Below are 222,640 nucleotides of genomic sequence, written 5' to 3'. Positions count from 1 at the left end.
GCAGCTCCCTATTCCTCTCTTCTCTGGCGCTGGGGTAGTTCATCAGGCTAAATGGCTCCAGCCTTCCCATGAAGCGGATCCTGTCCCCAGGGGAAAGCTGTCCTGGTCTCTGGAGAAGGCTCTCCAGTGCCAGGTGCCTGGTGAAACAAGGGCAGGGAACTGTTTCTGAAATTTCTGCTATCTGTCCAGGATGGCAACAAGTGTTTTGGACTGCCTGAAGGGCATGTCCTGCATACTTTGGAAATCTGGTTTAGGGTCTTGGCCAGCCAAAGAATTGGAGCTACTGCAGATGCTGAAAATCATGCCTTCCCTAAGCAAACCAAGGGCATCTCCACTGTGATGGCAGGGCTGCTGAGACTGTCCCATGCTAGAGCAGCAAGGTAGTCATATTCCCAGCCATTATCTTAGAGAAACTCATGTCTCCACAGAGATGGAAATGGTTCACAAGAGGTGAATGAAGACTGCCAGGGCACTGGGGTGGCCAGCTCCTTTTCTAAAGGACAGGAAGCTGGGAGCCAAACGTGTTAAAAATCATTGGAGCAGGTTTCCCCCAGCCCTGGCCCTATCTCACTGTACCTGAGCAAGGCAAGCAGAGCAGTTGTGGGCAGTATTCAGAATCAGCCTTCAGTCCCACCAGACAAGCTAACATGAAGTCAAGTCCCTGAGTGGAGGCCAGACAGAGCCAGAAATGAGACCCTCAGTTTGAAAGCAGTTGCCAAGCTGAGGACAGAGGAGCCCCTGCTGAGGGTCCCTCCAGGTCTGACAAGTGCCTGTACCAGTGACTGACCTTGAGCAGCCACCTTTGGTCCTAGAGGGTGGGGAGGTTGTGCTACATGCCTTTTCAGGGACATATCAGACAATCCTACAACCTCAAACTTTGGCTGTGTCTTGTCTGCATTAGCCAATTCTTGGTTTGACCTCTGTCCCACCCCTTTAGGGCTCCCTAGGTATGGTATGCAATTTCCTTCCCCAGCTTTAACCTGGAGTTACACAAGCTGTGCCTTAGCATGACTGGATCTGTTAGGGTAAAAACTCAAGTTATCATTTTGCCAATAAATTATCCAGAACTTAATTGTGATTTCTCTAATTCTCAAGTTCTCAATAAACTGATTCAAATTTCTCCAGAACCAGCTTCTCCCACAAACATCTCTGAGGCAGAATGGCATTGTGAGAGTTATGTGGCAGCAAGCTGTAGAACTAAACCCACCAGGTCTAAAGCCCTTTGAAATGTTGTAAGTACCTCTGTTTGGTACCAGCATCAGTGTGAGGAGGTGCACACTGTTGTTCTGCCTGAAGAACTGCCCAGAGCTCACACAGGGTGAGCATCCATGGGGGCTGCTTCTCAACTTGCGCCCATATTCTGACAGCTCTTTGTGCTCCACTATTTCTCTCTTTTTCCTTTTCACCCAGCTCTGCATCCCTGCTGAAGGACAGAAACAGGGATGTGGGTTATTTGGGTTTTCTAGCTCAAGCTAGACACAGAGCCCAGTTTGACAAGCCCATCAGAGTCAGTCTGAGGTCCCCTCTACAGCATGTGTCACCTTTATCATTTTTAGTCTCCTTGACAAGTGATTAGAAGCAGTTCATACAAAGTTAATGCTCTGACCACTGTCAGGATATAAAGGTATAGATATAGGGGCTTTGCTGATAAATACTGGAGTTGCTTATCAATACTTACTTGTATTTCAATACCTCTCTCATTTCTGGCAACATTTTCACCCTGTCTTGACCAGAAGAAATTCTGGCTTTATTTGAGCTTTCCTCAGCTACATGACTCAGACGGTTTCCTGGGGAGAGAAACATTAGAAACTTTGAATTCTCTCACATTTTTCTGATCCAGCTCATCCTTTTTCTTCTTCCATTGTTCATCTGTCTTATCCTTGGGGCTGAACGTTTCCACTTCTCCCATTTGTTTGCAAATTTGTCCTTCATCCAGGCACATGTATTGGGCTGACTTGGTTCTTTCTTCAGTCTTAGCTTTACTTCAGCCTTCTCCTGTGTCCACAGACACCTTGAACCCCAGTAGAAGCAATTTCAGCCTCTAAAGAAGTATTACTTCTCCTCCATTTCTATTACAGAAGCATGCCCTTTGTTGTCTCTGTCAGCACTGGGTTCTGTCTTTGTCTAGACAGACTTCAGTGGATAAAAGTGCTTTAAAAAAGGATGGAGGGTAACTTTTTACATGGGTGGACAGGGAGAGGACAAGGGGGAATGGTTTTATGTTGAATGAGAAGAGATTTGGATTAGATGCTAGGAGGAAATTCTTTACTCACTGCCTGTGAGGCACTGAACAGGTTGCCCAGAGAAGTTGTGGATGTCCCATCCTTGGAAGTGTCCAAGGCCAGGCTGGATGGGGCTTGAAGTAACCTGATCTAGTGGGTAATGCCCCTGCTCACGGCAGGGGGCTTGGAACTAAGTGATCTTTAAGGTCCCTTTTGACCCAAAACATTCTATGATTCTCTGATGATTCAAACAGATAGCTCAGACCTGACCTACCTTTGCTCTTCCATCCCCTCTACCACAGCTTTTGGGTTTTTCCAGCACTGTATCAATTATCTTAGTCTCCTTTGCAGTAGAAGTGCATGCAACTCCTGCCTGTCTCCTTTACAAATAATATATGGAAAATACTTTGAATAAAAGTCTCTCTTATTATGGATTTTTTAGCTGTGTTCTTAAACTTTGGGGAGCACTGGTGATCCACTGAAGTCACAGTCACTGGACATTTTTTACATTATCCTTCCACCATATGTTGCACTGTAGAAGGATATAAGACATGATAATGCTAATATGACAAGAAGAGACACTTGCTGTATGAATCAAAACTGCTGAGACACAAAAACTGACCCGAGCTACCTCCCTACAGATGTTACAAATTCTGTCTATCATATAAAATCTTCAAACCAAGGCTGAAAGGTTTTAAGAGATGATCTATAACTCATCCAGAAGATATTGGCCTGATACAGAAATTATTTGGTTTTGTAGCCTATTTTATCTCAAAGATCAGGCTAGAAGGTTGTAATGTTTACTTCAGGCCCTAAAATCTTGAACTCCATGAAACTCATGGTGTCTGATAGGGGTGTTCTATCTATATAAAAGCCTTCCCCTATAAGAAGCTTCTAATGTCAAGTGTCCTATTGAACATATCTTTTTCTTTACATGTCAGTCTATTGATCTCTAAATAATCAAAGGTACAAAGTACATGATGACAGGAGATTATGGCACCTGTCATGCCCATGGCCAAATGCTCCCAGCTGGCAGCTGCTGGCTGAGTTACTGCAGCCCTGAGCAGACCTCTCTGTTTCCGCCTGCTCTGAATCATCCTGGTGGTTTTGAGCTGCACCTCTTAACCCCTGGGTAAAATCATCCTAATGAAGACAGCAGGACCTTGGTCACTGGCATTTAACAGAGCTAGGATTTCACTTTGCTTAGCACCTCTGACATTTTCCTTTTTTTCCATTATAGCTTTTTCTCTCCTGCCACAAATGCATCCATACTTCTCGTATTTTCTCTCTAGCTGAGCACCTCCATTCCCATGGAACAGCCAGCTGATAGGACTCAGCCATGGCTGCACCCCAGGCAGCTCCTCTGTCCTGCAGTTTCTGTGGCAAGGTCAGGGTAATTCAGGATACCTTTCCTCTGGCACCTTTCAGCTTGAGGCATTGGACAGCTCTGCCCTGCTTAGGACAAGGGGTTAAACAAAACCTTTTCTGCAAGGGGCTGCTGAGCAGTTAAGGGCTGGATATCAAAGCTTTCTGTTAGCTGAATATATCAGTAACTTCCAGTTGCCTGGAAATCACAGGAGAAAAATTCAACCCTTTGAGCCAGTCTGGAGTGGGTGCTGCGTGTCAGTGTCCCATCACATCTGGTCACTTCCTCTCTCTGGGCAGTGCTGGATGGGGCAACACCAGAGGTTTACTGCCACACTTCCAAGTCCTGAAACAGAATATTATTCAATGGATAAATGATTAAACCTTCTTTTAAAAGAAGCTTACTGCAAATTATTTTTATAGCAAGCTAGACCTACATGTAGACATGCTTTTAACTCTCCTGGAGGAACTGAACTTATTTTTGTTCAACCAGTTCAAGAGTTCCAGTGTTAATTTATTAGAAAGTAACAGAGCAGCAAGATGTGAGCTTTGCCATGTGGACTAAAGTCTGTTCAGCAGATATCATTTTAAAGTCAGATAAAATGTGGCATAGGAAAGTAATGATGCTTGACCTGGACATCCTAAATGAAGCTGCCATGAATGTATATAAAAATTTGCTTGATTCACCATGAATATTGGCCACCTCATTGCCATTTAATTACTATATTAATTATAATATTGTTTTTGGATGAGGATGTCCTGCTCACTTCTAAGGAATGCTTTGGCACATGAGTACTTCATGTAAATTACACATTATATCAAAGGAGTTTGATGCATTTCATTTAAATATATTAGGTGTCGCCTTTTCTTGGTTTGTGAGAAAGAGGAAATTTGGGAATCAATTTTATGTCCTTTCCATCATCAGATAATAAAATACTCTGCCTTGTTTAAAGAAAAGTATGTGCTTGTGTAAGGGGGGAAATTTCAGGGAGATCTAGTTTTACTACAAGGTATAGAGTCTTTAAGGAAAATAAATATATAGGAAAATATTACTAGATTCAGCTTCTGCCCATAGGTGAGTACCTGTCCTGGAGACAATACACAAGATAAAGTATCTAAAGCAGCTTTATAGACAGTCCATGGCCTGGGTTGCACTCTGCTCTGCCTGTTCTGCATCCTGAGCTTCAGGACGGGTCTGGGCTGAAGAAGCAATCTTGTCTTCTAGATCCTAATCATCAACTAAAGAAAAAAATATTTTGCCTATAAAGTTGTATCAATAATCTTAAAACTGCTATTTTTTCCCTCCAGTGCACCCACAGATTGATTTGGGTTTCCAAAAGTGGGGTACACAGACAATCTCAAAGTGATTTAACAAGGTAGTGGAACCAGCTACAACCTTTTTCACCACATCAGTGCCCATGGGGAGGCAGGATGCTGCAGCAGCCCCACCCCAGCACCCATCAGCAGCTGGGCTGCTGCCCTGGCCCCCACCCATGCCCTCCTGTGGGGGCCTGACCCTCCTGCAGGTGAGAACACAGGTTGTGCCTGGGAGCTGCTTCCCCTGTGCAGGGTGTGAAGCTGTGGGAAAGGAAGGGGCACGGTGGTTGGGATGCTGGGTCTGTCCCAGCTTGGGAAGGCAGCAGTGCTTACAGGTGTCCTCTCTGCTTGCCCCTCTCCTTTTCAGCTTCTCAGGTAGCAGGAGAGGAACCTCACAGCTCCCAGATCTTTGCATAGGGTTCTGTGCTCCAGCACCACTCAGGTGCAGCTACTGTTGGCATGTAGCAAGCTCATTTTCCAGGTCCCACAGGTGATTTTTTCCCAGCTGGGTGAGCTCCCTGGGGACTCCCATCCTCAACAGAGTGTTCCTATGGACAGACATCACCCAGGTCCCAGGCTGTCCTGCCCAGCATGAATTTGGTGCCACCGGGAACTGCCACAACATGTTACAAACCCTGGAGCACAGGAACATCCACAGTGACATCCTGGGCATGTGACATCAGCTGGGAAAGGAATGCTGCAGCCAGAAGCAATTGTTTGGAGGCTGTGGACTGGTGTAACTTCTGCTATACATGGGTCAGGGGCCATTGCAGGGTATGGGTAAAAACCACCTCAGAGATTCGGGGTCAGCAACAGAACTTCTTCCCCACAGACACCCAGCACCACACCCTGCCCTCCCCCGTGTCCTGAGAGGCTGCATAAACCCACACATGCCAAGAAGGGCCAAGACCATCCAGTGGCCTCCTTACTCAGAACCTTTTAGGAGTGATTTTAATTCGTGTAAATGAGTATTTTTAATTTGTTATACTGGCCTTTATCTCTATTACCATCTCATTTGCTTTTAAACCTAGTTTTGCCATCCTGACTGAATTCCATTTGATGCATTAGGAGTAATTCTCTTCCCAAAGGGTTAGACATTTTCTCTCCACATAAAAGTCGCTTATTTTGGATAAAGAGACGATTAGATTTATCTTTAATATTTTAATGGCAGCCAGGATTATTGGGTGGGCAGCCCCGGTTTCGGTTGTTGTTGGGGGATTAGACTCTAATAAACTCTTCAGATTGGGATTTTTTTTCTGTTTTTCACAAAGTACTTGTATTTATTTAAAAAAATTCACTTCTTTTTGAGTCATAAATTCCATTTGCTGTTTCCTATTAGTATTAAATCAAGTTGATTAAATTCATAGTGACTATTTGCACATATATCTTTTTAATTTTAACATCCACAACATAAAATCTTTAATGGTGCAATTTGAAATACCTGCAACATGCATCGCTGTTGCTGTTTAAACAGATGGAAATGAGGATCCAGAGGCAAGGGAGAGGGAGAGAAGAAGGGATGGAGAGATGGACAGACGGATGTTGTAAGGGGGTGAGCTGACTATCCCCATCACGCGTAATACAAAAGATTTGGGGGCTGGTAAGGATGTAGAATTTGGAGAAAGCTCCCTCTCCTCAAAATCACCAGCGTGCTCTTGCTGAGCAAAAGGAGTGCAGCCTGTCCAGGGTGGCAGAGTGAGTTCACGGCACAGCCCTTGCAGTGCCAGGAGCAGGCAGCCCCTGGAAGGTGGCGTTTGCTCAGGGAAGATGCCCGCGGGGCCGGTGGGATGCACACCCAAGGAGTGAGTGCCCCTCACCCCTCGGGGCTCCGCACCCTGCCTCGGCTGTCACGGATCCTAGTTTAGGCTAATCGTAAACTTGGTAATAGAATAAAATGTCAGCAAAGTAGAAATCAATAAGTGTTAATGCTCCAGGACTTTCACTGCTGGGCTCCCCTCTCGGGCTCCCCCCTCCCGCACCATCCTGTCCCTTTGATTTCAGTCCCTTCTCTAATCCCCACCTCATCAGCTCCGGGAAGGGCTGATCTGCAGCAGAAAATCCCTCATTCGGGGCAAAATCAGCTTAATTTGCAGCAATTTGTAGCAGGTCTTTGCTGGGATTTGAGTCTCAAAATTATTCCGCGGGTGGGGGCTCCGGCCCCTTGCAATATGGGCAGAGATTTCCCCGCTCCTCCGTTGGCAGAGATTTGTCTGGGCAGTAATTACAGGGGGGCAGCATTAGCGGCCCCCGCCCGGCGCTGCGCTCGCCCTCCGCCCGCGGGGCCTGGCACCGGGCGAGCGGCCGAACACGCAGCCGCCCGGATTAGCAGCATTAGCGGCCAGCGCCGAGCAACAATTAATCATTTGCTGGTAAATACAAGCGGGAGCCTCCCCCGGCTGCCGGGGAGGGAAGGGGAAAGGGGGTGGCCGCGCTGGCCTGCAATAGAGCAGTGAGGAGAGGGAAGGGAAGCGCTGGGGAGGGATGGGGACGCCCGGGGACCTTGTGGCCTCGGGACGGGAGATCAGAGCAGGCAACTTTCCTTCCGCTAATGCCGCTAATTACGGGCGGCAGCTCCGCCGCCGGCCGGAGGCTCCCGGGCTCGGGGACCCCCGGGGCCGCTCCCCCCGGCCGGGCGAGCCGCGCTCCGGGCGAGCGCCTGCCCGCGGGGGAACCCCGGGACCGCTCCGCACGGCGGGGACGGAGCGCCGAAACCCGCCCGGTGATCCCGGAGATGGGACCAAACCCGCCCGGTGATCCCGGAGATGGGACCAAACCCGCCCGGTGATGGGACCAAAACCCGCCCCGGTGATCCCGGAGATGGGAGCTCCGTGGGAACGGCGTTCGGGGTGTCACTTGGTGTGCGGGACAGGGACACACACAGCGGCGTGGGTGCCGGGCCAGCACTTCGCTTGGCACCCCGTCACCACCTCGGTAAAAAATTAGCTTGAGGTGGAATCGGAATTACACATGTTAAATGAATTAAAAGCTGACTAATTAGTGGTTGTGACAAATTCACTGGGGAATCATCCGCTGCCAGAGAAATGTTGAAGATGTGCAGAGATCAGTTCTTGGTCCATACCGTGCAATATCTTTGTGGTGACTCAGAAGAAAATACGAAATCAATGCTGGTAATGATTTCTACTTGACACAAAAATTGGTGGAGTGATAAATAATGATGGGAGTAGGTCAGTTATACCAAGCAATCTGGATCACTTGGCAGGCTCTGCTCATTTGAACAATATGTGATTTTAATATAGCCAAATGCAAGACTATATATCTCAGAACAGAAAATGAAGGTCACAGGCTGCTGTCATGGGAAGCAGTGGCTCTGAGGAGGATGGAGATGTGACAGATAATAAAAACTAAGCATGGATTTTTGGTGTAATCTGCTCTATCAGAGCTATGCCATTTCGGGATCTATCGGCAAGAAAATGTTACCTGGCAGGACGAGGGTGGCCTTGGCATCTCAAGACCGTAACAGGTTCATACTGTGCCCACTTCTGGTGTCTACATTTTCAATAAAAAACACCAAAGAACTGGAAATTATTCAAATAAGAACTTCATGGACAGCTCATGAGTTAGGAGAGATGCTTTCAGAGGCTGGAAGGTTCTTTAATTTATTAGGAAAGGCATAACAGGATTTAGCACTAGAAGGTCAAGCTAACTAATTCATAATTAATTTAATTAAATATAAGTATTAATATAAGGCTTGAATTTTTCACAGTGAGGATAATTAGTAGACTAGACAAGACATTTTTAAAACATGTTCTTGTTGAAAAAAAAACTTATTTGAATGGAAGTATCTGGGCTTTTGACAGAAAAATATGTAGTTGCTTACAGAAATCCCAAGGGCAATATATTTTGAAACAGTTTGTTTTACAAAATTGTTCTGAAATGTATTTTCTGATGTTAATTTATGCATTTTCATTTTATATTATTCTACTACTATCACATTACAGCATGAAAAATTATTTAAATCTATTTTCATTTTAATTTTCAAACTGTTAACTACATTTGCTACATAATACTGAGGAAATACTAGATAAATGGAAAATCCTTTTGTTATAACACAGCAGAGGATCTTTATACTGCTATAAGTGTGAAGTATTTCATGTGCCATGAAGTTTTAGATTACCTTAATGATTTAAAATATAAAATATTACTATCACTATCTCCATTGTCAATCACAGTGTCTGTATACTGCAGGCATTGTTTGCTGTCAGCTGTTGCTGATGACCTGTAAGACTAGTTAAATAAAAAGGAATCAGTTGCAAAACCAGCATTTTAAAATTATAACAATTGGAGAGAAATACTTTAAAATGCTAGAATTTCCCACAGTATGAGAGAACCTGATTTACAGCCATGTCTAATATTCCAGCATTAAAACTGTTTACCTGAGGAATGGTCTTTCCCATTTAGACCTTCTAAAATACCTGCTCCAGCACAGACAAACCTTGCAGCCTTGGCTCAGGTCAGACTTGGTGACTAATGGGTCTGTCCACATTCAGGGTGGTTTTTGGATCCAGGGTGCTCTCTGGATGCAAAGGTTCTGGTCACCTCAGTTGTTGCTCTGTTGCACTGGGGTCACAGGAGGCTCAGCCTGGTGTCCTTGCAGAGGAAACAGGATTGGAAGATGCTCCAGCTGCTAATGGATCCTCGCTCCAGAGGAGAGGTAAGCCAAAGAAATTGCCCCAAACATCTATAGTGGAGGTGCCACGTCTTCAGCACCAACTGTTTTTGGTGCCTCCCAGTGTGCCCTAATGAATTAATAACCTGCAGGGAAGTGAGAGCCATGAAATGTCTAAAAAAATCCATGGAGCCATTGAATGCAGTAATAGGGAATCAGGGTGAAGGGAGGGAGTCAAAAGGTTCCCCTATCTGGGCAGCCCTAGTTGGATCTAAACAGGTGACATTCCCAGGCCAGGAGCTGGACTGTGGTGATCCCTGTTGGTCCCTGCCAGTCCAGGGCATCCCATGGCTGTGTGCCATGGGGCTGTGTGGAGGCTCAGTGTGACCCTGTGCCACCCTTGCTCCCAGGGCAAGGAGCAGGGCTGTGCTCTGGCTGCCCAGGCATCTGCCAGCAGGTGTCACTTACACCACTTTGATTTGAACCACTGGAGTCCCATCACCTCTTTGCTTCCCCCGTGGTGAACCAAAGGAGGCAAAATGAGCCCAGGATGCCCTTTGTTTCCTTGGAGTCTGTATTAGCAGCTGGGATACCTCATGTGTATCCCACCTTCAGGCTGGTCAGGATAGGTCCATTGTTTATGAACACTCCTGGGCCTCTTTTTCATCTTGCATCTTTGGGTATCTTCCAATGTGCATTCCATTTTGTTGGAAGACTTGTCCTGTTCTGTTGCAAAATAGCTTCTGTTTAGCACCATGTCTCTGCCATCATCCTTCTGTGGAGCTGAGCAGCCCACCTTCAGACCAGTGTGGATTCCTGAAAATGCCACAGTCTCACTCACAGACACTTCACATTTGAACTTAGATGACTTTAAAGAGCATTTTGACAGTCTGGGATGAGAGAAGCCTCTATCACTGCTGCTGCTTTTGTCTGGTATAGCAGGGACAAACCTGGCTCTCAGCCACCTGCTGGGGTTTGGTTTGCATGGCAGAGGTGGAGCCCAGGGAAATTAGGTTTGTTAGATAGGAATAGGTTAAAGAGATAAGGAAGCACTTGGAACTGAACTAAGGTGTTTACAGGCCCTGGAAAGAAAGCAGTGCTTGCTGCCCAGGGATGAGGCTGGGCAAAGCCAATGGCACAGGGTGGTGCCACTGCCCCTCATGGGTGACGTGCAGGAGCATCACCTGGAGAAGATCCTGCACATGGGGTGGTCTGCAGAAGTCACTAGGCTTTGGTGTGCTAAAACCCACTGTCATCTCATAAAGTTATGGGAGGACTGGACTGTAGTGTTCCTGGTCCCTCTGCTCATGCCATGGCACTGCCCTTTGTTTCCAGACTCCTAACAAAACCTGGACTAAAAAATGAAACTAAACATTGCAATTTGTTCATAGAGTTGTTGTAAATGCACATCCTTTTCCTGAGGGTCTCCACAACAATCATCAAGAAAATCAACTTCAAACTAAGGCTGCTCTAGATGATAATGAATACCAGAAAACTGATGCCAAAACCCTGATGGAAACAATGCAAAAAGGAGAATAAAAAGGTGTTAAGGGTTTGATCATGCTTACAGTTGACACATCCTCTGACATAAATCTAACTTTGAATCTCTGCAACAGAAATACCCGAACACAAAATGTTTTCATGTGGGCTTGAGAGATGGATGTATGAAACAGAACAAAACACTTTTATCAAACTTGAAATCACTAATCTACCTTCAGTAACTATGGCTTGTCTTGCATTAACCTAGGGGACAGATTTGCTACCTCTCCTCACATTATGGTATTGAATAATACTCACAGAAGCCAATTGAACTACTTGTGAATAAAATGTTGCTCAAAAAAAAAATAAGACTATCAAAGCCAAATCATATGTAAATAATATCCTTCAAAGTCTGCTGAACATATCCTCTAGCCACAGAGCAATAACATTTTAATTACCAAAATATAAAAATGCTCACTGCAAAATCCCAGGAGTCCAAAGTTTTTGAATTAAGTCCATAAAAAATAAATATATTAGGTTGAAAATTGTAGAAGGCTTTAAATAATGTATTAAATTTCTTTTCGTTTTTTCTGCATTAAAATGGCTCCAGTTGGTGTCAAACCTTTTGCACCAGGAGTGCTTTTTAATAAAAGCTGAAATTTTCTTCTACTCTCTTGATTCTTAGAGGTCTTTGTGAAAAGCACAAATATAGTGAGATGCAAGGCAGCATTGTAATATTTAGCAACAACACAAAAATTACAGTTAATGAAGAATTTTAGTTGCAGTAACATGTAAATGAGATGTTACCTTAATTTCTTCTTGATCATCTTCCTTTGGAACTGATCGTCCATTCTTGGGTTACCAACTAAACAGGAGATAAATAAGGTGTGCTTCCAGCACTTACACAAACTAACTTACCAGAATAAACCTTCGTAAATATTTTTGAAGGTCAGGGTAGTGTTTCCACATAAAAAAACAGGAGAATTTATCCAAACTGTATGTTACTGGAATGACAAAGTAAATTTTCACATTTTCATTTGTGCTAATGAAAGGGGTTGAATGACTGGTTATTCAAAACTTTACCCATTTTGTAGTAATTATTTTCTAGTGCTTTTGAAATGATTGGGGTTTTTTGATGCTAACATTCTCAGAATTTATTCTGGGAAACATTTGCTGGTTCTTGGTGAAGCAGTAGCTTTAACTACGTCCTTTATGTCTACAAATACCCTTCTATTTTAAAGAAATAAAAGGTTCATTAAAGAGTAAAACAACTACCAACTACCATCACAGTGTCATCGGTGAGCTCATCAAAATGTCTGTGTATATTACATCATGTAGGTTTGCTCTCTGGGCTTAGGCCTTCAGTCTCTCTGATTTCTGCTCCACCTTGGTAAAGCCAGCCAACTGCAGATGGCTTAATGCTTAGAAAAGGCAAAAAGTGCTGCTGTGAGCACTGCTGTTAAGGGTGATGTATGAAGAGAGAGAAGAGCTTTTAATTCAGAAAGATTGCATGCACACAGCAAGCCAAGACATTGGAGGTTTTAAATATCTGGTATCTTAGTACAGGGAGGTGAGTCTATGACAGTGAATATATCTGTTTTCAGCTTCATTTTTCTTGAAAGAGTGTGTCTGTAAGCAATATCCCTAATTATCACTGTCCATGTCTGACAAGCCCTATTTTGAACTAGTGGAGAAATTTGACTTAGGCTGTTACTGGCTGATAGTTTCCAAATCATGTTATGAAATTACCTGAAATAAATTGTCCACTAACATCAACAATTTTTTTTTTCTTGTTCTAATTTACAAGAGGAATAAAAATAAACTAATAATAGTTTATAGTTATTCAGGCTTCATGCCATTGCAAATCACAGTGAGTGGTGGAGGTTTGCACCACAAGTCTCACTGATGTAGGTGGGTGGCAGCTGGGAGGGAGGAAAGGAGGGAGCAGGATGTGGGATCCCCATGGACCATTCAGATAATAAGGTGCTGTATTTTCCTCTCCAGTTTTTCATACCTCCAATACTAAATGTGGCACTATCTCAGCCTGGCTCTGGGGTATTTTGGCTGTATGCTTGAGAGAGAAGAAAATGTCACTGAAAAAAAACCCAGGGCAAGTTTCCTGCAAAAGTCTGGGTGCTCTCTTTCAGAAGACACACCACAGGGGCTCAGGGACTTGCTGCTGGTTCTTCCTGGTGCAAGAGGAGGAGCACAGCCTCTGTGCTGCTTATGATTTTAAAACATCTAGGACAGTGTAAAAACTGCTCTGCATGACTCCAAAAGACAAGAAGAGAAAGAGCCTTCCTTATGAACCTAGGGAAAAAGCAGCAATTCCAGAAATGTTTAACAGAAAAGTGAGAGTATAAAGACACCATCATTAACATGGCTTGAAAGGCAGGATGTTAATGCAGCTGGAAGCTATTGCTGGTTGGATCTGCCAGGACATCCCCAGCTACAGGGTGTATCAGCAGCCGGAGGGGCTTTGACTCCGTTGACGTAGGTAGTTATAATCAGGAGGAGAAAGTGGAGAGAAGGCACAGGAGGGATGGAGACCAAGAAACCAAAAAGAAAGAGGGGGGAGAGGGAGAGAGAGAGAGGAAAGAAAGGACAGAGGGAAAAGGGAAAAGGAGAAAGAGAGAAAATGTGGGGGGAGAAGAAGAGAAATGGGAAGGAGAGCGAGCGAGACTGTATTTCTATAATTACTGTGGATTGGCTCGGATTAAGGGCAACTAGCTATCTCTTGGTTTTTGCTTTTTATATAACAACTAATCTCCTTCTAATCAGTTATTATTAAATTATATTCCATTTTTAATTCATTCACAGATCATTGGTGGCACAATTCGGACATCTGGACAGATAATTGAATAGAGATAATTTATGTAAATGAGGAACAGTTGTGTACAGAGGTGGGGGAGGGGAGATTTCAGCTCCCCAGGCCAGTGACCTAATGAGGACTCTCCAAAAGCTGCCCTCGCACCCTGGGAGGACTCAGGTGTGAGGGAGGATGCTAGGAATATTTGGGTATTGTGTGTTGGATATTAACACACATACAAGAGGCCATCAAGCCTGACCTGTTTCACTTTACCTGAGGGACCAACCTGTATTGAACATCATTTCTCCAAAGGCTGAAAACAGCCAAATCAGCACTTGGAGGTGCCCTTTGCCTCCAAGGGAGAGATTGTTCCTAACCCAGATCTCTTAATGATTTACAGTGTGATACCCCAGAGCAGCACTGACCCGATCACAGGGTGAGGCAGCAGTGAAGGAGCTGATCCAACTCAGAACACGAGCTTGTGCAGGTCTGACTGGAACCCTGGAGGCTGTTCCTTACTCCTCAAAAGTGCCTCCCTGCTCTTTGATAGACGTGGTCTAATCTTTCATTGCTTGTCCCAAACTCTGAATTTTGGAATGAGGAAAACCTTATGTAGGTAGATTTCAAAGAGAGGTTCCATGATCAAAAGCAGTAACCAAGTCTCACAGAGGAAGTGGCCTAAAGCATTGTGGTAGCAGCAATATAAAAGAACAGCCCCAAGATTCTGGCTTATTGTCATCTATATGGGAAGTGTCAGAATGAGCAAATGCAGAAATTGAGACAGATACTGCCCAGAGGGAGAACACAATGTGGCAGTGGGATACATCAGATCCAGCATGAACCTGGAGGTGTGCAGGGAACCTGCTTTGGCCATATTCCCATTGTAGCCAGAGGGCTCTGATCAACAGGCTCAGTAGAGCCTAGGACACAGTTTATTTTACCTTCATAGAGGTGGGATAAACTCAATTAGGAGAATTGCATCTCCATTGATTTTATTGATGAGGTAGATACTGACTAGAGAAGTAGCCCAGGACTAGCTCAAGTACGAGCTCCAAAGTCAAGCAAGATGGATCCCACAATAAGGGAAGAGAGGCATTACTGTGCTTTTGCAGTAGTGGCACAGCAGCACAACTGCATATTCCTCTGCCTCAGAACAAGGGAAGATTAAAATGAAGTTCTTGTTCTGGGCTGTGGTTATATTAGTTTTCTACAACATTTGGATGCCACAGACCTATGTGCTGAAGAAAGAAGCATGATAGATAAATTTATCTTCCAAAGGAGGGAAGAATGCTAAACTCAATTGCTATAGCAAAAATCTAATTTCCATCACTCTATCATAACAGGAAGAATTTTGCTGTGCATACTGAATTGTCTTAGTATTATGGAACTGTTGGAGGAAGGGAACACCAAAGATGCATTCAGTGTGTGGGAAGACTACTCACAAGATTTGTTTGTCAAAATAAATTCAGGTCCAATTGCCAAGAATACTATGCAAATGAAATTAAACTGGTTCAAGTGACCTTCTTGCTCAGTGTCAGAAATACACTGGGTTTTGTTCAGCTCTGCAGGGTTTCTTGGTTGACTAAAAAATTGCCTTTTCAGGTCGGTTCTTGAGGCTCTAATTAGCAAAATGTGAAATTGCCACTTGAAGAATTATTGTGAATTTTTCAGATAGGCATTATCAGTGATATCAGCCATGTGATTGACTACAATCACAAGGTTGGGACAAAAGTTCACAGCAAGGAGGGTTTAAATTGGCCTTTCTTCAAGTCTTCATAACTAATGAAGAAAGGTGCCCAAGGTGTGTGTTAATGCCACTTGCAGGATACTGAGTTGGGAGAATTTATGCCCGTGAGCACAAGAAAATCAGAGTGCTGCAGCATGGAGAACATGGGAGTCAACTCAGCAAACTCTTAACAGGGAAAAATCCCAGAGCCAAAAAATGTGCCTCAGAGACAGACAGTAGGACAGTGAGAACAGTTGGGCAAAATAGTTTGGTATGATTACAATGTACAATTGCAATATGACAAAGCTCTAAAAAGGATTGAGGCAGCTCCACATCCAGAAACATGACATTGTGGAGCAGCCTATTAATGTTGTATTTCTCCAGTGTTAAAACTCAAATTTTCTGTGCAGTTTTGCAATTTTGTCTTTTAAGGAAATACTGATAAATGGAACAGAGCATAGAAAAGAGGAAAGAAAATGCTTGGGAACTTGTGGTTTTGGTCTGTGAGCCATGCAGAGATGTGTCTGACTTAAGTGATAACTGAAGAGAGGGGAATAGGAATCCCTCAGCTACCAGAGAGGTACAGAATCTGATGAGGAAGACAGATGTGGGCTAGCACCAAGAAGAGGAGTACTAGTCACTAAGTGAAAGGCAGATCACAGGTCACCTATGAACAGGATAAAGGTGAGCACTGAGAGGGAATGGATGACCTTAAACCATAGACATTTCCCCTGAGTAACTGCTAGGATGGTGGGAGTCCTTCATGGGGAACATTTAATAGATTAGATGTTTTCACTGTCACACATTTGCCCTCTGTGTCTTTTCTGATGCTGACTTCCCTTAAATATATTGAGGACTGCTACATATCTCAAGGGTTCAAACCAGTTTTCCTTATGACTATTAAACTAGTTTGGTAATTGGTGATATAGTCTGTTAAGAAGGGACTATTGCATTGCTCGTTCATTTTAATAATATTTTATAATATTAAGCCCTCTTTTCTGCTATGGTGGAAAAGCTTAATAAGAAAGGGAGCACTACTGTGTGTCCTAAACTTCTCCAGTCTGGGGTAGTGTATTTCCTTTGCAAACTTATTCAGTAGCCAAACCTCCTTGACATTTATCTCCATTTCATCTCTAGTTTCCCTCACTTTATCATGGACTTAGGCCTCTGCATTTTCTCAAAGGAGCAGGTGGGCTGTGATGAAAATGCAGACTCAGACATAATTGACTCTGAAGACCAGAGCTAATATCCTGGTTTGGCAGATAATGCACGTCAGAATCAGCACAATGTCTAGAACACAACGGTGAGCTGCTCGTATTGACTCAAAGATGGATCCTGAGAACGTGTCCACCTTTAATCCCAGATATAGTGGATATAAGTCCAAGGCCCATCTGGCCAAGGGACCATTATCCTCTCATGGTCTGTCCCTGATCTCAAATGAAAAGGTTTGTGCTCCTCAGACAGACAAGGGTGTGTGGAGCATCAAGGGTGATGCAAGTGTATGATCCAGGCACCCTGGTTTGTATCAGAAATAGTGTGTCCAGCAGGGCCAGGGCAAGGATTGTCCCCTGTTCTTGGCACTAGTGAGGGCACACCTTGGATCTTGTATTCAGTTCTGGGCCCCTCACTACAAGAAAGACTTTGAGGTGCTGGAGCAAATCCAGAGAAGGGCAACAGAGCTGGTGAAGGGTCTGGAGCACAAGTCCTGTGAGGAGCACCTGAGGGAACTGAGATTGCTCAGTCTGGGGAAAAAGGGTCTCAGTAGGGAACTTACACCTCTACAACTACCTGAAAGAAAGTTGTAGCCAGATGCTGTACAGTCTCTTCTACCAAGTTACAAGGAATAGCACCAGGGGAAATGGCCCTAAGTTGTGCCAGGAGAGGTTTAGATTGGATATTAGAAAAAAATTGTTCATAGAAAGGGTTGCCAAGCACTGGAACAAGTTGCCCTTGTTGCAGGAAAGTGGTTGAGTATACCCCTGGAGGTATTTATAAGACAAGTATATGTCGGGTTCAGGGGCATGGTTTAGTGCTGGGTAAATGGTTGGACTCAATGATATTAAAGGTCTTTTCCAACCTAAATGGTCCTATATTTCTATTCTGTTATTAAGAATGCATGGGGTCAAGGAAAGAAGATGATGGACAATCATATAGACTGAAAATAGCTGGGAATAGAGAGAATGGGTAAAGGAAAATATTCCAACCTTTACTTGAAATTCCATTACTTGTGGTGGATACTCATGCCAACCTCATACATTTACAACCTCCCTAGATTTCCCCAAGGAAATGCTGCAGAGATATATATTTCTATTAAGGTATATAGACAGTTTATTTTAAGCCTTCGAGGCATCATTTGATTTAGTTTTTCTAGCAGGGAGGAACAGTACCAGCAGTCTTGGTTATCTGGTGGTGACAGGGAAGGAGATGCTCCCACCACTCTTTTAACTCTCACAGCAATGCTCAATCAATCATGGACTCACAATGGCAGTGATCTGGGTGGCACACCCCTGCCCTTTTCCTTTAGCCAGACCCCAGAAAATGGGATACTGTGTCCACCTCCAGAATTCAGTCAGCTCTTGGACTTCCATCATTTTTCAGGTCTTCATCCTGTCATCATTCCTGGTTAGTAAGAACACAGTGGGATGTGGGTGAGGAGAGCAGTGATGTGTTCAGTGAACCAGTGTCACTTGCTTATTCATCTCTCTCTGGGTACTTGCATCTCAAACACTGCTACAGGTTAGATGGCGGATGTCAAATGAGGAGATGGATTGCTAGAAAATTAGGACAAGTGGGAACCCAGAGAAGGTGTCTCTTTGTCCCTTCTGCCCTGTGCCATGACCAGTTATACCCATCTCGTTCTTGACAGAGGCACAAATATCTAAATAATCTCTTCCAGTGTCTCCTTGCAGTCTGTTTCACTCCCCCTGCTCATTTTTCTTAATTTTGTTCCTAATGTCTAACGCAGACTTTTCCTACTACAATTTCCTGTGCCATGGGCAAAGAGGGCAGCTTTTTTCCTTCTTCCTATACAGCTTTCACACCTGGGGATTTTCTTTTATCCCCTCTCCATCTTCCCTCTTCAAGTTACACAGCACCACTTCTTTCAGGTTTTCTTTGCAGGATGTGTCAGATCTCTGATCATTCTCATTGCCCTCCATTAGGCACTCTCCAATGAGTCCACTTAGAAAGGCAATTCCAAAACTGGGCTCAATATACCAACTAAAGCCTCACCAGTGCTGAATACAAGGAAAGGTAATTTCCAGAGCTCTTGACAGTTGTAGTCTTATCCATTCTTTACAATAGGAGGTTTGATTTATTTGCAACACTATACTATTTTTGGCAGTGCTTGTAATCCCTTCTAACCCCTACTGCTTTTTTGGAAGAATTGCTGCATAACAAGTTGTTTTCCAACCCCTGTTTATGCATTTCATTTTTTCTGCATCACTGAGATTCTTTGCATGGTTTCTTACTGATTTGCATCTATGTTTTTTCAAGTGCTTTCTGAAATTGCCAAGATGATTTTGAATGCTAAGTCTGTCCTTCAGTGTACTTAAAGTGACTTCCAGGTCTGTTTCTTCCTGATGTGCCCACTCCCTCTTTTGTCATCTATGTTAATTCATCCAGTGAGCAGAATCAGACTCAGAACAGATCTTCATGGAGTTATTCTCAATACATCTTTTATTTTGATAGTGAACCACTGAGGACTATTCCCTGAGCACAATTTTTCAACTAATTTTTTCATCTATCTAATTATAGTTTCTGCTAATTTATATTTCCACAGTTTACTTATAAGGATAGCTTTAGATATGGAGCCTAAACAACTTATAGAAGTAAAGATACTCAACCTCTTCTATTCCTTCTTTATCTACAGACCTGTTGCCTTGCTACAGCAAGAAATTAGATTGATTGAAAGGGATGATCCTTGACAAATTCATACTGAAAACGATTGTCTCATTTTAGCCTTTGATATTTAGAGATAACTAGGTAATTTATTCCAGAATTTTAATGGGAAAGGGAATTAAGCTGATTGGTCTATAATTACCCATCGCCCTTTCCTTCACTTCCACAAGAGCAATGCCTGTGATTTTCCTGTACTCCACCACGTCTCTACAGGCTCTGGAAGACACCCTCTACTAACTCTGAGACTGCTGTAGCCAAATTTCAAAGCACCTTCAATGAAGCTCGTTATGCCAAATAAATCTGAATGCATCTAACTCAATAACATTATCTCTCCCATACACTTGTCTTATTCTATGCCAAGATTTTACTTCTTTATCACTGTTATTAATTTCTCTAATATTATCCTCTGTCAATAATTTTCACTCCCTGTTGAACAGAGATCCAATATTTTGCTTAGTCTTCCTCTTGCTACTAATGAATTTACAGAATGATTTCTTGTTCCCTTTGATTATCCTGCTACTTACAAACTTATTTTGTGCTTGGCCTTTTTGATTATATTCCTGCTTGCCTCTGCTGTTCTTCTGTACTCACCTTTCATGCACCAAGCTATTGCTTATCTTCTGCACCCTTCCTTCACAGGTGTGAGGTCAATGGCAAATTTGTGAACTAACCAGGTTGTTTTAATTTTTTTCCCTGTTTTATTATATGATAGCCCCTCCTGGAGCAGAGGAGGATGAGGAGCTCAGAGAAATAAGGCTCATGTATAATGAGTTTGCTGCAGTTAAAGAAGAAGGTTAAGGGGCAGGTTGCAGGTTGACAATTGGATTAGGAGATGCCAGAGGCAGAGAAATGCAGGAGAGCCCTCTTTCCCACAGTTGTATTTGTTGTAACAGCAATTATTTAGAGCACTATTAAAGATCATAACCACAGCTCTAATGATAGTTATGTGGAGATGGTGAAGCTGCATCCTTGAATTCTGCAGTGACATGTTAGCCTGCTTCTCCAGCCTGCTGGTTGATCTGATCCTCAGCTCACTAACCATGGGGGCAGGTCAAGGAGGGGTAGGAGACAACAGTGCTGTGCTGCAAGGAGGCCCTGCACTGCAGGGTACCCAGGGACAATGGCACAGCCCTGGTGTGCCCCCACAGTGGGGCCTTGTCACCTCCCACTATGTCACCACCAAGCCCCCATGTACAACACTAAGCCTTCCTCCAGCATCCCACCTTGACAAAGCCAGGGGCTGAGTGCCTGGGTAGAGGGCTTGGGGAGTGCCAGGGTGAGGTTCTCCTCAGCACCCTGTCACATCACCTTGCCAATGTTAGCCCATGCCCATGTCTTCTCCAGAATACCAGTATGTGTCCTCGCCCCTTTATACTCCCCATTTTGCCTTGACAACAGGTGCTCCTCCTCCTGCTGCTGCCCTGGGCTCTATGCAGACAGCTCCCCTCCCTGTGCTCCTCATTAACACCCCTCCTAACGCAGGAGCAGACACCACCAGCAGCTCCTTTCCCCTCCAATCCCCTCCCCTTCCCTTCCATAATCTATCTAAATATTAAAATGAGTTTGTCCCTGATTTACATGCGTAAGAAGGGATGTAATAATGAGGACGTAGATTAGAAGATTTAGCACAATCGTTTGTGTAGATTGTGTCCCATCAAAGGGCAGCTCTGACAAGCCGAGATTAAGGAGCAAACAGCTGCCGCTGGAATTCAGTCCATTTGTTTGTTTGCTGTTTTCTCTCTTGACTCCAGCAAACAGTCTCATTAACATGCAAGTGATTTGCCCCTTAAGCCTTTTCCTGTTTATTATTGGGGGAGTTGCTGACAAGGGCTTTGTAGAGTCCCTGGCCCAGTTCTGAGAGATCGACATGCAAATCAAGATTAAAATGGGAAGTAATTAAAAACAAAGAAGGGGCCACGACACCTTGGTCCCCTCTTTCCTTTGAGGGATCTTAAAGTTAAGGCACTGGGAAAAGGTGTGCATTGGGGGGAAATGGAGCACTGTTCACCAGGACTGTGTGGCCCTGGCAGGCCCCTCTTGGTTGTGGTGTTGAGCTCTCCCTTTCTCCTGCTCTCCTCCACTCCCTCTGCCTCCCCCTCCTCAAAATGTCTGTCTGCTAAACTCATTTGCAGCCTTTGCTTCAATGGCCTCGTTTGGCAGCACCTTCCATATGGTTCCTGCTTGCTGCCCACCACAGCCTCAGCATGCTGGGCAGCACATCCTGGACCCACTGCTGCCTTCATGGGCACAGCCCCTAGCCTGGGGCCATCCGTGCCCTCTGCCCCCTTAGCAGTGGTGTCCCCATGAACCTACCAACAGAACTTGCAGCTTTTTCAGCATCCACAGTGGGGGAGGGACTGACACATGCAGGGATTGTGTAGCAGCCAGGCTCACAGGCACTGGCAGTGATGCAAAGGGTCTCCTGAATACACACAAGGGTCTCCTGAAGTCACCTGGGTTGTGAAGGCTAGCTCAGGTCACTGGAGCAACACTGGGACAAACCAGCACAGTGTGTCTTTCAGTAGCACCCAGACTGAGCTGGTGAATGCTGCTGGTTCCAGGGAGGGGCAGTGATGGCGTGTTCATCTGCTGGTTCCCCAAGTCCAGTGCACCCTCTCTACAGCTATCTAGGGATGACAACTGTGAGGAACAGCACACAGGATTTCTTGGGCTGAGAGAGAGAGACTGTCACATAAATCTCCTGCAAAGCAAGCATCTCTTTCTCTCCATTTATCAGAGCGCTTGCTCTGTCCCTTGCAAGACAAGTAAAAATGTAATGAAGCCTCGAAACTTGCTCTGGGAAGCAGCCACAGTTATTCAGTGTGTGTCTACACAGACAAGCAGGGATAGATGTGGCTTTCTCTGCCTGGCTGCTGACTCCTGCCTGGCAGCATGGAGCTGTGCTGGAGCATCTCCACACCCAGCCTCTTGTCTTGGTCACCCTCAAGGCTTGGGCACAGCTGCTCCTGGACCCTGCGACTTTTTTCATAATCATAGAGTAGAGCTGCACAGAGGGATTGGTCAGAAGATCTCACTCTCACCCTGCTCCATTTAGCTGTTAAGTCCAGAGAAGCTCATGGCTTTTGTAGAAACAACTGTTTAGAGCTGCAGTGCTTCCCCCTCAAACTACTTCTGCAGCTTGCCAAGGCAGTGCAGTAAGGAATGACCAAACCAAAACATGGCCAGCCTCAATGTTACGGCATTGCACAAAGTAAATGAGATGGTGACCATGATCCTTGCAAACAGTATTGTGTACAGACAGAATGACAGGCGAGTGATTGCGAATTCCCTGCTGTTGTTTCCAACTCATTGGCCAAAATAATTAATGAAATAGTTATAGCTTTTGCTTTTTCAAACTCAGAGAATGGCACAGCTTCACTGCTTACCCAGCTCTTTTTGGTGTTTGTTATGACAGTGCCAAAGGAGAGAAGACCATTTTCCCAGCTGGGGCACTACCTGCAGCACAGCATAGTCTGGTACAGCTGGAGTGGCCAGTCAAGTTCAACCAATGTCAGAGATAGGAATAGATATATTTTTCCAACTTGAACTTGAATAGCTGTGGGATTCCTCTGATCTGCTCTGACCCTGCCCCTGTAGCCCTCCTCTTCCTCTCCAAGAGGTAGCTCTGCAGCCAGCAGCCAGGCCCCAGGTGTGCTCCCATGAGAGGTGGCCATGTCAAACCCCTGCTTCTCCATGGGGCAGTATTCAGCTGTGCAGTGCCTTGCACACTCGCTCAACCATGCCAGGAGGTCTGCAGGCAGCAGCAGCAGCAGCAGCAGCACCCTAGCAGCAGCGACACTGCCTCTCCTGGCATCATTTCTTTACCTGCAACAACTCAGCCCTTGTTGCAATTGATTTTCAGTGGATCATTGAAAATTGCTTCATCATTTTATCTGTTCTGTTTCTCTGTTATTTTGTTTTTTTTTTTTTCTTTAATTTTCACAAAGATAAGAGTTTTGGTTTATAATGGGATAAAGATTCTGTGGTTTGGGCACTTAAAGTCACAAATCCCTGTGCCATTTTTGCTCAAACCCAGCACAGTCAAAGCAGCCACTGCTTCCCTGGGTAGAGATCAGATCTGGAGATCTTCACACTCCCCAATAAAAAGATATATGAGTGATTAAGAAGGCAGATAATAGTAGAAATGGGTAGTCAGCCTTGATGTAAGTCATTTGAGTGCTTCAGCTCAAAATGGAAATGAGCAGGTGAAACCAGTGTGCATATGCTGCATGCTGGCAAATAAGCAGGGAATTGCTGGAGAATTCTATTTACCTGCTCATGTCACCATCCATGACACCATCATGCAGTGCATCCCTTCCAGCCTGGTCCTCATGAATGTGCTATTGGACCCCAAAGAGTAGGATCAGTGCTTCAGCCAAAGGAAGACACATGGTGCAGAAAGGGGTCTGGAAAAAAAACCCACTCATAAATGAGGGAAACGAGGATATTTGAATGGTTTCTGATTCCCCCAAAAAACAGGTTTCCCCTAGAAGGGTCTAGTGATCACCCTAGATGGCAGGTGCAGGAAAAGCTCTGGAAAATGGTGGCTTTTCCAAAGGGACAGAGGGTACACTGTGTCCCCCAGCATCTCATGGCTCTTGCATAATGTCTGCAGAGGGGTCCCTGCCCAAGCCTGCTGCAGTAATAAGCGCTTGACTGAGAACAGGACAGGCAGGAAAAAAAAAAGGGGCTTGGTGGGCTGGGCTGCAGCGTGTGCCACCATGTGAGCTGGGAAGGTGGGGGAGTCTCTAATCCCTCGGGTCAGGCCAGCTGCCAGGATCCAGCTCCTTCCCCAGCATGGCAACTCTGCAGCCTCCCTCACACCCTTTGCAGGGCAGGGGCTGCAGCCTGCAGCCTGCAGCTTGGGGCTGGTGTTCCAAGTAGCTGCAGGCACAGGAATGCCAAGTTTTGTGTACACCTTCTTTTGGGAGGTCCAGGAAGCTTTTGTGACCTGCATAGACACTTAGAAGGGTCCAGGGGGAAGGTTGTATCACCTAACCACCTATAATTGCTGGTGGTTTCATGCACCAACTTTGCCAGACCTGTGCTGGGCTGTTGTTTTTCTTCTCTGTCAGGAAAAAGAAGTATAAAATTATACTTATGGACATAATAGGGGTTTTTAATCAAAGCCACTTCAATGCAAGAAGCTTCTTTCTTATATATATTATATATATATATATATATATTATATATATTCTTATATATATTATATATATTCTTATATATTCAACTTGCCCTCCACTGCATCCTTCTTTCAACTATGATTATTTTTGCATTACTATTGCTATTATGTCATAAATTGACGTCTTGTGTTCCTGTTTGTTATCTGGGGATTCTGCTCTAATCTTGACAATCACTAATGCAGTGTAAATCCAGCACGCTGGGTGATAATCTGGCTACATAAAAAAAAAAAAAAAAAAAGAAAAAAAAAAGAAAAAAAAGGACTTTCTAGGCATAATCAAAACTTTTCACTTTAATATTGAGCACAATACTTTTACGGCGAAATTGCATTTTCCCCAGCTCTCCTTCTCTGCAGCTCAGAAGGATCCCGTGCTCTGTCTCCCTCTAGATAAAGCAGGTGCTCACTGGGGTTTAGTGGGCAGGGTGCAGGATCCAGCCCCTGCCCAGGGAGAGCAGTTTGCATCCAGTGCTCCAGTGACATCCAAAAGTTGGCAGCAGCCCCGCTCCTTCCCTGGCCTCGGCAGGGAATGGCTCCCCTTCGCCAAACAGAGCTCTGGAGGATGGATGGGGACTTTCTTGGATTGTGTTAATTCCACACGGAAAGTAATTCAGTATGACTCATTTTCATAGGTAGTAATTAGTGCCTGTTGAACATCTGGGTGGAAAACAGGGTTATCTCCACGCCGTTCAGTTGGCGTGCTCAGCACTGAGGAGGGCCTGGGTCAGGGAACACAGGGCGTGTGTTTCAGTCCCTTTCTCAGGGGGAGAAATGCGGGGGGCGAGATGGGGCATTAAGGCTTGGTGGTGCGGGTATTTCGCAAGCACAAACACCCCCCTAGGCGGAGGCCATGGCTCTTTGCAGGCCCGGGCCCCCGGGCAGCACCAGGCCCTGCCCGCGCCGGCAGCGCCGCAGCCGCTCGGGCCCGTCCGCGCTGCGGGCCGGGAGCGGGGCCGGGAGCGGGGCCGGGAGCGGGGCCGGGAGCGGGGCCGGGCGCCCGGGTGTCGGTGGCGCGGCGTCCGGGAATGCGCCGCTGATCCTAAACAAGTTTGCCAGCCATGCTTTTCTCATGGCTCCCGCACAATGGCCCGTTTTCTGCCCACCTGCCGATTATGCTTAATTAGGCGAGGAGTTGATTAATTTGAGGTAATTGACAGCTAATTACAGGCCTGAGGGCTCATTAACTTGACGTCCTGTCTGAGGGAATCAGCTGGAGGGGGTCAGGTGATGTGCAGCCCCCTCCGTGGCCGCTTGCCGCCCGCTCACCTGGGCGGCGCGGGCTGGGGACAGGCGAGGCTGCCCTGGGGGAGAGCAGCGCTGGGGCACGGCCGCGGGGCTCGGAGAAAACACCCCGGGGACACGGCGCGGGGCGTGCAGCCGGGCGGGAGGATCCCTGTGGAGACAAAGCGGGAGAGAGGAGTCGGGAGGTTGGTGGTGGGCTGGGAGCTCAAGGACAAGAAGCCAAGCGTGCAGGCAGGAGGGCAGAGAGATGTGCATGGGATGAAGGCTCCCAGGGTTCCCCCACCATGGCCATGGCCCAGCAGGGTGCCCGGGGCGATGGAGGGATGCCACAGCTCCATCACTCCGACAGGAGTCCATAGCAGGCTGCAAGCACCCGTGCTTGCTGTACTGCAAGACATCATTAATCACTTCAGGTTTACATCATACAACTACTGATTGAAAAAGGGGAATCTTTTTTCAGTAAGACTTTTCTTAGTTGCTCTTTACTGCATGCAAATAACAGGGCAGCAAGAGATATGTTTACCTAACATCCTATTGATCTCCCTCAATGGAGAATTCAGGCATGTTCCTCTGGATTTACAAATGTATCCTTATCTCACCTTTGTAGAACTGGTGGAATCCCTGCAGAGAGAAGCTAAATGACACAACCAAGGTTACACTGGAAATCTAAGTCAGATCCAGCTTTTCAAGCCAGACACCACGAACTTTAACCACAAAACCATCTTCACCATTTTCAACAAGCACAAGGCAGGTTACCTGAAGACGACTGCCAGAGGTCTGGCCTTATGGCTACTCCTCCTGGGGAACTGGCAGCTCACAGATCTGGGATCTTCCTGGCAATGCTGGGGAGAGGGACAGAGGATGCCTTTTTAAAAGGCTACTGTCTAATTATGTCAGAGAAGATGTGGCTGGACAAATGTACTTGAAAGGTCACAAAGTTGTTTGCAATGGCTTCTTGTTTCTGTGGGCAGGCTCACCACCCTTAGACTCCATCTCATCTTCAGGAAGTCTTGCCCCAGACATTATGGATGTAGTGCCTGGTTAGTAAGCTTGGATCAGGATTCAGGGGTAAGCCAATACAGAAAGTGGCTGCAAGGAGGAATGAGGAGTAAGCCATGCTGGTGAGCAGAATGACTACAGGGCACAGTAATAGCTGGACTGCCCAGGCACACACAGGCTTTATTCATACCAAGGTATTTTCACTGCTATGGACAATGAAGGCTTGGATAACAGACATTGAAAGAATGGCATCTCCTGGCAAAATTGCAGACAATTCTTCTGTGAGCATATGGAAGTCTGGTGAAGAATCTAAAAAAATATCATAAATCACAGTTTGACCTTACCACTGGGGCTCTTCAGCCAAAGGAAGCTGCATTTCAACTGAAGCCTTCTCAGACACTTCCCTCCACACATTGACATCATTCCTCTGCCTTATTTAGGCCTTATTTCTCCCTCTGACTTCTCTGAAAGTGCTATGCCATCCTCACATTCTTGGTGTGATCAGCAAGGATGAAAAATATAGGAGTCTCATCTGCATATTGCTGACAGTGGCTTTTAGAGACCTGACTAAACAACTTGCTTTGGTATTCTGTTGCTACATTCCACTGCTGACTTGTACATTGCCCTTTATCCCTTTGAAATGATGTTTCATTTTCAAGCTCTCTTGTTTAAATTTCATGGAGTTGGGTAAAGCTGACTGGTCTCTGTGGAAATCATTATTTAATACCCTTCTCCCGTTTGTTGTTCCTTCTTTCTACCCTAAACACACACGGACTGGGTGATGATTCATGGTACAGAGGCCAAATGGACCCATGTGACAAATAAATTTTGCTCACTTGCTTAGAACCTTTCCCGTGTCTGTCTCTTTTAGGAGAAGGTGTCCATAATTTAAGTTGCATTTGAGAGGAGAACACCCCAACAACTTTTATAGTGGCATTTATCATTTAGAACCTGGGAGAGGAGTTACTTGGAAGAGCCCAGACAGGTAGTTTCCTCTTTTTCTCTCTAAATCCATTGTTGAAATTGGCTAAACCTTAACCATTTCTCATCTTGACTATTACAAGGCTGTTGCCTTGTGGTGTAAATACAATGACTGTACATTGGTGCAACAACATTAAGCATTAGGCATAGCACTGAGTTACCTCCTCATGAATTTCTTCCTCTTTTCTGTGTTGACACAGATTTCATTAACAGTGATGAAAGAATCTCATAAACAGGGATCCATTTAACCATACACATTTTCTGTGAGCTTGTGTAATGTTATCATCAGTTTACAGATGGAGTGCTAGGATGGAGGTAGATTAAGTGGTTGCCCCTTTAACAGGATGTCTGAGGTAGTTCCAGATAGGAAAAGTGCATTCTGCATGTTTTAACTCACTGAACCTTTAGAGCTCTCTTGCTGTAGAAAGCCTCACCCACCAAATGCCACACTGTCATGCTGAGTTCCTTTCAGAAGAAGGAATGTTTCATAGGGTCTATGATTCTTCTGAGGTATAAGTTTTAATAAAACTTCTTTTTTGATACTTAATATTTACCTGAATTCCCAAGAAATATCTCGAAGCCAGAAGTTCCATGCACCATCCCTGAAAGTGTTCCAAAAGCATGTAGATGTGGTGCTTAGGGATATGATGGTAGACCTGTCAAGAGTTACCTTAATGGTTGGATTCAATCTTAGAGGTCCTTTCCAACATTCATGATTCTATGACAGTTGAGTCAGGAGCTCCTTCTGTCAACAAGGAAATTGCTGAGTCCAGTCTTAGGGGGTTAGTTCTAGTTTTTTACATAGTTCTAAAGCTCTGGGTAAGCAGCAACATATATGATCTTTGAGGGAGTGGTAAGTAGACTAGGATTGTCATACTCATGTAAGAATCAGGACAGCATAGGATTTGAGAGGTGTTTCCTCAGAGAAATCCATCCTACAACAGTATATTGTGACAGGCTGATGTCATTTCAGCCAGGGAGACTGGTTATTGGCATATAACAAGCTATTGGTATTTAAATACAGGTCGCTTGTACATCCAGAATTCCATTAAATTTAGGCAAACTCCTTTCTGTAATAAGTCTGTGGATGATGGAGGAAAAAAAAAAAAACAACTAGAAAAGTGTGTAATACCAGTACTTTGTTTTACAGTAGTAAAAGTGCAAGTAATCCCTACACAAACTAGACATAAGCTTTCCAAGTAAGTTAGCAGAATGGAAACTATTGCTGTGATCAATGACACGGTAACCTGTTAGAATTTAATTTACTTTTTATCTCAGAAGTTTTGGCTTTGATCTTGTCTTATTCTTGGGAATCCAAAAAAAAAGGAGGAGGTCTCAGCAAGAGAGAGAGGCGAGACTACCATTCTGGAAAGCCATCTGGACTTTCAGCAGGTTGGAGTGTTTTAGAAAGATGATTACCTGAGCAGTGACAAGGACGCCGCTGCTGACACCTGGGGCAGCACAAGATGCTGAAGCAGTCATTTGTGTCACTGGATGAGAACTGTGCTCAGATGGTGACACAGCTTGTTCCTTGAGAGCCTTTCTGTTGCTTTCCTCTTTGGACAATAGCTCTGGTAATTTCAAGGAGGAAGAGCATTAGATGTAAAACACTAAGATTTTCTTGGCTACATCTGTTCTTCTCCAGTCTGGTAAATACAAGCAGTTGTACAGCACTAACACCACGTGTCCAGCCTCAAAGGCCTGCCTCATAACTGCATTTGCAGCTGAGGCTGTGTCTGAATATGTCCACACTACCATCTGTAATCAGTGACTTCTAAAAGAGAGACCTGCTGATTCTTTAGTGTCTCTATTTAATTTGGGTACCTCTGCAGTGTGAGACAGTACAACAGGCTGAGAGGACTGCTCTGAACCTGAGGAGTAGGAATGGCTGGAGGCAGAGCTTCTTAGCCCTGATTTTTCTGAAATATTTCCAGCTTTTTTTCATACCTAAGAATTTCTTCTGTAACATATGGAGGAAGTGGCCACCAAAAATAAGCTCCTTCTATTGAGTCTGGCTCCAGAAACATTTTTTTTCACGTACACAGAGCCTGTGTGAAGTAGCTCAAAATTATGATGCAAACATAATTTGATGCAATGTTGCTTTAAAATCCATGTCATAACTACTATGTATATTCCTGTGTTTGCACATCTGCATAAGTGGCACCTACTCTGCAAGGCTGAATGCCAACCCTCCCAAAGCAATTAGAATGCTGAATTTTAAGTCAAGATCCTATTAAACAGCATCAAAAACTAACAAACATCCACAGCCTATGTTTACACCAAGCAGGTCAACCTCCAGTTCTGAAGTTCAAAGAAATTTTTCTGGTGCTGCCTATGTAAGTGACACAGCTCCCAATCACTAGAAAACCAGCTTGTATTTTAAGCTTAAATGAGACCTCAGGTTCGAAGTTCTACAGTTCCAACCTAAATGCAGTACATGATGCACACATTTCTGATCCACATGCTTCACTTCATGTGCCTGAGAAGCCAGTTAGCAGGAGAGTGTACACAGGTGCACAGACTTTTCATATAATGTCAAACATCTTTCACCTTAAAGAGCTATGAAGTAACTATTCTCTATCAGTATCTGAGTTTCAAAAGAGAAGATGGCTGATCAATTGCCTTGCTCAGGAGTAAGAGGGTTACTGTAATTACCTTGTTTGCAAAAAAATAAGAACATTTATCTCATTTTAGGTTAGCAAAAGAATTATAAATGATGAAATTTATCATTAGCCCAAGTGTATTTTTATTTTGCTGATGAATAAATGTTGAATGCCTGACCTTTGTGCTAGTATTCTTCCCATTATTTCTGTAGGAATTTTATATTAAATTTTCCATTAAATGTTGTAATTTTTCAAGACATTTGACTGGCCCAAATAAAAACAAACCGCATTTTAACATTTTGAGGTGAGATAATCAAAAGCTGTCAGTTTCCATGCTGTAGAAAATAAAGAATATTTTTGAACATTTAGCTTACATGACATTATGTTCACGCACAGCATTGCTGATCTGCTGCAAACTTGTTTGAATTAAACTGAAGAGTCCCAAGAGGGATCTTATATGTAATTTGTTTGAAGATGCTGCAAGGCAGTGAGAACCACAATGATGAAAGAGAAGGAAACATTTCTCTTTTTAGATCAGGAGATCACTGAGAGTATCAGTCTCCTGGAGTGCCCCAGAGCGTTGGTCACCTTGAAAAGAGTAAGAGACCAAGTGAGTTCCTCCTTCCTAGAATCCATCTCTCTGTACTTCCAAGTAAGGACCAAAAGTCCAGAGTGAAGAGGTCACTTTGGCAAATGTGGGACTGGCATGGGGGTATTGGATGAATTGCAGTCCAACAGCACAGGTCAGGCAAAGCAGCAAAAGGTTTGCCCCTGACTTCTAAGGCACTGACAGTAGCTCCTGCAGATCTGGAGAAGTGACTCTGAGAAAAGAAGTACAGGGACAGCTGATTCTGAGTATCTATCCATACCTTCTCCCAGCTAAAGGTATTTTGAAGTTGTGTAAGTGCCAGACATGAGAAGACATCGGATACTTAGCCCTTGAAAGTACAGAGAGTTTACTTGGTATAGCTCCAAGCTGGGATTTATAACCAGTGTGGTAGGAAAGCTTCTCAAAATTTATAGGAGCTGACTATTTAGGCATTGTTTTGATGACCAGTCTTCAATCCAGCACTGAGACAAAATTAATTTACTGTTCTGATAATATGGTGTCCTTTCTGTTAGCTTCCCTCAATAATACTTTATAGCTTACATATGTATACAAATATGGATGTAGTTTATTTGCATGCTATTTCTATTTCATCTTAGTTTAAGACTTTTATAAACACTATAATAAAATCATGTACAAATGCCCTCCTGATAGTTACTCAGTAGGCAATAACAATTGACCAGAATGGATATTGCCAGGCAAAAAGCAAACTGGATTCACTTAAGAAGTCAATGATTTCCATGTTTGTTTCACTGACAGCACATTTGGCACATCAGCTCTGAAACACCCTGCCTGTACACTCAAGTTTTCAGGACAAAAGAGACATCTATCCACTTGCTGCAAGGAAAATGACAAATGTTACTTTTTTGTCACTGACAGTAATTTTGTTATTTTACAAAAACTAGGAAGCTGACTAGGAAAAAGAAATTGTGCTATTGATTATTAAAACAACAACAAAAAAGCAAATTTGGAGTTCCCACGAATATCTATAGCCAGTAAAATAACAGAATTTTTTTTAAATGGGGGAAAATTGCAAACCACCCAGAGATAAGAAAACAAGTATTTGTACTAGGGATTTGTAAAGAACAAATTGTGCTGGAGAAACCTGATTGCTTTTTAAAATAGAATTACAAAATTAGTGGATGATGGGAACACAATGGATTTGATACATTTGGATTTTAGTAAAGATTTGATACATAAATCCTACTCAAAATTAATGCAAATGGGTTTGGCTACACCACTAGATGGAATGAAAAATTGGCTGGAGACCCACAAATAAAGGATAATGATGCATTAAAAGCTATTGTGTTAGAGGGAGAGATCTCCCTCCCAGAGATCAGCAGTCAGCTCTGTCCTATTTAACACCTCTTGACATGACACCTTCTGCCTGAAAATCAGGAAATTTTGTTAAGAGAGTGAAATATAGAAGAACATGAAGAATAGAGCAGCTGAAAATAAAATGGCATGCCAGTAAAAATACAAATATTGTCCAAATCACAGTACACAGTCACAAGGAGGTCCCTAGAAAACACCAAGTGAGAATAACTGCAGCAGGAACCAATGAGATAGGAATTAGCTGTGTAGCACAGCAGAAAAACAGCTGAAGTGTTTGAGTAATAGAGCTGCAATTCACCATGGAAAGACCAAAAGGATTTTGCAGAATCTTTGTCCCACATATGCTTTCAGTGAGGTCCCAGGCAGGTTTTGATGGTGTAGCTGGTAGGGCAGCTCCTGGAATCTCTTTTGTCACATGCTGGAGACAAAACTGCTGTAAGAGATTTTTCTCCCCAGAAACAACCAGTGTGGATACAGTGAAGTCAGCCTGATTTGGGAGGAGGGCTTTAAACAGATCCTCGTTCATTTTTTAGAAATTATAAAACCAGGGAAGGAAATGGCAGTAAAGCAAATTAAATGCATTAACAGCAAACATAAATCCCCATTTCCCTAATGTTTTCCCATTCTCTATCACTCACTCTGTCCATTTGCAATTTCAGCTATTAATCATCTAATCTTAGCATCCATCCACAGGTGTACATGGGTGTCCAAATGACTTTTGAACCCGTAGGCAAATTTCAGACCATTTTCCAGATAGGCAGTGCATTTCTGCACATTTTATTACATTTATTGGCTAAGAAAGAAATCCAGTGACTGCCCTTGCTGAAGTGTGAGCATAGCTCCTGTAAGGCATCAGAGAATACACACACGATACATTCCTTGCCTGGTGCCACTGCTCATGAAACTTATGTTTTTCTCTGACTTCCCCTTTGCTGAAAACCACCAGCTCTTCCTAATTTTTTCTCTCATGTTTTGATTTTTTCACTATTTTTCTTCTTATACTGCATTTTTAACAGTCTGCCTCCTTCACTCTTTTGCATTTGCTCCAATCTCCTGCCCATGCCTTGCTGTCTTTCAAAATGTACTTTTTTACCTATCTTTGTCTCCTGTCCTCCAAGTTCCTATTGCTAAGCCCCTAATTCTCACTAACTTGCATTTTTCTTTCCGTCTTCCATATCACTTTATTTCCACAGTTCTCTCTCACCAAAAAAAAACTTGCTAATAATATTTTGATACTTGCTAGCAAAATCACTGTAAACTTTACCCAGATGCATACACAAATGGGGTACACTAATATCTACTGCAGCAAATTCTTCCTTCTCCAAATTATTGAAGTGAATGAGAGAAATTATCTCTCTCTTGTTAGAGAAAATAGTTTTAAGCTCCCTAGAGAACTGCAGTGATCATTTCTATAATGTTCTGTGTGAAGGCAGGATCACACCCACAGATCACCAGAGCAATATGGCAAAACTAGGAAAATTACATTTTTCCTGCCTTGGTTTGTTAGCAAACATTTGGACTGAGGAAGTGTGGAATTACATGAAATCTGCAAAGTAGCACTTAAACCCTCTGTGCCTGAGTGTAAAAGGCTAAGCAAGGTCAGAATAAGTGTTCTACATCAGTGAAGAGGTTTTATTATTTGTAGAGTCTCTGTAAAGCTCATAGCTTTTTCCTAAATATGTGTGTTACACTATGCACACTGTGGCAGTTAACAGTGCTGTGAGAAACCTTAATTTTTAGAATTCTATTTTTAAATTCTCAAGTATTTAACACTGCATAAAGTCACTCAAAAATTAAACTCACAGAATAGTTCTTACTGGTCTATTAAAGAAAAAAAAATTAAAATGTCTGGTATTGCACCATAATTTATTGTTATTTAAATTTCTTATGCCTGTTGGTTGCTTAGGCATTTGCATATTTATTTATTTATTTACTTTAAAGCCCACATCTATTTAATGAAACAACAAAGCAGATGGGAAGCAGTGGAAAGGCAACTCAACTGTGGCTAAGAAGTTACAGGGTTTGAACTGTGCCAGATAACCTCTAAGAAGATTCTTTACATCCTGATGTCTCCTTTTCTTCTCCCATCCTTTTACTGTTTCATCTTCTTATAACCTTTTAGGAGGACAGAAATGTTCACCTAATTACGTGTTTCCCTGATGCACAGCACAACAGAGTTTTGATACTTGCTGGGGTCACCACGAATTCAATGGCTTTAGTAGTGCAGTTGAGAACTCAAACTGCTGAAGGGATGTCCTCCAAACAGCACTCCAGCCCACGGGCCAGGTACCATACTGCTAGTGAGTGTTACATGAATGCCAGCAGGTCTCAATGAAGCCACAAGAAGCCATTGCACCCTTGCCCTCCATCTGCATATTTTCATCTGCCTTCACAATGTTCTTGAGTACTGCTAAACTGTATGACGGATGTTCTTCATCAGAATGCCATCCTCACAAGGACACAAAAACAACACTTTTTTTTATGCTCAGTGGATCCTTATTTGCATTTGGAAGTCAGAAATTTGACATGATATTATCCATACAACAATATGGCAGATCAGTCAAATAGAGGTGTTACATGCAGGGACATCAGTACTTCCTTAGGCAAAGAAACAGAGATAAATTGGAAAAACCAGCAGTGTGTCTTTTCTCCTGGTGTCTGCCAGTAAAGCCCAGTCTCTTGAGGAAGGCCTGACATGGAAGTGTCACATTTACACAAGGAGGCCACTCGACTCCTGAGCTTCCAGAGCACAAAAATGGAGATAGGTGTGATTAGGCCTTTAGTTTTCTGCCAGTGATTTGTGACTCCTCCTCAGACCAAGACTGAAGGGGCCACACAGTGTAACAGGTTGTTTTTCCTGGTCAGAAACTGTTCTGCTGTGACACGAGAAAGCAGTGCAGACATGGGTTTCACTGAGCATCCACAAGAGAGCCTCAACTCAGGTAGAGTGCTTGTGTTCAGACCTTTGTCTCTGCCTCTTTCTGTTCATGAGGCAGCATAAAAGCTGCCAGCTCACTGGGGTAAGGCAGGAGCAATAAAGCTTTTCTCCTTTCCTCTCTGGGTTTTAGTAAGAGGATTATACATCTCCTCCTTCTAGAATAAACCTCTTTGCAGAGAAGATACTTCTCAAGCCCTCTTTGGAGATCAGGCTCCTAAGATCAAGACTCCTAAGATTCAAGCCATCACAGCAGCCAGTAGGAAATGAACCCCAGTAAAAAGGGAAAGGCTTTTACAGCTCTGCAGGACTGCAGGGCTTGGACATAAGAGACACACTGTTATGGTAAAAGGATCCTTATTTGGTTCACAGCTACTAGAGACAGAAAAAATAAGGATGCACAAGCACAAGTCAGAGTTCAAGCTCCATCCAAGATGACAGGAGACTGTTGCTAGAGATTTGGAAGGACACAAACCCTCATGCTGGAACAGCTTCACCACCAGGGAAAAATAACCCAAGAAACTAAAGAGGGAACCTCTTGCAACTTTAACCCTTGAGAAAGGATATCTGAAAACAGTACCCAAGCATGTCTGAGTGCATGCAGTACATTGTTAAAGAAAGCAAATCAAAAGGTTTAAGACATGGTTGTATGTTTTACTACATTTAGCCCAAAGATACAAAGGACCTTTAGAATGATCATAACATCCATATCAGACTTAATCACTAATACATTCCCATAACCTTGGAAACATCAATCAGCAATTAACTTGTGCAAGTTACTCTGTTTATAAAACACCTATGTATTAAAATGAAGGTCTGTGTGATGAGTTAATAAAACTACTTACTTCCACTGAGCCTCCTCAGCACACACTATTCTTCCCTTCTGCTGAGGCCACCTCAGTTGCTGTGACACTTCAGACCTACTCTGGCTCCTGCTTCATCTTCTGTCTCTCTGTACTCCCTCTGGAGTAGGTCACTATCTCTGTCTCTCTCTTTACTCTCACTGTAGTAGTTTCAGGCTAATGGCACAACAGCACACATTTTGATTTTAGCATTTTCTATGGCTCCTTTGGTCATCACCCACATTAACTTTTGTGCATAGTTTCAATGTTGTCTAACTGCCTTTTGGAGCAAAACAAGCATCCTGATATACATGTACATCTTGATTTTCACCTCAGACTATAAGCAATACACAGAGGGATAGTCTGATTCGCCTCCATGTCACTTCTCATCTTTCCAGCTTTCCCCTTCTTGGCCACACTGAGAGCTGTGATGATCGTAACAACTCACAGATTTCTTTCTTGTTGGCACCTGGAGGTCCTCAGCTCTCTCCTTGCTACCCACTTTCCAGGGGCAGAAGCTGACACATTGTCCTGTATTTGAAGGGTCACTGGGGAGAAGGGATTGCTGGAGCTTGACCTGCTGATACTGCAGCACTGTGTCCTTTCCATCTCTCTGATGACCATTTCACTGGTTCTGCACTTTTGGATGGCTGATGGATGCATCATACATAAGCCCCTTTCTGCTTGTACACACAGTTTGCCAGGTTTGCCCAGCAAGATGGTTTGGTTTTGGAAGCACCAGGTGCAGCTGCTGGGACCGCTGGTTGCCTCCTGAGCCCGTTAATTAGCACAGTAACGGTAACTGTGCTCCATTAGCCAACCCATGTGGTCAAGTCCCCTCTCCGTCCACCAACCTTGCCCTTAATGAGAGCTGGAAGAGGGACACTCACAAAACACTGCCTCAGAATAATATTCGGCTTTGTCCACGCCGGTAACGAGAGCTGACAGGATCACTACGTCCATTTCTCTTCTAATTAGCACACTTCCAGCTCGGCCTGAGCCAGCAGCCAGAGAAAAGCGATCGGACAACCGTACCGAATCACAAACACAAAGAGGCCCATTCCCCGTAATTAGGTGAGACAATCCCTCAGTCTTTTCTCGGCTGGAGCTTGCCGGTAAGACTCTCGCTGTTTTGGTAAGTCCCAGCAACACAAGTTACACGTCTCCCCAGGACACTAATAAGCCCCTAATTGTCTTCCGCTTCACACGGCTCGTACCATAGGTCTGACTTGGGGGAATTCTTCTAACGAGCGGCAGCCAGCGCTCCCCGCGCCGCAGACGGACAGGGAGCCGCCTCCCGGGCACCGCCAGGAGAAGGGGGACGGGGACAAGCAGCCAGAAAAGCAATCCAGCCCTGGGGCCCAGCTACGTGGCACGGGGCCAGGAGCTGGGCATCAGCCACACGCTGCTGGGGACACGGTTCTCCATCCTTTCGCCATCTCCGCTGTCCACCTCATGGAAACCTGAATTCAGCTCTAGAGGGTCTTGTCCTGTCATCTCCAGCGGTACACAGGTACTTGCTGTGGTATTTTCTGCTTCCGCACAGAAATGCACCGCCAAAACCAAATGTCTGACTGCAAAGATTTGCTCCAGTCTCTGCTCAGGCTTGCTGCCAGCTGCTCTTACAGAAATGCTGCTTCTGGCATGGGTTTTTCTCCAGTGAGGCCTTGCCCCAGGTCTGCCCCAGAGTTCAGGCTGGGAAGGAGCATGTGTGTAAACAAGATCCTGTCACTTCTCATGTAAAGGAACACGTGCTGGGTCTCCTCTCTCAGGACAGGCTTCTAAAGATTCTCACAGAATTATTAAAAGCATGAGCTGTGAAGTGGGTAGGAGACCCCAGCTCAAGCTCTCTTATCAAAACAAGGCAAAGAAAGACACATAGTCCCTCTAATTTTCAACCAGACACTTTCTTCAGAAACCGTCAACAACCAAATATTTTTCAGCAAAACATTTTCCCTAATTTTTGGTTTTGCTCATATTGAGCAAAATATCACAGCTGATCCTGCTAAGGATACTTGTGGCCTGCAGATCCATTTGCCTCCTGTTGCAGCTGATTACAAACTGATCCCTTCTGCAAATCAGGGCCTCAACAGAAGCAATTTGTCCCATTTTTACATGTGCTATTTTGGCTTCAGTGTGCAAAGTAGGGGGAAAAACCTAAGACAGGGTGACAAGCTGATCCATGCAGAGTACAAGAGAAAGGTGCCATTGGCTTTCTCTAAAAGGCAATTTGAGATCATCAATATACATATATATAGATACATATATATATGTACATAAATTAGCTGTAAAGAGTTACTTTTATATAGAGAGAGGAAAACAAACTGAGGGCCACAAAACCAGGCAGCCTGAGCATCTGTGTCCACTTGGGTTGCTCATGCCCCTCATTCTCATTAGCTGGTGAGCTCTCTACCCACCTTTTCATACATAGCCTGCTGCATTTTGGGCTATCATAACAAGTGAAAGATGGCAAATAGCAAATTTCTGCTGCTTCAAATTTAGCTTAAAATTCTGTGATTAGGAAGAAAATGGAGCCTGCTATTTTTGAGAGGGAAATCCTCCCTCACATATAAGTGTCTGCAAGCACAAAATTTAATTACCCTATATTATTACGCCTACTCATCAGCTATGGGCCACAGAGCCAGCCTTTCAAGTGATACAGAACCAAGTCAAGTACTTTGTCCTCACAGAGATCTGGTCAATAAATAAGGTGCAAGGTCATTCTTATTACCCATTTTTTCTACTAGCAATTAAGTAAGGGCTTTCAAGCTCAGCCCTCTTCCTCTTTTCTGTTCCTTGCTGAGGTGTCTATAACAGAGACAGGCAGGGAGCATTCTGGCTTCACTGGTCACTGATCTGTATTATAGGAATCAGCAGGCAGGGCAGAGGTCAACCACACAAACCCAACAAGAAAACGCCTATTCTGTACACTCATCAGCTGCCTGGAGTCAGTCATCCTCCTCAAAGAGACACAACGGAAAAGGTCAAGTCTAAAAACCAGCAGCTTCAGTGGATGATGAAGTCAAGATGTGAAGGGATCCTGCCATGCTGAAAATCTAGCACAATGTAACCAAAATTGGCATTGTTGCACATATTCTATGAAGAATGTGAATTACATTCTGTAACAACTGGATCAGTCTGGATCTCTGGCTATTTAACCTTTTAACTGTCTTTATGTGGACTTTATCATTGGCCACAAAGATCTGAGTTGAGAATATTGCATTTCACATCCCCCTGAACGAAACTTAAAGAATGGCTTGCAGAAATAATGTATCTCTGGAATAGATTTGATTCCAAGAAGCACAGCACATTATGTAAGACCAAAAGGATCCAGTTTTTTTCCTTTCCTTATCCTTGATTTTGTCTCTCTTTATAGATTTTTTTTCTTTTTACTTGCCTTCTAAAAATACCAAGGTGCATCTCTTATCAGGGCAATGTACATTTGGCATCACACATGCAGTATCTTTTGGATGTATCTGCCACCCTGGCTGATGTATGTGCTGGCATGTGCATGTAGGAGTGGGTGGGGGTTTTGGTATTTTTGTGGTGGGAAGGTTTTGCTATAGTGATAACAGAAATGTGTTTACAACATTTGCATTTGTTCTTCTAATCATTTTTATCCAGCTCAGTTGTTGCTCCATGGGAAATTTCTGTCCAACTATAATCTTCTTGGGCTGAAGATACAGAGACAACTTTCTAAAATTGTCTTTCAATGAATTGTCTTCTACTAAAGATTATTTAATGACTTCTTCAAAAGTGTCAGTACACACTGGCACATGGAGGTACAACACTGAGAGGATTATTTTCATCCTCTATTAAGTTTGTATGCTATGTTCAGATGGTTCACTCAAAGATGTGACACATTTCCCCACTTCAAGTACCCTTACTGCCTGAGGTTCTTAGGAGAAACTCAAATGTGAAGATGCTTGAAATGCTACACCAGAGATTGTATCTCTGTGGATCTGTGGAAAGTCCATCACTGTGGACTTTCTGCAACAATAATTTGCAAGTGGTCTTTTCCTTTTAATTGTATATGTCTAACAATATATATTAGTTTAGAAGTAATGTTTATGAGAAGTTACTGAACCTATGGGAGGCCAGGAGACCAAGATTTCAGACCATGTGACAAAGATGAAATTTACCTTTTTCACATACTGCATAGGCTGATGATGGAATTGCCAGGTGTCAATTCAACAGCATGGAATGGTTGGCATCACTGTCACTGTGATCTGGAAAAATCGTTGTTTGCCCAGCACTAGTTCTGTAGGTGAAATGGATGAGATCAGCTGCAAATCTAGCTGATGATCCTGCTCTTAGAGATACTCAAACAGGATTTAGGCCCCAATGCTGTGAAAGAAAACAGGAGAGTAACAAAACACAAGCTGCAATTAGGACATACACACTTCACAGTATGCTTGAACTAAGAGTACTCTGCAACTGAACATGCCAGCTCAGGCTGTAATAGAAGACAGATCACTGATTATTGTGAACACAAGCAAGGTGAACATAACCACAAAGCAAAAACCATAGTAGAGCCTGAAAAATCATGGGTAGTGCACAAAGAAGAAAAAAATCCAAACAACTGATCCTGACAATAAAAGAAATGAAAGGTTCAAAACGGAATTATCAGGTAAGCAGATTTAAAACAACTTCCCTCCCCCAGCTTTTTTTTTTTTTTTTTTTTTTTAATTTTTAACCTTTCTTTGTGTAATTTAATTATGGAACTCACTATCCTGGGACATTTTTCAGGTCAGAAGTACAGACAAATCAGGACTAAGACAAATTTATGGAGGTTAGGGTCTACTGTGGACCAGATTCAACTAAAACAGATTGCTGGATGCTGTATAAGTTACCCTAATGCAAAATCACTATGTAAGCCTTTTGTTTATATCCTTCCCTATCCTTCTACAACTGTTTATAAGCAAAGAGAAGATTACAGATAAGACTGGCTTGTGATTTAACTTGTAATAGCACCTTACATTTTTACATAACAGAAAAATCCAGAATAAGGTTCAAACATTACCTCCAAGATGGATTAGTCAATTTTCACAAATCTATCATTTCTAGGTGTCTTTTTAAGGGAAATATTAATCAAAGTTGACAACTGTGAGTTACAGGATTATTACAAAATTGTTGATTTTGTAATGGCAAAACACTGAGTTAAATGGAGTATCAGGTTATTCAACTGCCAGTGCACATAGACTTTTATTTTGATAATGATTTACATAACAAACAAGAATTTCTTCTCAGTTGAATTAGATAGCAAAGCATTTGACAGTCTAAAACTGAAGTGAATAGCCTTTATAACTGAATGTGTGTTTCACTGGCATTTAAAAGAAGCAAATAAATATTGAGTTTACTTCCCAGAAACTCACAGTAACATCTAATATACCAATACATGAAAACACTTTATATAACAATGGATCAGCTTGATTAATATTAACAAATCTTGATTTTCTTACACTCTTCATTCCCATTAGTAACAAAAAGTCACTTGGATTTTCTTGTATAGATAGGTAACTGCATGGATATCAGGAAGGATAGCACTGAAGGAAAAATAGGGTTCAAAAGGGTATGAAAACCCTTAGTAGCATTTTAATATTGACAAATATTTATTTACTGGTGGGAATGGAATATCCACAAGCTGAACCTTGAGGTGGTGTCATGCAGATAAAGTGAAGAAGAGCCTGAGGAATAGTATTGCTTAAGTGGCTGAGCAAAAGCTTTTGCTTTTTTCCAGAGAGCTATTCTGGAAACTCAGACAAGCCTCTGAGGTTTGTATTTGCATATTATTAAACCAAAAAGCAATAACAGACAGAAAAAAATTCTTTGACTAACACAAAAAATACATATAAATATTGCCAGTAAAAAATATCATCATTGACTCATCTCTTCAGATGATAAGTACAAAATCAAAAAATATCACAATTCTAAAGCATATGTTATGGCTACCCTATAGAAGATGATTACTGTGTATAATAAATTGAGATTTTTCTTCCATTTTTTTTTAACATACATATGTTACTAAAAACTACCTAGAGTTTGAAATTTCTTACTGCACATATCATAAAATACACATATTCCAGGACAGGCTTTCATATATTTTCCCATATCCTCCTTTCAGATCTCAATTCCTTAATGTGTTCGACCAAGAAATCTCTATAAAATGCACAAACTAATACTGGTGATACAGATGAAGTATCCCATTATGTCATATATGTGTACATATATTACATATATAGTATACAATCTTAAATTTGCATTCCAAATCTATAATTCAATGCTTAAATCTACATCAACATCAGTTTGCACCATCGGGTTTTCTTCTGTTCCTGAACTACCACTTGCAGTTTCTCTTCTCATTCATCTGTCTTAATTCTCATGTTCTCAAGGGATGGAGCTCCTGTTAAGCTCAGCCCTGCATAGACTGTGAAGGACAGAAATACCTCTGCTAAGTCTTAAATCAGGCTCCTGATGTTTGTAAATTTGTGCAGGGTCTTTCCAGGATGTAGGATTTAATTACTTAAACTTAGTTAACCTGAGCTGTCCAAAACAAGTCTAATTCTGACTGGCAATAAACAAAACCACACACTGCAAACCAAAGGGTCACCAGCAATTCACTAAAATTCAGAAGTCTATTTGATCAAAAAAATCTCCCCTTCTTTATTGCACATGCACCCAAAAAGAGTCTCATCTCTCTGCAAAGCCAAAAAAATGCAGTGCTGTAGGGACAACCTGTTACATGTACTATTGCCAAATAATTTCTCCTCCCATATGTGACTACAGCCTGAGAAATGACATGTTTTGAAAAGCCTGCATGGTAAAAATAACATTATGTTATGTTATGTTTCAAAATTATGTTGTATCCTAAAAAAGAAAATATTTACTAATGCTTAATATGTTGTTTTCTAGGAAAAGGAAAGTGGATGGAATTAAAAAAAATATTCTCTTAAATAAAACAAAGAACCTGGATATGCTTTATACCTCTTCCAAGGGGTGAGTATGTAGAGGTGCATGAAAAAGAAGAAAAAGGCATTAAACTGTAATCACAGTGTTCTGAAAGGGAGCAGTTCACAAAAGTTTCTATCTTAAAAATTCTGGTTTTGCAGGAGAGTAAAATTTTGAGGTGCTGGTTTATAAGCAATTAAAAATACCATAAAACATTATTTTCAGAAATGTGGAGATCTTGTATAGGCAGACCATCTTCACAATGCAGCTGACAGTCCTGTTCTTGGAGTGATAACTGAAAACATTACCATATTTCAACCTTATAACTCTTTCCAGTTTCTGGCCCTGCAAGAAGCAAAGAACTGCTGGATTGACAAAGCTGTTTCTTTGTGTACTAGCCAAAGCTTCTGTGAGGATATCTTCCTTGAGACACAGTAACACTTCTTACTCCTGGTCTGTTAGTTTCAATTTCACTTAGAGAACCACTTAGGGGTGCAATGAAGCTGCTGGCACACCAAAGGTCTGGAGGTCTTCCTCAGAGTACCAGACGTGCTTCTCTGAAAGCAGTGAGCAACTGGAATCTAATGCAGAGAGTGCACTCAGCTTCTACACTAAAAGCATGTGCTCCTGCTGAGCCAGTGCCCTTGGTGAATCTACACCCCAAACCATGCTCAAATCCCTCAGCACAGACCTCACACACAGGAAATCAATGCATCTAAGAAAAAAGACACACAAAAGGGTCAAGGCCTCACGATGGACACTGGCCAGTGTCAGATCTGCCGTGTCTCTCGAGCAGGCTGTGCCTGAGAGCAGCTGAATAAGGACACTGGCTGAGTGAAACAGGTGACTGTGTCACAGCATGGCAGGGCCAAGTCCTCCTGTTGGACATCCAGATGAAGTCCAAATTCTAGTGCAACCAGTTGCAGTCCTTGTGACCTGTGCATATCATACATTTCCCCCATAAAAGATGAGCTGTGGCAGCAAAAAGAGACGTCTGCTTCTGAAGGTCTTGAGCAAGAGCTTTGTTCTTCTTAGACTTTCTGGGCTTCATCTGGACCCACAGTACATAAAATGACCTAGCTGGGGTATTTTCATCCAAACGTGACATGCAGCTACTTTTTGGGTTTCTCTAGGATGTTCAGGAATTTCCCTCGAGTCATTTCTCTAGCTGAAATCACAAGGGAGGAAAAAGAAATCAGTATTTTTTAAAAAGCCAAGGAACTCAAACAATTGTATAATTTGTATAAATGTATAACATATTCTAACCATAGTATAAGAAATTCATTTAGATTTGTGTTTGTACCAAAACTAAGAATTATTTTATTTACCTATTAAAGTGGAAAAGAAATAGAACTGCATTTCAGCTTGAATTCCTGACATGCTACAAATGCAGGCAGGGTCTGGAATCTTCTAAACTCAGCAATAATTCCCACAGGCTGTCTCATTACATACAATCTATGCTTTCTATTCCTACTGCATTATGCTCTTGCAGCACCTCCTTTTCTCTGTACTATCCATCTCTGAATGGTGCAATCCAAATCTCTATCACTCTATCTCAGCACAATTGTTCCTGTATGTTATAATCTGTCAGAGATTATGGAACTCTCTCTTTCTCTGTTTCAGGATTATTGGTCCCTGGATGATGCAGTCTTCAACAAAAATTAGGCAGCATTTTCTCTCTCTCAGCAGTGTCAGTCCCTGGATGCTGTAATATAATGGGGGTTTATATTCCTTCAATGCAGTTCATCTATGGATAGGGTAATAAAAGTAAAGTTTATAGAGCTTTGCTCTTCTCTTTCCCTCTGCGTTGTCAGTCCTTCAATGTTTAATACAGCAAGGCAAGGCTTATATGTCTCTCTCTCACTCTCTGTACCATCAATCTCTGGTAGCTGTACTACAGCAAGGTTTACACAGCCACTTTTCTGCATGAGACATTTCTGGCTTGAGAACCCCCAAGATCACAAACTGGCAGAGCAGCCCTCATACTATTCTTGTCTTGCAGTAGCAATAACATGCATCAAAGATAACAACATTAGCAACTGAGGCCTGGAGAAAGACAATCTTTCCACTGGTGCCCCTCCGTTTCTTTTCAGTAAAGGTGTAAGTGTGCTGGACTGGCAGGCATCAAAACATGGAGGGTTTTATTCACAGGAATGCTGAAAGCATGCATGTTTCCCACACCTAGCCTCAAAGACAGTCTATAAGGAGATAGAAATTAATTTTCTGTTTTATCCATTCAATTCCTGACTTCTCTACTGTGACAAACCTCAGAAATTAAAATTAGCATAATAACTGGAGGTGGCTTTGTTGATGTTGGGTTTTCTTTTGACATTATTGATCATCTGTCAGAACAGAACTAAAATATAATAACAATGTTCAGCTTACAATACTCAGCAAGAGTAAAGACATTTTGTTATTGTTTACATAAAAGTTAGAATTTGTGTCTTAACACCTCTTCTTTAAATTATTCTAATTTTACATCAAATTTTATCATGAGCTATTGTCATCAGCAAAATCCCTGTAAAACAGTTAATTGTATGTAAAAATATATAACCTGTCTGCTACATACTGATACTTGTAGACTGCAATGTCCTGAGTGGAACATGCTTTAGACTGGCTGCAGGTTCAAGCAGATCACTGCACTATTTCCTTGCCTCATGCCTCTGGCTGTGAGCTGTGTCACCTGGGATCCTGCTTCTGATTTGCAGCATGAACTACCACAAAAGTACTTATTAGTACCTCTGCTTCCCCAACCCCAAGATAACCTGTATGCTTTAAGTGCTGCTAAAGTGACACAGGGATAGAAGGTGCTGCAGAAGAACAGAGCAGATTGGGATTTTGTAAGGAACTAAGTTGTTATGCACAAAGAACATGACCAAATAAAATGGAAAATTTTTTTAAATTTCGGCTTGGAAGAGATTCCTAGTACTTAGTTCTTTGACACCTCCCTGCCTTGCTCCAACAATAGTGCACAGTTTTAAAACATTCTTAAAGAGAAAAGCAGATAAACTGAAGTGTAGTTGATAAAATGGAAAGTTCTCCAGAGTGCAAGTCCCACACAGGAGATATACGAATGCATGACAATTCTGCTTCCCCAAAGAAGGGCTGCACCCTATAAATCAGGCAGAGAGCATAGACTCCTTCTGTGAGCTGAGTGAAATTACTGTGGGCTGGAGGTTGCTCCAAGAGCACGTGCCTGCCTGTTCACTTGTCATCGGAGATGTTAACATTTCTGATTAATTCACAGACCTCTCATTTTATTCTTCATTCCTTTATCCTTGCTATCCTGTTCTGCTGCAGCTTAAAGATTCTTACCGACCTGCTACAATAATCACCACCCGCTTCCCCCCCCAACCTGGTGAAATTGTTTAGTGATGCCAACCGCGCTTTTAATTTGCAAGACATCAGACACAGAGGTAATTTATACCAACATCTGTTCATTTCTGACTTCTGAAACAAACTCGCACATGCTGCTACAAAATCCCATTAGGAGAGGGAGACAGCCTTCTGCTATTCTGTATTCCTCATCTTCTCACAGACTCAGGCTTGCAGCAGGGCTTTATTTTTAAAGATATGATGCCAAACTGAGAAAGAAAAAGGACTTTTATCTTTGTTTACATATGAAAATGGCCAGGAAGTAACATCCTCGTTTGACTGAAAGACCACAGCCAAGCTAAGGGCAAGTTTTCACAAGAATTAACAATCTTGTCTTCCCTGCTTCAGCTACTTCCCTCATCTGCCCAAGAACCACAGTTCAATGTATTCCTGGTAAACACAGGCCAAATTTTTATTACATGGTACTGCATTCAAACATCTTGGCTATTCCTTCACCTTTGTTTCTTTTTAATCTGCACTGGAATATGATTTGATGGATTTTGCACCGTAAAAGGCTCTAATATTAAACTGACTTCTTATTGCTTCTGAGAAATGAATTCTTAATAATAGGAATATAATTTCCATTGGGGTGTTATGAAGCTTGCTGGAGTGAGGGAAGAGCTTGTGAATGAAGAAACCATCAGCCACATTCCAAATACGATTGCAGGCTAAGAGAGATGGTAAAACCAGCTTTAAGCAACTACCCAAGGGACCAGCAGAAGCCATCTGAATGGTAGATAGAGGTGGATTTTTTAATTAAAAGGTTGGACAAAACTATAGTGAAAACCTCAGGGATTTTATCTTTACAATGGTAGTTTAAACCATGGACTTCAAGGGAAAAGAAGGTTTGAGCACAGGTTTCATTGTACCAGCAGCCACACAATACAGAGGCTGCGCATCACAGAACAGAAACATGAATCTGCATGACAAGTCACAATTTACAACCTGGCCTACACTGTGCATCTACTGCAACAGAAAAATCAACAATGGATACCAATGCAATAGCTTTGATGCAAATTAACCTCACCTACTCAGGAGAAGGAAGACACTTTACACCACAGAAAAAAACGCTTTAAGTTGATATCAGCATTGGTTGCTCCAGAAGTAGTGCTTGAATAAACTCCTTCAGATAATGTATTGAAAAATGGTATCAGGCTATTACAATTAACAGAGAATGCTGTACTGTAGGAATTAAGTTTGTTGCCTGGCAAGATCTGCCAAGCAGATCTCAAGAACAGGTACTGGATAGAAAAGACTGGGGCTGAAAGGAGAAGGAAACATTTCTACTTGATAGGGGAGCAGAATAAGGTTTAATATAATCTCCTCTTTAGAACTTCAATCCCTCAATCCCACATTTAGCCTTGTTGCCTCAGGCGCCGTTTTTACTACAATTGTCCCCAAGCTGCCTCTCCGCAGTAAATTTTGTGGTTGCTGGTTGAAAAGATTCAGTAGTACAGATTGATTTCCTACAAGTGAGGAGATGAGGGATTACCAAAAGCAGTCCTGGTTAACAAGATTGGGTGCAGAATCTCCTGCTAGAGCAGCCCACTCTGCCAGTGCTTTGCATCCTTTCACTATGACATATGGGTTTCATTACATGAAGATTTTCCTGATTTTAACTTGGAGGCGATTACATTGGAAACTCAGAGCTGTCTTTACATCTGTAGCAATTTAAAGGTTAAGTAACTTTTAATCAAATGACAAAGACTCATAATGTTTTTTCCTCGATTGAAAATGAAAACTGCTGTTCCGGATATTCTTTCCACTGACAATTTAATTAGAAAAAAACACTGCACTGGAGATTGGGGTCCAGCCTGATTGCTCCCCATAAAAAGCCTTCTCACACATACGACAGCACAGGACATACTGTGTCATAAGGTCTGGATAGCCAGGAAATAATGGAAGGATTTAGTGCTTTAAAATCAGCAAGGAAAACAGTGATTTATACTTACATAAGCAACTTTCATCCAGGAGAATCCCTAAGCAACTCACATACGTGCACACTTTTTAAACATAATGTACACTTAAATATATCCACAACACACTTGGGGATAAAGTCTATGTAAAAGATATGTAAAAGTCTATGTATATATCACACATTCATCATGAACATTAGACCTTCACTGCTTGTTACTTCTAGGCTTATCTAAAAATCTCAAAACAAAGCTTGCAAGCATATCTTCAAATTATAGATACTTTAATACAAAGTCACTTGCTAATGAAGCACTTCTTAGCTTCTCTCCCAGATGTATAACTTAGGGGACAAATTTGACTGTGATCCCTCTCTGACCTGAAAATATAGCCTTGCTGAAATCTAAAGGTCTTGCTACTAATAAAACCCAGAAATACAATTACTGTGTTTAGCTTTGAAATGTCTTGCAGTATCACATTTTGAATGCTACATTTTTGCAGCAAAAAGGCTATTTTAGGCACTGCTATACTTTGTTAGCTTATCGGTTATTCTTCCCATTCAGTTTTATTTATGGTAACTAAAGAACCTGTTTTTCAGCATGGAAGGATACCTTTAAAGTACTAATCATGCACTCTGAAAATACTGCTGTGTCCTTGGACTACACAGAAAACAAAACTAGAAAGGATTATTTCTGAAGCACTGTCAATGCAAATTACCATTTTATGGGAAAGAATATGAATAGAAGAAAGACAGCAGAACAGTTCTCTGGTTTTTAACCTTCTATCACAAAGAGTCTATTGCATCAGAAATTATTTCTTATGTGCTGATGTTAGGTAATAAGACACAATGATTCTTTTTCTTAGTTGTCAGGGAATAAAAAAGGCTGAGAGGAATCTGCCTATGAACCATTGTGGGACTTTTGCTTGACTGAACTTGTGAAAGCCAATTGCAAAGTCACACCTTTTAGTTGGGCTCAACTAATACTGCATGTGGAAGGAAAATAAATAAGTCAGAGGATGAGGGTTGAAGGCAAAAAGGTAATTTAAAATCAGCAAAAAAATTTAAGATTGACATTATTACTGAACAGCCCTCAAAGAAAAAAGATGCATATGACAGACAAAACTAAGAGAATAATATTATACCCAGACAACATAATCTAAACTTCTGTCAGAGAGAGAGAAGCTGGTCCCTACAGATCTATTTCAAACCAGACACCCAAAAATCCTATCACCACCTGGCACCAGCTCACATCTCCTTCACAGAAAGAGCTTCAATTGCTCTACTATCTGCTGTCTACCTCCTAATATAAGTGTCAAATCTTGCCTCTGACAAATACCAGTGAATGCTACCCCCCAAGCCCAATTTCAGAGTTGAACTACCATCTCAGGAGAGCAGTGGCTAGTAAAACCAAAGTCAGTCACCTTCACTGGAGGCACAACTGGCACATGCAGACACTCCAAGCTGTGCTTTAGGAACTGTTACACTGACACTGAAGACCACTGCAATCATTATAATACTCCCAAAACACATTCCTCAGGTAAGACAACAGAATCATAAATAGCATAATAGCATAAATAGCCAGGTGGAATAAGCTTGCATTACCATGGCATCTCTGAGCAATGAGTATCAAAGCACTTGCAAAGTTTATCAAGCCTTATAATATTGTTGAAACATACAGTGATTTAATTGCCACCTTACAGATGGGGTCACAGCCTCAGTACAGATTGTTGTGCTTTCACCCCAGCCAGCAACCAAGCCCCATGCAGCCATTTGCTCACTCCCTCACCAGAAGAATCAGGGAGAGGATCAGAAGGGGAAAAGCTGGGAAATTTGTGAGTCAAGAGAAAGAGAGTTTAACAGAGAAAGCAAAGTAAAACAAGGAATTTATTCACTGCTTCCCATGGCAGGCAGGTGTTCAGCATCTCCAGAAGAGCAGGGCCCCATCACACATAATGGTGACTTGGGAAGACAAACACCACCACTCTGAACATCCCTCCCCTCCTCATTCCCCCCCCCCCCGCACTTTATATACTGAGCACAATGTCATGTGGTCTGGAATATCCCTTTGTTCACTTTGGATCACCCATCCCAGCTGTGTCTCCTCCCAGCCTTCCATGTACCTCAAGCCTCTTTGCCTTGAGGTGGGCAGTACACAAAGCAAAAAAGGCCTTGGCTCTGCTCACCATTAACAAAACCATCTCTCTGTTATCAACCTGTGTTCAGCACAAATCCAAAACACAGGCCCATGCTAGCCACTAGGAAGAAAATTAACTCTACCCCAGCCAAAACCAGCACAAGATGTATGTGAAAGGATTCAGGAGCTGTGCCAGAATTCAGGCTCTGAAAGATGAGCTGTCAAGTCTTGCTGCAGCATTTTTAAATGATAACACCCCCTTGGTCCAAAACATCAGCGTTCTACCTTTGGTGAATGAGACAGCAGAATGTGCCCTTATGTCAGCTTTACTTCACAGTCTGGCATGGCTTGTTTTGAAGTGCTGGAGAAGGTGAAAGCTTGCACAAAGCCAGGCTGTGAATTGGAGCAGGTGAGCACATGGACTGCTCCTCCCAGTGTGCTATGACAACAGTCCTCTCTGACACAGAAGTGGTAAATAGTTGAGACTGATAAAGTTTTAAACCATTGAAACAGTTTAGTGGATGTTAGCTAGAGCCTTAAGAATTGTAATCAAATACCTAATGCTTTCCTGAATTATGAAATCCTCACGTGACCTCTTTCCACCTTGTTTTTCTCCACACATAGTACTCGTGTTTTATCTTATACCTGATAAGAGATCTCAGAGATCGTTCAGGATTATCCAGTGCTAACAGATCTGCAGCAGATTAATAAATCCTCAAAAATGTTATTGTTCTATCAATAAATACTAAAATTATATATGCTCTAAGAAAAATTAGATTCCTTCCCTGCAGAATAATTTACCTTGTTCTCCTAACCAGATCTCCCTGCCTTGCAAGGAGGTTACCATTCTGTTTGCATTCGGTTGCAAATTGTGATGTTCATAGAGTTCTGAATGCCAAAACCACAAACAGTATACATTCACATACAGATGGGCATAGTCAGTCAATGAAACACTCAAAGCAAGAGGCAAAGACAACCCTGCCAATGACCAGGAAGCTACGAAGCTTATTTTCCAGGCCACAGATACTAGGATGTGCAGGTATTTTGTCCTGAGTGATCCTGATATTACAGTAAACTCTTACAGTACCTCCCAATTCTACGAGCTGCCTGCAGCCAATATCTTATAGGGCCAAAGTTCTGATCCTTTTGACCCCCAAAGCAGGGAAAGAGTTACATCTTCTCTCTGCAAAGCCAATAAAAACCTCTTGATTATAATTTAGATAAGAGCCACTGGATTGAATAATAATGTCTGAAACTCCCCTGGCTGTTTCACCTTGAGACGTCCATCACTGGGTTAAACATGATGCTAATTGCATTTGGATTGATTAATTTCTCTCACTCCTGTCTATTCGAATAATGCTTAACAAAATAATCACAGCACCCAGAGCCAAATCTTCTCCGTCAAAGGAATGAAGCCATCAGAACCAGCAGAGATGAAAGAAATGAAGATGACCCGTAATTACTGCTGCGGTGATATCATTACCATATTACAGAAAATGAGTGCACGTGGGGGGAGCGGGGGCTGCCATTATTATTTATTTTTTAATGGAACCTCACATCCTAAGAATACAGATCCAACACGGTGACTGGAGCATATAGAAATACAGAACTAAAAATTATTGTGCATTAAATTGCAAAATACAGTGAACACTAGGATTCCTGATACATCGAGCATCCTGTACTGTGAGCTGCTGTTTATTCACTTCACTATTTTTTCATTGCAATAATATTTTGTGTATGACTAGCATAGAGATTTAAGATGCCTCTCTTCCCAAAAAGATCCTCAAGGGCCTGCAGCAGAACTCACCCATAACCTTGATGCTAAAGTCATTCTTTTTTAATATTATTACAAGTCATCTTATTTTCAATGCTGGCATTCAGATTTTTGAATCACAAGATCTAATTTGATTCTCAAAGAAAAGCTATTAAGCAATAAATTTTTATTCTTCAATGCTGATTCCTCTCTGAAGGCAGTTATAAACTGCATCCCCAGCCACAGTAGATCACTTTCAACCATTCAATATGCTGGTTCTGTAAAGATATCAAATGTATCAAGTCTGGAAGAATTTAAAGTGGGATTTGAAAAAAAAAAAAGAAAACCAAAAAACCCCAACCAACCAAACCCACAACCCTACCATGCAAACGGAAGGCCTTCTGCTCCCTTTATTCTCCAAAATACACTCCCAAAGCCCCTATCATTTGAGAAACAAATAGCTTGGCAATTGTGTGAGATCTACAGACACCTGTGCACTGCAATTCTAATTGTGGTTTATACACTTCACTTCTCTCAATGCTCCTTACGTCTGCCCCCTAGTCTCAGACCAAAGAAAAGAAAAAAACTAGCAGCTTAAAATATTTATTCTGGAATAAAGCCAAAGTGAAATACACAAGAAAATTTTGCATGCCAAAAATGTCAAGACCTAAGACCAGGCACTGATTCATGAAGCTAATTAAACAGAGAAAAATTATTTTCAAGTATTTTGTAAGGCTAAAATAAAAAAATAGTCACACTTCTAATATTAAAAGCAGTAAGAAAAGCAATTTTGCATCAAAGTTGAGGATATTCTAAAATATACCTGAAAGATACTTTACTAGCATAAGTTATCACTGGAAGAGCTACAACTTGGGAGAGCTCTGACCCATCAAATCCCACAGATATCACAACTAAACAGCAGAACAGGGCCATGTTTTCACAAGAAGCACTCTAAAGGGCCTTCTTCTATTTGCTTGTTCCAAAAGGAAATTAATCTCTTCCTGACTTCCAAGACCTGCAGTGGATCAAGAGTTCTTGATAATTTACATTTTCTCACCACAGGATCTCAAGGAAGAATCTTCTTTCTCAAGCAACATGCAGAAATGAGATCAAAACTCCTTGCTCAAGAACTCTCGGGCATAAAACACACAAAGAGGTCAGCAAAGAGGTCTTGCTGAACATGTACACAGAGAAAGGATTCTGGAGGTGAATGGCCCCTTCTCAGAAGGAACAGAGGCAGAAGTGCTGCCCACACTTCCACCAATGCAGTGCCCCTGCCTGGCTGGGGAACATGTATTTACTGCTGGGAGCAAAGCAGGTGAACCCTGAGAGTAACAATTTTTTCAGGTTTTATCAGTGGCCAGGGCACGGAGGCCATGGCCAAATCTGAGCCCAGGAGCCAATAGAAACAAAGGGATTAAGAGTTATTAGGAGCAGAGAGAATTACATATTTACAGTACAGTTACTGAAAAATAATCGTGTAATGATTATGTAAGTCCCTATATTCCTTTTGGCTAATAATGCTGGGATACAAGCTGTATGGTTATGCAAGCCAGGGCACACAAATCCAATCAGAAGACATCAAGGCTTGTTTACAGGAAGGCTTGCAGCCCTGGATCAAGAATGGAACAACTTCCTTGACCTCCAAAAGGTAGAAACTGGCCCTTGTCAATAGGTTAGCTAACAGCCTGAACTGTGAAGAAGAACTGAATTTTAATATTTAACTTCTCTCAGCAAACTTAATGGAAAGAGATAATGGAAAGATCAAAGAAGCTCATAATATGGTAGCTTGTATTTATTTGTCCAGAAGTATGCCTTTACTTTAAAGAGCAGACTAAATCTTTAAAATGTTTTCTAATCCCAAGATTCCTTATTGAAACATTTTTCTGTTTAGATGACTGCAGATCTTGACACAGCAATGCATTATCAGTATTGAAGGTTTCTACGAGAAGATTAATGGGTTTTGACTGAAAAATACTATTTGATTTACACATGAATTAAACCAAGATTCCTTTTGCAATTAGTATGAAACAACACATTACATTACATAGAAGACTTCCAAGCTTTCCAAAAATGCAAGGAAAAAGTCTGTATGGCCACAATTATGCAAATGACTGAAATCTCAGTGTTCCAAGGTCAAAGTCTCAGGCTTTGTTAAAACAGAATTATGAAAGAACAGCAATATGCAGTTTGTGGGCAGCAGAAGAACTTCACAACTGTGTCCATAATTTTATTCTTCCCTTTGCAGGAATCAAAGGTACTTCATGCAACAATTACCTTTATCCCTATCCTCATCCTTCCCACTATATTCAGTGCTTGCTTTATTCCAGCATTTTAAGCTACAGTTATATTAGTTATTTTACCTTAACAAGTTTCATGTGTTCTGCCCACTACAATACTGTTCTGGCAGCAATACCCTGAGCTAAGGAGTATCTGAGAGACCAGAAGAGGATTCAGGAAATTGAAGACCATCTTTACCAACTCCAAGCTGGTCATTAGACATCTGAGGAAATGCACTGATTTAGTAATGTTACATATTTTACAGCATCCAAATGCTAGTAGAGTCAAGTTCTAATGAATAGGGAAAAGCTGTTATTACTCAAAGAATCTATGACTAGTGCTAATTTGACCTACTTGATAACAAAATTGCAATACCACTCGAGGCCATTTGGAATGGGTATTAAAGAACAAACAATTTAGGTTCTGCTACAATTATTACAATTTAGCTGTTAACGAGCTTAAAGGCAACTAGGCAAGGCTCAACTGTAAAAGCAGATGTAAAAGATATACACAAAAAATACCCTCCCAGACCCACAAGGGAATGTGAGAACATTTTGCATAAACATCCTCATGCTTCTAGTACTTTGAAGAGTTCTGAAGTACTCAAAGTATTTAGAGTTTTGAAGAAAATATTAAGAATCCAAGAAATACAGAGGGTATTGGAGTCCGAAGATATCTCCTGAGAGTAGAGGCCAGAAAAAACTCCAGTTTTTGAAACCCAGAAATAAAGCCAAAACAAACAAAAATCATTATTTTTCACTCCAGAAGGTCTACTGAGAGTAGCCCAGTAAGCTTTGGTACTCATCTGCTTCTGAAAATCCCTTCATGTTTATTTACAGTCCATGCACACCACTGGTCTGAGGCCATGTCTACTATTAGGTACTTCTCTTGTGAGAGCTGAATGCAGCAACACTGCTATCTTTAAATGAGCACAGAACTGCTTTCCATCCACTACTACAAGAAAGAACAGAGGCACTGCAGCAGAGCAGACAGCAAACCCTCTACAAGATGGCAAAGAAAAGCAGTGTCTCTGCTTTGCCATGAAGAATCTCCATAGATTTGGTGACTGGAAACTACTCTGAGAGTTGAGGGGTACTGAAGAAACTTTGGAAGGCAGGAGGACTCTAAAGACTCCATAATCCAGTGACAATGGAACTATTAGATGTATTTAGAATTAGAAAGGTACAGCAGAGTAGAAGATGTATAATAAAATGAGGATAGAAGGTAGAAGTGCTCAGTGAAGAAAATTTAACCTACCAGAAGAGAACAGAACAAATAAGGTACACAGTACCAGATTATATCAGGAAAATTGTAGAGAATCAGAGATTCATTCTGATTTGATAGAACCTTAGCAAGTCTTCAGTTAATGTTCTGTTCAGCACATTCAGACTGCTCAAGGCTTTATCCAGTCAAGCCAGAAAAACATCCATAGGAGGAGACTGCACAACCTCTCTTGACAATCCTTCCAATACTTGATTGTTCCATGCTGGGAAAGTTTTCTCTTGATTCCAGTCAGAAACATTCTTGCATCCATTTACAATTATTGCCTCTTGTCCACCCACACCTGACTCCCAATTTCCCAAGCTCCCTGCACATTCCAGCAGGCAGCTATCAGGCCCCTGCCACCTCCTCTCCAAGCTGAATGAGCCCCATTCCCTTGGCCTCTGTTCAAGGGCAGGTGCTCCAGCCCCTGATCATCTTGGTGGCCCTCCACTGAACTCACTCCAGTTTACCAATGTCTCTTCATGCTGGTGCATGGAGGACACCACTGGATGTGGCATTACAGATGCATCACTTCCCTGGATCTTCTGGCCAAGTTTCAATCAACAGATGTATATGCAATCCCACATTCCTTCCCCATATGCTACTTACTTGCTGCATTCCTTTTCAACACTGTTTTCTTGCCTTTAACCTTCTACCTACCCACTGCTTTGCTTAATGTTCCAGGAAGCCCAAGCACCATAGGCAAGAGTGAGGGCATTTTATGCCCTGAGACAGGGAGGGAACTATTTGCTCCTTTCTGTTTTATATGCATACATTAATGGTAAACTTTCTTTGTTTTTTAATTAATGTGCTCTTTATTTTCAAGTAAGCCGGGTATTAGACATGAAAATCTTGGGGCAACCCAGAGAACTATCTGCTGAAAACCAAATGAAAGCTTGGCCTGCTACCCAGAAACATCCATCACCCAGCCCTTTTCTGCTGGGATTTGTGTTGAATGACGTCCTCTGCAGGTTAACAATTAGTTTTTAGCATAAGAGTCCTGTGTCATCGTCATCATCTGCCCAGGAGACCAAAACAGGCTGAGTGCTTTTTAGATTATATGGTCTGATAAGACACAGGCTCCTGACTCTCTGTGTGCTTGTGCCATGCAGGCCACCTGCTCTATGGAGCTGCCACCAGGGACACCTTCAAAAAGGTTTAATAATGATGTTCTCTCTAGAGATCTAACTCAGAATTTACATTCTACACCACTGACTAAAATGTTGTATATAAAATCCTATATATAAATAGGGTCTATGACTAGTTGCTAAAAGAGATTGTAGAAATGTTATTTCCTATTAACAAGAATCTGTGTGCTCTGTAGTCATAAAAAACTGCAAATGAGCACAGGAATTGATAGAGCAAGGCAGATCAGTAATCTACCCAATCAGATATCCTATCTGACTGCACCCAAGATCAGAAGCATCACAGGAAAAGATAAATTAGGGAGCCACATTATGAAGACATATGGAATAATTAAGATTCCTCCTCTTCTTAAGTGCTTGTTTTATATCCTGAAGCAGCTGATATTTCCTACTTCATTTTAGATTTTTTCTGCTCTAACTAAAAATGTTCTCATCGTCCATTTAATTGCCTGATTCCTTTTCAATTGTTGCTAAGTAGTTGCAGCAAAAAAAATAAAAAATAATCCCAGTGTGGCAGAAAATTCCACATCAAATCATTCATCATGTAAAAAGCATTTATTTTTGCTAATTTTAATCTGACTAGCTTCCATTACTTGTTTTCTCATTTTCTCCCCTCTCATTCTTTTCAAGGTTGGGAGCTCATAGGAATTTCCAATTTATCTTCTCAATGGAAGAGAAGTAAAATAACAACTGCACTACCTTTCAAAATCAAAGAGATCCTCTTTTTTCCCCCCACATTGTCATAAAGAAAACTCTTAATTTATAAGTAGCTCTCTAGAAGTGAATAGTGTATACCACACTACATCAAATTATTCCTACAAAATACTGCCTGATGTGATACAGTATCCAAAGTTACAAAACAGAGAATGAGACTTATTTCCTTCCTGAGAAAAGATTATTAGACCTTATGCAGAACTACGGGGTGTAAAGCATATACAATTATTAAATTCAAACAGAAGAGTTGGGAGATAGCATAATAATTTACAGTGATTGGAGATTCACTAAAGCCTAAAGACATATTAGAGAAGAACAATCTGCTCAGCTTCACCTTGCTGGGAACCTGGCTATTCTGGATGATCCCAGGAGCTCAGGAGGTCTGAGGGGCACATGCAAAACAAAATTAAATCCCACCACATTCATCAACTGTGCACAAACCCCAATTACTTTGGGTAAATTCTCCAGCAAGTTCAGACAGATTTGTCAAAACAATTCTGACAAACAGCAAGTTTTTCATCCAGAAACACAAAAGTAATGTAAAAAGCCATAATATATAGAACATCAGAACAAAAAAAAACACAACAAGAAAGAGAAATGGAGAAATGGTCTGATACAATATTGAAGTATGTGTAGAAATGTATGGAGATCTTGATCACAGCCAAAATACGAACCTCATCATTGTGAGAGGAACAAGATTTGATAAGATCAGAGTAAAGGATTCTGAGAAAGGTAAAATATTATAAAAACTTGGATAAGCACTGTGTGGATATATAGGGAAGGTTTTACTCATAACTGTCATCAAAAGAGGGATCACAGACAATTGGTTTGGCACTGGAGAAGGAGTAAAAGCTCCAGTTTAAACAAGCATTCAGGTCCCTCAGATATAAGGGAAATGAAAAGGCTGCTAGGAAGCATTTTTAATCCCATAGGTTCTAGAAAGGTAGCAATGTTCATTAGCTCCCACTGTGTTCTAAATACTCTGAAATATGTATGTTGCTAACTTACAGTCACAATGTAGGACAAAATACTATATGAAACAAACAAAGCCACGCTACACAGTACTGACACATGCAGTCACACTAACTCTACAACATAGTTGTGCTTCATGTACATACATTTTATAATATTTTTCCAATTATCTGGCTTCTTAGGAGTAATAAAACACCACCTTGCATGAGCACTGTAGTGCTTGCACAGAAATTATATTATCAGAATTATTTACGGAAAAGAGAATTAAGATTTTAGACGAGTATTGAAAAGACAGGAAACAAAGTGCTACAGAACTGAGAATTCTCTTCATTCATAATACAGATCTTTCACTTCTCAGTTTCACTGCCATAACCACATACAATTTGAATCACTACAATGCATCTACATCCCACTTTCCTCATCATTTAACTGGAAACTAGGTGATACCAACTCTAAAAATCATCAACATTCACCATTTCTCCTGCTCTCGTTGACACACATGCAAAGGGCTACAAACTCCCATTATCACCAGCCTAAGACATGCCCTTCACTGGGCAGATGTTGCCACTGGCTTGAAGAACTTGTGCCCTGTCTGGGAATCCAGCAGCAGGTCTTTTGTTTTATCCAGCAGTCAGGGGCCACTCAAAATCCTCATTAAGAAGTGATCTGCAGCTATGCACCAAAGGGAAGAGTCCAGCTTGTAGGATTTTGGATTTCATTTAAGGCAATGCTTAACAAGAAGAGAGACCAGCAGGTACATTTTCAATGCCATCTGCTGGATAAGACAGACAACTCTAACAAAGGCAAATACCCACTGTTTTCCATCTATCATACCATTTCCATCATCTCATACCAACAGCTCCCTCTTCCTGGTACCTTAGCTAAACAAAGATCAAATTTGAAGTTGTCTTAATAAGCACATCTTATTCTTCACTCTTTTAATGCATCCAAGAAAGCAAAGAAGCCAATATTTATGAATATGTTTGAAAGTATAAAAATGACTGCATTTTACTCCAGCAGAGAATTCAGGGGGCTCTTACAGAGAAAAATACCTTAAAATAGATTTGATGAGAAGAGCCTGTTGCCTGTGCTGCAAAACATATTCCTGCACTGCACAAATCTCCCATACTTCTTTCTGAGGAGAGCAATGAAAATGTCACAACACAAGGTTTTTTCCTCTTGCCTGGAGAGTATCTTTCCCATTGGAAAGCCAACAATGGAAAGCATTCACTCAACTAAATGAGTAGAAACAGATTTGTATTTCACAGCAAAATGGAACAGACAACTGATCTAAACAGATGGGTAAATTCTACTAGAGAAGTCCAACACCAGATATCCTAGGATTTGAGAACAGGTATTTATAAATTCAGACTGAACAAAGTGTTGGCTTCATTTTGAACAATTTTGTGACTTTTGTGAATTATGATATATTGTGGTCAACCAAACTGCAAAAATGCATCTCAGCTGTTTACAGAAACCATTGACAATATGGATATCTGCAATTTCTCACAAAGGACATCTGAACACATTCCCGTTGTGACAGTGTAACCAAAGAGCTTCTGAAGACTCTGGCAGAATGACCCTCTTGCTCTATTATGCCATTTAGACAGCCTACTGGATCACCTAAATTGAGTAAAAAAAGAGGGATTGGCATGAGATGAGGTCTGGCATGAGGTTGATATAACTCATGCAAGAGATGCAGGAACAGATTGCACTCCCAGGTCCTCAAATACAAAAATTGTACTTGCTGACGTGAAAAAAACAACAATTGTTAATAAACAGATATTCTACTCTTCAACACTCCATATGGCAGTCTGATGGATTAAACACCAGCAGAGTGTTGATCACTGTAAAAGCTCATATTGAGATGATCTGGAAAATCTGTCTATCTACAATTTACGAATTCTGGTTAATTTAATTAAAATGTTGCATCACTAAGTGCCTTAATATGGAAAGCCATAAGCTTGTGAGGTTCCTGGCACATGCCTGCCTTCAGAAGAAGCTACAGAACAAATTAGCAAGAGTCTCCTTTTAAATTTGGCATATACAAGGGAAGCTAGAAAATTAGTCTAAGTGTACAAAGAGGAAGAAGAGGCCACAAAAATATCCAAAATAGGCAGAGGGATAGGTGATACAATAAGGCTAAGGAATACTTGTGGCATAAGAAAAAAAAGGATATAGGTCAGGTCAAGGTACAGGTGGCTTCTTTGAAAGGGGCCAGCTAAGGTTAAAGGAAACTAGATGTGTTACAAACAGCAGACTGAGAACTGGAGAGAGAGGGGTGGGATTCAGGAAAGGAACTGTCCCCCTTGCAAGGAGAACAAAGTCCCAAAAAAGAAGCCCATGACTGACATGCTTGGCCAAAGGTAAACTCAGTGGTGTAATCTCCCCTTACCAATGGAGGCTTGAGATCTCACTTCTGCAATTGAGACAGGCTCCAGCACATACACAATCAATTACTGCAGTTTAGCTAAGGGGTGGTACCTGTTCATTTTCAATTTGGTGACAACACCATGAAATAGAATCTTTGAGGCTAAGCCAGCTTGCAAAGTCTTTTTCTTCCTAGAAGCATGGCTGGATGAAAGAATACAGACATTCCCAATGCAAAACACCTGTCACAAAAGACAAGTGAGGAAACTTGCTAGGATGTGAAAGATGAAAGACAGTTTGGAAAACAAATAGAAAACCATGTCTGAATGCAGCTCTAAGTTAATGGAAGCCAAAACATTCCCAGTATGCCCTGGAATGACACCTCTGTCTCTGGAATGACACGTGTGTGTTAATACTTTTTTATACTTAATAATATTAACTGTTGTTCTTAAAAAATGAAGATGCTGAGTTCACTTCTTAGCAGTTAAAGCTGAGGATGCAGCATCAAGGGCTTGCTGGGCACAACTGTAAATATTTGATAGGAGTGTGAAAAAAGGGAAGTGGTGTTATCAGGGAGATGCTGTGGAAGAACAGGCAGAAATCCTTGTGTTACTATTGTCTCAGTCCACTGTAATTCAGTGTCTTGGGGCTTCCTCCTAACTTGCCTTAAACTAAGACATTCACCAAAGGACAAAACCTTTTTTGTCTCTTTCCATTTCCAAAATTATCTAGACTAATGAAAACAAACCTCTAGATGGAAGGAACAGCAGTTATCTCCAAGAAAATATCAGTTTAGGCCAATTTCTTGTTCCAAATCAATAAATGGAAACAATCTTGGATTTTGTTCTGTAGAATGATCATGGAAAAAGTAGGAGTAGTCTCTCCAGTATGGCAATTGGTCCTCTATCTGTGCAGGCAGATGAGGTTCTGCCTGCAAAACCCAAGAATTTCTGTTGACTTTCTGCAATAGATAGTAGGGTATGTGAGATTGTGAAGAAGGCCTGGTTGTGTTCTATGTCTAGGACAGTATTATAAAGAAAGACTGTCACCCCTTGAACATCACTTCAGCTGTATAATTCACTGTGTGACAAAAAAGAATATTGACCTTTTACAATGCAAACCCCTATACAAACCTTTCCCATAAGATTAGATTTCAGAAAAATAAAAAACAAGGCCATATGCTAAGAAAATAAAAACCATTTATAAAAAGTTCGATCACATTTACATCTCCATGCTGCCTCTAGACTATTCCAACTACTTTTCAGAACATGTGACTGTGTCAGAGCCAAAGTTAATTATTTCCATATTCAAACACAAGAGTACTTATAAGCATAAGAGCCAATAAAAAGTGTCAAAGACAGAAAGCAAGATGGGAAAATAACCTTCCTTCCCCTTCCTTCTGCTTCAGAGAGACCAAGCAGGCTGGTTTCAAAACAAGAGCAAGTGATATAACCAAACAAAAGCAGATATGAAAGGTGAGCAAACCCCACAAGCCACAGAGTCATTATTACTGTGTCGACAGCACACTTGTTAAAAATGTATATTTTAATTTTCTGTATTGCTTAAAGGTCCCAATTTGCCCAGGGATCTAGCTAAGCTGCCATTTTCTACCACGACACAGTCTAATCTTTATTTAATGGATTTAGCATCTATCTTCACTAGAGTGGTCTCCAAGGGGAAGGGGAGGGGAGTATGAAGGGGCATGAAGAGATGATCAGGGCCCCCCTCTCCTTCATCCATCCGGCACTCATGTTTGTGTTCAAAATTCAATTACCTCCTTATTGATACTTCACAGAGATATTTAAGCTGCAAACATGAAGCCCTGATTTCCCAGGGGGCCATGCCCCTCTCTATTTCACTGCTCTGCTTCCCCCAGGGTGAATTCCTGAGGCGTCCATATTAATAGGTAATCAGTCACAATTCATTTATTAAACAGCTAGCAAGGTTTATCAGCCTGCCCTGATTAGCCGGAAGAAGCCACTGAATTCCTAATTTATTTATGGAAATATAAGTGTCTTTTTGAATTCCATTCATGAAAGACAGGGGTGCCGTGGGTCTGGCACACTGAATTCTAACAGGGAAGCATCAGGCAACCTGGACACTGCAACTTCAGCCTGGCAAACGTGCTGGGGTGACCCCAGAGATTTACACCAGAACCTCAGACGAGGATCCACAAGCCAGCTCTTCAGAGAGAAGGCACTGCCACCCACTGCAACTAGAGAGAGACTACCCACTGATGGCTCAGTGTGTAGAATGGCTGGAAAAAGTTCACTAAACAGAGCCATCAGTGCAACAAAACTAGGCCAAAATAACAAAGAAAAAAAGATGCATTTTCAAAAGTTTGAATAAAACATTAAGACCAGAGCTGAAAACAACTGCCAGGTAACATTAATATATGCATTTACATGCACAAATTTCAGCTTTTTGAAAACTGCATACTGTTACAACCTTTACATTATTTCTTTACATAATAATTTCAAATAAACCGTTTTTAAAATAGAACACCACTACTGTACATTCAAACTCAGACACAGAAAGTCAGTGATGCTCCTGATTACCAAAAACTGAAAACGGCTAAAAACAATTTAAAAAGTAATTTCTCTATTTTTTAAAAAAGAGGTATGGAGTACTCAGTAAAAAGACCTTAAAGTGAAAAGACTTACACATGCACTGGATACACCTTAAGGCAGTTAGAATACAGCTTCATATAACATAAAGCTTGTATACACAGGCCTCTGAAGGTACAAGGCTACCACTGGTGAAAAACTTATTTTATCCCTGTGAGCTGTGTAGTGATCTCCAGAACTCATATGCACCTGAATTTTACCCACCACAGCTACTTAATCAGAAAACAACTAGAAACAAAACACTACAGAAAATGTTTATTTCATTTTTCTTCTCAACACAAATTTGTACTATGTAACTTTCAATGTGTCCCCCTCTGCCTTTGGTCACTTTCGTGAATAGCTCTACAGGGAAGTAAACATATGTAAACACAGTAAATATAGGGATTGTATTTTCAAATGCTCTGAACGAGGTGGATGTCCTTCACACAGATGCAGTAGCCAAAAGGGTATTTTTGACTAATTCTTTCCTAAAATATTTAGATCTCAAAACTGACAGGATTTAACAATATACAGTGTTATATGAAATATAGATAGAGGCAGTTTAAACACATTGAGAGCATTTCTGTTAACACTAATTCCAAGACACTGTTATGAGACATCTTGTTTAGCACCTTCAGTATTCTGATCATGCTATTAACTGACTACAAAAAGTATTCAAAATGAACAAGTCAAAGCATAAAGAGGATGCAGATGCCACTCCACAATACTGCATCTCACAAAAAATATTTCAATTCAATCCCAATTACTTGAAAATATATTTCAAAAAACATTCCAAAATCTTATGTAGTTTAAAACCAGCTACGCCTATATCCTCTGAATTTAAAAGCACAAGCTCACTAACAGAAAACACAAAAGGTTTTAATTTAAGATTCCATTACACAAAAATTGCAGTAGTGCATTAAAACATAAGATCCCCACTTCAACTGAACTAGTACAACCCATAACCTCAAATAAAAAATATATTATTTCCTCTCAAATTACAGTGGTTAGACATGAAAAGATGTAGTACATGCAATAAATACATCCAAAATGCTAGGAGGACTGAATGTTTGAATTCATCTACAACCAGAACTTGTATGTTGCAGGTGTTTGAAGTCAAGTATGGTATGGGGAAACTAATCCTGGAAGAAGCATCTTTTTACTGCCTGAAAAAGTAATCAATGGCTTAATTGTTATTCGTTTGTGTTTTCCGCAAATAAGGGTGATTCAGTGTATTTTTCCTGTCATGAAATGTGCTTCCTAGAAGAAGGAAAAAGACACAGAATTTACATGAAAGATTTCTCAATACCTTTCCTCTGTGTAAGGAGGATTTTCATGCTGGCACAAGAGGCACACACCACAGGATTTTACAGCAGACCCAACATCTAATCAAGTTGTGGCTCTCAACAGCCAATTTCTGCAGCCCTCATTGCTTGGGAAACTGCAAATGCTACCAATGAAAATAAAACAACCTCTTCCTTTCCTGAGTCTATCCATACTTCACCTTTTCCCCCTTCAGCAGTAAATTCACAAGGGTGATTTTAAACAAGGGATTTGCAGAGTTCACAAGATAGAACTCACCACAGAGCAGGTAAAATAGACACTCGTGCATGTTTTCATTGGGAAGCTCATTATTTTCACTCCTTCAATATATAAGCTCCTTATCATGCAGAACACTGCAGCACTGCCCATAGCAGAGATCTAACCCATGATGCCCAAAGGTGCTGCAAAATGTAAGCTTGCAATCATGTTGCAGTTATTTCTAGTCTAGACAGATGTTATTTCTAACCTTGTAGTTCTCACAGACGTTACTCCTAGTTATTTCTAATTTTCACTGCTCTCAAAACAAAACTGAAGGAATAGTACTTACTATTGCAATAGAGAGCACATTACAATCTTTAACTGCTTGACTGACTTTCAAACTAACCAGTTTAAAGTCCATTTTAATGCCAACTAAGTCTGATATAGGTACCCAGTCAAACCCAGTATGTCACTGCCCATCCACCGAGCAGAACTGGAATTCATGTCCCTGTATAACACCCAAAGGGTTTTAAAATAAAACCAGAAATATTACCAGAAGGTACGCCTTCCTTTCTAATGCCTTGATAGAACTTGAGAACAAGCACCTACTACTCTGCTGAAAATCACTCTTCATACTTCAATCCTGTCCCATCTTGTCCTTCATCCTGTACGTTTATTTCCAGTTCTTCTGAAACAGTGTCCATATACTTTTAAGGCCACTACAGTAACAAACTGCATGATTACAATAAAGCCTGGGACGATTACCTTCTCTCTTTCTTGCACAGTCAGTGCCAGCAACATCATACTCTTACTGACTTAACAAGGAACGTCACAAACTGCACACACAACAACTACTTCCTACACTACTTAAATACTGTAACTTAAGTGACAGACATTTACAGGCAGAGTACAACACAGTTCAGAATAAAAATGAGACCCTTTAATTGACACTGGAGAAAATTAGATTCTAATTGCATATGCTATATTTTGCTGATGACAATGAGGTTAGTGTTTGCAAAAAAAGTGTTACGAGTTCCTTAATGACCAACAGGTTATTAAGACCTTTGTCATACAAGACATTAGAAATGTGACATTTCCAACAGCAGAGAGCCCTCTAGAGCTACCACAGGATAACAGTTTAGCAGCCCTTCAGGAGAAGGGCACCAATGCTGCTTAATGCAACACCTGGGCTCTTCACGGATTCCCCTCCAGCTACCGACCAAACCCGATTTTACTTGGTTCGGTAGAAGAGATCAAACCCCACAGTGAGAAAACAGAAGTCACATTTTAATTTGAAGAATATGGGAGCTAATATTTATTGTATTGCCAGTTAACTTGGAAAGCTTTGAAATGTAATAATAGGTCTGGGGGAAGTTGTGCAAGGACTTAGAGATACTTATCTATAATACATCTGTTTGTAAAAAATCACCAAATACTTGAAAAGCAAAATGACAGTGGACAGTGACACCAAAATAACTGTCACTTTGTGCAGTGCAAACAATATGTGGATATATTCCTTATAGCACAAAAACCTCTCCATAGGAAACTGCCTTATCAATGTAAAATAATTTATACACAGAAAATATATTCTGCGGACTTATTATAATAAAGTTTACAAGCTTTCAGTAAAACAGTGATCAAAACAACACATAAATGCAATCTACTCAATCAATTATTAGATGCCCTTCAATTACCTCCATTCTTGTGCTTGTGATGTAGCAACCAATCAGCACAATTAAATGACAAACTGAAAATCTCTTCTTATACAGCATGGAGTCTCCTGTTCCCACCTCCTCAGTTACAGTACAAGTTGTAAGATAAACTGCAAGAAAATAACTAAACTATATCCTTTAGCTTTACTGTCAAGACTTACAACTGTGAAAAACAGTAAGCACAACTTTATTATCTCCTCATTGCTACCAAAATTAGCAAGAATAAATTCACCCACTTTCTCACAACCAAAACCCATTGAAACAAACAATTTTGGGACTCACAACCGAATTACAGCAGGTTTGGGTCCACATTTTAAGAGCCTAAATCAACCACTTAAAGTTATGAGCTCAGTTTTCTGCAGATTAATTCATCAGACTTAATTATGATACAAGTTTGAGTGTGCTTAGGGAACAACAATCTCTTAGACACTTTAAAGAATCCACAAACAGCCTTCAAACGTGCTTTCATGGGCAAGTATAAAGTAATGTTTTATTACCAAAATAAATTTCTAAGAGCCAACACTTCACTGGAAGGGGGAGGTGAAGAACAAACTTGCAATGAATATGATGAGAAGAGGTAGTATGTCTACTCTGCTGGCAACAGCATCAAGCTTCCTTTTTTGATCTCCAGCTAGAACTCAAAAAGCCACAGCAAAACCTTCCTGTAGAGACAGAGGTTAATTCAAATTATCTCAGCACCCTGAAAAATTCATGTTAGGATCCTGGAAGTCAGGAGTACATTACCCCATTTGGGCTATTTTTATCTCAGGCCCACTGCTATATTCAACAATGCACCTCTAAATGATAATATTTCCAAAACAAAAATCAGTCTGTTTTACATAAATTGGTTGCCCTCTACCCTAAGCTCCCAAAATCTCATGGCCATAGACTCGAGTCATATTGGGACACATAGATATGCTACATTTTTACAAGATTTTCATTCTCTTCTATTCAGTTTTCAATGCCTAAGAAAATGCACATAGCTGTCATTGCTTCCATGCTATTAACAGTAGCAATCCTTTGCTATTCTTAAATATAGTTATTGTCTTCTTTAAGAATCAAGTACAATCTTTGTGCATCAAGACAAGGCTTAGACATAAAAGAAAAGGTACACTCAGGTATAATCTGTTGTAAATGCCTGTGCAGACACCGAGCAGGTCCCCACCAAGACTAAGGGGAGCAAGAATGCCCAGCCATCCTCACTGGAAACATGTCAGGAGAGTAACTACATATGTACACCAAGGATAATAGCAGAGTCCTCAGCTCCTTCTCCCCATCCCCATAAAATGTGTTTTTCTGCAGGGTATGAGAACTAGTTATGAAAGTCAAGCAATTAAAAAGCATTTCTGAGGTATTCATGGGACTGTACCAGCCACAAGTGCCTGACAGCTCTGCGTGTGTGAAAGTCCCTGGAGAGCCATCACACTTCAATTACTATCACTAACATTAGTCATTATCAGGCTGGCTTCAGTCCCTGGGGAAGGCAGCTTGTGATGACAATATCCAGCCTCTCCTTGTAAAACAATTCATTAGGCAAAGCAGAACAGCTGGGGCAGCCACGTGGATGTCTGCAGAGTGTCCCCCCCACCGGGACCTGCAGCCCCCCTTTCCTTTTGGACAGGGCAGCCACCACCCCCATGACAGCTGTAAAAGCCTCTGGGGACACTTCAGGTTTAATCAGTGCTCCTTATACTCAGGGGAAGCATTTGATTGCAAACTTAAACTAATGGCACTCAGAAGGTTACAACAATCATCAGATAAGAGGCTTTAGGGCATTTTTGTCTTGTTCTAATGCTTGCAAGTTAATGAGGCAATAAGAGACAGATACTATCAGACTTGGTCCAGCAACATAGTACAGGATGTTCAAAGCTGCATTTACTGCAGATGCAAGAGGTAAGGTGGCAAGCTCACTATTGATCTTACAGAAGACTTCATGCTCAGAACGACTGAAACCATCCAATAAAGTGACAAAATGCTTGGCAAATTTTCACATAGCTTTGTATGCATTATCATTGGATGTAAAATGGAGGAAACTGAAGAGAAATACAGCAAATGAAACAGGTAAATAATCTCTAGCATTGGAATGGATACAGACTAATACGTTCTAACCTTTATGCTGTTTGCAAATAGAAATCCTTTTTTATATATAATGTCTGCAAATGGCTGAGAATAGCCTCACTTTTCTAAGTTACCCTCCTTGGGGTGAAGTAGATACTGGGATCTGTTTTATTATCGTAATATCATTTTACTTCTGATGACTGATACAATATTCTAATGACACCTTCCTGTGGCATATAATAGCAACAAGCAGGGGGAAACAACAAACAGCAGCATGCAGCAAAGGACACTTAACAGTAAGTGCTTTATGTGCTGTTTTTCAAAATTCATTCTTTTTTCAATGCCTTGCAAAACCAAATTAACATGAACTCCACCTTAAAGCTGGGGAGATAGGAAGGGGCATGTAAGAAAGCAAATAAATGAACCAAGCAGAAGAGGAGTAGTACCAGAAACTGAGCCAAGTCTTCAAAGTCACATTCTAGTGAGATTTTTCACTAGGATCAGCTGCTGCTCTGCAAATAGGTCTCCCAACCCATACTGTGGAAGAAAATTCTCCCTTCACTCCTGACAGAAGCCAAAATTTACAGGAGAACATTTCAGACAGAGATGGCACAGGAATAATCTTTCCAATAGCTGCTAATACAGAGTAATGTTCTAGTAGCATAGAAGTGAGAAGTTTTAATTGAATAAAGGCATAGACAGCAAAAGATGTTTAAATAATAAATACAGACCAGTTGTAAAGGTTCAAGAGTCCCTGCTAGAATGACTCCTGAGATTTGTTTGGCATTTTTGTGTTTTTAAATGATAATGGAAAAATGCACATAACCTTATGTTTGATCAAACTTTACCCCATCCTCAATTCCTCCACTGACAGTACTCTACAACTTATCTTGTCAGAATGAGAGTAGCAAAAAATAGGCTTCTGACAGTATAATGTAAGAACATTTTGTTTGTAGTCATGTTTCTTTCTGTGCCAAGCATGTGGCAGGTAGAAATGCTTTAATGTGACAGCCCATTCCTTTACTTTTGTGGCTAAAAGCTCTTCAGTCAAGCCCCACTGATCCTCTACTTGTCCAGACAGATGAGGGGGTTTCACCACTCATTTCAGCCAAGACACACAAGAACCTCTGTGTATCCTGAGGACCAGTCTCCTCCTCTGCCTAAAGAATTGTACTGAATAGACTGTATTTCCCCATGCACAAAAATGGGCTCTGCAGCCCAAACTGCACAGACTTGTAATCAGCTCTGTTAATGGAAGTATTTGAAAGTCCATTCATCATCCCCCCAAAACCTAAAAGCCATTACTGTGATAAAGGAATTCTGAGGTTTTCTGTTCTTAATCAGCTGCTCCCATAGAGGCAGATCATAAAGTTGCACCTGCCTAAAAGCCCATAAGCTGAACTGTTTGGTGCTGTGGGGAATGCAGGCTTCAAATGCACTTCTAGCTCAAGGAGATCTCAGATCACAGAAACATGGAGTCACAAAATGATCAGGGTTACAAGGGCTCAGGAGGTCTCCTGGTCAAAGCAGGGTTGATTATGAGGTCAGATCATGCTGCTTAAAGCTTTAGTGAGTCAGGTCTGGAAAACCTCCAACAACAGAGAATGCAGAACTGGTGACTGCACAATGTGTTCCACTACTTGACTGACCAGTGCTAACATTCCAGATGTCTTTGCAAAGCAAAACTGGTGCTTTGAGTAGCATACCAAAAATCCTGCAGAGGTTAATGGTGATGAATGAGAAGATTCTTGATTTCACAGTCTTCAGAGCAGTTTGGTCAGTTAGTTTTCAGATTAATCAGATTTCTTTCTCCTCTTCCCCACTAACACAGAAAAGACTCCCTTTTCTTAACCACAAGAAGAATCTAGATCAACCTTCACTCTATCAACATAAATTCAAAAAGCCTTTTCCAGAAATGATCAAACCATTGCAGAATTTCTTCCTACTATTGAACAAACTATAGGAAACAAAGGGAACTTTCAGGAGAGACATTCTTAGACATGAATACCAAGGTATAAGAAATGTTTTGTGGGGTCTTTCTTATTGGCTTGGTGTTTTTATTTTGTTATTCTTGTTTGTTAGTATTTGTCATCTTGGGTTGCTTTTTGGTGGAGGCAGAGGTATTGCTTTTGTCTTGTTTTAATAAAGAAAGTAGTACATCCTGGCTGAAGTACCTTTCAGAGGTAACCTTAGTTTTAACAAAACCAGACTCACAAACTAGGTATGGGCATGCAGAAAAGGTGAGGAGGAGGATAAGAGAAAAGGAAAAAAAAAACCAAACCCAACAACTATTTCAATAAAGATCAGCAGCTATCTGCCAGTTTTTGGGCCACTCAACATGTAATTCTTATATACACAGCTTTGGAAACTCAGTTACCAGAGCCAGATGGGATGTTGTCTACCACTGGAAAAACTCGCCATTGTACTTCTAACTTCAGATTCCAGGATTAACCCTGCAATGGCAGGTGTCATTTTAGCATTTCCAACACCTCTACACCTATATAAAGCAATCACAGAGTGTACATTGTTTATGCTAATCTCCCTTTGGTAAGAGGTGTCCATCAGAATTAGAAAAATGCAATCAGCTGCATTTGGGAGTCTCAATGAATACCTGGCATAACGGAAATCTGGGGTTTTAAAGTAATTTTTGATATTAGAAAAAAATTCTGTGGTAAAATAATTACCTTATGACAAAAAATATCAAGTCACAGAAAAAAAATCCAACCCAAACTGTAGAATCTAACAAAAGAAGATTCCACACAGAAAAGTATCTACAACAGGCATCAAACAGAAAATACAAGCACGAAGAAACTGCAGAAGTTTGAACTTCTAACACATACAGGACAGTTTTAGAGATTTTTTTTCTTTTTCTCAAACTTCACAAGCATACACCTCCATCTGCAGCAATCAGAATCATCAATGATCAATCATCAATGCCTGGGAGACTATGATGATGCATTAGTACTCACCATTAGTGTCCACCATAGCATCTTTCCCTCAAAGTATGGGAAAGACAAGAAGACAAAGATGCAGAAATTTCTTGAAACTTACAGAAATATTCATTCTACTTTACCAGGACACAGAGAACACTTTAAGGATCCATGCAGTATTTCTTTCCATATGTGACAGTTACCTAGACACAGCATTTGTTTTATGGTAAGAATGCACTGCTTATGCATATGGGTAGAATCACATCCCATATCATCAGTATACTGTCTCTCCCTGATTTTATATTTAAGAAGAATAACCTGAACCTGCCTCCTTTTTTTTTTTTCCTTGCATACAGAGGACAACTCAAATATGCACCCATTTATTTAAAAAAAACAATAGCAGCCATGGTCCAAATTCAATTTCCATCCTCACCATTGCAACCTAATCTCCTGGCAGGTTAATGCAAATCAAAGTGAACACTTCTCTGACACTGGTAGCAAAGCATGTTCCTCTCCCAAGAGAGACCTGTAAAACAGGACAGTCACTGACAGCAGCACAATTACTGACACAGATACAGACTTTATGGACATGTTTATCTCTGCTGTAAATCCACACTCTCTCTCCACTCCGATTCACAAGTCATAAAGAAATTGCAGATAATGAAAAAGTTGGAGAAATTTACAGTGTGTCGGAAACCTCAGACAGCCAGAAGAAATTAAAGAGCTGACTGGGGATAAATCACACAGGTACAATTAAAACTTCCTATGCCTCCTTCACTTCCAAACTGGGGCACAAGCCAATGGAGATGATGAAAAGTTGAGGTCATGACTCCTCTGACTGTAATCATTTCTTAACTACCTACATGTCAGAATTAGCCAATTCACAGATCATGCATGAATAGCAATTTCAAGCTGGTAGTTCTGATGTCTTGCTCTTCCAACAGGAGGTGCCCCAGAAAAATCCTGCCTGTAAATAAGCCACCCAGCCAACAGTATAAGGAAAGGTGATTTCCTTGCCCCTCTGCAGATGCAGAGTATCTCTTACCACAGTGATGTGCATTAAAATGAAGTGGTAGATCTACAGTGTGGGAGGAGAGTGTAAAAGAAAGGCCAAGGTTTCACATGAAAATCATAGCACCTTAGATATTGTGGTGACACGCCATATAAACATCTTAACAGACAATTTAAGTGTTCTTTTCACCTCTCTGGAACAATCAAATAAGGCCCAAGAATTACTATAAATGTAAACTGAAAACAGCCTCCATATTTTTCCTACTGTGAAAAACTAAGCCAACCATTTCAGTTGACTGTGAACTCCTGAAATTCTCTGTGATCATGTCCTAACCCAAAAATGAACCATCCAAAATGTGACACATTCTATGGGAGAAGTCTACTAACTCTGCTGAGTAACTCCTCAAGCTGTTTATTTTAGAAATCCAGTGTCCAAAGAGCATAATTTTGTTGTCCAGATGTAAAACTCTGCCTTTGAGCTTTAAAGCACATGAAGTATACTGTTTCACATAAAGTCCTTGCCAAACACAGTACTAAATAACAAAATAAGTGAGAAATATGCTTTCAAGCAAAACTGAAACACAATAAAGATTCACGAAGCAAGGCACGGAATGCAGAAAACTAACCAAGAAAAAACAGAGTTGTTACAAAGAAAATTCTAAGCAAAGCAGAAATAACCAAAGCACACACACCTCAAACTGCTTCTTCTTATGGAGGACAGTTCACCTTGCAAATAAACAAAACTGTGTACTTTGTTTAAGAACATAACAAGCACTACACTTGGCAGACATTATTCTCTTACAAGCCCACCATATTTAGAACAATGTAAATGATCCAAAACATTTTCTTCCATCATGTTTCAGATTAATACAGGCACACAAGTGCTAGAAGCACAGTATTTCTGGAGATGCCAGCTTTCAACAGAGAAAAAGTGAGCATCATCCTCACTCTTTTGTCAGCAGTCAAGATGGTAAAAACACTGCTGTATCTTCATAATAACTGCCACTGAGACTGCTGTGGAATGTACATCCACATCACATGCTACTCTTTCACTTTATTTCCTTCTTGCCTCTCCAAAAGGCATCTCTCTTCTCCAGCTCCACCATAACACTTTAAATAATCTTACTTCCCCAAGGAAATATGGGAATAGTGCATGTTATAGAAGAATCTGATCTTCTACACAGTTCCAGTCCACAGTATAATCAGTGTCAAAATGAGATAAAAAAAATACCATCCAAAATCAATGACAAACCTGCAAGGACCACTGGCAGAACTAAGTGTGTATGTTCAAAAAATGCTACAGTTAAATCCTGATGAACAGCTCTGCCACTCCAAACCTACAAAAAAAAAAGCTGAACTTGCAGGCAAGAGATCACAACAGACAGCATTTATCTGAAATGAAAAATGAAAAACTGAAGACTACCAATCTAAGAAAAAAGTGGTGAACTGTACATAGCTTGGAATTCAGAAGGATTCCTTTATGATTTTCCAGGAATTTCAGAGGCTGCTGAAGTTGCAGAGTACTACAATTCAAAACCAAGGACAGCTTAACTCAAGAGCAAGGTAGTTGTTCCTCATTCATGAAACTATCCATCTCTTGCTATCTCTGTAAGTCTCTCCATTACGGGGAACCCTCAGAGATTTCTGGTAGTTGCTTAACTACCAGGCAGCTTAGCATATTACTAAAATAAACAAAAATATCCATTGTTGTGCAAAAGGTCCTCCCAACCCACCACTCTGACTGACACACCAATGGCAAACATCTATAGACGAGTGTAAGTGCAGGGAGGCACACATGGTACCTGCATGGTAATCTCTCTCTGCTTTCTGCATCTCCAAGATGTCCAAGCCACTGGGGACTTCCCAGCAATCAGAGAACCTGGAAGGATTTATCCTCCAATCATTTTTCTCATTACTGAGTGATAAACTCCATGCCCACAAGCTCCAGTGGTGATGTGTTATGTTCTTCAATGCAAAACACAAATGTCTCCTTGTGTCTATCCCAACTCACTCTTTTATTCTCTCTCCCATACTATAAGAAACAGTGAGGAGTCATTCCCTATTCACAGTTTCTCTGCATTAATGTTTAACAGATCTTTTTTACATACTACATCAGCTGTTTCTCTCCAGGCCAAAAAACCCTAGTCATTTACTTATTCTTCACATTAAAGAAAACAATCACTGATTGACTCAACTTGGACTGGTTTTTCCTTTATCAGTCTGGTGCTACAAGACAACAAACCTTTTGCTGTTCACTTGCAATCTCCAGGTCATTCAGGTCTAATCTGTGGGCCCTTGATCAAACAGCTCTTCCCTGCACCCTTTTTTTAAATTTGCTTGTACATATATGGAAAACAAATCAGAGTCACAAAGAAAATAGGAGCAAAGTTGCCAGAATCTAGTGAAAACCAGGGTGCACAAAAGTGTGGGAAACTATAAATAAGGAGACTTGGTTGAGCATGTTTGGGAACTGTCTCATTAATCTTGAAAAAGTATAAGGATTTGACATGGGATAATACAGTCATTCCTAATTTTACAGCAAGAACATCACAAACTACCTTCAACTCTAAATAAAAAAAATAATCTAACACAAGAGATTAGACTAGCAAAATCACAGGGAAATTATAAATTCGTATCTGTTTGGTCAGTTATCCCACATTTTCTAATATTTAAGGCACACACAGCACCAAGGCACCACTATCTTCACAGATAGTGAGGCTTAAGAAGAAGAGGCTTTGCAGAAAGTCTTGCACTGACAGTATCCCTGGAGGTGTACTGTGACACCATGGTGGCCAGGTCATCACTCTGGCATCAGTAAGATTTTATAAACATAGTTGTGATACCAGCTACCTACATTTACATTTCAGGACTCCTGAACCAGCATAGCAGGTGTTATCTGAAAAATATCAGAGATTGACAGGAAAACAATAGCAGGGCTTTCAAAAAGCCCCTGGACATTCCTTCAGTGACAGAGTGCTTTTCCCATTCTCCAATCCTACATATCTGTTACTTTTATATGTAAGATTTTTCCTGAAGTTTGGAAAAAAACAAGCTTTCAGGTTTTTACTAAGAATTGTGTGTATGTATTCTCAGATACATCTCTCTGTATACATATATAACAAAGGATGACAGGGCATATCTTTAAATGCATGGACTTCTCAGAGTTGCCAGTTCATGAAACCAAGACTTCAAAATTCTTCTAAAGCTAACTTTGACTCAGATGCCCCAAAGGATGCAATGGGTCATACAGTGGAAAAACAGAGCTTCCAATCTAAATATCCAGTTATTTACATTAAGTGTTTTGAAACTTGCTGCCTTTTGGGCCACAAACATTGAGTCAGGTCTGTGACTGGGTTCCCAAAAAAGCAACAATTTCCCTCTTGCTTGCTACATTAGCTGGGGTCTGCTCATTCTGCACTGCTCACTACTCCACTCCAAGCAAAGCCTGCAAGTGGAAAAATTAAGGGACACAGGAGGAAAAAAAGTTCATAACAGTTCTTTTATACCTTTTTCCCCCCAAACTTAGAAATGAGACTCACTGAGTGGCAATAGCTCACATTCAGAAGAGCTACTATGCTCCCAAAGTCACCCTAACTGTATGAACAACTAAAAGTCAGTGTATTCACTGAGCCAAATTTCTTCTCCCTTAAAATACCAACATTACCAGGAACAGTAAAATGGACATAAAGCAGGACTTTCAATACTAAAAATGGTTTTGATTATTCCAACCAATAAAATAATTAACTAAAAGAAGGAAAACAGAGCTCTAATGTGAGAAGGTTGAACTTCATGATCTTGGAGGTTTTTTCCAGCCTAAATGCTTCTGTGATTCTAAGAACCAAAGCAAAAAGTGAAAAGCAGCTACTAGCAAAATTATGAGGTAGAATTTTAGAGAGCTTAAAAAGCAGACAAGGAAATACAAGCTAATACTGCACTTTGCCTAATGAATTCTAATTCAAACTTGGTGTAAAGTATGTTGTGAACTGGGTATAACAATAACAGATCTCACAACATGATTGCAATGTCACTCAACATATTTCATGGAGTGCTGCAGGAATCATCCTGATCCTGCACAGTACGTAATTAATAATTTGAATGAAAATAAGAGTCTTTGAAAATATGAAGGATTTGACGTGGGATCTAGAAGAGAAGAGTTGGAAGAAAAACAAAGTTGCTAATATATTGAAGTAGAATTGTCTCTCAACCTCACTGCTGATGAAACACTTGAAAATACAATAAAAAGAGACAATGCACATTCTGAAGATAAAATATGTCACAAAAAACAATCTTGGGAAGAACAGCCTCAAACCAACACGGAAATGATAGTTTTATAAAAAAGAAGCAAGACTTCTGCAGGAGGCCTCATGCTGCCATCTAGAGGAGACTGGTCAGCAGCAGGTTTTGTCCTGCTTTGGACAGACAGTTTCAATGAACCAGCCAAAACAACAGGTGACTAAACTTCAGTGCAGAGAAACAACCAAATCCAATGTGCCTGAGACAAAACCACAAGTCCCTTAACTTTGATGAACACATCTCTTGGATTTTTATCTTGTTCTCTCACTTACCTAAGTCTGTAAGAGAAAATAACCTAAGAGAACATAACAGTATTAGGAAAAAACAGTATTGAGCAGCTTCTATTCAAATTCTGCAACTAATTTTTGGTTAGAATTTTCCAAAGATAAATGTATTTTATGACACACAAAGTATTCAATGGATAACAGTGTAAAGGAAAACTGCCTTCAGTGACAAGAAGTTATAAAGATGGAAACCCTTCATAAAGCTTGAAAATTCAAGACTTAAGTTATAACTGTTGAGCCTCACATATTTAGTTTTCACTCACTTTGTCTTCTTTATGCATGCACTTGTTCTCAGTAATATTAAATGGAAACACATGCAACAAATATTGCACGTGCAATAAGGAAACAAACACCTCTACCTTTACTGCAACTCAGGCTCTGCTAAAGTCCATTCAGCAGAACAACACTGTCTGATATCTGAGCCTACAACTTAACTGAGACAGCCAAACATCAGCCAATCTTTGCATGTGACTCAGTTTTACACTGTTATTCTTTAACTTCTACTCCATCAAATGCTTTACACAGTCTTAACAGATGTTAGCACTGAAAGTAAAATAAACTTGAAGTATGTCAAAACAAGCTTAATGATTTGTTATGAAGAATGCACTAGGCTATCCTAGGTTTGCAGTCAGGAAGGTATCCTAAAGGTCTATTACTAAGTTGTGTTACCCACTGAAAGGAAGGTGAAAGACTTTAAACATCTAGTGCTTTGTGTAGTCCAAGAGTAATTGCAACCAAGGTCTACATTGGAGAATAACTAAACAGAAGAAAAAAACAAATGTGTCAGTATGTATTAATAGCATTAAAAACAACTCCACAATACTCTTGAAATTCTCAAAGCTGAATCAACCTGTTAACAAGAGTCCTAAATGAAACAATGAAAGGAGCTCTTTCTTCAAAAAACCCCAGTAAGAGTTGGCTGCTTGCAATTAGGATGAAGGTCATCTTTATTAATTAATGACATTACTTCAACACCCACCACAATGGGGTGTAGAAAACATAAGCTACAGAAGCAGAAAACAGCATGAACAACAAAGTGACAGGAGAATCCTATGTACAATTGCAAGTTTCAAATTTCAAGTGCATGAAATTTGAGAGAAGTACTGCCACAAGTATTCTGAGAAATACCTTTAGCATCTGAGTGAGAAATTAAGAACAGTGACCTGATTTATGTCTCTGTGCCACTGGGTAACACCAGACTGACATACATGTTTTCCCCCATGCAGGTATGTTGTAACTTGGAGATGTAAGCTCATTCTCTCATCCTGTTGCAGGAGGTCACTAACTGTCAAACACTTGCCAGATCTGCCAAAACACTTTTCCATCCACAAATGTACAAGCACTTGCTTTAATGGAAAGATTTGCAATGCAGTCAGTCACATCTGTGTACAGCACTTACATTCATCCAGTCCCAGCTGATAAGCCAGGTTCTGCAGGCCACGAACTTTTTCCATCAGGTTAGCTGTAGTGAGGCTCCCCAGTTCTTAAAAAGAGAGAAAAAGGTGAATTTTAACACTGTCCATAGTCTTCCTGTAGCAGTTCACCTGTTTAGTACTTCACAGAGCACTTTCAAGCCATACTTCTGCCAGGATCTTTTTCAAGTGTATGTTCAAAATTCAAGCTGACTCCACTCCTAATTTTAACATAAGGAAAAGAAAGCCATGACTCTAGTTCATGCTTTAATCTGCCACCACTGCAGAGAGTAATTTGACCCATACTTTGGAAGCTCTTGTAAATTCATATTGCAATATGAACAAACTATATAAAAGTATCCAAGGGAATGGGCCTATTTTACATTAATAATGTGAGTTCAAGCATATTTCCTGTAAAAAGTCAGAGTTAATTTATCTCACTTTGATTTTGTAGCCATGACACATCACACATCACCATCTGCAATTCACAGAGGCAGAGCACACTGAAGGATGTTCACTGCAAACTAACAGCTGCAACATGAAGCACATCTACATGCTAGCTAATCCTTCTGTAACTTGCCCGTGCAGTCTCACCATTGCATTGGAGCTCCTGGATCTGGGAGGGAATACACACATGGAGAGCATTTCTGAACAAGTCAGTTAACAAGTCCAAGCTACTCACCAACTGATCAGCTGAGCCCTCCAAAATATTCATGCTACTTCTCAATATGCAGGAGATGGTGGCTATACTTATACAGTGATAAAAATGGCTAAGGGAGGTGACTGAAATATACACAGTGTTACACTGCTTATTTTGAAAAATCAGCCTGTTGTGGCATCTGGATGGGCTCTTGGAAATAACTGGTTTAATGAAAATGTCTATCATTAGCAAGATAAAGAAATTTCTGAGTTGGGAGATTCTGCAAATATAATAACTAGAGATCTCAGGCCATAAGGCCACCTGAAGAACATTTAAATAACAAGTGTTTTAAGCCTCTAAGTACTGAATTCCCACCTGCTTTGGCAACCTTAATCCCTGCCCACAACATTCATACTCACCCTTCAACATATCAATATCATCATTTTCTAATTCAGCCATCCACTTGGGAGGAGAACTTGTAATGGGCTGTTTTGGAAAAAAAAACAAAAGTTCATTTTCAGAAAAGTTCATTTTTATAATTATACAATGAAGTACAATCTGTATTGAAAACAAGTTACAGTGACAGCAAAAACATGAGTGTGCTCTCCATAGAAACACTTTTATGTTTATTTTTGTTTTTCCTGGACATTTTAGAATTTTAAATGGCATACTACCATCCACAAGCCAAAGAACAGTACGAATAATAGGGTCTTCTGAAGTTTAAACCCCTTTATTTCTTCCAAAGTATAATTCTCGTACACAGTAAACTGCATAAGGTATGGAAAAAGAAACACATATATAAAAGATACATTAAAATCAGAAGTGCATTATAGCATATACTGGCGTTATCACTGAGATGCGGTTCACAGAGGATGCAAAGCCCGCGAGAGATCCTGCAGAGATCCTGCAGATCTACCATCACACGGAAGGGGGAAACGCCAAAGGCAGAGCAGCGCTCACTCACGCTTTTGAAGGAGGCGGCGAACTCGGCAACCCCGGGCACTGGGAAGAGAAAGAGAAAGCGGAGGTTGGCGGGGGCTGAGCGCCTCTGCGGGCGGCACCGCCACCCCACCCCGAGCTGTCACACTCGGCGCCGCGGGCCCGCCGCACTTACGCTGCTCGGGCCACAGGTCCGGGGAGGCGCGGTCCAGCTTCTCGAAGCTCAGCAGCGAGGCCTCCAGGTCGGCGCCTGCAACAGAGAGGGGGTGAGGGGAGCTGGGGCGGGGGGCGGCGCGGGGGCGCGGCGGTGCCGCTCGGCCCTCCCGCCTCACCGTCCGCGGGAGCCGCCATGGCGCGCGCCTCACGTGACCGCCCGCGCCCTCGCGGCCGAGCCCGAGCGGGAGCGCCAAGCAAACCCCGCCCCCGGGCCCCACGTGCCGCGCTCGCGGCCGCCGCGGGGCGGCGCTGGGCCGGGCGGGGCCGGGCCGTGATGCTCGGAGGGCGGCTCGGCCCCCTCCGCCAATCCGCGGCCCGGCACGGGGGGCGGGGGCCGCGGGGGGCGCGGCCGGAGCTGCTGCCGGCGGCGATTGGCCGCGGGCCGCGCGGGGGCGGAGCCCGAGGCGGGGCGGGGCGGGGGGCGCCGTCGGGGGCCGCGGAGCAGCGACCCTGGGCCGGGATGGCGGCGGCGGCGCGCGGGGTGTGGGGCGGGCGGCGCCGCCTGGCGCTCAGGGTGAGACGGCCGCTCCCGGCCCGCGGCGGCTCCCGCGGCTCGGGGGGCGCAGGGGGTCGCGGCTCTCCCGGCCCGGGACCCCGTGGGGGGGTCGGTCCCGGGCGGGGGTGGGTCCCGGGCAGCCGAAGGGGGGTCGGGGGGAGGTGCTGCCTGAGCCGCCCTGAGGTGGTCTGTGCTTGCCCCCGTCCAGCTGCCGCGGAGAGCCGGTGCCCCCTGGATCACCTCAGTCGCCGCGCCCTTCTCTTCCTCGGTGGTGAGTTCCCGAGCCCGTGGGGGGCGGAGGGAGGGAGGTGCGGGCGAGCCCCGGGCGGCCCGCTGGACGCTTCCCAAGGCTGGAGCCCCGGGGGGTCCGGTGGAACAAACATCGGCACTGCCCCCGTGCTTGGTGGGAGAGACGGAAAAAAGTTCCGTGTCCGATTTGTCAGCGTCCGGAGCTGTGTGGCGGCCGCTGTCACCTCGCGTTGCTCCGGGTGGCTCTGGACTGGCCTCATGCATCTGTTTGCGACAGAGGGGGATCTGGTTTCCTTCGGACGGTATCGAACAGCTTTAGTTGTTGTACTGCCTTTTTTCTTCCGCTGTCCGTGGCTGCACACTCTCCGGACTCCAAACCACGATCCCACAAATACTCTGCTTTACTACCGTCCATGTTTCCATAGCAGGTGCATTCTCTACAGAAAAAAAAAAAAAGGCGGCAATCTTATGGAAAAAGTGCAATTAATTTTAATTCAGCATTTCCTGGCTTGCTTAAAATATTACTTGTTGTGTGTTCAACTTTTTAAGCAGTTTGAAAAAGACATGAACTCCATTGCACTGAAGTCTGTGGGTCATAAAACACTGGAGCTTTTAGCTCCATTGCAGAGACATGGCACTGAGGCTAAGGGAGGGATTGATAGCCATACGAGTTGTTCAGACCAGCACTAGACCAGCAGCTTTTCTGACGGTCAGGAAATTTGGTCAAGGGACTCAGATTTCCTGTGCTTCCTTCCAGATTCTAGAGGAGATTGTGTTTTTGTAGGCACAGACTTTGCCTGTCTTCCCCAAGTGTGATTCTAGCTACACAATCACCTGCAACTTTCTCCTTTCAATTCTCTCCTAGTGTTGCTTGTCCATTAACTGACTTATTTTACACTTCTGATCCTAGCTTTCTCATCTCCAAGCTTTCTCAATTTGTTCCAACTAACATTGCCCTCAATTTTTTTTGTTTTCATCTTCCTTTCACTGTCATCACTTGTCCAAATACCATTTATGTTCCTGATTTTCCTGATTCTTCCCCTGATCTCTTTCTCTTCATTGCGCTTTATATAGCGTCCAAGTCCGCATCTCCATTTCATAATTCCACATCATAATTTCTTCAGTTTTCTGATATATTTAGGTTTGTATACCAGTTCTGTTGATCTGTCCTATTTCTGTTGTTCATACAGAAGATCCATTTCCCCTTTCTCTTACCTGTTTTCCCCAGGTCATGGATTTGTGATATGATAACTGGTTCTTGCTTTCTCCTAGTTTTCTCGTTACCTCCCAATGTCAACTCCTCTTTTCTAGTTTCTTAATTTATACAGTCACAATTTGTTTTCCTGCATGCTACGCTTTCATTGCCTATCTAATACTAACTACAGCTTTTACCTCTGCTTTCTGTTCTGTTCAAAGTTTTCCTCAACTCCTTATTACAAACTTTCCTTGTCCCTCCTCTTCATCTGAGTGGGAAAGTTCTGGTTTTTGTGCTGCCAGCCAGGACAGTCCACAGATGCAGGTTCCTTGCTCTTAGTTGCAAAACCAAGCAGGGGTTAGGAAAAGTCCAATTTTCTGCTTGAAGCTATGAACTGGAAAGATGAACCTGCTTAGTGGCTTGATGGGAAGGAGGCACATGGGACAGTGGTACAGTCTGCACTGGGTTCACAGAATTCCCATGAGTGAATTATTAACTGTTTTTTTCTGAACAGTTCACACATAAATTTACAATTTATGAGTTGCACGTTTTCAGGTTTTGATTAAATAGATTGAAGTAATTCTGAACATAAACAGAGCAATGTATTTTTTTTCTGTAATTGCTCTTAGAAAGAATTTTGGCCATTTTGGTGTAAAGTGAGAGAAAAAGGGGGCAGAGAGCAGTTTAGCTGAGTCTTGCTGTGAAGACTGGATCTAAACTCTCTAGTGGTTCACATAGCAGTAAATTATGAAGGTTTGCATGTAATATGGTACACTGGTATTTAGACACATTGAAACAAAAATAACTCATTGTCCTGTGTTTTGACTTTCACAGCCAACAACCAAACTCTTCATTGATGGGAAGTTTATTGAGTCCAAAACTACTGAATGGATTGATATCCACAACCCAGTAAGTGAAATGGTCCCAGCTGATATAAATAGTGATCACTGTGAAACAAAGGTCTGTGCCTTTCTTCAGGGATGTGGCAGAAGAAAACCATACATACATTTCTTGAGAAAGGTTTAAATTTGGAGCTTAAGGCAGACTACAGCTTCTCAGTTTCCTTTTCACATGAAATGTCAGTCTCAGAAAAGTTACTATCTCCTTTACCTCCCTCACATGGTAAGCCCCTCATCTCCAGAAAGGAAGCTTAAACTCTGGTTATATTTTTTTCTCATAGAAAGGTTCTGTGATGGGTATGTCAAATTTCTGAAGGGTGTCCTTCACCCTGTATATGAAATCAACTGGTGTGATTTAATTCTAGCTGAATGTGAAATCCTCACAGAGACTGATATTACTTTCAGAGAAAAAAGGTGAAAAATCATGACAGCTGAAGCTCCTCTTCTTTCAGAGAGCTTCTATGACCCACAATGACCACAGAGAAATTAAAAGTTGGGTACTATGAAGTGCAAAATAGATAAGTAGCACTTGTATTGTCTACATATTCCACCAAAGACAAGTGGAAATGAGGTTGCACTCAAGATTCTGACCCTCCTGGCCTCCCTAGTAAGCATTTAAACAGCAGTTTCTAAATATTCTCTGTAAAGCTCTATTTAGATTTGCTTTGTGAAAATGATCAGAGCTGCAAGCCATGTTCATGGAGCTCATTTGGTCTCTGTGTAGCAACCAATTTTCTTGTTTAATTTTTTCCCTCTTGTTTTGAGTAGTTTCTCTCTTAATGATATATCTGAAATTTTTGCCATGTCAAAGCAGATTTAAAAACATTAGAAGGAGGTTAAACTGGCAACAAGCTTGAAGTTAAAATACTGTAGAACTACGGTTGTGTGTAAATATAGTACTTTGGCCTAGGGGTATAGGTAAGTTAACATCAATGGCAATTGCACAGTCATGTGCTGCTTTTCCCAAAGGAATATTGCTTCATTTAATGTGCAAGAGGGACAGCCAGATGAACCAAGATGATGGAGAGGGAAAAGACCACAGCCCTTAGAAACTTTTGCCTTATACTCTCTAGAAGTTTCAAGATAGACAAGTCACTTCAACTTCAGCTTGAAAATCAGCACTGCATTTGCAGTTTTCTGAGTGCTTAATTTGAGATACTTGGAGTTTTCAGATTCAGAACTACTACAGTTGTAGCCCAGGCCTTTTGTGTGCAATCAAGGAAGGCATCTCCTTTGTGCTCTGCCCTCAGAAGTACAACTCCTTGTAGAACAAGAATATTAGGTGTGTGCTGTCAAAGGACTGTTGAATGGTTGGTGGGGACAGATGAGAAAAGGTGAGTTTTGATGCAGTTTGTTTTCTCTTTCAGGCCACAAATGAGGTTGTTGGCCGTGTACCAAAAGCCACAGCCAGTGAGATGGAGGCAGCTGTGGCTTCTTGCAAAAAGGCTTTTTGGAACTGGTCTGAAACATCTGTTTTGAGTCGCCAGCAAATCTTTCTGCGTTATCAACAGCTCATCAAAGACAATCTGGTGAGACACTATGGCTGTGTGTGATGGCTATGGCTGAATGCATTGCAGCTGATTTTAGGAACTAAACTGAGAGACTGGGGTTTACAGAGTTCTGTAACAGAATTACAGAGTTCAGAGGTGATGCCATGATCAAGCCAACTGAGACACTGTCGAGAGGTGAAGAAAAACACTTCTCATCAAATTGTAACAGAAAGGCAATGCTTCTTAAGGGAATATTATTCTGAATTTGTCCCTTTACAAAGAGACCACAGAAGAAACTTTGAGCCTTGATGGAATATGTGCTAGTTGATGAAAACAAGTATGTTACTATGTTTTTCGGTTTCCCTGATTGCTTTTTTGGTGTGTATGTGGTGTCATACCTGAAAGCATTAGAGTACAAGCCATTCTAGGATGATCTTTTCTAAAATGTCACCTATGTGGGTTATTGGATTCTTGTCTACAAGGAACAAATTGGTTAGTGTAGGTTTTTCTGGGTTCTGTTCAGTCTATTCACTGTCATGTTCAACTCTCTGTTAATTCTGCCCTATCCTTGCACTCTATTTCATGGGTGGGCACTTTTCTGACATTCATAAACTTCGTCTTTTCTGTTTTCAGAAAGAAATTTCCAAACTCATCACCTTTGAACAAGGGAAGACCCTGGCTGATGCTGAGGGAGATGTTTTCCGAGGCCTCCGTAAGCTGCTGGCTCCCCCTGTTAAAAAAGGGGATTTGAAAACTCACAGGAAGGGATGAGGTCTCCTGATAGCTTTGTACACGTTGCTCCGTTTGTAGCCTCCAACTAAAAGAAAAGTGTCAATTGTAACTCTAAGCTGAAGAGTTTTCTTAGACAGAGTATCTTTAAATCATTTCCAAGCTGTTAGAGCTTTTTCTAGGAGTGACTAAATTATAGAAAGGGATAAAAACTTCTCTCCTGTGCTCAGATATCTAAGGTTGAGTCTCAGGTACTCAATTTTGTACTGGGGCTGTTGTGTCTGTGCTCCTATCACAATGATATGTAGTGTGGTCAAGAGAAAATCCATTCATGATTTGTTCACACTGCTTGGCAGAGAGATTTTCTGGAGCACAATGAGTTTTAAGCTGTGGGAGAAGATGCTGGAAGAAAGAGGTGGGTCAAGGCAGTAGTGAAAAGGGAGTTTGGGGAGTAACTGTTAACAGCTCATCCAGCAGCGTGTTCCCTTTCTGCTGCAGAGGTGGTTGAACATGCTTGCAGTGTGACTTCCCTCATCCTTGGAGAGACCATGCCCTCCATCACTAAAGACATGGACACTTACACCTACCGCCTGCCTCTGGGCGTGTGCGCTGGAATTGCACCGTTCAACTTCCCAGCCATGATTCCTCTTTGGATGTTCCCCATGGCTATGGTTTGTGGAAACACCTTCTTGATGAAACCATCTGAGCGTGTACCAGGAGCACTAATGTTCCTTGCCAAGCTGTTTCAGGATGCTGGTGCCCCTGATGGGACCCTGAATATTATCCATGGACAACATGAAGGTAATAACAACCCTTCCTAGGAATGATGAGTGTATGTGTTGTGTGTGCTCAGTGGAAGGTACCAGTTGGTGAGTCTGAAACTGCTGCTATTAGATAGGTTTGAACAGGTGCTTCAGCTCTATTAATGAAGCTGAAAGGTGAGTGGGAGAGTCTCTGTCAGCTTGAACCAGATCTTTCAGGAGATATGGTGAACAAAATGTTGGGGATTGGGGTCAGAGTTCCCGAGGCATGTAAGTGCTCAAATTCTATTTAGCAACCTAAACTGCAACAGAAATAAGTAGATAAATCATCATGGTTTCACAAGGAAGCCTGAACAAGAATTAAATGCCTCACTAACTATACAGTAGATGCCAGTATCCTGGCTCCTAACATGCTGTTATTTACAGCACACAAGTAGCTTCAGGACACAATGATACAAATAGAGAACACTAACTTCACTTTGACATTGCTCAGACACCCTGGGAAGTGCCCAAAGCATGAAGAGATGTAAGAGAGCCAGTAGTATGAAGAAAGGGTAGGAGTCAGTGTGCTAAGAAGTGAGTGAAAAGTTGCACAGACAGGCTTTCAGGGAACTCAGATGTAGGAAACAGGCAAGAATTTCGATAAGAAGAAAGATACGTAGATTTAGCACTGTGGGGATGGGAACGGAGGGAAACATTTGTGCATCACAGTTATAATGTATTATTTCCTATTTGAAGCTGTGAATTTCATTTGTGACCATCCGGATATCAGAGCAATCAGCTTTGTGGGATCTAACCAGGCTGGCGAGTACATCTATGAGAGAGGATCCCGGAATGGCAAGAGAGTCCAGGCCAACATGGTAATGTCTCTGAACAGAGCACACTTCAGCACACAGGCTACCTCTGTCACCTGTGAATGTTAAGAGAGACCACTCAGCAGCCGAAGCTGCCTTTGCTGCTGATAGCTAAGTGATAAGACTGCTCTCTTGCCAGCCTGTTGGTAGCAGAATCGTAGCTACTATAAGAAGTCATTGCCAGAGGGCTAGAGAAGAAGCAGTCTGGGGTATTAATAATGAGAGACTGTGTGTTGTTTTTCAGGGAGCCAAGAACCATGGTGTGGTGATGCCTGATGCCAATAAAGAGAACACCTTGAACCAGCTGGTTGGAGCTGCTTTTGGAGCAGCTGGCCAACGCTGCATGGCCCTGTCTACAGCAATTCTAGTAGGAGAAGCTCAGAAATGGCTGCCAGAGCTTGTGGACAGAGCCAAAAATTTACGAGTAAATGCAGGTACAGACTGAGATAATTTTTCCAAGGTACTTCACTTCTGTACAACCTTAGCTTTTTAGGTCAGCTTATCTGCTATACTGTGTTGATCCTTGGAGCTATTGGCACAGAGGTTTGATGTGTAGGGGTAGGAGCTAGCAGATTGTCTGGACTGGAAAACTGAAAAAAACCTCCAGCCTTACTTGGAGGTAGGAATATGTTTTCAGCTTGCTGGTGGAACTGTGATGCAATGTTTACAGGATCAGTCTTGTTTTAACTGGAGATTTGAGGTTAAATCCTATGTTTAACTCATGTCTGCCATTTATACAGAAACCTCATTTCAAGATCCTTCCAATTTGTAGTAAGCATACAATAAAAGAAGGAAAACGGAAACCAGTACTTTGGAAAAGCTAGACTGTTATTCATTCTAGGGGAATTACATTTTGTTTATATTCAATAAAGTGCTCCAAAGGGGAAAAGTTTCCTTCCTGAAAATAATCTCTTATTGAATTTTGGCTTCTTGTTGATTATGAGAGCTGCAGGCTATTGCTCCTGTTCATCAATGTCTCAAATCTTTGTTTTGTGTCTTGGAAACATCAGGATTTTCAGATTTTTCCTGCCAGTGTAGTTATCTCCACAACAGATGCCTATGAAAAGGAAGCTGACAGAGTTAAAAAGTTGGTGTCTCTGCCTCTTCACAGGAGACCAGCCTGGAGCAGATCTTGGGCCTCTAATCAGTCCCCAAGCTAAGGAACGAGTTTGCAGTCTGATTGAGAAAGGAGTAAAAGAAGGTGCCAGCCTTCTCCTGGATGGACGTAATGTCAAAGTGAAAGGTTATGAAAATGGCAATTTTGTTGGACCAACGATCCTTGCCAAAGTCAAGGTAAGATGACCAAAACCACTGCTTATAAGTGTATATTGCAAGGTCAGCTGAAAAATGGGTTAGCCAAATCACTCAGTAATCAACAATCACCAGACAGAAAGGCCATAAATGGCTCAGCTTCCCTGGCACAGTGTCAATGAAATACTCATTGTAATGCAGGCAGTAAAAGCAGAAGGCACTCTGAAGATGAAAAGTGGTGCCTTCTTTAGTGCACTAGATAGAGGACAGGGCACAGGAAATGGTGGAGGAGTAAGGAGGACTGAAGGATGGCCTGTGGCAATGCAGTGTGATCAGTAATCCTAGGAATATCATGAGTACCAACAGCATGTGTGTTTCTAATATCCTATTTACTACAATATTTTTATTATATCCTTTATACAAATTGCTTTTTTCTGCTGTTTCTATTGGCAGCCAAACATGACTTGCTACAAGGAGGAAATCTTTGGGCCAGTTCTAGTGGTGCTGGAAGCAGACACTTTGGATGATGCCATTGAGATGGTGAACAATAACCCCTATGGGAATGGAACTGCAATCTTCACCACCAATGGAGCCACAGCTCGGAAGTATTCTCACTTAGTGGATGTGGGGCAGGTATGTTCCAGCTAGGATTGTTGCTTTTAGCCCTCACCATTTACAGTGGGTAACCAGCTGTAATCACTGCCCTCTCAGCCAGCAGTGCCCAGCCTCAGATATAAGGAAACAAAATGTAGAAGCCTTTGGAAAGTTCTCTGCAATCTGCTGCTTCTTGTGACTAATATGGCATCTTTCCTTTGGTGTAGGTGGGTGTCAACGTTCCAATCCCAGTGCCTCTGCCCATGTTCTCTTTCACTGGCTCTCGTGCTTCTTTCAGAGGGGACACCAATTTCTATGGCAAACAGGTAACTTTCTGATTCAGAGAACTCTGTTGGGTTGAATTGTGATAAATTGTTACAAATGGCAATGGGGAGATGGTCATCAGACCTCATTAGTGAGGAGACTTTGAAGCCATTTCAACCAGAAAACCAGCCAGTGATCACAGCACCATAATGCATGTTACAATCATAGATAGCCCATTCCTCTTTCTTCTCCCTTAAATAAAAAAATGCAAGTAGTTTTAGGAGAATTGAGAAGGGAGCAATAACTAGCAAGCTTTCTCACACAATGAGAATCTTTTTGAAACTGGTAAAAAGAACAGGCTGATGAGAAATGTTTCCACGGAAGAAAACTCAATCCTGTTTAGATAAAGCAAAAGATGATATACCACTAGTGTAGACCTGAGGAATTCATAAGGCCAAATACCTGATCTGTGGATCTCTCTTTTTCTCCAGGGAGTACAGTTCTATACACAGCTGAAAACTATCATTTCTCAATGGAAAGAGGAAGATGCCACCATTGCCAAGCCTGCTGTGGTTATGCCAACTATGGGAAACTAAACCAGCCTTCACAGATGCTGTTCCTGGTGCCCTTCTGTGCTGCACTTTCCAGCTTTGTCCTGACTATCACCCTTTATTGGGAATGAATGAAAGCTCCTTTGTCTCAAGGATCTGTTACTGTGCAGATTGGGTGCTGTCATGTGACTCACAGTCTGGATTTTCTGTTGCTTCAGTGTTTTTTTGGTTCGCTGAGCTAATTTTTTCCCTACAACCTATCAAAGACTAAACAACCTTATCTAACTGAAAGGGCAGCCACTGAGATTGGTCTTAACTTGTGTTTCTTTCCAGACCCCGTGAACTTGAACATTACTCTGGTTTTCACTTCAGTATCTTTAGCCTTAGTGACTCACTCCTGGCTACATCTTGTAGCAGGTTTATTTACCTCTTTATCTTGCATATTAAGATTCTGAGTTCACCTTACTCAAAGATGAGTAGTCATTTTGAGTGACATAACTGGGACATCTTGGGTGTCTCATAGATGTGACTTTACATACAATGGAGACAACAAGTTGTCAGTCTTTCACCTGTCAAGCAGTTTCCAAAACGTTGGGAAATAGCTTTGTACAGTTCTTTCAGGAAGGCATATTTGATTTCTTGTCTGAGGATGAAAGAAATTTCTGTTTGGTAAAATGACCTTCACTGTGCCTCTGACAGCTTGAAAAATTCTGTTTCTGTTCTGTCTGGGGCTTGTATGCTCAAGCTTGCCAGCAGTTCCATTATACCTGAAAATCATTTGGTGCCTTTTCACTGTGCTAATGGATACAAGCCTGCACATGTTATGTTCTGTTATGTCCTATAAAACAGGACATAAAACAGGGAAGCAGAAACATAACCATGTATATGTATCTTTGTGTCACAGCATCATGTGCATCTGAATCAAATGGAGTGTAAGTAGAGAGGTCAGTAGGAAGAAATAACACATTTTTTAATCACAAAGCATCCAGGCCTTCTCTGTTGGTTTCCTGTCCTGACTGTGGCTGTATTTCTTGTGTTGGTTGATTGACTCCTTGTCACATTTGCTCAAACACAGTCATGTACTCTTGGGACTGCAATTTCCTATTGCTAGAGAAGATTAAGGCTTGGAATATACAATCTGGTTTTAAGAGTCTCTGCATTTGAAGCTGGAGAACCTATATTTTTATTTCTGGTTCCTGAAAGCCATGAAGGATCTGCAGGGATCTTACTCAAACACCAATGGGGAATAATATACTTCTAATGATTGTAACCATTACTTGTTCTAATTAAACAATCTGAATGTGAACACTTTGTATCCTGCCTTCTGGTAAAGATGCCTTGTAACTGACAGCTCTATATTAGTGCAATTGTTGTGCATTCACTAATGTTTGTATCTTGTTTTTTTCCTCTGCTGTACACTAGAGGGAAATTCTCACTTTTCAATTTGATTACAAATTAAAAACATGCTCATATATTTCTGCATACTATGACTGTTCCTTGGTAAGACCTTATATAGGTGTGATGTTGACTTTATTCCCCTCTCCACAAGAGATGGTCTGCAACTTCTGTGTATACATCTTCCTTTTACAGCATTTCAGGGACCTCTGTACCAGCTTCCTGCACAGCATTTCAAGGAATGCCTTGTTTTTGTTTCCATGTACACATAATTTGATCACAGAAACTCTTAAGCTTCATGTAAATAGCTTCACTACAAAATGAAAATACATCTTCACCAAGTTATGCCAACACTTTATGCACAGGATTCTAACCACTAGTCCAAATGCTAGTGCTTTGTACAGGGTCTTGCAAGCTCCTGGTTTGGGAAAGAAAGAGGTCTTTAGGTAGGAGAAAAATAAATATATTTCAGATGGATTTCAAGCACAGAGTCGAAGCAGCAGTGCAGCAGACAGGGGATCTAGAATTCACAGCCTTACTCCAAAGCTAACTTTAAAAATGAAGAGTGCAGATGAGTTGCTAATTGCTGGCTGCTGTTCATGGAAAGTGTATAGCTGCCTTACTTGGTCTAGGCTGTTAATATCTGAGTGTGTGGAAGGATCACTGCAGAAGAGGATGAATCTGATAATGTGTAATAAGTATTAGGTTGGGAGAAGTATTTCTGTATTGCAAAGGTAAAATATTCTAGATAAGAAGACACTGGAATTCACTCAAGCATCTGGGAAAGACATACTAATTAACAGCCTCTAATACTGTAATTTACTTTCAAATGCCTTCATTTTCTCCCTAATCACTGCTATTCTGACTTGGTTGTTGTCCTATTAAAACCCATTGTATCTTTCCTTTAGAAATTCTAAACTCTGTCTTCTGTAACAAAAGCAGTCTATTATCAAGGTTACCTGCTCCCTGAGGAATTGCAGGACTATTCCTGCACTTTCTCCAGATATCTTCTACACGCCTGTATGCTCTTTTCATTTGTGTGCAAACATCTTTTCTAATTATCCACACTTCCAACAGCATTTTTATGCAGATAGAATTGTACTAGAAATGCAAATCTTGTGTTACTTTTTTAATAATGAACTGCCTTTTTTTTTTTATCAAGCTGCAGATGCTATTTGGTCGTGATTTACCTGCCTCATCTCACTGCTGTTACTGCTTTCCACTTACCTGTTTATTCTCCTTTTTATTTAATATCTGATATTAAAATAAGCTAAATAATGTGTCTTCTTTGTTATACAATAGTCTAAAGTATCTAATAAATTTATTTAGACTATTAAAATACAATTTCATAGTCAACCTTTTGAATATTATTAAAACCATTTTCTTTAGAAGGCACTGAAATCTAGATTCTTAAAGCTATCTAAAAATTGTTTTAAAATGGCTTAACCACCTCTGAGAATTGGGCCCTGTGACTTCTACTCCTAGGGGTTTTTTTTTCCCCCCTTTGTCTTTGTCAAGAAAAAGGCTCCAATCCACTTCGATGTCCATTTTGGAAAGTGTCAGCCTGCCTTTCCAAAGGAATTGTCTCACATCTTTCTGTATCTTTATGTATAAATGTCTCCAGGGCTCCTGTTTATGAACTTTATCTGGTAATTTGATGTCTGGGTATTACATTTTGGCTTGTGTGCTTGACTGCCTCACATCTGACAAGCTGTGCATGCCAGAACCCTGCCCTACCTATTCCTCCAGGGTAAGCTGACATTGCTTGCCTTGGAGTGTTATAATTAGCAATAAAGTTGTATCTGAGTTGGTATCTGAAAATCAGGCAAATGAGTCTTCATCATGGTCCACCCTCTCTGATGAGAGGACTGAATGCAGTATCAGCTGCATAGATTTTGCCTTTTTAATCAAAACTCACTGTGCTAGCTGAAAATGAATCTGCTTGTGTGATCATGGACTTCCACTTTCCTCTAGAAAACATAAACCTGCTTTTCAATAAGAGAAGACTTTAGGAGGTCATATGATTTTTTCCCATGAGAATCTAGTCTAAACACCTGCTGCAGAAAGATCAATGCAACAACTAATTTTAAAATTAGTTTAAAATTCCTCACTTTTGTCACACAAACATTCATGCACATATAGGTACACTACTACAGATCTTATGTCCCAATTCACAGCTTATAATATATTAAATGCTGCTTGTACTTTGAATTTCCAGTGTAAGCCATATTTTAGGTATCTCTAAAGTCATGGTCCCACATTTCTTTGCAGGAACCATAGAGTAAGTAAACTTTTCCTAATCTGGCTGTGGATATTTGTACTTTTTAATACTGGGAAGTTTGCTTTACAATACTATTATAAGGAAATATACCTGGGGAGATCCCACTGCCCTGAACAAAGTTAATTCTCCTGACTTCTATTCTTGACTTTAGCAGTACCAACATTTATTTCCACTTGTTTTTCTTTTGATACAATACATAAAGATCTAACACTAAAGTATAGTCTAGTGCATGTACAAAATCAGTATATAGTGTACCAACTTTTTCAAAAAGTTAAAGTACCTCTTACCAAGCCAGACAACTAGATTCTTATTTTAGATTCAGAACTTACTGGAATCCTGTTGATGTGAAGTGACCAGCCCAGTTCAGTATCCACCTACTGAAGAAACAAAAGATTACCATGGACTTGCCCCCTTCATTTGGACAAAAAGCAATTGCAAAACACAGGGGTTTAAACCATATCAACTTACTGATACTCTGTTTTTCAAATTTTTTTTTTTTCCACTGGAAAACATGGAAAAGATCAATGTATTTGAAGAAAATTTCAAAGGCATATCATTCATGGATTCAAAACAGATTTAAAACTCTAGCTCTGCATTGCTTTTATTCAGCTTTTCATAACACATAAATTTAAAAAGTGAATGTGAGTACAGTGTTGTGTTTTCAGCTTCTAAATCTATGGCTCTCTAAAATAAATAGAACAAACCAAATGACTTCTGTTCTGTTAATGGTTATAAATATTGGGGAGGACTTGTACGAACATGTATTAGTTTTAAACATGTTGTTTTCTCCTTGTCTCTCCCGTTTATACATAAATAGGGTCAATACTGAATTTTCTTTCAGTTCCAGTCTTCTCCTTCTCCAGGGGAGAAGATTCCTTAGACCTCAATTAAAATTTTCACCCCCGATTTTTCAAGGAGTGTTTCTGCTGTATCATTTTTGAGATAACCTGAACAAAGTATTCCAACTGACTGTGTGTCACCAAGTTATTCAGTAGCCAATCCATACTAAACAAACATTTTTCTGGGGTTTAGGATCTCTCACCAAGAATGCATGCAAGCTTCAGCTATGGGGGACCTTAACTCTATGGCTTAAAATCCAAGTGCTCAGACACTGCTGCATTTGGTAGGTACAGATGTCTAGCACAAGGCTGGGGACCTGCAATCCTGGCTACTGCAGCATGTGTAGCTCTAACTTAATTTAATCTGCATCCTAACAGAAGTTCTGAGATACTTGTAAATCTGAGATTTCATTTTATTCACTAGAAAATGTAATCCTGTCAATCAGTACTGCACTGCAGGTGATCCTGTTTTCAGTATGTCAGTGTCTGTTTCATGTAATGACTTAATTTTTAGACTATTAGAAAGCTTGAGAAAAACAGTCTTGGAAGCACAATGCAAAGCAGAGGTTTCTGAGATATGGAAAACCAGTGGAAAACAGACTGGATTTACCATCTACTGTATGTTTCTGTTAAAATGATCAGAAATACAGTGAACAGTTGTTAGCACCTTAATTGTAATTTTTTTAAGGCTTCACTGTTAGCTCACTGGAGTGAATAAAAAGCAAAAGAACAATGCAGAAAAAGCAATGCCTATAAAATAAAAAAGGAGCAACATTATTAAAATGAAACTACAGAACCACATCTGTACTGGAAGTTCTCTGTGAAATTCCACAGGACATGGCAGAATATGCAAAGAACTCTTTTGAGTTTACCTTAAGTTTAATCCATAGAAATAATGACCATAAAGTGTTAACCTAGTTGTAATGAGGTTCTCATAAAGTCATTACTAATTAATAGGATACTGCAATTCATGCAGTTATTCTCACTACAGAAGTCTCCATAACCATTCCAAATCCAAACAACATTACCATGTAAAGGATTTTTTAGGTGTCTGTCTAGGAAGATGGACACTAGTTTTCAATGTTTTCATACCAGTAGTATTTGTGTGCTTCCTTTAGGTCTCTGTGCACATTATTTGTAGTATTTCTGTTCCTTTTGAATGTTTTGATTTGGGGAAATTGCTTCTTCACTGCACATGCCTCCAAATGATTTTGTTTTAGGCAGTTTGGGCCTTTTTCTTTAATGCTTTCTACGGGATATGATCTCCTGATCCACATTACAGAGCATGTACATAGAACCTTTCCACCTCAGTCCCCCCATTTGAGATCTTCTGGGCTATGTTCTTCACTCAGTGCATCTCTCAATCCTTCATTTCTAGTAGTTGCTGCAGTTTTTTGATCTCCACGGTGCTTGGTTGGTGCTGTTTCCTCAGTCTGTCTCATTTTCTGGTCCTGTGCCATAAGGCCATTAACAGTGTTTCCACTGTATGTGCGCTCTGTGCTACAGATGGCAGTGTAGTGCAGAGGAAGTTTACAAAAGGAGAAGAAAATGACAGATATAGAAAGAAAATGGCCATCTGGAAAAAGGTCCAAGTAAGACATTTTATACTAGATAGGCTGACAGCAAGCACTGGCACATGAGTAAGAAAACTGTGTCCTACCACCTGACCTCATCAGCGTAGGGGATCAGAGATTTGTATCTCCTTATTCAACAAACAGGATGTTAAAATAATGTAGTTTTTGTTTCCATTTTCAATTTATTTTTCTAACTGTAAAAGGTCTTTGCTTGGTACTTGCATTTAGAAAAGCAGGAATAGCGGTAAAGAGAAAGAATCTGTGAGAAAGCAAATGGGATCCACAGCCCCAAATGGGCATCTTTGGCATAGTGTTCTCAGTGGAGTTTGGCTCCGTTTTCTCTGACACCTCCTCCAAGCAGCCAAGCCCAGCAGATTCCCTCACAACCCTCTCTTTTTCCGAGCTGAACAAGCGCTTCAGCCTCTCCTTGTCCATGCCGTGCGGAAGGCCCGGACCACCGCCGCTCCCCTGCGCCGGGCCGGCTCCGCTGCTCGGCTGTCCCTCGCCAAGGAGCGGGGCGGGATCGACTCCTGCGGGAGGGAGCGGGGGCTCGTCCCGGGGGTTCATGCCGGGGGTTCATGCCGGGGGTTCGTCCCGGGGGTTCGTCCCGGGGGCTCGTCCCGGGGGCCCGACCCGCCGCGCGCCTTCCCGCCCGCGGGGGGCGCTGCCGCCCCACAGGGCCCCGCCGGGGCGCGCGCTGCCTGAGGGGAGCAGGCGCGGCCCCGCGTGGGGGCAGTGCCGCCCATGGCTGCGCGCCGGCTGCGCGGTCCGGGGCCCGGCGGGGGAGACGCGCGTTCCCGCGGGGGCCGGGCGGCGCGCGCCCGCCACGCGCAACTGCCGCGACGGGCGGTGCGTCACGCGGGCGGGCCGTGACGCGGCGCGCGGGGCCGGCGGGATGCGGGGCCGCGAGCGGCCGGTGAGCGCGCGCAGCCGGCAGGGGCGGGGGGAGGGGCGCGGCAGCGTCCGCGCGCTGCCATGGACACCGGTGCCAACGGCGCCGGGATCGGGAGCGCGCGCGGGGCGGCCGCCGTCCCGCCGCTGCCGGGCGGGGTGAGCCCCCCCAGCCGTGCTCGCTCCCGCGCCCCGGGCGGGCGCTCCGCCGGCCGCGAGGCCGGGCAGGCGGCGGGAGACGGGCGAAAACTGCGCCGGCCTCTCCGTTAGTCCCAGGGGCGGGCGGCAGGACGGCCCGTCCCGTCCCGGTGGAGCGATAGATAGCGCGGGCCGGCCGGTGAGGAGGGGACGGGCGTTCCTGCGGGCGTTCCTGCCCAGCGCTCCTGCCGGCGCCGGGAAGGGCTGCGGAGCCCCGGGCGCAGGGAGGAGGCTTTTGCCGGGGCAGAGGAGAGGAAGGTAGGGAAGGTCCTGAGGCTGTGCAGGGCCGGGGCTGAGCGGCAGCCGTGGCAAGCGGAGCTGGCAGGACGCGTGGCGCTGATGCGCGGCAGGGACGGAGCCGCAGCCCGGCGGCGGCGGGAGGCAGCGCCGTGCCCCGGGGCATTCCCGGGAGCGGCTGCGGGCGGTCCCAGCTGGCACGGCAGCCAAAGCCCGCAGCGCCCGAGCCTGTGGCAGCCGAGCTCTGTTTTCCAGGAATAGCGGCTGTCCCAGGAAAATTGCCGGCAGAGCCCCGCAGGTGCGCGCGGTCGCGGCCGCGGAGGTGCCCGCAGCGCTGGGTAGCGGTTTCCTGGAAAAGCTGCCTTGCTCTAATTAAAGAGGAAAACCGAAAGCCCGCTTGGCCAGAAATGTGCATAAGCAAATAATGTGTATTTAGAGTCTCAGTACGGGGGAAGAAAGATTAAAACTTCCGATAACGCATGTTTGTGAGTTGGTTCTACTTTTTTCCCCTGGAGTTTAAAGCTCTAGAGCCAGAATTTTACTCAATGTATGTACATGTATGTACTCAAAGAATGCTGTGCCCTTAGTTTTATGAAAATACTGGGAGCTTCTGCCTTTGAATTCCATTATTCCTTCTATTGTGCCTTCTAAGCAGTGTACTTTTAAGAAAATTAAGTTTTTGTCAAAACAATCCAAGAAAGCTATTTTTTCAATAGATAAAAATAAGTCCAGAAAAAAAAAATGAAGTAACTATTTTTTTTTTTTCCGGGGAAAAAAAAAAAAAAAAGGTTTAAAAGTGTTTATTTAGTCATGACTGTTAAGTGTTAAACCTCTCATCTGGGAAATAGATTTTGTGACCATAAGAGTTAGTTGCTCATCTGGAAAACAGATTTTGTTACTGTTTGAGCACAGAACACTTTCCATTCTGGATGATTTCTGGTGTGCTTTAGCATGGAACAATATTAATTGAATTAGTAATTTTATTAGTTTCCCTTTTTTTGTGTAAAATATTTACCTGTATTTATATAATTAATATTTTTTATTTTTATTTTTTAATATTTTTGTGTATCTCCAAATATTTCCCAATATTATATTAGGAAACAGAAGGGAAATTCTTGTATCTCTGCTTCTCCCTCCCCTCAGATCCCATTCCTTTTTACAGGGAGATGCTTTTGTTGTGTGGTTTGTTTTGTCAGAAATAGTCAAGTATTGAATATTTCTTGTCTTGAAAATTACCAGTGTTTCTGGGTATGGTGAGCTCTAAGTAAGGTTGTGTTTTGCTCTCTTAAGGATAATTGTTATTATGGTATAGCTTTTACTTTTTGTTGAAGGAGGCTTTGGTTGGAGTTCTTGGTGGTGTGTTGGGTTTTGGGGTTTTTTTTTTCCTTCCTCTTCGTGCTTTCAGTCTTGGAAATCTCTATGCAACATCCCAGTATTTTTGGATCTTACAGTTTGCATAGCTCCTAAATTTTTTTTTGGATGTACTTAAGCTTTTTCATTTAGTACCTAAAATCTGCCATATACAGATGACATTTACACGTGTTTCTCTGCGTTGGGAAATGAGAGTTCTGTCCTGTTTTGCTGGCTCAGGCCTCAGGGATGTTGAGGTCAACTGTAGTGCTTGTGTAAATGTTTTACTAACTTGATCTCAAGTTAACTTTCAACTCCTTGAAATTCATTCTGTGTAGTTACATAAGCATGTTTCACTGCTTGTATTGAGTAATGATAAACTCAGATTTGAATAAAACAACTCAATTGGTATTTGATGTGCCATCATGACCTTACAATTTGCCTGATACATAGTCCACTCCTACTAGCTGGCAGTGAAGACGTGCAGGCTCAGTGTCTCTTGCTGTGGTGCTCTGAAGGTGCTTTTCATTAGGAATTCCTGGAGTGGAGCAGCTGTTGCATCCATCCTGCTTCAGGTGTGTGCCTAACGTGCTCATGATCAATGCTGATTATTATTGCTCCTTTTGAGAGTAACTGAGCCTGCTGATGGGGAGCTGTCAGCTTTACCTTGCTGAACTGCTTGATTGCATTAATGAGCTTGTGCTCACATTACACTTACCCTCTTTTCTCCTTTCTGTTTGTTAATTTTCTCCACCCTGTTGTATTCTGATACCAGCTAGGACCTTTAAGTTGAGAGAAACTGTTTTGAAAATATTTTTCCTTCTCAATAACTTGTCTATTTCTACCCTAAATTTTTTCTTCCATACTTTTGATTCTGTCTTTCCAAATTCTTTTTTTCACTTCTGTTATGCTCTGATGATTTCTGTCTCTTGTATCTGACTTCTTACTCTCTCATTTCTTTTCATTCTTCTTATGGGCATTGTTTTGCTAGTGTGCTTGATTAAATGGGCTTCACCACCGTCACTGAAGGGGCTCAGTGTGTGTTTTTCATTCTTCGTGATGGAGGAGAAAAATAAAATCCCAAGGTGATTGGTTGTGAATTTGTTTTATGGGGTTTTGTCTTTAGAAGTATAAAAGGGGAAAGAAAAAAAGTCAGGGGAAATGTAGAAAACAAAGTGTGATATGGTGGTGGCTATCTGAGAACAGATAGAGAAGAGAAGCTTGGGGAGGGTATTTCATGTGAGACTAAGGATCTGGCAAGGAAAGCATGAGTTAATGATGGCAGTTGCTCAGATATTTTCGGATCATCAGAGATTCTGAGGCTTACATAACTGTCACATGTGCTGTTTGTAATAGGACTCTGGAGTTTGTTCTTAAGATAGGTGCTTGGGTTGTATTTGTGATCGTTCGTTAAACAAAATCCTTATGTTGCATGAGAATAAGAGCACCTCTTTGAACCTGCTGGAAGGTGACTCTCACTAATGTACTGTATATTCTGTTAAAACAGTGCAGCTGCTTGGATTTTCAGTGGCCCTGCCTGCTGTGATGAAGGAAACTTGGGCAATGCCACTGCATCTTAGTACAAATCCATAGCTGCAAAACTGCTAAACTGCTTGGCACTTCTCCTCAAGTCCCTTCAGGAGAGTACTTTGTTACAGAACTACATATTTACTCCTTTCCACAAAAACTAGAGGTCACAGCAGACAGATGAGGTTGCCCATCTGCAGTGGGCTGTGCACTTTGTTGGCTCTGCACATAGCAAAATGCTGGAGTGAGTTAGAGAGATGCCTCAGGAATGTGACGTTTTTTGCTGGGAATGGGTAAAAGTTGATCTCCCTTTGCTGTAACTGGGGACAAAGGTGAAGGATGGAAATAATAAAAGTCTTACAAGGGCTGAATCCGGGATAGAAGATAGTGGAGTATAGGTGAACTCTTTGGGTGTAGGAGAAAGAAATAGAAAATAGAGGCTGTAGCAGACTCCCATAGAAAGGAAAGGGAGAGGTTTAGGAATGAATACATGTAGGATAGAGACTGCAAGTAAAGATTCAAGAGAATGAACATGGTGGGGCTGAGCAGATTGCTAAAAGACAGTCAGATGTAGGAGCAAGCAGTGGGCAGGGGTCTTGGGCAGAGCTGATGAGCAGCCATATAAAGTAGAATATTCAGTGCTGTGGGTGGATGGATGTGTTACCAAGTGTCTGGAAAGTGATAAGGAGCTGTTTGCACCTTCTGTATGCTGTGTAGGTTGGTGCAGGCAATACTGCATATGGTGGGACATCTGGCCACATGCTCATTTCTGCTGTTAAAGATGCCTATACATTCTCCTCCTATTTACCTGGTCACCACATGATTTCTGTACCTATGTCTTTGATTAGCATTTCTGAGGAAAAATACATGCAGAGGGACAGGTGTTCAGGGGAGATGTAATTGTATCTTGATATCCAATACTGTGTAATAAAGCTTTGGGGCTTTGGCTTGTGAAACTGGTGTTAGAAGCTGTGCAAGCAACCTGAGTGTTTGGGGTAACTGCTTTAGGTTTGTGAGAGTGTGTGGGTTTTGTTAGATTTTTTGTTGTTATTTATAATTCTAAAAATAAAAACCAAAGTACAAAGACAGAAAAGAAAAATACGAAGAAAACCTGAGAGGCAGAGCTCAGGTGCTCTTCAGTTCAGCCCCTCTTGTGCAGCACAGGCTTTTCTCAGAGATGAGGATGCTACTGGAAGGATATGCCTTTATTTTCTCTATGTGCTAATCTCTCTCAGCAGCTGTTCTTAGCCTGAGATGAAATTCTCTTTGTTTGTGACCCTGAATAACACTTGTGTTCTGCCACAGCATCTCAAGTGTGTAAATGTTAAAGTGATTCTGTCCAGAGTTTCCCTGTGGCAGTATTTTTTTTCAGATAGTATTTAGGCTTTTGGGAGATTCTGAAGACTCTGAATGTTGAAAATCTGCAGATAAATAAGAGAAGGAAATTGTCTAAAAGTCAAAACTAGAAATACTGGAAAACAAACTACCCCATCTCTTCTGTGCTTGGGAAATGGAGAAACCTCTCTGAAAGAACAAATCAGTTAGATGCAGTTGTAGCACTAAGCGCAGTGAAACAACTTTCTTTGGATGAAGTGTTGAAAAGCACCTAAAGGGAGAATTTATGTGTACAGAATGATTTATTTATTTTCTTTTTTAACAGAGTTTTAAAGGGGAGAGCTCTTGGTAATTTCCATTCATTCTTTCTTTTTTTTTTTTTTTTTTTTTTTTTTAACTCTTCAGGACCTTCTGCAGCTCTGTGATTGCTGATACGTGCTTGACAGCCTCAAGGGGTCCTGACAAGATGGCATCTTCCAGACTTCCCATCCTTATAGCATTGGCATTTTCCTCTTTGCCCTTTGTTCTTTCACATTCAAACAGGATAATGTGGTCTCAGGAGTTCTTTCCACCTAATGTGTGCCCTATAAATGCCAAAGCAAACACTTTTTATGGCATCATGTTTGATGCAGGAAGCACTGGAACCCGCATTCATATTTACACCTTTGTGCAGAAGAGCCCAGGTAAGACCCCCATGTATGTTGATTTAGATTTCAACTTTTAAAAACAGTTTTGTTTTTTGCCAGCTCAGCATTTGGGAGCAGCTGAAGATTTCTACAGTTTGTCCTTCAAATAGTGCTCCTGCAGGTGTTTATTGTCTATTTGTCATGGTGTTTTGCTGTGTAAACACTTTTTTGGTAGGTCTTTTGAGTCTCAGAGATACAATTCTGGGTATATGGAGAATTCTAAATTTTCAAACATTTTCACCTATGCAGCTGTTTAAAAGGAATATTTTGTTGAGATTAAAAGATACTTATGCTGGTTTTGTCAGGTTGCACATTACCTTAAATTTTATCAAGAGATACTTGAATTCTGCATATGTTTATGTCACATTTTGTAGCATATTAAAACCAGTAAATTAGAGAGTTATTAAGTACTGAAGGTCTGAGCCATTTCCAGGAGAGCTGTGCTGAGATGCACCACACTACAGTGTACCTGCTGCTCATATGGTGCAGAGGTGCCCAGTTTTGGCTGCATGTGGGACAGGATTCAGGAGGATGAATTAGCTTGGGTACAGTGAGCCAGCAGGTTGGCAAAGGTTGAAGGCTGGTTGCTGGCACATAGTACTTGTGTGTCTTTGCATGACTTCATCCATAGTCTGGAAGGAATGGTCCAAGGTCCAGTTCTGGATTCAGGCTGGCTTGTAGTGCACAATACTCAGGGATAGCTTCTACACCCAAACTGAGCAGTGGTCAAACTTGTTTGGCTTATCAGCCAAATGCTTGGGTACAGTCAGCTCTGTTCTAACTGAATTGGATGAATCACCTAAGGATAGTTGGAAATTGATTGTGTGTGTCTTAATATGCACTGGTATTTCACAATTAGCCTAAGGACAGAAAGGGAAAGAAATTTTATGAAGAATAGGCAATGGTTATGCTGCATTATTGTAACTTACTATAATTCACAAGTGCTAAATGAACAGACTTTTAACAACATGTTATTAATAAATAGTTTGTGAACCTGGACAAGTTCATGTTCAAGGGCAAGTATCTCTTAAATATGTTCTGGAAGTGAAGGAGCAAGGCTTGTTTTAGGAGGGGTATACTCTTGTTTGCAAGGAGAATCAAGGATAGTCACTTTACAGTCCTTTTAGAAATTAAAGAATAAGATTTGAGTTGTTGACTGTATCATATGTTTGTTTGTAGAAAAACTTCCAGAGGTGGAAGGGGAAATCTTTGAGTCTGTGAAGCCAGGTCTGTCTGCATATGCTGATCAGCCTGAAAAGGTAATAAATACTGTCCTTCCTTCCCTGGGAGTTGGTCATGCTTCTGTTTATATAATTTAGGTTCTTCCAGCAATTCAAGTAGTACTGATTGCAGTTAGAAAAAGTCAAGAAGAAATTTAAAATTTCTGCTGCTGTCTCTCTAAACCTGTTCCTCTGCTTTTGTGAGTTAAGTTGTACACGGTGTAATAGGAATTTCATACTTAACAGTGGCTGAATTAATTGCTTGAATGTTTATATAACTAGACTATATGCCTTTGAGAGTTTCAAAGACAAAGTGATTTTTGTCTCTAGTGTATTCAGTGTTTATTTCCCCTATAGCTATGCCAAATACGAGTAATGAATAATTTTCTCAGTTCTGAAGCTGCCATTTTCCAGACCCCCTGTGCTGACAGGAAGCTCTTTCACAAAATGAAGGAGGTGCCAGAGAAATTATAGATTAGATACACTATCTTGTGTTCTTTAGCGTTGGGGGCTAAAATTATGGCAGTTTCAGTTTTCTCATTTTGCTTAGTTGGATTCCATGCTACAGGAATTTGAATGTGACATTTTCGGAAGAGTGAATGGATTTGGGATTTTTAAAAAACTTTTATATCATCACCTATGATTCCAGTAAATCTTGTTTGTTGGGTAGGAGAGGAAAACTCACCCCAAAAGGAATTTCTAGGCATTTATAGGAGAATGTTTATTGCTAATGCCAAACTGTAATTGTTAGAGCAGTGGAAATAATTGAGAACCAGCAGTGATGTCTGTACCTTGTGTGGCAGCCATTGCACAGCTGGTATTTTAATTACAATATTTGCTATGGACACACTTGGAATTCTTATGTTGCATTTAGTGAAATCTGCAGGTGTTTTCCCTTCCTCTGGTAGCCTCAGTCAGTAATTGCACCACTTAGTTTCATCATACTGCAAGATGTTTAGGTTTGTCAGGTAATTAGTTTCCTCACCTTCCTCCATCCTTTCCAAAAAATACCTTCCACAAACAATGATATTTATCTTCCCTAAAATATATTTATGAATGCACCTTTCCTTCCAATGCAGACATTCTGTTTAATGTTCTAATGAGATGTCTGGCATGGTTTTTGTATTTATCTTGGGTGTATCTTCTGCTATTGAAAACTGTTCTCACAAGTTTTGAGGGGAAACTGAGAGGCCTAACCTCTGACATCCTGTAGGAGGAAACCATATGAAAAACATATTTTTCCTTTCAGGGTGCTGAAACTGTCAAAACATTGCTGGACATGGCCATAGATGCTGTGCCACCTCATCTCTGGAAAAAGACCCCAGTAGTGTTAAAAGCCACAGCTGGACTTCGCTTGCTGTCAGAGGAGAAAGCTCAGGCTCTGCTTTCAGAGGTAGGACTAAGCTATTTTGGATGCACTACTGTTATTCTCCCTGAGTCATCTTTTTCTTTTTCTTTTTTTTTTTTTTTTTCCTTTTCATTCAGTTTTCTATTCTGTTTAGCATGAGAGAATTTCATCTATGAAAAGAGATAGCATGAAACTTCTAGGATATCTTATCTGGTCCTGAAATCCTCTGTCTTGCTGTGGTGGAAGGCATGGAGAGAGACCTACAATACTTCTTTATTTCCTAGCCCCTACTCCACACACTTTTCTTATTTTCTACTGTTGTGTAAAACAAAACTTTGTCACCCTCAGAGCAAGACTCTGAAGACCAAGAAATTGAATCACTATTTCTTCCCTCAGGTGAAAGAAGTCTTTGAGGAATCACCATTCCTTGTTCCAGAGGACAGTGTTGGCATCATGGATGGATCTCATGAAGGTATGTTTTAGGAGGGGTAAAAAGTAAAAACAAAGAAATAGGAAAAAGAGAAATATCTTAGGAGGGAAATAGAAATGGTCCTTAAACTAAGGAAAAAAAAATAAAAGGTTTCTGGCCCTGTTTGAAACAATGCAATCCTGCCTTTCTGAGGTGATGTTCCTTACTTTGTCACCTGTTAGGCTACAAATGCAAAGAGATTTCAAAGGTTTCAGAACAAAATCTTGTCTCATCAAGAAGTATTGTCTGATGCAGGCTGACCTGAAACGTCCTCATGGGAACTGGTGCAAAAGAGATGGTGTCCACCTCTGAAAGGCTACATGGCAATATATAACAACCTGGAAAGCTTATGGGAAGTGCTTTGTAAATTCTGCAATAACAGCATTAAAAATAACCTATTATGATCAGTTCATCAATTTTCAGTCTGAAATTGGGAGGATTGTGAATATTAGAGGAGAAAAAAGGATAAGTGGCAAGTTTTAAAAATAGATAACTAAAGAGTAAAATAACAAGTTAAAAATATTCTGTTGGGAAAAATGCAGCTAGTAAAGTAGGAAAGAAGTACTGTAAAATACAAGAAAAGGTGAAATGTGTTGTGGATTTGGAGTGGACAATGATTTTGCAGTGCAGGAAAAAAACCACTGTAGCATTCTAGTTATACATCCAGACCTTGGAGAATGGGCAAGTAATGATCATCTATATGGATGCCTGATAAAAAGAGCCATCCTGTCATGTTATGTTCAGTTTAGAACACTTCCTTGTGGCAAATAAATTGCCACTTTGGAAGGTGCTGAAGGAAAGCAAGAAGAATTATCACAATGTTTAAACAATTAATAAATGGAGTAAGATTATAGAACAAAATCTGCCCACTTGGGCCGAGAGAAAAGAAGTATCCTCTGTCTTCAAGTATTTGATGAGTATGGTGCAGTGCATAGTTTGTCACTCTGGATTAATGGGTGAATTGTGCAGTAGGGAGAACTGTATTGACAGGGGGCAGGACCAAAGAGGCAGAATAGAGGAGCACAGGGTAGCAGGCCAAGTTATTTAAAATCTCTGCCTCTTGTACTGTCACATGTTTGCCTATGTTTGGGTGAGAATCATGCTAGTGTCAAGCAAGCCACTGGAGTCAAAAGAGCTGTTTGTGTTTTAGTGGTTGCTGCTCTGTCTGTAGTGTAATTATAGAAACCTCAAGATTAAAACACAGGGTGGTGTGAATGCAGTTTTCAGATTAGGAATAAGGAATTCAGATTAGAAATGCTGGACTGCAAAAGCAGGCCTAAGGAAACTTGTGCATTGTCAGCTCATTACTTCTTTGTATGCTGTTTGGATAGTAGATATGATTTGTGTATGCTGCACTTGCATGCATATTACAAAGTCCTACCTATTTCAGCTCATGAGACCTGTGTGAATCAATAATGCATCATATAATGTAATTATGAGTTTGAATTAATCTCTGAAGTCTGGGGTGGTTAGATTAGGTTAGTAATGACTTCCAGGTAAATAAATAACATATGTAGGCTGGTAACAGGGGGGAGGAGTTTGGTGAAGTATTCAGTGGTGACTTTTTTTTTTTTTTCCTTCGCTCCTTGCAGGAATTTTAGCCTGGATCACTGTGAACTTTCTGACAGGTAGTTAATTCTGTTTAACTACTCTCTAAACTTGAATTTGAGTCTCTTCTGTGGAGGTGATCACCCTGAGTTCCTCTGCCTTGGCTGTGCTTTCCTCCCTGCTCTGTCAGCAGTGCTAAAGCAGTGGATTGTCTTGGGCAGACTGCACTCCAGAGTGTGTAGTAAGAAGGAGACATCTTAACCTCAAAGGTGCCAGAATTGCTCAGATCCTGGGGGCACTGGCTAGCTGGTTTCCCTAGTGTGCTTTGGGGAGTGGTACTGCTAATGTGTGGGAAACAAGGCCTTGCAGTATTCTTCATCCCAGTGTGAGCTGTGCAACTACAGGGGTGGTGCAGGACATGGTGCCTTAGCACTACTGATTCTAGGAGCTTCTGGGAGTGCAATCAGTGGAAAAAAAATCAGGACTCTAATAGACAGATGAGCAAGCAAAAAAACTGCTTTGGGTGAAGAGAAATTATAATGGTTTGGCTCTTCCTGCCCTTCTTCCCCTACTGCTTTTCACCAGCTGTATGGTGGTTACAAAATTTGTGTACTCTTCCTGACAGTCTTCTGCAGGCAATACTTTGTCTCTTACTTTCAGCTTTTGCTTGATACCTATAGATTTATCTGCTTTTGTCTCCTTGGAGGAGAGATTGGAATCAAGGAAGAAAGTCTATGAATCTTTCCATAATACCTTCTGTTTGCCTGTTCTCTGTGAGGTTTTTTCTTTGAAGGGCAGCTCAGCCCCTCTTGTATTGCTGTGATACTGTGATCATCTGGTGGCTGCCTGAACACCCACACAGTGTCTGCATTTCAACATTTGTGCCTTGGGGCTGTTCTGAGCATGGTGTTGTTTGCAGGACAGCTGTCTGGCCAGAACCAGCAAACTGTTGGGACTCTGGACTTGGGAGGAGCCTCAACCCAAATCACATTCCTGCCACGGTTTGAGGTGAGGAGTGGTGAAAAGTGTGTGGGTTGGGACTGCAAGGCTGGTGGAGAGACTTGAGCACTGCTGCACTCTGTATCACTTTGTCAGCAGTGGCACAAGCAGAACATCTGTGGTTAACAGAACATCTGTATTTCTGATCCCTTTGAGCTCACAGTTGGCTGATAGGCACTTGCAAACAAAGCAGCCTGAATAATGAGGAAATAAAAAGAAAGCAAATGAGTAAAACCAAAAAGAAATAGCTTTTGTGTTCTAGACTCAGGCTGGGAAAGCCTCAATTTTGATATTGCTGTGTATTCAACAAATGTAGAACGTTTCTAGCTAGTGTTTTTGAATATTAGAAGAAATGTAGGGGCTGGTCTATGTTTTTTTCTCCCCCATTCTAGTCTGATAACATCTTCACTAAATTTTGGAGGGGAGGAGTGTTGTATAGGGTAAATTTCTTCAATAGTATCGCAATCAATTTTCTGTTTTCTTACCAATTTTTCTCGTTCCTTTTGAGCATTCTGCTCTCTGTCCCTCAGACACCTCTGCTGGATTTCTTAGTTCTGTAGCTCTGTAGAAACAGTTTGAACTGGGACCCAAGTCTGCAGTTTGCATGAGAAAATTGCATGAGTAATGGAAAGGCACTATATCATTCTGTGCCTTCATATTGTGACTGTTTATATCACTCTTTCTGAATGAGTAATTTCTTTAACATTTTTTGTTTATAGAACTTGAGATTCTCAAAGGATGTTTGGTGACCACCAAACACATGGCTTTCATATCAGGATATTTTAATTCTGCAATTGTGTGTTATGTTGAAACATGACATGCACCCTTATCCTGTTCAGCAAAGCCTCAAGTATGCTCTGGGCTTGTCCTCTGTTTTGTGTTGATAACACCTGCTAAAGTGGGCACTGGACCAACAGGAAAGGGTGTTGCATGTCAGAGTTTTGGAGAATAAATAGAACTGTGAAATAGGCTGAACTTCAGCTCAGGATTCCAATGTCCCCTTCAGGCCTTGCAGGAAAAGACCTGGAGGGTTTGCTGCTGACCAGGACTGATGGTGTGAATTTGTTGGGCAGTGTGGAGTCAAGGTTCATGTTGCCTGCTTGTACACTATGTCTGCTTCTCACCTGTGTTGTCAAGTTCAAATAAATAAGCTCAATATGTTTTTGGGGTTTTTCCCATCTGACCGAAATACTTCCCTTTGATTTGCAGTGGGGATTTTTCCCTCCTGCAATCTGAGGCAGTCACATGTTTGCACTTGTATTAGTTTGGAGCAAAATACTGTAATAGTAAGAGATTAGCTAATTAAATATTAATAAAAGCAAGTAGAGAACATATAATGATAACTGCGTGGAGCTGATTTTAATTTCATGGCATTATTGCTGAAGTTAAAAGCAACTGACAACCAATCCTAGTAATTATGAAATTGTCTGTCTGGTGTCTGCCTCATTTTTGTGAATGTAGGGCATGAGAAAAGACAATTGTTTTCTCCAAACTATTTTTTATTTTTTTTTAGGATCTCTCCTTTACATAGCTTTTGTGATGTCAGGTTTAGAAACAACTCAAAATATGGCAGCCTGTGTGTATGAGGCCAAGGATGTGATTGCCATTTCAGTGATTATCAACTTGAGACTCAGAATAAATTTTGATTTGTACGTTCTCAGGAGAAACTCAAGCTAAATACTGTCAAATTCCCTTCAGCTTTGAGCAGGTTTCTGTCTAAGACTCCAGAAAAAATAACCCAGACCTGGATCTCCTTACTTGAATGGTAATTGCAGGACTGTGCAGCTTCAGATCTCCTGGAGATTCTGCTGCTTGGCCCAGAATAACAGTGTCTGATACAAGTGCTCAGAGCCAAGAAGGGGTGGGAGAATGAGCCCATGAGGAGAGGAGAGACAGAAACTGAGGCTGAGAGCTTAGGGAGTGAACAAAGAAGCAGTAAATGATTGCTAAAGCAGTTCAGCCTTACAAGAGCATGAGTTAGTCTGTAAGGGAGCTGGGGCAGGGTACCAGTGGGATGGAGGTGTGCACAGAGGGAACACTGAGAGGAAAAAACTGGAGGTGATGAGACAAGAGGCTAAGTTAGGTGAAGCAGCCCTAAGACTGGGAGTGAGGGGTCATAGTGTTTCCTTGACATTTGACATTGTGAAAATGAGGCCTGTACCTTGTATTTTTAATTCTTCTGAGTACCTCAGTTTAGGTGCTTAGTGTGACTTGCAAAAGTTCATAGTGCTTCTAGTGCAGCTCATTTCCAGGGGCACTCTGTACATGTAGAGTAACATGTAGAAAAATTCAGGTTACCTGAATTAGAAAGTGTTTTCATCCTGATCTATTGCACTTCCTTGTTATACATTGAAGTAACACAAAGATTCATATAAATAAAATCAGTGTTAAAAGCTGCAGATATTACAGCAGTGGCAACACTGGAAAACTGTACTTTGTTTTCAGAGCAGATCAGATGAGTAAACTCTATAGTTATATCTGTGATATTAGATTAAAGTTCGTTATCCTTAATTGCGTAATATAAACTATAACTTTTTTTTTTCTTTTACTAACTTTTAGGAAACTCTGAAGGAAACCCCTGGGGATTTTGTTACCTCATTTGAAATGTTTAATAGCACCTACAAGCTCTATACCCACAGGTGAGGAGCAAAATACTGTTATTTCCACTGGGGAAATCAGTCTTTTTGGAACCCCTGAGCTAACAGACACATCATCCTGGTACCAGCAGCAGAGACCATGACTTTTTTACTACTTATCTGCATGGAATAGTAGAAGTGGAACATGACATTAGTTGGCTGAAATTGTTCCATGATCACGGCTAATATCACTGCAAGTGAATATTAGGCAGCCTGTCAAATGAAGAGAAAGCATTGTGAGCCCATATTTAAGAAGAATTCTTATTACTGGATTCAAGACAAATACTCTGGAACAAGCAGAAAGGCAGATATTGTGCCAGAAGTCAGAACTAAACATGATCAGAGATTTGGAAAGAGAACTTTCCTGGGGCTTGTTCCTTAGTAGTGTGAACATTACCATCTCAGTCTGCTTACTTGACAGCAGAGCTGGTCTAATAGTCATCCCCTCCTAGTTCTTGCATTTGCTGATGTAACTGATTGCTGTCATCAATACAGTCCATTAGATCACCTAAAATAATTGAATTGGATTGAAAAATCATCTCCAAAAAATTGAGAGAGAGCTGGAGGTTAGTTTGTCTGAATATTCTGCAAACATTTAAAATGACATGACAGAAGTGGTAAGTGGCCAAACACAGAGGTGGGAATGAAGGAGTCAAGAGCTGTGTTGCTGCAATGTGTGATGACATTCTCATAAGCATTGTTCATATTCTAGGTTATAATGAATGTAGCAGTTACCTGTGGAGTCAAACAGGTGAATTTCACACGAAGCCACGGTTCCCATTTTGTGGGAGGTTCTGCACTCTGCCCTAAGAGCACATAGCTTTGTGTGTGTTACATGGGAGTGGCTGCCCTATTCCCCATGCACTCAGCACATACCTTTCTTCTCCCTCATTTTTAAGATGGTTCTTGCTTTTCATTATTATCTTGTGTAAATGCCACATCAGCTCTAACCACTTCCTGCAGTTTTAGATTTACCCATTTTACAACTCTTTGTATTTCTTGGGTTTTTGTCGCTCTTTTGGCTCTCAGGGTTGTTCTGGCAAAGGGAACTCTGTTTTAGAGAGGGAGCCTTGTGGGAATCAGAGGACGGAAATTTGGTTTGGATGTTCCAGGACTTAAGAAAAGGGGTATAGGTAAAGTATACCAGATGTGCAGGAATCAAGACTGTCATGTCTGTTTGCTGTTCACAGCTATTTGGGGTTTGGACTGAAAGCTGCAAGACTGGCAACGCTTGGAGCTTTGAATATGGAAGGTATGTTCATTTAGTAAAACACTCAAGATTGATGAAGAGATGCTTAGACTTAGCCTTGTCAGCCGCCCATTTCCTGTGTGTCTTCACTTCTGTATCTTGTGCTTTTCTATGTTTCTGCTGCAATATATTTGTCTGAAAACAGCTACCGCTTGTTAAGGAGTTCTCTTGTGAGACAGCTGCTTTTCTCTATTTTTGAGATCAGCCAGCAATGACACTTGAGTGCAAATTCCAGAAATGCACGTGTGGGAGGATACAAGCACCATGGCCAGCCACAAACACACAGCTTTGCAAGCATCCACAGAAGCATAAACAGCATGAATAGATCTTTATCCTGAGGGTTGCTGTTTAAGCCGAACCCACTTCCTAGGTGCCTCTGATGTCTGCCTGCCCATGCTGTTCCCCTGACCCGATGTGTGCAATGCTGAGTCTAGATGGAAGTGCACAAGCACCTCACACACTCACACTCATTAACCTGAATGCATACTCACTTTCCTGAGTCTTTCCAGTCTCTCACCCAGAGCTTGGGCCTTTTGTCTAGTCTCTGGCCAAGATTTGGGGGTCTTTGCACCTTCTGGATTCTTACTTGACAGTAAGATGGATTTGTGATAATTACTGGAATGTACTCAAATAAAAAATAGCTAGGAGTAAGGATTAAGAAGATGACAGGACAGACTGCAGTGATTGGTCACAAGGCTCAGACAGAAAAGCACAAGGACCAGCTGCCTGCTTACTTGTGACTGTCTTCTTTTATAGTCCCCTCTGGTTTGCCATACTTGCACTTACCTGATCCTTTAATTCCCCCTTTTCCCAGCCTTTGAGCCTTTCCCTAAGCATCCCATGGTAAAGTTTGCTGTCCCACAGTCTGCTTCAAGCATTCTGTTAGGAGTTTGCTTTTTCTGTGAGACCTGTGTGTGCAGCAATAATCGTATTTTCTTCTTATCAGTTACAGTATTTCTGGTTGAACTCCTCAAAGGTACATGCAGTGGATCCTGTAGCAGCCATTGATCTTTGTCTTAGGAGGTTTTGTCTTCATTGCTCAGTTGCTTTGTTTGTCTTGATTATCTGCTGTCATTAGGGTTTGTGCATCTATGAGTTTATCACCTCTCAATTCTTATCTTTTGTGGTGCATAGCAATTATCCAGATACCCTTGTACCATTTATCTTATTAAGAAATGACAAGCCTGGCTGCTCTGCTGTTTACAGGACAAAACACAGTTTTTACAGACTTGAGACTGGTCCTTAATTTGTAATCAGTTAGTGCCTGATCCATCAATTTAGATTTTTGTGCTTTTCTTGAAGACTTCAATGAAGGTCTTTCAGCCTTTTCTGGTTCTGCATATTGATCTATAGCTGTGTTAAATTATGTGTTTTCTGACTCTCCTCTCTGCTCTCATTCCAGTTGTGGATGGACAAATGTTCCGCAGTTCTTGTTTGCCAAAGCAGTTGGAAGCAGAGTGGCACTTTGGGGGAGTGAAATATCGGTATGGTGGCAACAAAGAAGGTAAATTAAGGAGACTTATTTCATTTACAATAAGTCTTATCTCCAGAATCTGAGTCTTTCCTTGTCAAATACTTCCTCAGTTAGCTGATGATGATTGGGATATGAGGAATAGCTGTCCAGTGTAGAGGTTGACTTCTGAGAAATCCAGATTAAAATCTGAAGCTGTAAGAGCAGCTGACCTATACCCTTGTCCTCTGTGATCTCTTATTACATAAATCATACCTTTATAGGAAATGTTGAGAATTACTTGTGCAAATACAAGAGGTTTTTCTGAGGCTTTGATCAAAGTGTAAAAATTCTGTCTGTGTTAGAGTACAAACATTTTGGCCTACCAGTTAATCTCACTTGTGGAACTGTTTCTTAAGTCTCTAATAATAATGAGTCCCTAATGTTGCATAGAGAGGGTGAATCTGCTGCCATCATAGACTTGAACAGATTGGGGAACGTGAGAGCTGAATTGCAGATTTGGTGTGTAAAAATACAGTGTGATGGAGACACAAAGCAAGGTTTTATCTGACAGGTGGCAGCAAATGTAGAAGATTCTGCTGACCACAGAACATGTCAATGGGAGCCGTGTCTGACATGGAAGTAGCTTGCATGGCACTTCCTTCAGCCATGATCTGCTCTAACCAGCTCTAATTGATGAGGGTGTTTTAGAGTCTTTGCCTGTGTGCAGATGCCATGTTGGATTACAGAGGGGATATCTAAGCTCTTGTTCTGATGCTTTAATCTCTGCTTCTTTTGTTTTTCATTCTGTTGCCACTATTTCTTCCATCTCTTGCATATGGTCTTTGGCTCACCCCATCTGTGTTTTTCCTGACAGGAGAAACAGGATTCAAGCCTTGCTACTTGGAAGTACTCAAGGTTGTCAAAGGGAAACTTCACCAACCAGAAGAGATTCGTGGAAGTTCTTTCTATGCTTTCTCCTATTACTATGACCGAGCAGCTGACACCAACCTAATTGGTAAATTTGGGATAATCTACTACATGTGAGCATGTCAAACAGAAGGTAGACAGAGGCTCTCTGGTCCTTGGAGACATGGGGAGCAGAGGAAATGAATGGTACTGAGAAAGAGAAGATACACAAAATGCCTCAAGGGAATGACATTTATCTGTCACTGCAGTTTGGTGTTCAGCACATGAAATGTGTTCAGGGCTCCAGTTACACTGAAGCTCTGTCTTCTGTTCCAAATAGGTCTCACTCCTAGTGCAGCATTGCTGAGTTGCACTCTAGGGTCAATATAAATGAAGAATTCAAATGCTGTCAGGTATGTGATGATGTTTTCTCACATCTTTTTCAGATTATGAACGTGGGGGTGTTTTGAAAGTGAGAGATTTTGAAAGAAAAGCCAAAGAAGGTAATTGTCATGAGCTGGGAAACTGGTTTGGACAAGAAATAACAAAAATATGAATGTGTAGGCAGTACATTATGTGACTTGGATGAAAAGCAAATTTATTTAACCTTTGTTTCACTTACACCTGTCATGTTACTTTTATTAGTCAAAAACTCTAACTGATGCAGAAGACATATGATAGAGCAGTGAGGGGTTGGTGGCTTTACAGCTCTGTTCAGGAGATGGAGATAGTTCATAGAGTCACTACAAAATAAGAGCTCCTTCTGTCAAACTGCAACTCTCTGAGTTTAAGAGAGTGCTGAATTCTGTAAGTTTGTCACCTTAAATCCTATTTAGTCTCTAACAAAATTGAGAGACACAATAAATGGTTTTTAAGTCTGACAGCCTGTTCCACATTCCTTTACCTCCCCATCTTTCTTCCTGAATGCATGTTCTAGTTTTGTACCTCCTGTGGATAAAGAGCTTCCACCTTGCCTGGCTGCTGATGGCTAAAAGCAAGTTATCTCTGTACTGTGATTGTTCTCATGAGAATGAGTAGACCATATTTTTCAGCAAAAGATGCTTAATTATGTAGTTCAGGACTGACTTTTCTAAAATAAGGACTACATTTTAATGATTTTTCAGCTAAACTTAATCTCCCTGGAAACTTGGGATATAGGGGGATTAGGCTCTAAAGTTTGAGTGTGGGTTGGTTGTTATTCTTTCCCTGGATAGTGAGAGAGCTTATTTCCAAAGACATGGCTAAGATGTTACCTAACATTATCAAACCACTTACTTATCTTTAAAGCATGAGGAGATCAATTCTGTGATCCTGAACTAATTCTTCTTTATCTCATTTCAATAGTAGAAGGATGCTGCTCATCTTTTTTTAGAAGGAAGTGAATTCTGCTTTTGCTGCCAGTAGAACAGGGCAGTAACAGTAGGTCTAGAAAATGATGCTTAGTGTAAATACATGTCCCAGTCACTGTCACCCTGACTTCAGAACAAAGAATCTTGACTGAGCTGCAGCGAGGGAGTTACTTGGGCAATAGCCTCTTCCATTTCCTTGGACAAGTGTAGTTGGAAAAAATAAGACAAACTGCCATCCTAGAAGATGGAATCCATTACTGGAGCAATCTGTGGAGAAGAGATGATGAAAACAAGTGATGCTGTGTTCTTGAAAAAACAAGTAATCTAACACTCTGCTAGTTATCAGTTGAGCAGAGGTTCTTCAAAAGAATTGTGTGGATTATATTGCTGTAATAAAAGATGTACTTATGATGGAGTTAAGAGAAACTGGATGTACTGTATGGTTTATTCTCCAACATTGCAGAACAGCTCTATAGCATGTACAATGTGTCATATATACCCACTAATAGATGAGGGTGGCTTGTTTTAGTAAGCTTTGGCTTGAGTTCAGTTCAAATGTACAATGTGGATAAAAGCCCTCATTTTGCTGAGATCCTTTCTTTTTCTTTTTCCTTTTCTAGTCTGTGATAACATGGAGAGATACAACTCAGCCAGTCCTTTCCTCTGCATGGATCTCGCTTACATCACTGCTTTATTAAAGGAAGGTTTTGGATTTAGGGACAACACAGTCTTAAAGGTGAGAAAAAACAGTTAAATCCCTATCGATTTACATGCATTCGTTCATTTTTCTGACTAATTATCTGCTGAATCTTTCCAGATTTGTAACATGTAGTTGCTGTCATTTGTGCAACTTATGAATCTGGAGAACTGTCAGGAACAACTTGTTTTTCTTCCTTTATAGTTGACAAAGAAAGTAAACAACATAGAGACAAGCTGGACTTTGGGTGCTACCTTTTACCTGCTGCAGTCTCTGGGGATGACTTACTGACCTGTGATACTGCTGTGGACTTCAGCCTTTCTGAAAATGCTGAGAAAATAAATTGCAATCTCCAGGTATATTGTTCAGCTGGGACTGGTTACAGAGCAGAACATGGACCAAAGAGATACAACAGATCTTTACCATGGATTGGCATTGTGCCTAATGCAAGCATGATTTATAACTGTGATTGCCATAAATGATCCAGAATCTGCCTTATGAAAGTAAAAAGGTCTAAACCCAGCAGAGAATATGCAAAGGGCTCAAAACCAGTTTTCACCAGCAAGTTTGTTAGAAGCACAGAGTTCCTGGATGTGGTGGCAGACTACAGACATGTGACTTCTCCTACCCCCTTCTATTTAAAACGTACATAACTTAAGTTTGCTTGTGAGATGTTAAATACAGAAATCAGAAATAGCATCAACAGTCATTCAGAGAAAAGTGAACAACTCTGGATGCTGCCAACCTCAGTGTTCCAAGATCCAGCTGCTAGCTTAGCAAATACATGGCAGTAATTTACCAAGCATTTTTTTCAGGCAGTAGGCATTTCCTAAGCAGAATGTGTGCCTGTGTTTCAGTTTTGCTGCCCTTTATGAGTCTGTGCAGCTACACCATACATCTGACTACCAGACTCGATAAATTTATTCATTTAGCATGTAGTCATAACACACAGTTGTGCTGGCACGAGGCAGCAGTGCCAGAAGAAGAGCTTGTCACATTCCACCCACAAGGAGATTGCAGTCAGATGAAATGGCTGATCTGACAGCTCACTTTGCTGTGAGAGCCAGTTCTGTTTCTCTGCTCTCAGAAAGGCACACCCACAGCCTTCTTCTTTCTGCTGCTGGTGCTCCTGAGGTTCTTGTGTGAACTGATTCAGGACACCTAACTTGAGGTGATGCTCACCCAAGAGGCAAATCTAGTGCTATCCCAAGGATAGCAGGCATGGCAGTCCCTTGAGACCTGCTGGGCCAGCCAGTGGTCAGAGCACCACAGTCCTTTTGGCAGGAGTGAGCTCTAAGGTGTGGTCCCCCATTTGAAACCCACCTGTTCCCCTAAGTAAAAACAGCTGTAGATACTTTTTTTACCCCATGAAATAATTGGAAGCTACTGTCTTCACTTCCCAAGGAATGTGTAAGGTACAGGTGAATTTACCCCATCACAACAAAGAGGTGTTACTCATGTTGACTAAGGGCAACTTTTATCCTCTGATATCTTGCAATGAACATTTCCCTGTTGGGCAGTTACAGTTACCTGTTTGCTCTAAAACACCTTTCCTGCTTCTGTCAAACCAAAGACTGCCCTCATGATGCCTTCTCTGCAAACTGGATTTGAAAATAATTGGTAATTCCCAGCAAGGGGAGGAAGTAGTACAGTCATGTCTTCTGTGATCTTGCTGAACAGTCTGGAGACTTAGAAATTTGCCTTACTGTGAACATTAGATCCCTTCCTCCAGTTAGCAGTGCAAGTTTGCCTGTGGCTGATTAAGCTATCCCTTCTCATATCTCAGGTTTTACAGCACGAGGGTGCAAGGCATGCTTCTTATTGAACAAGTTCACTCAGCAACAAGAAGCCAAGGGTTGGGGATGGAACCATCCATACTTATCCCATCACTGACACCTTGCCATAAATTCAGGCTGCTTTTTTGGAACAGGAAATGCTCATCCTACATGTGTATTCCTTACCAGAATATGTTTGAGATCCACATTGAGAAATTCCTGTGTCACACCAAAGTTCTGTTCCTTCCTCTCTAGAAGATTCTGTTTGAACATCAAGAAAGTAATTGTGACCTCTTCTCAAGCATAAACATTTCTTATTTCTCTTCCTACTGTTGGCAAAACTTGGTCTATATGGTCTGGTTTGCAGAACAAGGTGACTGCAAATGCATTCATTTTGTCTTCAGTGAGCACTTTTGTATTCTCAGAAAACACAAAATAGGATGCAGTGGTTACTGGCCACTGGCCAGGCTGCATTATCCTGAGAGCAAGCTAATTTAATAATCCAGAAGTCATTTTTCAGTCTGAGCCAGTGCTGTGACAAACTCTTACTGGATCTTGGGGCTAAGAGCTGGCAGCAGTGAGGCTGTTTTGAAGGTGGGAAGTGTACCTAAGGAAGCAGCAGCATTATCTCTGCCCCTTGAACACACAGCCCTGAGGAGGGCTCAAGGGCTGGGTTTTGTCCAAAGTGAGGATGGGCTAGAAGGGTATCATGCAGGAGAAGTTGTTTTTTCTGCATTCTTTTCCTCAGACTCTGGTACTACAAATGCCAGGGGGGAGTATCTGCTTCCCAGTACCAAAGTTGCATTTAATCTGAATGCTCAGGGCCTTCATTTGTCGGTGGCATTATTCATGAACTGAAGCAGAACTTCTGCTCTCTATTTACTGGCGTGATCCTTCAATTATGAGAGAAACAAAAACTCTGTTGAAAGGTTTATTTTTGCAAGAAATTGCAGAATTGAGCCCCTGCTGTTTACATCTGAATCCAAGCAAGTGGGGGATCTGGAGAAACCCAGTCAAGTCCTCACATTTACCCTAGTGCAATGAGATTATTTATTAGCTAAACTAAAGAGTAAGCAGCCTTTTAAGAGAAGAGCTCTACTTGCAGCCCTGATTTTTATCTCCTCCTTTGTAATGTCTTTTAGCCAGCCACTAACAAGAACTGCCTAATATGAGTGACTGCAGAAGCACAAGCTTTCATTTCAAAACTTATGTTTCATTCTTTCTGATGTTGATTTCTGATACTGGTCAACCATGTGAAATATGTGAAAATCTTGCCCATGGGCAGTGCTTAGTTTAATTGTGTGAGTGGAAAATGTCTAATGCAGGAGGCTGGTGTTTGGAACCTAAGACAGAAGATCTTGAATTATCTATTTTAGTAATTAAAGCATTTTTAACAATATTCAAGATGTTGTGGTATTTTTTAATATCTTTCCTAGATATTATTGTTTCCTTGAATCTTTATCATGGAGCCCTTAAGACTAGCCAGTTCCACAACAAACACCATTATTATGCACAACACCATGAGAAAGGCAGGGAAAAGTGTGAAAGAAGGACAATTTTAAAATGTACCATGCCACCATGCGTTGTCTCACTCTGCTGCAAACTACCCCTTCTGTCTGAGCTGAGGTGCCAAGAACCCAGGAGTGACATTACAGGTCTAGGAATCATATCAGAAGAAACTGAAAGTAATGAAGCAGCAAAAGCTGTTAAAAATTAACCAGCAGCTGGCAAAATTCAGCACTGTGTTTGCCAAAAAACAGACAGCTGTTTGCACCTCAATCTTCAATTCAGGAAGCCCAAACTAAAAGCACATTGGACATTTAGTGCTGTGACTGAAGACATCATGGTACTATGGAAAGAAACCCTAAATCCTCTTGAGGAGGGCAAATGAGACAGCTTTTGCATAAACCAGTGGATGATGTAATACACAGCTCAGTCCCTCAGTTTTATTGTAAATTAAAATAACAATTCAAAGATTCAAGTCAGCCACAGTTCTTTTAAGGGTAGTGCATTCACAGGCAAGCTGCTGACAGGCAGACTGACAACAGATCACTTGCTGGCAAAAGCCATGATCTTCTCCTAAAAGAGAAGAAAAAGAGAAGTAATTCATAAGCATGTGGTTTAGAAACAACCTTTAGGCACCTTCCTTTTCACATAAATTAAATGTTTCATATGAATGAAACAGTTCCACCTGCAGTTCTACCTGCAGAGAACCTATCCCTATGTCCCAGGAAATTAACAAAATTGTAACATTCCTTTCCTTCCCAAGTAGCACAAGCCTAGCACAAACCCGGTATTACCAATGGATTCTGTGCTCTGAAAAGCACAGATACATCTTCATTTGTTTTGTTCTTTTAAACAGAAAAAGAGAAAAAAAATTCTGAGCACTGAAGCAGCAGCATAGTCTTTCTTAATGAAGACACCATGCAAGTGGCAGCTGCTCTGCCTTAGGAATGTACTGATTTTCAATTGAGGAAGTGTCTCAACTGTGACCATAACACAAAGGAAACAGGGCATCTGTGTTTAATATGAAGATGGAGAACAAATTAAATAAAACTGAAATCCAAAAATGAGAATTGAATTTGCTGGTGCTTGGGAGGTTTGAGAGCAGAGGGCTTAAGGAACCTCACAAAAATCCAGCAACTAGTCCAAGAGGGTAAGGAGTTCAGGCAGCTGCAAACAGAGGGGGTCTGTTTAACACACAAACTCCTCACCATTGCCTTCCTCAAGTAATTTCCATTATAGAGACCTGAACTTCTGCCATGAGGGAACAATTCACATGGCAAAACAACACAGACACAGGTAAGTGTGGGCTGCACACCACATCTTGGGAAGTCACCCAATGTCTTAGTGAAGATGTGTCTTCACAGGCCTGTTTTTTCTGTGCATTGCTGGAATACAATTCAAGGTTTGACATTTTAATTCCATAGCAAAATAAAGCCAAAGACTTCTGATGACCTCTAACTCCTAATTACTGATACAGAATATAAGTCATGCAGATCTTTTATATTCCCTTTTGCTGCAGGAAAAAAACTCACTACTGAGCTGTCAGTTATTTAGGAACTCCTCAGGAACTCCATTCAGGACACAAAACCTCCAGTTTAAACTAGTATTTTCCAACCAAAAATGTTTCATTTAAAACAAAGATCTTTACATCTTGTGCATATTTCGTGAATAGTTTTGGAGGATTCCTACAGCCCTCACTGAAGTGAGATCCTTACTTTGACAGGAGGTAGGGCATTTGTTGCTTGCAATCCCCATGTCCTCAGCAACACCAGAGGAGCCAGTGTGGTGGAGTACAGCCTTTTTAGCACATCAGTAGCAGCTATCAAGGAGACATTATGCCTCTGACGTTCTGTTTCAAACTTGAGGAGGTGTTTTAAGGAGCCTGGAAGAGATAATGGAATGCTTCTATTACACTAGATGTGCCACAGACAATTGTGCATCTTATCTATAGAGCAGTTTCCTCTGCCAACTGAAAGAGAACAGAGAAATGGTCCATCTCAGTAAAGACCTTCCACCAACTAGTGCTCTTCATCTCACCATGTCTCTAACTGCCATCCTGCAGACTTCATGTTTTAACATTTGTGGGATGGAAACTGCATCCAAGAATCTTGAACTGCTCAACAGCCAACAGACATCACAACAGCTTTGCTTCAACAAAGCCTTCAAACAGAGCATACTTAACCAGAGGTACTGCAGCAAAGGCCTGGAAGACAAAACCTCTTACTGCCACTGCGTTGGCTTGGATCCTTACCCAGATCACTCCCGTTGAAGGCTGCTGCACTGAGGTGATGAGCTAAACATGCAACATCACCAAAGCCCAGGTTCACTCCTTGTCCTGCAAGCGGGTGGACTCTGTGTGCTGCATCCCTGGAGCAAGAGAAGACAGAAATGTATTTCCCATCTTGAAGAAAGCCACAGCAGCTGACAAACCCCAGAAGAGATCAGTGTAGCACTCCTCACCTCTTTGCAATGAACCACTTTAGAGCAGCATATGCACTTTATCCAGTACCTCCTTGCATGCTATGCTGAACTACCTGACTGCCTCTCCCGTTGTAAGAAGCAAGACAAAGGGGAGGTAACAAAAAGCAGGTCTGAAAGGAAAAATTATAAAGAGGTGACTAGCCAAAGTCCTCTCAGATCACATGTGGAGCAGGCCTGTATGTTTTTGTAAGTGGCCTCAGCACAACAGAATCTCTGTTAATGGCACACTGCACAAACAAAGTGGACAGACATTATGAGCATAAAGAAGAAGTGGAATTATCATTTAATAGAAATAAAATTGGGTTCTTCTATGAACAAACTTATCTATAAAGCTCAAAGACAAACACTGATATGAGCGCCACAAAGTTAGAGAAATTAAATGAATTTTTGATATGAAATTCAAGATTGTGTGCTTTACCAAGCTATAAAGCACAGTGTGCTCTTAAGCACAGAGTGGTTCACAGGTTGGAAAGATGAAAAACACACAGAAGTGTAGCACAGCATCCAAGAATTACTAAAAGGTACCACCATACTGCAGCTGGGGCAGAGAAGAAAGGACATAGAAGAAATGTATTTTCCTGCTTGAACAGGCCACCATACAAAAGTCTCTGACATCCCACATGGAGTAATTTTTGTCATTTGTGTTCAAGAAAGGAGAGTTTAAAACTCAAACTGGTGCACAGAATGGCTGGTACAGTGTAAGGGGAAGTACAGATCCAGCATGAGATACTGGATTGTTTCACTGGACTGTGCAAAGCAGGAAAGGAAATAATTATCTTTCAATTTACACAGAAAACACATATAACGGGCAGAAAGCTACTCACACAAAAGGACATGAGGGCACACAGAACAAACTGGATCTGGGAAAAATCAAACTGGAACAATGTATTATTTCTAGCATCTAATTTGTTGACTGGGAGTTGCTGTGCTGCCATCATTTCTAACACACACGGCCGCCCAGGCCAGGGCACTGAGGAGCTTACCCGATAAGCGCCACGCGGTGCTGGACGTACTCTGTCGCGTGCCCCATTCCGAGCGGGAACGTGGCACGGCTCTCTGGATCCACTTTAGCAACACTTGGGGGCAGCTGATGGGCTGCGGTCCCTGAGGGCCTCAGGAGGGAAATGGCAGAACGGAACATGGCCCCAGCAGTGTCAATGAAGTCAGAGTGGTTGATGTTGCTCCACTGAAACAGACAAACAAATCTTTGGAAGTTGACCTAAACCAGATCTATAACAGAATCCAGCCAAAAAAAAATCTGACTTCCAAATACTGAATTTTAACCATTTGGACAAAGCTCTACAGTAGAAAAAACTATCTTCAACATTCTAGGACATATAAATTCCAACTAGGATGAGCCTACTCTTCCTACCTTTTAGAAACTTAAGTTAACTTCTGTGACTTTCAGAACAAACCTAATTCAGTCCCAAGGCATCATGATTTCTTTGTATCATTCTCACCAGAAGACGGTTCTTCAGAATCCACCTCGCCCATTACTGCCATTTAAGCTACAGGATTCTGTTCTATTTCTTACAGCCTCTTCCTTGCCACAAGGCTGATACTCACAAAGGCAGAGTTGATGCTATCCACAAAGCTTTCCTCATCCATAGCAACAAGTTCCAGTGCATGGTCATGAGATGTCGACCAGACCAGAGAGCTGGCAGTGTCAGACAGCTAATTTAAGACAATGTCAAGGGTAAATATCAAGAGAAAAAGAAGAAAAAATAATATTCATACAAAGATTTCCCCACTGCCCTGCCTCACACCAGTCCCTCTTAAAATTACAGTTCCAGCCCAACTTGTTACAAGTGGGAAATGCCAAGGATAAAGTGAGACAGGAGGAGGGAAAACCACAATAAATGAAGAGTAAAGTGCACACATGCAAATTCTTAAAAGACAGAACCAACACAAAAAGGCATGGACAGAAATAAAGTTACTAGACTACAAAAATTTTTAAAAACATTAAAAAAATACAGACCCCTTACCGGAAGAAGTGCAATTGGCCCAGTGGGAAGGAACCGCTGCCATGCTACATTGTTGTCTGTGGCCTACAATGGAAAGAAGCAAGTGGACAGCAAACCAGAGCACCCTCTTAGGTTCTGCTGCTTATGGAAGAGTCAGTTTAGCAAAATTTTACCTCAGATAAATGGAGAGTTGCCACCACAGCTGACTGGTCATACTGATGTTCAATATTCTTAATTTCAGCTTCCTTCCGGATCATAGAATTATGACCATCTGCACCAATCTGTAAAACAAAGCAAAGGAGACAAAACAATGGAGATAGTATTTCACTCTCATAACCTCAGCCTGCATCTATGTATTGTCTGTTCATTCAGGGAAAAAAAAATCCCTCAAAACCAGAAGAGATGGCCCTTTCAGCTCTTCTCAAACTGAGCAGCATCTCCTTGCACCAGGCAGAGAGAAGGCCATGCCCAGTGTCCCACACCCTCTCTGACAGGGTCAGCCACTCACCTCATGCTAGCACTCCACATAGGTGGAGCAGCACACATGGAATCAGAACCAAATCCAGTGGAATGGTCTTGGGTTAGGGATAATGCCTTATCAACAGAAATAAAGAGCTTAGTTACCAGCAGCTTGGTCTGAAGTCTGCGTCCATCAGCTAACTCAACTTGGACCCAAGGGCTTGTGTCACAGCTGTGGGAAGGAAGGGGCCAGGTGTACCCAACTGCTTTGCTCTTGTAGAAAACCTCCACCCGGTCTGATGGGAACAGAGACCATGGTCACAGCATGGAACAGACAGGAAAAAAGGAAACATCACAGCCACAGCCACACGTGTTTCAACAGCACCCTAGGAGCTCACCCTATAATTCTCAAGGCACCCCAAAAGAACAGGTATGGACAACCCCTTGTCATTGCAAGGCCTGCTTTGGACAAGGAGCTATTGATCTTTTAGTTAAATCCAATCTTGGAGAGACTGTATTCTGGAGAACTACATATCCAAGTGCTTTCCTGCTCTGTAGCCTTTGGAAGTCAGTTTTCTTCCTCCCTTCCCAATTCCAGAAGCTGCCCGTTTCTCAAGAGTTACTTGTTAGATGGGTTTTTCCCCTCTCAAGACTTAGTACACACAACAGAAGGCAAGTAACTGAAAGCTATCTACAGGAAATAAAACATTGAAGAAGTTTTCCACTACCTGCTACTGCATCTAACTGTTTTGTGAGAGCAGACATAATGACATCATTCTCCACTATGTAACCCATGTCATCTAAGTCATCTTTCTCAAAAACGATCATGGCTTCTGAACAAGCATCCCATACCTACAAAGAAAAAATACATTACATGAAGCTATGTGATAAGTAAGTCCATTTCAGGGACTTAACAGCAAAAAGACACAGTAACCTAGAAATACAGAACTAGAGGAAACATCCAGGATTACTGTTCATTCCCAGCTACTAAAGTGCCCACATATCTAATTTCATTAAATGATTTATCTTAAACTCAAAAAGTAATTCCAAGTCAAGTTTTACATCCCTACTTTCCTGTTACATAGGTGACATATAAAGCTACCCTACAACCTTGCTGTAGGTTAACCCCAGCAGGCAGCTCAGCCCCATGCAGCTGCTTCCTTATTCCCCTGCACTGGGATGGGGAAGAAAACTGGAAGGGTGAAAGTACAAAACTCATGGCTTGAGGTAAACACAGTTTAATAGGAAAAACAAAAGCCACATGTACAAGAAAAGCAAACTAAGGAATTAATTCACTGCTTTCCAAGGGCAAGAAGGTGTTCAGCTATTTCCAGCAGAGCAGGGCTCTATCAGGCACAATGGTTACTTGGGAAGACAAAGGCCATCACTCCAAACTTCCCATCTTTCCTTCTTCTTTTCCATGGCTTTTATTGTCGAGCGTGACACTATATGGTATGGATTATCAGTCAGGGTCAGTTGTCCAGCCTGTGTACCCTCCCAGCTTCTTGTGCACCCCCAGCCTGTTCTCTGGCAGGGCAGTGTGAGACAGCCTTGGCACTGTGTAAGTGCTGCTCAGCAATAACTAAAACATCCCTGTGTTATCAGCAGTTTTCAACACAAAACTGAAACACTGTCCCATACAAGCTACCATGAAGAGAAGAAACTCTATCCCAGCCAAACCAATACACCCTTTACCCTTTTATTTCCTGGCTAATACCCATGCCTCAGTATCTACAGCTGTCATTAGGAATCCACCTTTCAGCCTATAACATCAAGACCCTGAGGACAGGTATTTCTGAGCAGACTGCTACCCACAAAAAAGGGACAGAAATTAACACAAGCATGATCTGCTCTTTACCATAGAAAGAAAAACCTTTGTATCATTGATGCAAGTGCTTTTGAGAATTCAGAGTAGACAGACACGTGGTGTATCTGCAGCCTAAGTCAGGCACCTGCATTCGCCGGAAGGGTTTGAGTCTCAGGCTGCAGACATGATCCCAGGCACCACAACCTGGAACAGAAAAAGAACATAAATACATGGAGACACAGGTTCACATGTGACACTGAGACCAAAACAAACCTGAAGCTCCCTCCATACTCTCCTCCACCTTTCCCTGACTGTGCTCAGGCTTGGCTTGCACCATCCCTAGACAGGGCCAGGTCTGCCTCAGTGCTATCACAGCTCCAGAATCACATTGTTTTACTGTTAACACAAGCCAGCAGGAAACACACAAGAGCTCTCTGTGAACCTGTGACCTAACAGCCAACTCTCACTGTCCCATCACTGGGGAATAAAACAGACACAGAAATACAGCCATTATTGCACAGAACATTTATTTCTCCATAAGGGAACAAGGCTCAAACATATCTTTAAAATGACAATTAATCCTCATTAACTAAGGACTGGGTTACCAGACTAAGCTTCTTTTGTGAACAGAACATTCCAGATGCTGTAGAAAGCACCTTGCAACCGTTCAGTAGCCTAAAGTCACAAATGTTTATATAACAGCAAATCAAACCAAGATATCAGAACACAAGTCCCTGTTATCAAGAGAATTTGGATTTAATAACCACAGCTCAGCATGTAGAGACAAAGGCAAATAATTCTACCGATATTAGGGTGAAGGCAGAACATGGTCAAAAGGGTTTTTGTTTAAACAAAACCAGGTCAAATATAAATGTTAAAAATGCAAACAACAAAAATCATACTTACTGCTTAGGAGGGTTGCTGATCCCGGGGAGATGGAACTGACCCTGTTACTGTAACTGTCTGGCATGTGATCGTATTCTTTCCTAGGACCAGCCTCCAGCAAAGCAATCTTTTTATCATGGAAGTGGATGTCATGCCCTAAAATAAGCAAATACATGCTTTGTTACAGTGCTCCTGACAAAAATCTCAGAAACAAAACACACCTGATTTTTTGTAATAAAACAGAGTAGATGAAGCACTTAATAAAGAAATATATATACAATACAGATTTTGACCAGGCAGGTAAACTTTTGTATGTTAAAGCTTTATGATTACAGTCCTGTTACTAAGGTGGACAACTCTTTTGCAGCTAAAGCAAGGGTTTCATATTTTCCTTTTACATAAAGCTTACATTTTTGTACAAATTTGTGCCACTTTTAATGAAAATTCATTACTAGAGTATTATCAAGTGAAATCTGCAATGTTTACTCCATGCACAGAACACATTTTCCAGAGTTTAGACATAAATTCTCCTTTCAGAAGAAGAGATCAAAATAAAACTTCTGTGATATGTAGCAATTAAATAATATTTTCTCTGTCCTTACATTCTGAGAGTGGAATAGCACAGGCAGTTTAGACTTTAAATTTCCAGTTAAAGATAACTGAAAAAAAAAATGAAGACTGAAGTAAAGTGCAAAACACTGCAGCTGAGCTGGCCATGCTTGCAGCATCCCAACCACTATAGATGCAGAAGGTACTGAGAACAGAAATGGTGTCCTTGCAACATCCAGAGTTTACTACTACAGCAGCCCTAAAGACAGCAGGGTCCTGGGCATATTTTCTAATTATGCACAGTAATAACTTCATCTCCTGAGAGGTCCCAAACCTGTTTGTCAGCCTTACATAGCACTGCTGGAGTCTCATATCCACTGTGCTCTTGTTTAAGCAGAACTTAAGCTTGCGAAGCACTTATTGCTCATAATCTTTGATCTTCTGTGCACTTTTTTTTTTTTTTTTAAGGTTTCTGTTGCTATGGCACCCTTCTGAATCCATGCTGCAAATACAGAAGTAGCCAGTACCCCCTGGATCTCTAATGATATAAAGCAAGCAGAAATCCATTTTAATGTAGTATTCCAGTGTTTAAAACAGGGGTTAGAAAATGAAACTTTGGATCAGATAATAATGATTAGAGAGATGGAGCACTTCTCCTACAAAGAAAAGCTGAGATAATTGGGTTTGCTCAGCTTGGAAAAGAGATGGCTTGGGGGTGACAGTACCTGAAGGGAGCCCACAAGAAAGACAAAAAGGGACTTTTACAGGATCATGTAGTGACAGGAGAAGGGGGAATGGTTTCAAAATGAAAGAGAGTAGGTTTAGATTAGATATCAGGAGGAAGCTCTTTGCTGTGAGGGTGTTTGAGGCCAGGCTGGATGTGCTCAGAGCAACCTGGTCTAGGTGGTATTTAAGTTCCCTCCCAACCCATTTTATGATTCTATAATCAGGAAAGCATTTTCAGCTCTGGGTGACATTATCCATCCGCTATTTAAGGATGAGCATGTTTGACAGAAACGCTCCAAACTGGCTAGGTCTAGACTCATCACCGATCCGCTCACCAAACACCTTTGGGTCAACTTTAGAGCGTTGCCACAGGAGGACGCAGGATCAAGGAGATCCCACAGCAGGATCCCGGACACTGGGATCCTACACACGGTTATCTCACACTGCGGGATGTGGGTCGCAGCCTTACCCAGCACGGCGGCCATGGCGCTCCCGACCATGCCCCCGCCCGACACCAGCACATCGTAGAGCGGCGGGGCGGAGGCGGCGGAGCGGAGCGGGGCGCGGGGCCCGGCCCTCAGCCGCGCTCCGAGCGGGGCCAGCAGCGCCCGCCCGCGCAGCGCCGCCATAGCCGCGGAACTGACGGCGGCCGGAAGTGGCGCCGCGGAACCATGACAACGCCCGCGCGCGCGGCCGGCCTCGCGTCTGATTGGCTGCGGAAAGCCAGGTGGGCGGGGCCGGGCGCTGCCGGCCGCGCTGATTGGTGCAGGCCGGGGCGGGGCGGGCTGAGGCGGCGGCCCGCAGACCAGCGGGGGCACGGCCGCGGCGCTCCCGGCGGGGAGGCGGGGTCGCAGCCCCAAAACCAGCACTTCCCGATTTATTTCATTTCTTCCAGGTGACACGACGTCCCCTCAGGCTGTAACACGCCGAGTCCTGCGTTTCCCGCCGCCGGGCAAGGAGCATCCTCTCGGGATGGGGGGCCGGCGGTCTCCTTTAGAAGCGGGCGTGCCGTGCCAGGCAGAATTGTGGGGTGACCTCGGGGTGTTCGAAGAAGATGAGGAGCTGGAGGGTTTCAGGAGGGAGGCGGAAGTTCTGCGTGAGAAGCTGAGGGAGGCTCTCAGGTAGGATGGTACCTGGTAAGGATGGCAGGATGGGGTGCAGGATTCCTTCTGGCCAGTGAGGCGGAGCATGAAGCCCCAAAATGCACGTGTGTAGTGCCGAAACACTGGCCACGAATGTACTCACAGCAGGGAGGACGGGGTCAGTAGGTGCCCACGAAAGCAGCGTTCACATAAAACACGAACAGCACAAACCCTGCCCCACTCATCAGCTAATCACGCTTAAAATGTGCCAGCCGGTCACACGCATTTCTGTCCTGTATCCAGTCTTCAGAGCTGTCTTTCCAAGCTGACTTTCCTTGTCGTTAGTCTAGCTTGGCATTCACTAGCAGGTCACACATACACGCTCTTACAAAGTAAATAGTTTATGAAGACAAGACTGCAGCAATCACCAGCAAGTGTATTGACCAGGAGTCTGTTCACACATGATCTGCACCTTCTGTCTCTCCCCCTTCCCTGTTCTTGGTCCACTCTGATTCACCTTGATCCTTCCTTTTGCCTGCATTTATTCCTTCCCTAAAATCTCCTGAGTTTCACTCACTTTCACATTACCCTCAGACATCCTGTAAGAAGTTTGCTATTTTAATGAGACCCAAGATAGTCTCAGGTGGGTTTTTTTTCTTATTATCAATAATATGGTTGTCTTCTCAAGTGCAAAGTTTCTAGCTGAACCTCTCAAACATCACACTAAAGCAGTTCCTTGTAATGACATTCCCATCAGCATTCCAGGAATGCTAGTGTTTGGCACTGTTTGTTAGGTTTGTGCATCTGTGTGCCTGATTGCCTCTCTTGCATTTGTCTGTTATGTTGAGTAGCTATTAGCAAAATAAAACCCTGAAGTTGGAACTTTATGGTTTGCTTGTGGCCTTTCTGGCAATAGAGTGCTAGCAGCATAACAAATTGCATGACAAAGCTAAGTAGGCCTAATTTCCATTTTATACATGGAAAACAAAACAAGCAAAGCTCTGCTCACAAAATTTTGGTAGCAAAGTGAAATATGGAGCCTGAGAATGGCAAACCCTAGGCCTGTCTTTTAACAACCAGCTCAGCCTACGGTGTCTCTCTTAATCAATAGTGTCTCCCTTCTTTTAATTCTGTTTTTTAATATTTTCACTTATTTCCCCTTCATAATGTCTTTGTCTTAGTCACACATCTGGTAACATAAGGCAGTCCAGTTCTTTGACCGACCTCACCTCAGACAGTACCTGGGATCAGCAAAAGCCTCACTTGTTTCCTAAGTCCCGCTTGAGGCCAAAAAGTGCTTCATCTCCCTGGATTCCTTCCATCACCATCCCTCAGCCTTTCCAAATGACACTGCGGGAAGCTCGCAAAAAGTCCGAGTTGATGAAGTCATACATGTTTCTTGAACTAGACAAACAGAGAGACAAAAGGCAAAGCCAGGATGAAGCCGAATGTCAGAAACAATTCCGGGCACAGCCTGTACCTGCCCATGTGTTTCTGCCCCTTTATCAGGAAATAATGGAACAGAATGAGATTCGCAGGCAAGCAGCAACACAGAAAAGAAAGGAGCTGCTACTTTCAACACAGCGGCCCTTCAGTTTTCTGGAGAAGGAAGAGAAAAAGAAAGAAGCTATCAGACAAAAATTCCTGGCAGCAGCAACCCCAAATGAGAGCTCCAAACAGAAGCAAGCCAGTAAAAAAGTACCTAAATCTACTTATGACTCACTTCTTGGAGATAAACTCAAAGGTAACATGCCAGGGCCCTTTCTGTGAAAGCACCTCCCTGCTTGTCCCTTGCTGTGTCCATGCTGGGAGGTAAGATCATGGCCTGTAGGGCATCACTTGGAGCCTCAGGCCAGTGTCCCCTGGTGTTGTTGAGTCTCCTGTGTGTCACTGGTCATTACACTTGATTTAGATACCCTTGCAGTAGAGTGCCCTAAGTGTAGTAATCTTGTGTCAGTGTCAGCAACAGCAGTTCTGTTCCACTCCCCAGAAAACATGGGCACATTGAGCTCTTCAGACAGATTTCCCACTTTGCAGCAGATCATGACAGTTTGGGAATCTTTCCCTGCACTGGATTCCATACCTTTGGTTTTGCTAAAGGGACTGAGATGATTTGTGGCACAAACATGAAGACAGATGAAGCGCCATAGGTTTCCAAGGTCCATGCAGTACCTTAGATCTGACAATTTGATTCCTACCCAAGTGATCCATTCTGCACAGAACCTCTAGGAGAGGAGAAAAATATTTCCTGAGCCCAAATCAGGCAATTAGTTTGGTTCTGAGTGAGAGTGTAGTAGTCCAATCTCTCCTACTATTCTCTGATGTTTCCAGTTGCCTTCCCCCTTGCACTGGCTCAAGTGCTAAAACAGGGGAAGTAGGTGCCAGGACCATTCTAGTTAGAAGGACAGCCAAGGAAATGTTATTGATGCTTGCTTGCTTTCAGATGGCTAGTTGAAAGTTTGAAGTAAACCATTCAGACTTCACACTTGATTGTGGGAACTAAGCCAGTCCTTAATAATTCTCATGGCTTTTCTCATCCTTTTCTGCTTTTTTACTGTTTCCCAGTGATTTCTTCTTGAGGACACATCAGTTCAGTTTTCATCAGAAAACATTCTGTTGGGGTGTACTAACCTAAATAGATTAGAAAGGTTAAAGACAGCAAAGGACAAACTATTGTTCTATTTCTATCTGGCATATGAGAAGGGAGGGGAAATGAACATTTCGTACTTCAGGCAATGAGTACCTATAAAATGACTCAAGGCCATCTTATTTTGAAACAGCAGTATTGATTTTTTTTCCTAAAAGCAAAAAACCAACCCCCAGCCAACTGTCTGTATTTTAACAAATATTTAGTGCTGCACAGGGAAGGACTTCAGTTTGGTGGTATAATCTGAAGCATGTTCTACGGAAAGTTTGTCACAAAAGTCACAAAAGGCAATCTATCCATCAAATAAATATTCCTTACTTAAAAGCTTTTCCCATATAGACTATTACTGCTGGACATTATGTAGAAAAGCCATAATCTGTTACAAGTATATTTGAACTACTCATTTGTACCACATAGTCAACATGGCTGTAAGTCCCATATAAAAAGTATGGGACTAGTATGGAAGATTAACACTTCTGCAAGACAACAGAGACAGAGGGCACAAGTTACCTGGTACCCCTAAGAATATGAGAAGTCCTGTTCAGTTATTGCTCCAGTAAGTAGACGAGATATCTAGAAATAAATGCCTAAGAAAGACACCCTACCATGGTTTTACTGGTATCTTTCAATTATCTTTCCCTGGGAGGCAAAGGAGGAAAGGACTGGAAAGGGGAGGACAGAGAATACAGGATGTTTAGTCTCTCCTATATATTTAGCTGCCATTACAATGAAAAGTTTAGACTTGGGTAGTGGTAATTTCACAGCCTTTTATATCACTCCTACTCTTCTTATTGCTTTCCTTTTAATCCTTTAGAAGCTGAACTCTACAGGGAAATCCGTATTCAAATGAGAGCAAAGGATTTGCTCAAGAGCTCCGTAGCTCCTATAGATACCAGCAACTGTCGGAGGGAGCCTCAGTCCCGAACTGCCACCAGAACTAAACAGGAAAGACTTGGCTTCTTACAGGACAGAAGTTTCAGCTTCAAACCAAGGATTAATCCAGCAATACCAGATTTTGAAGAACTGTACTGGGCGTTTCAGAGGAAAACTGTAAGGAGACAAGAAATCAAAGAGCCAACTCGTAATAAACCATTCAAACTAAGAACCTCCAATCTCCATGCTAGGCAGAGGCAGGCTAATGAAAAGATGAAGGTGAGATACCTCGATATTTCTGTGGTACTGCTTTTGCCTATCAGGATCTCAACTTCTCAAGTTTATAGCATTTAATTATTAATAATAATTAATAACTATCATTATGATTAACATCCTGTGACCTCTGCCCTTATATTAAGAATACCGCAGAATTCTAGACCAAACAAAATTCTACATAAAGGGATGAGCTATGACAGCTAAGGCTCAGTCACCCTTTCATAGCTCTAATCATGTCTCCTTCCCCTTGTCCCTCAGCCCATCCACATGTAAATCTCTGGTGATGGAAGAGAGAAGAATGAGTGCATTCTCATACCCCAGCTGTTCTCTTTGGTAGGCAAATAACAGAGGAGATTCTGTACTAGCAGCTGTCTGTGAACAAATACACTGAATGAAGTTTCATTTCTTTCAGGATTCTCAGAAGCTTTCCAAGGTTTCAGTGCAAAAAAGTCACTCTCTGCCTGGACTTTCCTCTCTCTCTTCCAACACCCTTCCTGTGCATATTACAGATGCAACTAGAAAGAGGGAATCAGCTATTAGGTAGGTAGAAAAGTTTGTCTACGAGACTGTACAATTACTGCCCAATAGGGAGGAAAAAACACCAGTGTTTTCCCTCATCACATCAACTAATACATTTCCTAAATGTTTCTCTGTCTTCTTTCTTTGCTAAGTCTTGCTCTGTCTCCCAGTTGCTTTGGAAACTGCACAGTTGTATGGCTGAAATGTTGCTTTTTTTAGCTTGGAGGACTACAAAAGTGAAATTCCCAGCTAGCATGTGGTCTGGCATTTCACGTGGGTTCATCAGTAACTTTTTTCTACATAGATATGCCCAAGATAGCAAAAAGGAAGGGGACAAAGAAGGAATTTATTGGCTGGAGAAACAGAAAATGAAATGTCAAGCTATGCAAAAGTCTCTGAACAGCCGAGCAAAAGCACTGGATCCTCATAAAAGTCTGGAGGAAACACAAAAGGAGAAGTCAAAACAGATCAGGTCAGTATGCTACCCTGCACAAAAATAATCGTTTGCTCTGCTAACTGAGGATCATCAGATAATTCATTAGGACAGATTAGGTCTAAAAACATTCCTAGCTTAGCTTTTTTTGGCTGTTGTATCCATTCCACATTCATTTGGATATCTTGACAATTCCACGCTTTTCCTTTCATACAGAAACGTTTCCTTTAGAGTAAAATTTGTAGAAACTAATTTGTAGAAGCTAGTTCACTGTAATGTGTAACTTGGTAAAGAATACAGAAGAGACAGGATTTTCTAAAAATGTAAGCACTGTTTCCTTGCTTGCAGTCAAAAAGAGCTTTGCTAATAGGTCCATAACTTGTCAGCATTAGGGTTTTTTCCCCAGCATTCAGAATCAGCAGAATTACCAAAGTGATTTAAAGAATGAAACACAAACTGAGAATTTATCATTCCCCATCAACTACAGTCAGAGAGAACCTATAGCAGACAGACAATTTTTCCATTTCAGGCAAAACATGCAAGACAGAACAAAAGAATACAGAAAAGAACTGGAAGAAATGCAGCTGCGAGTCAAGAACAGACCATTCCTCTTTGAACAGGTCACAAAGGTAACTGGTCAAAGTCCCTGAGTGTTTCTGGGCAATAGGATAAATTTTCTTTCATTTAAGTCAGGCATTAAGAAATCTAGTCTCAAATTAATTCATGGATAAGAAGGTATAAATGGTTACATAATCTCTGAACTGCACTCAAAATAACACATGGAAAAGCCACCAAAGTATACTTTAAATTCCTTCCTACCACTTGAAAAAAACACTCAGGCTTATTTCTAGGAGCTTGCCAGTTCCTAGTATGTATTGCAATCACAGTATACAGTCTGGTCAAAATCAAGGCCTTATCACACCAGAAATTAAATAAATACCTGTTCTGCACCTGAATACCATAGACTACAGTCTAGAGATGCAAAACTTTTCCTTAAAACCCTCTCCAGTTTAGCACTTTTTACCTCTACTGCTATGGAAGAACATTAATGATGGTTATGTCACTTTTATCACTTGTAGACTTTGCAATCTGGGGCTGCATTCAGGACATCTCACCCATCACACTGTACCAGCTGCAAATCTATGTTGCACCTGAGGTGTAGATACAATCTGTACTGTATCTTTTTTCCTGAGTTTTCTCTTTCAGTTCCCCTCCTTGCAGGAACTACAGCTGGTTAGAGACAGTGACAATACATTGACAATATGCTGATTTAAAATGTCTCAACAGAAAGTACCCTCCTGGATCAGGCTTTCTGTTCTGATAATGGAGGCAGAGAACACACATTGAGATCACACATATAGTGATAAACACTAGTAATATTTCCATGTACCAAATAGGTAAGAATTCACCATTATCAATAGTGTTCATTCATGTTGATACTAGGCTTCTATCCTCCCATACAGAATGCCTTAATCTTTAGGGACTGGCCAGTCCCTCTGGAAAACCCTCATCTCAGACTACATTTGGAGGCAGTGAGGATATAGGACCCAAGATGCTTGTTTTTTAATTGAGCTGATACAAAACTATTTCACAGGCACTCTCCATTTATTAACTTCACTGTTAGTTCTTACCACTTACAAGCAAATGTGCTTACAGAATTTCACACAACTCTGTTTTTGCACATTTTTTGAGTGTGAGAGTTAGGATTCAGAGACAAGTATACCAGTCTGGCAAGACTGGAATGTACTAGGAAGACAACAGAAGAAGGAAGAAAAAAAAGAACTGAAGCAGGAAAATGTGAGCTGTGGGTTTGAAAGACGTTAGAATTGTCCTGCTTCAGTTCAGTTTTGGTACTGTACTGTATGGATTACAGAAATTTTGGACAGGAGGTTATGTTGTCCTCTTGTCCCCATTAGGAGCACCAGATGTGCACTTCAAAACAAGTTGACTGCTATGGGGAATCCCCAGTTCTTACTGTTTAAGTTTCGATTTCACAGCATGATGCTCGCCAAGGAGCAGAGCGTCGCTACAGACGCACCCTCCAGCAGGTTGGCCTGAGTGAAGAATTTGTAAGGAAAAAAGGGAAAGATGCCACTGACTTGCAGGGAGAAGAATCTGATGTTCACAGGTAATAAAAACAATGCAGTACAGCTCTTTTGTCTGTGACTAAAAATATCTTCCTTGTTCATGAATGCATTCCAGTTTCCATAATCTAGTGTAGGAAAAATTAAATCGACTTTACTGCTCTTATTAAGCATTGTGGCTTCTCTCTCTGAATTCCTATGACTGCACCCTATTTCATAGGCATGGGGAAAAACATTTCTGGTATTAGACCATCACTGTTTCTGCAGGCTGCCCGAACCTCAGGGTGAAAAGGATGACTGTACTGAACAGGAAGGAGTACCTCAGGAGGAACAGAGCACAAAGGGAGTGGCAACATAAAAGCTTGCAGAAGAATCCATCAATCAGCTCTTGAGGTTTTTTGGTCAAGAATCTCCAGATTAATCCTCAGGAACTTAATAGTTTAAGCTGACACCTAAGAATTGTTGTGGGGTGAGATGGGAGAATTTAGTAAAGGAAAAAAAAATGTTGTTTACAGCATGTCTTGTTCAACCCAGCAAATCCTGCAGCCTCCCTTAGTCTTCAAGTGTCTCTTGCATGAGCTCCTTTCCTTTAATGGGCACCAAAACAAGTTAAAGAGGTTGAAGCACTATCTTTGAATAAAAGTTGATATTAAAGATTGAAGAGGTGCATCCTGTAGTGTCAACTCTTTGCATTCACACCACAGAAGCACATGGAAAGGAAGAATGCCTTCCACTGTGCACTGTTTTAGACATCCGTGGTAGAATGCTTTCAAACAAATATCAGGATTTGACCCACCTTGGGAGAAAACTCAAAGGGAAGTCTTTCTTTGGTGTTAATTCTTCATTCACCCACTACCAGCTCTGCTTCTTCACCCCATTAGTAAGAAGCAATAGTCTTCCTGTATTAAAAAATCTCCCATGTTTCATGATTTTAAAGTGTTTCAATTTAGGTCATTAATTTGGCCCAAAAAACAACCAAAGTTATGAAGAAGGTTTTAATTAAACAGTGCATCACTTTGAGTTATTGTTGTCTTAATTGTATGATTACTGTGATATCAAAGATGGGTCTTGGAGAAAGAAAGATTAGGTACTGCTTGCCAGGACTTGCACTCAAATGCCAAGTGCATCTTGAATGGCATATTTCACAGTTTAGTGATCTCTCTTTACCTGACACTAATAACCACTTTAAAAATAAAAATCCTTGCCACCTGGAATGTTTTCTGAGAATTTTTCACTTTGACATTAAAGTATTTTAAAATGGATATAATGTTTCTGTATTGCACAATTTTCCTTAACAATCATCTTTTCCTCACTTATTAAAATAGAAGATGTCTTTTTTCTTTTTGTCACTTCAATCCTTTTTTCCTTACACTGTAACAACACAGCCTTACCATCAAATCAGAAATACAGTACCTGTCAGAGCTACCACATTAGACAAAGATGTAAAACTGAAATAATGACATTTTTAATCATAACAAAGTACTAAATCCAAGAATTTGTGGCCCAGGGGTTTTACACTGCTACTTTACAGACTGAATGCACCAGACTAAAGCATCCTCATTTGTGACTCAGTCTCCACACTGAGAACAGGCCTGAGCTCCTTGGAGGGCTCCAGGAAGGCTGTTACCAGTGTACCAGTTCCTACACAGGTTTAATTGTGTAGGACATACAGAGGCTGCTCTTTCTCTGGGTACCCCCTGGAAAAGAGCAGTGAGTGAGGTAACCATATTGTCACCGTGCCTTGCCACATTGAAAGAGGAAGGAAAGAAGATTAGTTCCATGCTCCAAAGCTGTGTTTAAAGCCTCTTTGTATGGATATATTTGGAGCAGTGGGACTGAATTTTTAATACACACATTTTAAAGGGTATTTACTAAAATTGGTTGCTAATTTCCATAATAATGGTGCTGAAAAAAGACATTTCCAAGTGTGTGAAGTGAAAAGGGAAACTCTAAGAAAGGGGGAAGTTTAAATTACTATACCATATCCTTTTAACAAATACTAAGGTGACATGCATGAATATAATAACAACTAAATTGAAGTCTTCCTATTGGTCCCTAAACAGAAATTGCAGAGATGGAATGAAAGTAAAAGCATCAAACCAAGTAACTGAAACTCACATCTCTCTTGCTAAACAAAGTTTTGTTCTGAAAAAGAGCTGTAGTCTCATTGTGTCTCAAAAATGGTATGGAAATAAACAGTTTCAACTACGATTCTGGATTTTTGCATTTTATGAAAATATTTATCTATATTCAGCTACAAGATTTACAGCCTTCAACTAACCTACAAAAATACTGTAGAAAAGAAAACATCTCACTGGAATATCTCCCATCAATTGCAGAGATGGCAGCCAAACCGCATCAGACTTTGATTCCCAGGTACCTGGTGAAGTTTCTGTAGGAACCTTCAGGTTACAATACCTGTAGCAGCAACAGCACTACCTTTCCATTCAGGTAGGGAGCAATATAAACTCTAGGCATTTCTTTTGCATAGAAGCTATTACGGACATACAGAACTTTAGGAAAACTCTGCATTCTCAGTGATGCCAGTTCTGAAGACCTTCAGTTAACAAAATATTCAAAACACCATGTGGAACTCATTTAAAGAGCTTAATATACCAAACAAATTTTGGAGAAAAATTACTGGGAAAGCAGGAACAGAACACAGCAAATGTAACCAAATGATATCAAGTAGTACATTTATTCCATATAGTAAGTCAGCTTCTGACAGTGAGATGTATTAGAATATAGTCTCTGAAGGTAAAGGGTGGAAGGAAGGCCTGTTGCTCAAGATACTGAATATTTGAACAGTGCCTAGCACAATGGGGTCCTGGTCCTTAGCTGGGGCACCTAGGTGCTCCAGCAAAACAAACACTTCAGGCTTTAGTAGATGGACTGCATAGGCAGTTTTGAAATGGCATTCCACAACATGGGCTAAGTGACACCTAAGCAACAGACTTCACCTTTTAAGCTCTGCAAGAGAGAAACTTGGTCCAGCAGATCTTCTCCAACTCCAGTTTTAGGATTCATCCACTATCTACCCACCCCTCTGTGCACAGTTAAAGCAATGTTCATTCATCCCACTGCAATATGGTGAGCCTCAAGGAGGAATGATCGATCCCATCTCAGTCACCACATATAAGAGGGCGGAAAAAAGAGCAGCTGGTCTCACCCTCTTCTACTCCAATAATTGACTCAGTGTCTGGCAGGTGCAGAGACTCAACACCAAGGCTGGGCTGAGAGTTCATGGAGATGAGATTCTTACTATGCACTGTTGATTCTTCCAGCAAACTGCTGCCCATCAGTGACTCTATGGTGAAAAAAAAGGGTAAAAGAAAATTCTCATGATGCAATGACACTGCAGTGTAAGATACAATTCCTGCCCCACTTCAAGTCACATTGACTTTTTCCCTAGACACCTGCTTTATCCATTCCTACTCTTTGGGCATCCAGTGCTCCAATGAATGGAAAATACAATATGTTTATTGTTTTGAACCTTACTATGGTGGGATTTTATGCAGGATTGGCTTTCTCTTTAAATAATCCACATTGTGTAAAAACCCAGGCTGCTTGCAAGAAGAAAACATAACCAAAGGAAAAAAAAAAAAATCCACATTAAAAACCCCAACTAGATTTATATTGATTTTGAAAACAATATATGTATCTGCCCCTTGACAGCCATACAAAAATACACTTTTGTCTTCTGTCCTAGAAAAGGGGAGAGTAAGCAGTCCTCATCTCCAAGAAGAATAGGCATTTTTTTCTTACTGGCTTGTGGTCTCACATTATCAGGACAAATATAATTTCTTTGACCATCCACTAATTTTTTCTGCACTTTTCCCCCAGAGTGAGTGTGCTCCCTTCTTTACCTGGCTGTTCTCGCTCCCTGCTGCCAGCTGTTCCAATTCGGGAGTGGTGTTTCCTCATATGCACATTTCTGCTACCACTCTGGGAAAATGTCTTCCCACAAATTTGGCACTGATGGGGCTTCACTCCTTGGAGTCAAAGGGGGAAGAAATATCCCAAGAATTACCAAATGGGGAGAAGAGACCTCATCAACTAAGAAACTAGTAACAGTTTTGAAATGGCTCTTAACAACACTGGTGCTAATTTAACAGTAAAAACCAAAGGAGAAGTATTCCCATCTCCTGGAGGGCCATAAGCTTTTAGAACAGAAGAGGTTTAGGTATCAGTAATGGCAGTTGTTGAAAAACCCAAGTCTGAAGAGTAACAAAGTCTTCAAGTCAGATTGATGAGAGGGAACAAGTTATTTGGAATAATTTACTCATTGATATGGAAATACTTGATGTACTCCACATAGAATAAAATGACCAGAGGCAAGGAAGCTGTCTCCTGCCATCACATAATGAACTGCAGCATCTGGTTTACATTACTGAGCAGAGACTTGATGATGACTTGTCACTGAAAGGATTTCCATTTTAGATAGCAGTTCATCATTTTCACATTACAAGCATGCTGTCCATACTTCTTGGCTCAATGGCATGGAAGCAAGGAGACAGGACAGAAAAAGCATGGAGAACTCAATCTCAGATGTTATTACCTCAATAAAATCTCCCATTCCCCAAAGATACAATGTTCATTGTACTGAAAATATTTAAGATAGATTGATAAAAACAGAAGACAGAAGCTTTGAAACACTTGTGAAATACATTTTCACCTAAACCTTTATCCAATTACAAGTATGTAGTGGAAAAAATAAATGAAAACTCTACCTATGGCAGAAACCCACTTGCAAGAGATTTCAGGTTCAAATGGCTATGGTTAATATATAGAGATGCTAGAGTTTCTCTTTTGAATAACCAAATGGCAGCTATTAAAAAGATAGTCAACTTAATGATATTTTAGAAACAATTTTGAAAATAATTTTTAAAATGTAATTTGAATTTATTAATAGAAACAATCTAGAGGATTGAAGTGTACAGGCTACAGGCACCATGAAAGGGAAGTCAAAAAACACTATGACCAGAAATTCTGTAGAAATCAGGATTTTACTTAAGGAAATCAAATCAAAGTCCTACAATAAAGGTCTTTTTTCCAGACAGATCAGAGAATGTCAGATGAAGACTCTTACCTGAGTGGACAACCAAATGTTTCCGAAGACTGGAGTATTCAGCAAAGGAGCGACCACATCCCTGTGCCTGACACAGAAAGGGTTTTTCCCCTACAAGGGAAAAGTAAATTCTTAGATTTTGGGATCACAACTTAATCTGATTGCCCAAGTCCCTAAGAATAGCCTGGACATCTCTACTCCATTCTCCCATTTGGCTTTATGTATATTAGAATTGCATGGAAACTACACATCCTTCCTAAGGCTTTTACAGCATTCTCTTCACCAGAGATAACAGTGGCATTATTTTAAAATATTTTTAAATATTCTTATTCTAATATTCATAATTTTAAAATACTCTTAGACCATCATTCACCAAAAGTGAAGCAAGGGAACACTGTTTCTAGATAATCTACCAAGTATATAAATAATAATAGAGTAATATAAAACTACTTGGTCTATGATGTATCTTCTATATGCAGTTCTCAACAACCAGCTCTCTGTTCCACACACTCACAGGGTCTTGCACCCTTTCTGCCTTTCAGTGCCAAAAATCCCATTAAGTGTAATTCTCTTCATATCAGATTCTATACTTTATTTTAGATCAGGCTGAACTTGCCAAAATCCTGTGAGACATGTGTCAGTCATTTATATCTATGTGTGGAGGAACTGTAATTCAAGGTACAAATTGTTCTTATGGGCTGAAATTTATATCACAGCTATTTTTGATTTATTTAAATTATGATAAATTGGGAGGTTACTACATTTATGCAGTGCAATAAAATTAATCTGCTTTGCACTTTCAATAAATCTAGATATAACTTTTGCCTGCAACATCCCATTCAAGAACTCAACATACCATGTTTAACACTATGATTAAGTCTTTAACTGGAGCCATGTACAAGAGTAATAGCAAGATCACAGGAGATTAGGCAAGCTATTTCAACAATTTATTTTATAACCTATTTGTAGTTCTTTCAGAGTAAACTTGCTTTTAAAGGTGTTTCTACTGTGACTTTGCCTTTCGAAGTCTTCTCCCTACAGCTCACTTATTAGCCTCTTATCTACAATAGCATTTGACAGCTGTGAGCAAAAAGGATCAACACAGCATGTTCCAAGTGGTGTCACAAAGCTGAAATATGTAGCAAAGTCTCCAACACTGATTGTACTTTCTGGCTTGCTATAAATCTTTAAAAGTTTGGAAAAACTACCACTGACCTAAATACCAGTGCACAGTTCCATCTGTAAGACACCTCAGAGATATTGCCACCTGCAATTTCATAACACCTTTGGTCTGATCAAACGCTTAACTCCACATTATCCATTTGCAGCTTAGAAAGTTACTATTTACTCCTCCAGAAGCTACTACTCTATTGGTTGCAGAATGCTCACTTATCAGGGAGGATTGTGCATGGATCAGCTGGCCTATTAACTTAATCTGCACCTTGGCTGGAGCTGTAAGTGCAAAAGAAAACTGCAAAAAATGTAACTGCTGTTACTACACATTCAAAATTTTATTATTGGTATATACAATTTTTAACTACATCCCAACATCTGCCCCCAAACCATGTGTTCTAGCTAGACTGCACATACTTTAAAATAGCAGCCCTTTCCCATGTGTATCCACAAACCACATACCATACGGTCATGTTTAAGTAAGGCAGAAGGCACAAGCAGCTGCTGGCGACCCACATCATCTGTAATTTCATTTTACCAGGGAGGCCTTGTTCTCTCACACTTGTCAAGGTTATTTGGGAACGTTAACCAACTGTAATACAATGCTTCTGAGGCCATCAGGGAATCTCTAACAATATTCTGAGAAGCTTGAAGTGGGCCATTTGTCTGAGTGTTGTAATAATCCTGAGGCTTAAAAAACTAAACAAATAAAATCACTAGAATATTCATTATGAACTTTGCTGGTCACTATTAAATTGCTGGCAATTTCAGCAGTAACTTTTGTACCTCTCTCAAAGAACTTTCTAATACAAAAACACCTAAAGCACTTTGGCTGCTATACTAGCTTCTAAAGATACTGACAAGGCAGGATTATATTCTCCAGAGGAGCCATCATAAACAAATCATGTATAAAACACAGCACTATGAAATAAAGGATCTCGTTTTATTTACTATAAGAAGCTGAGCATGAATTGAGAGTATACAGGCTCCAGCATACCATAACATCCCAAATTAGCATTGGCACAAACACAGCAGTTTGCACACCATAATGCTGTATTCTAATTAATGCTTTTTTCTATTTTTCTTTGCTACTATATTTTTGCTACTCATTCCACTGCATTCCTCATTTCCCTGTATGTCCCAAATGGAGTCATTCTACAAGCAGTATAGGTAACACAATCTAGTCAGTCAGGCAAGATGTCAGTACAGCTCCTACTAAGCTATTGAGCCTTTCAGGAATTTCAAATATCCTTATTACAAAACACAATTTTAGAAGTCATGTTCACTAACTATTCCCTTAGTAACAGTCTAGTTTCACACACCCCTCTCTCCATCACACAACTGCAAGGGAATCTTCAGACTATGTGCCTGAGCAGAATACAGGATCACCACACACTATTTGAAAGCTAATGCCTGTGTAAAACTATACAGGATAGTAAAAGAGATTAGCACTTGATTTATCTGACCTATGGTCAATGTAAATTGACAGAAAAGGGACATTAATGGAGGGTAGAGATGAACACTGAACTTTGAATAGTTTGAGGACAGAGGAGGAAGTGGTTTATTCCTCAGGAAAGACCCCACCTCAGCAGACACCACAAATAGGTGAGGTCTAAAACACACCAGTGTGAATTCGTAGGTGGTTCTTCAGGTTTCCAGCTGTTGTGAACTGTTTACCACAGCCCAGTTCTGTGCACACAAAGGGTTTTTCACCATTGTGAGTTCTCATGTGCACCTTCAGCCTCTGCAAAACGTAGAAACTTTTTCCACAACCTTCTGCTGGGCAAGTGAAGGAGCGGTCATTCCTGGAAAGCAACAAAAAGCTGTTTCATTACCAGCTACTGCAACACATTTTTTCACAAACACTTGCCTTCTTTCTTTTATTAAATATGAGTACCTGTTAAAATACAAAAAATTCTCAACCAAACATAACAAGGATCTGCAAAGTTATCTAAATCTAATCCAAGGTTTTCAACACAATCAACTTAAAGCACTCAACAGACCTAATATATTTATAAGAATAATACCAGGTTTTCATAGTTTGTCAGTGACAAAACCTAACACTATCTCAAATACAGAATGCACTTTTTCAAGATCATAACAACAGATAGCTTCATTCTGCTCACCGGTGTGTTTTCAGATGGTACTTGAAGTGAGCTGGCCATACAAATGTCCGATCACAGCCCTCAACTGTGCACTTCAGCTTCCTTTCCACACGAGATAAGTGAGGAATGGGGCTTGAATCTTTTGGTTGCCCATCTCCTGTGCAAAGATGAACATTTTCCCCTGGAAAAAAAAAAAAATTGCCCACCAAAATCTAAAAAGATTACTATAATGTGTCAAATTTAATAGAAAAAACAGCATCATATATGATAGAGGATTGCAAATCAGGCATGTGTCTGGCTGCAGACTGTTTAGCATACTCTACATTCTGCTACCTAGCCTAAAACAGGGATCAGACATAGACTTGCAAACCTTACCAGGCCCCTAAACTATTCCCAAAAAGCCAACTGGATCAGATTAGCTGCTATCAGATAAGGCTTATCACAAAAAGAATAGAAAGCCAATGCACCAGAAATTGTAAAAATGGTCTCTATATCAATATAAAAAAACCCATTTTAAGTATCAGCTAACTATCACCTGTTAGCTAAGCTATTTTTTAAAACATCTTAGGTAAGAGATATTGCATTTGCTCTATAATTATTTATTAAAATAATTAAGTCAGAAAGCATGTGACTAAATCCAATTATGTATTCTCCAGAAATCTGATCTCCAAACTCAGTGGAGCTAAAAAGAAAGTATGATTCACAGTATTTATTAAAAATAGGCTCTTAAAAGTGAAAAAGTTGAAAAAGAAGCAGCTACTGCCAGAAAGAAGATATTCTTTACATGTATCAAGTAACTAGTAGGCTACATGGTTCCACTAGAGTTCATCCCTCAAGAAAAAATGAGAGGTCTATTTATACTGAGGAAAAAAAGCTTTGTCCTGTATAATCCTGTCACTGATGATCCGAAGATGTCATAACTGATTCAAAGCAAGAGAGAAACAAAGAGAGGGAGAAACAACATGAAACTAGGGCTCTTATATGGAACATTCAACTTTTGAGACACAATCTGTGATCTCCTACCATTATTGCTTGCTTTGGCATTCTTTGCGAGCTGTGCCCGAGTGGCAGCAATTAAACTGTCATGGGCCAACTCTTGCACTCGTAGGAACCATGGGGTACTGCTGTCTGTGCTATCATGAGAGAGAAAGTCATTGCCAGAATCTTCTGCTTCATCTTGAACAAACACCAAGTGCTCTGCAGGAGACCCCAGCCCTAGAAAAGAAGACAAATTTGTGAAACAATAATGTAACATGGGGAAATTTCTTTTGCTTCTCAGAGATAAGTGTTCATAGCATGAATGAAATAGCTGCCCTGAAAAAGTCTCCACTGACCTCTACATTGTAGAAAGATGTTGATGACAAAATGCTCCCAAAATACCCAATAATGCCCAGCAAATTTCATGATCTTTCCTCTTCATAAGCAGCAGGGAAAGAGTTGTACTTGTATGTCCTGCATTCTGCTGAGACATCTCCAGCCAGATGACAAACAGAAGGACAATTACCTGCTCTTGTTAGGTTGAGAAGAATGAATGAAGTGCTGTCACTGGGCTGAAGGTCTTGCAATAAACTAGAAGTTTCTGAAGTTGACAGAAGTTCAGATGGTTTCTGTACATTCTGTGCCCTTGTTTCCTCTCCATCAGGGCCTACATTTACCTGGAGACTTCTCAAGACAGCAGATGAAGAAACATCTTTGGAGGAATTAGTGTGACTTGGAGAAGTGAGATCTCTTTCATCATCTAATGAGGAAAGTGAAACCAGAGTAAATGAAAGTATAAATACACTATGACTAAAAGACACCTATGAGAAATAATTTTTCTAGGAAAAGACCCCAGAACTTGAAAGGGAAGGAAGGAGGGAGTTTCTAACTAGTCAGATTTGACTATTAAATGAGAAGATTCAGTCACTGCTGATTTTGTTCCTCCATCCCTAGAATGTCTCATGAGCAAGAGAGAGCAGGGCCAGAGTGGTGAAGCAAAGACAGCTGTATGAAGGGTAGGGTCACAAAGACCTGCTACACAGATTTTACCTGGCAACATGAGTCTGTTGCATTCTGAGGTCTCAGTAACAGGAAGTAGAGAGAGACAGGTGATGTCTTTTGGTTCTGATTCCACCAGTCCTTGTCCCAGTGGAATAGAAGTATTTTGAACAAACTGAACCAGCAGCTGAAAAAACAAATTGAAGATTAGGTCAAGAGCAGCACAAATCATTTAAAAAGGTACTAAATCCAGTCAATCCAGCAGTCCCTACTGTCTTGATGAATACACACAGATATAAATGAAAACTTTTAAATTCACATGAATACAAGGAAAGAATTGTTTGTCATCTCTGAAATACCTATACACTTATCATTTCTTTAACATATAATAAACAGCTCTGGATCATAGGAGGAAGTCTAGTTAGGCTATATTTCTTTTTAACTAATATTTTACCACTTGATACCTTACTATGTCTAACATTTCAAGTTAATGTTTTCCACACTCCACCTTTGGTATTAGGTATTTTTCTAAATCATTGACTTTAAATACTTAACTGAAAGTTGGCTTTTCCTAAATAAAAAAAAGCAATCAGAAGACTAGTTACAAAGATGTCTATCATATGGCTATTCAAAATAAGCAGATAATCAGAGAAAAAGGTTAGGATGACAAGGGGGAGAATATAAACAGCCTAACCAATCCAAATCAGCTACTCCTAAAACCATCAAAGATGAATAACCAACCCACACACTAAGGGGATTAACAGAAGAAACCCTTTCCAAAATACTACACCAAACAAGGGGGACTATTGCATCAACAGATATAGGACTTAAACTGAGATGCATTCCCTGAGGAGGAATTTGGGACTGGTCAAAAGATTTGGGGGGGATTTGTACAGGACTTAATAGGTGTTGTTTAAGGGAAAGGCCAAAGGCAGGAAAAGGAAAGGATCAAGATGGATCAGGGCAAAACAAACACAAGAAAATGGAGAGGGAAGAAAAAAGGGGCCTAGTGCATATAAACAGGAAGTTGGTCAATTCAGTGTCTAGCACAGCCTAACTTTCACACTCCATCCTGTCTTCTTATTAAAGTCATTCTTACCTATTTCCTGGGTGGTCCTGTTCTTTACAGTGGGCCTCTAGTGGCACACACTAGTTTCTAGTGTGTGTCATATGCTAGTGAATTCCAAGCCAGCCTACTTTGCAAGTGAAACGAGAAGTGTGGGGCCAGACCCCAAAGAAAGGCATGAAGGTTTTCCTTAGGCAGCAGAACACAGAACCAGGAACTTTGTGCTGCCCATGTTTATGAGGGTAAAGCTGTAAGCACTCAGCCTGTGTTCATATGTTTGGTGCCAATCACATCTCTAAGTGTGTGCACACATATTTTCAAACAGGTACTAAACCTCACTAGTGGCTGGATCTTATACAAGAATTAAAGAGCTGTTCTCATGTTTCTTGATGAGCCCAGGAGGTGAGAAATTATTCAGTCCAGCAGATTTAGCCATCCCTAACACCAGTCAGCTCTGGCAAAAATTACTTGCAGCTAACTCCTCAAAATCCTGAGTTATAAAAAAGGAACCTGTCACCTGAAAAGGAACGGGAAGTCAGAGAAATTACTTTTTTCACCCCTGAAAGCCCTCCCATATTTTTAACCTAGTTCACAACAGCAAAGCATGTGGCTTGTTTACTCATTCTGTCCCTTTTACAACATCTCAAGATTTTGTCAGAGTACCAGAGATAATGCTGGACTCCTCTTTACCTCCAAGGCAGACACAGAAATGAGACACTCTTTTTTCTGTTACCAATGCCACAGCACTTCATATTAAAATATTCTGATTTAACAGACAAAATGCTGCTGGGAATTAGGAGATAACACAGTCCATTTGACAAATGGACTGACCAAATTCTGTGAACCACACAAGTTTTTCTAAACACGGTCTCAAATCCAGAGATTTAAACTCCAGAAAGATGCAAAAGGGGCCAGTTGTAACACACCCAGACACATACTCCACGTTTCAGAGAAAATGCTGCACAAAGCATATGATCATGTAGGATCTATTTGTTTGCCTTTAAGCTCTGCCAAACAAATTAACTCCTATATTCACATTCTCAGGTTTTTTTTTAAAACTCCAAAGAAATATGGAAGATAAAAATACACTAAAAAGTTAAATCTCAAGTTCCTCATCTCTAGGAAACTCCTTGATCCCGCCCTCTGCTGATTCTGCTGCTCTCTAGCAAACAATTGTATGCAGCAAACTTCCTTTATCTTTGGCATTTAAAGGAAATTGTACAAAATAATAATTCAAAAGCTACTACCCTCATTGTGACACATTTCAGCACGCAGTCACACACAGCCCAGATGGACTTGCCTGGGCAGTGAGATAGTTCATCAGTGTCAAAAGAAAGAGACTAAAAAATCCTGATGTGCCCAGATGTGCCCATTGTATATTTGTGATTAAAATCCAACAGTCACAGATAATTTGATTGTTATTTTGTATGTTGTGATTGTCTCAGTACTTCTTTTTCAGAACTATTGCCATCTAATTCCAAATTATTCCTGTGGCAGACACCAGCCTTTTGAGCCCCTCTCACACCAAGTGAAAATCTGTTAAATTAAAGAAATCTGTAAAGAAAACTTAGTATTTTGTGCACTGGTTTTCTAAGCTCATTTCCTGTCACAAAAACACTAGAAACACTGATGCTTTCTCAAACACTTATGACAAATTGCTGCTGCTATAGGAACCCTGAAGTTTTAACAGCTTTGATTGGTTTCCTCTGGGACCCTCACCCACACTGTCTCCCTAGGGGCTCCTTTTAAGCTCAGCCTGGACCAGTCGTTCCCTTCCTGAGTTGTGCTGTAGGTTTATCTGTCTCAAGCCCTGTGTATGGGATGAACCTCAGATTTTTACTGCCTCTGTGTCCCTAGCCCCATCTTCTGCTGCTCCTACCTGGACTCTGGATAGACCCTGGACCTGGTTCATCACTTTGCCTTATTCAGGGCTGGATTCCAGCGCCTGTCTCTGCCTTCCATGCTCAGGTGCTGCAGTATTGTGTCCTGGTCTGTGAGGGCACTGCCTGGGCTGGAATCATCCTTGACTCCCTGCTCATCCTCCCTTAGGAGCAGCCTGTCATCAGTGACAATTATGAAGCTACAAATTAAGTCCTGAAGTCATTCAGATGGCAGTGTGCCATTTGAACTAGGCCACAAGCCAGATGGCAGTTTGAAAGGTTAGAATTGTTTCATCTTATATCTAAGATTATCCAGAGGACCTAACAGGAAGATGGAACTATTTTTATGTTGTCAAAAAATACATAGGCAACAAGAGACAGTCCCTCCCCCAGGGCCATGTATTCTAATTTAGGATTAAAAAAAAAAAAAAAAAAAAAAAAAAAATTGGAGAAAGAGAAATAAAAATAAAGTTAGGAATAATGAGCAAAGCAACCAGAAAAAAGTAGGGACTAAACACTGTGAACACTAAGATCTAAATTATTGGATTGTCTTTCAGGTTGATGAGACTGCTTCTTACTCTGCCATGCAACACTTGTTTTAAGGACTTGCCTATTGTTATACAAAAAGACCTAAATGAAACTTGCCTCCTACAAGAATAAATCTTTGCTTTAAACCTTCCACTTCAACAATAAATAGCAACATTAAGCCACAAGGGAAAAGCAAAACACAGCAACCACAAACAGATGCTCAGTAGAAAAAAGTTCCTTTTAATTTGCTTTGTAAAGCAATGACAAACTAGTACAGAGAATTATGAGAGGGCAAAAAAAGCAGAAGGAAACAGACATGAATTATGCTCATTATTAAAATGTGGGATAAAAAAAAAACCCCCAACCCTTCATACAAACGAAAGCAAACCAATCATCAACTCCAATAATTCAGACAAAATGAAAGTTTTCACTTTAGTTCTAACTTGACAGATTTTTCCTAAACCTTCCTGTTCAAAATCATTGAATACCATTGTGGACAACTACAACAACTGGAATATAGGAAAGAACTCATTACAAACTTTGTGTTGTGCTTTCTTAAGCTTCTCACAATATGGTTTTATAAATAGGAAATTGTAAGGGAACCTGGTAATTGACTATTCAGAATAGAAATCTAGGAACAGGACAGGTGATAAATTAAATGCACACATACACAAACACTAACAAACTGCAGATACAAGAGAATAAAAATACCCAGAACTCCTGGGACACTAATGGATGGGCCAGTACAGGAATAACTTGAGTGTGATCTTGAAAAAAAATTAACCAGAAACTTTGTAAGGAATAGGAACAGTGTTATCCTGGGTTACCAGAAGCCATATCTCATTGGCAAGAGCAAACTTCTTATGGGATATAGGGGAAATTCTGGGCCTGGGAAAACATGTTAAAATATATTTGAGTGGAGACTGTGGGACTGTGAGAAACTTATGGATGTTTAGGGGAAGGACCAAAGGCAAGGAAAGGATCAAGGTAGATAGGAGAGAAACAACTATTGGGAACAGAAGGGGGATTGAGGATGGTTGACCACATCAGCAGGCTGCAGGTTGCTGCTCTGCATTACACTGGGGTCTACCTCATCCTGTCTAACACTTTCTGTTCCTAAATAGTTTCTCAGTACATTCATCTGATTAAATTCACTTTGGCATAGCCTGTGAAATAGAGAAAAAGAATCTGGAAACCCAGGATCCTGGTCAGAGGCTGAATTAAAAAGCCCAAGGTCTGGAGATGGATATTGGAAAGACTTGAGGTTTGGCAGAGTGGACAGATGCATGACCACAAGTATGCATGTCAGCCAAGGGAGGACATGTGTGATATTTCAACCTTTTTACCTGGTAAACAGGGACAGGATTAGGCCATTTCTGGGCTTTCTTTTCCATGGAAATGCCCTTTGTGTTTGAGTGTGCTGGTAAAAGCCCTATCCTGGCACACAGCCATAATGTCTGCATTGTCTACGTGTGCACAGCCATATTTTTGCAGTTCAGGCCCAGGTGCACCCCTGTGTGCATCTGGGAAGAGTGTGGTGGTCTCATGTCTGAAAGATCAGGAAGGCAGGAACCTCCTAGATGATACAGTATGACAGATCCCATAACTAAATAACATCTGGCATCACAAACAGGCCCAGATGGGCACTAAATACTCCTGAGATGGTGACTGTAGAATCCTTGCATAGGGAGGAGACAGAGCCACTATGACCAAAGTGCTAGAATTTGTAAGCAAAGCAGATAGGTCATCTTGGGATGCCAGATTAGGAATAGTTAGGGAAATTGAATGTACAGAGTATTAACAGAATACCAAAGGAACAGTAAGAGTTGTGAGATGGCTTTAGTCCCTTGGAATTTGAAATAAATTTTAATATTGCAAAAGGCCATCCTTGACTTAAGAGATTCAGACTTTATGGGACAGACATGAATCCATAATCCTTGGAGAACAAAGCTCAGCTGCATCTTGATATAAAGAATTTTATTTTTGCTCTACCATATCACCTTCTTGAATACACCCTCCTTTAACTACTTCTGCCAAAATGCCACATAGCTGAAAATTCTGTAAATAATGCAGACAGTCAATATATTAAAAAATGCAATATATTTCTTGGCTGTTGTCACTAAGCAAATACTTGTAATCCCTGGTGGTCAACAAGAAATGGCTGGACAAGATGATCCCAGGGCCTATCACTGCAAACAATGCAGAATGCTTGTGTTACCAAAAGACTAGGATATTGTCCCTGACCTGAGAGGGGAAAAAAACCCCAAAACAAGCAACAACCAAAAAACTGTTTAAAGAACTGAGAACCTCTACTAGAAATCCTTAACAAAAAAAACCCAAAAAACACAATTAAAAAAAATAAAAGCACCATAAAAAACCCAAACCCAACCAACCAACCAACCCAGAAACAAATGATGATATGGCCACCTGGAATGGATCATATTAAGTTTGTGTCCCATAACAGATGATTCAAAAGCTGTCAGGCAGCTGCTTTGGCTGAAGTAGGGGTTGCTGGGAGGGACAGGGTAGGAAGGTTCTCCAGAAGCTCAGATCTATCCTCCCACTAGACAGCTGGAGAGCTAGACTACATTCCCTGAGCAACACAGACCATGTCTTTAATCAAAACCATTCCTGTTCTAAATTTAACCAGTGAACCACAACAAAATAAAGAAGTCAAAAGAAAATTTAGTGGAGGGGGAGGAGAAAGAAGGGGCTGGAGCTTAAGGGTGTGCAGGGCAGAAGGCTTGTTACCTAGAAACTGGGATGTCCTCCTCCCATACAGCCTCTGGGGAACTAATTAAATCACTAGTGTCTCTCTTTGTGAGGCACTGAGGAGGAGAGAAAAGCAGAGGCTAAAATACCTCTTTTCACCCCCTTTTCAAGAACTAATTCAATTTACAGAACAGAGTTGTAATTTGTTTGATTGTGCCAAGAGTAACCCCAAGAACAGAAAGCACCCTGCACTGTTCAGCACCCTGCAATCCACAGTAGGGTGGAGGTAACTGGAAATACTTGCAAGTACAACAAATCACCTCGAAGGCTTAAAGCATGCAAAATGCAAATCTTAGCAGTTCCCTGAGGAATGATAGTTACATAGCTTTGGGGGCAGGGAGTCCAGAAGAAAAAGCAGATCCATCTGTCCATACAACTGTCTCCAAGCAACTTTATAATTTTCTATGAAAGGACGATTCACCTCTACTCAAGCATGATTTATTTATTTAATGGTATGTTGGTGGCTTCTTTAGGGATAAAAACAGTAGCAAAAAGTCTATGCAATAGAGACAAAGTGCTTTGATTGTTACCATCTAGATGTCATAGAAATACAGCTAGCTCTTCATAAATGCATTTCTCACATGGTAAGGGGTATATGAAAAAAACATCTGTGTCTGTAAGAATTGTGGTGCCATGGCTCTCTAGAGGATATAAAATCATTATTTACTTTCAGAGATATTTGAACTGCTATTTAGAAAAAGTGTAGAAAGGCTATCTACCAGCTTCACATCAAAGGAATAGAAAATAAGTATTAACTTAACACTGAAGTTTCATAATCAAAACTAGAAAAAGAGGGTATGTATATATGGAAATAAATAAAAAATTTTAGTATAAAATAGCCTTGATCAAGATCCAGGAACATGGTTTAGAAGACAGCATCTACAGAAAGGATGCCCTCTGCAAAAACCACTGCAACCTTTTTACGTACCAGGCTTGTTTCTTCTGGAGAATACACAGCCAACTCATACTATGGGCTTGCTGGGAAGGAAATGCAACTCTGCCATGAGGAAATAGGATTATTATGTAAACAAGCCTAATTAACAAATACCATACTCAAGTGGAGAAAAGACAAGGCCCAGTTACAGCTGCTATTTGAGGAATGAGCAATGAGCATTCCAATTGTCCTGGTCCTCAGCTACCAGAAATTATCTAAGGGAACCCACCCATTCACAGCCAAAAGTATCATAGTCCTCCCACCTTATTGTTCAGAACTCAGAAAAAAATTTATAGAATGTCTGAGAAGAGGCAAGAGAGAGGAACTCTCTGCACATCATGCAGAGACTACTCAGAGCTGTTCCGAATTTGCAGCTACTTTTCCTGAACAGTGTGACTGGAAGAGCTTTGGCTACCCTGTTAAGAAACAAATGCCTTAACACATCACATGGGCTGTAATGAATTACCAGCATGTAATCATCATTCTTTTTAGAGTACCACTATCTTTAACATACAAATTGTATGATTCATGGAGACAGAAACAAAACTCAACAAAAAACATTCAATTAAGTCTTGCAAACTTCCCCAAAAGTTATTACACAGCTGTACTATGTCCTCTGCTCTAGGACTTTAGGCATCTGTAGAGGTAAAGCTGAGAACCAGGAAAAGCAAGGACACCAAGTGATACAACCCCTGCATCTCTAAGTGGGGAAATGCAGAGAGCTAGCTAATGGCCACTCAACCTGAAAAATAAGGCAAGAAATAGGAGAGGAAGCAGCTGTGGTGCTGAACATAAACTGCAGACACTCCTATCTAGCACATTACAATTAGAGTAACAAAACCTAGAATTCCTAGCAACTGATTAGTGAGCCACTGCTAGAGTGACATCTTGTAAAGGTTCAACCAGAAATTTTAACTGGTAAGAAAACAAAGCTATTATGGCATATCAGAATGGGTCTCATATGACAGACCAAACTTACTATCTAATATAACAAGGACAGCAGGATGTGTTAAGCTTATTATGCTGTTTAGGGAGAGGATCAAAGGAGAACTCAAGGCAGATAAATGAAGAATGAGGGGAGAGGAGAGACTCCAATCATACATTTGCTGGCTTCTAATCGATGCACTTCTGTGCCTGATCACCATACTCCCTCCTAATTACCAAAGACATTCCTAAATATTCTACCCACAAGTGAGTCCACTGCTAGTGAGCTTCTAGTTGACTAATGCAAGTAAGAAGCTACCAGAGTCTGGAAAAGAAAACCCAAAAAATACTCCAGCCAGAAACTGGCTAAAAGCCCTGGGTTTGGGCAGAAGGACTGTGGGTCTGGCAGAGAAATGTGAATGTGAGTATGCATGAGAGTCAAAAGTGATGAGGGTACAGCAACAGCCCACTAGCAAACCATCACTGTTCATGCTTTACCTGTGCCTGTGATAATGTGCACGTTCATGCTTTACCTGTGCCTGTGATAATGTGCATGTTCATGCTTTACTTGTGTTTGTGGCCAGCTGTAAATGCACAAACATCCCTGCACTTCATGCCCAGATGTGGTACCAGCTGAACCTGGAACAGTCCAGCAGCCTCACATGGAGCAACCAGGATCCCCTGCGTGCTGCTGCCTACCGCTTCTGCCAACTGCTTAATGGAAACAGGAGTACTTTGAAAAACAGGACTGGCTGATGCTGACAAGATAGTAATTCAGATTGTCCAAAACCAAGTAAAGTCAATTTGGTCTGGAGGAAAGAAAGAATCAATTTGTTAATTTATTTTATTCTCATAACAAGAAGAGTGCTGTAATAGTGGGGGAAAAAAACCCTGAGAACAGGCAAGAATATTGGCTGATACTTGAAAGGATGTGAAAAAAAAAACTTGCAATATTTTCTAATTTTTTTACCGGTCAAATCCAAGCATAAAAGCATTAGATACCACTAAAAACACTTGAAAAATTAGTACATAAGCAGCAACCTGAGTAAACTCATTGAGCTCTAAGTGTTGCCCATAAACATTCCTGGGAACCAAACTCAGTTCATAATTGCTCACCTCAGGTTTGGATTCTAACTCATCCGATAACATTGATTCAAGTGTCCAACTCCTGCAGCTGTTCTCAGCAAGGCACAGGTATTTTTATTTTTTTTTATTTAATTTTTTTTAGTTCAGAGAGAACAACACTCCCTGATTATTTTCATATTTTCCTAAGTGCAAACCAGTGTGGCAGTCCTTCTGCAAGAAGCTCTGTTGTGGAAATAATTAATTTAACCTAAAACAACAAAAAAGGAAACATAAAGAAAGAGGAACTGAAAAACAAGAGCAAAGCAAAAAGAAGTGAACATGTGTTGATGCAACTGTAAAATATACTTTGAGGTATCAGTAAAACTCATTTACTGAGGTCCCTGGATTCCTGTTTTCACTGAATCAAAAAACAGCCTTTAAAAATTAATTTCTCAGTGTTATGATGTTATTTACCAATTTTCTTTGCAATCACTAATTTTCAATAGAAAATTGCCTTGTTTGTTCTGGAAATGTATGGGATCAACTGCAAATCACATAAAGCATGCAAGACATGAGGAAGCTGAATTCCCAGCCCACAACACAGTGGAATTATCCAATTATTGATAACAGGGAGCCATCCACAACAACTGGCCAGTAGGAAACATCAGTTCTTCCTGTCAGTCGAGATATTTCACAGAATCAGAGATTTAATTTCTTGATGAACCCAGATAAATAGAACTTATTTCACAAATACCCATATAATGTTTGTGCTAAAAAGGGAACACGAGAACAAGCTTTTCTTGCCTGCCGGGAAAACACCCAGACACTGCTGATGGGAGAAAAATGTGAACTACATACAGTTCTTTCCCCTTTCCAACACATCTACGAACCTACAGACTATGTTAAAAAATTAACGAGAATACTGGACCAGCTAAACAGAGAAGCTAAAAGCCTTCCTCTCAGACTGCTGGCAGCGGCACTGCTGCGCTTGCCGTGAAGGGGCAGACGGCACACAGCGAGCGCGCAGTATCCAGGGCCCGGCGGTGCCCCGCGCCCACCCGCTGCCCTGTCAGCCTGCGCCGCCAGGCCGGGCCCCAGTGACCCACGGGGACAAGAGCCAGCGCTGCCAGGCCCGGCCGCCCGCGCCCCGGCCGGAGGAGCCCGGCGGAGGCCCGGGGAGCAGCGGGGGCAGGGCGCAGCGCCGAGGCCCGGCGGGGCAGGTGCCGCCCGCCCCGGGCGCGGGTCCGGCCGCAGCCGTGAGGGGCGGCCCGGCAGCGGGGACGGCAAGGACAGGAGGGCCGGGGCGTCCCCCCTCGCTCCGCGGCTCGCCGGGCTCCCGCTCCCCACGGAGGGCGGCAAGTCCCACGGAGGCAGCCGGGACAGCCCCACCACCCGCCTTACCGGCATCTCCGCCGCCCGGACGTGACAGGCCCGGCCGGAAATACCGCGCGGGCTCGGGGAGCGCGGGGCGGGGCGACGCTGCCGCCCGCTCGCGTCGCCTCACAGCCACAGGAACGGCTCGGGAAAAGCGGGGCGCTGGGCTCTTACCAGGCCTGCAGTCTCCGGCTGCAGCCTGATTCCTCTCCAAGTAACCTTCTTCTTATGGAGTGTTACCGCACGGGTGAACATTATGCCGGAACCTTATGGAAACGTTCGATCTGCTGATCTCTTTTTTTCCCTCATAAATCAGCACATTATCCCAGTTTGTTACAGCACATATAGAAACACCGGTTTCCTACTAATTCTTTCTGTTTCTGCTTTGTTCTGACTTGCTGCTGTCTATTCTTGCAGGTGGTGATGGAAAACTCCAGGAGTTCACAGTAGCTCACTAATAACATACCAGATATACATGTCTTTGCAATGTACCTAAAAAACCAAGAAAGGACTGAGTAATTTTAAAAACCTGCAGTTTGGTTTTAGCTAGCTATCTGCAGGTGACCAGGACAGCACCTGAAGGAGTTGGCAGCCCCTGGCCTGACATTAGCATCTGAAGCAGTGACCTTCAGGTCCTGTAAACTTTAACTCGGTTATGGCTGGCCCGCAGCTTTGGAGCCATACGTGATTCCTGACTCCTATGCCAGCACAGCTAATTGTGTTACACTCCTGATGCTGGTGCTGATAAGCAGTGAAAGCCCCGGTGATATGGAAGTAACCACACAGCAGCTGTCAAGGATCAGGTTTCCTGAGGCTCCCTTGGAGCACAGCCTCTTCTGATCCATGGTATACTGTCAAAAAAACCTGTGGTCACTTCCTGGTAAATGGCTGTCATCTCCTGCCTTGAACTACTTTGTAATGGTTTCTTTTTTCCAGCCCCTCCAAGATGTGCAATATGGCTTCACTGCCTTTCAGAACATTTGAAAAATTTGATTTGCAGCATAAAGATTCACAGTTATCTCCCTCGGCTTTAAATGTGCAGTGAGTGGCTTCATGGAGGGCAAAGCATTGGAGTCATACTGACAGCCTCGTGCTTCAGCAAAAAGACTATTGACCAACTACCTGCTGGAGCCACCTGGTAACTCCATAAAGTCTGCAAGCAAGTTAGATGTACATCTTTTTCTGAAGTAATTATCCCATCAGCTTGCAGGTATTGCATCAATATTAACTAAAGCCAGCACTGTGAAACCAATTTTCAGTGAAGCTGAAGTACGTTTCTGTTGTACAAGGCAGGGAAAACTGATTCAACACCCAGAATCAACAGCCTCAGAGACTGGGCTGCCTCAGTGCCATATTGGCCCTGCAGATGGATTGTATCAGGGAACCTAAAAAGTCTGGCATTTATAATGTTGGACCACTCAGCCATAGTTGTAGTGGCCTGAAGCTTTAGACAGCTTCATTTATTCAAGTCTACGAAACTGAAAGTAATACCTCCTGAGACTGAATTTTTTAACACAATCCCAAAAAGCTGGAGCTCATTAAATGACTATGCAACAGTAACAGTAAAAGACCATTTCATTGTACCATTGAGGAGTATATTTAGTGCAGGTAGTGTGGTTTGCAGCTGCAGATTGAGCTCTCTGGATGGCTAGAGGTAATGAGCTGCCAACCCTTTGACAAGCTCAGGGATGTGGCCCAACCAAGTGACCAGACACTCAGAGACATGGCAGGAGCCAAGGACCCCCAAACATTCCCATGCTTAGACTGTGAGGGTATAAAACCCCAAGGTTTCTTTTGTTCAGGGTCTCAGTTCAAGCTGTTCTTAAGTTACTGCACCAAGACTGAATTATTTTAAGGATTGGGACCACTGAGACTCAGCTGTGGGAAACCTGGCATCGAGATTGTAAGGAAAACTTGTCTGACTGTGTTAGTGTGGGGGTGAGTGGGGAGTCAGGCTCACTGGAGCTGCCCACTGGGAAGGGGTTTCGGTCCCAGCTTGGGTGGTGAGAGTGTGACTGCCAGAGTAGCTCCTGGGTGGTCAGACAGGAAAGTTTCCCTAATGCAGCATGCCATGGTATTACTGATCCAATATCCAGCAAAGGTAACCATAAATGCAGAACTACTAACTTCATAAACCAAATTTTCTTGATGCTACTTTAGTAATCCAGAGGAACTGAATCATAAAGCTTGATGTTGTTTTACATTAAGATACTCATAATCTTACAAGTCCTTTGACTCATCACCAGCTCAACAACGGGGAATTGTTGAGTAGATAGATATTAAAATATGGAGACATGTGGGCGCATAAGTTCCTTTCATTTGCATCCTTCTAGGCCAGATGAGTTTGGCTGCTTCAGAACTTGCATCTTGACTGCCTGGGGAATTTTGGTGGAATCTGCAGTGGGAGTAGCACAACAGTTACCTGAGTTGTTTATGCTGGTTCAAATCACTTGTGCTTCACTGTGTGAAGCAGCACTGGTCCCTGAGAGAACTGGCTGGCTGGGAATTTCCTATAGTCTTACTTTCACAATAACATCTGCCTCTACAGGTTCCTTCTCTCTAATCAAGGAGAAATGGAAGGCACATTTCCCCCAGGACCAGATTCAAGAAAAGATAAGTGATACTATTTTTTCACCCCTGCTGTGAGACAGCAAAAATGGCTAGTCATGGAGTAAAGGGAGAGTGGTGGTTTAGATTTGGTTATTAATGAATCTGGTCACAATGTGTGCCTACTCTGTACACAGAAGAGTCTAGACTTTTTTCTATTAGCACATCTTTGATTATTTTGTGCATACATTTCTGAACACTCACATATAAAGTTGTTACAGAAACTGTAACCATTTTTCCGAGTTACTGGCAGTACTCAATTTTATTTTGTTTTGGTTTTTTTTTAAATTATAAAAATGTAGGCAATTACCATCACTTTGTTGTTCAGTCTTTACAGCATCAGCATGTAACAGACTTTTAAATTCTCTCAAAACTGTATGCACAGAAGTCACCTTTACACACCCACAGCGGATGTTGGCACGGGTGTTATAAAAGCGGGTGAGATTTAAGAAAGTGGGAGTACTCGGATGTGGAGCATTTTCTCCTGTATCCCCCCAGGCTCGCACCCGGTTCTGTCACATGTCGGACTCTGCCGCGCTCCACCTTTCCTGCGCAGTCAGCGCGTTTCCCGCGGCAGCAGCAGGAATGCTGCTGAGGTAATTCTGCTGGCTCAAAGGCGTACGTGCGGTCCCATACGGGCCTCCGCGCCGCCGCCGCCACACATCACCAGACACCCTGCCCAAGTTTTCCTAAACAGCGGCCGCGCGGGGCGGGCGCGCCCAGCGGGGGCCGTCCCGCGGCTGCCCCCGGCAGCGGCCGGCGCTCGCACCGGGCGGCCCGCAGGGAAGGCGGTCCCGGGCCGCGCCCAGGGCAGGAGCCTCCGCCGCACTGCGTTGGGAGCCGCCGGAGGGGCGGGGAGCGGGGGGGCCGCGCCGCCGGCACGGGGGGGGCGAACGGCCAACGTCCCCCGCGGGGCGGGCACGCCGGCCCCGCCCCCAGGCCACCGCCGGCACGTTCCATTTCCCCCGCGGGGTGAGCCCTCCTCCCTCCGCCGCGGCGGCTCTCGCCGCCCCGCAACACCGACCGCGGCGCCGGCGGTGACTTCCTTCACACGCTGCCCTCAGGGCTGGCTGGTACCGGCCCGGCTTCCCCCGCCCTGCCGGGCACTGATAGCGCCGCTCCGCCCCTTCGACTCCCCCCCCGAAAGCGGCGCGGGTGGTGCGTCCCGGCAGCAGGCGCGTCCCGGCCGGCGCCCGCCCCCCCGCGCCGTGTCATTGATGTTGTTGTTTGTGTCGCAGGAGCCGCAGGCCAGGCCGGGGCCGCCGCCCGGGGCCGCCGCCGCGGGGCTGGGGCCGGCGCCGGCACCAGGGATGTCGGTGTGCGGGGAGGCGGTGGGCGCCGGCTCCCTGCCCAGCGAGCTGGTGGTCCACATTTTCTCCTTCCTGGCGGCCCCCGACCGGCTGCGGGCCTCGGCCGCTTGCTCGCACTGGCGGGAGTGCCTCTTCTACCCGGCGCTCTGGCCGCGCCTCCGCCTCAGCCTCCGCGTCTCGCCCGCCGAGCGCCCGCGCCTCGAGTTCCTCATGCGCAAGTGCGGCTGGTTCGTCCGTGAGCTCCGCGTACAGTTCGCCGCCGACAACTACCCCACCGGCGGCGGCGGGGCGGCGGCGGGCGAGGGCGCCGCGGTGGCGGGGGACGGGGAGGCGCCGCCGCCGCTGAGCCCCCGCTGGCTCGACCTGCTGAGGACTTACCTGGAGCTGGTGCTGTGCGTCCTGAGCAGCGTCCGCAACAACAGGTACCTCCGGGGGAGCGGCGGTGCCGGGCGGGGGGCTCACGGAGCCGCGTCCGGCCGTCCCGCCGGTTTCTGCGGGCGGAAGCAACGCCCGAGCCGGCGCCGGCCGGTTCGTGCTGGGGCCGCGCTCCGAGCCGCGCTGTGAGTTGGGCAGGAACGGGGACGCGCCGCTCCAAACTACCGAATTTTTATCGTATAGTGTAGCTTGATGAGGAATATAAACGCTCAGACATCCAACTGGCGAGAGGGTTAATACGCAAAACAAATCCAGCTGCAGTAATTAAAAGTTCTTCGTCTTTTGGATGGAAGTGGGGAATGCAGCTCGAACGGAGCAAGTGAGAGCCAGGAGTTGGAATTTACTGCATAGCAAGACAGCTTTCTCTCTTAAAATAAGCCTTACTACGGACAGACTTTGGACCTTGTGTATGCTTGGAAAAAAATATGTCATGAGAAATTAGTAAAGGGGAGTTAAAATTACAGCTCTGGCGCGCTGAGTTACTGCCCCAGTAAAATGCCTTCACCTTTCTAGCTCTAAGGTCTTTTGCTGTAGAAAAGCAGAGCTTTCAAGCCAGCTCTCACCTACTAATCTGAGGTTTGAGGAGGTTTTAAGTTCTTTTGCTTATTGAAAAAAGGTCCACATGTAGGATTTTCTTGGCCTAACTGGTTTTAAATTATATAAATATTTTCTTGTGGTTTGTATTTAAGATGTGTTTTTTCCCACACTTACTTTGGCAGGATAGATAATTTCCTCAATTTTGAGGTCTTTACACAGAAATACTTGCATTCTGTTCACTGTGTGTGAGTGTCATTGAGATAATGCAATAATCAGATATCCTGATATATGGCCTCTAGTCAGCATGTAAGACAGGAAAGCAAGGGTATTACAGTTAGGTTATGATGGATTTGAAAAGTCACGTAGGTTTTAGGAAATAGCTAATATTATTTTCTCTCTGTGTGCATATAGCTTCACCTATCAAGGGAAGAAAAAAAGCTGAAAGTATTTCAGGGAATCTTTAGGATGAATTAAACCTTGTGGATGGCCTTTAGAAAACTGTCTGCAACTGAGTCATGATCTTGTTACCGCCCCCTTTGATTCCAGAGCTTGAGGCCTTCCTTGTGTCTTTATTTTGAATTGTAGCAAGCGAACTTTAAATGCAGTTCCTCGCTGGTTTGAGGTGAATGCAAATGTGGTGTGTGAAGTCTCACTTTCAGTTCCTCTGCTCTGCTGCGCCCAGCAGGTACTTCCTGTGGTGCCGCTGAGTTACAGACCTCACTTCAGAAAACAGCTCCTTAGTCCCAGCTCACCTTTATCTTCATTTGTTTATTGCCCTCTGAATCCTTGGTCTGCAAATCGTGATCATCTGTCTTGATTGGTCTTCTCTTGCATTTTAGGAGCTTTCACTTCACTGTTGAATCTGCGGGAAATCCAGCTATTATTGTAAGAGGAAAAAATGTTGAAGCAATTGTTTGATCTGAGACAAATATCACGACATGGGCTTGGTATTTTAAAATAAGTAGTGTCTACAGGAGATGTTGTATGGGGGCGTTGGTACAAAACTAAATTGTTTCTTTTTTTTTCCCTTACTGAAATATGGAGGCTGTCAAAATTAACTCTGATGTGAGAAGGCTTTTGATACACTTTTTCTTTTGGAAAATTCTTGATGGCCTTGTCTGAAATCTGTACAAGGACACTTGCTTTCTGAAGTTCATTTTACATGTTCAGTATGCACAGTGTGACTCAGGACTGCAGTAAAATACTGTGCAGAAGTTGTTTCTCCAGTGCCTGTTCTCTGGTAGATTAGAATAATTTTGCTGGTAAAACAGGGATGAAAAGTTACCAACTTTGATAGGATTTTGCATAGCCATACTTTCTTGCTGTCTCTAAATCATTTATATGCTTCTCTTTTGAAATTTTGAAATGAATGATGTGTGACTGGGGAACACAGGGCACCTGGTTATTACAGCAGGCTTTTTTTAATGAGCATTTTTAAAAACTGGGGGGAAGAGTGGCATAATTTACATTAAGCACTTGACCTTTTTTTAGTTTTACTTTCAGAATAGACTAATTTTTTTTTCCCCTTGAACATACTAGGTTTTTAGTTTATTTTGGTGTTTGAGGGTTTTGGGTTTTTTTTTTCCTTGTAAAGTAACTGCCTATAACTAATTAGTTTTCAGGTAGAACACTGCATTTTAGATCTTTAAGTAGGTTTTTGAGATTGAAAAGAGGTGAGAAGGAGTATTAACATATGCCAAATTGCTGCTTTGCTCTTACTGTGACCACCTGATGTCTAAATCAGAGTCATTGTTACCTACCTGATGCTTAGTTTTGTCTAAGGAGGGACTGCAGTCCATAATTATTAATTAATTTCTTTGCTTCTCTTTATTTATTTCAAAGACTATAAATAATTCCTTCCTGTTTTTACTGTATTTCAGTGTACACAAGATAGCTATTGTAATTTCCAAAATAATGGAAATGGAAGTTTTTTACTTCTCCAGTGGCTGGATCACTGTAAATGCATTCCTTTTGGAATTAAACTTTAGAAGAGGACAGTCTTTCATAAGTCCTGTCAGCCCTTATGATAGCTTTTTGGCAGATAAGTTCAAAAAACGTTCCATCTTACACTTCAGAACTGAAAAGGAGGAAATCTGCCTTTGTTTCTTAACTGTGTAATGTTATGGGGTGTTAAATTTATTATTAAGCAATGCAGCAGCAACCTTCCTCTTCACAAGAAAAATAATTTACTTTAAATGGCTACAGATTTCCTTGAGGATTTACAATACTGCAGGACCTAAGAAGAGTAATTACTAAAAGTAATGAAATTTCTAAATTCTCTCTTGGCTAGAGGAGAATGATGTGTGGTGTTGCTACTAAGAGCATTTTCTGTTCAACAAAATTCCTAGTTTCTAAGCAAATCTGTGTGTTAAGTCGCTAGAGAAATATTTTGGAATGACCTTTGCTAGTTCTGATGGAATTAAGGAAATAACTTGTCTGCAACTTGTGTTAAAAACAACTGAAAATTTTTTGACAAATATTCCTGCTGCTACCCAGTTACCATCCAAAAAGCTGTTCAAGGTCTGTCTCATATTTGAAGCAGAGCTCAAGTTGTTTTGTGGGTGCAGCATATTACTCCCAAAATATTGGGAGTAATAGTATTGGAACCTTGATGAGCTCTATCTAAATCTATCATTTATTTCATTAAAAGGTACTAAAGTAGCATTCATAGTGATCTGTAACTTTTCCATAAGCTTTTATGTTTATGACAGTAAATGTATCAAAATTTCAAAGCGTTTAACTGTTTAAAAGGTGATGTTCTACTTAATACTGAGAAAAAGGGTGTGGGTGGGTGTGATGTTTCTTAAATCATGATCTGCACCTTCTTGAACTGATCTTTCAAAACTAAGCTCTAGAAGGCAGGGTGGGAGTGCTACAATCTTTGTTTGTAGTTATGTGCATATAACAGCTAATAAGCACTTGGTGATCATTCTGTAGGAAAATCTTCTTCTTTTATGTAACTCTAGGATACTGAAGTATGGTTTCCTCTACTTGTTCCTTGCTTACAAAGGAAGATAGGAAGATAGTGACACACACACATTCCCCTCTTTTCCTCTGCAGCACATCAAGTTGTGTGACTTGTTTGATCTTTGCTATGGAAACAAAAATGCAGCTTACTATAGAACTGTGGTGTCTTGCTGAAGTATGGTATCTCTTGGAGTTACCAAAAATTGGTCAATTCCTCAGAACAGGAGACTGCATCTGTTTTTGATGTTTGCTAATGACCCTTTTCTATTGGTCTGAACAGGCAGCTGAAACTGGCAGAAACTAGTATAGTAATACAATATGTGCCTTGCCATTTTGTTCGCCTTGAATGTAAGCAAGGACATTTTGTGCTTTTTTTTAACTGAGTATTAAAAAAGACCGACCAAAATTGAAGATGGAGCCTAGTAAGAAGCTTGTTATTTCTAGTGCACTTTCTGAGCTAGTGGAAAATTAAATGTTTTAGAAATCCTTCCAAAACACAAGTTTTTCCCCAGCTATATGTATGGACACTACACAGGATTAAGATGCCATTATGAGTTTTAGCAAAAGATAAGTAACTTTTAAGTAATTATATTTAAATAGCAATCACTTTACTGGCTCTCTGAAGTAAAGATGAGTGGTGAGCTGAGTGTCATGGAGTTGTATAACATTGCAAACAGTAGCAAAAATCTAACAGTGTTGAACTGTGATCAGATTTGTTGATGGTAATAACTGTGCTGTGAATAGAAAAATAATTGGATATTGTCATTGGTTAAGCTTTCAGGCAGAGAACTTTTCCATTTGTCTGTGTACTGCATGACATGGCAGTCAAAAAGATGAAATAAAAATGTGTGGGGTGCTAGTAATTAGTGTTCCTGTGTCCTATACTTCGGTGGTCCTCTTAATGCCTGCCTACATCCTACTGTAGCATTGGCTGGCAGTATGAGTGGCACAAACCTGTGTTTGATGTGAATATGCAGGTGATTCCAGACTGTTCTGAAGACTTCGTTTTGGCTCTTGACTCTCACAAATAGCTCAACAAGATCAAAAGATAAAGGCTTATTTAAAGCATTGGCTGTGAACACTGCTTTTCACACCAGGTGGAGGTTCCTGCTACTTCCCTATCATACCAGAGTATCTCTTACAGCTTTTGAGGAAAAAAGAGCTCAAAATACTCTCGGTTTGGTGTGCCAGTGTTTTAGATTTCCCTGCCAAGCTTATTATTCAGAATGATCAGGCTGTGTCTTAGTGAGATTTGTAGAATATTAGTCATATTCTAAGGCTCAGTTTATTATAGTGTATCATCAGTACAATAGGCCTGCATTTAAAATAGGAAATACTAAATGGTTGGAATTTCAGACACAGTTGTAACTTCTAGGTATTTGGCTCCAGTATTTGTCGGACTTTATATGAAGCTCGTGGATCTTGCTATTAAGTTGTAGTTCTCTTATAGAAAAAAAGTAGCATGTGCAACAGTGGATAGATTTCAGGCAATCAGTGTACTGTTTTTTAATACAGGGACTTCAAAACAGGTAAATTATGATTTATGGTAGATAATAATTGTAGACTGCAACTCATACCTACTAAAAATGTAAAACGTGGCTACTTAATCCTTTCCCTGCCTGCCCCCTTCCTCTTGGTGAAATATCGGGTTGTACTGTGGAGCTAGTGAAGGGTACCAGAGCTTCCCTATGCTCTTTGAGCATGGTAATTGTGTTGCATTTTCCTCACGGCTGATTTGGAATAGTAGCATATGCTTTGTAAGCCAGAAGAAATCAGGATTTATGGTAACTCACTTAATTGTGAGCTACAGGTTAATTGGCATCTGCTGTTTAGGATTAATTTAACTTACGTGTCCATTTGTGGTGAAACTGGAGTTTCTGCCGTGTTAATTATCAATTGCAGACTAGCCCTTACATGTTTGGAGTAAATCTAATTTGGAGCATATATAAATAAAAAAGATGTTGACCCAAAACTTAATCAGGTACAGACAGAATAATAATCATAATAGTAAATGCTACACAGCTACTTTAAAAGTGCAGTCTTTGGCATACCTCTTTCTGGATCTGTTTTAGGAATAGAAAAGATGCAAGTCAGAAAACTGAGCTAGGGAAAGGAAAAGTGACTGTCTAGTGCACTGTGTCATGTTCAGCATCAACTCAGAGGTTCTTCCTTCACTTCTTTTTAGGTATCCCTTCTAAAAGTTAAAATCTTACGTCATGGTGGACCACCAGCCCTTACTGTTGGGGAATATTAGAAACTCTTCCCCTACTTTGATATAGCAGAAACTGGACACTGATTAGGGTATGGGGAGCTTTTGCTTTTCTTGTCTGAGGTTTGTGATGCCTTGATTGAGGAGGGTTTGGGCTCCCATTTGTAACCCAGCTGATATAAGTGCTCTGGCAGGGTTTTTGTGGTTGTGTTCTACTTGGGCATTAAATGCAGTGTTAAATGTTGAAAGGAATAAGTATTTGATGTTTTCATCTGTGACACTTAACACACGTGTTCCAAGGATTAAAAACTGCATGAAATCACTCCTGAGTTTTCTTTGTGGTGCTACAGGCCTGCTGAAAATACTCTGTGCTGACTGAAAAGCTGTATTTGCTCTTACACTTGGTTTCAGCAGTTTGTGTAGTTCTCTTCCCCTTTATACTTCAGTCTCATTTTCTGTAGTTTCCATAGGCCATGGCTACGGTAATAGTGGGGTTTATTGCCTGCATTTGTTTTACCCAGAGTGATTTCCCACACCATTTTAGTTTTCTGTACAGATTCCTTTTTATTTTGTTGTTTCCTAGGAACCTCCAGAAGTTAAGTCTCTTTGGGGATATAAGCATTCTGCAGCAACATGGAACTATATCAAATACATACCTTGGAAAGGTTGACCCTGATGGCAAGAAGATTAAGCAGTAAGTAAATTTGATAATTTATAAAATATCAAATATAGTAAAATAATAGAAATAGGTAACAGAACAGAGAAATTAATGAAATACATCACTGAGAAGCGTTTTAGTATTTTAACAGGGTGAAAATGTAAATTCTTGTTCCTGCTATTTACATGAAGTAGTCTGGTTTTGTGGCTGTTGTATTTTTTGTTGTTTTTTTCCCCCTCGGTTCTCAGCAGGGTGAGAATCCTTTCTTTCCTCTTACCATTGTGCTTTAGAAACAATATTATGTTAATGCCACAAAAGGGTGGGAGGGGTGAAGAGCTGTTGCCAGCACCTCTTACTATTGCTGTACATGAAAAAAATTAGAAAAGGAAGTGATCTGTTGTATTTCACTAGAGTTGAAAACATGCTTGTGTTTTTGTTCTTTCAAGTTTGCTTGAAACTTTAGAGAGAAACAGAAACTGTTGAAACAAGGAACTGTTACAACTTATTTCAAATTGCATCTGAAAATTAGCTTGTATGTTTGCAGAGTTCCTGAAAGATCACAGCTGTCAATGTGCTTGTGTAGTTCAGAGGTGTATTTTAGCTTGCCATAATTACATTACAGGACAGTCCTTGAAGGATTAAAATCAAAATAGTAATTTGTTCTTCTTTGGAAAAAGTTAAATACAGTATGAACAGCTACTGACTTCTGGAATAAATTACCACAGGGGGAGTGATGCTGACTTAACTATTTTAGCAGTACTGCTAAAACTTTTGATACAATAAAACCTGAATACCATAATTTTAATTTGTGTCTATTTAGACATCTTTTGCCCAGTAGCTTGGGAGTGCAATAAGTACAGCCACTCTAGGTCTTTACTGTTTTTTGTTTTGAGTGATTTTTAGAGCCAATATAGGTATATTATCAGATCAATGTATGCATGTGAACACAGTCATCAAATTGAATGTTTGGTCCTGACCTAAATTTGCAAACCAGTGTGAATACAGCTGTGAGTCACATGCTTGTCTTTGTCATCTGTTATGTTTCCAATGCAGAACTTGGAGCAATTTGTGATTCTGTCTAATGTATATACTGTAGTGCTGTGTGCAGGTAAAGACTCATTTGGTAAAAGCTCCTTTATTTGATATGTTTTGTGAAAATACAAATATATAACCAAATCTTTGCAAAGGGGCTTGAAGGGAGCCATCTAAGCAGATGTTTACTCAGCTGAGTGCATGGTTAAATATTTCTTCAAGCAAGTATTAACATTTTGGAGCCATAAACTATTCAAAATTCATTAACTAACTTGATATTAGTCCTTTAGATGAGTATCAACCTTTGCCCATTTTGGAATGAACTAAAAATAAGTAGCATTTATTTGATTAGTTAATTTTGGTGTTGGTTTTTTTGTGTTTGTTTGTTCTTGTGGGTTATTGTTTGGTTTTTTTGGGGAGTGGTGGTTTGGTTGTTTGGGGTTTTTGTTGTTATTTTTTAGGGGGGGGGTTTGATTCTTTTCTACAATAGAAAAACTAATTTAGGATCTGCTAGTCCTTGTCTAAATTAAAGGGAAGCTGACAATGTTTTATTCAGTTGTCTGAAGTTTGAGAACTAGTAGCAGACTTAGTTCAGAAAGTAAATCTTTATGGCTGCTTGGCCTTGTTTTTTATGCTTGGGGTTTGCATCAGTAAGTTGCAAAATTTTGATGCTGATAACTAACAGTGAAAGGTATAAGCATCTTTTGGAGATAGTGTTAGTGGTAGTTGAGGATTTTTGGAACCTCTGTGGTGATAAACTTTACTAGCTGTTTCAGAAACTTCCTGCAATTAAAGCAGTCAGGGAAAAAATGTTATGATTCCTGAAATCTGGCTTTGAGCTGGGTGTAACAGACTGTGGGTGGAATCTCAGCTATTAGAGTCATTAGGATGCTTCCTCAGGTTTAAGGCTAAGGGTTTTCCTGAGGCAGAGGAGGCTTTGGAGCATGTTTTCAAAAATACACTTTTGCAATCATCTGCATGAGTTTGTAATGCTTATTCCTTTCCTGTACAGCATGTGTGTCCCTGGTTACTTTCTAAAATTCTCTTTACTGCTCTGTTTCGTAGTGTTGGGAAGCTCAGTGTAAACAGTTCATTTGTCTTGAGTTAAACAAAGGGTAGCTGTTTAAAATTTTGGCTTTCTGAAATCTGCTTCTCATGATTGATCCGCGTGGTTCAGATAGTTTGGTTTCCAAAAGAACCAGTTTAACCTCTGTTATTAAACAAAATATTTTGATTGATAGTATTTAATGAAACAAATGGCCTCCATATGGAGCTTAGTGATATGTTTGCTTCCTGTCCAGGGCCATGGATGTGCTTCAGTCCTGGTTAGGACTGGTTTGGGAGCTTAAAAATTAACTCTGCCTGTCTGGTCAGGCTTTAGTCTGTCCTCTGGATGAAAACACCATTCAGGGCATTAATTGTGAAAGTACATTTGTAAAAAAAATGTTTTTTAAATTGTTTGTTCGAGTAAGTTAATTTGCAGGTTACAGGTCAGTGGTGACTATCCCATAATTACTGCCTGCAGGGAGCAAAGGGGGCTGATGACACTTGTTGAGACATTAGTAGGCTTTGTTGCTTTTTGGCATGTACTGAGTGAGTTCTGCCTGTATTTTCTGTTATATGCTCCAACTTCAGTTTTATAAGTGGGCTTTGAAATAATTGTGTTAAGTTAGCATAAATGTTGTAGTACCTGCTAGGCAGTTGAAGTAAAACTAATATGGTAATAAAGTAGGTCGTAATTTCTAAGAATTCATGTGTCTAATTTTCTAGAATGCAGTTCAAGCTATTTTTGCAAACTCCAGTTAGATGCAATCTGTTTATGAAAAATAGAATGTGCATAAGAATTTGCAGGGCAGATGAAAATCAAACCTGCTAGGGTGTTTAAAAATTATGTGAAGTATGTTAAAATTGTTTCTATCTCATATAGTGCTTTCTGTCTGGCCTTTTGTAAAACAAGTATTAAAAACAATTCAGAAATTATTGCTGTTAAATATTCTGTATTAACATGTTTGATCTCTTACTGACTAAAAACTGGAGAAAATTTTCTTAGGACCTCCAGGTCATTAGATTAGCAGCACAAATCTAAATACTTGTGTAAATATTTTGGTGCTTACACTAAAAAGGTGATGTACAGATTGTATTACATCAATCTCTTTTTAAAAAGTTTCTTACTGCAGTTCCCACTGGGGAGAAAAGCTACCCTACAACTGCAGTCATGTGACATATTTCTTTTTAATAAATTTTCTAGGTTACTGAAACAGTATTCTTCTAAGCTCAGGTGTTTAAGGTGTGTTAGAACTGCAATTTAAACAGATTTTTAATGCAGTGAGACATATAGATGATAGTATTCTACTGAACACCTCAAAATTGATTTGTTTTCAACAGTTCTGTAAGATATTAAAAGCACTATTAAGATTGATTACCTGGGCTATTACAAAATAAATTTTACCATTGCTGCAACCATTACAGCTCCTTTTGTAGATGTGTCTTTGGAAGAAATTTGAGATTGCTGTGGTAGAATCTTTTCTTTGGGGGATTGTAAGATAATCTGCCTTCAATTTAAGCATTGGCAAGAATAATTACGAAGCTAACATTGCTAGGATCAAATAAGGTTCATCTGAACTCTAAATGAAATTAGGAATAAAATAGAAAAACTGTGCTATCTGTGGGTCTTACATGTTGTTTAAAACTATTTCATTTGTGTCACAGTTGTGAATCCTCAATTGAAAAAATTGAAAAAATGTAAGGAGAAAGCTGGAAATATTGAAGTCTTTTTACCTGATGACTATCCTAGGCAAAACCTTGGGAACTGAGGTGTAAAATAAATACAGTAACCACACCAACTTTTCCACTTGGGTGAAATCAGGCCTTGCAAACCTAATAGCTTCATAGCAGAAGGAAGAAAGCACATATAGGCAAAGGGGGGATGAATAAGGATTTGCCAAGAGAGAGGATGAATGAGGACTGATCTTTATTACAACAGAAGGACTATGGGGCATCAAAGGTAGTAGGTGACAGGTTCAGAGCAAGCAAGAAAAGGGGGTAATCACACTGCCACGTTCTTATTATTGGGTGTTAGGGTTGCTAAACACTTACTCTGGAGGAACCTGGATGAATTTGTAGAAGTGAAGTCTCTGAGAGCTGCAAAATACATAATGCCAATTCTGCTCAGAACTGAGTTACAAAGTTGTGGAAACTAGAAAGATATTCGATAACTATCCCTACGTGCTTTCCTTGTTCTGTCACCTTAAGGTGCTAGTGTTTCTCTGCTGTCAGTCAGGATACTGGCCTAAACCTCTAATTTTGCCTGGACATTATCTATATTAAAATAACATGGATTAGAATAAAAATTTTGTAATGTTTTTTTGCTTAGATGTGTAAAGTATACAGATCCTCATAGCAATAAATCAGTAAGTGTTCTGTACAAAACTGTTAGCTGATTTGGGAAAAAGAAATTCCTGCCATTTTTGTACTGGATCTTGTTTCTTGCTGTTTTATGGAACTGTCATAGTCTGGCTCAACTGTTTTTCTGTAATGCTGACCTGGGCTTGAGATCAAATACCTACCTACACGTGTGTCTAACACTTAAGCAGGAGGACTCTTTTGGGCCTTTACAGGTTTGGAATGAAGACTGGAAAAATACTTATATGGAGAAAGTTTTTAAAGTGTGACTGTACTATTTGAATTTAATATTGAAAATTTAAAATACTTCTCTTGCCTTCTTGAACAAAATATCTTAATGTAAAGAACATCTATTCATTAAAAAAAGGGGGAAGGAGAGGTGGGTGTATCAGAATTATTTCATAATAATCTGGCAAGAATAATTCTTGAAATAAAACAATTGAATGGTATGCAGTTGGTAAGACTAAACCATGTTTAATAGGATCATTGTCTCTTTTGTTTACTTACAGAATCCAACAGCTGTTTGAAGAGATATTAGGCAATAGCAGGCAATTGAAATGGCTGTCTTGTGGGTTAATGCTGCAAATAGTAACTCCCACATCATTGTCCTCCTTATCAAACCCCATAGCCAACACCATGGAACATCTGAGTTTATTGGACAACCACATCCCTGGTAATACCAGTCTTATCACCGCGGTTGAATTGGAGCGCTTTGTGAATCTGCGTTCGCTCGCTTTGGATTTCTGTGATTTTACAGCTGAAATGGCAAGAGTCCTGGCTGACAGCAACCATGTGCCTTTGCATCGACTGTCTCTGCTGGTCCACAGTGTTTCCATAATGCACAAGTCATTGGACAATATGCCAAAAGATGAGAATTGGCAGGCGCTGACTCGCAACAGCACTAATCTTCGGGTCTATATAATGGCTTTTGATGTCAAGAGTGATGATATGTTAAGGATTCTTAAGCCCAGTATCCCCCTAGAGAGGATTCACTTTGACAGCTATGTCACTTATGTTTCAGGGGCTGTTGTTGACCTCATATCCAGGCAGTATGACAAGTTCCTCACTCATTTTATACTAATGAATGATGTGATAGATATGTCTGCCTTCCCAGATCTCAGTGACAACCGGAATGAGGATCCACTTGTCTTATTAGCCTGGAGGTGCACAAGACTGTCTCTCCTTGCTGTTCATGGTAGGTAACGCATTGCACGGGCATAGGATGTGGCTTTTAAATGCTTGCAAGCCTTCAGCCTTTCTAATCATAGTGTGTTTCAGTGGATGTTATTCAAAAGGCTGCTGCACCGTTGCTATGCATGCTGTTGTTGAAGGTGTTTATTGTATATGAGTTTTAAATCTGCTTGTATTTTACTAACTTCTTTTGAGAAGTCATGTAGGATTTTATTACATTTCTTGCAGAAATGAGGATAACTTTAGAAGAGAGTATTTCAGGAGGCTTATCCCACAAGTGGTCTGCACTGTGCAGGTTCTGTTAAGTAATTGGTTATGTGTATGTGAAATGAAAACATCTACTGTTTTTGTGTGAGCTCATAATCTGGCAAGATTAGATGATTTTGCTTCCTGTTTGTAAAAAACACAAGTTAAGTGTCTCAAAGCTGGGAAGATAATTTTTTTACCAATTTGATAAGATTACCAGCAGATGAAGTCTGAAAAATATTTAGAGGGGGTTGCCTCACTGCAATAACAGAGCTAGGTTTATCCCACGTATTTATTTGCCATATAGTAGCAAATAGCTTTTAGACTTCATTCAGCTCTGTCATCAATAGAGCACTTGGTGGTAGAAATTACAACAGTCTGGCAAATTTTAAGGCCCCCGAAAGTGAAATAATGCAGAATAATGTTTTTCTATTTGTGCTGGAATCAGCTTACCAAGTCCAAGTTTGCTGATGCATGAATTAAGTGATGACTGTATTGTGTTGCACAAGAATAAATGTGTTTCCTCAGGCTGCTGGGGGAGTGAATCTCCAGTGTTCAGTACAAACAGGAGACCTTCAGCAGCAGAAAGTGGGCATTCAGATTTCCATTGGTTGAAATCAGAAGGTCCTGCTGTATTTGCTTTTTTTTTTTTTTTTTTTTTTTTTTTTTTAAATTCCCCATGGTCCTTTATTGAAAAATCTTTGCTGGGGACAGGGGAGGCATGATCAATTCAGCTGTCTCTCCTTAGTAGTTCCCAGGTGAGACAGATTTTGGCTACTGGTACATGATTGTACTAGGTGTGGGTTTTAGCAGTTTCATCTAAACTTTCAATACATATTTGAGGACCTTTAAGAAAAAATTAAAATTGTGTTACCTTAAATTATCCTCCTGCTACAGTAAAGTCCTCTAATATATTATCTAAGTTTAAAAGCTGGTGAAAAATCTGAACATAAGCCAATGTAAGTATTGTTTAACATGTCTATTCAGTAGAAAGTATTAGTCTGTGCAGAGTCCTGGGAAAGCAAACATCCTTCGCCCTTCTGTCTACCAAATGGTTGTTGCTACATCACCTTTCTCTGGAGAGATGCTGTGTCTGCCTGTGTCAGGAAATGGCCAAGTATCACCTTGCTGTTACATTGGGATTCACATTCTTTACCCTTCGTTTCTCCTCCTTGCAGCAGAAGCCAGCTAGGCTGCTTATAAATGCCTCCTGATATTTTCTAAGCTGTGGACATAACTTCTCTAGTACTAGACCACAAGCAAGTAGTAACTGTAGATGGAACATTATTAGGAAGAAGTATCCAGAATGCTGTGATGCCTCAGTACAGCATCTTAGCCTCATGCTTGGATTCCATGAGGTTTACCACATGATGTTTCCTGGCTCCACTTGTCATATTATACTGTGAAGTTTCCTTCAGAGCCATAATTTGCTTGAAGTGCTCAGGTTTCTTCTCTCTCCCAAAGTGGTTACTCTTCAGTTTCCAGAGCTTCTCAGGCTTTTGTATGTGTGTGTGTTTATGTGTATGTTTCCTCTTCTGTTATTAGTTTGCTTTTGAAAAAGTTTTGATTTACATCTAGTTTTGGCTTCCACTTGTCACTGACCAAAAGAGGGAGGGGAAAAACATATGCTAAGGACACCTTAGATGGGCTGCCTCGAGGTTGTCTTTTGTGGGAAGTCTTTCCACCAAGGTTGCATGTCCAGGAGCCAGAGGAAAGCAGATGTTAAATAAATTCTTGTAGAATGAAGAATGTGGCCATGGGATGTGATGGAGACAGTAGGATGCTCACAGTGGTATGATTTGGCACTGTGAATAAAAAACATGGTCCATCTGTGAGAACAAAGGTCTTTTTTATTTTTTTGCCTCATTAGGGAAGGATACTTTTACATATTTATGACACTGTGTTATAAACATACATACATATATTTTCATAAACACACACATTGGGGTGATCTGAAGAGGTTGCAGAGGCTTCTGGTTTGTGTGCATGCTGACTTTTTGTTTGTTTGTGGTGGCTTTTTTTCTTTTAATAAGTCTACTTCTAAAGCAATGAAAGCAAATATTTTTCTAACATAAGCAGAGTTTTAAAGCAGTCCTTTTATGCATTCTGTTAATTGATAACTCACTTTTTTCATTCTAATTTTACTACAGAGTAGATCACAGGATGTTTGAAATTATATATATAACTTACAGTAGTCCACTGCTCTGAAAGTAGGAGAAGATCTAGAAACGCTTGGTGAAACTATCTGAAATACTTTTATACTTTCTTACTTGGAGTTTAAAATGAGAGCTTCACTACCTGAAACCAGAAAGCCCCCACCATGCCCTAGGGGAATTCTGCCACATGGAACATGACAGAATACATTGGGAGAGATACTGGGATGGTCTAGTATTATGTACTAGAGTAAGAAAATGCCTTGTAGGAAAATGACAGTGACTTTGTTTTTCTTTCCCAATAGGTTACACAGTCTGGGCTCATAATCTTATAGCAATTGCTCGTCTTCGTGGCTCTGACCTGAAAGTACTGGAAGTCACAGAAGAAAGCATTGAATTTGACCAAGGAGAACTGGCTGATCAGGATGTGGATCCAGTACACAATTTCATTGAGCAAGTTTCTCTCGGATTGGGTCGCCCTTGGCACGCCGTCATGGACATAGAGCTGCTCAGTGTCTTCACTGAGCCAACCCGTCACTTCTACAGAGAGATGCAAAGCTTCAGTGAAGGCATTTAGCTCCTTATTTACAATTCCTGTGGTTACATATGCAAGTAGGGTCCTATTATGTTTTTTCGGTAGTGTGAATTAACCCCTTTTGTGCTGTGTTTAATCAGTATTAGCTATATAGAATTATATATGTGTATTCTACTTCTTGATCAAAGAACGTAGTCGGATATTGGTTTAGAAGCTGAAAGTGGCAGTGTTTAGGGTTTTCACGGTTAATGGACTTGTCTACCGAACCTTGCAAAGATACAGCCAAAGGCTGTCTGAGGTTGCCGGCTAACTTTACTTCAATTGAATAACTGCATTTTGAATTATTTTGCTATTATATTGGAGTCCTGTGCTCGGGAGCCAACTGTTTTTAATACCCATATCCATAGCCCAGTGGATTTCTCTGCTGTCATTGTGTGCTTAATCCAGTAGCATGCTACTTAATAGGCTTAAGGGACGAGAAGTCTATCCAGGGCTGTTCACTGTAAGACTCTTACCTTGCTTGATTTCACATGCGGATTCTGCAGCACGGCTTAACTCCATTCTGGGCTTTCCGTGGCTGCTAAGCGGCGGTGTGAAACACTAGCGTTCAGGTTCCTGCACTTACAGATTCACTCCATAAAGCTGTAGTCTTTTGGATTCTTTGCAAACTCCTCCTTGTTTGTTCTCATGTTCTGTCATCATCCTTAAAAGTTAGCTTTGGGCCAAAGTTTAAAAGGAAAAAGCAAGAAATGTGCGCTCCGGTGAGGTAAACGCATAACAGTGAAGAATTCAATACAAAGGTCTACACCTGCAAACAAACATTAGTCGTGAAATCCCTAACAACCAAGTCACTGGATTTTCTCTGTCAGCGCCTGTGTCAGCTGCCAAAGAATAGATTAAAAACGAAGAAGTGCCCACATGCTGGCAGGGGCAGGCCAACTTTTGGCCAGCCAGATACTGCTAGATTGTAATATATAAGGTCGAATTTCGACCTGTGGTACACAGCTGTGCTGTGGCTCAGTCAGCAACCTCAGAACTCTTAACAAACATGCACCTGTTTCACTGTGAATAGTGAATGTAAAGGAAGGAAAGGAAACAAATACAAAGCTTGTTCTATCACAGGTATGAGCTGCTATGATGCATGAAGAACATTCCATGAAGTATGTTTTAAAATCTTGTTATATCTGAGAGGCTTTAGAAGCCGATGTAACTGTTTCAGGGCAACCGCGGTACAGACGTGGTCTCTGTGAGACTTCCACCTGACCCCAGTTTTAAGTGGTACGAATGTTGTGCATTTAATGTTTAAAGGACAGTCTGCAATAATAAAGTAAGTGGCCAACGTGGGTGCCCAGCAGTGCTGAGACCTGGCTGCTATATTGTAAGCTTTGGAAAACACAATTTATGCAACAGATGTCCAGATATGATTCTATTTATGGAAAAAGTTTATATGTGTTTTACAAATGGTTTTACCATCTTATATTAAAATGACCTTTTGACAGGTGTGCGCTGTTTTGTCTCCAGTGAGCACATACCATGCGGATTTTATATGTACATCAGTAGAGTGAATCCACTGGCACAGTGTGTGTATATGCCAGATGTGGTGAGATTTTATCTTATAAATGTGATCAGATTAAAAAAAAACTCCTGACAGAAAATGTAAGGAAACCAGCTGAATGTTTGAATTGATGACTGATGTTGTATGGTTTATGTTAAATGTTATATTCTTTTAATCAATGAATAAAGCATTAAAAATTGATTGCTGTATAAAATACTTTATTGTTGACAGCATGAAGATTTTTAGAATTAAAATGCAACATCGTTCATAAGATATGTATAACTAGTAGCTCCCATTGTGTTTAGGTCAGCAGAAAAATCTAAAATAAGTCACACAATATTTTTTTAATTTGGCTGAATTTTGTCAACATTTTTTGGGGTGGTGGAGGAATGGGAAGGATGCTTTGCTAAAGATCAGACCAGTTAGCACAAACAGTTTATCATTATATGACCTATTAGACTGATACAGTAAACTGTGGATTGTAGAATATAGAAGACTATTTTTGAGAAATTACTGCATCAATTGCAATTGCTTAAATCAAAATCTAATGTGCTCAAGAAAAATGTGTAGTACTTCTTTGGTGTCCCACTATTAAATAGATTATGAATACCTGCAATGCTTCAGTTTGACGTTTTATCCGTACTCAGAGTACACAGCTGTGCCTTCTGAATGAAAGCTGCAGATGTCTGCTCAGCTGTTGGAGAGCTGCTGTGCCCTGCAATGGCTGACTGTGCTGTGAGGCTTGTCAGAGTGGCTGGGCAGTGTGTGCGTGCCAAGCACGGACTTCATTCGAGCTCCTGAACTTCATGTTAGGACAGCCCTAACTGCTGCCAAGTGTGAAAACTGCACTGCTTGTTCAAGCAGGTCCCTAGATCTTCCAGGTTTGGTAAGCAAGATCATTTGCTAACATACTGAAGAGATGCTGTGGGTAATAAAGATAAGGTAAATACAGTGACAGCTTTTCGTGTTCCAGTAAAGTGAAATACTGGGGTTTGTCTCTGTGTCTTTCAGGGCTTGGCCTCAGGAGGGAGGTTTATGTAGCAGATAAATCTGATGGTGATTGCTCAGCAGCATCTGAACCTGAAGTTTGGTTGTCAAGGGTTCAAGATTTCAGGAAGTCACACAGAAAAAGCCAGAAACATAAAGCAAAATCTGTGTCCTGTGGTTTAAACAGTTACAGAATGGTAATTTTATCTCTGCAAGCTACTGCATTCTATGGGTAACTGCTTTACTGAACAGTTGGGAACTAACATGTTTGTCTTTCTGTTGTAGAGATGTGTTTTTAATCTGTTTAGTCTATGGTCTAGCCTATTTTCTGCTTTGTTTTAGTTAACTTAATCTTGAAAGATAAGATGAGGAGCAGGAGAAGCAGCCCACTTTCCTACAGCAGGGAGCTGTGCAGCCCTTTCACTCACGGCACTTTCACCAGAGCTGGCTCAGCAATGGCTGTCCATTATTGGAATGCTCCAGGTCTGATTTTTTTCACACAGCTGAAGTCTCCTCACTGGGTGTGGCTTGTGTTCACGAAGAACTCGGTGTACTTAAAACAGATGGCTGGACTCTTTCTATCTTGGAGAGAGTCCAGTAAAGCAGGTGTGTGGTGAAAGCCATACCTTGAGCAGTGCTGGAGAAACACACTCCTGCCCTGATTTTCCTCCTGTCTTAGGAATAGATAGAAGTGGGGTTTGGTGTCTGCCTGTATTTTCAGCACTTTTTTAGTGATACCAGGATGAAGGAACTCAAGCTGAAGCGATCTGTAATTGTTAAGAAATTAGGATGATCTTAATATTCTCTTGTATTTGGAGTAGGACCTTACAAACTACTGTGAAATTACTTTGAACTTGCATAATTTTACTTGTGTTGTTCCTTTGTATTTCCTGAAGAGATGGCAATGTCAAGTTAGTCTTTTGCATTCTAAGTTCAGCTGCAGAAGCTTGGAACTCCTTCATCTGTCAAAACCAGATTGCTTATTCCTTTGGGGTGGGTGGAACAGGAACTTTCCCACATACATTTTTGTGTGACCTTCCTACCTTTGACAGGTTACCATCTACCTGCTTTCTATTGCATAAACCTGGGCTTGTTCCCAGATTTGCAAATAAAATTTTGGACTGCTACTGGGGAGGGGAAAAAAGTCTCAAATGATTGCCATTCTCTCTGCAGGATGATCCAATCCATGCTTTTCCTGCATTTTCTTAGTCTAGCTATCTTTTCTTTTGCCTGCTGCTTTTGGTACCATTGTGTGGAGGAAGAATTTTTCAGAGTTAACTTAGAACAAATATTTAACCCACTTGAAAAACCTGTTTTTGCTCATAAAACATAGTTTTTGCAGCCTTCCAAAACAAAAAGGGTTTATGGCAGTGTTACCAGCCCAGGATTTCTGTGCTATAACTTGGTTCTCTGTGCAAAGGCAAGGCTGTTTTTCACAGTTTGATTATTCCTAGGACTGATGACAAGGGTAAGGGTAAAACCCAGTAATTCCTTTGAGAAACCTTGTGGAGTCTCTAAGGCAAGCTCACAGCCATCAACTAATTGGCTAAATCTGATGCAACAGCCATGTTAGACTACATGGCTAATTTAACATGGATGATGCTTTAAAATGTCTGTTGTCAGAATCTGTCACTGAATCACTGGAGTACAAAGGCTTATCTAAATGCTTTCAAGGCTAGACTAGAAGCAGAAAGGATAAAGAAATTGTAGGAGTGAGCCATGGAAGAGTTCTACAGCTGAAAGAAGCCAATGTGGGAATAATGGCAAGAGTACTGAGCTTCAAGATAAAATGCTCCCTTGGGAGACTCAACCTAGGCAATTACAAAAAAAAGTGGGCTGGAGGTTTTTTTGGTAACTTCTAATTATGGGGTGTGATGGCTGCATTTACATTAAAGCCTGAAACTGTGTGTTATGAGTGTGTGCATGCAGAGAATGGAGCCTGGTGGTTGAACTGCTGCTGAGTTGGGGCTTGCTAAACCCAGTTTGCTTCTTTACCTTAGAAGGGTCCCTTACCAAATGACTGCACTGAGTCCTTGGTTTTCAAATTGAAGCCAAGCTGTCAGAACAGCCACCAGCTCCTAGCAGAATTCTTTAGATTGTACAGTCACCAGTAAAAGCAGAACTTGGCTCTGTCCACATCCAGTCTGGCACTGGCCAGCCCTGCCCTGTGCCTGCAAGGCCATTGGGGCACTTGAGAGGTGAAGATGAATAACCATTAATCTCCAATCTGTTATCTCATGTTACCAGTGACATTGCTTTTGTAGATTTTTATTAACTGTTTCCATTTGTTTTCACATCCTATTAATAAAGCAGCAAGCATCACTTTTGGCATGCAGAGAGACTCCCTGTACAGTTCAACCAGCACAGAACAGCTGGACTTTTACAATAAGGTTCACATTATTTAACTTTATACACCTCTGAAGAGACTGCCCAAGTTAGAAATACTTAATTTAAAATTACTATTATAGAGTGAAAATCACTTATTCACAATATTAATAGGTATTTAATTCTTTATTTACAAAATACTATCCTGAGAATTTTCCCTATTAAGCTTCAATTTGAGCAAAGTAGTTTGTATATACCTAAGTAACAATGGTTACTTAACATAAGGAAAAATGCCAGTAGGAAAGCACAAAACTGGTTCAGGACATTCCTCAAATGACTGTCAAGTCTCCTGCTGTGGTTCTGGTTCTACAGCTGGTGAATCTGACTGAGATGGTTCAACTCTGTTTTCAGGAGGAGGTGGTGGAGGCAAGAATCCAGGTCGTTGAGGTGGATAGTGAGGATAAGGTCTCATTGGAAATGGATTTCTTACTGTGAGAGAATCAGAGTAATCCAGTTAATATCAATCACAACAGTAAACATATACACCTGCTCCTCTTGCTGGCTTACTGCCCAGCTGGGCCTGTCCAGCTAGAAGTCACATGTCAGGATGCAGAGACAGAGACACCAGGTAAGAGGAGGGCAAAACCATCACTTTTCTCAGGAGTTACCCACTCATAGACACCAGCAGTGTCAAATCAGCAGCCAGCCACTGCTGCTGCTGCCACTATTCCCTTCAGGCTGCCACAGCAACCTTTACCTGCTACACCTTACAGATACTTTGACAAATAAACGGCTTGGTTCTTCACACATACCCAGAGCACAGCCAGAGTCAGAAGTCCTGCAGTCTGATACTTATATCTTGCTCTAGTCATGCAAACTCCCAAGGGAAAACTGTTTTGGGACTGTCCCTTTGCAGGGCAACAGCACACTTCAGAATCAGATTTTAAGATTTACATAAGATGCAATTTCATAGGAAGAAAAGGATTAAGAAAACCATCTACTTGCTTTCCTACCCCCCAAAAAGAATCCTTTAACTGCTGAATAGCACATGTAGTGTATTTTCCAGCCAAAGTTAGGATTCGTAAAAAGATCAAGATGACCTGTTGAGAAAAATGAAGTGTACAACACAATAAACCTTAATCAGAAAAGATGCTCCAGTAGAGCTCTAAGAGGTAGAGGGTGCAAATATGAACACATCTACCCCCTGTGGTAACTCACTAGCTGCACAAAGCCCTCGTGTTCACCAGCTGGAAGGAAACGCTGGCTACAACCACGTACTTGGCAGCGGAGGGCATGGAGGGCCGAAGTCTCGCACTGGAAAGCATTCCCGTGGACCATACATGCCAGCAGGAGGAGGGGGAGGAAAAGGAGGTCCTCGTCTCATGAAAGGTACTGGTGGTGCTCTGGGATCCACAGGCATCAGTGGAGGTCTGACTGGAGGGAAAGGTGGGGGTGCAAACCCTGACCTGACAGCATCACTTTCAGGTGCCAGCGACGGATCAGGGAACGAGTTCTGCAACACAAGGAAACCAGGGATGTTAGCAGAGGGAAAGGGAACATCTCCAGTCCCATCAGGCCCACTGCCATGCAGGTGTGACACTAGCTAAGAGCCAGTTCCAACTCTGCCTTAGCTACAGCATAATCCTGAGCAAGGCTATCTATATGTACTGACCATCCGCATATGAGCATAGTTCATCTTTTGGGATATAATTAATTTTCAACAGGGATGGTATTAGAAATGCATCAAAGCAATTCATAAGACAATCAGTGTTGTGATAAAGTATACATGTAATTTTATAATTTGCACTGAAGACTGCAATATAATGTGACCAATAGACTACAGACAAATGTTTCTATTTTTTTTGCAGAAAATTAAAGCTTCTTTAAATCAAGCCTTTCTTCAGCTACTTACACTAAGGGTAGAATGATCCTTCATCCCATCTCCACTTGGTTCTGTTTGTGGACTATGTTCTGAAGACGTCTGTCCATCTGTATGCAAAAGTTAAAAAGCTATTCAGTGCTGATCTCTTTCTTTCCCTGATTTCAGTATTTTTTTCTGAAACCAGGATAGATTGGCAACAAATCCAACAGCAAACAGCGGTTCCATTTTCCCCCTCCCTCTGACTGATAGTTCATTTCTTCAGTAAGCCCCATGCTGAGAAAGGCTGTGCTATGATATGCTCTTAGCACAGAGCTTGACACCAATCCTATTCAAGTATAACAAAAACCAATTCCCTTCCTTGGCTGACAAATACCAAGGAGACTTCCAGAACTACATCAGTTTTGGATGAGCAGTCAAAAATAATCATCATCATCCTCCTCTCATTTGCCTTTACTTTATAAGTAAAGAGATAGATAGAAACATCAGTGTTTAAACTTTGCTGGGAACAAATATTTTCAATATTTTCATTTTCAATAACAACCTAAGAAAATTATTAAAGGGAATTGTCAGAGAGTAGAATCTGACTGGATATAAATATACCATGTATGTACACAAAATATGCCTTCTTTACACAAACAAACAACCCCCCAAACCTGAGATTTGAAAAATATTGCTTTCTTATACTTCAGCTCGAATACAGATGATTATACTAAAAAACAATAAACCAAAACAAGACTTCTAATTAGTGACAGAATTTTTATGTGCATGTTTTATTTCTATTCCTTGAAAGTAAACAAAGCTTTTTTCTCAATGAACAGATAGGTCTTTTCAAAATCTCTAAATTACTTGTCATTTCAAGCAGGCCCTGCCTTGTTGATGGCATTGTTACTTAATCTAAAACATTTCAACTCCTTTGTCATACAGAGAATATTCATGCCTTGATATTTATGTTGCATAACACATTTTCATTTTAGATCCTTATGAAGTCCCTCACAAACTCTGTCAACCTTTAATTCTTCTTTCTGACAAAGTTTCCTTCTCCAGGTACCTCCTCAAGTGAAAAGTTTTTATAGTTTGCCACCCCACCTTAGGAAAATCCGTATTATTTTGTTCACTTTAAATAATATTTTGACCCTCTTCCTAAGAAATGTAATTTGTAACTCTAACAGAGTGGGAGCCTTGATTTCAGTACTGTGAGACACTTTGCTGTTCTCAAGTCAGGTGTGCTGGATGGGCTGTGTTTTGGTTGTTGTTTTTCTAACTGAAGGGGGTTTTTTGGGTTCTGGGTTTTTTTACAAATGCTCAGCCAACTCTAGTGAAATTATGTGTCTCTAAAAAGCAACATTCACACATACTTAATGACCTGTTAAGTAACTTAATGACCTGTTAAGTACTGGTTATCCAAAAAGGTTAAAGGTTATCCAAAACCCTGTTTCCATTCTGGCGGTTTTGAATTGCACAAGAACTGAATACAACACTTAAAAAAAATAAATAAATTGTTGTTTGGCAGTGATAGAAGAAAGGGGTAAAAAAAGGATGCATTAATAAGAGCAAAGCCAGTGCACCTCTCCTGTCCTTCAGTCAGCAGCCAGGTGCTCAAAGAAAGGCCTCAGAGGAACATGAAGTATTAGAAAGCAGAAGTGAGAAAAACCAGAAGTGAAAATGACAGAAGGCTGGGGAAAGAGGGAAGGAAGGTCATTAGCTGCACAGGGACAGAAATGTCTTCCAGTAAAGAACAATTCACTTTGACACCTGAACCTTTAACCTGAATTCAGCATTCCCAGTTCTCTTGTGACAACAAGTAGCAAAAGCTCTCTCTCCTCTGGCCAGAAATGGTGCAAGAGAAATGGTAACTCCCTACTAATCCTGTCATGTGACTTAGCAGGGCATTACATAAAGATGAAAAATGCTTAGTAAGTATTAAGCTTTCAAGCTGTCAGTGATAAGGTCTCAGTGACCAAAACTCTGCCTATGAGCTTCTGGCAGCTGCCAAGTGTCCCAAACTAAAATGTACACAATCCAATAATGGATATGCACATAATGGCCAGTTCAGAACTGGTGGGTCAGTGAAAGTGTGATTAGACTGGGGACAATTCACTGTGAACTATAAAGAGCTGCCACTATGGTCACCATTTTGAAGGAAGTGCCCTCAGGACCTTCAACCTCCATGCACCAAGCCAGAGGACACTTGAACATTTGGCTGTTTCTGTTTCACTCTCTGAGTCTAACCCTTTCTAACCTTACCAAATGTGGCACAGAAATGCAAGTATGGGCTTGTGATATTTTAGTGCTGTGATGAGCCTCATGGGAGGGACCAAAACAAACTCTTAACCAATTATGAGTGGTTAATATACAGAACAGTGAGGATAGACCAAAAAACACCTCATGACTGCCACTCATGGAATCCTGCCCACCTGACAGCAGGGAGGGCTCTTGCTCCAACAGGGAATGGCTGCATCAGGGACAGCAGGTGTTAAAATGCTTCTTACACAATAGAACTTCTGTGGTAGCTGAAAACCTTTCCTCTTGCCACAGCTTACAGTGCACAGTCAGCTTACACTGGGATTTTCCATTTTAGAGTATCATGGAAGCAATTCTTACCTGTTTTATCAAAAGACTGAACATTGTAAGTTCGTAGTTCTGCTGGTCCAGAAAGTCTTCCAGTATTTGGAGGATTAGGGAAAAATCTTTCTTGTCTTCGAGCAGGAAGAACTGGATCAGCATAAGGCTCTCCTAACATTGAAGAAATCACAAAAAACAGGTTTGTGAACACTTATTCCTTCTATTCCACACAATTTTAGACCATAAAGATTCTCTGGGTATCTTACACTCTTGTAAATATACAAAATGTCTATTAAACAAATCTTAAATAACCCAGGGGAATCCCTCCAAGTATATCCAATAGCTTATGTTTCTAGAGAGCTGCAAAACAAAAAGTTCACTGATTTTTGGTTTAACATACAGCAGAATTTTGAAAGTTATGACTGCCTAAGTTAGAAACAGTGGGGCCTTGAAACAAAGGTCCAGCCTAGCAAAGAAGATCAAAGACAAAATAAGGTACTAAATGTTTTAAGCCCTTCTAAGATAAGAATGCTGTTTTCCACTATGTTTCATAGTGTTGTAATATGTTTCTACCAACTTGCTGGCATTAGATCTCACAATCTGTAATGCAGCTACAACACAAACTGTATCAGTGAGATCCAAGGGCAAAGGTGGGCTAAGAACAAGAAGGAAAGGCCAAGGAAACCAGACTACCTCTCTGCAGTATCCTGTCCAACAGACCAGACCTGCCAGATTAGAAACTGCATCCTGAGAGCACCTTGAGCTCTACCACCAAGCTTTCATACAGTAATATGCTGCAGTAATAACTGAAGTAACTTAAATCTGTGTACGTGACCTAAATTTTTAATTTTTCTAAACTTGTAACATTTTTTCTTCTTTATTACAGGTATCCAGGAAGGTTGTCCATCCCCCCAAGCTTTTATTTGAGAAATAGCAGCAGATTCCTCTTAACTCATCTTTGCCTTCCCTGAGTGCTAATGTGCAATACAGATGTTCAGCTGAAGAAGTGAGAATGAAGACTGATGTTTCTGCTGTTAATCATTGAAGACACAGTATCAATAGGAAAACATGTGCCAGACAAGATGAATGTACCATGGTTCTCCTGTACTATTAATAGAATGGATTTTTTTAAAAAATTATATTTTTCAATATTACCTAGTTTTAAATCTCTTACTAACTATCCAGCCCAGACAGGTCTTTTAATGCAGTAAACAAACTCCCAATAAAATGATGAAACCAAACAGCTGATTGTCTCTTGGTAATACCAGTATGTAGATAGCAGAGACATGCAAGTGAACCACACTGTTCAAGAAGAGGAAAAAACTACTACTAAAAAAACCCAGTTCAGTTCCACATGCAGGTCCAATAAAACATTTATTATTTTTAAACCCAAAATAGTCAGTAACTCCTCTTTTCCATAGGTAGGGTAGCTACAGGGAGTTTTTACCTGGTGGAGGCAGAATTATCCTGTGATCTCTTTCCCAAGGAGGAGACAGGGATCCAGTATCTGATGGTGGCCTGTGGGGATCAGTTAATCTGTCAGAATTCATCTCTCCTCTTTCACTTCCAGCTTCGTACATGGCAGTTGGTCCTCTGGATCCTAATGAAGAAATTGAGTATTCACCCTTGTGTTTCAAACCCTCTGCTATGGCTTTCCTCACTCAGTCTGGAAATGGTGAAACAAATCTAGGAATGCCAACACTGCCAAGACACACGAGGTGCACAGCTCCACAGGACTCTCCAGCTGTTTGCTAATGACCAGTTATGTCTACAAAGAAGGGTTCAAAGGTGTGCAATGAAAAAGTTCAATAACAGCACAACATAGAGGACCTGCAATGCTTTCGAAAAAAACTAATCATTTTATAAGTTCCCGTTAATTTGAACCAGAAACCAGTATCTTCATGATAAATAATCTTCTCAGTGATAGAAACCTGCTGCCAATCAAGCTAACAATTAGCATGCTGAGAGTTAATACCAGTATTATAGTAATACCCATCTGCATTCAACACTCTTCTGGTTCTAATTCTTTATTCAAGAAGAAGAAAAAAAACAGACCAAAAAATCCAAACCAACAAACCAAAAAAAAAAAAAAAAAAAAAAACTCTAAGGGCAGGTCAACACACAATCAAGGGAAATACAAACTGTAAAAATGAGTTATTTTAGATAACTTCCTCTAAAACAGTCTGGGTCTGAAAAATTGCAGAAATACTGAATTCTGCTATCATTCTCTACTTCTCCAGGCTAAAATTCAACCTAAAACTTTAAGGCATTGTGTCTTGAGTGTGTTGTGCACTCTAAGGTAAGTAATACAATTGCACTTATTGAAATCCTTATAGAAGAGAAATTTGGACATATTTCCCACTAATTAAGTAAAGGTTTTGATGAGTGTACTGGTAAAATAAATTAAATAGTAGCATCTTTATTACCTGTAACAGATGCTGAACTTCACTCTAGCATTTACCTGCACTGCTTCCATCAGCATAAGAAATATGATTGCAGGGTATTTTTCTTCCCTTACAACCCATGCCATCCCAGCTTACTTTCACCAACACCTGAATCTCTGATCTGTGCTCTTTACACACAAACTTCCTGGTCCCTTCTATCAGTAGGGAAGAAACAGTCTCCATTATGATGGCTGCTTCAAATTTAGAAGAAAGGGAAGGGAAACAATTTACTGAACCAATAACTTTCTAATACCACAAACTCCAATAAAACTGCCTCATGTTTTTGACAACACATTTTGACAACACAGACTGTAGACAAATGAGATGGAAGGGGCAGAATCTTTCTTCAGAAAACTAATTGAGTTCTTTTTACTTTAAAATCTTATTTATTTTAGCAGAACCCCATCTGTCCAAGAAATAAAAGACAAAGGATAAGTCTGGCTTTTTACTTTTCTTAATTTATACCTCTAAAATGAATCCACTGACCAACCTATAAAACCTAGATTTCCAATTGTACTGTTACACATTAATTGCTTTAGAAGCAAGTTGAAAAACAAGAAGAGTTTGTCCAATTAACTGTTGAGGCTGAACTGGTTGCTTTAATACTTTTTGTCACCAACAAGAGGAAAAGGTGTGACAGGTTTATAGGAGAGGAGAGAGAAATCCAGAATAGATACATTTTCAAGTTTAAGAATTGTACCTCTTCCTCCTCCTCCACCTGGAAGCATAGGTGAAAGCCTTAAAGGACCCTCCAATAAAGTTGGAGGGGAAAGAAAAGCTCTTGTTTCAGATGAAGGCCGGCCCATTGGTGAGGGTCCATATGGGGAATGCTCTGGAACAGTTAAAACAAAATACTCAAGTTCACAATACTTAGTTTAACAAACTGTATAAATAACTTCTCTGATGAAGTTAAAAACTAAACTGTGTAACTAAAATGAAAATTGTGCTCTCATTACGTGTAACATATTCCCAGTCTACTCTCATCAATACTACAAATACTCTTAGTTTCAACAGAATACTTGATGTGACCTAGAGTCACTTATGACCCAATTATTTTTTTTAAATGACTGGTATTTGTACATACACATGGCCAAGATAGTTTTCAAACAATTAAATATGTGTGGTCTTGGGAAACAAAACCATAAACCAAAAGAATTAGGCTCTATTTTACAATTCAATACTGTACCTCTGCCAAATGGTCTCACTGGAATATCAAGAGCATAAGGGTCTTTTTCTAAAAGTTCAAGTTTAAATTCTGCTTCAGTTAATCTGCAAAAAGACAATAAATAAGTAGTAAGTGACCAAGAAATGCAAAAGCTTTACCAGATTACACTGTTTACTACCAGGCTTTCTACCTAAATGGTTAATGAAGCAAGGTATTTTATTCCCTAAATAAATAAGACAAAGGATGTCACAGTACTCTATACTTAAAAATGCCTGAAAATATTTCTCTATGCTGCTGTGTTTAAACTATAATTCAGAAATTAAAGTTGCATTTTAGATGTCACATTCCCACTGACATCACTCTAATTGCTCTCCAAGCATTGGTTAACCTCACACCTGAAAGTTCAACTACCACCAACTGTTAGCTCAGCATTAACTTCTGACACAAGCTGTAAAATCATAAGGTAACCACGACATCTGGTTGATACAAACTTCAAACAAACAAACACACACACAAACAAACAATACCCCCACCCCAACATTTATGTTCTAGTACTACATTCTGCTTCCTGAACTATTTCAATACTTCACATAGTTCCTACTTTCTTGCATATCATAATTACAGTAAAGCTCAAGTCACTCCCTTTCTTTCAGAACTCGAACACTGTGATCTCTCTGCCATGTTTGGACCACAGTACATCAAAGGAAAACATCAAACTGCCTAAATCCAACACATGCAAACTGCATTTGTTTAGGAGTAGGTAAGAACTGCACTTACTTTTGCCTACTATGTGCATTTTCTTTTTTTATATCATTGAGGTATCTTTCAGCTGCTCGGGCTGTCAGCTTTGGGAAAGGACAAAAAACAAATGCTTAGATATTGCTATTTTTTGATTAAATGCCTCATATATATGACAATTCCTAGGTGCAAGACATTCTATATGAAGTGAATAGATTGCGTTTTCAAAATATATGATTCATGTATGGAGCCTCACATATGTCAGCAAATTATATTACCAGCTCTGAAACCCAAATTTTTTGAGGAATGATAAGGCTTTCCTGCAGGTTCTTGAAACTTTGGAAATGGAATTCTCTGGCTATAGCTGCTTTGAAGAATCCACAGAAGATTTAAAGTCTCAAATTCTATTTAAATATGTTTTATTTTAAAATCAGATAGATAAAATCTCTGGATTTATGACCACAAAACATCATAGCTTTTAGCAGGATTTTATCTCAGACATTCTGTGAAAGTGAAGAATGTATTCATCAGGAGGTATTTTAAATTTTCCTGTTTGGGAAAAAAAATGGAAAAAATGAATTTTGTAGAAACACTCTTAGGAAGCTGTCAATGGAACAAACTGTTCTCATAGGACATAACATCTTCCACTTGCAGATAAAAGAAGTGAAGTACACACAAAGAAAATACCAAAATGGCATTGAAACAAGGCCAAAAGCTTTCATTATTAGCAAAATGCCACACATCTGCTACATGGTGTCATGTTCTTCTAGCAGGTTTATTGCTATAACAAATGATGTAAGATTATCATTCCATTTTGTTCATAAGTATCCAGCTTAATTTTTCCAACTATTTTATATAATAGAAGTAGTTTTAACTTGCTTTTGTGTATTTCTTATAGAAATACACATTTAAAAGTGAAAGGTTAGAGATAATTTTGATTATCTATTTATAGTATGAACCAAAAGGTGACAAAGCAAACTTTTCAAATAATGAAAAATGAAGATGCAGATCACATGGAGAATTCAATATTTGGAACTTACCCAATTATCATGAGCTTTTTTCTCATGTGACGTGATCTGTGAAAGAGAGATTCATTATTCACCTAAACCCAAAACTTATGACTATATGCTCTTTTTTATAAATTTAATGTGAGTGGATAATTTATAATGAGATGCCTAAACTGAAAATTCAACAATAAAGTTAACTAGTGATCTCTGCTCTGAAATCGTGTCAGTCAAAACCAGGTGACATTAAAAAAAGAGAAGGGGAGGCAAAATTAGACACCCAACAAAGCCAAGCCAAATACAGTTCACAAGCTAACAGCAAGTGGTATTCCAGCTGCAGTAACATCCCTCCTACTGGCAGAGATGTTGTCACAAAGTAAAAGATACCTGATTCTCATAGGAACGAATGGTTCTCTCCAGCTCCTCTTCAAGATCCTTTGCTCGATCTCTGTAACAAAATTGGAATTTATGATATTGTAATAAAATGTGCAGGAAAGCTTTGAATACAATAAACTCAACAGTAGCCACAAGGTGTAATTAGGATTTTTTTTTTTTTTTGCCAAAAGACAGTATTGTCACTTAGGCCCATGGGATACAAAAAATTATACTAACAGTGGAAATTCTTGGTCTTACCTTACTGCAAACAGGGATGTAAACAAGAGGACAGAACCCAAATCCCAACACAGCCCCAATTTTTCAGTGGTTTGTGATGTTTCCAGCATAAAGGCTATCCCTCCTCACAGGCCCTACCAGCCAGCCTCACCCAGCTCAGCACAGGAACTGATGTGGCTGCAGCACCACACTGACACAGGCTACCAGCCAGTCCTGAGGGACAGTCACCTGCACTGAGGTTAATTCAACAACACATGTTTGATCCCACCTTTGCTGCCAGCTGCCTGTGCACAGCCTCTACACTCTCTCAGCAGGTGGGCCAAAGACACAGACATTGCTTGGTTGTACTCAACTTGCAATATTAGCATTCTCTTTAAAATTAGAAAGCCTACAAAATCCATGTTCTGAATAAATCAGGAAGAGTGAATTCAGTCTTTCTGTATGAATACTGAAGAATGTCCACAAGAAAGAACTCATCTAATTAACTCTTCAGGAAGCACTGATCACTATTGTTAGGCCTTATACTTCCATAAACACTGAAGTAAAATGGCAAACATACATTACATGCTGAAAAATTATGCCACAGTTACAGAAAATCCACAAAAAACCCCAGAGGTACACAGCTGATGTAACAAAAACCAGAGCAAAGCCATTAAAACACAGCTACAGCAAATATTCACCCACAACAATATTTTAGTAAAGGATTTCTAAGCAACAGGAGTATCTGACAAGCTTTAGATACAGAAATAGAATACCATAACTACACAGCATAAATGTTAACTCTGTGGGAAAACTGAACATTTCATCTACTTTACAACATTCTCTTTACTTTGTATTTTCAGTGAGGGGAACTAGATTGGAGACCCACTTCTACCACACTATTAGAGCTGATGTACCAGTACAATTAGGATTCTAATAGAAGTTGCCACAACCTTCAACACCCAAATGTTTTAACAAAGTAAAACCACCCTTAATCTGTATTATTACCCATAAACTAGTATCTAACACACACACACCACAAAGAAACTGACAGAAAATACATGTGCTTATGCTGTGTTTTTTAAAAATTCTGTATTGCTCTTTCTTCACTTTGGAAGAAGTGATTACAGCAACTACAATCTTCAATTACCTGTAGCTGTTAAGTTCTTCAGCAGCATGAATAATTTTTTCATCTACTTTAGAAAGCTTTTCTTCCTTCTGTAGACGTTCCCTCTCTTCTACTGTCAACTTCCTTTAAACAAAATTAAAAAACTGTTGTCAATTTTGTTTCAAATGAGCAATTTTGAAAGCAGACAAAAATCATATCAAACAAACTAAAATGCAAACTACATTAATGGTCAGTGATTTGTTCTGGTATTTTCTAAAACTGATTTCCTAGAGGAAAAAAAGATTGTTACTAGCTATTAAAAAAAAAAAAAAAAAAAGTCATTCCAGGTCCTTCTTTTTGATCCTTATGCCTTATTGGGTACTACAGAAGAGAAAACTTATATTCCAGTGCATAGATTATGCACAGGGTACTTCTGCAGACCACACATGGACACCACTGCTATGTATGGCCCTGAATGGATAAACTGGTCATTTGTTTGTGAACAGCAGTTCTTAGCAATCAAGCTGTCTAAATCTTGGATCCTGTGAGCATGACTTAAATTTCTTTTCTACTCAATCTTCATTTCCTACTTTTTCATTTCCCCTGTTTGAACAGACAAAGTTTTAAAAAGATGCCTTAATTCTAATTTTTTGTGCTGCTACATCATCACACCAGCTTCTCTCCACTCCTTTTTAGCTCTTCTAAAATTCTTTGATAAGCAGCATACATTTGCTGAATTTTAGTGAGGTTATTTTAAACATCATCCACACAGTCTGCTTTCTGTCTGTTTATTAACAGGTTCCTTCTCACTCCTTCCCTGCTCTTTTTTAAAAAATAAAATGCTAATGCAGTGATTTCTATGATTTGTTGCATCTACAAAGATGCTAAACATCTACACAAATATATGCTACAGAGCAGATTACTGAAAGTAATACTTCAAAAAGGTCCTGCACACTGCTCAGTACAGGATCTAGTCATGTGCTCATTCTCTTGTGCCTTCAAGACTGTGAAGAAACCTCTTTGATTTCTCTTTGAAGAAATAATCTCTGATTAGTAAAACTGTAATTTTGCCATCATGCCCTAAAGTGATGCACCCTGCTGCCACACACACACACACACACTCCTGAAGGTTACTACATGCCCTGGACCAATCAACTTTAATTTCTAGTCCTGAATCATATTTCAGTTGCTAGGTCATAGTCCCTACTAAGGCTCTGACTGTGGGGCAGATAGTACAGCCTTCATATTCTGGTTTTCTGGGTGAGGAAAGCCTGACTCACAAGGGTTCTGTGAATTACCAACAGCTTGCCTATGTTTTAAGTTTAGTAAAATATCTCTCATAGTTAAAGGACCTACTGACTTTCTTTTAACAACTCTGACATATGTATTACACCATATAATAATTCAATTAAAGAAAAAAATAATCAAGCTTTCCTACTTTAATTGCCTTATTTCATAGATGAAAAATGTTACTACTTTGTTTCTATACTTGCTTGTGGAAAAGTCCTAAAATGAATTGTTTAATGGAAACAGTTTCTATAAACTATTGTAAACACAAACATACATGAAAACACAATAAATAATCTTCACAATTCAGAAAATTCTGGAAAACAGTATTCAAACTTTCAATAATATTCAGTCCTCCAAATCAGAGTTACATTCAAATCAAACAGCAAGCATTAAGAAGAGGATAAGAAGAGGAACCAGCACCTGTGTAGCTTCATTTCATTTTCTTGATAAAGCTCAGTCATTACTTTGAGTTTCTGCTGAAGCTTTTGAACTTCACTTTCAAAATGTTCATTTTCAGACCTCAAGGAAGCTTGCTGGCTTTGAAGGTTTTCTATGCGTTCTGTCAAATTTAGAGATAATTATATTGGGATAGAGAGATTAGAGATAAGTACATTGGCAATATTTTAGTGTACAAAAAGTCTGTAGAAACCTTTGATCTTATGTTGATTTAATAACATAAGATATAAAGTTAATATATTTCAATATATGACATGAGAAGCCAGCAACTACACTCTCTGTCTGCCACAAAGTGCAGCCCCATGTGTGTATCAGTCCTTTGCTCCAAACCACATAACTTCTTTAAAAACAACTCAGATCTCTAATTCAGAATCTGAACTTTTATTCAGGGTTCTTATTATTGTAATTATTTGGCTAAAGGAGTAAAACTAGCACCATCATATGCTCTTGCAGATTTACCCACACGAGGTCTTCCTCAATAGCCTGAATGGGTAACTCAGATTTGTCAAACTAACTTTCTATCTCCAAATTGATCTCAAAGTCATATTTCTTTTCCTATTTACTACTGCTGTGCCTCTTATCAAGAAATATAACAAAGCTTCAAGTAAGTTTGAACATCTTCATGGGACAGAGCTACAGCCAGTTTGGAGAACTCACCAGCACAAAAATATGTTTAAAGGACTGTAAAAAACTGAAAAATACAGTCAGAGAGCATTTCAGCACCCAAGTAACAAAGCTGTACATTCATAAGTGATGGCAACTCTGCTGGCTATGATTATGAGAGCAATAGCTAATTACAGGTTTTAATTTGAACTTGAGTTGTTTTCATTTCATAAGATTTAATTCAGTAAGTCCAGCAACCACAAAGGAAAAGAAACAGAGCAAGATATTTTTAAGTTCAATTCTCTAAATGCAATATTTTACCTTTTTAAGGATTGAGCTTGCACCCATTACAAACTAAATATAATTAAGCTAATCTTTTAATAGATGGTTCTAAAATTTAGATTAAAACTTCACTGTTTCATGTCCAGACATTATGTAAAGGAGATATTATGTATTTATTAACATCACTTTGCTCTTGTATTTTATGACTCTATAACTTAATAGTTACAGAATATTCCAACAAAGTACAACCAAATTTTCAACTTCGATTGCTCTATGTCTAAAATAATGTATTTAAAACAGCTAAGTAACTTAAAAATTAATTTCAAAAATCAAGTACTTATTCATGTAAACTTGAATTGTTTTCACTGGAATTAATACCTGCAGCCCGTAACACCATTTTATCAAAGCAGCATCTTATTAAAGGAAAAACAAGATTTAATTACCTGTAAGTTCTTCTTTAGCTTTATTTTCATCAGACAGTTTTGAATACATTTGGTCTCTTTCTGCTTCCATGGTCTTTAAACAAGCATTTAACTGCAATTAAAATTGAAAAAAAGGAGAACATTTTAAGATTACCAGATTAAGAAAATGTTTGTATGCAAAAATACCTAACTAAACATTAAAACATGCTGAACTCTGCTACTTGTATTACCAGAATAATTACATATATTCCCTCTAGTTGTCTCTCTTCCACCCACAAATTACTTAATATCACATACCTTTGCAGCATAGATCAATTTCTTTACAGTTCGTTTTTGCTCATCATCTGCTTGAAGGAATAGAACAATAAGTCACATAAAAAGCATTAAAAGAGATTTCTGCTATTATTTGGTTTTTATACAAGAGCAATGCCAACATACCACCATAGGAACAGCACACTTGGGAGGATAAAAGAGTAAAAAAAAAAGCAGGGGTGTGAGTAGAAGATATGCCAATATTGCAGTGCTTTGTTTGCCAGTCAATCATGACTCAGACTGGCCACATTGGAAGTGAGGTGCTGAATACACACATTAAGATTCATGAGCATGTGCCCTATGGTATCATAAGCATCAGCACAAAAAGGAGCTGCAGCAAGAAAGAGGAGGAAGAAGGGCTTTTCTGTGTTGCTGTTTAATGGGACTCATAACTACACCCATTAGATGACAGTGCTACTAAACTGCCTGCAACAAGTAATACCTCTGTAAGGATAAGGGAATAGAATTAAGGCTCTAAGGACCCTCAGTATTAGTGCTGGGAGGAGCCTGAAGAAGAAATAAAAACAAGATTTTCTCCTAAAAATGCCACAGAGTCACTGCAGAATTCTGCAAGAGACTGACCATTGAATCTTTCCATGGCTCTGTGACAGTCTGTATGCCACACAACGCTGAACAGGAGGACAGGTGGCTATTCCAGAGATGTCCAAGCATCAGTTAATTGTCCAACATGAATGACATCGGGCGAGATTTAAAAATCCGACTTCTACAAAGCTGATCTTTCAACTTTCCTGGAAGTTAGTTCTGTACTTCTAAAACATCTGTTAAATATTTAAATAGGGAAACTACACAAAGCATACCTAAGTGCTCTCCATTCTCTGTTTCACCCTTTATATCTGTGTCCCAGTTGTTGTCTTCAGTATCACCATCCTCTCCTATTGCTGAACTCCAGTCTTTCATGTTCAGTATATATTGTGTCAGTGACTAAGAAAAAGCACACAAAAACCTCACAAATACAAGCAATGAAAATGTAGTCATCATTACAATTACTTTCCAAGATTTCTGTCCTTTATTTAGTTCCCTCAGCAGATTAAGTCAGCCCCACATACAGGATTCTAGATTTCTGATAATACTTTTTCTATCAAAGCATGTATTTGCAGGTCCGTGGGCACATGCTTGTAAAGAATTTTCAGACAGCTCTAAGCATGCATGCTTTTAGTGGGGCTTGTGTATGTAAAATAAACAACTATAAGGACATGCACCCAAGTTCCACACTCTAAACTGGGGACGAGGGAAAGCCAATACTCTATCAGAACTAAGAGTTTTTCCCCAGTTGTCTTTATCAGACTACTCCATTGTGCTGCTAAGCAACCCTTTTTTGTTTTTTGCTTAGCCAGAAACATGACTTTAGAGAATACAAACAAAAGCCCAAAACAGCATAAGGCATATTAAGACAAGGAGAGGTTGCCAAGCTTTCTTGGAACTCTATGATTAGCATCAGTCTGAATAATTTGACTCGATCATAAATGATGCAATTTACCTTGATTTGGCTCTCTTTATTTTTCAAAACTTCTTCTACATCTGTTTTAGATGATTCAAGCATCTTTGTTTGTTCATTTAGTTCACTAAGTCGTTCACCCCATCCTTCAGCTTCTTGTAAAAGCTAAAAAGGGAAATACCAGATTAGTGTGATTTTCTACAAAACCAAGAATTGAGGATGAATACTACTGAGACTGTTACATGTATTGTCTATATATACAAAGTTGCTTTAACTGCTATAGCTGTCCATTGTAATTAGTTGTGGGATATTTTCAAGCATTTATAGGAAGTGTTCAGTTTATTCCACTCAAGTTTAAAAACCTTGATGTGACAATAGCAATGAATATAAAACAGTGAAAATTTATGTAACAGTGATATACACTGGGGAATGGATGGAAAACACTCACACCCCAACATGCACACACACTTCTGAAATGGTGTCTGTGTCCTCAACTTAGAAGTGGTCACAGAAGTAAGAGAAACAGGAAGCTTTTAGGCAGTTATTTATATTCATGTGACTTGCAAACTTGCATTATTTCCCCTCCTCTTCTCCATACCTCTTGAAGCAATTAAAAATTTTTATTTTAAAAAAGCTTGCCCATTAATGAAAGTCACAGCTGTGTATAGTCAACACCTACTAGTATCTATCTCTGTAATTAACTGTGCTTAACTAAAATCATAGGAAGGTTCCAAGGTTACATTTTACAGATATTCCACAATAAAATCTCATTTCACAAAAATATTTTACAGGAGTAAAGGGATTAGAACTTCATCACCAGCTATTAAAAATAACCAGTGCACCGTATTAACTAATTATCTTGTGAGAACAAAATTGAACAAATTTCAATTAAGAAGCAAATTTCTGTTAAGACAAAACAACAACAACATGGGGTAAAGCACAAACAAATGTTCTTAAGAGTCAGTTAAAAAAATTTTGCTTGAAGTTGCACAACAGGCACTTAATTTAAGAGCAGTAAATACACAGAAAAGAAGAACTAGGTTGAGCAATGAGAACTTAACAGGCAGTTATAGTAAAAATAAAACCAGAAAACGGTAATTAAACAGGGGAACTGCCATGCAAATAGACAAGCAAGCCTGAACACTAATTATCAAAGATAAACTAGAAAGCACAGAAGAAAAGGTGAGTGACTAGAATTACACACACTGCCCCTTGGCACAACACTGCACTTTCCAAGCCATAAAAGCCACATATGAATTTGCAGCATCATGCAAAGGACATATTAGGGATTAGAAGACATACATAGACAACAATTTTTATCATTAATTGTCATTAAAAGATGACTTTAAAGAGATTTCTTCTTCATGAAGCCAAAGAGAAAATAAATCTACGTGACTTTATACACAATAAAGAAAAACAGCAAGGATCTGCAATGAGCTAAATCAATATGTATTTCTAATGCTACTGAAGAAGAAAAAAAAAACCCAAAAAACCAGCAAAGCAGAGAAGTTCATTAACAACCTTGTTCAACTTAAAAGACTGAAATCCTCTCTAACACATCACAAACCTGAAACAGCACATCTCTTATAAAGTTTAAGCTATGAAGTGCCAGAATGCAAATGGACAAAGGAAGAAAGGACTCCAGTTGCTGTGAACAAATAACACCTTTGTTACCTTCTAATCATATGTGAAATTCCATCTTTAGAAAAAAAGTAAGAAAGAAAAACAAAAGAAGGATATAGATATTCTGATACAGTAAACTAATTCTCATGCTAAGAAAGCACCTCAGAAATGAGAGCACAAATAATTAAGGCAGACACTTTCTCCTTTTACTTATCAGGTTCCAGCAACAAATAACATTAGGTTATTTATCTGCTAAAAAGCATAGCAAACTACAATATCCACAAATGTTCTCAAACTACTAAAAACAGCAACAAATCTCATGAACAACAAAGTGTAGTAATTAATCCCAAATCATGTGGCTAAGGAACTACTTATATCCAGGTTGTTTTATCTAGAAGAAATGCATTTTTCTCAACTAGAAACATGGCAATTAAATCCTGGAAATTGTTTTTACTAATTTTTTTCCCTGGTTTTCCTTGATATAAAATGATTGCCTAAGAAATATATACAATTGCCAGCACTTAGTATTATCCTTCTCTAAGTACTATTTTTTTATTTTATTAGAAAGGAAGGAAAGTGATTTTTGTCACATAGACAAATAATTGGATTATTTCTGTTTGAACCCAATAAATGACCACAGGTGAAAAAAAATAAAATTCTTCCCTGTGAAGACTTTATGTATTGCTTCTCAAAGTTTATTACATAAGAGTACTGTCACATTGGAAACAAAGCATTGAGAGCAGACTCTTCCTCCTCACAAGAAGGAAGAGGATGCAGAGATTAGGGAATAAAAAAATACTGTTGAAAGAAAATAATTCTCAAGCAACTTAATATCGCAATAATAATAATAATAATCAAATCCACTGCTTCTCCACCCAGAGCTCTTAATACAACTGCCTTCTTTGGTAATCACAAACATGGACTCCTTCTGGAACTAGGGAAAAAGAACAAATTTTACTAGCAGTTGTGCAGAACTGAAATATTCCTCCTAAAAAAAAAAAAAAATTATTTCCTGCTTCCCTTTCTTTTTTCCTAAACCACTAAGTTTGACATCTACTCTGTTTTGACACAGAGAACTAAAGCACTCTCCAGCTTTTTGTAAGACTTTTAAAAAGCAATAGGCCTGTTCTTCCACACCCACCACTACTCCTTCCCCCCAGCAAATATCTATCAGGTTATTCCTCAGACAATGGGGAGATCATCAGTCAGTCAGGAAAATAAGCACATATCCATTAAAACCACAGCAAACCACCTCAAACCAACATTACACAGAACATTAAACATTCATCGAAAATATCTGTTTGTCAGAAAAAAGAAATAGCTTCACTACAAAGCAACCTATTGCACAGGACAACTACTGCACATGCTAAATATTTCAAAATATTCAGTGTTCTTTGTCATCTGGCTGAGCACTGAGGAAAAGAGACAACTAAAATTTGGTAAGTAACAGTCTTTTCTGTTCCTCTCTGTTATGTACCTGACTTTCAATTAATACATCTACAGTGGTCCTAGAGTATGTTTTTTACCTGCTTTCTGAATACTGTGCAATTCCTCAATTTCTTTGGTTTTCTAGATCAAGTAAAAGAATTTTCTCTCTGCTTCTGTAGAGAATCCTAGCTGTGGACTTGTTCAGATATTTCTGCTTTCCTCCAGGTCTCAAAGTTCTTACTAGACTTACACTACCACATGCTCTCCTTCCACTGCTCCATGCATGATTCCCCACAAACTGCAATTAATGCATTTCTTTTAAAACAGGATTATTTTAGACAAAGCTACTCCAATGTAAAATTGTTTTAAAAACCATGTCCTTTTCCTCATTCCATTCACTAAAACACACAACAGATATTAACAAACCTGTTGAGGATGAACTCTTTGAAGAAATCATATTTATTAATATCACAGGAAAACACAGTATTTCTAAGGATAACTAGGAATAACCTACCTGTTTCTCACTTTCCTGGAGATGGCTGTTTTCATCTACTGCATCTTGAACAGATGTCTTGAGTCTCTCAGTATTAATCTGATACACTTTTAGGGTGGACTTGGCCTAAGTGAAATCAAAAAGTGTGTTGTTTAAATGGTATTGGTGAAGATATAGGTGGGGTCATGATGGCATTACTGGACTTGTCTTAGGTTTTCTGACTGTACTACAAACATACTCTCACATTTTCTTTACAGTTTTGCAATACTATATATCATTGAGGAGTAAGAAAGCAAACAAAAGACAAGGCAGCTACTTCTCACTAAATGCCAATCACTATATGAAATTAAAAGTTGCTCAATCAAGCCACACCAAAGTACTAAGCCTTACAAAGTCCTTTGGTTTACACAGCATATTATCACTGCACCCTTAATAGGAAAAAAAAATTAAAACACTAACTACATGAGGAATAGAAAAATGGCAGAGATTTGAAAACAAAGATGATGAAGGTGAAACATACCTCATCAATTTGTGACCGGACAGATTTTTCTTCGCTCTCTAAAGACTCCACTTTCTCCTGAATTTCAGTCATCTGAAAATTATTAGTTGTCATATAGCTTCTTTCACATATTTGACTGACAATGTCTAGGCAATTAATAAAATTATTTTTATAGAAGGCTCTACTATGAGTCACTAAAAATGTCTGTAAAAACAGCTTTTCTTTGAGTATTTTCCTTTATGATTTTTCTAATGTTACTAGGAAGACAAAGTGGAAAATGTAGTTTTTATTTCAAAACACACAAACAATAGTTTGTTTTCCCGGCAGAGATTTTTTTCCTGTGAGAATTTTTGTATTTTAGTTAATAGAAATGAAGACAGGATTCCATTAATTCTTACCAAGGCATCATTTTCTGACTGCTTAGATTTTTCTTCTTCCAGTTCTTTTTCTAGATTCTCTACTTCCTCGTTGAGTTCCAGGTTTGACTTGTTCAGTTTTTCATGCATTTCCTAAATCAAGTTGGTTTGTGAGTTAATAAAACATTTGGTATTAATTACATATGAAGACAACAGGTACATTTTAAATATGACAGCAAAGTATGTTTCACTCAAATACTGTAGAGACTCCTGCATGAAAAAAAGCTGTAAGAACTAGTTCTATAGGATCTGAGGTGAAAAAGGAAATAAATCTACTCACTTTTTTTTACATTAATTATATAGAGCCTATTAGGTATTTAATTCAGACTTATCCAGAACTCTTTTACAAATATATTCTCAGTCTGGAGGATATAAATAATGTAGTGGTAATTTTTCTTTAAAACTGTGCACCTGTAGCCTATGGAAAGTATTTGAATTAGATATGACATGAGAAAAAATACTACATGCACTACCCTTCTCTCCTAGAAATGGGAGCAATGTACTTCTTAAAATTAAATATTGTCCAATTTCTTCTAGCATCACTTACCCTCAATGCAAATGTTACAAAAGGCTTCTCTTAATTTAAATGCTTTGATTTTAAGTAATTTTCAGTAATCCAATTAAAATAATTGTGTTGGAGTTTCTGAGTTTGTCTTACTTTTTTTGCTGTTGTTTTGATTTAGTTTGTTTGGATGTTTTTCCATTTTTCCTAAAATACTGCCTTATATTGTAGAAATAACAATTTCCATTAATCCTTTTACCTCAAAAAAAGATGTGTCTGTTGATTCTTTCATAGTGTTACCATCCTTCAGAGACAACTGCAAATCTTCAAACTGAAAAGGAATTACTTTATGTCAGAAAATAGGTAAAGAATTAATTAAATACTAGCATTGATTTGCAATGCTCTAGTCTGAAACATAGACATCACCTAAATATTCACAAATGCACCTTGCTAGAAATCAGGAAAGCCATAACCCTACTAGACTATCCCAGTGACATAAGCAAACAAACAAAAGACATTTTGAAGTTGCTTCCAGTGAAATACATTGTATTGAGAGTTTAAAGAGAGAACTTGTTAACACCTTAATTGCTCTTAAAGGCACTGACAGAAAAAAGAATTTGAAGAATGCCTTTACAAGCTTTAAAACATCTTACTTCTAGAAAAGTTAATATTTTACTTGATTGAATCCATTTCTATTACACATCTGAAAGCAATAAATTAGGTCTGTTACCTCTTTTTTGCAGAGGCTGAGTTTTTCAAGAATTTTGCATTTTTCTTCAACTAGTTCAGCAATTTTATTGGCAAGCTGTTTTTCCCTTCCTAAAAAGTGAAACACAAGCAAATGTTGCATCATCCAAATAAAGGTGAAAATAGAAAGAACAAAGTCAGATCCATAGAAATATGAAAAATGAAGCATCAGAAATAAGCTTACCTATATAAAGTCGACTTCTAACCTGAAAAAAAAAAGATAATAAATACTGAACATGTCTGATAAATTACTCTCACACAGTATCTGAAAACTAATCTTTTAAGCTGTGATTCCATGCCAAGTTTAACCATGGAACTTAAAAAAGGAATATAAATATAGTCTTGTATTAAAAACAGGCAATCATAACCTCTGCTCTTACCCTCTCCATATCTGTGTGTTTGCCCCATCCTTCTCCCACTCTGATCAGACAAAAGAGGGGAAAAGTGATTAGTTTTCCCCTGGATCACTTTAATAACACACCTCTGTATATCATCACACAACCACCACTGCCTACACAAAGCCCCATAGTGAACACACACAGAAGAGTAGAAAAGGGAAGGGAGGAGAAGGCTCCACAGTGAGCTCAGATTTCCTGTTGGGAAAGATCTCCCACACATTACAACACACCACAGTTAAAGCTGCAGTAAAGTACTACCTGATGGGCATCCTTCAAGTGCCAAGTGAGCAGCTGCCATGTGGGGTCTAGTGCCCTACAATCGAAATCTAACAAACTGCAGGGCAAAATCTGTCACAAATGGCCTGTACCAGAGATGCAGAACTTTTTTGAGCCCACAAAACTGTCAGAGCACAGCATTTCTCCCAGGGCTGGGCTGGGTCAGGTGCCTAATGTAGCAATGGGACCCTCAGATCTTCCCTGTTTCCTCCTCATTTAAAGCCAAGGAGTCCAAATAAGGAAAAAAGGGTAACAAAGTTTTAAGTATCCTTTTATCCTACCAACCCAAAGGGATGTTTAGTTACTCCATTACTTTTCATCAACCATCAATTCTTCAAGGACCAGTCAGTGCTGTTCTAAGTATGGATGACTGAAAAAGCTATCAATAACTTCTGTAATATCTCATGCATTAAGAGACATGTGCAAGAGGAGAACAATATCAGCCTTGCATGATTTCAGTTCAAATGCTTTATGTATCAAACAGCTATGCAACCAGGCTTAAAACACGAGTATCATTACACCTACTACCAAAATCACATTGTCTGCAGGAGAGTATGTGAAAAACGGGAAGAAATTTAGAATCTTGAATTACAGGTATTGACCCCATTTCCATAGCAGGGATAGTATGGTAGGCAACTTTTATTATTCAGACCTTTACTTGTTCTCAAGAGATGATAGGCATTACCTCAAACATATAATCTGATTTTGTGCATTAAAAGGTTTCAGTACTGCAATTCTCAAAGTCATCAGATTAGTGCTCACAAAGAGCATGCAGTTAAATTGGTTCAGTGTTCCATGCTGCAATAAACAGAATCCAGGTCTCACTGTCCAAACAGTTTTAAACTGCCTCCCTTGACAGGCAGGAAACAATGTGGATTGCTTTTGATTACCTTGCAAGACCTGAGCTGCTCTGGCTATGGCCACGCTAGTCACAGAGATATCAATATGCACAATATCAATACTTACACCCTAGAGAAGACATCTGTATCCTGTGAAAATAATTTAAGGGCTGACTTTGAAAGTCAAATGTAGAAATCAAAAAGAAAGAAGGAAGCCTTACTACAGGAGTTTCACTGCATTTCCTCTTACAATGGTCACTCACTGCATGTCCAAACACTTCCTACCTTGACAAAACATACTTTTCAATTTCTCTTTTAAAGAGATTCTAAGTTCAATCACAATAGATTTAAAACTCTGAAGCACTATGTATCTTGAACAAGAAGGATAACAACCTCAATGCAAACTATTAATGCACTCTATGTATCTGCAAGTAACTTGAACACTTTCTGTGCTGTTTTTTTTCTGGAATAGAGCAAATTTTCTTCACAGTGCCTGATATGGGGCTGTATTTTGGATTTGTGCTGAAAAGCACTGGTAACACATGGATGTTTTAGTTACTGCTGAGCAGTGGTCACATGAAGTCACAATCTCTGCTGCTTCTCACCTCACCCACAAAGAGACTGCAGGTTCCTAAGAAGCTGGGAGGGGACACAGGACACTGACCAGAGGGATAACCCACACCATGCTGACATCATGCTCAGCACACAGAGGGGAAGGAGGAGGAAGGGGGGTGTCTGGAGTGCTGGACTTTGTCTTCTAGAGTAACTGCTACATGAGATGCAGCCCTGCTTTCTTGAACACCTGCTTGCCCATGGGAAGCAGTGCATCAATTCCCTGTTTTGCTTCGTTGCATGCATCACTTTTGCTTTCCCTATTAAACTTCCTCTCAATCCATGGGTTTTCTAGCTTTTAGTCCTCTGATTCTCTCCCTCATTCCAACGTGACAGAGGGAGTGAGAAAGTGGCTGTGTGGTGCTTAGTTGCTGTCTGGGGCTAAATCACAACACTTACTGATTGATAACTTCTGTACAGGAACAAGAGAATCGTCAAGGCTCCAACAACACCAGCACAAATCACTATTTCCCACGGGAAACCATACAGATCAGGGCCAGGTCTCATATCTTCAGGCAGTGAAGCCACAGCCTGAAAAGCAAAGTAAAACCATTCAGCTAAAGAAAAAGAAGTTAATATTATCCACAGAAATTTATATGTTGACAGAATTCCCTTTCAAGGCTTGTATAATTATATTTTTCCAAAACTCTGAGAAAATGGTTAACAGAAACATTTGATTTTTGAATGATAGATTTATCAAGTGAAGGAAAAAAAAAAAGAAGTTCCAATAAGATATAATAATAATAATAATAATAATAATAATAATAATAATAATAATAAAATCAACAGATAAAGCTCTGAAACATTTTCTCTCTGAGACTATCAATTATCACAGAAGGGTTTGGGTTGAAAGGGATCTAGATGATCATCTAGTTTCAGTCCCTCTGTATTGGCAAGAACACTTTCCACTGGATCTGCCTCCCCAAAGCCCCATCCAGCCTGCCCTTGAACACTTCCAGAGATGGGGCAGCCACAGCCTCCCTGGACAACTTGCTCCAGTGCCTCATCACCTCCACAGTATATAATCTATCTCCTATAATAATCTAAACTTGTCCTCTCCAGTTTAAAGCCATTTCCCCTTATCCTATCACGACATGCCTTTGCAAAAAGCGCCTCCCCAGTCTTTTTGTTGGCCTCTTCATGTAGTGAGAATTTATTACGGAAAAATCTCCTCTGAGTTGTCCTACAGCTTTCACTGCTGAAGAATCAATAGCAGTAAGTGCTTCTTGATTCTCTGGTAGAAAACTTGTTTGGTAGAAAAACCTGTTCAGCCAACCTCATGCAAAAAGAACATACTGAACACACCAGTGATTGAACACATTTTAAACACTTCGATACACTCACGTTTCATTTGTAAACAGATCTGTTTGCTCAAAGATACGGTTTGCTCCTTGTAGCTCAGATTTACTACACGTGACCCGTGCTTAAGAACAGGTACTGTGCAGTTAATTCTGTATTTTGATTTCTCCCCTGCCAAGCCCCTCAGCAGCAGCACTGCACAAGACCCCGGCTGCGCCGAGCCCCGCGCCACTCACCCAGCGCAGCCCTTCCCAGGCCAGCCCGCAGTAGCGCCGGGCGCTGTCCCGCAGCCCCGGCCACAGCCCGGCCGTGCCGCTGCCGCTGCCGGCCCCGGGCCCCCCGCGCCCGCCCGCCGCCATCTTCCCGCGGGCGGCGCGCGCCCCTTCCGGCCCGCCGCCTGACAACCGGCCCGTACCACTGCCCGCCGGGGGGGCGGGCACGAACCACCGCTGCGGCGGGGAGCGGGGGGCGCCGCACAGCTGGCAGCGCCCGGGGCCGCTCCCCGCGCCCCGCCGGCGGCTCCGGGCCTGTGCCGCACACCCGCCCCTGGGCACGGCACCGCCGGCGGCACAGACCGGCAGCTCCCCTCGGCGTGCGCCCACCGTCCCGCCCCTGTCCTCCGGCACGGACGTGACCCCGCGCAACCCGCTCGTGTCCTCCCTGGAGCCACGCTCAGGGCAGCTCACCTCCCGCGCGGCGCTGGCCGCCTCCATGTGGGCCCGGGCGGCCGCGGGTGCACGGAAATCAAACTCCGGGCAAGGCCCGGCTCCGCGTGTCCCGTCCCGGCGGGGCGGGGAGGGCCGGGCAGGGCAGGGCAGGTGGGTCCCGGCTGGGCGGGCCCGAGCCAAGAGCCGAGAGCCCGTGCTGAAAGGGATCCGGCCGGGCTGCTGGTCCCGGGCGTAAGACGAGATGCCATGCCACATAGCAAAGGATTCTTCGTCTCATTCGCTAAGATTAACGCTAATTTGTTTTGGTTCGAGTTTTAGTTTTTAACTACTTTTTTTTTTTTTTTTTTTTTTTTTTTTTTTTTTTTAACGTGTGCTAACCACTTTCACCGCGCAAGGTGAGTGACTTGCCTGCAAAGCACCTAAGGGACCAGGATAGTGCCTTTTTTAGCTTTTTTAGCTGTATCAAACAGGGTAAGAACGAGTTTGGCCGTAGCACTGGGCTGAGGGTGAGTTGCAGTCACTCACGAGGGACAGAGCCCCTCAGTTTTCGTCATCCTAAACTACAATTTAACCATATTCTATACACTTACGCCGGAAATCAGGAATAAATTTACCTGGTTCTTAATCTTCAGATATCCAGTCTAAGCAAAGTTCAACCTAAGCACCGAAGGGAAGTTTACCATATGGCACTTCACCTACCACCACCCCTGTATTTAGAGGAGACTGTGCAGCAACATCTGCCTTTTCTCACGGTGCCCTGGCAGCGTTGTTTCTTGCAATTGTGCCCCTTAAGATTCACCTTCACGCTGTATTTTTGATGTTTAAGACACCCTCATAGCAATAATAACCCCATTTTCTCTTTTATATATTTGCTTAGAAAAGTATCTTTAATGCAATTACGAACGAGGGGAAGATTTGTGAATCGAGGCTTTGAAAGTATTCTTTAAAAATAATAGAACTTGTCTGGTTATTTTAGTCATCATTACCCAAGTTTTTAAAATCCAAGTAAATTTGATGAATACTGTTCTGAGAACTAGAGGGAGCTATTAGTTTCATTAAAAAAAAAAAAAAAAAAATTAAAAAAAAAAAAAAAGAAAGAAACAAAACCAAACAAAAATTTAAAAACACCACTCAGGTGTTTTCTGGCTGTTAAAAAACCTCCACAAAACAAAACCCCAAATCCTCACATCCTAAGTTCGTCAGATTCTGCACTGCAAAGAGGCACATGATGAGCAGCTGACCTAACATTTTCGTGTACTCTGTCTCATTTGGCATCAGATAACCCTGGAAGCAGGGAGAGGGTTTATTTAAAAGGATTTTTTTCTCTTTTTTCTTTTTTTTTCCTGTATTTTCAGGAGTTTCATTGTAGAACATAACTTTGTAGCTGGCTTAAATTTGCATTAATGTCAGTGTTATATCACAGAAAGAATTCTTACCGTTGAGATGATAATCATCACTGCTGATGATGCAGTTTTTAGTGTTTCTCTGATCTCAAGAGCATTCAAGCACAGAAGTATCTGATGTATCCAGCCTCCTTCTGGTTTGATCATAGGAAATAAAACAAGAGGTTTTACATTATTATTGTCAACTTCATATAATTCCAACTGGTTTAATTTTTCTTGTTTTGCTTTTTCTATAAGATTGCAAATCTATTTTCCTTAAAATTAAGAAACTTAGCACTTACCATTACTTGGAACATAGTTCTGGATGGCATCAGAGGAAGACTTTCTGACAGCAGCTTCAGAATCAGGTCCTGAACTGTCCATTTTTGTTTCAGAATTTACTGTAGTAATGGCTGTTCCTTCTGAATCTTGGTCACTGTCATGTTCACTCTCTATAGCTATATACATTTCATGCTCCTTCTCTGGTGTTTCTTCTAGTAGCTTTCTTCTGCCTACTCCTGCACATAATTGTGAAGGGAAATAATGGTTATTTTTAGAGATTTCAACTCCTGTAAGATATTAACCTTACAGAGATTTAAATTTTTTTTAATTTTTCTTTTCCTCAGGTTAAAGCCCAACACTAAAGTATCACATTAGAATAAATGTGCTACAGATTTATGATTTAAGAAACACTATGCAAATAATGATCTCAGAATTTGAAGGATAGAGTTGTAAGCAAAACTTATGTTGTAGTAAAGTAATTAAAAATCAGTGTTCAGGAAAAAAATTATGTTTGGTTCTGATAGTTAATTTGTAGAGTCCCTGGTCAGGATTAGTAGTTTCTTTCTTATATCCAAATACAAGTGGGATAAGCTTTAGAGGGAGAACAGATAAAAATACCATGTAGGATTAAAGATTAACAAATTCCCACAAGATATCAAGCTTCTGTGCAAAATGCAAAAAACCACAGGCATGTTCATGCAGAAGTGTGACTGAAGGCACCTGGCTGCCTCAATTTTAGGGACTTGGAGTAAATTGCCTGAAGCCAATAAAAATACTGCTTGCAAAAAACCCCACACTGTGCTTAGCCACAAAGAAAAAAAACATTACAAATTTTTAATTTAATAATATGCTTCAAGAAAGTAGTGGACAAATATACACATCAGAAATAGTCCAGTAGTGCAAGATAAGTAATTTGCTCTTTAACTGTTACCATTATATTAATTCAAATTGTATTATCAGATCCTTGAAATACCATAAATCAGTCATTAACTGGTATAAATTAGGCTCACTACCTCTTCCTTTTAAATCACCAGAAGGAGACAGTGTTGAATCTGTTGGTGGGGATTTTTTTCTACCAACAAAGGATATTTTGTTCTTGCTAAATCTCCGTTAGTGAAACATGACTCTAGTAACTTTGGCTGCAGTTTGGGCAGCACACTTAATTGTGACAGCAGACAAAAGCTCTGGCAGCTCTAGAAGAACATTCCTTTTTTCTGTGTATTTTCTCTGCTCAGTGTCCCAATTGTGCCCCTTTTGTGCAGACACAATGAGCTGTTCCCTGCACATAGCATTATCTTTAGTGGAGTAAGCTGTGGTTTCATGATGAGTCTTTTCAAATTGCTGGTGCTGCTGCAGCAGTCTGCTTCCATCACAGATGTACTCTAAGGGTTGCTTAACATCTTGTTTTAATTTCAATAAAATTGCTGAAATGTAGTTAATGGATTTGGTAAATCTGTTTATCATACAACATTTGCCTAGTTTCTTTTCTGCACCTTCTCTATATTTAATAGTATCTTATATTGTTCAGATTCCTTTCAACTTCCTCTCCTTCTGTGCAGTATTCAAGTGTACTAGTCCTAATTTCACTTCTGTTTTCATTTGGGTTTTTGAACCAAGCATATATGCTTAGACTTTTTTTGACAGGCTTAATTGTTAGTTTTATTAAATATATTTGCACAGAACCCTGATGGTCTTGTAAAGGTACTTCTGAAATCCTTTTTGTTACAATACAGTTGCTATTATTTGTACTTCTGGATTTTGACTCTTATTTTCAGAATCTTTCTTTTTTCTTTTCCTAACTAGTTTTAGTAGCAGCACTTGGTTGCTCAGTGTTATTCATCCTTTCATTTATAACAGTATCTTCTTTTTCGACATCTACTCATATCAGCCAGGTTTATGAGCAATCCCAGGTCGCCAGGATTTAATTAATCCAGTTTTTTAATAGCTGTCTGGCTTTCTAGTTAAATAGCTTTAGAAGATACTAACTGTCTATTATTTTCTTTAAAAACATCTTCTCTTTTAGAGAGCTAGAAGGGTAAAAGTTTACACTTGGTCAGACTAATATCACATGACTATTGCTTTTATTCTCAATGATTTTTCTTTATAAATGCTTTTTTTTGGATGTGAATTCAGCTGAAGACTGGTATTACTTTGTCTTTTCAAGTAGTATGCCTTTCAAAGCTCAAATTAATTTTCTGTGCTTTTGTATCTTGCACTGTCATAGTGGTTTGAACTGATAGGCCTAAATCTGAGGATGCAGATTAATATTTTGTTTTATTGTATCACAGATGATTTTTATATTTCTTTCTGAGATCTTGATGAAGACTGTCCATTCTCTGGTACTAGAAGCTATGCTGGGAACATGGATCTTGCCATTATAGTTCTTTTCCACCTTCCCGGTGATGTTGCACATTTATGGGAATTTGTTCAGTTTTTTGCTTCTCTCTGACAAGCTATAAGCAAGAGCATCAAGAGTTGTCCAATCTTCTACTCATTTGGTAGATTTTGGTTTTTCTCCACTGCCCTGTTTGTTACTTTGCACTGCCAACTGACAAGGAAAGATCATTCTCTTTGGAGATATTTGCATTAATGTAATAATGTAATAATATGTAATGTATTTATTATTGTAATTATTATATAATAATAATATGTAATGTAATAATATGCTATGTTTAACCTTCTGATTTGCAGTGCCTTCAGTTTCTTTTCCCTGTGGTATTTTATCAAGGCTTACCAAGGTCTGTCTTAGCTTAGTTCTTCTCAGTTAGCAGTTTTTACCTTCCATTCTGAAACTCCATATTCTTCCAGATGGCCAGTTTCTTTAGAAGTTTTAATATCTGTTAAACTGAGGCCAATTAATGAGAGGTGAGGGGAGAAAGAGTGGTCTGGAGTAAATTCTTGGGACTCCCCAGATTTCTGATGATGCTCATCATTAAATATGTCCTGACTGAAGTATTTGATGTTGTTTTCATAAAAACCCTGTGAGACACTTTTATCCTCTGATTTGTGAATTTAATCTTTTACAGTACTATCCATTTTGAAATGGCTTTTGGATGCTGATTTTTTTTTTTTTTTTTGCACCATAACCTTTGACTAGTTTGTCTTTCTCAGGTGTTTCTAGACTAAGACTCAGTTCACTGTCACATGTGGTGTTCTTGATGCCCAGATGATTATTTGCAGTTCCTGGTAGCTCTCCCTGATGCTGCACTTGCCTTTCTTTGTCTGTTGAACCCTGAAACTTCAGTATATCTGCATACTGACTAAAAGAGAAGTGATGAGTTTGTTCTTCAGATATTTCAGGCTTTTCTCCTGTATTTTTTATGTCTGAGTGATCACAATTCAGAGGGGGTCATGAGGACAAGAAATTTGATGCAATTGATTCATGTTCCTGTTGATTATCATGTTTATCCATATTATAATTAATAAAACTATTATAGACATTTGTATACCAACCTGATTGACCACGTCTGCTTTCTGACTCCTGATTTTTCTTTTCATCATCAGTGTTTCTCAGCAGCTGGTTTTCTGATACCAAGTTTTCTTCTAAACTGTAAGGTTCAATTGGCTTCTCTTTGTCACATGATAGTATATCAAAAGATGATTCTGTGCTACTAGAGGTGTTTTTAGTGTTATTAAGAGTATGTGCACTTGCTGGTATCTCCCCAGGATCTGGCCTGTTACTGTTTGAATTTGTTATTTTTTGTGCATAATTCTCATTTTCTTTATCTGTTACCTCATTAACTATTTCCTCTGATTCTTTGTTGATTTGTAATTCTTTCTGGTCTAGAGTCTGATCTTCCTCATTCATATTTGCTTGATCTGTTGTTCCTCTGCTTTTCTGGTCCTCTGTAATAATTGTTGCTTCCTCAGCATGCCCAAAACTAAGAACATCACTTAAACCCAAATTAAACCAATTTGATTCGGATTCTTGGCTTTCAGTCTTTTCTTCTTCTGACAATACATTGATGGCTGTAGTTTCCTGTTCAGTACTGGAATGCTCAGGCACACCAGACACATCATGGTTTTCTGGATCATTTTTTTCTGATGCCAAATCAACATCTTCATTCTCTTCACCGAAATACAGAAAGCTTGTCAGTCCACCTTGAAACCAACCAGATGTGGAGGATTCTTGTTCTTCCTTATCATTTGGCTCCTGTAAATAATTTTCAGCTGTCTCCTCTGTTTTTCTGCCTTGGTATTTATTTGCCTCTGAAGATTCATTAACAACTTTTAAGGGCTCTTCATAATTTTCACTTTCTGTGGTGAACCATCCTGAAATCCAGCTAGACTGAGTTTGAACAGGTTCTACTGGGATACTGTTTTGTATTTGTGGCTCTTCAGTATCATCTTTTCTAACCAACTTTTTGTTTATGGATTCCTGAATGTGAGATTCCTCAGAGTCATTTTCAGAAACTGATTCAGTTGTTTCTTCATTTTGTATGGGGTCTCTTGTATCTTGTAAGAGTTCATTTTCATGCAGCTTTGAGTCTACATCAGACAATGAATATTCACTTTCTTTGTTGTGGTCATATAATGTGTTATCTTCATTTTCAAAAGTGTACTTATCTTCATGAAGACAAAGGAAATCAGTTTCCTAAAAGAATAACATTAACTTTTAAAAAGTTCTAATGTGTAATTTTCTGTATCACTGTCTAGCGCAGCAAAATTATTGTCATTCTTTCTGTTACAACTTTACACAAAGAACTGTAATTAATTAATTATTTTATTCCTAAAGGTTTTATATCTTTAATTATACAGAAATTATTTTAGAGAACAATAAACTTGCAAATGGAACAATTGTAAAACCAGATTTTGAATAATGCAAAATAAAATATCCATCAACAGTTGAATTTCTAACTGGATATTAGATTTTTAATTGTTGAAAACTACATTGGAAAATCTGGTGATTGGTTTACCTTAGTGAGCACTTCAACTTCTTCTCCCATTAAAACTTCCTCAACCTTCACAGCATCTCTTGGGAAATATCCAAAATCCTTTCCTTTCTGTAAAAGATATAAAACTAATAAGAGCATTTAAAGTTCAGTGTTATATACATTAGGTATTTGCATATGTGCTGGAAAAGTATGGATGAAGAATAAGTTTACAGAACAGTCCCCCATCTCCTTAATTCTGTTTTGTCAAAAGATTGGTTTATTTTTCCTTCACAAGTGTTCCCATTGCCATTTCAGAAAGCAAGGGGAAGTATATCACTCCATAGTATTATATTCTGTATTATTTTAGGAACATGAGTTTGTGCACTACCAAAAGCAGTAGCCTTAAAACTGCTTCAGCTGAAGGCATTGCTGTGTGCACTGATGGTTGCAGCCAGCTCCTACTAAAATTGGCTGCAAATTTCACATTGTCTCAAAGGGGGAAAATGTCATGCCTTAATAACTCATGACCCATATGAAGTTACAAGAAAAGTAGGATATGCAATGATATGCAAAAGATATGAGGCTGGCTGCAGCTCAAGAGAAATTACAATGAAGATGGCTACAATACAGAAAATAAGTTAATGATAATAAGAAGAATTAAGTCTCTGGCTAAGAAACCACTGCTGTCTTTACATCAAACCAAGGTATGGTTTTGGATATATCCTATTGGAGGGATATGTCATGGAAAGCAAGGAATAGTGAGGTGCCTGCAAAGATACTTTTGGATATAAAAAAGAAAAGGAAGACAGAATTTCATTGTTAAACAATAAATGTCACAGATTATTTACAGGGGAAAAAAAAACCCCACCCAAAAATTGTTCTAATGTCTTGTAGTTTTGAAGCACTTACACAGTTTTACTAGCAGTAAAACTTGATTTGGATCAATACATCCATTCCTTCTTAAATGACTGTTCTAACTTAATTGTCACTTGTTCCAAGTCATTGAATATGCATGATAACTTCTCTGGGAGCTTTCCTTAAGCAGCAGAACTGTGAAGTCAGGTACCAATACTGGATATCTTACCCACAGACCTGTAGGTAGGAACCTGACGTGATAGATCTGAGTGTTTCCAAGGGAACCAGATTAAATAATTACAGCCAAATGATAAGATGAAAAAACCAGAAAACTTGCATTCTGATCTTGACTTTGTTTCTCTATGAGTGATCTTTACCAAGATTTTATTTTCTCTTTCTGTATAAAGATAGTAACAATGACCCATCTCCCAGATATTGTATTATCATGACTGGTTAATATTCTAAAAGAGATAGAAGATCCTTAGAAGCAAGTAGACTGTGGTTGTTATGCTATAACTATATGTAAAATATTTATTGGGAGAGTCTTTGAGATTGAAGTACTTACACTTCCTGTCCACAAGTTTTCATTTTCCCTTGAAAGTTTGGAGTATACAATGATCTCCTCCCCTGCTTTGAAGTTAAGATACCGGCAATCAGGCCCTAAGTAGTCGGTAATGGCCTGGACTCTGCTCATTGCCTCTGGAATAATAAGTGGAAAAAAATAAATAAATACAGCATTCATTTTGCCTGAAGTCAGATTACTGAAGATATCTGATATATATCGAATTCTGATGGATTGCAGCTGCAAACATTTTAATGTATGTGCTTTGTTATGATACTCATCCATTTGTACCATCAAGTGGAAATCAGCTAATGCAAAAAGCAGCCCTGTCTTATTTTCTTTCCTATGTACTGCAGACATCAAGGGGAAAAGCTCTTGTCCTATATGGACATTTTCCAGTGCTCGCTTAGCCAAGGTTTCAATGCTTAAATTGAAAGGATTAAAATTAAATAGCAGGATTAGCAAATTCAATTACTAAACTAGATCTAAACAGCTAAAAAGTATTTTCCAGGTGTATTTATAATTTTATATTTTAGAAGTTCTAAGTTAAATCTAGTAATTATTTCAGAGATTTTGTCCTCTATTTTGAACACACTTATGATGAAATTACATAAATTTTAGGAATATAAACCTTAAACAAGTCAAAATAAAAGTTTCCAATTCAGTTTGAATTATTTTAAGTTTTCTTTTTCTCCACCCCTGTCTCCCCACAGAAACCACTACTGATGTGCTCTGGTCAGTTTGGAGCCCATTTCCCATGCTGTTCCACAAAGACAACATCCAGAACATACTGAACTTGGTATGGCTCCACAAGAAAATAGAAATCCATCATCAGAGGAAATCTAAGGTCTTGAAAATACATTGAAAATACAACACTTTAGTCTTTCCAACCAATAGAAACAGGTTACAAACAGTTTCAACTATGACAATGACAGGTTTCACAATGGTAATCAGTGTATAATAAATGGGACATCATTTGCCCACTTGTGATTCTGTGGCTTTGCCTCCTGCAGAGTTATTTACCTTTGAGAAACACAAAACTAGTTGCTTCATATTAAAGAAGAAAAAACAAGTATAGAGGAAATATTAACCGAGTGTTTTGTAAGGGTTACAAAAGAAATCCCAAACCAGTTTGCTTCAGTAGAAAAAAAACCCAAGGATTCTGCAGAATGGGCTATTAATGTATTATAAACACATGATAAAGAGTCTTCTTTCTCAGTTTATAACCTACCATTTATATTTTGTTTAATTTATTTTGTATCTGTAAAGAACAAGTTAAAAATACTTTAAAGCTGTTTTATACTGCCCATTTTGGGGACACCTGAGGAAAACTTGCTATTCACAAGTATTTTTACTGAACTTTGATCACAAACCTTACACAACAATCCAGCAAGTCTTTTTTTTTTCACTTTATGTTTTATAAGTTTAAGCCTATATCTTTTAAACTTAGCATATTAACAACAAACATTTGCTATGGCTACTGATTTTCCATCTGTTCATTGCTAATTTTGACATTATAATTCCTAATAGCTGCATATACACCACAGATTCCCTTTGAAAAAAAAAACCAAATTTTTACTTACTCTCACATTCCGGATCACCACACTTCTTCCATTTTGAAAGTACCTTTGCACTCTGCAGACTTGCTGAAAATGAAATTACTAGCAACAGAATTCTCTGATCCAAGATCCTTGGCATTTTAGATTGAATCCAGATTGCACTGAAACTGTAGAAACTGCCTTGATGTGCAAGAATATTCTACATTTTTCTTAGCCTAACAAAACATTACAAGTAAACTTTCAATCCTGTTTTCCTTCTCTTATCTGCTTAAACAGAAGTACACTATGCTAACCTGCAAACAATCTGCAGAGTCAGGTGTCCTGATTGTACACATGCATTAATAATTAACTATGTTCTGATAGCTAGGCTGATGTTTTGAATACAAAGAAAGTAGTTCTGGTCAAATCAAAATTTAGCCACTCTCAGATAGATTGTTCTGTACTGAGCTTGTAGAAGACTGTGCCTGGGGAAATTCAACAGCAATTGTACTAGGATGAGTTCTGGATTATGAATACATTTTTAAAGTACCTCTCTCACCAGATTTTAAGGTGGTGTAGTGTGATGACCAAGAAGCCTGGCAAGGGCTAAGACAGCCTACACCACATTCCTTCTACATTATCTTTGCAGATGGAGTTCTGCATAGCTGACGTCAACAAAGGATGAGTGGGGAAGGAGGAAGCCCTGTGGAGATAGAATGGTCCTGTTTTGGCTCTGAAGAACTGAACAGAACAAAGCCGTATGACTGGAACGTTGAAGGACACCATGGCCAAAAAAGCAACTTTCTCCTGAGTAAGGGTTTAAATATTTGAATATAAAGGAACACCCTGAGTATGCTAATAAGATTATTGAAGTACATGCTTCCACATACATGACTATATTACTTAATCCTCCACCTAGATTATGCTATATGTAAAGAAGGAGGAGGAGAATAACATGGGGCAGTAGATCAGTTGGATAGAATTTTCATGTACTTAGTGAAAGACCCAAAAAAATCTTTGAGTCGGTGGGTTACTCTTCTCTCTTTACAAGCAGGGATTCCTGCTTGGTAAGTTTCTGCGTAGGATTATTGTCATTACCCAGGCCAACACAGTATTATTGTTATCATTAGAGTGCTGTCGCATCTAGTGCTGTTTATCAACAGCAGTTCCAAGTCTGTGTTTCTGTTGTTTCAACAAACCAAACTATGTGTGCTATGTGTGAATCTGGGACAGTGAAGGTTCTCACTGAGCACAGCTTGACCTGTAGTTTTGGATTGGTGTATTGCACTATCTGTGATTGTCAAAGTTCTTATTGAGCACAACCAGACCTATAGTGCCAAATTGATTGTAATCATATATGAAGCCCAGCCACAGTCAGACCCTCTGATCTCTAAGGTCCAGCTGGAATGTAGGGTGTGTTATTTTCTGTCAATCTCTAACCCTTAATACAGTAGATTAATTATCAATTTTATGCTTATATTGATTTGCATTGAATGCTAACCTTGCTACTGACAGTGTTCTAGCTTTATTTTATTTCTTTAATAAATGATTTTTTTCTGTGCACTGATAGGTTTTAGATAATTTATAGCTGGTCATTGGGAACCTAGAACAAAAATATTTTCCACATATTCTTTTGGAGCTTTCTCATACACTAAATCTAAGTACAATCCATCCTTCAGCATGGGGAATGCTTACTTGGCTCTAAAGTCTTAAAGGTGCCTGGCAGTTTTCAGGCTTATAAGACAACAAGAAAATCCATCTGCTATCTCTGCATCACATATCACAGAGCAATATAGCAAAGCTAAGCAAATGACATGCCTGTTTTTTAAATAATTCCCTGTTACTTCGCAACCTATTATCCAATATGTAGTTATAAATAATTTTTCTCAAATATTTTATGCTTTAAAGTAGTAAATATGCAGGGAGATGTACAATAGCTATAGGGACATGAAGTTTTGCTATAAATGAAAACCTGCAGAGAATTAGAATACTGGATTGGGAGTGGCCTTAAGGTTTATCTGGTCCAACTTTTTTTGGTAAAAGCATGGTCTAAACAAGATGGTCCATGTGAATCTTAGAAGTGTCAAAATATTTGGGCATCTGCCACTTTATGGGAAGATTGTTCCAATGGCCAATTGCTCTCACTGTGAAATATTTTCCTCTTCTGTCTAATCAGAATCTCCCCTGAATTTTGCACTCATTGTCTTTTACATGTGACTTCTTGTAAACTACTTGTGTACTACTCCATTTTCTTTGCATCAGAAACAGACTTTGCTTAGAAGGTTTTGTATCATTGTCCCACACTACTTTGGTGACCTAAACACAATATATCTTTCTAACTTATAAAAAAAGCTTCACTTTTCCTTTCCCATGGTCCTGCATGAGGAAGCCTCTTCTCCCTGCCTTCTTGACAGTATTCCAAGAATCTGCATTCCTTCCCAGCCTGATCTTTGCAGTCTTATAGTTCCTAGTAAGCCTGCCTCTCCTTCAGTCCTGAGTGACTCATGCAGAGGTCACTGTATTCTCTTGCCACAAACCTAAGCTGTATCCTACTTGGAGAATAGTTTCCCCTTCCTTCTGCTCCTCAACTCAAACCTACCAGACATTGGTGCTTCGCCTGATCTATAGAGCCAGCAAAAAAGGGCACAGAGTGAGCCAGGGTCACCTTAACCAGCAGTGGCCTGCAAATAAAAACTTCACAGAGACGACATGTCCCCCACTTGCAATCTAACACTTTGGCCCCTTCCTTTGCCACATGACCTGATGATCAGGCAGCCTATCCTATGACCTGTTAGAGCAGCTGTCTCTGCTGTTAGGTAACCCACAGGGGAGCACCAAGGAATACACTGCAGATCAGCACCCCTGTCACTCCTGGCTAACTTTAATGCCGCCTCATTTTTCCTTTTTTCATTCCCAAGTCTCTATAAAATAGATTGGTGAGAAGAGATATACAAGTAATTTGTATTGGAAAGACTTTCTATCTACTAAATGTACAAATGAAAAAAAAATTTTAAAAAGGAAAAAAAAAGGACATTTTTATCCAACTGGTCAGAAGTCTTTTATAGTGTTGCACACCAACCATAGAACATGGGATAAAACCCAACAGTGGGCCTAGAATGGCTAACTTTTTGAGCCTGGCAATATGGAGCCCATTCACCTAAAAATGTGTAAGTGAGGTATTCTGACATCTAAATTTACATACTTAAGTAGGTTTGTGTGGGAGAACAATCAGACCCACATCTTGATGTTTGCACAATTTACTGTACTTGTGAAAGTAGCTCTGAAAATGGCACTGACTTCAGTTTCATATATACACCAAACCTAGTCCAAGTCTATACAGGGAGGTATAATCTCAGCCACTCAGTTAAAACGGCATTCGAAATTTTCAAGTTATTCTGGGCATTCTGCTAATTGTGTTATTTATCTCTACAAGCATTTTTCAAGGCTTAAATGCTGACAAACACTGCTCTGATCTCTGTTCTACATTATTAGTTCCTCTAGTAACTTCAATAATAAATCATCTTCATACCAAATATTCTTTTCCATTGGGTGTAAATTCTATACATAGCATAGGCTATCAAGCATGACTTCAAATCACCTTTGAACTGAAGTCAAAGATTAATGGAGCTCATTATAGCTACATTCCAAAGGACAAAGTTGAAAGCTTTATAGCAGATAGAGTGAGACTTCAGTTAATTTCTGTTCTGCAGAGCTGAAGCAATGAATATGAGTACTATTGCACATGCAAAGACAAACAATAATGAAAAATATCTATTTCCAATAACTTATATTAGAATGGAACTATTTTTATTTGCAATGACACCTTAGTAACTGTTTCTACTGACGTAGAAAGGCAGACTTCTTAAAGCATACTAGAATTCAAAGAAGGATCAGAATTAATGAAGTAATTGAAATCATCTCAGTAGTATGGCACACTGGATGGCTCTTTTAAAACATGGCTTTTAGAAATGAAGATGTTGCATTTCCTAGACTATTGGGTATCTGCATTGATAATAAAGATCAAAGCATATCAGAAGTTGGTAGAAGTTCTCCTAATATCTATTTTATAATAACAACAGACTCTACAGCTTTGGCTATACAGTTTTGATAGCACCAAAGTGCTCCACACAGAATGTAGAGTTTCACAGTGTAGAATATTGCACAATATGTGGAAGAATATAGTCCATGAGTAAAGATTTTTAACAATATAGTTTTATTGACTTTGGATGTTTGGATGAAAATAAAAAATTGATTTTTGCATTGAATCAAAAGTCACGCCAGCAAAATTTGGTCTCTTTAAACAAGTATCTTTTAAGAAATAAGTCAAAGGAAGTAAAGTAACACTAATTCACTCTTCCAGTTAGACAAATCTAAGCAGGTAATTCATCACCTAGACCTAAATAAATTTTTTCAACCAGGATAACAAGCAGCAAGAATGAGCCACTAATGCTTCTCTATTATAAGAACAGTTAAAAACATGACGACTGACTGTGCATTGCAAAAAAACCATGGAAGTTATCACCTTTATTACTTAGAATCTTAAGAACACATTTCCAAGCTTTGACCACCTCACATTTTGCCATATAATAGAATACTCCCACAGAATAAAAACTGCCTGAACTAGGAGGAAAAATCCCAAGACAGAATACTCTCCATAAGACACATCTCTATATGTTACTAATGCACCACTGCTTGCTGCAGCATTTGATCCCATTATAAACAGATGTAGTTTCATAGAAATTCTTCTTTGACCATGCAAACTCATTTTGAAGATATTGGACATACATTAAATGAATTTTTACCCTGTTGTACCACAGTAATTGCTATAAAATCAGCAGCTGAACCTGAATTTTATTTCTGGGGCCTAGTCACAAGACTATTACTTTCCTGAGAAATCAAAGCTATTCCAGAAATTTATTTGTAAATTTACTGTTTTTGAAATGAATTTTGTTGGAGAGGTGTTGTTCAGTTCTCTAATACTTACTGCCTGCAGAAGAATTATGTTCATGTTTCCTTTGAATAAAATATAAAGAAGCTTGTCATTCCAAGCACAGAGACAACAGAAATTTGAAGAGGTATGCCTTTTATCCAAAGTCAGGTTTCAGCTTATACTCAATGAACAATCTGTGTAACATCTACTCTGACAAGAACTCCAAGTGGAACCTTGTGGAAAAAAACCACATTCTTGGGAGAATTCCAGCTTATCTGTGCATCAAGACTGAAGAAAAAAAACCAGCAAGTAATGGTATAGAGTCAGTGCATAGTATAAAGTTTCTAGAAAAACCAAACCACCAACTGCCTTCTTAAATTATACTTAAGGCACCATGTGATAGAAATACTCAGAAGACAGGCATAGAGCATACATGGTATAATCCCTACTCACATAAAACATCTCTCCTTCATTCTTAGGAAAAGGGGAAAAACTATTGTTCCTTTGTCCACTTTACTTGAGTGAAAAGAGAACAAAGCATTTTCCTTCCATCTCCACTCACCATTGTGGGGAAGGGATAAGAAAATGTTTCAACCATTCCCTACCTCTATGTTATCTGTACTAAAAGCTCAGAAAATTCTAACTGTTCCATCAAATTTAGTCTTGAAGTTGTCAGCTATTTCCATGGTCTCATTCCTATCCACATCTCTGATATTATTTTAGGATAAGAGGAGGTGACCTTGAAGGAAAATGTAACAATTATTAGAAATACTACTGCTTTATAGTGCTAATAGTATGCTACCATCTTACACTGTTTCTAGTGTAATGACTAGTGGAATGTTGAT

The 222,640-nt window shown here is 40.6% G+C and overlaps 8 protein-coding genes and 2 long non-coding RNA genes across 19 annotated transcripts; 5 read left to right on the top strand and 5 right to left on the bottom strand.

Moving 5' to 3' along the window:
- Positions 1 to 34,238: 34,238 nt before the first annotated feature.
- Positions 34,239 to 37,593, bottom strand: LOC306803792. Its single transcript, XR_013774701.1, has 2 exons — positions 36,172 to 37,593; positions 34,239 to 35,698 (listed from the first exon to the last, which is right to left on the bottom strand). It is a non-coding gene; the product is annotated as an uncharacterized lncRNA (long non-coding RNA).
- Positions 37,594 to 41,680: 4,087 nt separating this feature from the next.
- On the bottom strand, positions 41,681 to 80,906 carry LIN52 (lin-52 DREAM MuvB core complex component). Its single transcript, XM_079308053.1, has 6 exons — positions 80,773 to 80,906; positions 80,616 to 80,690; positions 80,466 to 80,503; positions 79,921 to 79,987; positions 78,849 to 78,932; positions 41,681 to 44,284 (listed from the first exon to the last, which is right to left on the bottom strand). The coding sequence occupies exons 1-6, from the start codon at positions 80,789 to 80,791 to the stop codon at positions 44,229 to 44,231; spliced, it is 339 nt and encodes a 112-aa protein (XP_079164179.1). The 5' UTR covers positions 80,792 to 80,906; the 3' UTR covers positions 41,681 to 44,228.
- A 21-nt stretch (positions 80,907 to 80,927) lies between these two features.
- ALDH6A1 (aldehyde dehydrogenase 6 family member A1) lies at positions 80,928 to 91,471 on the top strand. Its single transcript, XM_079308052.1, has 12 exons — positions 80,928 to 81,170; positions 81,361 to 81,423; positions 83,431 to 83,505; positions 84,863 to 85,024; positions 85,619 to 85,697; positions 86,213 to 86,515; positions 87,214 to 87,335; positions 87,574 to 87,763; positions 88,441 to 88,622; positions 89,034 to 89,213; positions 89,402 to 89,500; positions 89,930 to 91,471. Exons 1-12 carry the CDS (start codon positions 80,931 to 80,933, stop codon positions 90,032 to 90,034), a joined length of 1,800 nt encoding a protein of 599 aa, XP_079164178.1. The 5' UTR covers positions 80,928 to 80,930; the 3' UTR covers positions 90,035 to 91,471.
- A 5,353-nt stretch (positions 91,472 to 96,824) lies between these two features.
- Positions 96,825 to 119,350, top strand: ENTPD5 (ectonucleoside triphosphate diphosphohydrolase 5 (inactive)). 4 transcript variants are annotated; one of them, XM_079308721.1, is made up of 14 exons: positions 96,825 to 96,994; positions 102,022 to 102,299; positions 103,482 to 103,561; positions 104,772 to 104,915; positions 105,267 to 105,342; positions 106,932 to 106,967; positions 107,807 to 107,895; positions 110,446 to 110,525; positions 111,713 to 111,774; positions 113,174 to 113,275; positions 114,099 to 114,239; positions 114,577 to 114,633; positions 116,100 to 116,215; positions 116,381 to 119,350. In XM_079308721.1, exons 2-14 carry the CDS (start codon positions 102,083 to 102,085, stop codon positions 116,465 to 116,467), a joined length of 1,287 nt encoding a protein of 428 aa, XP_079164847.1. In that variant the 5' UTR covers positions 96,825 to 96,994; positions 102,022 to 102,082; the 3' UTR covers positions 116,468 to 119,350. The 4 variants fall into 4 exon arrangements, with proteins under 4 accessions (XP_079164847.1, XP_079164846.1, XP_079164845.1 ...); XM_079308720.1 differs by lacking the exon at positions 96,825 to 96,994 and adding an exon at positions 97,055 to 97,425; XM_079308719.1 differs by lacking the exon at positions 96,825 to 96,994 and adding an exon at positions 97,326 to 97,434.
- Positions 119,351 to 119,867: 517 nt separating this feature from the next.
- Positions 119,868 to 128,967, bottom strand: COQ6 (coenzyme Q6, monooxygenase). Of its 2 annotated transcripts, none has more exons than XM_079308717.1 (12): positions 128,798 to 128,967; positions 127,075 to 127,209; positions 126,314 to 126,372; positions 125,090 to 125,213; positions 124,527 to 124,657; positions 124,076 to 124,183; positions 123,924 to 123,986; positions 123,505 to 123,612; positions 122,922 to 123,124; positions 121,709 to 121,824; positions 121,173 to 121,339; positions 119,868 to 120,030 (listed from the first exon to the last, which is right to left on the bottom strand). In XM_079308717.1, exons 1-12 carry the CDS (start codon positions 128,955 to 128,957, stop codon positions 120,001 to 120,003), a joined length of 1,404 nt encoding a protein of 467 aa, XP_079164843.1. In that variant the 5' UTR covers positions 128,958 to 128,967; the 3' UTR covers positions 119,868 to 120,000. The 2 variants fall into 2 exon arrangements, 1 of the variants encoding a protein (XP_079164843.1); XR_013774610.1 differs by lacking the exon at positions 119,868 to 120,030 and adding an exon at positions 121,918 to 122,048 and having other exon boundaries at positions 121,324 to 121,339.
- Positions 128,968 to 129,096: 129 nt separating this feature from the next.
- Positions 129,097 to 136,911, top strand: FAM161B (FAM161 centrosomal protein B). Its single transcript, XM_079308705.1, has 8 exons — positions 129,097 to 129,449; positions 130,592 to 131,154; positions 132,872 to 133,209; positions 133,619 to 133,746; positions 134,030 to 134,197; positions 134,688 to 134,787; positions 136,156 to 136,286; positions 136,510 to 136,911. The coding sequence occupies exons 1-8, from the start codon at positions 129,301 to 129,303 to the stop codon at positions 136,598 to 136,600; spliced, it is 1,668 nt and encodes a 555-aa protein (XP_079164831.1). The 5' UTR covers positions 129,097 to 129,300; the 3' UTR covers positions 136,601 to 136,911.
- A 2,002-nt stretch (positions 136,912 to 138,913) lies between these two features.
- On the bottom strand, positions 138,914 to 157,224 carry ZNF410 (zinc finger protein 410). 3 transcript variants are annotated; one of them, XM_079308706.1, is made up of 10 exons: positions 157,136 to 157,224; positions 155,786 to 156,002; positions 146,617 to 146,752; positions 146,093 to 146,326; positions 145,612 to 145,803; positions 144,610 to 144,769; positions 144,107 to 144,288; positions 141,332 to 141,421; positions 140,109 to 140,234; positions 138,914 to 139,549 (listed from the first exon to the last, which is right to left on the bottom strand). In XM_079308706.1, the coding sequence occupies exons 2-10, from the start codon at positions 155,816 to 155,818 to the stop codon at positions 139,365 to 139,367; spliced, it is 1,338 nt and encodes a 445-aa protein (XP_079164832.1). In that variant the 5' UTR covers positions 155,819 to 156,002; positions 157,136 to 157,224; the 3' UTR covers positions 138,914 to 139,364. The 3 variants fall into 3 exon arrangements, with proteins under 3 accessions (XP_079164832.1, XP_079164834.1, XP_079164833.1); XM_079308708.1 differs by lacking the exon at positions 140,109 to 140,234; XM_079308707.1 differs by lacking the exon at positions 155,786 to 156,002 and having other exon boundaries at positions 157,136 to 157,218.
- Positions 157,225 to 160,035: 2,811 nt separating this feature from the next.
- On the top strand, positions 160,036 to 178,561 carry FBXO33 (F-box protein 33). The gene is made up of 4 exons (XM_079308704.1): positions 160,036 to 161,447; positions 167,757 to 167,867; positions 172,775 to 173,460; positions 176,161 to 178,561. Exons 1-4 carry the CDS (start codon positions 160,183 to 160,185, stop codon positions 176,430 to 176,432), a joined length of 2,334 nt encoding a protein of 777 aa, XP_079164830.1. The 5' UTR covers positions 160,036 to 160,182; the 3' UTR covers positions 176,433 to 178,561.
- Positions 178,562 to 181,179: 2,618 nt separating this feature from the next.
- MIA2 (MIA SH3 domain ER export factor 2) lies at positions 181,180 to 217,193 on the bottom strand. 3 transcript variants are annotated; one of them, XM_079308701.1, is made up of 29 exons: positions 216,911 to 217,192; positions 215,331 to 215,464; positions 213,953 to 214,039; positions 212,490 to 213,630; positions 209,057 to 209,272; positions 208,809 to 208,909; positions 205,805 to 205,936; positions 203,465 to 203,486; positions 203,264 to 203,352; positions 202,793 to 202,864; positions 202,014 to 202,124; positions 201,637 to 201,708; positions 201,138 to 201,242; positions 197,615 to 197,737; positions 196,935 to 197,058; positions 196,102 to 196,148; positions 195,826 to 195,916; positions 194,462 to 194,600; positions 192,794 to 192,895; positions 191,440 to 191,500; positions 191,089 to 191,124; positions 190,088 to 190,155; positions 189,332 to 189,414; positions 188,846 to 188,977; positions 187,149 to 187,301; positions 185,741 to 185,872; positions 183,170 to 183,246; positions 182,536 to 182,770; positions 181,180 to 181,746 (listed from the first exon to the last, which is right to left on the bottom strand). In XM_079308701.1, exons 1-29 carry the CDS (start codon positions 217,023 to 217,025, stop codon positions 181,598 to 181,600), a joined length of 4,149 nt encoding a protein of 1,382 aa, XP_079164827.1. In that variant the 5' UTR covers positions 217,026 to 217,192; the 3' UTR covers positions 181,180 to 181,597. The 3 variants fall into 3 exon arrangements, with proteins under 3 accessions (XP_079164827.1, XP_079164828.1, XP_079164829.1); XM_079308702.1 differs by lacking the exon at positions 188,846 to 188,977 and having other exon boundaries at positions 216,911 to 217,193; XM_079308703.1 differs by lacking the exons at positions 208,809 to 208,909; positions 209,057 to 209,272; positions 212,490 to 213,630; ... (1 more) ...; positions 215,331 to 215,464; positions 216,911 to 217,192 and adding an exon at positions 206,941 to 207,091.
- On the top strand, positions 207,702 to 217,715 carry LOC306803351. 2 transcript variants are annotated; one of them, XR_013774608.1, is made up of 3 exons: positions 207,702 to 207,767; positions 216,041 to 216,126; positions 217,515 to 217,715. It is a non-coding gene; the product is annotated as an uncharacterized lncRNA (long non-coding RNA). The 2 variants fall into 2 exon arrangements; XR_013774609.1 differs by having other exon boundaries at positions 207,753 to 207,878.
- The last annotated feature ends 4,925 nt before the right edge of the window (positions 217,716 to 222,640 follow it).

Source organism: Erithacus rubecula, assembly GCF_903797595.1.
Source record: "Erithacus rubecula genome assembly, chromosome: 6".
Taxonomy (NCBI): domain Eukaryota; kingdom Metazoa; phylum Chordata; class Aves; order Passeriformes; family Muscicapidae; genus Erithacus; species Erithacus rubecula.
The sequence above is the reverse complement of the archived record's forward strand: the minus strand, read 5'-3'. Positions and strand labels throughout refer to the sequence as shown.

Bases quoted from the DNA above. Each gene is read 5' to 3' on its own strand.
- LIN52 (XM_079308053.1), bottom strand. The intron at 78,933-79,920 runs GTGAGTATGAAT...TCTCTTTTTAAG, and splicing joins TGATATTGATATGTTGAAGG to AACTGGGGAGCCTCACTACA. The intron at 44,285-78,848 runs GTAAGTGCTGTA...TTGTGATTTCAG, and splicing joins TCAGCTGGGACTGGATGAAT to CTAGAGAAATGACTCGAGGG.
- ALDH6A1 (XM_079308052.1), top strand. From the start codon at position 80,931: ATGCTCGGAGGGCGGCTCGGCCCCCTCCGCCAATCCGCGGCCCGGCAC. The intron at 87,336-87,573 runs GTAATGTCTCTG...GTTGTTTTTCAG, and splicing joins AGAGAGTCCAGGCCAACATG to GGAGCCAAGAACCATGGTGT. The intron at 87,764-88,440 runs GTACAGACTGAG...GCCTCTTCACAG, and splicing joins AAATTTACGAGTAAATGCAG to GAGACCAGCCTGGAGCAGAT.
- ENTPD5 (XM_079308721.1), top strand. From the start codon at position 102,083: ATGGCATCTTCCAGACTTCCCATCCTTATAGCATTGGCATTTTCCTCT. The intron at 102,300-103,481 runs GTAAGACCCCCA...GTTTGTTTGTAG, and splicing joins CTTTGTGCAGAAGAGCCCAG to AAAAACTTCCAGAGGTGGAA. The intron at 103,562-104,771 runs GTAATAAATACT...TTTTCCTTTCAG, and splicing joins ATGCTGATCAGCCTGAAAAG to GGTGCTGAAACTGTCAAAAC.
- COQ6 (XM_079308717.1), bottom strand. From the start codon at position 128,957: ATGGCGGCGCTGCGCGGGCGGGCGCTGCTGGCCCCGCTCGGAGCGCGG. The intron at 124,184-124,526 runs GTAACTAAGCTC...TTTGTTTTACAG, and splicing joins GACTTCAGACCAAGCTGCTG to ATTGGTGCAGATGGTCATAA. The intron at 123,987-124,075 runs GTAAAATTTTGC...TTTCCATTGTAG, and splicing joins CAACTCTCCATTTATCTGAG to GCCACAGACAACAATGTAGC.
- FAM161B (XM_079308705.1), top strand. From the start codon at position 129,301: ATGGGGGGCCGGCGGTCTCCTTTAGAAGCGGGCGTGCCGTGCCAGGCA. The intron at 129,450-130,591 runs GTAGGATGGTAC...TCTTTGTCTTAG, and splicing joins AAGCTGAGGGAGGCTCTCAG to TCACACATCTGGTAACATAA. The intron at 131,155-132,871 runs GTAACATGCCAG...TTAATCCTTTAG, and splicing joins TCTTGGAGATAAACTCAAAG to AAGCTGAACTCTACAGGGAA.
- ZNF410 (XM_079308706.1), bottom strand. From the start codon at position 155,818: ATGTTATCGGATGAGTTAGAATCCAAACCTGAG. The intron at 146,327-146,616 runs GTAAAATCTGTG...TTTCCTCATTAG, and splicing joins CAACAGACTCATGTTGCCAG to ATGATGAAAGAGATCTCACT. The intron at 144,770-145,611 runs GTAGGAGATCAC...TTTTTTTTCCAG, and splicing joins TGCCAAAGCAAGCAATAATG to GGGAAAATGTTCATCTTTGC.
- FBXO33 (XM_079308704.1), top strand. From the start codon at position 160,183: ATGTGGAGCATTTTCTCCTGTATCCCCCCAGGCTCGCACCCGGTTCTG. The intron at 161,448-167,756 runs GTACCTCCGGGG...GTTGTTTCCTAG, and splicing joins AGCAGCGTCCGCAACAACAG to GAACCTCCAGAAGTTAAGTC. The intron at 173,461-176,160 runs GTAGGTAACGCA...CTTTCCCAATAG, and splicing joins GTCTCTCCTTGCTGTTCATG to GTTACACAGTCTGGGCTCAT.
- MIA2 (XM_079308701.1), bottom strand. From the start codon at position 217,025: ATGCCAAGGATCTTGGATCAGAGAATTCTGTTGCTAGTAATTTCATTT. The intron at 201,709-202,013 runs GTAAGAATTAAT...AATAATTTTCAG, and splicing joins AGTCAGAAAATGATGCCTTG to ATGACTGAAATTCAGGAGAA. The intron at 195,917-196,101 runs GTATGTGATATT...TTTTAATTGCAG, and splicing joins AATTGATCTATGCTGCAAAG to TTAAATGCTTGTTTAAAGAC.